A 278,912-nucleotide genomic window follows, 5' to 3' on the forward strand; every position below is an offset into this window, starting at 1 on the left:
TACCATGTATTTATATATATACTCTTCCCCTTGAACTGCAAGGAGATCAAACCAGTTAATCCTAAAGGAAATCAACCCTGAATATTCACTGGAAGGACTGTGAAGCTGAAGCTCTAATACGTTGATCATCTGATGAAAAGAGCTGACTCATTGGAAAAGACCCTGATGCTGGGAAAGATAGAAGGCAGGAGGAGAAGGGAACAGAGGATGAGATGGTTGGATGGCATCACCGACTCAATGACATGAGTTTGAGCAAGCTCTGGGAGTTGGTGATGGACAGGGAAGCTTGGCGTGCTGCAGTCCATGGGGTCGCAAAGAGTCGGACACCACTGAGCGACTGAACTGAACTGAATGAAAACCTACTACGTAGCACAGGGAACTCTATTAGGTGCTCTGTGGTGACATAAATTGGGAAGGATATCCAAAAAAGAGGGGATATATGAATAGTTATGGCTGATTCACTTTACTGTACAGCAGAGGCTGACACAGCAGTGTGAGGCAACTATATTCCAATGAAAACAAAATAAAAATTAAAAAATAATATGTGTAGAATATGTGTAATCTCTGTTAGATTTAAACTAAGGAAACAGGTTGCATTATGGTCCCAGTCACTCTTAACAGTTGACCTGGCACCATCACAGAGATATGTCCAGGGGATCACCCCTCTGGCTTCCTGTTCATTGCTTCTGATATTTCTACTGCTTCCAACCCTGCTGCCTTCTACCGGCTACCAAGTTCTCACCTTTATACACTTAAAAAACATCTACCAAGAGCCACTTCATCTGTTACAGTCCCCCTAAGAACTGCAGTTTTTCTTCTCTAAATTTCTCGAACACAGCAACTTCAGCAAAAATTGAGTTTTTAGTTTAAAATGAATTTGGAAACTGCTGCATTCTGTACCCCTGCATGGGGATCCATTAATGCATCTTACCACAGAAATGGCTCTGAGAGATCCTAAAGTAAAAAGACTGGTTTGTTGTTGTTCAGTCATTCAGTCGTGTCCAGCTCTTTGAGACCCCCAGACTGTAGCAATCCAAGCTTCCATGTCCTTTACCAGCTCCCAAAGCTTGCTCAAACTCATGTCCATTGAGTCAGTGATGCCATCCAACCATCTCATCCTCTGTTGTCCTCTTCTCTGCCTGCCTTCGATCTTTCCCAGCATCAGGGTCTTTTCCAATGCGTCGGTTCTTCACATCAGGTGGCCAGAGTATTGGAACTTCAGCTTCAGCATCAGTCCTTCCAATGAATATTCAGGGTTAATTTCCTTTAGGATTGACTGGTTTGATCTCCTTGATGTCCAAAGGACTCTCAAGAGTCTTCCCCAGCACCACAGTTTGAAGGCATCAGTTCTTCAGCACTCAGCCTTCCTTATGATCCAACTCTCAAGTCCATACATGACTACTGGAAAAACCATAGCCTTGAGTAGATGGACCTGTTGGTCCATCTAGTCAAAGCTAAAAGAGACTGATTTAGCCTTGTTCGACTCAGGGTTTCCCTGAGATATTAGGCCTTGTGCTGGGTACTAGGCTTATACAAATCTTCAGGAGTTCACAGATACGGGAGACCAATAAGCAAACAACTAACCGCAACACAGTTTTATATATACAAAAAGAGACATTTGCAAAGTGCTGACAATGCAGAGGAAGACGAGAGCAGTTCTACCTGGAAAACTGAGGAAAGACTTTGCATTAAGAAGTTATTTGAGGAGGAGTTTCCTAGGTGGAGAATATGGAAAAGGACATTCCCTAGAAATAGTGGCATATTTAGAGATATAAAGGTATGTCTTTGCATTGGTCTCTGGGATAAGTATTAAATATTATTCAAAAGTTTTTTTTGCATGCAATAAGCCACTCAAATTGGATTAAACAATAAATGGAATTCATTAACTCATGTAACTCAGAAATGTGGGCTTCAGGCATGGCTGGATCTAGGGGCTTAAAAGTATGACATCAGAATTTAATCTCCATTTCTTGACTCTGTTTTCCTTTGTGTTGACTTCATTCTCAGGCTGTCTTTCCTCAGAAAGTGGCAGAATGACTGCTAACAACTTCAAACCATATCCTTAGCAGCAGAGAGGGTTTTTTCCTCCATGCTATCAATGAAAGTCCCAGAACTGCATTTTGTTGATCTAACTTGGGTTTCTTGTACATCATTAAGCCACTCTCTTCAGAAGGGGGATCGAATACTCTGACAGCCCAGATCTGGGTCATGTGCTAACCTCTAGAGCTAAGATGTGGTCGTGTGTGCACGTGTGTGTGCTCAGTCACTCAGTAATGTCTGACTCTTTGCAACGCTATGAACTGTAACCCACCAGGCTCCTCTGTCCATGGGATTCTCCAAACAAGAATATGGAGTGGATTGCCATTTCCTCCTCCAGGGAATCTTCCTGACCCACGATGGAACTCATGTCTCCTGCATTGGCAGGTGGATTCTTTACCACTGAGCCACTGGGAAGCCCTTAAGGTGTGATCAGCAGCTCTTAAATCTCTGAGAACTGGGGAAAGGGGACTTTCTCTGTGACCAAAAAATTTCTTTGGGTTCCTTTATCTACTCTACTTGTTTTCTTCCTAATTTGTGTCTCTGGAGGTGACCTGCATACACTGCTTCAATGGGTCCCTTATACTCTGGCTTATCGTTGGATTTATCCATAAAAGACATTGGAAGAACTCCGAGAGTTGAGGAGGATGAAGTAAGAGTATTATTCCACAGGACTTGCCCTTCTGAGTCATTGCGGGTTGGCTACATACCTCTACTGAGTCTTCTGTCGTGTGCCACCCTTCACACAGCTCTCGCTCCTGGTTCTGGTAGAGTCTCCCTTCTCTTCTCCTAGAAGTGGTGGTATTAATAGCTCCCTTCTGCTGGCAGTGTTGGGCTTTCATCCCATCATTTCTTCCTGTTTCCCTTAGCCCTGCCCACATATTTGTACACACCCTTTACCAAACTCAGCTCAGATTAACCTTCTGCTGGAACTTTGACAGTTACACTCACCAAAGATAATTCAAGTTTTTATTACCCAAAGAAAGGGAAATGAGTAAAGATCAGGCAACAACGATAAGATGGCAATACTGGTTTGGTGGTGTTATTACAATAAGGCAGACCAGAAATGATGGTGGCTTGGATAAGGAAGTGGTAAAAAAAATAGTATGTTCCTGGTGATATTTAAAGGCAAAGTTAACAAAATTTCCTGATGAATTAATGCAAGTTATCAGCAATAGAGATGGAAGCAGCTAGAAGACACAGATCTGGAGCCTAGGAGTGGGCTCAGATGAAGGGCAGTGATTTTGGAAGGAGGTGTGCTGGGTAGTTGAAAATATTGACTCACGTGAGATGACCCAGGAGGAGCAGGTGGGAAAAAAACACAAAAAGGGCAAAGAGCAGAATCCAAAACAACCTCAGTCTTTACATGGTGAGCAGGGGAAGGGGTGCCATCTTGTAGACATCAACTAGGTTGTCGGTAACTTGAGAACAAGGATGGAATATTCCACATTTTCCCTCTTACCTTTGTGCCCCCAATGTGTGATAAGTGCTTGTTATGAATGAACTTCACGTGGTTTTACATTTCTAACAGTCACTCCCTGTCCTCTGCATCACTGTGAGGTTTGAGTTACAGGCAGAGAAAAACATGAGAGAAATTGATCCCTTGTGACTCAGTCCATTGAAACCTGGGCCAAGGTTGATAAGCATTTTTCTGTCCTGAAAAATTCAAACAGAACCCGTCAGATGCTGAGTATCTCTTCTCTTGCCTTGGAGGGGAATTTCCAGACAGATCATTTTATTTCAGATTTGGTTATTCTTATTTAAGTAGACTTAAAACTCATAACTTTAAAAAGTTCTTATTGGTTTGTGCTCTGGAATTAATGGAAATGGTAAAAGATCTCCATCCCACACTCTAGTGTTGCTGGTGGAATATAAAAGGAGACAACCAATTTTTGGAAAAAATTTGGTTTGGAAAAAAAACATTTTTAAGCTAAATGTACACCTACCCTGTGATACAGAGATTCCACTTTTAGATATATGTTCAACAAAAATGTTAGCAAATGTTCCCCCAAAGTGGGGGCTTTGTACAACAATTTTCTTACCATCTTTATTCATAATACCTCCAAACTTGGAATAGTCTAAATGTCCATGAAAAGAAAAATGGATAAACTATGGTGTATTCAAACAATGGAATACTATGCACCCATAAAAAGTATAAACTACTGACACATGTAACAACATAAATAAATCTCAAAACAATTGTTGGGCCAAAAGAAGGCAGACATCAAAGAGTTATAGATGTACAATATGTATGCATATGAACTTAAACAGAAGGCCAGATTATGGTGATCAGCATCAGGATGGTGGATGGGCTGAAGGCTAGAGATTGATTGGGAAGGGATACAAAAGAACACTCTGGGAACATTCATAGTTACTGGATTTCCACTATTTGCCAGGCACCATTCTAGGCACTGAGAAGATAGCAACGAACAAAACAAATGAAGTTCCTGCTTTTATTCAGATCTGCCTCAGTCTTTTACAGTGACTGCAAAGCATCTACGCATTTTAAATAGAAAAAAAAAAGGTAGCCTTTCTTTAAATATAGCCAATGACAAGTATGAGGAACTTTCTTCTCCATTTTTCAGTTGCTGGTGGAAAGGCAGCAAAATACAGTGCAAAGAGCTGTACTTCTGAAGCTGGTGGGCTTCGGGAAGTCAGCTCCACCATCACTGGTGGCATGATCTTCGAGTAGTTTTTTAAAACCCACTGAACCTCACTTTTCCAATCTGTTGAATGACAGTGATGGTATCTGCACTGCAGGCTTGTTTTTTTAAATTAATTTATTTTGGGCTGTGCTGGGCCTTCGCTGCTGCACGTGGACTTTCTCTAGCTGTGGCGCAGGGTGGGAGGGCACTCCCTGGCGGTAGTGCCCAGCTTCTCATTGCAGTGGTTCCTCTTCTCCCAGCGTGCAGGCTCTGGGACACATAAGCTCAATAGTGGCAGGGTCCCAGCTTAGTTGCCTCATGGCATGTGAGATCTTCTCAGACCAGCGATCAAACCCATGTCCCCTGCACTGGCAGGCGGACTTCCAACCAGTACACCACCACGAAAGTTCGCAGGCTTGTTTTATAAAGTGCCAGACAGATTACAATTTCTCAGTAAACATTCAGTTCAGTTTAGTTGCTCAGTTGTGTCTGACTCTTTGCAACCCCATGAACCCCAGCACGCTAGGCCTCCCTGTCCATCACCAACTCCAGGATCCACCCAAACTCATGTTCATTGAGTCGGTAATGCCATCCAACCATCTCATCTTCTGTTGTCCCCTTCTCCTCCTGCCCTCAATCTTTCCCAGCATCAGGGTCTTTTCAAATAAGTCAGCTCTTTGCATCAGGTGGCCAAAGTATTGGAGTTTCAGCTTCAGCATCAGTCCTTCCAAGGAACACCCAGGACTTGATTTCCTTTAGGATGGACTGGTGTTGCCTCCCTTCCCAGTGAGATACTGGCGAAAGGAAGCTGACTTAGGTCAGAGAAGTACCCTGTGCACTTTTTTTGTAGCCTGAAATATGAATATGATAGCTGGGGTTCCAGCAGTCATTTTGGACTGGGAAGTAACCTTGAAGATGGAAGCCACATTCTGGGGTGGTGGATCCAAAAGATGAGGATCCTGGATCCCCTGTGACCTGGAGCTGTCGTACCAGCCCTGGGTTACCTATATCCAGACTGCCTTTACCCGGGAGAGAAATATTCTTTCTCTGTTTGTCTGTTGCAGCCGAACCTAATCCCAGCTGATATACCTTGTGCATGACCTCACAGTTCCCTATACTACTTTTCATGGCATCTGTCACAAATGTATTTAAGAAAATAACTATGCCATTACTGGTTTAATGACCTAAATTCATTACTAAAGGGGCTTCCCCTGTGGTTCAGTTGGTGAAGAATCTGCCTGCAATGCAGGAGACACAGGAGATGCAGCTTCGATCCCTGGGTTGGGAAGATTCCCTGGAGGAGGAAATGGCAATCCATTCCAGTATTTTTCCCTGGAGAATCCCATGGACAGAAGAGCCTGGACATCTGTAGTCCATAGGGTCGCAAAAAGTCAGACACAACTGAGCGACTAAGCACACATTACTAGAATATCAGTTCTACGGGGGCAGGGAATAGTCTGTTCACGGATACATACTCAGCTTCTATAACAATATCTGGTTCTAGTATATGGTAAGTAAGTAGTAAGAGAAAGTATTAGTTGCTAAGTCGTGTCCAACTCTTGCGACCCCATGGACCCCTGCCAGGCTCTTCTGTCCCTGGAATACTCCAAGCAATAAAAATGGGATGGGTTGCCATTTCCCTCTCCAGGAGATCTTCCTCACTTAGGGATTGAACCCTCGTCTCTTACATCTCCTGCTTTGCAGGCGGATTCTTTACTGTCTGAGCCACCAGGGCTCTGTGTATGGTAGGTGCTAATAAATGTGGAAGAGAGAAAGGGAGGGAGGAAACAGCTGCTTCTGAGAGTATGTACTGAGAAAGCAGGAGGCCTGAAAATAGAAGTGTGCCCGCCAGTTGGTCTTGGTCTCTGTCTCAAAGGCTCATAGTACTGGGGTATAGTAGGTATTTAAATTCATGACCTGCCACACACACTAGATCTCACCTTTTCCTGAAGAGCCTTAAATTAGCCTGCTTCCCTGGTAACACCTTAATTTGTCTCCCCCTGGAAAAATCAGTCATTCTCCCAAGAAGGAGTTACAACGCAACCAGTACCGTATTCAACACTGGTTGGAGGATGAATGATGTCAGTTTTTAATATTTAGAAATTTCTCATCATCAAAGCTAGACTTGGCTTTTATGGGTAGTTTGAAAGCAAAAGGATTAATAAGAAAATGAAAATCACTTACAACTCCATGGTCTAGAGATTATTCAATAGTTTGCTATATTTCTTTGCAATCTTTTTGTAAGATGAGGTATATTAGTGGCTTCTGAAGCCTGAATGCTCTGAAAGATTTCATCCAGTTATATTCTTCAAATTAGAAAGAATCAGTCCTATTTACCTGCAGACTCAAAGGCTGCAAAATTAACTGCAGCTTGGTTCAGGGGAAGCAGAACCACTCCATGCTGGAAGGAGCCATTCTTTAAACATTTCATTCCTGGAATTTGTTAGGAGGAGATATTATTTCCTGATTAATTTGAGCTGCAGATGAGTGGAAGATAATAAGAACTAGATGACCCTAATCAGAAGAGGGGGTGGGACACAGAGCAAAGGAAGAAAATGGAACATTATTATTCATGCCAGCAGCTGCATGAATATCCCAGGAGTTCAAATTATTTTGATTTTGCTTGACTATCAGGGTTTGATCAGGAGACAGAAATCACACCAGTGATTTGAACAAAAAGAATTTAAGACAAAGTAATTGTTACCCTACATATTAAGATATTAACTAGTAACTTCTTTAGTCGCTAATTCATGTCCAACTCTTGGGACCCCATTGACTGTAGCCTGCCAGACTTCTCTGTCCATAGGATTTCCTAGGCAAGAATACTGGAGTGGGTTGCCATTTCCTTCTCCAGGGGATCTTCCCAACCCAGAAATTGAACCCACATCTCCTGCATTGCAGGCAGATTCTTTACCACTGAGTCGCTAGGGAAATGGGTTTAAAACAAAACAAAACAAAACAAAACAAAAAACCTCTAAGGGATCACAGAGGTAGCAACTATAGGAAGCAGCTTCCCATTCCTAAGATGAAGGAAACCAAGAAAAGAAGAGACTTAATTACTAACACTTTGAAGGAGATCAGCCCTGGGTGTTCTTCGGAAGGAATGATGCTAAAGCTGAAACTCCAGTACTTTGGCCACCTCATGCGAAGAGTTGACTCATTGGAAAAGACTCTGATGCTGGGAGGGATTGGGGGCAGGAGGAGAAGGGGACGACAGAGGATGAGATGGCTGGATGGCATCACTGACTCGATGGACGTGAGTCTGGGTGAACTCCGGGAGTTGGTGATGGACTGGGAGGCCTGGCGTGCTGCAATTCATGGGGTCGCAGAGAGTCAGACACGACTGAGCGACTGAACTGAGAAGATAAGAGGATATTCAGCCATAAAAAGGAATGAGGCATGGATACATGCTACGATTTCGATGAACTGAGAAAACATTATGCTGAGTGAAAGAAGCCAGTGACATTAGTCCACATATTATATGATTCCATTCACGCAAAGTCCCAAACCGAGAAATCTACAAATCAGATAGATTAGTGGTTACTAGTGGCTGGGAGGGTGGGATTAGGGGGCATAGGGAATATGGGGTGGGGGGTGGTAGCTACAGGGTACAGGTGTTTTTAAATTGTGGTAAAATACGTACAACATAAAATATACCGTTTTAACTATTTTAAAGTATGCAGTTTAGGGACATTAAGTACATTTGCACTGATGTGCAAATATCACCACCATCCATCTCTGGAACATTTTTAATCTTTCTAAACTGAAAGTCTCTACCCAGTTAACTGCCCCCTACCCCAGCTCCTGGCAACTCCCACCCTCTACTTTCTGTGTCTATGAATTGGACTACTTTAAATGCTTTAGGTAAGTGGACTCATACAGTATTTGTCTTCTTGTGTCTGGCTTATTTCACTTAGTATAATGTTTTCAAGTTTCATCCATATTGCAGCATATGTCAGAATTTCTTTCCTTATAAGGCTGAATAGTATTCTGTTTTATCTGTACACCATATTGTGTTTACCCACCTGTCAATGGACACTGAGTCGATTCCTTCTTTTGGCTATTATGAATAATGCTACTGCATGTATATTCAAATATCTGAGTTCCTGCTTTCAATTCCTTTTTTAAAAATATTCATTTATTTGTTTACTTTTGGCTGCACAGGCTTCCCTCTAGTCGTGGCGAGCAGGGGCTACTCTCTAGTTGTATGTGCAGGCTTCTCATTGTGGTGGCTTCTCTTGCGGAGCACAGGCTCTAGGCTGTGCAGGCTTCAGTAGTTGCCGCATGTGGGTTCAGTACTTGTAGCTCCCAGGCTCTAGGACACAGGCTCAGTAGTCATGGTACACAGGCTTAGATACTCTGTGATGTGTGAGATCTTCTTGGATCAGGGATTGAGCCTGTGTCTCCTGAATTGCCAGGTGGATTCTTTACCACTGAACCATCAGGGAAGCCTGTTCTTTTTTCTATATACCCAGAAGTGGCATTTCTGGATCATACTTTAAAATTTACATCTACTTTAAAATTTTTGAGAAAGCGCCAGACTGTTTTCCAGAGTGACTGCATCATTTTATCTTCCCACTAGCAGCGTGCAGGGTTCCAGTGTCTCCACGTCCTTACCAACACCTGTGGTTTTCTTTCCCAGAGCTTCTCTCTGAGGTGATGAAAATGTTCTAAAGTTAACGGTGAGCTTCACCCAGAGCAGCAGGTAGGGATTGGAAGTGGTCGATGCACAGTTTGGGGAAAAGAAACTAGAGACAGAATTAAAGTTTGAAAGATGGGACCAGGGGACTCAAGACCTCTTGGATCAAGAGCTCTGTTCCTTGGAGCCACATCACTTTTATTTAGTGTCTTGGCAAGCAGAAATATCTGCTATGCTACGATGAAGTCAGCCTCCTGTTTCCCGGATGAAGTCAGCCTCCTATGTCCCCAGTCACATCTCCCATTTTATCGATTACTTTAAACTATCTTTGTTATTTTCTTGTACAAGGGCTATCACCTAGCTGGAGGTCATAGACTCGCATATGCCTTGGGAAAACATCTTAGTGTGTGCACAAACAGTGTTCTGAACTTGTGCTGACCCGGCGTTCCAAGGTCCACACTATGTTTTTCCTTAGGGTATGACGACCCCAACAATCAACACAGTTTACTTTCATTTGGGTTATGCTACATTGCTGTATTTTGCTTTTAATCATTTCTCATGGTGATTTTCTCATGGCTTAGCCAGGGCAACAGATAGCTGCCTATTAACCCCTGCAATGGTGGTGATGGTCACACGCACGCATCCATGGGTATTCTAAGAATCGTTGAATTGTACACTTAAATGAGTGAATTGTATAGTATGTGAATATGTCAATAAAGCTGTTACAATATCTATATATAATGGGATGATACAGTAGACCTGGGCCCCAGACCTCTAAGGAGAGGGTGCTGATGTCTCTTAGAGGTTGCCATGAAGCTGGTTGTGCAGGAGTTGGAAAGAACTTCAAAACCAGGGGAAGCTGCTGCTGTGCTAGAATGAAGTGGTGTCACTGGGCTATGTTAGAACAGGAGACAGACAGGAAGGAGAAAGTCCCTTCTTCCTCCTGCAGCCGCACAGTCTCCTTCATGGGGAGAAGCAACTGGCAAAGCAGAAAGGTTGTTTCAGCCCCGGCACCCTCAAAGCCATCTCCTGGAAGGGTGGGTTTAGAGCAGAGAGAAAAGCTTGATAAGGATGTGCTGTCTTAATCAGCTTGGGCTGCAGTATCGAAACATCATAAACTGAGTAGCTTATCAACAATATAAACTGGGGAGCTTATCAACTGCTTCTCAGTTCTGGAGGTTAGCAGTCCAAGGTCATGATCAGGCTCTGCTGAGTGCCTTCTGCCTGGTTTACAGGCATCTCCTTGTATATCCTCACATGGTGGGGAGAGTACAAGTCAGCTTTCTGACCTCTTCTTCTTCTGTTAGTTTCTGGTGTAGAGCAAAGTGATTTAGTTATATATATATATATATGCATATACATATTCTTTTTCATACTCTTTTCCATCATGGGGCTTCCCTTGTAGCTCAGTTGATAAAGAATCCACCTGCAATGCAGGAGACCCTGGTTCGATTCCTGGGTCAGGAAAATCTGCTGGAGAAGGGATAGGCTACCCACTCCAGTGTGCTTGGGCTTCCCTTGTGGCTCAGCTGGTAAAGAATCTGCCTGCAATGAGGGAGACCTGGGTTCGATCCTGGGTTGGGAAGATACCCTGGAGAAGGGAAAGGCTACCCACTCCAGTATTCTGGCCTGGAGAATTCCAGGGACTATACAGTCCATGGGGTCACAAACAGTTGTACAGGACTGAGCAACTTCCACTTCATTTCCATTATAGGTTATTATAAGATATTGACTAGTTTCCTGTGCTATATAGTAGGACCTTGTTTATTTTATATACAGTTGTTTATATCTGCTATTTTCAAACTCCTAATTTATCCCTCCCTATCTCCCTGGTCCTTTTCATTATAGGAGATGTCCTTTTCATTATAGGGGACTGGAATGCAAAAGTAGGAAGTCAAGAAACACCTGGAGTAAGAGGCAAATTTGGCCTTGGAGTACAGAATGAAGCAGGGCAAAGGCTAATAGAGTTCTGCCAAGAGAACACACTAGTCATAGCAAACACCCTCTTCCAACAACACAAGAGAAGACTCTACACATGGACATCACCAGATGGTCAACACCGAAATCAGACTGATTATATTCTTTGCAGCCAAAGATGGAGAAGCTCTATACAGTCAGCAAAAACAAGACTGGGAGCTGACTGTGGCTCAGATCATGAACTTCTTATTGCCAAATTCAGACTGAAATTGAAGAAAGTGGAGAAAACCACTAGACCATTCAGGTATGACCTAAATCAAATCCCTTATGACTATACAGTGGAAGTGAGAAATAGATTTAAGGGACTAGATCTGATAGACAGACTGCCTGATGAACTATGGATGGAGGTTCCTGACACTGTACAGGAGACAGGAATCAAGACCATCCCCATGGAAAAGAAATGCAAAAAAGCAAAATGGCTGTCTGAGGAGGCCTTACAAATAGCTGTGAAAGGAAGGGAAGTGAAAATCAAAGGAGAAAAGGAAAGATATACCCCTTTGATTGCAGAGTTCCAAAGAATAGCAAGGAGAGATAAGAAAGCCTTCCTCAGCAATCAATGCAAAGAAATAGAGGAAAACAATAGAATGGGAAAGACTAGAGATCTCTTCAAGAAAACTAGAGATACCAAGGGAACATTTCATGCAAAGATGGGCTCAATAAAAGAGAGAAATGGTGTGGACCTAACAGAAGCAGAAGATATTAAGAAGAGGTGGAAAGAATACACAGAAGAACTGTACAAAAAAGATCTTCATGACCTAGATAATCACAGTGGTGTGATCACTCACATCCTGGAATGTGAAGTCAAGTGGGCATTAGGAAGCATCACTACGGACAAAGCTAGTGGAGGTGATGGAATTCCAGTAGAGCTATTTCAAATCCTAAAAGATGATGCTGTGAAAGTGCTGCACTCAATATGTCAACAAATTTGGAAAACTCAGCAGTGGCCACAGGACCAGAAAAGGTCAGTTTTCATTCCAATCCCAAAGAAAGGCAATGCCAAAGAATGCTCAAACTACCGCACAATTGCACTCATCTCACACACTAGTAAAGTGATACTTAAGATTTTCCAAGCCAGGCTTCAGCAATACGTGAACCGTGAATTTCTAGATGTTCAAGCTGGTTTTAGAAAAGGCAGAGGAACCACAGATCAAATTGCCAACATCCGCTGGATCATGGAAAAAGCAAGAGAGTTCCAGAAAAACATCTATTTCTGCTTTATTGACTATGCCAAAGCCTTTGACTGTGTGAATCACAACAGACTGTGGAAAATTCTGAAAGAGATGGGAATACCAGACCACCTGACCTGCCTCTTGAGAAACCTATATGCAGGTCAGGAAACAACAGTTAGAACTGGACATGCAACAACAGACTGGTTCCAAATAGGAAAAGGAGTTCGTCAAGGCTGTACATTGTCACCCTGCTTATTTAACTTATGTGCAGAGTACATCATGAGAAACGCTGGGCTAATGAAGCATAAGCTGGAATCAAGATTTTCAGAGAAATACCAATAACCTCAGATATGCAGATGACACCACCCTTATGGCAGAAAGTGAAGAGGAACTAAAAAGCCTCTTGATGAAAGTGAAAGAGGAGAGTGAAAAAGTTGGCTTAAATCTCAACATTCAGAAAACTAAGATCATGGCATTTCATCCCATCACTTCATGGGAAATAGATGGGGAAACAGTGGAAACAGTGGCTGACTTTATTTTTCTGGGCTCCAAAATCACTGCGGATGGTGATTGCAGCCATGAAATTAAAAGATGCTTACTCCTTGGACAGAATGTTATGACCAAGTTATGACCTAGACAGCATATTCAAAAGCAGAGACATTACTTTGCCAACAAAGGTCTACCTAGTCAAGGCTATGGTTTTTCCAGTGGTCATGTATGGATGTGAGAGTTGGACTGTGAAGAAAGCTGAGTGCCAAAGAATTGATGCTTTTGAACTGTGGTGTTGGAGAAGACTCTTGAGAGTCACTTGGACTACAAGGAGATCCAACCAGTCCATCCTAAAGGAGATCAGTCCTGGGTGTTCATTGGAAGGATTGATGCTGAAGCTGAAACTAATACTTTGGCCACCTCATGCAAAGAGTTGACTCATTGGAAAAGACCCTGATGCTGGGAGGGATTGGGGGCAGGAGGAGAAGGGGACGACAGAAGACAAGATGGCTGGATGGCATCACCAACTCGATGGACATGAGTTTGAGAGAACTCCGGGAGTTGGTGATGGACAGGGAGGCCTGGCATGCTGAGATTCATGGGGTTGCAAAGAGTTGGACACGACTGATCGACTGAACTGAACTGAACATTCCATTGTGTATATGTACCAAATTATTCAATTTCAAAGACTATCCTTTGTTGTGAGATTTTGCCCTTACTATTTTGGTGTTAATGTCCTATTTTAATGAAATAATAGTATAATAGTCATAGTCTTTTTGGTGTCCTCATCTGATGGAAGGGGGTGGGAACGCTCTGGGGTGTCTTTTATAAGGGCACTAATCCCATTCATGTGAATGGGAGCAGAGACATTGCTTTGTTGACAAAGGTCCATCTAGTCAAATCTATGGTTTTTTCAGTAGTCCCGTATGGATGTGAGAGTTGGACCATAAAGAAGGCTGAGTGCTGAAGAATTGATGCTGTTTAACTGTGATGCTAGGGAAGATCCTTAAGAGTCCCTTGGACTGCAAGGAGATCCAACCAGTCCATCCTAAAGGAAATCAAGCCTGAATATTCATTGGAAGGACTGATGCTGAAGCTGAAGCTCCAGTACTTTAGCCACTTGCTGTGAAGAACTGACTCATTAGAAAAGACCCTGATGCTGGGAAAGATTGAAGGCAGGAGGAGAAGGGGACGACAGAGGATGAGATGGCTGGATGGCATCACTGTCTCCATGGACATAAGTTTGAGCAAGTTCTGGGAGATGGTTAAGGACAGGGAAGCCTGGAGTGCTAAAGTCCATGGGGGTCACAATGAGTCAGACACACAACTGAGAGACTGAACAATGATCCCATTCATGAGGGTTCCAACCTCATGTCCTAATCACTTCCTCCAAATCCCACCTCCAAAAGCATCACACTGGGGATTAGGTTTCAACACATGAACTGGGGGAGCGGGGTGGGGGCACTAACGATTAGCCTATAGCACCTGCGTGATCTTCACAGAACTAACTGTGCTCCTGCAGGAATGTCTTTGTTGTTGCTCAGTTGCTCAGTCATGTCCAGCTCTTTGTGACCCCATGAACCGCAACACTCCAGGCTTCCCTGTCACTCACTGTCTCCAGGAGTTATAGCCTCACAATGAAAAAAAAAGATTGTTTTTTTGGTTTGCATTTATTTACATTTATTGCATTTATTGACAACCTTAATGCTAGTTGCATTATTATATTTAACAAGACTATGAAAGAACACTGGCATGTCTATACCAAACAGTCTTTCTCTTGAACGGGACTTGGGCCATGGTTTCTTTTCTTTCCTGTTTTTGTTTATTTGTTTGAAAGAAAGCTGAATTTATTTTGTAGTAAACTAATAAAAAATTAAAAATATTAAAGACAACAAGATTAACCACAAAAAGAGTTAGTGATTCTTTGCCAACCTCTATTTAGATTTTATGATTCTGCTGCGTCACTTCAGTCATGTCCGACTCTGTGTGACCCCAGAGACGGCAGCCCACCAGGCTCCCCTGTCCCTGGGATTCTCCAGGCAAGAACACTGGAGTGGGTTGCCATTTCTTTCTCCAATAGATTTTATGATTCTATGGAACCATAAATTAAGGCTTCCCTGGTGGTGATGTAGCAAAAACAGAAATTGGCAAACAGCCTTGGCACATACCAGCCAAACAGACCCTGATGATGGGAAAGATTGAGGGCAGGAGGAGAAGTGGGTGACAGAGGATGAGATGGTTGGATGGCATCATCGACTCAATGGACATGAGTTTGAGCAAACTCTGGGAGATAGTGAAGGACAGGGAAGTCTGGCGTGATACAGTCCATGGGGTCGCAAGGAGTTGGACACAACTGAGCGACTGAACAACAATAAAGCCAAACAGACCCACAAGAGTTAAACAGTCTTGGTTAGTTTTTAGCTGTTACTGCTGACAAACACTTGTAGCTAGATTTTTCTTCACAGAGCTTCATTAACTACTCCATGACTCCATATAGATTGTACTCTTCATGTGGCATTCTTCTCCCCCTATACCCTCTGGTAACATCCTGCATCTCAGAAAGACGGTCATGGGTTAATCATTTCAGGGACACCAGACCTGGTTGCTGAGTTGTCTGATGCCAGCTGTGACCGTTTTGAAACTTTGCAAAAGGAAAAAAAATCCAAACCTTCATGAGGATATAAAAACCTCTCCTTATTCCCAAGAGAGGGGGGCACAATTCTTGAGGCCCTAGCCTACTATTTGGCATTGGTGGACAGGGAGCCGAGATTTTGGCAACAGTGGTTCAGTGGTTAAGAATTTTCCTGCGAATTCAGGAGACACTGGTTCAATCGCTGCCCCAGGAAGATCCCACATGCTGCCGGTCAACTAAGCCCGTGCTCCATAACTACTGAGTCAGCGCTCTAGAACCTGTGTGCTGCAACCACTGAAGCCCGTGTACTCGAGGGCCAGTGCTCCGCAACAAGAGAAGCCACTGCAATGAGACGCCTGAGCCCCGCAACTAGACTAGCCCACTGCTCGCTGCAATGAGCGAAAGCCCGCATGCAGCAAAGAAGACCCAGCACAGCCAAAAATAAATGAATACATCTTTAGAAAAAGGAAAGTTAAAACAAATAACAAAAAATTTAATGAGAACAAGAGTAACTACAAAGAGTTGGTAATGCTTCGTTAATCTCTTATTTTTTTTGACCTCGCCACATGACTTGTAGGATCCTAGTTCCCCAACTAGGGATCAAACCCGAGCCTTCAGCAGTGAAACTGCAGTCCTAACCACTGGACCTCCAGGGAATTCCCCAATCTCTATTTTTAAATTGAACTGTTTTATGAAATCAGAAAGTCTGAGACTCATGGAGAATTCTAAAATCCTCCCACTGCCCTGTTCTGAATTTTATTGCTGTGTCCCTGACATGGGCGACATTGCCATTGTGATCCTTAGAGACTCAGTTGATGAGCTTCTGTTCTGTTAAGTCTGCATCCTTCATCGAAACTGTACATCCTTTGTTTCAGATGTGAAATCCTAACATGTGGTGGACCTTACCCCGTGGAAGCCAACCACACAGCAGGAAAGGCAGTGCAGCAGAGGGGTAGAGAGCTCAAGTTTGGAGGCAGTTCTGGGCTCAAATCCTGGTTCTACTACTTACCCGTTATATGACCTGAGTCTCAGTTTCTTCATCTGTAAAATGGGGATAATATTAAAAGTTACCTCACGGAATTGTTATAAAAAATAATTGAGATGTACATGAGGTCTTAGTATAGTTTGTGCCATATACTGCTACTGCTGCTGCTAAGTCGCTTCAGTCGTGTCTGAGTCTGTGCAACCCCATAGACGGCAACCTACCAGGCTCCTCCATCCCTGGGATTCTCCAGGCAAGAACACTGGAGTGGGTTGCCATTTCCTTCTCCAATGCATGAAAGTGAAAAGTGAAAGTGAAGTCGCTCAGTCGTGTCTGACTCTTTGCGACCCCATGGGCTGCAGCCCACCAGGCTCCTCCGTCCATGGGATTTTCCAGGCAAGAGTACTGGAGTGGGGTGCCATTGCCTTCTCCATTGTGACATATAAGTGCTTGTTAAATATATGGGTACACATTATTCTGTGTGTAGATATAAACGTTTAGGCACTATTCCACACCTGCCTTACAGATTGGAAACTTAGAATGAAGAAAGACACATGTGCTTGGAATTACCTAAGAAAAGTCGCAAGTGTTCACAATTCAATTTCAAAGGGAATAAGGCTTCCCAGGTGGCTCAGTGGTAAAGACTCCACCTGCCAAGCAGGAGACTGGAGTTCAATTCCTGGGTCAGGAAGATCCCCTGGAGAAGGGAATGACTACCCACTGCAGTATTCTTGCCTGGGAAATCCATGGACAGAAAACCTGGCGGGCTACAGTCCATGGTGTCACAAAGAGTCAGATACAATTTAGCTGCTAAACCACCACCCTGAAGTGAATAAATAAACAGGAAAACCACTGGTCAGTGTAATATAGTGTCCTGATGGAGAGTGTACTATGTCCAGAGTGCTGGACATAGTTTTAAGACTTTACGTCTATTACTTCACCTAATCCTCATAATAACCCTTAGAAAGCTACTGTTACTATCCTGGTATTACATATGGGGCACAAAGAATTTAACCAACTTGTTCAGTACCACACAGCTAATAAGCAGTGGAGCTAAGAAGCAAACCCAAGCAGAGTGGCCATAGAGTCTATACTCTTCACCACTACAAAAAAAAAAAAAAAAAAAGCGCTTAATTCATCCTTAACTGCAATCCTGGGCACCTCTAGATCTGCACTGTTCATACAGTGGCTACTAGCTATATATGGGGGATATTTCAGGGAACTGAATTTAAATCAAATGAAAAACCCAATTCCTAGGTTTCATCCCCACATCTAACATGCTTCATAGCCACATGTGGATAGTGGCTGCCGTTTGGGCAGCAGACACAGAACATCTCTGTCGCAGCAGGAAGTTTTGCTGGACAGCACTGAGGTAGGCAACTCAAATCAAATGAAAGACCCAAACCCAACAGGTGTCATGTGGATTTTGTTTTTAATTAAATACCACTTCATAATGTTATTTGTACCTAGCACACACCTTTTTGAAAGATAAGAACATGCCATACATTAGTCATTAAATTAACAAAATGTGAGCATCCCCATAGAATATAGTCTAAGGTGACTTCACTTACACAACTTCTCAGAGAAACACACAGTAGAATCAGTACGCCTACCAGCCAGTGTGGGACTGGATTTGGGATTCACAAGGCTGCAGGTTGGAGGTTCCCCAACACTACCCTGCTGGGCATCTTGTCTCCACGCTGTGCCATCCAGCTGCTTGGTTTCCACCAGGAAAGCGATGGAGAGAGGTCGATTCACCCTCGCCTACCCAGCATCCAGTTTCATCCTGCAAAACCCTCCCACCACCTGATGCTTCATGTGATGGCATCTTCAGACGTGCAGTTCCATGGGAGGGGTGGGGGCCGGTGGAGTGGGGCTAAGCTCTCTTTAAAAGCTGCAGGTGCCTGTCTGTGAACTGATGTTAATGTCTGAGTAGGGACTCCAGAATCCCAGTCTTTAGGAGAGGGGGACAGAGTGGGGCGGGCAGAGGAAGCTGGAGAACAACTGGAAAGTTGAAACCCAAGTTTGGTGACCTTGCCTTACGTCCTGGTGGCAGGGAACAGGATGCTGCTGGGACATGTCACGTTGCTTGGAGCCTTCGAGAGGGTTTGGGGATGTGAGGACCACAAGAGAAACAAAGAATCAGGGCTGCGGATGGAAAATGGATGTCCTTGTCCCCCATCCTAACAGCAAGTGCTGCTTATTGGTCACCAGCAAACAGTCCATTTACACTCGGGCACATAGACTGGGAGATGCCGGCCCAAGACCACAGTCAGAATTCTGGGTTCCATGGCTCCACATCAGCCGTTCTTCCTGGGACCACGTGACCTCCCCTGGCTTCCACTCTGGCAGCCAATACGCAGCTCTGCCCAGCCCTCCCGTACTCCGCCTCATAAGATGATGCTGTTACCCTAAACCTAGAAGCAGATGCTGCCCAGGCTCCAGCAGCAGCTCCCAGGTGGCGCTGAACCCACGATCGTCGGCTGACCCAAGATTACAGCGTGCTTATATCCATTCGTCACTCTTGCCTGACTTCAAAAGACGTCACCAAACAAAGGGCAGATGACAGTGTAAGGTGCCGGCTGATCACCTGGGTCTGACACATTTAAATGGCCTCCTTGCTTACCTTTCTTTCATCCACTCCACCCTCACATCCCTTCCTGGTCCACGACCCACATTGGAAACATCATTGGGAAAATACGAGTAGCAGTGAAACTGGATTTTAATTCCCCTTTTGTGTTTTGTTTTTGCAGGCGTGCAGCCTGACCTTGAACAGTGACTTTTATTACCCCTTCAAATTCTTCCTCTGCTCTGCATAAAGCCTCCTTTCCAATCTGCCATTCTCGCCCTCATGAACCATCAATGGCTCCTGTGTTCTCTAGGATACGCTTTAAACTCCTCAGCCAGGCCTTCAAGTTTCTCCATGATTCCACCTCTTACTGCTGATCTTTGCAGGCTAATCTCCCATCACCTACCCTGGCTCTTCCTTTGCTCCCACCCCAACCCATCTCTGTGCCTTTGCAAATGTTGGCCCCCTGCCTGGGGGTGATCACTTTACTGGCTACGTTTTGCTCAAATCTTAGCTAGATTTGCCACCCTAGCCAAAATCATCTCCAATCCTGAATACCCAGTTCTGGGCTCAGGGCCTGCCGTTAGCGGCCTCCATGACTGTCATTTTCTGTGGTCCACTGTCACACTCGGCCTGCCCTGTCATAGTCGACCACATATTTGTGTCTCTTGCTGCTGGCTTGGAGGGCAGAAATCAGGTCTTATTATTTGTAGCCCTCACCGTCCAGATGTTTAACACATAGTCAGTGTCTCACAAACATTGTTGAACTGAGTTGATACCTATCCTAAAGGGGAAAAAAAAGCCATTGTCTGTTGCCTTCCTGGGCATGTAAGACACAATACCGAACTGGTTATCCCAGGCAACAAACACCAGCTTCAAAGACAAGGTACTAAATCGGTATTAAGCACAATCCATAAAGGTTAATGATCTATCAACACTGGTCTGTTAACACTGTTATCTTGCCTGTTGGCTCAAGGCTGCCTAGAGAAGCAGGAAGTGCAGTTCTAAGAGGTAATCACTGGATGGAGAAATGCCACGGATCCTATGGGGATTATTGAGCCTGCCAAATGAACTCCCAAGAGGAAACAAGGAATGATAATTCCAGCTTTCCAACGGGGGGTGGGTTGGGTGTGGGGGTGTCAGGATTTTAGCAGACTGGCTCTCTCAATTATTAGACTTTTAAGGTGTGTGATACTTGGATTACCAACCTCAAAATCACTTATGCTGCCAGTTAAGAACGCAGACTTTTTTTTTGGCTGCGCGACTCGGCTTGTGGGATCTTAGTTCCTGGACCAGGGATCCAACCTGTGCCCCCTATATTTAAAGTGTGGAGTCTTCACCCCGGACCACCAGGAAAGTCCCAAGAATGCAGATGCTTGGGCCTGGTTCCAGTCCCACTTAATCTGAGGTTGGGGTGTGGGAATCTGCATTTTAAATAAATTCCCTAAGGGATCCTTACTCTCATTAAAGTTTACAGAACTTTAGCTGCTATTCTCAGAAGTATACAGTCAGCCTAAGGGAAGACAGCTGTGTATGCAGCCAGCCGGCAGCAGCCCCATTTCTGAGAATTCCTGCTTCTCGAGGATGTATGTGTATGGGGACCCAAAGAGTCTATTGACCCCAAGGAAGTTAGCCAATGACTCAAGCTTGGTTAGTCGATCAATACAGGAGAGGATGGAGGAGAGGTGAGCAAGGCTGTCTCTGAAATAAGCACCTCCCCCCTCCACCCCCCTAGTTTTCCCAGAGGGCACTGGTGTACAGGAAAATACAACACAAAACACCCAGATTGTCTGTCTGTCCTTTGATAAGTGATGCAGTCACCTCTTGTCAAATGAAAAGGGATTTTTCTTCCTTTAAGGGCTGAAGTCTAATCATTCCTACTCTTTCTTATTCTTCCCCTTCTCTTAATTTCTCAATTTCCTTGAGGGCAAAAAAAAAGCAGCAGAACCAGAATCAAATTAGTTTCCAGAATGAACCCAGTACAAACACATCAAGCACATCTTCCCTGGAGAGGCACAGACACTCAGAAAGCAGATGTGAGCTCCTTACAGGTGAGTGACAGAATGTGACACCCGGGGCTGGATCACCATGCCACGTGAAGGTGACACGAAGGTTATCACAAGTACAGAATCAAGAGGGAGGTGGGTAGAGATCGGTCCTCCACATGAGGTGAGGGAAGACTAGATCTAGAGGTTTCCAGCCTTTCAGTGGATTTGGAAAGTAGGGGCAGAATTTCTGCCTGGCTTTAGCTCTGAAGAATGTGGCCACCCTTGGTCACTGCCTGGGAAAAACCAGGTACCGTCCGCAAGGATGATGAAGGCTTTCCAAGTCTGGTTGGGCTAAACCAAGCAGAGGCTGAACTCTGTCCTGCCCGCCTAGAATACTGCTTTCATCCCCCCACTCCCAGCCTCATCATTTGAAATTTCCAGGACCAAGGTAATCTACTCTTTGTCTGAGGCAAAGGCTTTTCGAGATGCTCGTCTACAGAGTTCGTGGATTAAAAAAAAAAAAAAGACTTGAAAGGCAAGTTTGAGAATTAAGGATTGAACCACTGTCAGTACCGCTTGAGCAGCTGTGAATAGAGGAAAGGGGTCTCCTTCAAGGCAGGCTCACTCCTTCTTGGTGTGTTCCAGGACGCGGTAGGGAACCCCAGAGGCATTTCTGGAGCCATGTTCTTCTTGCATGACAGGCAGTGTGGCAGGAGCGTAGATCTCAGAAATGTTGTCGTTGTTTTCCAGGGCCCCATAAGAAAAAGAAGCTTTGAGGTCAGGCTGGACGGTCATCCCCTTGTCATGCATGTTTTGCATACCTGAAACAAAATCCATCCCCCCAAATCATTATGTGATAAGGGAGCCAAAGGAGGCTGGGTCTATCCCATCATGGACTAACTATGGTGCTCAGGAGCTAATCGTGTGCATTGTCAATCTTCTGAATGCTTTAGATTGAAAAAAAGAACACCCATAAATACACACTAGAAATACTACAGTTGCTAAGCAACAGGGGATGAATCTTCAGGAAATATGCACACTGTCAAGAGGAACCACTGGTTGGCTTCGAAGCAGGTGGGAATGTCTGGGTCAGAGGGGAAGCAGCACTGTGCTTTGAACGTGGTAGATGCCAACACTTTACTGCTGATTTAGATCAGGATCCGGAAAAATGTCATTATACTGTTAAGAGGATAACTTTTGTGTCACAGATACATGACACACAGATATCATGATGCTCAGGGGGAGAGTTTTCACAACTGCAGTCTAACACATTTGGGTTTCTTGACTCATGGCAGTGAAGGAGATGTATATCATGGGGAACTGTTTCAGTAAGTGGGTATCAAAAAGAAACTATTATAGGATCAGGGTTGTGAAGGGTGATGTTAGGAGGGTTTTAGGAAGCAGGGCTTTGCTTTGGATTAGATGTTGTCAGGAAGTGGGGCTAATTCTATAAATGGGGATCTTAATGATTGTTATCTAGAAGGAAAGAAGACGGGATGGAGACTAAAACTGACTGGTGAAGAACTAGGAGTCATTCATGTTAGGTGGATGGTTGGTCTTTATCGTTCAGACAATGTTCATGTTTTGTCTGTGTTTGGACGTGACAGTGGTGTGGCCCTGTTTATGTTTTGATCCCACATGGTCACAGAACATCCTCGTCTGACGCTGATGTTCTGTGAAATGGTCTATGTTCAACCAGGAGCCCCAAGGCCCAACCGTGAGAGCCAGGCCAGCTCCTTGCTGTCAGGGACTGTTTTTCTCCTTCTCATTTTCTAGAAGTCTTGCAGGTTCTGGAATTATTTAAAACCTCTCACAACTGGGACATAGACTGAATCTCTGGAACTTGAATTCCTCTTGAATGGTGGCTACTGGTTGGTTGTGAAGATGTCAATCTGGTGAGACCAAAAGCCAGGAAGGTCCTGATGCTGACCAGGGAAACCAAGCAGCTGGAAGGGAAACTGTTTAAGGGTTTTCTTCTTGTTCTACCTGGCATCAGGTCAAACAAAGGTTTGGAATTTTCAAAGTTTTTTTTTAAAGCAAAAGTAAAGTGAAATTGAACCAGGCATCTACCATATCCCAAACATTGTGCAAGGGACCTTTAACGTACTATCCCACTGAAATATGGGAGATGGGATTTGGATCCAGGTCATCTGAACTCCAAGCCCATGCTCCACCTCATAGTACAGAACCCAGGCCTACTCAGTCCTGACATGCCATGGCAGGAGGGCAGGGTCTCCTTTCTCCAACATCCAACTTCCCACAGGTCATGAGGCACAAAGAGAAAGCGAGAGCCACACCCACAAACAGATCACAGAATGTGGATATCTACAATTACCTTAGGTTACCTTCTATCTTCTACCAGAAAACACATCTGGCATATATGCATATGCAAATACTTATATAGATGTATACACATACACAGTTTATAAACACACAAACACACATGTACATACACATACTTACACACACACACACACACACACACACACAGAGTTGACACCTCACCTATCTGGAATTCAGCTATCCAGCGCCCTCATCTATCCGGAACACAGCCGAGAAACAAGGAAGTAAGCAAAAAAGGCATCTGAGCAGCCAGATTAGATGTTTCAAAGGTCCATGCACCAAAGCTCATGCATTTAACTCCTAGGAGAAACCTTAAGGCCCCAACTCAGAGCTTATTTGTTTTAATTTTATACGCAATTTGCACAACTTGGGTCAAATGAGAAGATTGACACAGAGTTGCTATTAACAGGCAGGCTGGTAACAGCAAGAACAACAGACAACAGCTTAATAGCAAGAGATGAGGAAATAATATAAAAAGTGGACACATAAATCCTGGGCCAATTAGATCAGGGGCACCTTGGTCAGCCCTGAGCACATGCCTGCCTCTCGAGTGCTTTATTAAGGAGTATTCTACCATCACTGCAATTGGATTTTGTTCATGCGACTGTCTTAATGGAGGGTGGGAGACTATGTTTTGGAGAGAGTTCCATCTCCTATATCTAAAATAAAAATTAAATTTGAGTTAAAGTGTGAAAGCTAGTGGTCACTTGCATCCCGAATTTAGACCAGCAAACCTAGACGGGGCTGGGCCAACATCCTAAACTTCTCACCTGAATCCCCTGAGGCTGGAAAGAACTGTCCAGTTTTCCACAAGCCCCACCACTCCCTTTTGTGCAGTATTCGGCTGACTCATACATTTACGTTCCTACCATGTGAACATGTGCTTCTTGGTGTGAACCCTGAGCTCCCTGGGGTGTTAGGCTTTCCAGAACAATCTACTTCCATGTGAATCTGAGGAATGAAGTTACGGTATTTGAATTTCAATCATCCTGTTTTCCTTCCCCTCTCTGATCATTCCATTCCACTGAGATGAATGGATTTTTCCTTTTGTAGGCAGGAAGTCTCATTCTGTGGGTCATAATTATACCCAGTGTGAATCAGGATGGTCTTTAAAAGATCCCCCAGTAGACATGACAACTGACAAGATGTGCTCAAAACCAATCGAGGTGACTTAGCCATTGCCTCCTCTTTTGCAAACCAAGATTAAACAAAAAAACTAAAAACAAAAAAGAGAGAGAGACAGTCACACCATAATAGCACAGCACATCTTCCCTGTAACCAAACCCAGAGGCCGGCTGTCTCTTTTTAGATAGGAAGTAGCAGTCATTCTATGCGGATGGGCTGGCCAGCTAGACACGTGGGGTTTGACGTTACCTGGCATGGCATCCATGGAAATATAGGGCTCAAAGGGAATGGCCTTCTTCCTATTCCGTGTGATTAAGAAGACGCCCAAGAACGCGATGAGGCACCTGGTGAACACACGAGGGAGGAAGAGAAGCAAGGCCAGAGTGAGGCTGGAGGGATGCACTCAAACACAGGTAATGGGAGAAAGGGACAAGCTGCAGAGGGGGATTCATTGCTGAATGGCCCTGAGAAGTGGCCAGGCCTGGGATCAGCAGAGAGCAAATGGGAGGTGAATACTAACAGGCCGTGTGGCCCACACAAGCCTCAATCAGAACAAACCAGGTTCTCTTGGGCCAAACCCTCACAATTCTTCACCTCCACTTACCCTGCATCTCAGTCCTCTGCCTTTAAAAGTGTGCTGTTGTTTTTTTTTTAAATTAAAAATTTCTTTATAGCCTAAATTCAACCAGTACAGGAACAGAGAAAGTAAAAACTGCAAAGCCCCTGTACAAACCCCAGTCCGCAACACAGGTGTATATTCTTCCAGAGTCTCCAGTCTTTTCGTTTTGTTTTGTTCTTTTCTCCAGAGTTTAGATAAACAAGCCCACTTTCTAAAAGTTGAGGTATAATTTACATGCAACAAAATGCACAATCCTGAAATGTGGAGCTCAGTGAATCTTACCTGTGCACACACTTGTGGGATCACCACCCAGGTCAACAGAGGAGTCATTTCTATCCTCCCCACCCCAGTGTGATTTATTTAACTTGTATTTTACTAATGGGCATTTAGGTTGCTTTCAATTATGTGTGTATACCATCGATTTCAAAATGAATAAACACCCTTATACATGTGTCTTTATGTCTCATTTCAATTACTTTTCTGAGATAAATGATTAGAAATGGAAAGCTGCAACAAGAGACATGCTCACTTAAACATCTCACTAACTGAGAGAGTAGCAGTGACATATATAGGCTACCACTGTGTGTAAAATAACTAGCTGGTGGGAAGCCGTTGTGCAGCACAGAGAGCTCAGCTCAGTGCTCTGTGATGGCCTAGAGGGGTGGGAGGGGGGTGGTGGTGGAAGGGAGGCTCAAGAGGGAAGGGATTTACACTGTTGTACAACAGCAACTAACACACATTGTAAAGCAATTATCCTCCAACTGAAAATTAAAAAAAAAAAAAAAAAGCATTGCTGATATTGCCAAACTGTCCTCCCACATCAAAGAACTTCTCACACTGTGGCAGAGAGCTGGTCTCCTCCTCTCACCAACGTGTGAAATTACCCATCCTGTTAGATTTTGCAAAATCATGGCATGTTGTGTGGAGTCTTGGGGCTTCCCTGGTGGCTCAGATGGTAAAGCATCTGCCTGCAATGTGGGAGACCTGGGTTCGATCGCTGGGTCGGGAAGATTCCCTGGAGAGGAAATGGCAACCCGCTCTAGTACTCTTGACTAGAAAATCCCATGGATGGAGGAGCCTGTCAGGCTACAGTCCACAGGGTCACAGAGAGTCGGACATGACTGAGCGACTTCACTTTTCTGTGTAGCTTCGATCTGTATTTCTTTTTATTAAAATTCTTTTCAATATGCATTTCTTTGATTGGAGGTAAGTCTGAGAGTCTTCTCACGGGTCAAAATGTGATGTGTTCGAAATGACAAGGAGACAAAAGCCCAAAAGAGAAGTGAGGAAAAATAAAACCCTTTAGGGGGCGAAACGCTCACCTCTGGGGACAAAGCTCCCACTGCCAGCTGTTCCTCTGGCTCGAAGGGACTGGCTTAGAGGCTGGAGCAGGGGTGTGGGGAGAGGGGCAACCTGCCTGCAATACGGGGGTGGGGGTGGGGCAGGACAGGACTCACCCCAGTGCAAACATGCAGACGTGCAGCACGTCCTGCCCGAGGAAGTCCAGGTAGAAGACGGCGCCTGAGCAGCAAAGAGTGGAAAATACAAGTGAGCTCTTTTCAAATCACCTACTGGCCAGTCTGCCTAGGATTTGGTGGCGCTCCCCTCCCTGCAGGAAACCAAAGGGACCCAACATACCAGGACTGCGCCTGCTAAGGTATTGAAGAGTGGACTAAAAGCCCTTTGGGAGAACAGATTGTCCTTTCCTCCCCTACCGCCCTTCTTACCTCCACCTTGTTTTCTCTTTCTTTTGAAATAGTATTACTAACAGATGTAAAGCAACAGCAGAATTCCCACGTACCCTTCACCCGGCATCCCCCAGTGACATGACACTGTGAGCTAAGAACCTTACTTAGCAGTTTTTATGCAACTCTTCTCACTCATCTTTCTTAAGATGGAAAACCAAGGCTTTGTGGTTAAGCCGTCGGAGCTTTCCAGCCTCACGCAGTTGGCAGATGTCACGCCCTGTGGCGTGGAAGTGCCAAGGGCCTGCTGCCCTCACCCTGCAGCCGGCGTCAGTCTGGACTCATCTCACCACTCTGCACCCCCTCATCCCCCCACCCTGCTCACCTCTTGCTGCACCCAGAGCTCCCGCTTGACTCCCAGCTCAACCACGGTGTTCATATTCCTTTCAACCTTGCCTGGACTGAAGTCACTGACCATGACTGAAACTTCCACACGATCCACATGAGGTTAGCTTTCCAGCTGCTCTGGGTCAAGCCCTACTTAATCCCTGGTCCCGCTCATGGCACAGGCTTGGCAGGCTGTATGCCCTCTTATCCTGATCTCTGTAAGCAAGGTCTGGGCACCAGTTGAACATACTGCAGGGCAAAGCAGATGGCTGTACCGCTGGGCCTTCCGCAAAGGGAGGCACACGAGCTCTTACTGGTCTTTTTACTCTGAAAATTTTAGTCACCACTGCTTCTTACAAACAACAAACTCTGATACGTCTATAGCCTCCGAAGCCACCTCAGAAAGAAAAAGAAACAAAAATATGGAGGTGAAATAGAAGAAAAGTGGAGTGTAATAATGAAAATCACTTATTGAGCACTTGTTTTATATATATATATATATATAATTGTGTAAGTGTGTGTGTGTATATATATATATAAATGATCTCTAAAAATTATATAGAAGAAATATGTGGTCACTTGGCCAGTGGAGGCTGTGGAATTAGCAGATGATGGTAAAAATTGTTAATAAAACCTGGCACAAGCAGTACAAAGTAAGGGACATTTGGACTATACATATTTCAATTCTAGGCTTCTCTGGTGGCTCAGACAGTAAAGAATCTGCCTGCAGTGCAGGAGCCCTGGTTCGATCCCTGGGTCGGGAAGATCCCCTGGGGAAGAGAATGGCTACCCAGTCCAGTATTCTTGCCTGGAGAATTCCATGGACAGAGAGGAGCCTATCAGGCTACAGTCCATGGGGTCGCAAAGAGTCGGATGTGAGTGAGCAAATAACACGTTCATATTTCAATTCTAGGAGGAAAGTATTATTCCTCCCATTTTACGAATGTGGAACTGAGGCTCAGAGAGGTGAAGTGATTTTCCCAGAGCCACACAGCTCTGCGTCTGTGCTGTAGTGAAAACCCAGGTCTCTCTTTTCCCATGAGACCATCTACAACTGTGACGGGCAGAACAGCTCAGCAGAATTGGCCTCTGACGGAGGTGGTGCTCCCTCCCCCCCGCCCCAGGAAAACCAACCTGCTGTTGAGGTGGAAGACAGAAATTTGGCGACCGCACGCTCACCTGCTGTGATGGCCACGGTGGTGGACAGAATGTAGCCCACGCTGGCGATCAGAGAGGAGTCATACATCTGTGAGGCTTGACCTAAAAACCTTCAACACAGAAGAGCTCTAGTCAGTGGGCTGTGGGGGGATGTCGGAGGGCAGAGGACAAAGCCAGTGACCGCGCGCTTGGTGTGAAGAACAAAGACAAGGCACGAAGGGGCATTCTGCGGGTTTACAAAGATGCCAGCCTCGTGTGCCTCCCGGGCTGGGGTCCACACTTAGCTCCCATTCCTCCCCTGGACACACAGCCTGCAGCTCACCCCCTTCTCCTTCCAGCACCTCTGCCCACATGGTTCTCATCACTGCAATGCCCTTCTCCTCGCCTCTGTGTGACCTGCATTCCCAACCCACCAAAAAGCCATTCCTGATCCCTTAAAAAGCCAAGAAACTCTTGGAGCACTTATCATTAACTTCCTTGTGCTGTAATTTTTTTTTTTTAACAAATTTTCTTCTTAATTCAACAGTCACTGAGATAAATATAGGAAAAAGGAGAGAGGAAATTAGAGTCACTCCCCATCTCTCCATCTACAAAAAACTCTCTGTCATTTAGGAGTATATTTTTTGTCCATTCTCTGCAGGGGACGACAGAGGATGAGATGATTCAATGGCATCACCGACTCAAAGGACGTGAGTTTGAGCAAGCTCTGGGAGTTGGTGATGGGCAGGGAGGCCTGGCATGCTGCGGTATGGGACTGCAGAGTTGGACACGACTAAGCGACTGAATTGTAACTGTACTGCATAGCACTGTGGTTATTATTGCAAAGTTGCTTACACCAAAACACACTTCCTACCCACTGTAATCGTCTGTTTACCCAGCTGTCCCCCCACCAGAGCTGTGAGCGCCTGGAGTTCAGTGACTGCCGCTCACATCTGTGTGTGCAGAAGGCCCAGCACAGGCCTAGCACACAGCAGGCGTCGGGGAATGTGTGCTGACTTGCTGACTGCATGAGTGAGAAGCCTCCCGGTCATCTCTGTAACCCTTGGAGGACACAGCACAGAGCCTTACACTGGGCAGGGGCTCAGGGATGATGACCAGAATCACCATAGGAGGACTAAGCATGGTCATGACTTGATTAAAAGTTCATTCGGGCTTTTCTGTAACATCTTAATAATTGGCATAATAATAGTAACAAAACAATAACTGGCATAATAATAGTAACAAAAATCATAAAAGAAGCTATGGTTTGGCTTCCCAGGTGGCGCAGTGGTAAAGAATCCGCCTGCAAAGCAGGGATGCAGGAGACGTGGGTTTGATCCCTGGGTCAGGACGATTTCCTGGAGTAGGACATGGCACCCCACTCCAATATTCTTGCCTAGAAGATTCCATGGACAGAGGAGCCTGGTGTGCTGCAGTCTATGAGGTCACAAAGAGCTGGTCAAGACTGAATGACTGAGCACGTGTGCACGTGGTTATTCTCATCTGCAGATGAGGACTCTCTGTCTTAGAGAAGCTTAGAGGAGGGGGCTTAGGGCAGAGGGGTGAGGGGCGAGGGAAGGGGAGGGAGTCAGATGGCTGGGTTCACTCTCAGCTCCACCACTTTCTGGATGCTTGCAGTTCCTTATGTGCAAAATGAGGATGACGTCATTGTTGTGGGGGCCAAATGAACTCAAGCTCGTGGGAAGGCAGTGAGAGCAGAGCACCTGGGCAGCGGCGGTCACCCCTATGGTCCCCCAAGGCGCTGTGGGGGGACGGTGAGCCCCAGCAGCTGGAGTCCGGGGCCTGACCTGCCGCACACACCATACTGAGTCCTGCACTGTCCACCCTCTGTCCCCACACAGATCCGTCACATACCCACCCAGGCTCTCTGCTGGTCACCGGTCTCAGACGTGAACGAGGCCCAGGCCTCCCACCCTCAGAACTCCTGCTTTTGAGGGAGAAACTGTCATCTTTTTCTTCTACTTGGACAGATTTCTTGAGGACAAGAAATAACAACTGCTTGCTCTTTTTCGGATGACAAACAAATGGCTCTTGGGGATGGCACAGCTCCTTCTGGAGAGCCCTGAAACGGGTACCTGTCTCGGTCCAGGTGGGAAGGGAGGCTGACTCGGATCGCGCAGGTCTCACATTTTTGAGGCAGAGAGAAAACTACATCCACTTGAGGCTTTTCAAGTGGCACAAAAGGCCCTCCATATGATAACTCAGCAAATGAGTGACCCTTCTCGCTCCACAGTGGATGCCAAACCCTGGTGACAGGCTGCCTGTGAACGTTCTCCCTTCCCTACAGCTTCAAACACAACCGTGATCGGACCCAGAAGCTGGAAGAGACCTTTGTGGGGAGGCCCACAAAGACTCTGCAACTCACGCGGCTTGATAGATGGCGGTCGCCACCATGCACACGAACATCACGTAGAAGATGGGGTAGTCGAGCTGCAGGTTCCCCTGTATGGACAAGACCAGCATCCCGGCCACAGCCTTCACCGTCACCGCGGTCATGGAGCCTGTGGAAGGTCAACAAGGACACATGGGCACCGCAGGGCAGAGCCCAGCCCGTGATTCACACAGTGAAAAGGCCTTCTGTGCTCTCCCGTGGAAGCAGCTAGGTGAGCAAAACCCCAACAGGTATTTCCAAATGTCCCTTCTGAACTCAACCAAAACAGGGCAGTGAGTTCACCTAGAGCGGCGGCGGTGGGTCTGGAACATGACCTCAAGGCAATCACAGGGAAAATGTGTAAAGAGCTTTTTCAGTCTTTTTTTAAATTTTATTTTTATGTGTTTATTTGGCCTCCCAGGTCTTAGTTGCCTGCATGTATGATCTAGTTCCCTGACCAGAGATCGAACCCGGGTCCCTAGCACTGGGAGCGTGGAGTCTTAGCCACTGGAATGCCAGGGAAGTCCCTTTTCGGTCTTTTAAAATGCTTAACCAGTTGTATTTTTAAAAACATTTCCCTAGACTAGATGTTTTAGAATGCACACCCCTACGCATATGTATATACTTTTCAAATATGTATGCTTATTTATTTTAAAATTAGAGTCAAGTTAACTCTGGGCTTTTATAGTATGTATATTATAAAACATATGCAGGAAACATATGTCCTTCACTTAAAAGGTGAAGATAAAAATGAATACCGGTTTGAATACTTTTTTCTTCCCATACGCCCAGTGGACTGTCTTGCTCACCTCACTGTAGAGACCACTGCTTTACCCAGCACCACAGAAATGACCTCTCACTCTAAACTATCAGATTCCCCTGCCATGCTGCTGCTACTGCTGCTAAGTCGCCTCAGTCGTGTCCGACTCTGTGCGACCCCATAGACGGCAGTCCAACAGGCTCCCCCGTCCCTGGGATTCTCCAGGCAAGAACACTGGAGTGGGTTGCCATTTCCTTCTCCAATGCATGAAAGTGGAAAGTGAAAATGAAGTCGCTCAGTCGTGTCCGACTCTTTGCGACCCCATAGACTGCAGCCCACCAGGCTCCTCCATCCATGGGATTTTCCAGGCAAGAGTACTGGAGTGGGGTGCCATCGCCTTCTCCTCCCCTGCCATAGCAGGAGTCAAAAGAAGCTCCCAAGTATGGTACAACTAAAGGTCCTTGTCCTGGCTGTAATGCTCTGCTTTCCTGTTTTCTCAGCTTTTGCACATTTTGCCTTCTCCTGCCAACAGCCCATCAGACATGGTGACTTTTGGTGGCCCCTCAGCTACTTAGCGGAGAAGGCAATGGCACCCCACTCCAGTACTCTTGCCTGGAAAATCCCATGGACGGAGGAGCCTGGTGGGCTGCAGTCCATGAGGTCGCTAAGAGTCAGACACGACTGAGCGACTTCACTTTCACTTTTCACTTTCATGCATTGGAGAAGGAAATGGCAACCCACTCCAGTGTTCTTGCCTGGAGAATCCCAGGGACGGGGGAGCCTGGTGGGCTGCCGTCTATGGGGTCGCACAGAGTCGGACATGACTAAAGCAACTTAGCAAGCACGCAGCTACTTAGGTCGCATTTTTCAAATGTCAGCAGCCAGTTTAGATAAGCGCTTCCTCCAGACTGCCCTTGTTAGTGAGGAGGGGACAGAAGGGAACTGGCCAACATGCCTCAGAACTCTCTGGTCTTCTGATTCACCAAGAGAGAAGGTTTGGGACCATGATCTTCCAACCCACTTTGCAAACAAAATCATCAAGGAATGGGCCCCTGAGTCATACTACAACAGGAATGAATCCTCTAGAACACGATGCTCAGTGAAAGAGGCCAGTAACAAATGGCCACAGGGTGTGTGATTCCACTTATATAGTATGTCCAGAAAGGCAAATCCATAGAGACAGAAGATACATTAGTGACTGGCCATGGGCTTCCCTGGTAGCTCAGACGGTAAAGAGTCTGCCTGCAGTGCAGGAGAACCAGGCTTGATCCCTGGGTCGGGAAGATCCCCTGGAAAAGGAAATGGCAACCCACTCCAGTAATCTTGCCTGGAGAATTTCATGGACAGAGAGGAGCCTGGCATGCTACAGTCCATGGGGTCGCAAAGAGTCGGATACGACTGAGCGACTTCACTTTCTACTTCCACTTCCATGGGCTGGGAGGATGGGAAAATGAGGAGTGACTGCCAGCGGGCATGGTGTTTCTTTTGGGGGACTACAAAAACATTCTAAAATTCGATTATGATGATGGTTATATCCTTTGTGAATATACTAAAAATCACTGAATTATACACTTTAAACAGGTGAACTTTATGGTATGCAAATAAGATCTCTGTAAAGCTGTTTAAGGGCCTCCCAGGTGGTCACTAGTGGTAGAGAAGCCGCCTGCCAATGCAGGATACAGAAGAGATGTGGGTTCGATCCCTGGGTTGGAAAGATCCCTTGGAGGAGGGTATTGCAACCCACTCCAGTATTCTTGCCTGGAGAATTCCATGAATAGAGGAGCCTGGTGGGCTACAGTCCATGGGCAAAGAGTCGGACATGACTGAAGCGATTCAGCATGCACAAAGCTGTTAAAAAAGAAATAGTGGAACCCTATCAAACAATGACTCAGATCTGCGTGGTCTACGGCCTGCTACTGGAGTGGACTCGCTCTCGACAGGACACTGGGGATCAGTGCTCACCTTGTTTGACCCCCTTCCCAGCCCTGAGATCTGGGTGTTCTCTGAGGCCCATGTTTAGGGGACCGTGTGGCTGACACACAGTCCCTAGGAGGCAGTGGTGGGGCGGCACCCACGTTTCCCTCTCCAGGAGGAAGGGGTGCTTCTCATGGCTCTTCTTAGCAGCTCTAACTCTATGCGGGCTGAGAGCCTCGCCCCAGTCTGATTTAGGAGCCATTTCCCCCACTGTACCCACTGTGCCTCTAAAAGGAAAAAAAGAGAGAGAGAGAGAGAGAAATCGAAATCAATTCTTGCCTTTAAATCCAGAATTAAGTCTTCACCTTTGACAGGTCTTACAAGCATCCTTAGGGACTCTGCTGTTGGAGCCTGCTTCACCCCTGACTTCTCTGAATTAATTTCCAGTCGCTCCCTCCACCCTTACTCTGCTTTCTTCTTTGTCACTTTTAATTGGCACTGCTCAAACTTAACACTATTTATATATTTGTCAACTCACTTACTGTCATTCTCCTCCCTTTAGAATAACAGCAGCCTGAGCGGAGGGGTGTCTGTCTGGCTCACTGCTCTAGCTAGTTTGCAGCACCTCTCTTGGCACTTAGGAGACTTGGTATTTGAGCAAGAATACCGAACACTGAACCCTAACCCTAACCCTAACGAAGAAACTGACGAGGCCCATAGATAGCCAGTGGGAATTTGCCATATGACTCAGGGAACTCAAACTAGGGCTCTGTGACCACCTAGAGGGGTGGGATGGAGGTTCAAGAGGGAGGGGACAGATGTATACCTATGGCTGATACATGCTGATGCATGGCAGACACCAACGCAATATTGTAAAGCAACTATCCTCCAATTAAAAAAAAATAAATTAAAAAAAAGAAACTAACAAGGTGTGTGTCCAGTTAGCAGGAACCCAACCCTGGTAGCCTCTGATGCAGAGGGACCAGCCTGAGCCAGCCTCCAGCAGCTCCTGGGTCCAGCAGCCCGCAGCTCGGTAAACAAAACCCATTATTTCCTTTTGGTGCTACTTAAAGAAAAAGAAAAGAAAGTGAAGTGGTTTAGTCATGTCCGAATCTTTTCGACACCATGGGCTGTAGCCTACCAGGCTCTGCCGTCCATGGGATTTTCCAGGCAAGAGTACTGGAGTGGGTTGCCATTTCCTTCTTCAAAGGCTCTTCCTTACCCAGGGATCGAACCCAGGTCTCCTGCATTGTAGGCAGATGTTTTACCGTCTGAGCCACCAGGGAAGTGGCAAAACTCAACCACCCGGACCCTCACTTACCGAGTAAGGCCACCAAGAGGAGAATCACCACAATGTTATTGGCGTTCCTCTCCTTGTAGAAGTACAGCAGCAGGCAGAAGAGAATGATCTCCACGAGCTGCAGAGAACAGCAAGAGGGGAGGTCAGCGGGGGGCGACGGGCAAGACCAGGAGACCCTGGTGGGCTGGGCTGGAGCTTATGCTTCGGACCGCGCCAGCTGCAGGCCCTCCATGTGGAAAGAGAATCAAAACATTTCCCAGACCCCTGCTAGACATCCTGCAGGGAAGCAGGGAACGCTGAGTCCCTCTAACCCCCACCCTGCGGGGGAGTCCACCTCGTCGGGGGGCTCTAAGGGTGCTGTGCCAGCCTCATGTCCACCTTGTCCTGGACGGTCAAGGTTCACCAGGCTGGGCTGGTGACCCCCTTCACTGCTCCATGGTAACGCCCACTGAAACTGGGGAGCTGGTCACAGAGGGAGACGCTTGTCTGCTGAGAAGAGCTCTTCGGTAAAGTATGTAGGTCTATATATACCAGTCGCTCGCTAACCAGGCCACTACTGTGTGCCGCTTGGCAGAGTCAGAAGGAGAGGACATCTGGAGTCAGGGAGGCCCAGTTCTGAGCTTGGACCTCCTTCTAAACTAGCCGGGTGACCTTGGGCAGGTCACTTAAGTTCTCTGAACCTCAGTTACCACCTCTGTGAAATGGGGATAATGACAATAATTCCTAACTCACAGGGCCGTGATCACAGCCTATGCATAACGAGCTTATGAACCTGCCTGGCTCTCTTCTAAGCATGTTATCTTTACTCACTCAACTCATTAAATCAGCCCCATAATTCTAGGAAGCACATACTACTGCAATCCCAAGCTAGCAAATGGGGTTTGAACCCGGACAGTTTGGCTCCAGGACACATGAGCTTTCCCACTAGGCTATGCTGCCTGCAGATGGGGGCCCTGTGCCTTGTGTTCAGAAGATGCTCCCCAAGTTCAGTCCCTGGGTCTGGAAGATTCCCTGGAGAAGGGAATGGCTACCCACTCCTGTATTCTTGCCTGGAGAACTCCATGGACAGAGGAGCCTGGTGGGCTACAAGCAAAGAATCCTACCAGAAAATGTAAAATTAGAGAACTCTAAAGTTTGAGAAGTTCCCCGCCCTAGCAGCAACAACTTATCCTTTCTACTCCTTAAAAAGGTCCAGACATTGGCAATATTCTTCCAGGGAGTGAAGCAAGCCCAGCTTCACTGGGCTTTAGTTTAGCAAAACTAAAACAACAGCTCAGCTCCATTTGCCTGCCTTGACCTCCCACCGAAGTTTGTTTACCATAAAAACCAACACAGAAACATTAATCAGCATTTTAAGAAGAAAACCATTTTTTTAAATTCCTCATAATTATGAGACCACAAAACACAGCGGCTTTCATTTTCCTGTGTCTTCCTGTCTTTGTCACAGTGAATACCTGTTTTATCTACTTGTCATCACCGTCCAAGCCCAATTTTGTGCTGGGCCATTTTTAGTTACATAAACAATTTTCATGTTTTATGAAGTTGTCATAATTATCTTTCATTGCTGCAGAATACGCCATCAAGCAGATGCACAGTTATTCCTCAGTATTTCCAACTGATGGGTGTGGATTCTGGCTGCGGGCAGGGGTGGGGCCAGTTTCCCCAGCATTTTCATGATGCTTGAATGCATCCCGGGGAGAGCGCTTGGCACCCTAGTTCGAGCTGACTGTGTATGCGCCGCTGCCTCCTGATGGACCACGAGTTCTGTGAGTACGTCTCATTTAGTTTTTATACCCACAGTGTCTGCCACAGAGCAGACACTCATTTATTGAATTTGATTTGGCCAAATTCCTCCAGCTGCCTCACAGTCATGACGGAGGAAGATAAACTGAATGGGTCACTGAGCATCAGTCACGGGCCAGGTGGTTCCCATGCCATCCCGACAACCACTGCGGGTCCAGGGATCCGCCGATTTACAGAGAAGGAGGCAGAACACGTGGCCAAGGGCCTTGGTAATGGCTATACAGTAAGGAATGGACTCGAGCTCAGGACTCTGTAAAGAGAAGTCTGTGTTCTGGGGTCAAGCTTTTCCTGAAAAGGTAGGTCTCTGGCTCTGCCTGGCAGACACTCTTCTAGGCCCACCAGGTCAATGCTGGGGCTGGTGGCAGTCAGGAGATGACACAGCCCCAACCTTGGGGAAACCTAAGTCCTCTGATTTGTGGGAAATCTGAGGGAAAAGGACGCCTGGGGCCTCTGCAGCAGGCCCAGGCGGCTGAGGCAAGACCAGTGAATGCCATGGTCAGCAGGCTGTGGTGACATGCGCGGCCAGGCAGGCAGGCTTCGGGTCCAGCTCTGCCCTTGGGGACTCTGGGCAACCTCACGAACCCTGAGATCCAGTTTTGTAGTCCATAATATGGAGAGAAAAACGCCTGTGTTATGGGACTGTTGAGGGAATCTGAGAGGTGATGAAACACATTTTCACATCCTGAGGTCTGGGGAAGTCATTCTGGTTTATACACAGTTTAACTCAAATTTTATGCTAACTAAAACAGCTTGTCATACACATTGTATGCCTGTTTTAATTATGAAAGAAAAGGGAACATTGACCAGAAGTAAAGAATGCTTATGTTAAAAAAAATCAAATGCCTTCTTTTCTGCTACCCTTTTGATGATAAGATTCCCTCCCCAGGTACCAAGGACAAACGGACTTGCTGTGTACATGCTGATCTGTTTTTTTAACTTGAAAGAGCACATCTTTGACTTGTTTAATGTCCTCTGACCTGACAAGATACAAAATTGTGCTGAAAACCAGGCTTCCCCAGAGCAGATCCTCAGAGTGACCTGAGAGGCGGTCTCCTGGGCTATGGTCCATAGTCTAGCTCATATAAAACTCTTGGCTTATTGATTATTTTTGATGACAGATAATGTACTAAAAAACATTTAACATGGTGCCATGCATGGAGCAGAGATATACCAGTGACTTTATCAAATACCTTGAATGTTTTCCTTGATTAGTCTACTCATAGACCCAACCAGGATGTAACTGGAGCAGAGGACTGAGCTCCGGTTGGGGGTTTAGGAAATAAAGTTCCCATTGTCTCTAGTTTTTCTATCAGCTTCTATCAGCTGTGTGATACTGGCCAAAAAGAAATAACTGCTTACAATTTTAACTTTTTTTGCTTACCTTAACTGTTTTAAACATTTAATGTAGCGATATGTAAAGACAAAGACAAAATAAAAAGCACAAGCATAATTCCATCCCCCAGAGACAACTACTGATGGAGTTTCTGTTTTTCTGTCCAGTATTTTACAGATATGGTACACCTACAAATACCTCTAAAAAATCAAGTTGTCATATTATACATGCAGTTTTAGACATTACTCAGGACACAGTAGGGAAAAAGAAAACACCTGACCGGGAACGACATACTCCTGCGAGCATGGTGTTTAGTGCTGTGAGATACGGCATGATGCCCGTGAACCCCGTCTTGCTGGGAATTCAGGTTTTTGGTTTCTAGGACTCCATCCCCACACCCAGCACCTCAGGTGGAAGGACCGGAATTTCTCATACCATGTACAGGAGAAAAGGCCAGCTCACGAGGTGCCTGATGATGTTATCGCCTGTCATCTTCTCGTGACTGTTGGGTCCGAATGTCACCAGCAAGTAGGTACCCACGATGGCCAGACCGCAGCCAACGAAGGATAAGATGTAGCGCCCTGCAGGGAGAAGGAGGTGTCGCATGGCTCACTGCGGCCACTGGCCAGGCCAGCACGTGCCTCTGGGGCAACACATGAGGACCTGCTGTTGTCTGAATTTTCGGCTTTTCTTTCTTTAAAAAAAAAAAAGAATATCTCCATGAATGTCGTTTAAAAAAATAACATTTAACATGAAACAAAATGTTAATGGGGTATAGCATGCATAACAAAAAAGTGCTTGATGAATTTTGACAAAGTGAACTCACCCATGTAACCAGCACCCAGGTGGAGAAAAGGAATGTTAGCAGGGCCCCCAAATCCTCACTTGTGTCCCCTTCCCATCAGTAGACTCCACCCCAGGGTAACACTTTGACTTCTACCGGCACTGATCGTTTGCCTGGGTTTGTAACTTTATATCGATGCAATCATACATGATGTTTTCTCGTGTCTGTGTTCTTGCAAGATTATGTTTGTGAGGTTCATCTGTATCCTGGCCTGTGATGGTTCCTTCATTCTCACTGCTGCATGGTGGTCTACGTGTGAATAGGACACAATTTATCATTTCTACTGTTAGTGGGCATTTAAGTAGTCTCCAGTCTTGGGTTATAACAAATCATGTTGCTATGAACGTTCCTGTGCATGTCATTTGGAAAACAAATGCATGTACTTCTGTTGGGCATAAAACTAGGAGCGGAATTCCTGGGTCCCAGGACATGCCGATGTTCAGTTTAGTAGTTATTGTCATGGTTTTCTAAAGTAGCTGCACCCCAACTTCCACTCCCACCGGTACAGTATGAGTAAAACTGCATATTTTTTCTTCTTCATTCTAGTTGTTTTGGTATTGTGCTCTTGTTTACTGTGTATTTTACAAGGAACATTCTAAAGCTAGATGGGTGAGATTTAAAATATATATATATATATATATATATATATATAAAACCCTCAAAAGCAAACCTTCAGAGCCTATGTTTTCCAAATGACAGGCACAGAAATTTTCATGGCAACATGATTTATTATAATCCAAGACTGGAGACTACTTAATGCCGTCAACAGTAGAAATGATAAATTGTGTCCTATTCACACGCAGACCAACATACAGCATTGAGACTGAAGGAACTACCACCACAGGCCAAGATCAGAAGAATCTCACAAACACAATCTTGCACGAACACAGACAATTAAAAAAAAACTGTCTAATCCTCTCCCAGTTGGCTATTTGAACTACTCCCAAGGAACTATCTAAGTACTATCAGCACTACTCCGCAGACTTGTCAGAGACTGTTGGTGGCCAGGAGGCATGTTCCTGGGTGAAGGTCCAGAGTCTCCTGACTCTTCCCCAGGGTCCTGTCATACTCTGGCTGAACCCTGTGGGGTTGCTGAAAAGCTTCTGAGGTTGAAGGAACCCAGCTCCAGGCAAGCTGAAAAGGGCTATGACTTCTGAGCTGCACATATGGTGACCGCAGGCCTCTGGATTTTCTTGTGATAGAAATAACTATACCTGTTCCATTCTACCCGGAGAAGGCGATGGCGTCCCACTCCAGTACTCTTGCCTGGAAAACCCCATGGACAGAGGAGCCTGGTAGGCTGCAGTCCATGGGGTCTCGAAGAGTTGGGCACGACTGAGCGACTTCACTTTCACTTTTCACTTTCATGCATTGGAGAAGGAAATGGCAACCCACTCCAGTGTTCTTGCCTGGAGAATCCCAGGGATGGGGGAGCCTGGTGGGCTGCTGTCTATGGGGTTGCACAGAGTCGGACACGACTGAAGCGACTTAGCAGCAGCAGCAGCAGTTCCATTCTACCGTATCTAGGAAATGTGATACCACATTAAATGTCCTTTATTTTCAATGCTTACTCCTTGGAAGGAAAGTTATGACCAACCTAGACAGCATATTCAAAAGCAGAGATATTACTTTGCCAACAAAGGCCTGTCTGGTCAAGGCTATGGTTTTTCCAGTGGTCATGTATGGATGTGAGATTTGGACTTTGAAGAAAGCTGAGACCGAAGAATTGATGCTTTTGAACTGTGGTGTTGGAGAAGACTCTTGAGAGTGCCTTGGACTGCAAGGAGATCCAATCAGTCCATCCTAAAGGAGATCAGTCCTGGGTGTTCATTGGAAGGACTGATGCTAAAGCTGAAACTCCAATACTTTGGCCACCTCATGCGAAGAGTTGACTCATTGGAAAAAACTCTGATGCTGAGAGGGATTGGGGGCAGGAGAAGGGGATGACAGAGGATGACATGGATGGATGGCATCACCGACTTGATGGACATGAGTTTGAGTGAACTCCGGGAGTTGGTGATGGACAGGGAGGCCTGGCGTGCTGCGATTCATGGGGTCACAAAGAGTCGGACACAACTGAGCAACTGAACTGAACTGAACTGAACTGAACTGATTTTCATTCTAGGCCTCAAAAGGTGTTAAAAAAAAAAACCCAAAAACTAGTTATTAAATTGCTCAAATGAAGCAGCCATGGTTAAACTCAACAGGGTAAGTTCTGTGCAAGCCTATTTCTTTAAGTTCTCTGCAGGCAGGGACAGGTCTTACTCATCAATATGCCTGCATTGTCCAGCAAAGGACTAGCACTGGGTGAATGTTTGCTGAATTTCATGGAACTTTAAGCAGGGTGGCCACACACAACTGTGCAGGTTGCTCACTGCACAAGCGCGGCGAGGAGGGCTAAAATCTAGCCCAAGCTCTGCTCACCAAGGCAGGTGCCCACAGAACTACAGATGGCCAGAGGGGCATCTTTTTCCAATTCACATAGGGTGTGCTGCTCATTCCAGGACCACCTAGAATGACCCTGGAAGGGACATAAACCTTTACACTGGTCTCTGAATCAGCCCAGCCCCATCCCTCTCCTTCTCAGAATTACTATAAATCATTCTGAGTCTTTGCAGCGTGGTTTATTTGCTGAAGAGTTCAGTTCTGCTCAGTTCAGTTGCTCAGTTGTGTCTGACTCTTTGCAACCCCATGGACTGCAGCACACCAGGCTTCCCTGTCCATCACCAACTGACGGAGTTTACTCAAACTCATGTCCATTGAGTCGGTGATGCCATCCAACCATCTCATCCTCTGTCATCCCCTTCTCCTCCAGCCTTCAATCTTTCCCAGCATCAAGGTCTTTTCCAGTGAGTCAGTTCTTCACGTCAGGTGGCCAAAGTATTGGAGTTTCAGCTTCAACATCAGTCCTTCCATTGAATATTCAGGACTGATTTCCTTTAGGATGGACTGATTGGATCTCCTCGTGGTCCAAGGGACTCTCAAGAGTCTTTTCCAATACCACAGTTCAAAAGCATCAATTCTTCAGCGCTCAGCTTTCTTTATAGTCCAACTCTCACATCCATACATGACTACTGGAAAAATGATAGCCTTGACTAGACTTGCTGAACAGTAGTTCTGCTTTTTCCAGAGTTAGATTTTTTTCTTTTTCCACCTCCTCTTCCAGTCTTGCTCTTACTCTTCACCAATGATTCAGAACAGTGCTTCTCAAACCTGCTGTATGTCTGCAGCATCTTGGGAGCTTCTTCTCCCTAACGTTTTGTATTTAGAAACTTTCAGACGCACAGAAAAGTTGAAAGTTGTATAGAAAGCACTCATAGTCCCACAGCAAGATTCTAAATTGACATTTTCTTATACATGCCTTATCGGCTATCGATCCATTTTCTCCATCCCTCCACTCATTCTTCAAGCCAGGTTATTTTCGGATATATTTCAAAGCAAGTTGCAGACAAATATACTTCATCCTGGGGAGCTTTGTAAGAATGCAAATGCCTAGGGCCCTCAGCCCAGATTCAAAGTCTCTGGGAATACAGCCTGGATCTACCATTATGTCACTTCCTAGCATGGCTTGTAAGGTCCTACATCATCCAGTCCTCATGCGTCCTTGCTCTCATGTCCTCCTTCCTCCTGTACTCATCACCTTACAGGTGTGCTGGCCTTACTGATACCAGATACGCCAAACTTATCCCAGCCTCAGGGCCTTTGCACCTGCTGCTTCCTCTGCATGGAACACTGTGCCCACAGACCTTGGCAATGGTAGTCTCTTCAGTATTACTTGGGTCTGGGCCCCACCTCTTCAGAGAGTCTATCCCTGATCAGTCTGGGAAAAGTATCCCCATGTTCCCAGTGCCCCACCAAAAAGCATTGTTTTCTCTGAAGCACTCACTAAGATCCAGAATTATCTTGTTGATTTAGTCATATAGTTCACTTGTTTATTATATATAAACATGTATACAGATGTATACAGATATATATATATATATAGGGCTTTTCCAGTTGACTCAGCGATAAAGAATTGTTTGCAATGCAGGAGCCTCAGGTTTGATCCCAGGGCTGGGAAGGAGAAGGGCATGGCAACCCACTCCAATATTCTTGCTTGGAGAACCCCATGGACTGAGGAGCCTGGCGGGCTACAGTCCATAGGGTCCAAGAGTCGGACACGACTGAAGCGACTCAGCATGTCTGCACGCACACACATATATGTAATATATACATTAGATTGTAACCTCCATCTGTCCTACTGCTATATCCTCAGCACCCACAGCAGAGGGTGGAACTTAGTAGGTAACTTCTTCCCCACCCCTTGGGTTTCTATGTGGAGGGGCCTCCAATGGACCCACACTTCTGCTTCTTGCCCCATTGGTCCACATTTCTCAACTGAATGGAGATAATCTATGAAAAGAATTTAAACACTCGGGTTTTGTTCTTTTTTCTCCTTTCTCTGCCACAGGATATGAATGTACGGCAGGAATTCTGGATAAGTGTTCCATTCTGTAAACCTAAATATTTCCTTGGGAGGCTGGCCTAAGGTCTAGGTGGGGGCTGGGGCACACTGGAGGAGAATGGAAACAAGTTCATGGGGCCACACGTTCTAACCTAACTGTCGTTAGTAATAAGGCGTAACTTCTGATCTCCTGTTTGGCTTCCTTGTTTAGTTCCCATTGCTTTAAAACTCAGGGAAAGAGGGAGCCTTTTACTGGGCCTACAAAAATCCCAACAATAGATGTTCAATAAATACTGATTATATGCAATGAATGAAAGCCCATTTTAAAAAGTCTCACAGATGGTTCTGGTGGATAGCCCGGTTTGGGAACCACTGATTAAAAAACCCAGCCCTCAGTAGCCTGCTGAGGGTGGGATATAGAACCACACGGAGGAGAAGGAGACAGATGATCTCTAGATTGGGAGGAGCTGGATTTATACTGAAAAAAGACACAAGAATAAAACTACGAACGTGGGCTCAAACCATCAAACTTACTCAGGAAGTCTTTGGGTTTCCATTTTTCTTTGATGAATATGATTCCTATGATGGCGCTGGCTGTAAGGAAAGAACAGCAGAAGAAAAGAACTGAAGCTCCCGTCAGTCAAATGCGCGTCCCTTCACCCACGCCCTCTGGGTTGGCTCATTTGCACTGGAGCTTGGTACTTCCTAAGCTCTCACTCATGCCCCCAAGAGCTCAGTCCCTTGTAATGTCCATCTTCAAAACAGAGGCTCCTCTCTGAGCTTCTCTGAGGATTTCCTACAAGGCCAGGAGCACCGGGGGTTGACTATTTGCTGTGTGACCAGAAACTCACACAAGTTCTTTCTGGCACATTCACTCTTTGGGTGGGCACTATTATGATTCCATGTGAAAAACAGGGAAAGGAATCCCTCAGCTGGCAAGGAAAGGCTTGGACTTTCCTAGGACTGCTGGAGCCCAGGGGTCCTGCTCCTTCATGGCAATGTCCACCTCTGATGTTTCCCCCTGGTTCTTTTCTCTTCCTGACTCTTCCAAGCTTGCAGACGTATTCAGACTTCCTCATGACTGTCCTAAAAGAGGAGGCTGGCATTGATTGTGAATAGCCCTGGATTACTGTCTTAGGTCTGCCTCTTCTGGCTGCGTTTTCTGGGTAGGTCACTTCACCTGAGAATTCATTTCCTAGTCACTGAAACCGTGCGCTGGATTCAGCCTGCACCAGCGGGCTGAACGTTAGTAGTCAGGAAACCATGAGTAGCTCGGAATCAGCCACAGTGTGAGTATTTATACCAGAAACACTACAAATCAGGTCTTCCTTTTCTTTCTTACTTTTCTTTCCTTTCCCTACCTCCTTCCACCTTCTCTCTTCTTTCATTTTCTCTCTCTCAAGTTAGTTTATCAGCACATTACTGAAAATACCTACTTCTCCCTGGAGAAGGAAATGGCAACCCAGTCCAGTATTCTTGCCTGGAAAAATTTCATGGACAGAGGAGCCTGGCAAGCTATAGTCCATGGGGTTGCAAAGAGTTGGACACAACTAAGCGACTGAGCACACAGAGTTATAGGGTCAATTAAATGAGATAACACATGCAAATTATTTATCACTCAGTTTGTGATCGATAACTGAGCTATTATTATTATTAAAGCATCTGGAACAGTGACTAATATGTAATAGGTAACCAACAAATGGTGGTTATTATTTTAATATTTATTTATTTTTAATGTTATTTTTTTCTGGGTGACTAAGAAGCTCTAAGATCTCCGTAATTTCCAAGGGCTGATCCCTGAAGTTCCATCATTATAATTTGCTCTATTTTAAAGAATTTGGTTACTTGATCCTTATTAAACTTTAAAGGCTAGTATTTAAAGCACCTGTCATTCAGTCACATATTCCTCTTTGTGAATAAAGGTTCTGAGAGCCCTTTGGACAGATCAGCAATGCATAGAGGACAAATTTATTAAAACCCTGTTGGGATGAGCAACAACACAGGTGTGCAACATGGACCAGATGTAAGACAGGAGGGAGAAGTCAAGACTATGGTAGACAACTTGCCTCAGTGAAAGGCACTCAAATGATATTTTGAAACAATATTGTGTGGGTAAGAACATGGCATGCCTGAAGATCTTGGTCATCTTGTAGGCTGCCTGTTTACCCACCCTGGTCAAGAAAGAGGGGCTTTCAATAAATAGGATGAGGGAAAGGAAATAAGTTTCCACTCCTTTGTCAACTCCTGGTAATTGGTAATGACTGCCTGAAGCCCTGAGGATTCTGAGGGCCCATCCAGGCTCATGAGGAAGGAAGGCTATGATTGATTAGTGATGTCTGCCTTGGGTACAGGAGGAGCCATAATTGCCAGGCATATACCATCCCTGCTGGCCCTCTTAAAAGGGCCTCTTAATTCCAGGAGGATTAAGACTCAAAATATGATTTTCTCCTTTAAGAGCAGGGAAGAGCTTCTCAGCACTGCAATCTTCGCCAGTAAGATGAAAGGAAATATTTCAAATCAAGTTCATTGATCTTGCTCCTATGTACAAAAAACTATTGTCCACTAATGTACTAAAATCTTTTATTTAACAAAAAAAGAATTTTTTCTAATTCTATTTTATTTTTGACCTCATGAACATCAAAACTCCTTTGTCTTCTAGATGGTTTAAACATTCTGAAACACTGGTTTAGTGATTACAAAAATTACAGAAAAAATGGCAGATGAGAAAGTTGATGTTTTTAAAATGATATCGGTTGATGTAAAAAGATCAGCGAATAAGCTGAATATGCATTTCTTACAGGGGCTTCTCTGCTGGCTCACATGGTGTGAGATATCTGAATTCTATGAAAGCTTAGTTTATTTTCACGGTGTTAGGATGAACTGGTCAAGGTTAATCTTCCTTCTGCAGTAGAAATAACAAGCAACTCTGATAAACGTTCTGAATCTTAAACAGATTCAGGAGGCAAATAGCCTGGTGTGCATCCCAGCCCTGCTCCTTACTAGCTGTGTGATTTGGGAAAAGCAGCTTCACTACTCTGTGCCTCAGTTTCCTCATCTGTAAAATGAGAATAATAACAGTGTCTCTCTCAGAAGGCTGCCAGGAGAATTAGTATCTGTAAGTGCTTAGAGTAGGGGCTGCTGTGTGCGAAGCCCTTTGTAAGTGTTAGGTTTTATTGGCAAAGCAAAAGCTGGCTTGTTGAACGGGTCTCTTTGATCCTGGCAGTGACACTGATCACAGAGGTGGGCGAGTCCCAGGGGAGGGTGGGGCGGGAGCTGGGTCTTACCTATCACAGAGACAGCGCTGAGGGGTACGATCAGAGAGAGGGGCGCAAAGGCGTAGGAGGCAAACACGCCCAGCTCGCCCAGAAGCATCAGGAACAGGCCCAGCCACCATGTCTTGGTCTTGAAATAGGCCCGAGGGTCCTTGGAGCCTGCGAGGCGGATGTGGCAGTACTTCTAGAAGTCCAAGAAAGAACACGATTCGTCCAGATCTCTGGGGAAAAGATGCTACAGCACATGAACCCTAAATCCACAACCCTCCCCCCCACTCTTAAAAATAACTTGGGGGAGATTGTCAGATTTTTCTGAGTCCTCCCTCAGAGAAGCGTAAACACTGAGACAAGAGCTCTCAAACTGGCTGCAAGGCTTTACATTCTCCAGGAAGCTTTAAAAAAATACATGTGTCTGGGCCTCATCCTCAGAGGGGAGGTGTGGGCAAGGCCTGGAAATGTGCATTTCTGATGTACATCACAGGCAATGGGCAATCTGGGGTGAGAGCCATGACCTATGGACCCCCACTTTAGCCTGGCCCTCGGGTTGACCCTCTAACTGCAAGGCTCAGAAGTCCCCGTGTTCAGGGTGCCCACCTGGATACACTCCTTTTTGGAGAAATGCCCACAGCGCTGCTGGGCAGACTGTGAGTGTTAGAGGGTCTTCCCCTCCCTTGGGTGGACACTTGGCCCAAGCAGGGACAGTGTTCCTAGTTCTGGAAATGTGAACTTGGGACACAGACCCTGAGGCAGTGACTAAGGAAAGCCCCAAAGGCATGCTGACTCAGAGGCTCAAGTCTGCCACGTGGGTTGGATCATGGTGCGGGGTTGTGTAGAAGCAGATACGGAAGCAGAGGAGCTGGTGTGCAGAGGGAGGAGAGGGAGTCAGACGAGGAGCCAGGAGACCACGCAGCCTCAGAAACACACGTGTGCACACGTGGAAGCAGAGTATTCATGTGCCCGCTCTACAGAGGCAGAGCAGCTTGCTCGCTGAAGCTGGGGGCAGCGTGAAGGGAAAGGATTAGTCAATGTGCTGTATTTGTCCGGCTTCCAGGCGTCCAGTCTTTTTTTTTTTCTTACTTTTTAAGTTGTGGCATGTGGAATCTTTAGTTGTAACATGTGGGGTCTAGTTCCCTGACCAAGGACTGAACCCGGGCCCCCTGCATTGGGAGCATGGAGCTTAGCCACTGGACCCCCAGGGAGGTCTCAGGTGTCGAGCCTTATGCTGGGCTTCCCAGAAGCAGTCCTTGAAACAAGGACTAGGAAGCAGGGCATAGATTTGGGAGGTGATTCCAGGAAGCAAAATCAGGGAGGTGGAAAGCGAGACAGGCTAGGGAAAAAGGTCATTGACGGGTACACTAGAGGTTGAGTTAGTGCTTAAGGCAACTGGGGACCAATTCCACTGAGGACCCTTTAAGAGACCCGGTGAACACTCCTCAGAACCATCCAACCCAAGGACGGGGGGCTGGGGGTATTTATCCATTGAATCCCAACCCCCATGGGTTGAAGGCTGCCCTGGGGCATTAACAACCACACCAGCACCCAACACACACAGCTGGTTGTCTAGCTGCACCTGCAGCCAGTGGGGGTCATTCCCACGGTGCTCTGAGCTCACTCCAAACCACAGCTGCCTGGGGTCTCAACTAGGCCGAGGGCATGTGGGGCAGGGCGTCCACAGCAGCTGTTCCAGGGCACTCCCCACCCCATCTAGAGACTTCTAAATAACAGAGAGCACTGTCTTCATAGTTGAGGGGTGATGGGGGATGAAGTGGGGGCATAGAACCAAGAGAGAATCCTGGAACAATCCACCAGGTATTGTCCCAACCCCAGGATGGGGGGCAACATCCCACTGGGAGGAGGCAGACGCGCCTGCCCCGGATAACCCGACTCTGGCTACATCTCTGCACCAGGCAGTGCTGGTGATGGAAACATACCTGGAGATTCAGTGCAATGCTGACCACAAGGTGCCCGAAAATTGCTAAGAGAGCGCCGATCAAGTTTTCCTGTAAGGAAAGTTCACAGAAGCAGACATGAATGAGCTGGGCCTAAGCCAAGGGGACCTAGGACACAAACTGTTCAAACAGTTTGAACCCAACTGTCTGCTGTTCCAAAACAAGATCAGAAAAACAACCTTCATTACAAAACCACGCCTCCCCAGACCCTCTACTGGAATTTTTCTGCCCGAGTTTAATCTGGCTGCCTTGCTAGTTTAGAGAACATGGCCTGGAACTGGACACTACCAGAAAGCACCAACTTCTGCCCACTGACCCCAAGGATCTGATAAGGCCTAAGTCTGCTCTCCCAGTCCCCTTACTATATTGACTTGGCATAGGCTGGCACAGAAGTCAGAATTTACAGGAAAAACACAGGCAGGGATATGTTCACCATCTAATCAATGGAGTCTTCCTCTTCCCAGAGGGGTTTCAGTGAGAATCTTTTAACTGGCAAAGTTGCTGATGACACTTTTAATTATTTAATTTATAAAAATCTAATTTATGTCACCTTAAGAATGAGGTTGCCAGTCCAGGTTTGATGCACGATACTGGATGCTTGGGGCTGGTGCACTGGGACGACCCAGAGGGATGGAATGGGGAGGGAGGAGGGAGGAGGGTTCAGGATGGGGAACACATGTATACCCGTGGCGGATTCATTTTGATATTTGGCAAAACTAATACAATTATGTAAAGTTTAAAAATAAAATAAAATTAAAAAAAAAAAAAGAATGAGGTTCAGATTTGTTAGGATGACATTTTTTTAAAGAAAACTTTATACAGTTATAACCAAATATATATTCACTATAGAATAATTAGGAAATATAAATGAAAAGAACAATAATGCAAGAAGATTAAAAAAATCATAGACGGTTACTGCAAATGTTTTGGTTTTTGTAAAAAAAATTTTCTGTCCATAAATTTAGATGTCAATAGAAATGTTAATATATTTTATAGAAATAAGATGATAACCTGGTCCTTTACCTAAGGTATTATAAACTCACTCCCCAATGCGTGTGTGTGCTAAGACACTTCAGTTGTGTCCGACTCTTTGCGACCACATGGATTGTGACCTGTCAGGCTCCTTTGTCCGTGGGATTCTCCAAGCAAGGATACTGGAGTGGGTTGCCATTTCCTCCTCCAGGGGATCTTCCCAGGAATCGAACCCCTCTCTTATGTCTCCTGTGTTAGCAGGTGGGTTCTTTACCACTAGCACCTGTAAAGCTCCTGATTCTATGAGTTTGACTGTTTAAGATACCCCATATAAGTAGAATCATGCAGTATCTGTTTTTCTGTAACTGGCTGATTGCCTCAGTCAATTTGGGCTGCTGTAACAAATGTGACAGACTGAGTGGCCACTATTTCTCACAGATCTGGAGGCTAAGAGGTCCAGGATTAAGGTGCTGGGTGATTCTATTCCTGGTGAAAGCCCTTTTCCTGGCTTGCAGATGGACACCTTCTTGCTATGTCCTCACATGGTAGAGAAAGAGAACTAACTCTGTCTTGTCTTTCTTATAATGGCACTAATCCCATTTATGGATGCCCCATTCTTGTAATTGCCTCCCAAAGTCCCCATCTCCAAACACCATCACATTGGGAATTATGACTTCCACAAATGAATTAGGGTAGAAGGCACATTTAGTCTAGCACTTACTTCAGTTTGTATAATGTCCTCAAGGTTAACCCATGTGGTGGCATACTACAGGATTTCCTTCTTTTTTTAAGGCTGGGTAATATTCCATTGTGGGCTTCCCTGGCGACTCAGTAGTAAAGAATCTGCCTGCCAATGCAGGAGATGTGGGTTTGATCCCCGGGTCAGGAAGATCCCCTGGAGGACGAAATGGCAACCTATTCCAGTATTCTTGCCTGAGAAATCCCATGGACAGAGGAGTCTGGTGGGCTACAGTCCACGCATGGAGTTGCAAAGAGTCAGATACGACTTAGCAGCTAAACAACAACATCCCACATTCCACTGCAGTATATACCACATTTTCTTTCTTCATTTATCAACGGACATTTGGGTCGTTCCCACATCTTGACTGCTGCCAACAGTGCTGCAATCAACAACAGAGCACCAATATCTCTTTGAAGTCTTGATTTCAGTTCTTCTGGATCCTGTCCAGTTTTTGACCCATAGAATTGTGAGCAGTAAAATGGTTGTTTTTAGCTACTTAGGTTGTTTGTTATACGGCAACAGCTAACTGATGAGCTTCCCTGGTGGACCAAGGCCGCCTAACAATCCAGCAGTTTTGGGCTGGGACTCAAGATGTGACTCTATTCCAGATGTTTACCAGTGGGTGGTTTTCATCTTCCCTTGATCTGAGTATGGATCACTCTACTGTTCGGTGGTTTCCCACTTTTTTGCTCAGTGAAGGTATCTTAATGTCTTCCCATCTTAATGTCTGGCTCTAAAAGCCTTTTAAGGCCATTCTATGAACCTGGAATATCTTAAATTAACTTGTCACTATCTTTTTTATTGAGACAAAATTAAAAAACCATAAAAGCCAGCATTTTGACCTTTTCAAAATGTTTTGTTTTTAGTGTGTATTCACAATGTTGATACGAGTAATGGCACTGAAAACGGTGGAATAAAAGAACTCCAGGGAACTATCCTTCTAGAAAAACCGTGAATGAACTCGTAAACACTGTCTAAATCAATTTTTATAGAACTCTGGAGTCTAGTTAAAAACTTATAACAAGCAGGGGAAAGCCTGGTAAAGAAAGAAGCATTTGCTTTATGGGCAGAGAGCACTGCGGCATTTTAAATCACCTGCCAACTATTCCTTAAACTACAGACCCATGGTCGTCATGAGGACAGAGGGAGCAATAAGGACTTTATTTGTTAGAAATTGTGGCTGTGGATTCTGACCTGTCTGGCACAAAGGCTTGCCTTTGTTTTGCCTGACTTGGAGGCGTTCCAGGCTTGGTGGGAAGCTTCCAGGATGCTACTGCCGAAAGCTCTTAAAGGCCCAAGTATTGGACGCAGCAGCCTGGGGCAAGGGATAGCACAGGGATGAACAATAGACAGAAGGGAAAGGCTGGGCAGGAAGAGGCCAGGAAGGAAGATATAGGGGGACAAGGTGAGTTGGGAAGGGCTTTTCAAAGCTCGCAAGGATCCTGCGGAATCAAGAAGACAATTCACACACCCAGGGCTGGATGTGTGCTCCATAAAACACTTGAGAAGATGCTGAGCCTTCACCTCTGGTAGCCTTCAGGCAGAGGAGAAGCGGCAAGAATTCTGACAGAGTTGTAAACAGACTGGTAAAGCTTGGAGCAGTGCCCCGGCAGAGCCAGTCTGCAAAGCCTGGGAGAGTTTTGTCTTGTTTTGCTTTTGCTCTAGGCATTCAAGGAACTCTACTGCAACACAAACCGACCACCAAGCTAACAGACACAGACTTGGGTGAGCCACACACAACAGAAAATACAGACTTTACCAAAAAAAGTTGAGAAAAATCACTAACCAAGCAAACAATAACAAGCCACAACAAACAGCAACCACACACGGGGGTGCGGGGGTGGGGTGCGTCTGCTTTCCAGAGTTGCCACGTAACCTGTTTCTGTTTGGCCGCCCTGCACAGCCTGTGGGATATGAGTTCCCTGACCAGGGATTGAACCTGGGCCCTCAGTAGCGAAAGCACCACATCCCTAACCACTGGACCTCTAGGTAAAGTTGCCACATAACCTCGAATTGTGCCATACTAATAACTAAACCCAGAACATTTCCATCACCCCCCAAAGAAACCCCAAACCCATTAGCATTTATTCCCCATTTCCCCTCCCCTCATTTTCTGGAAACCACTAGGCTGCTAGCTGTCTCCATGGATTTGCCTATTTTGGACATAAATGGGACCTTACCATATGTGGTCTTTTGTGACTGGCTTCTTTCACCTAGAATAATGCTTTTAGGGTTCATATAACAAAATCAGCACTTCATTCCTGCTTATGGCCAAGTAATATTCCACTATATGGATATACCACATTTTGTTTATCTGTTTGTCAATTACATTTGAATTATTTCTACTTTTTGTCTCTCATGATTGTTGTTATGAACGTCTGTGTACATTATATGTGTGTGTGTATATATATGTATAAGTGTGTGTGTGTGTGTTTTCAATTTTCTTGGGATTTTTCTAGTAGGAATGGGGTTGCTCAGTCACATAGTAACTCTATGTTTTACTTTTGAGGAACTGCCAAGTTGTTTCCTGTAGTGGTTACAATAATCTACATTCCCACCAAACAAGGGTTCTAATTTCCCTACATCATTGCCAACACTTGCTATTTTCCTCTTTAAAAAAAAAATTATGATAGTCATACCAAAGAGTATGAAATGGTATCTAATTGTGGTTTTGATTTGCATTTCCCTAATGACTTATGATGTTGAGTATCTTTTCAGCTATATATTGGCCATTATTTTATCTTTTTCAGAGAATTGTTTATTCAAATCTTGACCTATTTTTTAAAATTCATATGTAATAAAATGGACTATTAGTCATCTTAAAACATATAATTCAGTAGCATTTAGTACATTTTTAATGTTGTGCAACCTTTGCCTATTTTTAAATTTTTATTATTGAGTTGTAAGATTTTTTTATATCAGTTCAGTTCAATCGCTCAGTAGTGTCTGACTCTTTGCGACCCCATGGACTGCAGCATGCCAGGCTTCCCTGTCCATCACAAACTCCCAGAGCTTAGTCAAACTCATGTCCATCGAGTGGGTGGAGCCATCCAACCACCTCATCTTCTGTCGTCCCCTTCTCCTGCCTTCAATCATTCCCAGCATCAGGGTCTTTTCCAACGAGTCAGTTCTCAGCAGGTGCCCAAAGTATTGCAGTTTCAGCTTCAGCATCAGTCCTTCCAATGAATATTCAGGACTGATTTCCTTTAGGATAGACTGATTGGATCTCCTTGCAGTCCAAGGGACTCTCAAGAGCCTTTTCCAACACCACAGTTCAAAAGCGTCAATTCTTCGGCACTCAGCTTTCTTTATAAGATACTAAACCTTTGTCAGATGTATGATTTGCAAATATTTTCTCCTATTCTATGGGTCAAAGCTTTATTTTCTTGACAGTGTGCTTTGACAAACACAAGTTTTTAAGATTGATTATTTTTTTCTTCTGTTGCTATGTGGTTTTTGGCATCATAATTTTAAAAAACATCGTCCAATACAGGGTCACAAAAATTTATACCTATGTTTCTTTCCAAGACTCTTTCTTTCCAAAAACTCTTTCCAAGAATATTTAGGTCTTTGGTCCATTTTGAATTAATTTTTTTTACATGATATGAGGAAGGAGTCCAACTTCATCTTCTTACATGTGGATATCCATTTGACCCTACATCATCTGTTTGAAAAAACTACATTATTTTCCTGTTGAGTGGTCTTAGCACCTTCGTCAACTATCAATTGACCACAGAGGTACTGGTTTATTTCTGGTCTCTGTATAATAGTCCACTGATCTGCATATCTATCCTTATGCCAATACTACATTGATTGCTGTAGCTTTGTAAAATTTTTGAAATCAAGGAGTGTGAGTCTTCCAACTTTGTTCTTCTTTTCCCAAGACTGTTTTGGCTAGTTAGAGTCCCTGGTATTTCCATGGGATTGTAGGATCAGCTGGTCTCTAATTTCTCTTTCTTCCTTTTCACATATTTGTGAGTTTCCCTGTTTGCTGCTGTGAATTTCCTTCTGTTATTGATTTCTTATTTCATCCCACTGTGATCAGAGGACATGCTTTGTATCAGTGGTTCCTAACCTTTTTGGAGCTAGGGACCACTTCTGTAGAAGAGAATTTTTCCAAGGATGGGGGCAGAGGAGAGAAGCGGTTCAGATGGTAATACAAGTGATGGGAATGATGAGGAGCAGCAGATGAAGCTTTGCTTGCTTGCCCTTGCTCACCTCCTGCTGTGGGGCCTGGTTCCTAACAGGACATGGACAGGTACTGGTTCACCGACAAGAGGTTGGGGACCCCTGCTTTATGTGACTTCAATCTTTTATTTGACATTTGCTTTGTAGCTTAACATATGCTCTATCCCAGAGACTGTTCCATGTGCATTTGAGAAGAATGTGTATTTACTACTGTTGAGTGGAGTGTTCTATAGATGCCTGTTTGCTCTAATTGGTTTATGGTATTGTTCAAGTTTTCTATTTCCTTGCTGATCTTCTGTCCCGTTGTTCTATCCATTATTAAAAACGTGGTATTAAAGTGTCCAACTATTACTGTTGAACTATTTCTTCCTTCAATTCTGTCAATTTTTCCTTCATATATTTTAAGGCTCTGTTATGTGCATATATTTAACAACTGCTATATCTTCTTATGGACTGACTTTTTTATCATTATATAATGTCCTTCTTAGTCACTCATAACAATTTTTGTCTTAAAGTCTATTTTGTCCAGTGCTAATATACCCACTCAAGCTCTCTTTTGGTTACGATGAATGGAATATCTTTCCCCATCTTTTTACCATCAACCTATTTGTGTCTTTAAATCTAAAGGACATCTTATAGATAGGATATATTTGGGTCATATTTTTAAAAAGTCATTTCTGCCAATCTCTGCTTTTTAATTGGGCAGAGTTTAATCCATATATATTTAATATAATTATTGATAAGAAGGACTTCTGCCATTTCATTATTATTCCCCCGTATGTCTATTTTTAGTCCTCAGTTTCTCCATTACTGCCTTCTTTCATGTCAAATAGATATATTTTCTAGAGTACCATTTTAATTCCCTTTTACTATATATTTTTGAGTTGTCTTCCTAGTGATTATACTAGTGATTATAATTACCATCTTAATTTCAGTAGTATACAAAACTTTGCTCCTATATAGCATTTCTCCCTTCTCTACTTATGTTGCAAATTTCTTCATTATCTTTTGCATTTCTTTCATTTAAAAAGATATTGTATTGGATTCTCCATATCTCACTTATCTTTGCTGATAATTTATGTTTCCTGAATAAATGGCCTAATCTGAGCACAAATAAATGAAAATAATGGAAGAATGTGATACATGCCACAAAAGAAGGGGTAGAATTTTAAAGGAGGAACTTATTCTGGTCACAAGAAAGTATTTGGCTCAATGTCATGTGGCAGATGCAGTGGAAGGCCATAATCAAAATCCAGGGTCTTGGATTTTTACATGGCTGAGTTCTTTTCAAATGGCTGGCTGGCTCTTCTACTAGAGATAGCTTGGTCTTTGTAAACTGACAGACCAGGCTTACTCCTTGAAAGAAAAGTTATGACCAACCTAGACAGTATATTTAAAAGTAGAGGCATTACTTTGCCAACAAAGGTCCACCTAATCAAAATTATGGTTTTTCCAGTAGTCATGTATGGATGTGAGAGTTGGACTATAAAGAAAGCTGAGCGCCAAAGAATCGATGCTTTTGAACTGTAGTGTTGGAGAAGACTCTTGAGAGTCCCTTGGACTGCAAGGAGATCCAATCAGTCCATCCTAAAGGAGATCAGTCCTGAATATTCATTGGAATGACTGATGCTGAAGCTGAAACTCCAATACTTTGGCCACCTGATGTGAAGAACTGACTCATTAGAAAATACCCTGATGCTGGGAAAGATTGAAGGCAGGAGGTGAAGGGGACAATAGAGGATGAGACGGTTGGACAGCATCACCAACTCAATGGATATGAGTTTGAGGAAGCTCCGGGAGTTGGTGGTGGACAGGCAGGCCTGGCGTGCTGCAGTCCATGGGGTCACAAAGAGTTGGACACGACTGAGCAACTGAACTGAACTGAAGGAAACTGAGGCACCAAGGGTATGAGGTAGCTGGTAAGCTGATGAAGCAGAATTGGAACCTGGGTAGTCTGACATTAGAGCCCATACTCTTAACTGTTATGTCAAACTATGTAATATATAAAGCTCTGGAACAATGTCTGACACAGGATAGGGACTCAGTAATTAGTAGCTATTATCAAGGACTGGGGAATCGGTTCTTGACTCAAAGGCTCCTAGGCTAGTGCAGAGTACAGACACTTTACAGAGAAGGGAAGAATAGCATTCCAGACACTTACTCACTTAATCAGTGCCTAGTGTATGCCATGCACTGACTGTCAATGTGCCAGGCACTATCCCTGCCCTCAGGTCATACATATTAAACACCTGATTATTAGCAATCACACTTCAGTTAGAGCTACCTAGAGAAGCACAGAGGCCTGATTCAGTGTGTGAGAGACGCAGGATTAAGGGAAGTCAGGGAAGCCCCTCTGAGGAACAGTTTCACAAGGACATCTGAAAATGTAGACTGGTAGCAGTGGAGAAAGCCATTCTACATCCTGTGGGAAACCCGTATGGTGGAAAGGAGCATGGCACCTTGTGAGGGATGGAAAGGTGCTGTGGAGAGATACGATCCAGGGGGAAATGGGCTCAGAGGCACTGAGACGTAAAGGGGGATGTGTGTGTGTGAGTCTGAGGACCAATGAGGGTTTCTCTGTAGCTGGGGCTATCTTCTAGCAAAGAGAGAAGAAAACTGAGTGTAGAGGGATAAGGCTTAAGGGGTGGGCTGGCCGGATTGGGAGGGGGCTTTTCTATCTCATACGGTTTGGTTTGGGGCTTGGAGATAATAGGGAGACTCTGTGTCATTACGACTGCTTCTAAGAGAGAAATCAGGATGGCAAGGTTTAGAAGGCCGTAATCTTCAGACTGGGGGCCCTAGAGGCCTTCTTTTACAAAGGTTTTGCTGATCCTGAGCATTGTAAGGGATTCAGCCATCAGACCCTCATTTGCATCCAGGCTTTTTGCTGGCTTCCTATAGCGTCCCTTTCTCACTTTTCTCAATAGCTTCTTCCCAGTTCATCAAAGAACGGCCTATCTCTCACTCACGTAGAATCTTACGCTGGTACACTGCCCCAAGTTGTAAAACCACTAAGAAACCCAGGGGAATTCTGAAATTTTGTTTCCTGGGAGATTTCTTTAGTGATAAATGCCAATTCCTGGAATTGTTTTCTCTTCCTCTCGCATACATATTTCTGTGAAGGTATGACAGACATTAGAATAGGATACTCTGGCCCTTGTTAGAATATTTGAAATCAGAGAGTCTGATTTAACTGATGCTTGGACAATAAAGACTAGCTTTGTTAATTAGGTTACACCCACAGTTCTAAGTTTTGATAAAAAAAATATATTCAGGCAAAGTATAAAGTATTTATAATTAAAATACATGTACAAATATTTATAGTAAATATTTGAATTATATTCTATGGTTAAAATATATATTGTTGTTGTTCAGTCGCTAAGTTGTGTCCAACTCTTTGTGATCCCATGGACTGTTGCCTGCCAGGCTCCTCTGTCCATGGGTTTCTCCAGGCAAGAATATTGAAGTGGGTTGCCATTTCCTTCTCCAGGGAATCTTGCCAGACCAGGGATCGAACCTGCATCTCCTGCATTACCAGGTGAATTCTTTACCACTGAGTCACTAGAGAAGCCCATATAGTTACATTTGTGAATATATGTTTTACAATATAGTAAGGGCAAAATCACTGCAGATGGTGACTGCAGCCATGAAATTAAAAGACACTTACTCTTTGGAAGGAAAGTTATGACCAACCTAAATAGCATATTCAAAAGCAGAGATACTACTTTGCCAACAAAGGTCCGTCTAGTCAAGGCTATGGTTTTTCCTGTGGTCATGTATGGATGTGAGAGTTGGACTATGAAGAAGGCTGAGCGCCGAAGAATTGATGCTTTTGAACTGTGGTGTTGGAGAAGACTCTTTTTTTTTTTTTTCTGCACAAAGGTTTCTTTTTATTCATAACATAGGCAAAGTTATTTAAGTCAATAAATTTTTAAGGATTTTTCACACGTCCTGATTCTTTCCACTGCCAATCACCATAGCTCCTCCAAGGTTGTCATCTTCAAGGTAGCCCTTTCAAAAAGTTCTGTTCAATCCACAGCTGTGATGCCTGCCACGTTGTTTTAGTTGGGCCTCTTAGATCTTCAGTGGAGTTCACTTCAAAGTTTGCCACCTGTAATCTTCAAAGACCCAATTTCCTCAAGCAGTTTACTATAGGATCCTGTTTAGGGTCAGGAGATGGGATCTGTCTAGTTCAAAAACTTACCAAGTTCAAATCATATTAATTCCTAAGTTATCACACCCTAAAACTTGACACAGATCATTGGGATATGCCAATACCTAAAGCATTAGACATATCTTTGCAAAATCCAGACACTGTATTCCGAAGATAAAAGCCTAAAAAAAGAAGCCCATCTTTGTTTTATGTCAACATTAAAACTGAGTACTAGGATCAATATAGCTGGTAATTTAGAAGTTTATTTAGCTTTACAGCCCTGGAAGCAATCTTTATGCTCATCATTACACATCCATTTTATGGATCATGTTCCTTCTTATCTGTATCAAAACTCATACTGAACAATGAGTTGTGGGTTGCAAAAGAGGATTTACTTTCACACTTGTCTGTAAGTCTTTGTCCATAAATTAAACAAAAACAAACACAAGTGCTATGGAGAAGACTCTTGAGAGTCCCTTGGACTGCAAGGAGATCCAACTAGTCCATTCTGAAGGAGACCAGCCCTGGGATTTCTTTGGAGGGAATGATGCTAAAGCTGAAACTCCAGTACTTTGGCCACCTCATGCGAAGAGTTGACTCATTGGAAAAGACTCTGATGCTGGGAGGGATTGGGGGCAGGAGGAGAAGGGGACGGCAGAGGATGAGATGGCTGGATGGCATCATTGACTCGATGGACATGAGTCTGGGTGAACTCCGGGAGTTGGTGATGGACAGGGAGGCCTGGCGTGCTGCGATTCATGGGGTCGCAAAGAGTTGGACATGACTGAGCGACTGAACTGAACTGAACTGAAGGGCAAAGTATAGTTAAATTTATAATATTTCAATTTCCCCAATCTTTTCTGAATAGATTGGGTTAATGCAAGGTGCCCTAAGTGAAATAAGTTACTAGCATATTGATAGTGCTTTTTTGGTAAACTTCAAGGGAACTGTAAAAGCAAAAACAAACCCCTTTTTAAATTAAGTGTGCCTAGTATGTCGTTGTAAACACAAATGAATGAGGCCTTAAACATACTGTTAGCTGATAGGTCAATAAAAATAGTTTATCACTACCTGATTTTTAGCACAAAACTCAGAAGGAGTTGAAAGAATTCAGTGATTCACTACACTTCTCCCATTCTGGTTATGTACAGAAGCTCTTCTAGCCATAATAACCAAAGCTTGCAATAGAACAGATGCTAAATTCTATCTCATTCTACCAGTTAGTAATATGCATCTTAAATACTGAAAATAAAGTCCTATTTTTCTCATTCAGATATATTTTTCTAAACAATATTATTTTTGCTCAAAAATGATAAAATTTATACTGCATTAATCAATTGCTTTTATTCAATTATATAAAGAATTCTATATTGAATCAACTCCTATGAACCTTATGTCAAAGGAAAATTTTTTAAACGAAATTTGGTTACATACTCTACACTTTTTCTTGTAGAAGTATGATAGGTATTTCCATAAAAATTTTAAGTGTTAAAAGGCAGACACATGTAAACAAAGAAGAACAAAGAGTGTTTCTGCTCACCACCCAATTCTACAAGGATTAGGCTGCAATCTGTTGCAGTTGCTGATCAACATTAAGAAAACAACAGGATGCTCTGTGTTTGGACAAACAGACCCCTTTGAGAGTTAAATGCATATCTCAGGAAAAAAATTTAATGAACCCAGATTCTTGTATCTTCCCACACATGAAAAAAAAAAAGCACTAAAATCATTAACTTGAGACTTTTTTGGGACTAGCAATAATCTTTTACCCAGATGTATATTTTACTGCATGTGTTTCCTAGTAAAAAAATCACATATAAACTGGTTATCCCCCCCTACCTTTTCAGAACAGCTTTCTCAGAGCTACTGAGAAGCTGTCTACTGGGCTACAGTCCTCAGTAAGGTTTCTGAATAAAACTTAAAACTCACAACTCTTGCACTGTGAATTTTTAAGTCAACACACATTTTTGGGATAATATTCTGTGGGGGAAATGGAACTTAGGGAGGAAAAGGAAAGATGTAAAATTTCCAACTGTTAAAGAAGAGTTTTTTTAGAAGACTGATGGTAGGTTATCAAGTGGTCTTTATATTTTGGGGGCTTTAGTTAAGCGTATATAAGAGTTAAAAAAATAGAATTTAAATGCACCAGGAACTATATGCTTTGCAGATATTTAAATCTGTACTGAAAAGTTTGAAGTTTTAGATGTCTACTAAAAGAAAGTGTGAGAAAATACACTGTTTCCTTGGAGGGTCAAGTTTGAGGACTTCAAAGGAAGTCCTTCCCTCTGTGTTTGGCTCTTGGGATTGAAAGCAAGAACATCAGCTTCATAACAGGCAAAGATCTTGGGGCCAGACAGGTACCCTAATAACTCAGGTTACCTATGCTAATGAGCAAGTTGTTATAAACTGGCAGTAATTTTGCAGGAACTGTCTTGGGCAGGTAGAAGACTGGTTCCTGCTCCAACAACACCTCAAAGCTGCTTTATCTAAACTTTAGTGGGAGACAGAGGAGAGCTGAAACAGGCTCCAGGAATCGTGGGTGGTGCTGTTCAGAGGGCAGGTGTGGGCCACACACGTGCAGGTTCAGGGTAGGCAGGACGGTGGGATCTGCTTCACTGAGCCTCGGTTCCTCTCTGCTCTGCTGGGTGGGACGACAGTACTCCTCTGCCAGAGCTGGTGCAGAAACTTCTTGAGATTGTTTGGAAGAAACACTTAACACAGCAACTTAGAATTAGGGTGACCCATATGAAATGGCTGATATCCAGCCAGTTTTGACCTACAAAGGTGGAAGATTCATATGGTTCAACCTGTAACTGGTAGTCGCTATATTATTTTTACCAGGGAGACCAAGCTGTCCTCTGAAAAGACTAAGTCTACGTGGCTGTTAGAGAATGTGCTGTGAAATGTGACACAAAATGGAGTCATTTAAGTCAAGGGGTTTTAAAATGGGGCTATGAGGCCATTAAGGAGATGGACCTTACATACATCCTCATGGGATGGAACCATGACCTCCAAGGACTCTGTAAGCCCACGTGCAACTTGTCACAGTAACGACTTCCCCCATCTCTAGTGATGGCCTTAGAGCTCAATCACACTTAGCCACAACGAGCTTCTGTCTCTAACTCCAATGAAAATCCCTTGTAACACAAGCCTCCCTTCACGTTTAAAAGCCCTTGACTTTTACTGTTTGAATTGCTACTTGAATCTGTGTGCCCTGGACTGCAGTTCTCGAATTCCAAATGAACTCTTTTTCTTTGATTATTTCTCCCTAGGTTTATTTAGGTTGACAGTGTTGTTAACAACTTGCCTAGGGGCAGTAAAGAGATGAAGAGAGGACATAAGCAGCTGTGGCCAAACAGACAAGTCAATCAGAGAAGAGGCTGTGGAGGTGTGAAACCCGGAATGAAAATTGTGAAACTAACAAGGATAAACCAGTCTAAACATCAAAATCAAGGTTAAAAGGTTACTATACTAATGAAGGCCGGCTTAATTTCTGAAATATACAAACATCTCATATAACTCAATCAACAAAAAACCCCCAGACAACCCAATCAAAAAATGAGAAGAAGATCTAAACAGACATTGCTCCAAAGAAGATGTAACAATATGATGGCCAACAGGCACATGGAAAGATGCTCAATGTCACTAATTATCAGATAAATGCAAATCAACAAGGTATCACCTCACACCAATCAGAACTGCCATCATTAAAAAGTCTACAAATAACAAGTGCTGGAAAGGATGTGGAGAAAAGGGAACCCTCCTACACTGTTGGTGGGAATGTAAATGTCGTCACTATGGAAAACAGGGTGGAGGTTCCTTAAAAAACTAAAAACAGAGTCACCAGATGACCAGAGCAATCCCATGCGTGGACGTGCATCTGGATAAAACTCTAATCTGAAAAGAAGCATGCAGGCCACTGTTCTCTGCACCACTATTTCTAATAGCTGAGACATGGAAACACCCTGAATGCCCATCAACAGAAGACTGGATAAAGACATGGCATCAGAGATATGGAACACTACTCAGCCATAAAAAAGAATGAAATGATGCCGTCTGCATCAACATGGACGCAGCTGGAGATTACCACACTAAGTGAAGTCAGTTAGAAAGAAAAAGAAATATTACCATGTGATATAGCACTTATATGTGGAACTTAAAATATGACACAAATGATCTTACCCACAAAACAGGAATAGACACAGAAGACAGACCTGTGGTTGCCAACAGCAGCAGGTAGGGGTGGTGTGGCAGAGGGATGGACTGGAGTTTGGACTCGGAGTGTGGAATTAGCAGAGGCAAGCTATTTTATATGGAATGGATAAACAAGGTCCTACCGTATAGCACAGAAAACTGTATTCAATATCCTGTGATACCACAGTAGAAAAGAATATGAAAAAGGATGTGTATGTATATACGGAATATAATTATATATGTATATACATATATTTTGGAGAAGGGAAATGGCACCCCACTCCAGTGTTCTTGCCTGGAGAATCCCAGGGACAGAGGAGCCTGGTGGGCTGCTGTCTCTGGGGTGGCACAGAGTCGGACACGACTGAAGCGACTTAGCAGCAGCAGCAGCATACATATATTTATACATATAAATGGAGAAGGCAATGGCACCCCACTCCAGTACTCTTGCCTGGAAAACCCCAGGGATGGAGGAGCCTGGTGGGCTGTAGTCCATGGGGTTGTGAAGAGTCGGACAGGACTGAGCGACTTCACTTTCACTTTTCACTTTCATGCCTTGGAGAAGGAGATGGCAACCCACTCCAGTGTTCTTGCCTGGAGAATCCCACGGACCGGGGAGCCTGGTGGGATGCCATCTATGGGGTCACACAGAGTCAGACACGACTGAAGCAACTTAGCAGCAGCAGCATACATATAAATATATATATGTATAACTGAACCACTTTGCTGTACAGTAGAAATTAACACAATATTGTAATTCAACTATACTTCTATAAAATAAATTAAAAATAATAAAGGCTGCTATTTATGGAGCAGTTATACATATTATATATGTATATATGTCAGGCATGGCACTAAGGCCTTTCTACACATCACTTTTGAGCCACAAATAGCCCTATGAAGTGGGTATTACTCTGAGTCCTGTTTTAGCACACAAGCTTGAAGGAGTTTAGTGATAACCAAAGGAAGGCTCAGAGAAGTGAAATAAGCTGCCCAAAGTGAGGACCAGAGGACGCAAGACTAGAGGTCTGACTTCCAGTCTCTTGATGAGAATCACTCCTCCACGCTGTCTCCCACTGTGTTCTCTGAGGTTGAAGGACTTCAAAGGTGGCAAAAAAAAAAAAAAAAGGTCCCCACCTTGTAAGTGCTACATTCCCACTGATGACACAAGCAGCTGAGGTTACTTTTAAAAGCCATTTCTACAAGCATATGAATCTCCGCACCTAACAAGTGGCTACAGACAGACACGGTTAGTAACAGCAACATAACTTAATACCCTTTCATCCAAGTGTTTCAAAGGGCTTCGTCAACCCTAATTACGCCCCAAAGCCTTGTGAAGCTGTGACTGGCTCAACTTCAAGAGAATTAAAATCAAGCAAGGAAGTTGCCAGCAGCCCAGAGGTTACACAATTTGAACACACATCTATTAGCCGCCCTCAAGTGCCCGGTGGAGGGCGATCCAGAGTGGAGATGACAACCAGCAGGGCACCTGACATTATTTATGGAGCAGTTATGTATTATATATGTATATATGCCAGGCATGGCACTAAGGCCTTTCTACACATCACCTTTGAGCCACAAATAACCCTATGAAGTGGGTATTATTCTGAGTCCTGTTTTAGCACACAAGCTTGAAGGAGTTTAGCGATGACCAAAGGAAGGCTCAGAGAAGTTGACATTAAGTTCCTCCTCCAAACCTCAGCACTGGAAACTGTGAAATTGCATCCAGGTCTGCTGGCAGGGAGGGAAGAGGACAGGGCCGGGGCCTTCATCTCTGAACACCACTAAGAGCTTTCTCCACCCATCGGGCTCTGCTTTTGGCTGAATAACCACCCCAAGGGTTTTCCCTGAAGTTATTCAAAGTGTTAAGTGCTCATAAGTACATCTGAATGGCTAACCCAGAACAGGGATTTGACCCTGGGATCAGTGATTCTGTGTGTTATGAAAACAAAAGGTGAGGACTGAAACCCCGGTGTTCCCACCAAGGTACAGGTTCCAGCCATGGCTCCAATAGACCCAAAGATGAAGAGGAAGGACCAGCAAACCCAAAGTCTTTTTCCTCTCTGCTTCAGCTTACCAATACAGACTTTGAAGACCAGCAGACCTGGACTGGGGTTACTGCCTCTGTTACTGACGGCTGTGTGACTTCAAAAGAATCGCCTTAACTCTCTGAGCCTCAGCATCCCCTCTGAAAAATGGAGCTGACTGTACACTCTTAGGAATGTCACATTATAAGGCACATGCTTAAACACCACTCGACAGGTAATAAATATTAAGACAATTCTAGCTGCTGCTATTATTATTTTTATAATTTTCATTTTTTATCATTATTATGATTAGCAACACCTCTAAGGACCCTTCTGGCCCTGATATGCTCTGATCCAAGAATTGATCTTTCACTAGCTATAACTCTGAAAGAAAAGAAACTATTCTCAGAAGAGCAGCCAAAGGTCACAGGGGCACGATACCCTGGATATTGGTATCGGAGTGAAACCTCAGCTCAGATCTCCTGTTTTAATGTCTTCTTCACATCTGCCAACCAGAGTCTATATTTAAATTCTGTAAGTCCCCTACCTACAAGTGCATTCAAAGTCTAATTCATTTGTAAGTCCAACAAAGTGAGCCTGGGTACCCAGTTAACACAATCGGCTATATAGTACTGTATTGTAACAGGTTTATGAAACTTTCATACAGACAGTACATAAAAAAGCAACAAACATAAAAAATAAAGAAAACATCTTTAACCTTATAGTACAGTACCTTGAGGAGTACAGTAAATACCACAGCTGGCACCCAGGGGCACGCTCGCAGCTTTGAAAGTTCACAACCAAAGGTTCGTCCAGAGGGGACTTACCGTACTATGCTGACAAGACTGTCATCGCCTGCTATTTAAGCTGACTTCCCATAGTCCCTTGAACTTAAAAGGCTAACAGTTAAGTATAAACTGCATTCTGGCTTGCTCTGAGGGTCAGAAGTGTCAACGTGTTAATCTCTCATTCGTGTCCAACTCTTTGGACCCCATGGACTATAGCGCACCAGGCTCTTTTGTCCGTGGAATTCTCCAGGCCAGTATACTGGAGTGGGCTGCCATTCCCTTCTCCAGAGGATCTTCCTTATCCAGGAGTCGAACCCAGGTCTCCCTCAGTGCAGGTGGATTCTTTACTGTCTGAGCCATTCACATTCAAATGCAATGGATGCAGCAGACCGGCTAACGGTCTCTGCAACCCCTGTGACCTGGCCTCAAGCCAGCTCCCTGACGTTTACCTTCCCCAGCAAGTGGGGCATTACCTTCTCCACTGCCATTTCGACACTTACTAAACAGTATCAGGGAGAGAAGGGGCCCCATGTAGTGCCTGGCACAACATCGGCAGGAGGAAGTATGTGTGTGAAAGTCATTCAGTCGTGTCCGACTCTTTACAACTGTGTGGTCTGTAGTCCGCCAGGCTCCTCTCTGTCCATGGAATTCTCCAGGCAAGAATACTGGAGTGAGTAGCCTTTCCCTTCTCCAGGGGATCTTTCTGACCCAGGAATCAAACCAGGGTCTCCCGCATTGTAGGTGGATTCTTTACCAGCTGAGCTACCAGGGAAGCCCAAGAATACTGGAGTGGGTAGCCTATCTCTTCTCCAGCAGATCTTCCCAACCTAGGAATCAAACCGGGGTCTCCTGCATTGCAGGCAGATTCTTTACCAGCTGAGCCACCAGGGAAAGCCCAGGCAGCAGGAAGTGGTGGATAAAACCAAGGGCTCTGGCAGCACACAGATTTGATTCAAATCCCAGTTTTACAACCAAGTAACGTGTGGTCTTGGGCCAGTTAACTAATCTCTGTGTGCCAGTTTCCTCATTTGTAAAATGCAGAAATACAAGTACCTACCTTGTACCTAGTCTTAGAGAATGAACAGTCCCTGTTATAGCAAACACAACTAATGTTAGCTGCTGTTATTATGATGACCATAGTAACTGTGAATTGGTTATAAAAGTATAAAGGACCTATTATTTCCCACCAGGAAGACTGACAAAGGCTTCATGGATAAGGTGATATTTGAATTGGAGGTGGAAGGGTGGGTAGGATTTCCACAGACAGAAAACAGGGAATGGTGCAGGCAGTTTCCAGTTTCCTAATCTGTAAATTCAGGTCATTCTCATAACCACCCTATAGGATGAACTTAATAACGGATGTGCAAACGAATTACATGACTTTCCCCAAGCTATCATACCACAGGGGCTTCCCTGGTGGCTCAGACGGTAAAGAATCTGCCTTCAATGCAGGAGACCTGGGTTTGATCCCTGGGTTGGGAAGATCCCCTGGAGGAGGGTGTGGCAATCCACTCCAGTATTCTTGCCTGGAGAATCCGATGGACAGAGGAGCCTAGCAGGCTGTAGTCCATGGGGTTGCAAAGAGTCAGACATGACTGAGCAACTAAGCATGCACATATAATACCACAAACTGACAGAACTGGGGCTGGAAGCCAGGTCTCCCAGATTTCAAAGGCCATGCTCTTAACACCCTACTGGATCTCTATTTTTGTGCCAAATTCTGTCCGGAAGGGTAGTTACTTATGGAAATGTTTACCCGCCTCCCTCCTAGACTCCTTTAGGGACGAGCCATCTCAATGACATATAGCTCCTGTCCTACTCAGCACAGGCATGCATATAGCTATGCATATAGTTCAGCTGAAGTTCCTACTTGCTAAACAGAAGAAACTGAGGTCCAACTCTTGCAGTTTGAGGTAAAGCTTCCAGAGTCAGAGACCCTCAGGGATGCTAGTCATCAGCAGTTCAGCCTGCTGGTCTCTTTCACAGACCACCCTCCCTCAACAATCCATTCTCTGCTGGGGTGGATAAGGACGGGGCTGAAACTCAGGGCACATGCTTGTTTCTGAGGTCATCCTGCTGATCAAGGTGCACTTGTGTCCTCTTAATGGTTTCCCCAAAGGTAAGAGACAACACTGGAGCAGCCCACCCAGCCTCAAGCCCACAGCAAGCAAAAATCCTGTTTGCTGGAGGACTCCACCCCCGGCCACTACTGATTGGATCAATGTAGACACCTGACCCAAGCTGGGCCAATCAGATCCTCCCTCCTTTGAAAGTGGGTTGAAGAGTTCTAGTACCTTTCAAGGAGAAGGCAATGGCAACCCACTCCGGCACTCTTGCCTGGAAAATCCCATGGACGGAGGAGTCTGGTAGGCTGCAGTCTATGGGGTCGCGAAGAGTCAGACACGACAGCGACTTCACTTTCACTTTTCACTTCCATGCATTGGAGAAGGAAATGGCAACCCACTCCAGTGTCCTTGCCTGGAGAATCCCAGGGATGGCGGGGCCTGGTGGGCTGCCGTCTATGGGGGTCGCACAGAGTCGGACATGATTGAAGCGACTTAGCAGCAGCAGCAGTACCTTTCAAGCCTCACTGCCGTTCCTGCCCTTGGGATCTATGAGCTACCATGTAGCCTTATATTAATTTTTCATTTTGCTTAAACTTCTCTGAAATGGACTTTTATTTCTTGCAACCAAAAGAGCCTGAACAAAATAAAGGAAGAAAGAGCAAGCTTCCCCTTAGAAACCTCTTTCCCTACCCCCAGGTGGAATTAACTAGTCCTTCCTCTGCTCTGTGCATCTTCACCTGTTGCTGTTTGTAACCATGAGAGATTTCTGAGTCAAGCAGTGAGTCAAACCCATCCCGCATGCCTAGTGCTGGGCTAGGTGCTTTTTCGTTGGTTTATGCAGCCCTAAAGGAATGAAGGGTGGAGGGAGGTATTACTACCGTCATCCTACCCATAAGAGAAGCTCTGAGGGCTAGTTAAGCCTTATGTCCAAGGTTACTGAGGTGGGAGCAGGTAGGGATTTGAAGACTGATCTTCTTTCCTTTATCCCTGCTCCCCCCACCCTTCTAGGTCAGGTCATCACCTTTTGTTCACATGCCTGTCTGACACCTCAATTCTTAAGCTTTTTGGGAGAGTCACTAAGACTTATTTATCTTTGTTCTGGCAGGAAGATATTTCTGTAGTAAATAACTGAATTGAGGATAAAAATGAAAACTTATTAGATGCCTCATCAGGGAGCGTGTTCTATGTCTTCTTAGATTCTGTGTTTGTCTATTTGGCATCCATTCACCACAAGGCTAATTATATGAACTCTACTTTCTTATTTTCTGTATTTTCAATGCTCTGGCATTTGTGACCTTGCTACGTGGGGAGAAACTGCCTCTCTCAGAGTTACCCAATTCTTAGAGATAGCAAAGGGGCATGCACTCAGGGATGTTCACGGTAGCATCTGCAGTGACCCCAGATTAGAAACAATCTAATCAGCCAACAATAGGAGGTTCTGTCCCACAGACTTTGATACAGCAGCTCAACAGATTGGGCAATCATTCAGAAAGCACACTTCCAACCACCACTCAGTGACATAGGGAAATAGTCCATCAACAAAGTTAAGGAAAACCACCAAGATATAAAACTCTCCACCCCCAAATTTGGAATACCTGAAAAAGACAGGAAGGAAATTTACAGAAACAGGAACAAAGGTTGTCTCCAAGTAACGGAGCTGGTGATTTTTTTTTAAGTCAAACCTTCTTAGGGGGAATGAATTCCTTTTTACGTATTTCAATGAACATCTCTTTAGATTACACATTCTCTTGTACGCATGGAGGGGCTGCCTGTTTCTGTCGGTGATAAGCACGCAGACCCTGGATGTATCTGTTAGCCAATACTTCCCCGTGTGACTGTCTCATTAGAAAAATATAAAATCCCCAACCTAAAAAATAATAAAAGCTCTTGCCTTGTAGGAGAAGGAAGCCTCTCTCACGGGGTTGGCACTGCTTGTGGGCAGGAGCTGCTGGAGCTGCAGGGCTGCACCGTGAGCTCCGTCCATGGCGGGCTAGGGGCACAGGCCAGCTGGCCTGAATCCGTAGCTGGAGGTGCTGCTAAGCCATCTTTCCCGGCGGGGTTCACCTCCTTCCACCAGCCATCGCCTTCTCACGTGGAAAGAGTACTTCAAGGCTCTTTTGGCCAATTTACAGCCTTTTCCTCATCTTCACTCAGAGACGTGCCAGTTTCTAGGTTTCTTCTGAGGCAGGCAGACGGGGACGCGTTTCCTGATTCTCGTGGTGCCCTAGCAGGAGGGGAAGAACATTAAAAATGCATGTACAATGAAACATTGAGCTGGATTTGTTACCTGAGAAGAGATTACTATTAGGACAAAACACAAACTGCCATGAGAAGTGAGGCCATTTAAAAAACTACATTGTGCCTCTGGCCACTTAATAAAGATATGGCTCACCTACCTCAAAACCATTTTCCCCAGTCCTTTAAAATCCCCTTTCCTCTTCTCCTTCACTTCCTTCCTTCTATCATATGTGTGGGTGTGTGTTAGTTGCTCAGTCATGTCCGACTCTTTCCAACCCTATGGACTGTAGCCCACCAGGCGCCTCTGTCCATGGAATTCTCCAGCCAAGAATACTGGAGGGGGTTGCCATTTCCTTCTTCAGGGTATCTTCCTGACCTAGGGATCAAACCGGAGTCTCCTGCATTGCAGGCAGATTCTTCACCATCTAAGCCACAAGGGAAGCCCTCCTTCCATCATATCCTAATTTAAATGCTACCTTTCCATAGGTTCCCCTACATAAGAAGAACATTGCCTGTACCGACTTCTCTAGGACTCCAAAAAGAAAGAAAGAAGAAAAAAATTCCTCTGCCATAAAAAACAACAAACCATCTGCATTCTTACTTAGGAAAGAAGGAATGAGAAGAAAAGTTATCTCCATGGAAGATGGACAAACTGGCCTGCTCCTGAGGGTCTGCCTAGGATGATATAACATTGGACCAGGAGGCGGAAGACCTAAGGGACCAGATCATTTTGCCTCTGGGAGTCTCAGCTGTCTCACCTGTAGAACAGGGGTAATAATATGGCCTTAAGTAAAACCAGCAATGATGGAAATGCTCATTAACTTCATTGGACTGACATTTTCAGGGCATCTCAAGCTTTTCTACCAAATAGAGAAGAAAGAGAAAGTACACCCCTCCTGTTTTGGAGAGCATGGTCAAAACACCTACCACAAGTGCTAAGGGTTTCTTTGAGGTTCATGTTAAAAAAAAATAAGCATACAAATGAGTATTATACTTGCAAAGCCTGTTATATTAATATAAAAATATTTTACATTACTTTTGACCTGTTGCGCGCTTACCTGTTTTACCTTGGCCAAGTCATTTAACTTTTCAGCAAGTTTCCCCTGCTATGAAATATGGATATTCCACATCCATGTGTTGTTGTGAGAATTTGGTGAAATAATGCATACAAAATGCATGTACAGCAAATGGTCAATGAATATATTAATTTTATTCTTACCAATTTATTTAATTTACCTATGATTACACCTTTCTTTGTCTCAAGCAACAAATGTTTGAGGGTTTATTACATTCCAAACAGACAAAGTTTCTGATATGCTTCAAGGCATCAGAAAGATGCCTCCTACGGCTACCGACTCCAGTATTCTTGCCTAGAAAATCCCATGGGCAGAGGAGCCTGTTGGGCTACAGTCCATGGGGTTGCAAAGAGTCGGGCATGACTTAGTGACTAAACCGCCACCATCCTACCAGTAGCCTCCAGTTCCTTCTGTTATCTAGCCCGAGGCCCAGGAATTCTGGCTCCTGGTGTGAACAGCACAGTCCTATGATATAGGACTAACACTGCATTCAGTGTCTAGGAGACATCAGATGCAGGGCTCAAGCCAAGGGCAGCACAAAGACCATTTAACCCAGGCTCACTTTGTCAAAGAGCCTCAAAGTTAAATGACTGCTGCTGCCTCTAGATGAGGTTATATAATCAGTATATATATATATATACCTGAAATATACTTATCAGACAAGCTTGTAACTCAAATCCCATAACCAGAAGTCCCTGACTGTAAAGCCCTATGAATGTTTGTAATCTTGTGAAAAGCATAATTATTCTTCACTATACTTCTATGCCTTAGAAAGGAAGAGTGGCTCCATCAACCTCTGAGACACTCCTAGAGGCTTTCAGCCTGGAGGTGAAGGGGCACTGAAGCAAAAATTCTGGGAAGCTGTTTGCTGAATCCCCTGTTTGATTGCTGCCTCCCAAGATCTAGCCTAGAGCCTGGCATGGGGACCTCCATACATACCTACTGACTGGCTCTAGACAGGCCAGTGAAGCACCTGATACACCTTGGCTGCTTCACAGTCGAGAAGGGAACGGCTTACTCAAGGCCTCACCCACCGCAACTCCAGAGATAAAACCCATAGAGCCAGCCCCACCCACAGCACGTCAGAAAAGCCACAGGATGTGCCAAGGCGGCGATGGGAATCCAGGCCACCTAACCTTCTTTGGATCAGCTGGTTTCTCCAGGTGGGTTCTGTATTTGCTTTCCTTTGTGGTGGCTGTGGTTGCTCTCATTTAATTATCTTTTAAAAAGCAGCTTCCCTCTCTGCCTCAGGAACCCCCAGGCCTCTGAGGCACCAGGGCCCACAAAGATAGAAAACTCCCCTTTCAGCTAGGTAGCATTTTGGACAGAAAGCCTTGGAGGAATTCTGTGCAAGCTGTCTTCCCTTATAAGGCACATATTCTTGGCCTAATGACTTTCTTTTCCAGACTGCAAAACACTTTTCCAGGTCTAACATATGCCCCAGAGGCAAGAAAACCAACTCTGTGTTGCTCACCACCCCTTAAGTTTGAGGCCCACACAGCTATCCGTGAGCACAGGGGTCACTGACTCAAAAAGGGAAAGAAAAATCCACTAAGGGATGACTTTCACTCCACACCCTAGTCCTCATCTGAGAATTATTTCATCAACCCACAAAGTAGGTTTCCTAGATTAGAGAACCATCGGTCTTGGCTGCTAAGAGTAGGGTCTGTATTAGAATTTGGCTCTATCTAAAGAAATAATTCAAACACGCCCTTTCCCATCACCTGCCAGTTCAGCTTCTGGTTGCTGAGTGCCAGTTACAGGGTAAGCGCTTTTCCTTTCTTGGGCTTTGGCTCACGAAAGGGTTACACTCTTCAGTCCCCACCCAATGCGCTGGAAACGACTTCCAGTGACCAGCACGGACCAGGAATGCGTCCCCCACCCCCACCCCAGCCCTCGTCATCCACCTGCTAACTCCACTATCTGCTATCCCTTGGAAGCCCGAGCCGGTGTGTACAGGCACAATTGTGACGAAGTCACTCCATTTCACTTCCTGATTTGGTCAAACCTGGCATCGCCTTTATTAAGGCAAACCCATGGCCCTCTCCTCGATGCGAAAATAAAAAAAAAAAAAAAAAAAAAAAGAAAGAAAGAAATGCAGCATTCTGAGCCAACGAGATCCAAACTGACAAGGCTGGTGACAGCAAGAAGGAAGATGTGTATACTGGGGACGTCAAGGATCACAAACGCCTTGGCTTTTCCTGAAACCGAAGGCTGAATTCAACCCTATCCCCACCCCCGCCTTAAGTCTAAATCACTACTCACCGGCGGCGTTTCCGCTAAGGCCCACCGATCAGAGGTTTCCGAGACACGACTTGGACTCCGCGAGCAAGCCGGAGGCACAGCCCTCCTAAATTCCTTCCCCGACTCAAGAGATGCAGAGCGGCTGCCGTGTTGTGCTTTCCAAAGGCGCGATCGATTTGCCAGGCCGCCTGTCAGTCAAAAGCCGACGGGCATCAGGCGCCGGCGAGTGGCTTCGAGGAGGAGGCGGGCGGGACAGCCCTCGGGCATTGATTGGCTGGACCGCGGAGCTCGTTGGACGCGTAGGGGGCGAGCCCTGGGGAAGCGGTGCCCAGCTGAAGCACCGAGCTCACCTGGCGAGGGGCCCCTCTAGCGGCCACAGGGAGGACGTCGGGCTGGGTCTGGAAGGCTCCGGGTGACTTGCTCACTGCATCTGCCCTTATAGATGGGCAGCCTGCCCGGGTGTCCTCCCCCCGCTTTTACCCTCGGAGCCCTCTCCCGGGCTTTGCTCCTGCTGTTCCCCGACCCCACAATCTCACCAGGTATTCAAATCCTACACATCCTTCAAGGCCCGGTTCCCCCTCCCACCAAAGCCCCGAGGCCATAAAAAAATCTCTCCTTGCCTGTCCTCCTGGAACACCTGTTGGCAGCACAATACACCCTCCCGGTAACATCTGCGTCTCAGTTCAGTTCAGTCGTTCAGTTGTGTCCAACTCTTTGCGACCCCATGGACTGCAGCACGCAAGGCCTCCCTGTACATCACCAGCTCCCAGAGCCTGTTCAAACTCATGTCCGTTGAGTCGGTGATGCCATCCGACCCTCTCATCTTCTGTCGTCCCTTTCTCCTCCCGCCTTCGATCTTTCCCAGCATCACGGTCTCTTCAAATGAGTCAGTTGAGTCAGTTCTTCTCATCAGGTGGCCAAAGGATTGGAGCTTCAGCTTCAGCATCAGTCCTTCCAATGGCAATACTTAAAAGTCCTCCCATAAGCCTAGCACTTGATGAATGCTTCGGTAATGTACCACTGTAATAGTTCTAACTGCTTCAAGGATATATTGAACAATATATCCTTGTTATTGAACTGATACATTGTTCACTATATTGAACGACAGTCTAGCCGATATTTTATAAGAACTATAATGGAGTATAACCTTTAAAAATCGTGAATCACTATACTGCACACCTGTAACATATCATACAGCAACTATCCTTCAACTAAAAATTAATTTTTTGAAAAATAAAATGTATTTTTAAAAATAATTAACAGGTGCAGGGAGCTTCGCTTTTTCACATTTCATTCCAGATCCTCCCAACAACCCACTGAGTGAGACATTGGGCTCATGCCTGTTTTAGAGATGCAGACGTGATATTTGGATAGAGACCTCAACCGTGAGAAAGAGGCAGTTGTGATGCAGACCCTGACACCGAGTGAGTTCAGAGAGAACACCAGTCAGCGGAACGAGGTTGACAGAATTGTAGCAGCTGCCCAAAGGACAGCGTGGCAGGTGCGAGATTTTTCTGGGAGCGTGGGAGGGAGGAGCTGAGATCAGAGGGCCGGGCCGGGGACATGAAGATGTTTGGATTTCACCCTAAGTTTAAAGGGGAGCCCTTGGAGGGTTCTAAGTGGGGGAGTGACCAAATCACTGATTGCCCATGGACCTGGGCAACTCCATGGCTGTCCTTGTATGTTGTTGCCCATTATCAGTCTTTTTTCTTTGACTATCATAAAGAGGGCATCAATTAATGTTAGTTCTTTTAGGTTTATCCCTTGAAGCAGGGTTTCTGGGTGAGCAAAATTCTAAGGCTTTGCGCCTATCACGAGATTTAGGAGGTTATCTAGATAAGCCCGTATTAAGTTTCCACGCCCATCCTGACGTAGTTAACCCTGAACCCCCAAATTCTGGCCGCTTCCCAGCGGTTTTTGAAATGCCTCTGATCATTGGCCAGCAACTTTTCACGCTAAAGAAACGGAGGATACCATTGGCTCGAGTTCATCAGGAAGCGGGCAGAAGGTGGAAGCTAGAATGCTAGGCTTGTGGTTGCCATAGCGACAAGGAGGCCAGCCGACCAGATTCAGCCCAGGGGGACAGACGAGGTAGGAAGCCGTCCCTTTCGAGGGACGAATGCTGGGGTCGTGGGGAAGAGGACCCGGCGCACAGCATTAGACGCCGACTGAGACCCCCGCCTGCCCCGTGCGTAATTCCGATGCCAAGCTAGGTGGTACCGCGAGAGCCTGAAGAACCCACTGTTGGAAGTTCCCCTCCCTGGAGTGTGCCCTCAGAGTCCCCACCTGAAAAGTGGCGATAATAACCAGGGCGTGCCTTCCCCGTGGAGCTCCGGTGAGGGGCGTAGGCTACTGATTCACCCGCCTCAGTCCAGGCGAGTGTACAAACATTTGGGGGCATCTGGCAGCAGGTGGATGGCAAATAGCTAAGTTCTAATCCCGGGCCCACTCCATCTCCTCGGGTGTCCCTCCTCCTTGCTGGGCGCCTTGGTTTGCTCATCTGTAAAATGAAAGGGTGTGATTGGAATCTAGAGATCACTGGTGGTGGTGGTTGTTTAGTGGCTAGGTCGAGTCCCACTCGTGACCCCATGGACTGTAGCCTGCCAGGCTCCTATGTCCATTGAATCCTCCAGGCAAGAATACGGGAGTGGGTTGCCATTTCCTTCTCCAAGGGATCTTCCCGACCCAGGAATCGAACCCGGGCACTAGCCAGCTCCAAAAGTTTCTTCCAGCTCTTAGAAACACTTTTCTCAGCTAAAGAAAAATATCAAATGGATTATTTACCTGAGAGTGCTTAGAAAAATGTAAAATATTTCCAAGATGCACTATAGCATTATAACTGAATCAATAAAAATCTCATATAGTCAAAACTACTCATGTAAACCCCATAAAATTACATAAAAGGTAACAGAATACATGATATATTAGTATATATTGGTATACTTGTACCAATATATACTAATAGTATATATACTTGTAGTTTATATTGGTATACTTGTACAGTAATACACATTTGAATGTATGAAATATGTAATCAGATCAGATCAGTCGCTCAGTCGTGTCCGACTCTTTGCGACCCCATGAATCACAGCACGCCAGGCCTCCCTGTCTATCACCAACTCCCGGAGTTCACTCAGACTCATGTCCATCGAGTCAGTGATGCCATCCAGCCATCTCATCCTCTGTCGTCCCCTTCTCCTCCTGCCCCCAATCCCTCCCAGCATCAGAGTCTTTTCCAATGAGTCAACTCTTCCCATGAGGTGGCCAAAGTACTGGAGTTTCAGCTTTAGCATCAGTCCTTCCAAAGAAATCCCAGGGCTGACCTCCTTCAGAATGGACTGGTTGGATCTCCTTGCAGTCCAAGGGACTCTCAAGAGTCTTCTCCAACACCACAGTTCAAAAGCATCAATTCTTCAGCGCTCAGCCTTCTTCACAGTCCAACTCTCACATCCATACATGACCACAGGAAAAACCATAGCCTTGACTAGACGAACCTTTGTTGGCAGAGTAATGTCTCTGCTTTTGAATATGCTGGTTGGTCATAACTTTCCTTCCAAAGAGCAAGAGTCTTTTAATTTCATGGCTGCAGTCACCACCTGCAGTGATTTTGGAGCCCAGAAAAATAAAGTCTGACACTGTTTCCACTGTTTCCCGTCTATTTCCCATGAAGTGATGGGACCGGATGCCATGATCTTCGTTTTCTGAAAGTTGAGCTTTAAGCCAACTTTTTCACTCTCCACTTTCACCTTCATCAAGAGGCTTTTGAGTTCCTCTTCACTTTCTGCCATAAGGGTGGTGTCATCTTCATATCTGAGGTTATTGATTTATTGATAATTCTCCCGGCAATGTTGATTCCAGCTTGTGTTTCTTCCAGCCCAGCGTTTCTCATGATGTACTCTGCATATAAGTTAAATAAACAGGGTGACAATATACAGCCTTGATGTACTCCCTTTCCTATTTGGAACCAGTCTGTTGTTCCATGTCCAGTTCTAACTGTTGCTTCCTGACCTGCATACAAATTTCTCAAGAGGCATATTAAATATGTAATACTATAAGATAAATGGGGCTTCCCTGGTGGCTTAGACGGAAAGGTTTTTTTTTTTTTAAACTGAGATGGTAGAATTAAAACATGCCTATAGTTGTAGTCATGTGAGTTAAATCTTTAAAGAATGTAGCTCCTGATGGAAAGAGTTGTATTATGAGTACATCTGTATTCATTCTAGATGAAGAAGTGAAGTGAAAGTTGCTCAGTCATGTCCGACTCTTTATGACCCCATGGGCAATACAGTCCATGGAATTCTCCAGGCCAGAATACTGGAATGGGTAACCTTTCCCTTCTTCAGGAGATCTTCCCAACCCAGGCATCGAACCCAGGTCTCCCACATTGGAGGCAGATTCTTTGCCAGCTGAGCCACAAGGGAAGCCCATTCATTCTAGATAAAATGTGTCTATTCCTAGTATTCATCTATTCATTCAAGCCACAAATATTTATTGATCAATTGCTGTGTGCCAGGAAATAGTCTGGGGATTCAGTGATGAATGTCTTATTGATGAAGATCATAAATAAAAAATATTTTATATATTGTATATAAAATATAATGTGGGTAGTGAAAAGTGCTTTGAGAAAAATAAAGCAGAGTCAGATGGGGCTAGAGAGACATGGGTGGTGCTTCTCAAGAGAGAGTGGCCAAGGAAGTCATCCCAAAGGCAGTCTGAGGACAGGCCCAGATGAATCTGGCGACAGGGTGAGATGGTGCCCAGTATAGCGAAGGGAGGAATCCCCATGTCACAAGTGTTTCGCAGAAGCTGAAGAGGTCCCCTGTGGAGAAGACGATTAGTTTTTAGGAGATAGGTTATGACCGCTGCCTTCAAATATCTGAAGAATAGTCACGTAGAACAGTGTCTTTTAACCTTTCTGAGTGAAATGTATTTTATATTGTGACCCAGCATACATACATATTCACGTAACAAAAACTTCACAAAAGACTGTTAAGCTGTGACCTACATTTCAAAACTCACCAATGTGGACGAGGAGTAAAGCTTATTCTGAGCTGATTCAGGCAGGAACTTTCTAGCAATCAGAACTCTTTTAACAGCGAACTGCCTCAGGAATTTTCAAACTGAGTTCTGGGGAATCCCAGCATCCTGGGAAAATTACATTTTGAAAACGCTATGCAATATCCTAGTTTTTATGAGACCAATCATACACACTCAGGGGTGATCAATGTCAACATTCAGCATGCTAAAATTTAATGTGTGCTGTTTAGAGATTATTAGAGTGGTTCAGAGTAAGCAGAAGTCAGACTTCCGGGTTCAAAGTCTGATTCTACCTCTTGTGGTATGACCTTGAGTAAGTCGCATAACCCCTCCCTCTGGCCATCAGTTTTCTTATCTGTAAATGGGGATAATACCTCACTAGATTGAAGGATTGTATAAAATATTCTATAAAGACATCTAGGAGTGTTAGGGCTCAAGGAATGACAGCTATTATTTTAAACTGTTAATATATTATCAATGTGCATATATTAAAACCTAATGTTAATAAAAGCCTCCTGTAGGCCAGGCAGCATTAACTACTTCTTGTGGTTATCATATTTAATTCTCACACGCATCTTAAGAAGAAGGTACTGTTACCAATCTCAGTTTATCAAGGAGAAAATGGATTCAAAAGGTCAAGTGACTCATCCAAAATTAGAACTATTAAGTGGCAGAACCCAGGACTGTTAACCTTGAACACAGGAATGGATACTCTTGATCATTGCACTGGCCCTCACCTGAGAACTGCTTGAGCATATGCTGTTGATTAGGAAGGTGATATGTCTTCATTGCTCTTTCTTAGATTCCAGGCCCATGACATCCTGTCATGAACAGTTAACAAGCAAGTGCACCAGTGAGGCCCACCTGGGCAGTGCTCCGTCCACACCTGGGCTGCGCCTTCTCTCATCCTGGCTTCACAGGTATGCAGTAAGGAGGCTGGAAAGCATTATTCATAGTGCTGTCTTTGGGTAGTAGGAATGGATTGTTTCTTAAATCTTTTAAACTTCTTATCTTTCCAAAAACTGGACAATATGCACATATCACCATTGTCGTAGGAAGGTTTAATTTTTTCTAATCACCCACAATTCTAGCACACTAATGCCTTAAAAAAAGTTACAGCTTTATTGCAGCCAGGGAAGTAGATGGTTCTTACCAAGACAACAATAGTGTATTGAAAGGTAATAAGTGAATGCTGCTAAGTCGCTTCAGTCGTGTCCGACTCTGTGCGACCCCATAGACGGCAGCCCACCAGGCTTCCCGGTCCGTGGGATTCTCCAGGCAAGAACACTGGAGTGGGTTGCCATTTCCTTCTCCAATGCATGAAAGTGAAAAGTGAAAGTGAAGTCGCTCAGTTGTGTCCGACCCTCAGCAACTCCATGGACTGCAGCCTTCCAGGCTCCTCCATCCATGGGATTTTCCAGGCAAGAGTACTGGAGTGGGGTGCCATTGCCTTCTCTGAATAAGTGAATAGTGGCTGCTTTTATAGTCTCTAAAAGAGATTCTGATACTGAAGTAGTGATTGTGCTATGATCAATACTGACTTATTTCTGTTATTTTAAATTTCTTTGACTGTTTTGCCAATAATTATATTAAATAGTTAGTATAGATTGTCAACCAAAAAGGATTGAGAATTGCTGCTGTGAGGGCAATGGAACAAACTGAAGAATAAATACTGAAGGACCAAAGAATTGGTAGAGTATAACATCATTTATTCCATCCTTCATTCATTAGTATTTATAAATGATATAAATTACTTAGGGGGAAAAAAAAGATGAACAAAATAAAACTCAAGCCTGTTTATGAAAGATTAACTCTATGCAAATTTAATTATGCTCCTGCCGTTAACGACTAAAAACAGACAAATACATGAAGCATGGTTTTTAGACACTGAACAACAGGGACCCCAGTTCTGTAATCCCTGAGAGAAGAAAAACAAGGTGAGCCCCACAACTGCTCCAGCTAATGCTGGAGAGAGTTTCTAGGCCACAGTTCAGGGAGAGGGAAACCAACACAAAGTCCAGCTATCTAAGCTGGGAAGATAGAAGTCAGGATTCAGGGAGAACAAAGAGGCTGGAATTTACAGGTAATGGACGGACCTGCACAGAAGAAGTTCAGAAATAGGAAGAGAAATAATGGACACATGCATGCGAAGAACCTAAGACTGGGGAAAGAGCCACCGAAAGCAACGTAAGGCCCAGAAATTGTACATATGTGTATGTCTACTCTTTCATATCTCCTTCCACTTAGGTCACCACAGAGCACTGAGTAGGGCTCCCTGTGTTGTAAAGTAGGTTCTCCTTAGCTATGTGTTTTATATAGTAGCGATTATGTGTCAACTCCAATTGCCCAATTCATCCCATCACCTGAACAATTTCTGGGTCTTTCTTATACAGAACTGGGACTACTTGATGTTCCCACAAGTCAGAATAGAGAGACACTATATTAGATGAGGACTGATTGGGTAGAGTCCATAGAAACATCATGTCTTAGTAGTGGAGCTAAATTATTCTCAGAATAAAAACTGCTCTGGATTCACCATGTGTGAAAGTGAAAGTCACTCAGTCGTGTCCGACTCTTTGCAACCCCATGGACTGCAACACACCAGGCCTCCCTGTTCACCATCTCCTGGAGCTTGTTCAAACTCATGTCCATTGAGTTAATAATGCCATCCAACCATCTCGTACTCTGTCGTCCCCTTCTCCTGCCTTCGATCTTTTCCCAGCATCAGGGTCTTTTCCAGTGAGTCAGCTCTTTGCATCAGGTGGCCAAAGTAACGGAGCTTCAGCTTCAGCATCAGTCCTTCCAATGAATATTCAGGTCTGATTTCCTTTAGGATGGACTGGTTGGATCTCCTTGCAGTCCAAGGGACTCTCAAGAGTCTTCTCCAACACCATAGTTCAAAAGCATCAATTCTTTGTTGTTCAGCCTTCTTTATGGTCCAACTCTCACAACTATACATGACTCCTAGAAAAACCATAGCTTTGACTATACAGACCTTTGTTGGCAAAGTAATGTCTCTGCTTTTTAATATATTGTCTACGTTTGTCATACCTTGTCTTCCAAAGAGCAAGCATCTTTTAATTTAAAATCATGATGGTGTGATCACTGACCTAGAGCCAGACATCCTGGAATGTGAAGTCAAGTGGGCCTTAGAAAGCATCACTATGAACAAAGCTAGTGGAGGTGATGGAATTCCAGTTGAGTTATTTCAAATCCTGAAAGATGATGCTGTGAAAGTGCTGCACTCAATATGCCAGCAAATTTGGAAAACTCAGCAGTGGCCACAGGACTGGAAAAGGTCAGTTTTCATTCCAATCCCCAAGAAAGGCAATGCCAAAGAATGCTCAAACTACCACACAATTGCACTCATCTCACATGCTAGTAAAGTAATGCTCAAAATTCTCCAATCCGGGCTTCAGCAATATGTGAACCATGAACTTCCTGATGTTCAAGCTGGTTTTAGAAAAGGCAGAGGAACCAGAGATCAAATTGCCAACATCCGCTGGATCATGGAAAAAGCAAGAGAGTTCCAGAAAAACATCTACTTCTGCTTTATTGACTATGCCAAAGCCTTTGACTGTGTGGATCACAAGAAACTGTGGAAAATTCTGAGATGGTAATACCAGACCACCTGACCTGCCTCTTGAGAAACCTGTATGCAGGTCAGGAAGCAACAGTTAGAACTGGACATGGAACAACAGACTGGTTCCAAATAGGAAAAGGAGTACGTCAAGGCTGTATATTGTCACCCTGCTTATTTAACTTCTATGCAGAGTACATCATGAGAAACGGTGGACTGGAAGAAGCACAAGCTGGAATCAAGATTGCTGGGAGAAATATCAATAACCTCAGATATGCAGATGACACCATCCTTATGGCAGAAAGTGAAGAGGAACTAAAAAGCCTCTTGATGAAAGTGAAAGAGGAGAGTGAAAAAGTTGGCTTAAAGCTCAACATTCAGAAAACGAAGATCACAGCATCTGGTCACATGACTTTATGGCAAATAGATGGGGAAACAGTGGAAACAGTGTCAGACTTTATTTTTCTGGGCTCCAAAATCACTGCAGATGGTGACTGCAGCCATGAAATTAAAAGACGCTTACTCCTTGGAAGGAAAGTTATGACCAACCTAGATAGCATATTCAAAAGCAGAGACATTACTTTGCCAACAAAGGTCGGTCTAGTTAAGGCTATGGTTTTCCCCGTGGTCATGTATGGATGTGAGAGTTGGACTGTGAAGAAGGCTGAGCGCGGAAGAATTGATGCTTTTGAATTGTGGTGTTGGAGAAGACTCTTGAGAGTCCCTTGGACTGCAAGGAGATCCAACCAGTCCATTCTGAAGGAGATCAGCCCTGAGATTTCTTTGGAAGGAATGATGCTAAAGCTGAAACTCCAGTACTTTGGCCACCTCATGCGAAGAGTTGACTCACTGGAAAAGACTCTGATGCTGGGAGGGATTGGGGGCAGGAGGAGAAGGGGACGACAGAGGATGAGATGGCTGGATGGCATCACTGACTCGATGGACGTGAGTCTGAGTGAACTCCGGGAGTTGGTGATGGACAGGGAGGCCTGGCGTACTGCGATTCATGGGGTCGCAAAGAGTCGGACACGACTGAGCGACGGAACTGAATTGAACTGAACTGATGACTTACCAAGTGTGTTGGTGAGGATGTCTGCAATTGTAAGAAATGACTGATACATGCAACCCCATGGAAGAATCTCAAAAGCATTGTGCTAAGTGAAAAAAGAGACACAAAATGGTATATTCTATATAATTACCCATTATGACATCTAGAAAAGGCCACTATTGTGACAGAAAGCAGAGCAGTGGTTGCCAGATGCCAGAGTTGGGGGGGTGGGAATTGACTGCAAAGAGACATAGGGGGTTTTTTGGGGAGATGAATATATTTATATTTTAATTTTGGTGGTATTTTACACAATTGTAAACATTCACCGAAACTTAGAATTGTGCACTTTGAATTAATGAATTACCATGTATGTGAGTTATATCAATAAGATAAATGTGTAAAATTCAAGCTTCAGGAGCTCTGTAAACAATATCAACAAAGAACACTTACAGAGTTCCTGCTACAGGCAGTGCTATGTGGGGTTTAGGGTCGTAGAAATTGGTAAATCTCAGCCTCTACCCACAGACTTCAGTTTACCCAACAAATACAACAGAACCCAATGAACACAATTAACAAAATCGTGAAATGATTCCTACAAATGCTGTATTTTGCTGTTTCAGGTGCTTAGAAGAACATGTAGTCAAGTTTTTCATCTATCAAATGGAACATATCACAGAACTTTGCTAAGATGGACAACTCCACACCAAAAGACCAACACTCTGGCAAAAAATATTCCAGAAAGGCTAACAAAGTACAGAAAGGTCTAGTGAACTTTATAACAGAGGTCTTTGGGAGGGGAGGAGCAAGCTTGTGACGTATGTTTATTTCAGTATGTAAGAGCAAATTTTAGGGGAATTTTAAGTGCTGGTTTATGCCCGCAAGGCTGTTTTTGAGGATATCAAATAGATTGCTTTAGTCATCCCTCCACTGCTTTGAGGGTGATGATTGGAAAGAAACTATGAGAAGAAAGGATGGAGGGGAGAGAAGGAGGAAGAGATCTTAGTTTATTTCCTAAAACTTAACCCAAGTCCCCACCATGCTGGGTTGTTGGAAAATTTGACACAAATGACTTATTTCAAGGTTTCAATCTTTCTCAGTGGATAGAGGTGATGTGGTCCTGGGTCACCCATGCAGACAGGTGGGAGATGCTCTCTCTCAGCCCATGTACTTCTCTGGTTTTGTTAGTATACACTAATCCTGGACTACACCTGGACTTGGGGAATCATGGCTGAGGCTGCAAATTTTGACATCCTCACTCACTCTACCACTGTTTCTTTTTTGGGGGGTGGGCGCAGGTTATTACCACCTCCCTGGTGGGCTTCTACAGTCTCTGCTGCTCTCAGACCCAGAGCTGGACCTTTCTTCCTTCCTCCCATCTTTTGACTTATTGCTGTCTCTTTTTCTTGAATACTTTCAAATTGAAGCTTTGTGTATATTCAGAAAATAAATCATAATTGTTCAGCCTAATGGTCACAAAGAAACCACCACTTACGGAGTCACTTCTCAGACCCAGACATGGACACTGCACAGCATCCCAGAAGCCCTTGCCTTGCGCCTTCATGGGCACTGTCCCTCTTCTCTGCAAGTGTCAACACCATAGCTCACCTGACTTTTAATGTCAGGTTACTTTAATTACTTTATCATTTTAATATCATTAATTACTTTAGTCTGTTTTGAACTTCCTATAAATTGGAATCATACAGTATGAACTCTTTCAGGCTCTTTTCTTCCCTCATGGTACGTTTGAGAGACGTAACTTCATGTTTCATGTTATCAGTAATTAGCTCATTTTCACTGCTGTGAAGTTTTTCTTTGACTGAATGTACCATAATTTGTTTATTTGTTATACTACTGAAGGACATTTGGATTGTTTCCAGTTTTGAGCTATGACTGAAAGCTTTCATGACTATTCTTGTTCTTGTCTTTTGGGACATATGTGTATATACTCTTTGGGTCTATACCTAGGAGAACTGCTGGGTCACAGAGTGTGTTTATGATCAGCTTAGTTGATACTACCAGTTTTCCAAAGTGGATGTGCCAATTCTACTTCCTTGCAAGCGGTGTATGAGAATTCCAGTTGCTCCACATCGTCACCATCATTTTTAGCTCATGTTTTTAAACTGTATTGTCCTTTGGTTAGTAAGGTTGAGCACTTTTTCATATGTTGGCTTATCTTTAGGATATTCTCTTTGGAGAAGTGACTGTTCAAGTTTTTCCTATTGGGTTTTTCTTCTCTTAGGCATTCTTAAAAACATACTAGAGATACATCCTTTTTGGCTATATGTAAATACCTTCCCCGGAGAAGGCAATGGCACCCCACTCCAGTACTCTTGCCTGGAAAATCCCATGGACGGAGGAGCCTGGTAGGCTGCCGTCCATGGGGTCGCTAAGAGTCGGACACGACTGAGTGACTTCACTTTCACTTTTCACTTTCATGCATTGGAGAAGGAAATGGCAACCCACTCCAGTGTTCTTACCTGGAGAATCCCAGGGACGGGGGAGCCTGATGGGCTGCCGTCTATGGGGTCGCACAGAGTCAGACACGACTGAAGCCACTTAGCAGCAGCAGCAGCAGCAGCAGCAGCAAATACCTTCCCTGAGTCTGTGACTTTCCTTTACATTCTCTTCAGTTCAGTTCAGTTCAGTTGCTCAGTCATGTCCAACTCTTTGCGACCCCATGGACTGCAGCACGCCAGGACTCCCTGTCCATTGCCAACTCCCGGAGTTTACTCAAACTCATGTCCACTGAGTCCATGATGCCATCCAACCACCTCATCCTCTGTTGACCCCTTCTCCTCCCACCTTCAATCTTTCCCAGCATCAGGGTCTTTTCAGATGAGTCAGTTCTTCACTTTAGGTGGCTAAAATATTGGAGTTTCAGCTTCAGCATCAGTCCTTCCAATGAATATTCAGGACTGATTTCCTCTAGGATGGACTGGTGGTGTGCTAATAAACAGAGGCTCTTGATTTTACTATAGCCCATTTTATTAATATCAGTATTTCCCCTTTTAGTTAGTGTATGAAAGTGAAATTGTTGCTCAGTCGTGTTCAACTCGTTGCAATCCCATGGATTGTAGCCTGCCAGGCTCCTCTGTCCATGGAATTCTCCAGGCAAGAATACTGGAGTGGGTAGCCATTCCCTTCTTTAGGAAATCTTCCCAACCCAGGAACTGAACCCAGGTTTCCCTCAACGCAGGCAGATTCTTTACCATCTGAGCCACTAGGGAAGCCCCATAGGTAGTGTTTATGTCTGTCCTATTTAAGAACTCTTCGCCTATCTCAAAATAGTTTTTTTCTAATAACTATTATTTTACCTTTCATATCTAGACCTATGATTCACTTGGAGTTGTGTGTAGGATATGAAAATGTCCCAATCTATTGTTTCCAATATGTATATCTAATTACCCAGCCCCATTGATTGAAAGAGCATTCTTTTTCGGCCACTCTGCATTGCCATCATTGTCGTTAACCTTGTCTATGTATATGCAGGTCTGCTTCTGTATTCTTTAGGCTGTTCAAATACCACCCTTAATTACTGTAAGTATGTAACAAGCTTTTTTTTTTATGTCTAGTAGCATAAGTCCTTCAACCGTGTACTATATTTATCTTGGCTACTCTTGGCTGCACTGAATTTCCATACAAATTTCATTGTTGATTTCTTTATTTATGGCTACACTGGGTCTTGGTCGCTCTGCATGGCTTTCTCTAGTTGTGTGAGGGGCGGCTGTTCTCTAGTCGCGGTGTGCGGGCTTCTCATTGTGGCGGCTTCTTGTGGAGCACTGGTTTGGGCTCGGTGTTTGCAGCAAGCAGGCCTAGTCGCTCCTCGGCTTGCAGGATCTCAGCTCCCAGACTAGGACTGAACCCATGTCCGCTGCAGTGGCAGGTCCCTCCATATAAATTTTAGAATCAGCACATTAATGTCCTAAAAAAAATCCCTATTGTCTTTTTGATTTAGATTGCATTGATTCTGGAAGTCATGTTAGGGATAATTTACATCTTTACAGCATTGAGTTCTCCAGTCCACGTATATCCTTTCTTTTATCTAAGTCTTCTTAAATTTTTCCCAATAACGTTTTATAGTTATCTATGTAGAGGACTTGCATATCTTCTATATATCTGTTCTAAGCATTTGATTTTTATACCATTGTAAATAGTACTATTTTTATTTCATTTTCTATTGCTTGCTGCTGGTATCAAAATAAAATAAATTGATTTTTTTTTACACTGACCTTGCCAAATTCATTTATTATGTTTAATACATTACCTACAGATTCTTTTGAAATTTCTCCATATACAGTCTTATCATCTATGAATAAAGACAGCTTTATTTCCTTCTTTTCTCATCTTATATATTTTTATTTGTTTTTCTCAACCTCTGCACTGGTTAGAGTCCTTCAGGAAAATGTTGAACAGAAGCAGTTAGCCTGGTTTCATGCTCTATCTCAAGAGAAATCTTTCAGAATTATGTTTGCTATAGGCTTTTGTCGATACCCTTTATCAGATTAAGGAAATTTGCTTCTTTTCCTAGTTTGCTAGGGTTTTCTTTTAATCATAGAACACTGAGTTTTAGAAAAGGCTTTCTCCATCTACTAAACAGAGACTTTACCACACAAAAAAAGGATAAACATCAATTAGCATATGAAGAGATGCTCAGCATCATTAGCCAATGAGCAAATTAAGGCCGCAGTAAGATGCCTTTACACACCTCATGGAATGGCTGGAATTTGAAAGACTGGCCCTTGTCACTGAGGATATGAAGTAACAGTAATTCTTATACGCTAATAGTGGAGATGTACAAAAGTGCAACAAGTTTAGAAAAGAGTTTGGCAGTTTTTTAAAAAGTTAAAGTTATGAAAGTGTGTTGGTTGCTCAGTCGTGCCGGACTCTTTGCGACCCCATGGACTGTAGCCTGCCAGGCTTCTCTGTCCATGGGATTCTCCAGGCAAGAATACTGGAGTGGGTTGCCATTCCCTTCTCCAGGGGCTCTTCCCAACCCAGGGATCAAACCAGAGTTTCCTGCACTGCAGGCAGACTCTTTACCGTCTGAGCCACAAGGAAGCCCTTCCCCCCAAAAAAGTATAATCATCCAGACCCAAAAAAGTACATATTATGTGATTCCATTCTGCATCTGTGGAGATGATCATATAGTTTTTCTTTTCTAGTCTGTCGATATGGTGGATTACATTGATTGTCAAATGTTAATCTATCAAATGACGGATGAACCTCATTTGATCATGGCGTATCATTGTTTTTTGAATACTGTTGAGTTTAATTTGCTAACATTTTTATAAGAATTTATGCATGTATATTTATGAGTTAACGATCTATAATGATTCCCCCTCACCTCCTGCAGTAACTCTGTCTGGTTTTGGTATCGGGGTAATAAGTGGCCTCATAGAATGATTTGGGAGACTTCTTCTGTTCAGTTTTCTAGAATAGATTGTATAGAATTGATAGGTGAAGTGTTCTATGAATGTCAGTTTGGTCAAGTTAGGTAATAGTATTGTCAAGTCTCTATATCTTTATTGATCTTCTACCTACTTGTTTAAATTATTGAGGGAGGGATTTTGAAATCTCTGACAAGTATTGTGGATCTTCTATTTCTTCATGCAGTTCTATAATTTTTTATTTCCTATATTTTGAATTTCTTGTTATTGAGTATATCAGAGTTTAGAATTGTTATATTCTTTTTCAGAATTGAATGCTTTATCATTATGAAATTACTATACCCTCTTTATTGCAGGTAATATTTTTTGCTCTGAAATCTGTTTTGTCTGACATTAATATCTAGCTTTGTTTTGATAGGATAGTGTATCTTTTCCTCATACTTTTACTTTTAACCTAATCCTGGGTTTGTATTGATATTCAGAGTCTGTTTCTTGCAGACACCGTGTAGTTAGGTCTTCCTTTTTTATCCATCTCAACCATCTCTGTCTTTAAACTGGGATGTTTAGATTTTAAATTTAATGTGATTATTGGTGTGTGAGCTTAATCCTACCATCTATTAGCTTTCTATTTGTCTCATCTGCTCTTTTTTATCATTTTTTAAAAAGATTTTGGCTGCTCTGGGTCTTTGTTGTGGCATGTGGGCTTTCTCTGGTTGTCATGAGGGGGCTTCTTTGGCTGCAGAACACAGGCAGAAGTCGGAGTAGACAGGCTTAGTTGCCCCAGAGCATGTGGGAATATTAGTTTTCCAACCAGCGACCCCCACATCTCCTGCACTGGAAGGCTGATTCTTAACCACCAGACCACCAGGGAAGTCTCAGCCCCATCTGTTCTTTATTTACATTTTCTAGATGTTTCTGTATTGAATATTTTTTTGTTTGTTTGTTTCTCTTGCCTTTGTTGGCGTTTTAGGAATAACTCTGCAGTGTTTTCATAGTGTTGCTTTGGAGCAAGGATTGCAAACTTTGGCCACTTGGGCCTGATTGGACACGCTGCCTGTTTCTATAAGAAAAATTTTATTGGAACATAGTTAAGCCTGTTTGTTTATGTGCTCTGTGGCTCTTTCGCTCTAGAATGGTACAGCTGAATGGCTGCAACGGAGACTATACAGCCTGCAAAGCCTTAAATATTTACTATCTGGCCCTTATAGAAAATGTTTACTGATCTGTACTATAGATTTTATAATATACATCTTTAATTTTATCAAATTCTACCATCAAGTAATATTATTACACTTCATGTACAGCAGAAGAACCTCACAACAGTATATTTTTAGCTTTTCCTTCCTTGCCTTTGAGCTATTGTTGTCAAACTTCTACATACATTATAAATGCCATATTAGTGTTGTTATTTTTGCTTTAAACAGTCAATTAGTTTAGGAATGATTCAAATATTATATTTACATCTAAATGTATCCATTTATACTCAAGGTTCTACACTTTGCATTCACCTACATATTTACTATTTCCAGCACTCTTCATTCCTCTATGTAGTTCCAGATTTCTGGCTGGTATCATTTTTCATTTGCCTGAAGGACTCCTTTCATTTCTTATAGCTCCAGTTTGCTGGTGATTAATTCTTTCAGTTTTTGTGTGTCTTCAAAAATATTTTGCATTCATCTTTAAGAGATATTTTTACTGGGTACAGGATTCTAGAGTGACAGTTTTTCCCTTCTGGTATTTTACAAAAGTTGTTTCTGACAGTAAATATATTTGTTTTTTTGTGTATAATGTGTCTTTTTTTTCTCCTGCCTGATTTTAAGATTTTCTACTTTTAAAAAGAAATTTGATTATTATGTGCCTTGATATAGTTTAATTCTTATTTCACGTGCTTGAGGGTCACTGACTTTCCTGGGTCTGTGGGTTTATTTATATCAAACTTGGAAAATGTCAGCCACTTTTTTCTTGAAATATTTTTTTCTAGTTCCTCTCTCCCACCTTGCTTCTTTGGAGAGCCCAGGTACATGTGTATTAGTTCCTTGACATTTGCACATAGCTCACTGATACTCTGTATTTTTTTTTTTTTTTTTTTGTCCTTTTTCTCTGTGTTTGTTTTGGATAGTTTCTATTTCAACATCTTCAAGTTCACTCATCTTTTTTTCTGCAATATCTAGTCTACTGTTAATCTTATCTTGGTTTTGGCTTAGTTGCTAAGTCATGTCTGACTCTTTTGACTCCATGGATTGTAGCCCACCAGGGTCCTCTGTCCACAGGATTTCCCAGGCAAGAATACTGGAGTGGGTTGCCATTTCCTTGGATCTTCCTGACCCAGGGATTGAACCCAGCTCTCTTGCATTGGCAGGTGGATTCTTTACTGACTGAACTGCCAGGGAAGCCCCTTATCTAGTGTATTTTTAATCTCAGACTTTTTAGTTTTCACCCTCAGGAGTTTGATTTGGATCTTCTTTATATCTTCCATGTACCTTCTTAATGTGTTCAATCTTTTTTCTAGCTTCTTGAACATATCGAATACAATTATTATTGTAATAATGTTTTATTAATAATGTAATAATGTTCTTGTATTCTATCATCTATATCATTTCTGAGTTAGATTTAATCACTTGTTTATTTTTTTCCTCATTGTGAATTGCATTTTTTTCCTTCTTTGCATGCCCATCATTTTTTTTTTTTACTCAAATGCCAGATAGTTTTACCTGTTGAGTACTGTGTTTTAGTAGTCCTATAAATTGTTATGCTTTGTTCGGGATACAGTTAAATTACTTGGAAACAGTTTGACCTTTGCAAGTCTTGCTTTTAAGTTTTGTTAGCTGGAATCAGAGCAACACTTAGTCTAAGGGTAATTTTGCCCTGGGCTTCCCAGCTGGTACAGTGGTAAAGAAGCCATCTGCCAATGCAGGAGAAATGCAAGAGACAAGGGTTCGATCCCTAGGTCAGGAAGATTCCCCTGGAGAAGGAAATGGCAAGCCATTCCAGTATTCTTGCCTGGCAAATTCCATGAACAGAGGAGCCTGGCGGGCCACACAGTCCATGGGGTCACACAGAGTCTGGCGTGACTGAGCGCACAGCACACAATTCTGCCCTATCTCTGAAGCAAAACCCTTCTGCATATGTTCCTTCTGTTGCACGAATTATGAAATTTTCCACTCTGACTTGGGGGACGGGAACGGCTGCTGTTCCCGGTCTTCAGGCCTCATTGTCCCACTCTGATGGTTCTCAGCTGAGTCTTTTCCCAGCCGTGGGGAGCTTTCTCGCGTGCCTGTGCTGATGAACACTCAGGAAACTGCTCGAGGGGAGCCCCGTGCAGGCCTCCAGAGCCCTTCCTCTGTGCAGCTGTCTCTTCTCTGCACCATCCGTGGGAGTGGGAGGGAGAAAAAGGGGGAGTTTATCTATCACTGACACTTCACAATCCAGACAGATAAAAACTTAACTTTTCTATAAATGGTCCTCTTCTGCTTTTTCACCCCAAGTCTGCTCAAAGCAGAAACTTAAACTTATATTTGTCTTGCATTGTGTCCTGAAGAGTGGCCAGGAGCCCCATTCTGAGATTTATCAGCCTCTCTGTATCTTTATGGTGCGTTGCTCACCTGTGACCAGGCTGAGGAAGAGTGAAGGCTCTCTGTTGCCCTGCATGCTTCTCTTCAAGACTGCCCCAGATGGTTTTGTGGCAAGAATGCCTTTCCTGTCAGATCCTTCCTCGTCTCTGGGACAAAAAGCTTCGGCTGTGTGACGGAGTCTCACTAGATTAAGAGCTGTCGGGGGGCGGGCAGGGAGGGGGAGAGGGGAACACCAAAAGATTACCAAGAGGGTCTTTAAAAAAATCCAGTTTCACGTTTATCTCTTGTCCAAAGGCGGGTTTCGCTTTTATTCCACTTAAAATAAAATGTTAGCATATAGCTCTGTGTTTTGTGCATGTGTCAGTCATTTTTTGTTTTGATCTCATTTTTATTCTGTTTTTTATTGTTTAGGTTTTACTGCTGCGTATCCAACACAATCCTCCATCCCTTATAAATATCAGCCTTTGATAATTCCAGAATCAGAAAAAAAGGGATTTAATAGTCAAGCCAAAAGATTTTGCCACAAACAGGTAATGAAATGAACGGCCTTGTCTTCCTTTTCGTCCGGATTTTAGTGAGTCCGTCCCCGTGACCAGTAGAGGGCAGTGTCACCCAAGGAGCCGCAGCGCCCGCCACGTCGCTGCGCGCCGACGGATCATCAAGGATATGAAGTCCAGCGGGAAACAACATGAGTTTACTTCATATGCCAGAGATTTTCGTATTTTTCGTTTTCATAATCATTAAAAAAAAATACATTTCTTCTTAACATTTTTTTTGGTTTCTTTGGCCATACAGAAACCAAAAAAATTTTAACAAAAAATGTATTTTTAAAATTATTATGAACATGAAAAGTACAAAAATCTCTGGTATGAAGTAAAAAAGTAAAAAATCCTTGCCTCCCTCTCTCCCCAGCCTTATTCAAAACTTGACAGGAATTAACAAGACTTTCTTCAAATAATAAACGAGGTGTGTGGCTCAGGCGGCAAAAAAGTCTGCCTGCAGTTCAGGAGCCCCGGGTTCGATCCCAGGGCCGGGAAGATCCCCTGGAGGAGGGAATGGCTACCCACTCCAGTATTCTTGCCCAAAGAACCCCTTGGACAGACCACGGGGTCGCAAAGAGGTGGACACAACTGAGCAACACACACACACACACACTAAATGTACAATTACCTTCGTGGTGACACAGCCACTCTTTTTCTTACGCTTCAACAGTGTGTTATATAATGTTTCTGCATGTCCCCCAGTCTCACCTTCTTCCCCAAATATCTGCGTCTCTTTTCCTCTCTCATCTGGAAGATGCTGCTTGGCTCCTGGGGGAGGTGGTCCCCTGGTAACGTGAAATTTCACCCTCTGAAGGCCCAGGTCTGACGTTCTCTCCTCTCACCAGCAGGGGGCGGAAGCAACTCACAGACGCCAGAGCCTTTAAAAATCATTCCTTTATTCTCCCAACAGGACCTTCAGAATAGCATTCTTTTGGAGGAGTCGTCATGTCAGTTACCTTTCGCTGCATTCTAAAAATGTTTTTCATCCTACCCCCGCGGCCACGGTGGCGAGAGGGAACAGGGACGTCTGGGTCCTGAACTCGGATGAGTCCTTCGCAAGCCTACGTGCCCTTTGGCCTGTTTCCTCCTTCTTAAGCAAGAGCGCTCAGCTAGAGAATGTTTAAGTTCCTTCTACTTCTGCTATTTTAGGATTCCAAAGAGCAAATAATATAGCGTGTGTACATACATACACACACACATATTTTTAATTACTTGTAGGTTTTCTACAAAGGTGATAAATAAGCTATTTATTTACTCAAGAGTTTTCTCCCTTCTCAATTATGTTTTAACTGTCCCTTTGCCTCTCCCTTTTGGTCTGGTTTTCCATTTGTCCATTTACTGAGCATATACTGTCCATCTCTCCAGTATCTGCAGCCCGACCTCCAAGAGGGAGGGGACATAGGTATACCCATGGCTGATTCATGTTGACGTTTGGCAGAAAACAACACAATTCTGTAAAGCAATTATCCTTCAATTAAAAAAAAAATAGCAGCCACCATTTACCGATCCCTCCTTTGTATAAAATCTGTTTTAGACCGTATTTCTAATCCTGAGAACAGTGCTAAAAGGAAGGGTTTATACTTTTAACAGAAGAGAAAACCGGGGCTTAGGGAAGTTAAATGATCCACCCAAGGTCTCACAGTGCAGGATTTGGCACATAAGAGCCCTCACATGAATATTTGCTGAATCAATGTTGAAAGAATTAGACCTCAAACCCAGGCTCAACTCACTCCAAAACCTCACGCTCTGTCTACACATGACACCACACGTCCCTCTGTGGCCTGCAAAGTCATCAAGTCCATCTATGACAGGGAGCCAGCGCGTTTCTGAAAAGGCCTCCCCCGGACAGACCAAGCTCAAAACAGGGGAAAGTGTTACGTATGTAGGCCCCACATGATCACGGTCTGAAGACTCAAATCCAGGGACGTGAAGGGTCTGGTTTTTAAAGTCTGCATTTTCAACTACTATTGAGAAAGTACAAATTTCTACTTTCTACTTTGTAGAAATTGTTCTCCTGAAGGAATCAAGGTGCCAGCCAGCCAAAGCTATAGGCATCATCTGATATAGAGAGAAATAGCTCAGAAATTTGATTCATACTTTTTAAACGTGGTCGTGCTGGTTCGACAACGTGAAAACATTCATCTAAGCATGTGAACGCATTTCGTAAATAAGTATGGAACTTTATGAAAAGGGCATGGGATCCATAAACCAGGTCCCTGGAATTCTGATATTAGCTGCATGGCTTTAGACTATTCCCTTGACTTTTTGTGGGCTTCAGTTTCCTCATCTGAAATATACAATTCAGGTTATTATAATTTTTTAGGTTCTTTAAGCTGTAAAAACAGGAAAAAAAATACCTTAATCCACACTCACAATTCTCATTCTTCCTGAAGAAACTTGAGCATTGAGAAGCTAAGACTCCTGTTTAACATCGCCCAATAATTTAGTGAGGCAATGCAAATTAAAAGCAGATTTTAAAACTCCAGTGTCTCACCACCCTTCTTATAACATTAATTGTACACACCCTGGGCCTGATCTCATAACTTGGTTGTGCCCTCACATCAGGCCTGTGACCCATTTAGCACAACTTTAACGCAGACAATGAGTGCCCTCTGAAACGTGCACTTACCTTAATCAGACTGCCGCAGAGAGACCTCAGGGCGCCACAGCCCAGCTCGCATTCCCCGTAAGAATCTGACTGCTGGGTACAAGGAATCCTTCCTGAGCTCGGTGTCTGGACTGGCAATTTCGGCTGTTAGGAGTGAGGTCTGCTTCCCCAAACATTTTACAATTATTTACAGACTCTGCCCGCATGAAGAGACATGCCTAAGCTAGGACCGAGCCTAGCCCAGCAACCCGAAGGACACTTTCCTCCCCTGCCTCCCTAGTTCTATCTCCCTGTCACCGTGGACTGTGGTCACTATTTCCCAAGCTGGCTAACACTAAGGACACCCACTGAAAGTCTTTGCATCTCCATTTCCTCATCTCAAAAATAAGAATGTTGTATTAATCATAGGTAGGCCCTTGCCAGGGATTCCTATTCCATAATCCTAAACTTGATCGATCCCTTCCAGGCACAGATGAATGGGCACTGGTATTATACAGACACCCCTCTTCGGGTAGGGGGTGTGTGTCCTAGCAGTAGCCACGATTTAAAAATATATGTTAATTTCAGACAGAGCCTGACGGCAAATCCACCCTCCTCGTGGTAAGCAGAACAGTGTTTAATTGTGATGAAATAGTGAAAAGTTAGCACTGTTCGCTTATTACCTGGATCAGGCACCAGACCAGGGATATTTCACACGTCAGAGATTTTTCAATGAAAGGAAGTTTAGTTTGCAGAGACCACCTTGTTCAGGGGGATAAGCCCCCCTACACGTGCCCTCCGTTGCATGCTTGAAGCCGCAGTGGGCTCTGCCTGACCTTCCTGCTCTGGAAGCCTCTCCTCTGCATCAGTCACCAGCACCCCTTCTTCAGGGGTCTGCGGGGCACACGGGTGGGAATAGCAAACCCTTGGCCAGCACAGACAGCACACCAGGCTCCCCTTGAAGATGTGGCATTTCTGACCTCATTTAATCCCCATAATCACCATGAGCTAAGTCCTACCATTACCCCCACTTTTCAGATAATGAACCCCGAGACATAAAGAGGGTTAAGTAACTTGCATAGCCAGGGTCAGGTGGACTGAGGACCACCCAGGCGGCAGGTCCTAGCTCCCAGGCTGTTTCCTGGCATCTTTGGGGGAAGGGGAGGTGGGGCATGGGAGGGGGAGTGGGGAGGAATGGAGAACGCACCCCCTCCCCTGAACGCCCCCCACCACCTTCAGCTTGGTGGGGCAGTAATGGACGTGCACATCTTATCAGTGTCCTTTCCAGGCCCCAGAGCCCCTCAAAAAAGTCAGTCGAATGAGTGACCCCATCTCAAGTCCAGGCGTTTCTCATCGAGTCAGGGTAACTCACGCCATCCACCTTACACTGTTTTGCCACGTCACCTCTGTTCTGTTTCTAGAACATACATACAGGCTGCCAGTCAGTCGTGCCTGTATCCTGGCTCCTTAGCCCAGCCCTGGCCCTCAGCAGGCTTGAGTGTGTGCTTGCTGAATTGAGTTTTTGCCCACATTCCACTTGGGATTTCCAGGGACTGCTAATGAGCTGACATTAGATTCAATAAGGAGGCACGCATGCTCAGTTGCTCAGTCACGTCCGACTCTTTGCCACCCCACGGACTGTAGCCCACCAGACCCCTCTGTCCGTGGAACTCTCCAGGAAAGAATACTGATGTGGGTTGCCATTTCCTTCTCCAGGGGATTTTCCTGACCCAGGGATCAAAGCTGTGTGTCTCGGGTCTCCTGCGTTGGCAGGCAGGCTCTTCTACCACTGCACTACCTGAGAAGCCCTAACAAAGAGGAGGGCTCTGCAAGAGAGGGCCATGGGTGCTCAGAGATGGGGCCCATGTAATCTGATGCTTTGAAAATGCAGGTTTGGCTTCTCTTGTCTGTGTTTCCAACCCAGCCAGGCCAGTGATGGGCAAAGAACTTTGATGGCAGACATTAGTGTATGGAGTTGGGAGGTGGTGGGAAGGAAGGGGAAGAAAGCAGAAAAGAAGAAGGGTGTCTTATAGGGGGCACATCTCAGAACTGTAGACCATTTGAACCAGAAGGGCTTCAGTGACACCTGAATCTCTGGGCACAGCAGAGGGGCCCCATCTGTGACAGCATCCCGTGCTGACGCCCTTTGGTGGAGCAGGTAAAAAGGAGTTGCTGCTGCTTTTCTTTTTTTAATGATTTTTTTACATTAATTTTTATTGGAGTATAGTTGCTTTACAGTGTTGTGTTTCTGCTGTACAGCAAAGTGAATCAGCTGTGTGTATATGTATATCCTCCCTTTTTTGGATTTCCTTTGCATTGAGGTCACCGCAGCGCACTGAGCGGCGTTCCCTGTGCTGTGCTGTGGGTTTTCATTAGCTATCTATTCCGGACATAGTATCAGTAGTGTATATACGTCAATCCCAGTCTCCCAATTCATTCATCCCCTCTGCTTTCCCCCTTGGAATCCATACTTTTGTTCTCTATGTCTGTGTCTCTATTTCTGCTTTGTAAATAAGATGCTCTATACTAATTTTTTCAGATTCCACATATATATGTTAATCCATAATACTTGTTTTTCTGTTGCTGCCTTACTTAAGTTTGTATAACAGTCTCTAGGTCCATGCATGTGTCCGCAAATGACCCAATTTGTTCCTTTATATGACTGAGTAGTATTCCACTGTATATAGGTGCCCCACACCTTCTTTATCCCTTCCTCTGTGGGTGGCACTTGGGCGGCTTCCGTGTCCTGGCTGTTGTAAGGAGTGCTGCGGTGAACATCGGGCTGCATGTGTCTTCCCAAATTACGGCTTTCTCTGGGTGAGGAATTGCTGCTTGAAGCCGCTACCAACTCAGGCCTCCTTTCCCTGGACTCCTCGTGGAGGCCTAACCCTAGAGGCAAACCCTAGATCTTGACACCCACACTTGCCTCTTCACAGGTTCACAGATGAGGAGACTGAGGCCCAGTGAGGGGAGGTGCCCTGGGGGCAAACGCTGGCTCTCCTGTCTGCTGGCCCGTGCTCGCCTTGCCCCTGTGGCCACATGAGCCTGTAAAAAGGCTTTCTAGCCTTCGATGAAGTCAATAGGTAGACGGATGCTTTGTCCCGAGACCCTGAGACCAGAGGCATTTGTAAAAGGAGCTTGCTCCCTCTGGAGCCCCACATTTCTGTGCAGTTTTGCCAGTGGGTTACCACCAGCCAGGGCTCTGTTTCCCCCTCCAGTGTGTCGTCCTGCCGTTGTATACCTCCAGCCCTTCAGCACAAGCCTAGTTTCTGCTCATCTAGTGCGCTCCTGAGAACACGAGCTAGCCACCCCTAAGCTGACCAAAACAGGGTAGACATCCCTGAAGGCTCAAAAGGCAGCTCTGGTGGGAGCTTCGGCCAATGATCCAGCAGAGACCACACTTTCCAATCTGGAAATGGCTTGGCAAACCTGAAAGTCTTGGTTGGACAGAGCCTATGAAATCAAGACTAAAGAACCCAGGTTGTGTGCAAATGTAACTGACTCCAGCCTGTGGTCACTAGCCTTTCCCATACCCCCCATACCCTCCAGGGTGAGGAGGTCAATGCCCAGCTCCCTCTCTTCCCCTTCTCCTCGTCACCTCCTTAAATCTGTCCCAAGGTCAAATGAACTGTGTCCGGCCCTTGGCAAGTGCTAAAGCTGCCCACGGGACTTGGTGTGTGTGCATGCTCAGCCCCTCAGTCGTGTCTGACTCTTTGCAACCCCATGGACTGTAGACCACCAGGCTCCTCTGTCCCTGGAATTTTCCAGGCAAGAATATTGGAGTGCTTTGCCATTTCCTGCTCCAGGGGATCTTCCTGACCCAGGGATCGAACCCTCTTCTGTCTCCTGCATTGGCAGGCGGATTCTTTACCACTTTGTCACCTGGAAAGCCCCTCCTTCAAAAGGGTGCTTAAAGTACATTTCCACCCAATGTTGCCCATGTGTCTTGGGTGGGGGATGGGAGGACATTGGCCAGCCATTTCTCACTCCAGCCTTACTCTGAAGGTCTTTTAACCCCAGAGGGAAGGCTTTAGTTTCACTGAGGCTGTTGTGGACTAGTAATGATGAAGCTGATGGGATGTCCATTGACTCATTCAATCCTCACGCTGTGATGCAGACCCAGGGGACAACAGGTGTAGCCCTTGCCCAGATCTTCCCTTGTAAAAACACTCAAAAAGCAGTCAGTAGAGCTCATATGAATAGTTCTCTTCCCTTCTCCCTCCATATACCCATTTTATTGGCCTGTTTATTGGATTTTCACCTTCTTGGTTTTCATCTTGGCCAAGAAGCCAAGAGCTGGCTGAGTTTACACCAGTTTTGACTTGGGTTCTTGCTCTTTGGGTGATGCTGAGAGGTCAGAACTCATCCACATCCTGTGATGTTAGTCGCATGAACTGTTGTCCCAGAGGTGAAAGACTGGACTGGCATTTCCCTCCTGGGGAGCCGTCTGCCACCTCTAACATTTGTTGGAGAACACTTGAATTCTTTGCAGCTGGACCTTTCCCTCTGGGCAGCTTGGAAACCTACTCGGTGTAGAGCGCGGGTGGTGGGGTGTTGGTAAACGACCTCTCCCCACCACAAAGAAAAGTCCTGATGTATAGCATTTGCCAATGTCTGTGGTGTAAACACCCCCACCCTGGTCGGTTTCAAGCTACCACTAGCAATGTTTCTGAATATTTAAGTCACCCTCATGAGCCGCCACCAGCCAACCTGCTGCCTGGAGGCCCCTTCTAGGATATTCACTAAGTGCAGACAGACAGCACGCTCTCCCTCCAGGGTAAGAGACGACCGTTCTTGTCCTATTCGTCCTAGACGCAAGCCAGTTTGCAGTGTGGTGCAATTAAAACATGATTAAGGTCCAGTAGGGTTGTCAGATTTAGCAAGTAAAACTTCAGGATTCCTAACTAATTTAGAATTTCAGATAAATAACAAACTGTTTTGTATAAGTGTATCCCAAATATTGATTGGGCCCTAGTTATACTAAAACAGTGTTTTATTGTTTATCTGAAATAGACATTTGACCGGGCAGGGTGGGATGGAGCAGCCTTGCAGGTGTGCGCTTTGGCTGGCAACCCTAGCCCCTCAGACTCACAGAGGTGGGCAGAAAATTCTTGTGGGCTGATGCTGGTATCGGGAGTGTGGCAGAAGACTAGGGTCTGGAGAGGTACAAGACTCTTTCTTCTTCAAACCTAGAAAAATCACATTTCCTGCTTCAGCTTTCCCTCCCTGGAGGGACTCGGGAAGCTACAAGGTACCCAAAGGCATTTAGTGCAGCATCTTCAATTTACATGTGAGGAAACTGAAGTCTAGAGAGTTCAAGATCACTTAGCTAGTAGCAGCACTGATGCTAGAATTCCTGACTCCAAACTCAGTGGGACTGTTTTTCCTTCTGTCATGCACATACTATCCCACACTCATCTGAGAGTTAGTTTGTCTTAATGGTCAAGAGCAGACTCTCCTGGATTCAGATTCGGGCTCTGACCATTACTAGCTTCATGACCTTGAACCTCATCCCTTTGGGTTCTGTCTTCTCGTCTTTAACGTGGGGATTACATGTGTGAGTGAGTCTAGAACAGTGCCCGGCACGCAGTGACCATCAATAAGCACATCCGTCCTGCAAACAGCCCCCTAGAAAAAAGCCTCTTTCTTGTTCCTCTTCCTGTAGCCCCTCACATCGTACCCACAGGCCAGGGTTCTGGTTGGGCTACATGTCCCCGCAGCCTGCCTCACCCCCCAACCCCGGCAGTCAGCCCCTACTCTGTCCACTAGGAATCACCATCACCTGCAAGGTAGGAGTCAGCCTCCATGCCCCCACCTCACCAGAGCAAGATTCAAAGGCTTCACTGCATTTAAAACAGCACAGGAGAACCTGCTCTGTGTGTGTTGTTTTGGTTTTTGTTGTTCTTCTTTTTTGAACACTGCGTCCTTGTTGCAGCGTGCGGGCTTCTCTCACTGTGGTGCACAGGCTTCTGCAGCGCGGCGCTGGCTCAGTAGTTGTGGTGGGAGGACCTAGTTGCTCCAAGGCACGTGGAATCTTAGTTCTCCAACCAGGGATTGAACCCACATGCTCTGCACTGGAATGTGGATTCTTAACCACTGGACTACCAGCGAAGTCCCAGAAGAATCTGTTAACAGCCCCGATGACCACATCCTTATATTAACCCATCATCACACACGGCTGGATCCAGACTGGAAAGTCCAGGGAGGGCCCCATGGGGACTTGAGCTCTCTTTCTGCTCTGCGAAAGGCAGTAGGGATGGCTGGGGACAAGAGGAGCCTGAGTGGCAGACCTTGGAAGTAGCGAGGAGAGTCAGACTGCTCAGGTTTAAATTTATGCTTCCCCATCTATTAGCTGTGGCCCCAACATCTCTGGGCCTCACTTTTGTTATAATGGACCTGATAATATTTCTACTGCAAAAGGCTGTACACCATCACGGAACACTGAACTCAGGCACTGCCACTGACAGCAGTGGGATGCTGGGGCAAGTTCATCTCCGTGGGCCTCAGTGTCTCCATCTATAATATGGGGGCATCCCTTTCTCGTTGGAGGATTAAATGGGACAACCTTTGAAAAGCTCTTGGCACCAAGGAGGCACCCAGTAAACCCTCGAGACAGAGGAGCATCCTTGTCATTTCACGTCGCTCGCTTGGCCAACTTCTGTCAACATTTACCTCCCCCTGGTAACCAGCACGGGAAATGAGATGCAAACCCGATTAACTGCAGCCGCAGAAATGAGCTTAGAAATCAAGCTTTTGTTTGTTTCCGTGTAACACACCCACATCACTGAGCACTTGAGCCCCATGAGCCCACCTCTTTTTGTCTGAGAGTTAGAGATGGTCTTGTTTGGGATGAAGGTGGTTTTTGTTTCACTTTGCTTTATAAACAGAAACACTCCCTGGTTTCTCCTTTGAAAGGCTGGGGAGGAAGCTGAGTCAGGTGGGGTGTGGTGAACGTGAAATCGGTCACCCTTCCCTCGCCCCGGATTTGGCGGACCCGTCAACCCACGCTCACCTGCACAGCCGCCGATGCACTCGGGATCCGTTTTTCTGCTCATGCGTCTGTTGGCACGCGGAAACCATAGCATCGTCCTAGAATGCAGTACAGGAGAGTGGAAAGAACAAGGGCTGGGGTTGGTGGGGGTGGGGGTGGCCCCAGACCTGAGCTGGAGTCCCAGCCCCGGCACTTGTGAACTGCGATGGTGACGGGCAGGTCAGGAATTGGTGGAGCTGGGCTGTCATCCGGGAGGCAGCATCTCCGCCTGTCCCAGAGGGTTCCAATGAAGCGTAGGGTTAATTGATGTAAAACTCACAGAAAAGCACCGTGGACTGGAAAGTCTTGCGATGACACCATGCTCTCTTCCCTTTCAGGATGATATCCCAGGCCCGGGGTTCTACAACGTCATTCATCAGTCCCCTGTGTTCGACAGCGTGTCATTGTCCAAGAAAGGGACATGCACTTTCCCTTCTATGGTGAGAACCTTCTCTGAATAAGGGCACTAATCGCTCAGTACTTTGCTTCCTTCATGGCTTAATCATATATTGGACATCCGGGCCCTTCTCTCCAAAGACCTGTGGTTCTAATTAGGAGAGTAATAGTCTGCCCAGGTTTCATGCAGGTAAACTGGAGCCTAGATCTTTAAGTAATTTTTTCCCCCACTGCTACCCACTCCCTGAGTGGGAAGAGAAGCTAGAAGCATATTCAGAACCTGATCATCCAAAACCAATTTTGTCAGCATGGAGTGGACTCCCAAACCAAGACAAAATTCTTATGATACATCTTGCCCCAACAGGACTGTTTACACCTCTTAGTCTAACTGGGTTGTTCAAGTTATTGAGAAATCTGACAGGACCTGAAAGAAAGCAGACAGCAGGCTGGGAATTTAGGAATATTCCTCTCCTCTCCATTTCTCTTCTTTGTAAGATGTGGGTCTTTATCTTTGTGGATGGCTCCAAACCTCAAGTAGCTAAATGAAGTGCCAGTGTCTCTGACCAGACCTGGGCAAGGATAGTCTTTATTTGAACATCTATCTGTTGGCAAGATAAAATAGATACAACAAGGGGAGTCAAAGTAGGGTAAGACTCGCTGAGGTAGGAAAGTGAAAAAGAAAGCAAATCCAAACTCCAGCATCAATAAGATGCCTATGCCATCGGTCCCTTTAAAAGTTAGAATAATTTCTTGCAAAAATGTATTATGATACCTGACACTGGAATTGATTTAAAACACACACACACACACACAAAGAGGCCATTTAAGTCACACTGAATGCAGCCACTCATTGGGATTCGAGCCTGACCGAGCTGAATACTCAAGGAGCAAACTGACTTGGGAGTTAACTCCTCACCAGCTGAGATGTTTAGGCTGCGCAAGCCCCGAGCCAGCTCACAACAGCCACCATCTACCTGCAGCCCTGTGAGTAAAGAGACTACAAAGCAATGGGCCAAAGCAGTGCCATCCACAATGGCCTGGCACTAGAGACAAGACTTAAGACCTGATCCTGACTCAGCTGTGGGTTCAACCTCGATGTGACCTCAAGCACGTCACCCTCTGTGTCCCAGTTGCCTCACAGAGTGAAGACTCCCCAGAGGCCCTGGCCAAATTGACGTTGCAATGAGTGAAATAGTCTTTGAAACTGCAGAGCCTTATAAACATGTTCAATGTTATGATTGTTGCCACCTGAGTCACAAACAATACTTCCTGCAACACCTAGGTTTTCTCTCTGAGAGCTTTGCCAAATAGTGGCACTGCCCACTCCTCCCTGGTGCCAGAGCAGGTGCTGAATCAGAGCACACCATCAATTCCCTGCTAGGCTGTACGTGCAGTAACTTTCCAAATGACCAGGCTGGGCTGTCTGGAGGAGAAGGAGCCCAAGGGCAGATCTGTGTGTGACAGGATCTAATCAGGTCTTTACAAAATTCAGACCAAACCCCAAAGACGCTGAGTTGTTCAGGCTTCTTCTTCCTGCTGTGATGGATATACGGGTTTATATTTATGTTTCTAAACACATGAGTTCCTGTATCCTCGGGCAGGGGCCTTAAGTGGAGATCTATCAGGAGCTTCCCACATTTCGCCTAGTTCCTGCCAGAACTGGCCGCCAATTTCATTCCTGCACCCCTTCTTTTGCTGCCTTTCACATTTAGAGGCTCTTGTTCCCAGATCCTAGACCCTACAGGGATTAAAAGCAGTCCCCATCAGAGAGGGCTTCCCTGGTGGCTCAGTGGTAAAGAATCCACCTGCAGTGCAAGTGATGCAGGTTTGATCCCTGGATCGGGAAGATCCCCTGAAGGAGGAAATGGCAACCCACTCCAGTATTCTTGCCTGGGAAATCCCATGGGCAGAGGAGTCTGGCAGGCTACAGTCCATGCGGTCACAAAAGGTCGGACATGACTTAGTGACTAAAAACCACCACCACATCAGAGAAAGAACTGCCTTACTGATGCTGGTGTGGCCATCAGAAGCGTGACTCCCAGTGGCGCTGACCCCAAAATGCTGTGGGTCAATACATTTTAGAAACTTCTGGAGCAACTGCACCCAGCCTTTTGAGAGGACCTTTCATCCCTCTGAATTCAGATAATCTGAAGAGCTTCATGACTGTACTCCACAGCTTTGTTCCAGAATTATTCACAGGACTGGGTAGGAAGTCAAGTGAGGCAGGTATGTGTGTGTGTGTGTGTGTGTGTGTGTGTGTGTGTGGTAGGGTGTATTTCCATGGCTTTTCTGTATATGTGCGGTGGCTTCAGTGTCTCTGGAAGAGCTGTTATGTGCTGGAGAGAGGTTCACGAATGCCAGCATGTGGCCAGCTTGGAGACCGGAGGCCTGGCAATGAAAAGAAAGCCAAGGCGTAGGCTGATGAGTGAGTGTCATTTCAGCTAGACTCAGGCTAATTCTGTTGTGATGATTGATGAAACTTTGCCTCAGATGGGAATTTTTTGGAGCAGTTTTTCCTAAAGAGAATGTTAGTAGGTATTCTAAGCCAAAAAGATCCTATGATGGAAGAAGTTTGGGAATGTCTGTTTCAACACAGTTAGAGGCCACCAACGCAACCTTATCTCATAGAACTGGAAGGCCAAGGAACACACTTTGGAAAATAGTGCTTTGTTTATTTTTTTTTTCAGGGGTCCTACAACATATAGTATTTTAAAAGTTAGATAAATCTTACATTTAATAATTTCACAATTAAAATGGATTTTTAAATTTCCCTAGTAGTAAACCACCTACCAAAAAAAAAAAAATAACCAAACAAATTTATCTTCAATTGTGAAGGTGATAAATATTTTTGAAAAGATAATTTACCCCAAGAATCTGTTTTGTCCCCACCAAAACACTGTACCTGAACTTTAAACAAAACTCACATTTTATTTAAGTTGAAATAAACTATACAAAATTGATTTTCTTCACCAAAACCAGCAGCAATATTTTCTGTATTATTCCTAGATAAACCGCAAAACAAAAACACTTATTCTTGTAGGTTTGCTAGATTTTGCTTGTAAATCAAAATGAGGCAATAGATACAGTCATGGAAAAAGACAAAAAAAAAACCAGACAAATCCGTTGTCAATATCCACGGCCTCTGATCCTCTCTTGACCATGAAACTGAAGTGTTCAATATATAAGCTGCCAAAAAGCTTATGAAGATGTGGGCTCAATAAAGGAATGTAAACAGCAGCAACCAAATGGAGAACAACAGTGGCAGGCTCTTCCATTCAAACTTTGACTATAATGTATTGCTTTAACTTCAGGGAAATAGCGCTTTAGCAAAACACGCTTTGCCCAGTCTTCTGGGCGACTCAGGAGAGACACGCCGCACGCAGCAGCACTGAGGATGGTCTGACCTTGCCACCCTTCTTCTCTGGAAGTTAGAAGGAGAGCAGAGGTGTGTCTGTACCGATGAGCACAGGCGGTTTCAGATAGTGATTCTTCTTGAACTAAAACTTCCCACAGGCATTTATCAGCTACTCATTTTGTAGCTGCGGAGAAGGCAATGGCACCCCGCTCCATTACTCTTGCCTGGAAACTCCCATGGACGGAGGAGCCTGGTAGGCTGCAATCCATGGGGTCGTGAAGAGTCGGACACGACTGAGCGACTTCACTTTCACTTTTCACTTTCATGCACTGGAGAAGGAAATGGCAACCTATTCCAGTGTTCTTGCCTGGAGAATCCCAGGGACGGGGGAGCCTGGTGGGCTGCCATCTATGGGGTCTCACAGAGTTGGACACAACTGAAGCGACTTAGCAGCAGCAGCAGCAGCATCTTGTAGCTGAGAACATGTGGCTGTGACTCCTCTCAGCCCATTCTTCCTCGGAATGGGTGTCTGATCCGTATCGTCTCATGGAGGTGAGAATGTTGGTTCCACCACTTCGCTAGCTGAGGAAGTTTGGGGTCCTCATCTGTAAAGCGGGGATAATCATAATTCCCTTGATCCAGGCTTGTCATACGGATTCGATGGAACATCCCCTGCGAAGTACTCAGTTAACTATTGCCCCAAATGCACAGGTAAAGTGAGTCCAAGGCTGGGGTGACCTTACTCTGGGAACATCGATGGATCCTTGCAATTAGGAGGAGGCAGAGCTGGGTCTCGAGCCCAGGCTAGACTCCGGACAGAGCGCCCCTGCTTCTGGTGGCAGGTGGTGGCCCATGACCCAGATGGTGAGAAGCAGGGCCAGATGTACAGAGAGGAGTCAGGTGGGCTGTTCAGGCCTTCCCACGGCCTCCTCTGCTTTCTGTGCTTGTGTGGTTATTGACCCCTGTCAAGTGGAGGAAACCAAGGGCAATTTTCTCAAGCTTTTAACCATAAAATAATGAAAAAAAAAAGTTGTGTTTTTTTAAAATCAGACTTCAATACTTACCATACTATCCCAGGGTAAGGTGATGTTATCATCTAGTTTTTATGGCTTTTGTCCCTTTTCATTTGGCAAACATTGATTCTGTTTGTTTTTTTTAACTGAAAATAGTTAATCATGGCTTCCTGGAAGGAGTAGGATTGGTTTCTGTTGAAACAGCAGGAAGAAAAAAAAAAATTGTAAGGTTTTATGAAATCAGTGGGTTGGTGGGGGATGGGAGGCATAGGTAGGAGGCAAGCCCTGGGACCTTCAAGGCGCGAGAAGCAAGCTTCTTATTTAGGAAATTCAGATTATTTAACCTTAGAAACAAGAAGTGACAGTTTCACTCCAAGGAAAAACCAAGGTTGGAAGAAGAAAGCAGAAAGCTTCCCATCATATAAATCACCCACCAGCTGATGAGTCAAGTGTAAGTGGCCTGAAACGGGATTGGGTGGAAATGCTTTTATGGCAAAATTACTTTTGCCAAGTCCCAAACATAAGATGAATAATTCGAGTTAGTTTACAGAAGTTAACACATGTCTGAACTTGCATTTCCCAAGACAAATCCTCAAAGCCCGAGGTCATTTTACCTGCGTTGCCTGCCAGGGTCTCACCTTTTATGAAATATTTCTAGACCTGGTGCTCATCTTCCTGATACCTGTCCTTGGAAGCCATGAGATACATGATAATGTGGGTTCCTTTGACTTTCTCCTCGCAGTGTGCCCGACTGGACACCATCGTTTCTAAATTCCCGGCAGCTAATGCGTACACTATCCCATCTCGTCTTGCTTCAAAGAAAGACTTTAGCAATTCCTGTTCCAGCATGTTCCAGTTGCCAAGCTATGAGAAAGTGCTCAAATTTGAAACCCCTGCACCAAACCAGTACAATGTAAGAACACTGTTTATGCTTCTTAGATATGTATTGAGTGAATGGTTTACTAAAAATAAAAGAAGGGATGTGGGGAGCTTTGCAAAATAGCCTTTAACCCAATTGGTCAATTAGTTAGCATTTGTTGACTATGCAATGGCTACATGAGGCTGTGCAAGGCTCTCATAGGGAATTTTCTGAACCCAGAGAAAGCTGTGGGCAACATGGAGGTCAGTATGGAGCTGTGGAAAAACCTCTGCCCCGGAAAACTCTTACTGTAGTCGCTCCTATCACAGACATGAAATTAAAAGATGCTCCTTGGAGGGTAAGCTAATATGATAAACCTAGACAGTGTATTAAAAAGCAGAGACTTCACTTTATCGACAAAGGTCCATAGAGTCAAAGCTGTGGTTTTTCCAGTGGTTGTGTACGGATGTGAGAGTTGGACCATAAGCAAGGCTGAGTGCCAAAGAATTGATGCTCTCCAATTGTGGTGTTGGAAAAGACTCTTGAGAGTCCCTTGGACAGCAAGGAGGTCGAACCAGTCAATTCTAAAGGAAATCAACCCTGAATATTCATTGGAAGAACTGTTGCTGAAGCTGAAGCTCTAATACTTTGGCCACCTGATGCAAAGAGCCGACTCATTAGAAAAGACTGATGCTGGGAAAGATTGAAGACAAAAGGAGAAGGGGACTACAGAATATGAGACGGTTAGATAGCATCACTGACTCAGTGGACATGAATCTGAGCAAACTCCAAGAGATAGTGAAGGACAGGGAAGCCTGGCATGCTGCAGTCCATGGGGTCAGACACAACTTAGCAACTAAGCAACAACCTATCACATAACTTTCTGGGACAGTTTTCTCATCTATAACAGTGATTGTATTATTCACTTACTTTTTAGATTGTTACAGGGAAAATAAACTTCTATCTTTCCATATCAGAAAACTGGTTTCTTTAACAGTAGTGCTTCTCCAGGGCTTCCCTGATAGCTCAGTTGGTAAAGAATCCGCCTGCAATGCAGGAGACCTGGGTTAGATCCCTGGGTTGGGAAGATCCCCTGGAGAAGGGAAAGGCTGCCCACTCCAATATTCTTGGGCTTCCCTTGTGGCTCAGTTGGTAAAGAATCCGTCTGCAATGCAGGAGACCCTGGTTTGATTCCTGGGTCAGGAAGATCCCCTGGAGAAGGTATAGGCTACCCACTCCAGTATTCTGGCCGGGAGAATTCCATGGACTGTGTAGTCCATGGGGTCGCAAAGAGTCGGGCACAAATGAGTGACTTTCACTTTCAGTGCTTCTCCAGTTCCCATCACTTTGTAGTCGTTTAGGCAGAACGGTGTGGTTAATGGGTGAGAGACGGGCTTGGGTTCAAATTTTGACTCTGCCATTTTCTACGTGTATGTGGCTTTGGGTAAGTCCATTAACCTTTCAGGACTCAGTTTACTGATCTGTAAAGTGGGGTTATGGGGCTATGCCCTCCATGTGGCACTAGTGGTAAAGAACCCACTTGCCAATGCAGGAGATGTAAGAGACATGGGTTCGATCCCTGGATCAGGAAGATCCCCTGGAGGAGGGCATGGCAACCCTCTCCAGTATTCTTACCTGGAGAATCCCTTGGACAGTGGAGCCTGGTGGGCTACAGCCCATAGGGTTGAAAAGAGTCAGATACAATTGAAGTAACTTAGTTCGAACACACGCAAAGTGGGGTTTTATGTCCACTCCTGAAGCTAATGCAAACATTAAACGAGATAGTCTAGGCCTAGTGCTTACTTAGCACAGCCCCTGGTGCATGAGGATTCCACAATACATGGAAATCAGTAGAGCTGTCTTTGGGGAAGTCAAGATACCTCTCAGGTTTCAGTTGTAAAATGGAATTAATTATATTTGCCCAATAGGGTTATTATAAAAAGCAGATGAGAGCTCAATATGAAAGCACTCTGAAATATCTAAGACAGGAAGTGCACATAAGGCAGTAATATTATTACGCTAGAATTTCCAAATATTTTGGTCTAAGAATGCTTCAGTTTAAATTTCCTTTTTCTTTTATGATACTTACAGATAATAGTTATTTTTCCAACTACAAAGATCCTGCCCACCTTCTTCAGTGAATCCAATCAATTATAATGTGCTCAAAGCAATATAAGTGCCTGTTAGGCCAGCACTGTCCAAAAGAAATACAACAGGAGCCACAGAAGTAATTTGTTTTCCTAGTTGTTTGGGTTGCTCGGTCGCTGAGTTGTGTCTGACTTTTTGCAACCCTGTGGGCTGCAGCACACCAGGCTCCTCTGTCCTCCATTATTTCCCAGAGTTTGCTTAAATTCATGTCCATTGAGTCAGTGATGCTATCTAAACATCTTGTCCCCTGCCGCCCTCATTCTCCCTTTTCCTTCGATCTTTCCCAGCATCTGGGTTTTTTCCAATGAGTCAGCTCTTCACATCAAGTGACCAAAGTTTGGAGCTTCAGCTTCAGCTTCAGTCCTTCCAATGAATATTCAGGGTTGATTTCCTTTAAGATTGGTTGGTCTGATCTCCTTGCAGTCCAAGGGACACCCAAGAATCTTCTCCAGCACTACAATCAGAAAGTGTCAATTCTTTAGCACTCAGCCTTGTTTATGGTCCAATTCTCACATCCGTACATGACTACTGGAAAAACCATAACTTTGGCTATATGGACCTTTGTTGGCAGAGAGATATCTCTGCTGTTTTCCTAGCAGCTACATTTAAAAGTAAAAAGGAACAGGTGAAATTAGTTTTAATAATATATTCTATTTAACCCAGTATGTTCAAGATATTTCAATATCTAATCAATATAAAAATTACTAATTAAATGTTTTGCATTCTTTCTCTCATATTAAATCTTTAAAATTCCACATGTATTTTATACTTGCAGCCTGTCTGCATGTGGACCAGCCATGTGTCCAGCATGGCTGGACAATAGCTGTATATGGCCGGTAGCTTCTGTTTGGGTAGTATAGCTCCAGATATTCTTCTCCTAGGGTAATCAGAGCCTGAAAATAATGATGATGAGATGATGAAGCACTTTTCATGGCCTGTGTTCTGTTCTCAGAGTTGTGTATTCGTTGATTTCATACTCACAAGGACCTGGAAGTGGATTCTCTTATTTTCAATTTACAGAAGAGGAAGTTGAGGTTCAGAGAGGGGAAGGGACTTGCCCAAAGTCACCCAGCTTGAAGAGACCACTTGCACACCAGTGAGAACAGCTAGACGCTGAGGTTTAAAACTGGGGAGTGATCAGAGTCTCCATGTTCCAGCCCTGCTGGGCTTCCTTTCATAAGTAGTGTGACTTCTCTGTGCCAGTGATATAATTTAGAATCCAGTGGGGAACTCGAGGCGAGAACTAGTAGACCTGGAAGGAAAATAATTGCAAACCGTGGCCAGATTTGAGGAAGACAAACAGTTGGTGCCTGAGAAAGAGAATATGTGTGTGGTATGGAGGTAGGCATATATTTTAGACTGAGTGGTCAGAGAAGGTGAGCGCCCCCTCTTTTTGACCTACTGGGGGGAGCTGAAGGCGCTCTAGTTAGTGCTTCATGCCTTCATGTCCCCAATCCACTGTCCTTGAAGGCTCAGCTCCAGTCCTGGTATGCAGGAAGCATGCAATAAATGCTTATGGCTTAAAGGCATAACTTCCTTTGTTAATCAAGGAATGACCATTCCCCAAGTCAGAACTCTATCCTCCTGCCAACAGATCAATTTTAGTTTGCAGGTTTTTTGTTCATTATTGTTTTAATGTGGCTCTGAAAGTAAGACACACTCATCATAAGATACATCCAAGCATCACAGAAACCCACAAACCAGAGAGTAGAAGTCCCTTATCATTCTGCTCCTCAAACAGCCATCAAATACCAGGGCAACACATGTATGCCTGTGGCTGAGTCATACTGATATACGGCAAAAACCATCACAATATTGTAAAGTAATTATCCTCCAATTTAAAGAAATAAATACATTACAAAACAAAGCCAAACCAGGGGCAGTTTTGTTCATACTCTCTTCCTCTTCTCTCCCTCAGTTTTGGGATTATACTGTCCATCGTATGCATGCATTTCTGCTTAATAATATCTGAGTTTTTTTTCTCTTATGGCAATGCAATAAATCTGTTTCGTTCTATTTTAATCTGCCAGTGGAGCTGACTCTTTTCTTAGTCTAACGGTGAAATACACATGACATACAGTCAGTGTAGGTATACAAAAATGTCCCCCTTTTCTGTTGCTTTTCTGTCTGGGCGAAGAATAAAGCTGAAGCAGTGTTTTGTCTACAGGCTTTTTTCAGACCTGGAGAACAATGGTTGAGTCAAGGGGTGAGCAGCAATGCAGTAATCCTGTTAGCCACACTGTGCTTTGAGGCTGTCAAGGCCTCTCTCTGGCTTTGCTTCGAAGCCTTTCCCCGGTACCTGTTGTTACTTCCTCTCCGGCATCCGGGCTCCTCTCCGTGTCCAGTAATTAGCCTGGCCCGTCTGATCTTTCTGTTTGCCCTCTCTGCAGGCAGTCTGGCCATTTGGTACCCTGGGAAAAACTGAATTCCTCTACCTTTGTCAACACAAAATCAAAATGCCATCTGCATTTCTTCAGAAACAATTTTTTTTTTGATAAAGGAGTATCACAGAAAATCAAGCCATCTTGGCCCCAGCAAACAGTTTCACTCATTCAGTAAATAGTCATGGCAGGTACAACTTTTATTGCATCTTTTATCTAACGAATACAGGAGACTGACTGCCAACTGGCATTTAACATATTTATGAGTCATCATAAGAATGATCTCAGGGTTCTTTTTTTTTTTTTCCCAAAATTATTTTTAGAGTTCTGAACACACTGAACACTTTCAACTGTATATTGCCTGAGTTGACCAAAATCCTTATCTTCTGGTCAGTCCAGAAAAGTCAAGACAACACAGTGCTTTGTAAATCTTATCACAATCTTAAGTTACACTATTTCTTTGTAAGTCCTATATCCTGCACGTATAGAAGGACTATTTGAGCAGTGAGGAATGAGGGTGGGAAGTGTTCAAAAAGAATGAGAATCATAGAGAAAAAGCAATGAAAATAATTTGCCTAGGTAGCTTTACACACTTTTTATTTTTATTTATGTATTATTTATTTATTTTTTAAACTTTATTTTTCTATTTGTGTATTTAGTTTACCCAACTGGGCTCAAACTAAACATATTGCAGTTTTTTCCAATATACTATTTTGTGACCATCTTCCCATGTCAATAACTTTTTTGCTACACAAACGTTTCAAAGTGCAAAGTGTTGCTTTGGGTGAATTTACTGTGGCTATCTTAACCAATTCCATATCGCTAAACATATTGTAAGTTTTCCTACATGTTTACACGTAGGTTTATGATTCTTTTGTCAACTTACAAATGTCCTAGTGGGTTTTAAATGCAATTGCATTGAGTTTACAGATAAATTGGGTGGGAATCTTTATAGCTTTGGGTAATCTAGAAACTCAATCTATCTTTTAATTTATTACGTTTTCTTTTATGTCTTTCAGTAAAAATTTTAGTGATTTTCTTCATATTCTAGTTATATGTAACATTACACATTTTTAAAAAGCCCACTTTCCGGCAGGTGATTTATATTGACTAGGCGTCCCCCCATCCCCACCCCAACAGCTCTCTGCCTCAAGTCGGGCAAGAATGATCTGATCCATCTTACAGATGAGAAAAAAACTCAAATCCAGAGAAATTAAACAGCTAGAGCAGGATGCCCCTCCCCGAGTGAGGGAGGTGATCAGGGAAGCCGGGTCTGCAGGCTGGCCCAGGGCGCCGTCCTCGGTGCTGTGTTGGGTTCCCAGACCCTGGCTGCTGATGAAAGTCGTCGCCCCCTGCAGCTGGGGCAAAGGTGAAGGCACAGCCAGTATGACCCTTTCCACTCACATCCACTCATTTTCTGAGAATGGGGTTAAAAAAAAATTTTTTTTTTAACCCCAAAGTGCCCGTCGTCCTGACATGACGAGAGGTACAAAGGGAAGGCATTGAGTGTACTGCGCTTGTTTTCTCCCCCAGGCCTCCGACTCTTGCTGCAAGCAGGCGAACAACGTCTGTGCCCGAGCTGGGTTCGTGTCCAAAACCCAGAGAGGACTTTTCACTGTTTCTGAAACAGGACCTGCCCCAGGTAAGCAGCTGCTTTGCACTGGCCTTGACCTGAGGCTTCCTGTTCCAGGTCTGATCAGCAGGACACCCGTTCCTTCACAGGGACTCTCTTTCCCTGGTGGTTCAGACGGTAAAGAAACTGCCTGCAGTGGAGGAGACTTGGGTTCGATCCCTGGGTTGGGAAGACCCCCTGGAGAAGGGAATGGCTACTTGCTCCAGTATTCTGGCCTGGAGAAATTTCCTGGACAGAGGAGCCTGGTGGGCTACCATCCGTGGGGTCACAGAGAGTCGGACACGACGGAGGGACTAACACTTTCACTTCAGGCTTTGGGGGGTGTGGGGGTGCAGGTAGGTGTTATAGGAAGAGGAGGGGACTGGCTCCCTACTCAGGGGAAGAACGGCCGGCCCCCAGGGTCTGCCTCCCTTTCAGACTCAGCACACCTGCTTCGGGCAGCAGCTGGGGAGGTGTCTTCTCGAGCCTGAAGAGCGCCTGTGGGCACACCCCAGGTGCCATCGCAGACCCTGGGGGAAGGCAGGGTGACCCCTGAGCACTGGGCTGCAATATTCCTTTCCTCCCAAGCCAGCCAGCAGCTTCATCGTTTAACATCAAATCACTGGGAAATTGCTCTGTTCACAGAGCGCCTACGCTGTGCTTTTTGCACACGGTCCTCACGCATTTGTCCTCCAAGAGCCGTACTCTTAGTCCTGTGTTTCAGATGAGGCAAAGGAGGCCCAGAGAGGCGAAGCAACTGGCTCAGTGCCACACAGCTAAGAAATGGCAGGCCTCAGCCCAGAGGAGCCTCTTACCCCTGTCCTCCCAAGGTGATTTCTGATTCTGGGATTCAGGAAAGCACAGGGCTTGCCAGCAAATGTTTTCCCTGCTGGGTGGGGACAGGCATTGCCCCTGTGCTGTGCCCCATACCAGCCTCAGTGAAAAGTTTCCAGAGAGAGCTGGTGACATAACAGTCCTCACTCCAGGAACACTGGTTAGACTAGACCTTCCCAAATGGGTCCCAGAGACCCCCGAGGAAGCTCCGAGCCCCAGAGCCCAGAGGAGGAGCCAGGAAGGAGTGCCTCTGCAGTGACGCTTCTTGGAGCAGGGTGTGGATAAAATTGCAGCACATGTCAGATTTCAGCAAATCCAGATTAAAGCTGAGAAGATCAGTCTGAGGCTGAATAACAAAACCAGCCCTAATTAGGAGGTTGAGCCCCAGCTAAAGCTCCCTGCCTTGCATCACCACGGGCACAACCCTACCTTGTTTGTTCAGACAGGAGAACAAACCTCTGGGTTTGGGCCAGAGGTCCCACCAGTGAGCCTAGGAATGTGGGCAGCCCCTCCCTCTGGGAGGGTCCTCAGGGGCCCCTTGAAACACCGCAGGCAGGACAGGTGGGCACTAGCATCTATTAAGCTCCTACTGTGTGCCACAAGCTTTCAAAGCCCCAGGGATCATTGCACCTGTGTGCTCAAAGAATGTGGGTTATTATTATTACCATATTGGTCTTTCCAGGTGGCGCTAGTGGTAAAAGAACCTGCCTGCCAATGCGGGATACGTAAGAGATGCGGGTTCGATCCCTGGGTTGGGAAGATCCCCTGGAGAAGGGAATGGCAACCCACTCCAGTATTCTTGCCTGGAGAATCCCATGGGCAGAGGAGCCTGGCAGGCTACAAATCTTTTCTATAGGGTCACAAAGAGTCGGACATGACTGAAGTGACTTAGCACACGTTATTATTATAGCATCCCTACTTAACATGCAAAAATGATATACAGAGAGCAGGTGACTAGCACAGGCTTCCACACCTGGGTTTGAATCCAGGCCCCTTATCCAGCTCTGAGGCCTGGTTCCTTAAAGACTCCCCCGGTGTCCCCCAGTTTGCCAAGGGCCAGAGCCTGGGGAATTGGCTCCTCTGAGAGAAGCAATCTGCTTAGACCTCTTGGGAAAACGCTGTGGTTTCGGCTTCTCTGGGTGTGGGAAGAAACCGGATGTGGAACTGTGACTGGAATTCCCGCTGTGTTGCAGCTGCTCTGAGCGCCTGGCCCCCCAGGGGCTGAGGGCCCTGTCTGGTCTGCCTTCAGTTCTGAGTAGAATGCCCACCTTTACACATTGGCTGACGGGATTTTCTAAAGTCTGGAGGCTCCAAGCACAAGGCCAGGCACTTCCCCACCGTCCTCCTCTCTTGTGGACGTTGTTGTTCAGTCGCTAAGTCATGTCTGATTCTTTGCAACCCCATGGACTACAGCACAACAGCCTCCCCTGTCCTACACTATCTTCCGGAGTTTGCTCAAATTCATGTCCATTGAGTCAGTGATGCTATCTAACTATCTCATGTTCTGCAGCTGCCTTCTCCTTTTGCCTCCAATCTTTCCCAGCTTCAGGGTCTTTTCCAATGAGTCAGCTCTTTGCATCAGATGACCAAAGTACTGGAGCTTCAGCTGCAGCATCAGTCCTTCCAATGAATATTCAGAGTTGATTTCCTTTAGAATTGACTGGTTTTATCTCCCTGCTGTCCAAGGGACTCTCAAGAGTCTTCTCCAAAACCAGAATTGGAAAGCATCAGTTATTCATCACTCTGTCTTCTTTATGGTTCAACTCTCACATCCATACATGACTACTGGGAAAACAATAGGTTTAACTAGATGACTCTTTGTTGGCAAAGCGATGTCTCTGCTTTTTAATACGCTGTCAAGGTTTGTCATAGCTTTCCTTCCAATGAGCAAGTGTCTTTTAAGTTAATGGCTGCAGTCACCATCCACAGTGATTTTGGAGCCCAAGGAAATAAAATCTGTCACTGCTTCACTTTTTCCCCTTCTGTTTGCCATGAAGTGATGGGACCAGATGCCATGATCTTACTTTTACGAATGCTGAGTTTCAAGCCAGCATTTTCACTCTCCTCTTTCACCCTCACCGAGAGGCTCTTTACTTCCTCTTCACTTTCTGCCATAAAGTGGTGTCATCTGCATATCTGAGGTTATTGATATTTCTCCCAGCAATCTTGATTCCAGCTTCTGATTCATCCAGCCCAGCATTTCACATGAGGTGCTCTCCACAGAAGTTAAATAAACAGGGGGACAATATACAGCCTTGTCATGCTCCTTTCCCAGTTTGGAACCAGTCAGTTGTTCCATGTCCGGTTGCTTCTAACTGTTGTTTCTTGACTCACATATAGGTTTCTCAGGAGACAGGTTAAGTGGTCTGGTATTCCCATCTCTCTAAGAATTTTCCACAGTTTGTTGTGATCCACACAGTCAAAGACTTTAGTGTAGCCAATGAAAAAGTAGATGTTTTTCTGGAATTCCCTTGCTTTCTTTATGACCCAACAAATGTTGCAATTTGATCTCTGGTTTCTCTGTCTTTTCTAAACCTACATCTGGAAGTTCTCGGTTCACCAACTGCTGAAGCCTAGCTTGAAGGATTTTGAGCATGACCTTACTAGCATGTGAAAGAACACAGCTGTATAGTAGTTTGAACATTCTCTGGTAATGCCCTTCTTTGGGACCGAAATGAAAACTGACCTTTTCCAGATCTCCTCTCTATTCCTCTTCTTTTAAAAAAGTTATAAGAACATGGGGAAATACTTCTATCTTAAAGTGTCACTTGAAAAACAGGGGTGAACTTCCCTGGTGGCGCAGTGGATAAGAATCTGCCTGCCAATGCAGGGAACTAGAGACGCAGGTTCAATCCCTGGCCTGGGGAGATTCCACATGTGATGGAGCAACTAAAGCCCACGTGGTGAAACTACTGAAGCCCACAAATCTAGAGCCTGTGCTCTGCAACAAGGAAGCCGCCGAAATGAGATGCCCACGCACTGCAGCAAGGAGTAGGTTCGCTCGCTGCAACCAGAGAAAGTCTGAGAGCAGCAATGAAGAGCTAGTGCAACCAAAAATAATTAATAAATAAACTATAAAAAATAAATAAAAGCCAAAGGAATACAAAGTAAAGCAGCAATAAGATATTGTTCATGTAACAAAAAATAAAGAATAGCTTTCCAAAAAATAAGGCTGGGCGACACAATTTAATCCGAACCGTGGGCCCAGCTCCACGAGACAGCATCTAGAGCACGGGAGAAGGACCAGGAGTAACTACAGCAGAGTATTCACCTGATTTTTTCTGGGCTGTGAGAGCATAAATGCCTTTCCTGCTTGCTTCTGCTTTTTAACATTTTATAATCAAGCATTGCTTTAAACTATTTTTTTTTTTTGGTAAGGGGAATAAAAATTTAAAAATAAATATGTGTGTAAATGAAACAGGAAGATAATTTGAGAGATATATAGTTTTATTGTTCAGTTGCTACGTTGTGTCTGACTCTCTGAGACCCCATGGACTGGAGCGTGCCAGGCTCCTCTGTCCTCTACTGTCTCCCAGAATTTGCTCAAATTTATGTCCATTGTGTCTGTGATGCTATCCAACCATCTCAGATACCAGTATCATAAATGCTGCTAACTGAACATCTGTTTGTTTGTTTTTTTTTAATTTAGGGTATATAGGGACTATCTTTTCATGTTATTAAAAACCCTCCTGTGGCTGATTCATGTTGATGTATGGCAGAAACCAACACAAATCTTGTAAAGCAATTATCCTCTGATTTAAAAAAATAAAAATTCTCCTAGAACATCTTTTGTTAGTGTGCTAAGAAACTTCAGTGGTGTCTGACTCTTTTTGACCCTATGGACCATAGCTCACCAGGATCCTCTGTCCGTGGGATTATCCAGGCTGGAACACTGGAGTGGATTTCCATGCCGTCCTGCAAGGGATCTTCCCAACCCAGAGATGGAACTCATGTCTCTTGGTCTACTGCATTGGCAGGCGAATTCTTTACCACTAATGCCATCTGGGAAGCCCAAATGGTCGCGTAGTATTCCAGTATCCAGTGGTACCATAACTTAAGGGAAAAAATGCTCCCTTGTTGGAGATTTAGGTTGTTTTAAACTGATTACTCATATAAATAGAGTGGGAGCAAACATCCTTATAGCTCACACCTGTGTACAATTGAGATTATTTCCTTAGATAAATTGCCTAACGTGAAACTGCTAAGTCGAAAGGTATGTAAAATATTTAAGGTTTTTGATATTTGTGACCAAATTGCCCTTCAGCACAGAGATAATCTCTCCACCTGCTTCCATGAAGACTCTTCTTCCCTTCACTTTTGCCCTCACTATTCCCATTTAAGTAAAATCTTGCTAATAGATCCCGTATTGCTGTTTTCAGTGATCTTGCAATGGAAAAGTTGATTTCATTTAAAACAAAATTAGCCTTAGGATGTTTAGAAGGGTTTCAAATATTTTTTGCATGCACAATGCCACCATTAATGTAGTTTCCCCCACTTTTCTGGGTTCCCACCTATTTTTAATTTACGTGTATCCAGTTGTACATTGATATAGTACAGTATAGACTGTTAGGCTTTATTTTACTTGTTTTCTCTCACCTTGATTTTCAAGAACACTGCCATGGGTCTCACGGTCATTGCATTTACCCCTCGCAGGGCTGTTATTTCCACCAGAGTGGGCTTTTTCCCCATAACTGTGCCCTTGAACTTGGACCTTTAGGCTCGTCACCATTTCTCACACTGTAGCTACTGCCGTGGTGTGTATCTTTAGGCTTAGAGCTTTTCCATCATGTTGAATAATGTTCTCAATTTCCAAGTAATGGGAAACTAGGGTCAAAGTGTGCAGCATCTTGGAGGGCTTCCCTGGTGGTCCAGAGGTTAAGAATCTGGCTTGTAATGCAGGGGACACAAGTTCGATCCCTGATGGGGGAACTAAGATCCCACGTGCCGCGAGGCAAGTACGCCTGAGCCCGCAGCTACTGAACCTGCTCACCACAACTGGAGAGTCCGTGTGGCACAGCTTGAGATCCCACATGATGCCACTGAGACCTGACACAAATAAATATATATATATATATATATATATATATATATATATTTTATGACTCCCCTGGTGGCTCAGACAGTAAAGCATCTGCCTACAATGCAGGAGACCCAGGTTCAGTCCCTGGGTCAGGAGATCTCCTGGAGAAGGAAATGGCAACCCACTCCAGTACTCTTGCCTGGAAAATCCCATGGATGGAGGAGCCTGGTTGGCTACAGTCCATGGGGTCGCAAAGAGTCAGACAGGACTGAGCGACTTCACTTTCTTTCATATATTTTTATGTATCAAAATACATATATATTTAAAGTGTGCAGCATCTTGAAGGCCTTTGCCTAGTAGTGCTGCTTTGCACCCCAAAATGCCTGCACCCACTTACAGGGCTGCCAGCTCTTTGGGCTTCCTGGTGGGTCAGTGGTAAAGAATCTGCCTGCCACTGCAGGGGACGCAGGAGATACAGGTTCGATCCCTGGGAGGGGAAGATCCCCTGGAGAAGGGCATGGCAACCCACTCCAGTATTTGCCTGGAGAATCCACTGGACAGAGGACCCTGGTAGGCTATAATCCATGGGGCCGTAGAGTCAGACACAACTAAGTAACTAATCCACCAGCTCTTTAGGGGTGAGACTGCTCCCTCTTCACCTCAGCCCAGATCATTCTCTTCTTCCTTATAGCTTGTGCACAATGGACTTTTATTCTGACACAGTTTCTTGAGACAGGGTATTATAGGAATGAGTGGACATTGAAGGCAGATGGTTCTGGGTCCACTCAGAAGGTGCTCAATAAATATTTGTGAATTACGTACTTAAGAATTATTGGGCTTCCTAGGTGGCTCCATAGTAAAGAATCTGCCTGCAGTGCTGGAGACACAAGTTAAATCCCTCGGTTGGGAAGAACCCCTGGAGAAGGAAGTGGCAACCCACTCGAGTATTCTTGCCTGGAAAATTCCGTGGACAGAAGAGCCTGGCGGGCTACACTTCATGGGGTCCCAAAAGAGTCAGGTGTGACTTAGCAACTAAATAACAACAACAAACTGCATAATAGTTACTGAACAACCACCACATTCCAGGAACCTAAAAGGTTCTTTCACTACCGTAGCCTCCCGGTTGTTGGAAGAACTATTGTCCTTAGTTTATACAGGAAGACGCTAGGCTTAGCCTCTGGTTAGATGAATGTCCCTTCACAAGGTACTGAATGTCTCTGGGTCTGTTTCCTCATGTTCAGAATGGATGTGCTAACACCCACCTTGCAGGGCTGCCGTGAGGAATAAATGAGTTAAGTCTGTGCTGCATGGACACATGTTTTCTAAATGGGGAATGTTATTTTCAGTTATTCCAGGCGGACCCTATTACTTGACCATCCTGGAGCGATACTGCCTTATGGTCATTAAATGCATTCTTAGGTGTAAGACACTGCTTTTTATTTATTTGAGAAGGGTTCTTTATTCTGTCTTAAAATTTCTTTCCTCTCAGGGCATTATGATGTCAACGAATCCCTTGTGAAGCAGTCGCCAAAGATATTGATGTCTTGTTTTAAATCAAAAACCGACCGTGGATTAAAGCTGACGTCAACAGGCCCAGGACCCGGTTATTACAACCCAAATGGTCATCCTAAAGTTCAAAAAAAGACTCTGATCCCGTGAGTCCTGATCATTCTGATCTTTCTTTTGAAAGGTGTTTCTGGGGAAGGAGCCCAACATGGGGGAAAAGGGAGGGGTGTCACAGTTTGGCAGACACAGGCTGCGTAGCTCTCATGGAGCCCTTGTTGACACAGCAGGTGCTCAAGAACTACTTGCTGAGTGCATCGTATTTATTGAGCAACTATTGTGTGCCAGGAACTTAACACCTTCAAAGATCATGACAACTCTATTGTAGGAATGATTGTTTCAGCTTCAAAGAGAAGGAAGTCAGGCTTCAGAGAGGCTGAGAGGCTTGCCTAAGTCCACACAGCTAAAAGGAGGTGCCTCTGGGGCTCAGGATCAGGACTGTTTGGATCGTCCAACATTCCCCACAGTGCTGTACTCCCCTGGTGCTGATATTATCCTATTTTTTAGAAAATCTCCACTAGGGTGGCAGGATATATGGGAGCAATGATGCTCTCATAGTTTTGTACTGATAGGTTAAAAGCCTAGACTCTAGAGTTGGTTAGACCTGCTGCATTTGAACCTTGGCTCTGCAATTTCTGTGCTGTGTGCCCATCAGCCCTGCCCTAACCCCTCTGAGCCTCCATGCCCTCCACTGTAAAGTTGGGATAATTTATCTGAACGTTGCTTTCAGATTGAAAAACAAGTATTGACATAGTAGGTAAAAATGGAGACTCAAAACAAATTTTGAAAGTGCTGACAGGGATTTGTGTTACTGTTTTTACTCTCCCATACATTTAATGTTACTTTCCCCTCAGAGACTCAAAAATTCACAGGGCTTAATATTCCTCAAAACGGGTCTAGAACTTCTAGAACTAAGACCATCAAGGTCAGTCATCCTGTCATTTCTGAGTTCGAACCCCTGCATAATTCTCTCCAGGCAGCAGTGATTGTAGGGAGGGCTGACCAGCGGGGCTGGGACTAAGGGTGTAGCCACCTGGGAACCTCCAGAGAGGTCAGGCAGCTGGTGGGGCCCATGCCACAGGGGGTCAGAGAGGGTGGGCAGCCCAGGAACGCTGGCAACACTGGGTCTGATCAGACCATCAGCCCAGGACAAGGGCTCAGGGGTCAGGGAGAGGAGCAAGATGTGAGCCTGCTGTGTCCAACCCAGGACCTGGAGCCGGGACTCAGACCTCTGATGGAGCCCACCAGTCCCTGATGCCCTAAGGATATGGGGTTCTGTGTGTTGACACTCTTCACAGGCTGCAAGACTTGGGACCGGGAAAGGAAAGTCTCCAGGAACAGGCTCTTTCCAAATGTCAGGGGCTCCCTGCCTCCTGGTTGGCTTGTGCAATGCTGCCCCTCAATGGAGTGGGTGAGAGGGCAGGTTTCAGGGTTAGCAGACCTGAGTGGGAATCACAGCTCCGTCTCTAGCAGAAATTCCTCCTCCCTGAGCCTCCATGTTTCCATGTAATTAAGTGCAGATAAGAACCAGGGCTTCCCTGGTAGCTCAGCTGGTAAAGAATCTGCCTGCAATGCATGAGACCCCAGTTTGATCCTTGGGTTGGGAAGATCCCCAGTGGGTTGGGCATGGCAACCCTCTCCAATATTTCGCCTGGAGAATCCCCATGGGCAGAGGAGCCTGGCAGGCTGCAGTCCATGGGGTCGCAAAGAGTGGGATAGGCTACCCACTCCAGTATTCTTGGGTTTCCCTGGTAGCTCAATCAGTAAGGAATCTGCCTGCAATTCGGGAGACGTGGGTTAGGTCCCTGAGTTAGGAAGATCCCCTGCAGGAGGGCATGGCAACTCACTCCAATATTCTCGCTTGGAGAATCCCCATGGACAGAGGAGCTCGGCGGGCTGCAGTCCATGGGGTTGCAAAGAGTTGGACACAACTGAGTGACTAAGCACAAGAAGCTGTGTGGATTAGATAAGAAAGGGCTTGAAAATAGTTCACTCTTCTTATTACAGCAGCTATTCTGCTATATCCCAGAGAGGATTTGTGAGGGTAGAGGCGGCGGTTGTTTTGTGGCATGGCAGCTCAAGCCCCCATCCCAACTCTGGAAGCTTCTTCAGGGAACCGACGAGAGGAGAGGGGAGAGTGCTGCATGTTTAACTGTCTTCTTCAGAGCTGTGTCATTTGACCTTCGTTCGACTTTGGACGAGTGGTTTGAAACAGTCTCATTTTATGGCATTTGCCTCTGTCGGTCAGCAGGCCCTAGCCGTTTCTGGTGCTGAGCTGGAGGCTGTGGGGGAGCTCAGGTGAACAGAACACCCTCCATTCCTCAGCCAGGCTCTCCAGGAACAACTCCAGAGCAGGGCAGAGGAATGTGCCCCCAAATGCGGGGTGGTGTGGGCCCCGAGCTTGCGCGGCCACACACATCCTCAAGGCCCGTCTTTCCAGCAGGGTCAGTGCGGTATTGCTGGCATGTCCGGGGGTGGCTCTGGAGCCCACTGGCTCTCCGTGACGCCTCCTGAATGGATGATGCTTGCTTACTAAACCTAGGAGTCGCTGCACACCATCCTCCTGCCCCTGGCAGCATCACAGTGCACACGAACTTGTTAAGGGCTCTGAGAAGGTCTGCTTAGTTGTTCAAGGCTCTGACAAGTCCTGCAGTAAAGGGACACGTCAGACCCAGTGTCTCTTAAACTTGGGTTCACCCTGGTGGCTGGATGGCACCCCAGTTTCTACGGCAGGCTCTGGGGTCGGGGGCTGCCCTCGGTGCCTCCCTGGGCCTTTGTTTTTCCATGTGTGAAAAGAGGGGAAATCTTTCCATTTCTGACACTCCATGACCCCAGCTTTGCTCACTGTGTCTGTCCCTCAGGAGAGCATTTGGGGACAGTGAACATGGAGCCAGCCTGGACCCACAGAGGAAGGTCCGGGATATCCTTTTGAGTTGACACGGAAAGGGTGAAATTGAGAAATCATTTCATTTTTTAAAGCAAAGAGATAAAACTAAAGCATGTTGTTGGTTATTTCAAAATAGCATCCATCTGTTGATGGCGGATGATGGAGAAAGGGATGTAATATAAAGAAAAGATACATCTGGATATGGTAGTATTTCAGGAGCATCCAAATGCCAGTCTCTCACATTTTAGGAGCATACAAACTCCAGTCTCTCACGTTCAAATTCTGTTTCCTTTCCTGCGACCCTGAGGAGAAGGGAGAGGAAGGAGCACCTGTCCTGTCCTGGGGTTGCCAGGCCCCAGAGAAGTTCTGCGTTGTTTCCTCCCCATCAACATTCTGAGACTTTGCTCCACCTAGCCTCCTCATACGCAGATCCCTGGGGCTGCGTGGGGCAGCGGTGGAGAATCTGAGCATCGTCACCATGTCTCTGTTTCGGAAGTCTGGGCGTCACGTGCGTGCAACAGGACGTGGGGGGCCTGTCTTTATTTCTCTTGCTGCCACATGCATGGTTCCCTGTTCTTGGGTGGGGTTCCAGTTTGCAAAAATGGTATTTTGGGCTCTGCTTTCTTCAGGATGCAGAAAGGACAGGGGAGATGGTCATTCTTGCGGGAGTGGCTGAGCCCATGTCACCGACCCCTGCTGGCCTCCTGAGCTGGGAATGGGCTGAAGAGGCTGTGGCATCGTGGGCATAAATAAGCATAGGCAGGGGCTCAGGCCCCTGAGACTCCTGTCTTCCTGATCACCAGCCCCTGGGAGGCTGGGGGCAGGGTTGGGGTTCACTTAACTCCCTGGGAATTCAAATTCACCCTCTGGGAATTGGAGCAAGAACACTTTATTATTTGAAAAGGTCCTGATGCTGGGAAAGATTGAGGGCAGGAGGAGAAGGGGACGACAGAGGATGAGATGGTTGGATGGCATCACCGACTCAATGGACACGAGTTTGAGTAAACTCCAGGAGTTGGTGATGGACAGGGAGGCCTGGCATGCTGTGGTCCATGGGGTCTCAAAGAGTCTGACATGACTGAGCGACTGAACTGAACTGACACTTTGTAATGGGCTTGTGCAGGCATGCTACGTCACTTTAGTCGTGTCTGACTCTTGGCAATCCTATAGACTGGAGCCCACAAGCCTCCTTTGTCCATCCATGCAATTCACTAGTTCTGGCACACTATAAGCTTTCTATGAGTGGCTTGTATTTTTATTGAAATGTGTGAGCGAGTGAGTCCTCTACACTCACCTGATGTTTCTCGAGTGGCCCTGCAGGGCAGATGCTATGCCAGGGCTAGAGGGGTGTTGGTGTGGTCATTTCTGGGCTCCTCAGCTGCAGAACACATCACCAAGCATCTCTTTGCTATGGCCACGTTGCTGACTCAAAAGCTAAGAGGATGTCGCTGCTCCCAGGGGGTCTTTGGAGGAGGGGCATCAGCTAGGGCTTCATTTCTTCAGGTCTTCAGCATCTGTCACAGTGATGACTCAAGAGCTCAGGGTGAGTCAGGGTGAGGGCTTTTTGGAGATCAAAATAGTTCCTCCTAGGTGCTGCCTTCCAACTCATGCCAGCAAGCAGGTGAAACACCCACTGACATCTTTCTAACCCTTGATCTGTTTCCTGGAGTTTTTAAGCCACTGGTTTTGCTCAGACACGCTGTCCTGTCACAGCCAGAGCTGAAGAATCAAGCCCCGTTGGCCCTGCTCCAATTTGGGTAATTACGCTGGACCCACCTAAAGTTCCCCTGGGATTTTCAATTAGATATGGGATGCTTCTTCCCAAGCGGCTGTAATCTGTCACCCGCTACCCTGTTAAACAGATACCACATTCCACCCTAGAGGCAATCGGCTGCCCTTTAATGAAGAGACAAAAATTGCCCCTTTATTCCTCCCGACCCTGGGAATCCCTGAGGCAGAGTGAATCTGTGCCTGGGAGTGTCCCGAGGGTCTCCGATGCCCTCCCCCAGTGACCTGCTGAGTCGTTGTGGGAGACATTCATTATTCTCAGGGTGATTTGCAAAGAGCTCACACTGGAAGCTGCAAACACAACTTAATCCAGTTGTGGCCAACTCAGAGCCTTTGATAGATGTTTTCTTTCCACCAGGCAGAACCAGATTGGCTTTTATAACTTGGTGATGAGGCTCATAAAAGCCCTGGTCACAGTGCTCTGTGGCTGCCCTGGGCTCGATCCAGTCTGCCCCCAGTGATTTGCCCAGCCCCACAGTGACACAGAAGGACCAGCCCTGGATGATGATAAAACTGTCAGGTGGGGTTCAGATGCCTGGGCTCCCCTGCTTGCTTCAACCCCCCTGCTTTTCTCTGCAGTCAGGCAAATGTTCTCAGGAATAGGGACCAGGGCCTCAGAGATGGATAAGACACCAGGCCTGCGTGCTAAGTCGCTTCAGTCGTGTCCAACTCTTTGTGACCCTATGGACTGTAACCCGCCAGGCTCCTCTGTCCATGGGATTCTCCAGGCAAGAATGCTGGAGTGGGTTGGCATGCCCCGCTCCAGAGGATCTTATAAGGCACCATCCCCTCTGATAGAGAGCTAGGAAAGTCAAAAGCATAGAAAAGCTAGTGTGTTTCTTGCAGAGAAGAATGGCTGCCATGTACTGAGGGGCCAGCCACACGGTGCTCAGAGCTTTCTCACTGCCTAGTGTTCTCCAGCTCCCTCACTGGTCAGGATGGTTACACAGAGTTCACAGAGGATGCAGACTCACTCAGGCGGTGGAGCAGAGAATCCAGGTCTGACTCCAAAACCCATGCTCCTCTGTGGAGCCAGGGAAGGAAGGTGGGAAACGGGGAGGAAAGTGGCTGGGAGAGTTTCCCTGGAGGAGATGAGAAGCGAAGAGGAGGTCAGAGTTCCCAGGGAAAGGAGGTGCTCCGGGAAAAAGGACCAGCACAGCAAGGCCTGGAATTGTTGGATAGCACTGTGCTGGGTGTTTCTGAGAGGTGACCTGGGAGTTAGGTGGCATTGAGAAGCCATGGGTAGGAGTTTTCCTGTCACTCCCCATCAGGGTCTGTAAGGTGGATGGTCAGAAACCCAAGCGAACAACCCAGAATTGATGGGCGGATGGAGGCTTGAAGGCAGCCCAGGGCCCCAGCCTCTGGCTTCCTGTGCCCAGTCCTGGCTTGTCCCACTTCCAGGCTTTTGCACCTGCTCTTTCCTCTGTAGGAAATGCCCCCTTCTCAGGAGACATAAGAGACGCGGGTTCGATCCCTTGATTGGGAAGATCCCCTGGAGTAGGAAATGGCAACCCACTCCAGTATTCTTGTCTGGCAAATCCCATGGACAGAGGAGCCTGCAGGGCTACAGGCCATGGAGTCACGAAGAGCCAGACACGGCTGAGTGTGCACACACTAAGCATGACTGTCTGTCCACACTTTCTGCCCAAAGAATCCCTGCTGACTTTCCAGGGCAAATGTCACCTCTTCTAGGGGAGATTTCTGGATTCACCCAGTTGGAATCTATTCTAACATTTCATGTTTTAGAAAAATGATATGGTTTTTGCAGTAGTCATGTATGGATGTGAGAGTTGCACTATAAGGAAAGCTGAGCAGGGAAGAATTGATGCTTTTGAACTGTGGTGTTAGAGAAGACTCTTGAGAGTCCCTTGGACAGCAAGGAGATCCAACCAGTCCATCCTAAAGGAAATGTCCTGAATATTCATTGGAAGGACTGATACTGAAGTTCCAATACTCTGGCCACCTGATGTGAAGAACTGACTCATTGGAAAAGACCCTGATGCGGGGAAAGATTGAAGGCGGGAGGAGAAGGGGATGACAGAAGATGAGATGGTTGGATGGCATCACCGACTCGATGGACATGAGTTTGAGCAAGCTCCGGGAGTTGGTGTTGGACAGGGAGGCCCGGCATGCTGTGGTCCATGGGGTCTCAAAGAGTCGGACATGACTGAGAGACTGAACTGAACTGAACAGCACTCATTCATCTTCATAACAGCCCTGGGTGGCAGGTATTATTATCTACCGCTTTACAGACAAAGAAATTCAAGCTTAGGGAGGTTAAGAGACTTTTCTAAGGATGCACAGCTAGTGGACGGGGAGGCAGAGATTCAGTCTCAAGCCTGTCTGAGTGCAAAGCCTGTACTGCCTTGAGTCATCCCCAGTCGTGATTGTCACCAGCAGTGGACTGTCGACCCTGGGGGGCATTCAGGGTCTGTGTCTTAGCCCACTACAGTCTGGACTCCCCACAATGTTGGCACAGAGCCATATATGGGGCTGACACTCTCCAAAGATCCAAAAGTTGAGTTTGTGGGGTCAAGCCTCTCCTGGACATATGGATGTAGGGGTGGGTGAGGGACGGCTCTCACTCACTCTCAGCAAGAATCTGGTGAGAGACTGATCCCACCTGCCCAGCCACCTGCAGGCCATCGCTGGTCAGGAGAGTAGACACTTCAGTCTACTCAAAGAATTGGGCTCGGGTTGACCCAGACCCATGGGGTGACCTTATATGGTGATTGGCCCATTCCAGCTCTAACTTCCAGGAATCATGATGCCAGTCACACACTCATCAAACTCCTGAAGGTGCTCAGAACAACTAGACTCCAGCTTTTATTTATAAGGCGAGAGTGGTGGATCACACTATATATAATCAGTTCTTCCATGCAAACTGGAGGGAAAGAAAGGAGGCAATGTATTTTTTTTTTTTTTAGGCACATCTGTGATTTTTATTTTGCATAAATGTATATGCTATACAGGCAACTCCTAATATATAAAGATGTATATACTTCCCAAAAATGGCTAGTGGCATAGCCCAGCCTCAGGTTAGACCTGGTAGAAGTGGTTGGGCTAAGCTTTTGCCTCAAAATGAGCCCCGGGTGGTGTTGACATTAGTGAGCAAGGCTGGGATGTCACCTGGCCCTGAGGGAGGTGTGATCTGGGGGAAGCTCAAACTTTGTTAAGACTTTTATCTTCATCTTCAAACTTCATGGACTAATTTAGCTTCTTGCTATGGTTGTTTTCAGTTAATTTTTTTTTTAACTTTTAATTTTGTACTGGGGTGCTGGGAGGGATTGGGGGCAGGAGGAGAAGGGGACGACAGAGGATGAGATGGCTGGATGGCATCACTGACTCCGTGGATGTGAGTCTGAGTGAACTCCGGGAGTTGGTGATGGACAGGGAGGCCTGGCGTGCTGCGATTCATGGGGTCGCAAAGAGTCGGACACGACTGAGTGACTGAACTGAACTGAACTGAACTGATAGCCGATTCACAAACAATGTTGTGATAGCTTCAGGTGAACAGCGAAGGGACTCAGCCATATATATGCATGTATCCATTCTCCCCCAAGCTCCAGGAGGCAATGTACTTTTCCTCCTTTCCCCATGGCCACCTTTATTCTAAATACAAGCATCCAAGCCAGCTGTTCCTCCATCCCAAGATGTGAGCCTTAAGTAGGCTGCCCACAGCACCCCTTCCACCCCCCGGCAATGGGAGTGTCCACCCTGCCTCAAGGTAACTCTAGCGAGGGGTCCCCTAACCTCACTTTCGGAGGCTCTGTTGCCCATGTGGGATCCGGCGGCGGGCAGTGGTACTGCAGGGGATGGCAGTAATAACAATGACTCCTTTTACTGGGCATGTACTGCGTGCTGGCGCTCTGCTAGGGTCCTGACATAGCTTCTCTCCAGTCTTCCGACCCCTTATAAGCGGGGAACAGAGAGGTCCAGGGACTTGGCTGACTGGCGTTCCAACTCAGGCCTATGTGACTCCGAAAGTCAAAAACACCCCACTGCCAAGAGGCCCTCTGCACGTGGCTAGGCACCAAGACTTGAGTTCCAGAGCCGCACGACTCCCCACCTGCTCTGTCATATCAGGTGACTTACTTCCTCTCTCTGGGCCCCAACTTCTTTGGCAAAATAAGGAGGTTGGATGAGACATCTCTAGGTCGCCTATAGTTCTCCGAGTCTAAGAACACCTCTCTTCAGAAGATGTTGGCCAAAGGGCACCGGAATTCCAGCGTTGGGGATCCCAGTCCCTCTTCTGTTTGGATGGGTTGATGTCAAGCTGGGGTGCATCTCCTGGGGCCATTCAGGGCTCTGAGAAACCTCTCCTACCTTTTGGTGAAAGACCTAAGGAGAAGCTTCAAATGCAAGGTTCCCACTTCAAATGCAAGGTGAGCAGCCCTTCTATGGCATGGCTGGGGGAGTAGAGGGATCCTCATTGTAATCTCAGGATTCCTGGGCAACCCAATGGACCTCTTTGGGTTTTTTTTTTTTTTTTTTTTTTTCACCTGTGCTCATTACCTGAGTGCTTTTCTCTTTTTATTATTTTCTGTTTATTTATTTGGCTCTTTAGTTGTGGACTCTCTAGTTGTGGCACATGGGCTTCAGAATGCCTGGGCTTAGTTGCCCTGTGGCATGTGGGATCTTAGTTCCCCAGGGAGGGGTCGAACCACATCCCCTTCCCCAGTGGGACTTTTTGAATCAAGGCCCAAAGGGAGGTCACAGCTTAGAGGATATCTTGTCCAACCCCCTCATTTTACAGATGGGGAGACTCAGTCTCAGAGTGAATTAGAGTGAGGGTTTGGGTACAGGTTCCATCTCTCTAATTTATTCTCTCAATAACAGGCTTTACAAGACTCCCTTTCCTGAAGGAGGGGGAGACAGAACTAAAAACAATTGAAATCTCAATTGTTGGTGATTGTTATCCAGAGGTCTCTTGATTTCCAACCCAGTATTTTTCCACTCCTACCTCCTGCCTTGCCAGAAAAATATTGAATATATTTGTGAAACATCAATGCTAGGGCAACGTCTAATCTTGGGAAGGCAAACCCTTGGAATTCGGGTGCCTGTCCCATTTCCTGGCCATGTAGGCGTCACAAGTGGTTCACTAATGTTCTTCCCATTAAGCCCAAGTGAGGCCTTAGTTCTTTGTTGGAACAATTTAAAAGCGGTTTCCAGAAAACTCGCTCTCGTTGAAAAAGTATGTTCCTTGAATGTGCACTGTGCGTCCACGCTGTACTTTTTTCACGTTTCAGTTTGGCCTTAAAGAGAAGGGCTGAAGCAAGGCCTAGGGCGTGTGATTTAGAAGGAAAAGTTAATCCCTCCCTCAGCCAGCTGTTTAACCTAATGGAAGCTTTCTCAGTTCCTTACCCTGAGCTCCAGCCAGGCACGATCACGTGATCAGAGCTGGCCCATGGCTTTGATGCTGTCTGCCTTTCCCGATCAGCTCGATGACATCGGCCATCCTCAGCAACACTGTGTACCGAGCTCTTGCTCTGTGCTGGGCCCTGTCCTGACCACCATGTGTTAAGGGCGTTATCTCCTTTAACCCTGACAACAAGCCTATGGGGTAGGTCCTGTTGCGATCGCCCTTGTGCAGGTGAGGAGACTGAAGTCCAGGGCCCCCAGACCTCTGGCAGTGGAGCTGGAAGCAGAAACCGGTCTCCTACGCAGCATCCAGTCCTCTTGCAGATGGCTCAGCGCTACAGCTAAAACCTGCCACTTCCCCCATAGACTGACTTAGTGACATCTTCCCAATTTGTCTTTTCTAAAGGAGAAACCCCATCCTGAACTTCTCCGCCCAGCCTTTGCCTCTGCCCCCGAAGCCACCTCTGCCAGGCCCCGGGCAATACGAGATCGTGGACTACACGGGCCCCCGGAAGCACTTCATCTCCAGTGCATCTTTCGTGTCCAACACCAGACGGTGGACAGCGGGGCCGTCCCAGCCAGGCCTACCCGGCCCAGGTCAGAGGACTGCTTTCAATGATTGTAAAAACTAAATCTGGAATTGTTTGTCATTCCTGGGCCATCAAACGCCACTGATTTATAGGCTGTTTGCCAAACAGTTTACAGGGGTTAGAGTGGATAGAGAAGACTTTTCGGCTTACACTTTTAGAGTATGAAAGGGTTTTGTTTTTTTTAAGGTGAAAGGGCTCTTAGAGATGATCCAGGCCAAGGATTTGTAACTGAGAACTGTGAATGTTCAGGGGCTTCCCTGGTGGCTAAGTGGTAAAGAATCTGCCTGCCAATGCAGGAGATGCAGGTTCGATCCCTGGGTTGGGAAGATCCCCTGGAGAAGGAAGTGGCAACCCACTCCAGTATTCTTGCCTGGGAAATCCAATGGACAGAGCACCTGGTGGGCTACAGTCCATGGGGTCGCGAGAGTTGGACATGACTTAGTGACTAAACAATGACACAGGAATGTTCAAGAAGCACAAAGATGGGCTGTAGTGGGTCTGTGACCTTGAAATTGTCTGCAGATTTGGAGCACGCAGACATTATTTTCTGGGGGAAAGAGCCACAGCTTTTGTCTAAAAAGTTCACATTCTTAAAAATGTTTAAGTAATCTGACGAGGTCACTTCCCAGATGGGGAGGGCCCAGACAGCAAGCGTCACAGCCCGAGGAGGAGGAGCGGCAAGGCCGAGACCCAGACGCTCTTCCTCGATGCCTTGTCTGTCTTGAAATAAACCAGGGCTCCACCTGAGCAGCTCTTTCAAGCCACCTAGTTCCGCTCCCTCTTACAGGTGAGCTTGAGTGGTGGGACCCTGTTTCCCTCCCCACCAAGATCTGCCTGAGAGCTGACAGCCGGGGGACTTGCTCCAGCGGGTGGTCTGCACTGCCCCCCCTTACCTACTTGTAGTTCTCAGTGGAGCTCTTTAGCCATTTACGGCCCCCACGATGGCAGAGTTGATGGCATTGGGGACTGACAGGTGGGCTGGTGGGCAGGTGACCTGGGAGGGGGACGGCAGGACTTTGGGGACTGCCAGGCCAGCGAAAGTCAGTCTTTCAATGGGTATCTCTGAGGCTCCCAGCCTAGGGAGGAAAAGATGACTTAAGTCCAGTGCCAGCCCCCAAAAGCATCCCCATCCCTCCACACACACAGGTGAGTAAAATGTAAGGTAGACTGGACAGCGAGAATGTCATTCCCATGGCTTTGTCCCTGGAAATATAGTGATAATCAAGCCAGTAAGATGGCAGAGGTTCGACCTTGGGCTCATCTGGCCAGTCCAGGCAGAACTCAGCTTAGTCTGGCAAGTGTACTAAGGTGAGTGGTGAGCGCGAGGACCCCGGGGAAAGCAGGATCCTGGTCTGCCCCTGTTTGGCCCGGTCCTCTAGGAGCTTTCTCTGAGCACCTTCTCCATGCTGGTGCCTGGAGTGCGGTTGCAGGCTAGTTCCTGCTGCTGTGTTCCCCTAGGCCAAGGTGGGCTTCCCTGAGGCACCCCCCCAGCCTAAGCACCTGCAAACATCTGCCTTCTTGGCTTCCGGTGTATGCAGACCTTCCTAGACAGCCATGGAAACTTCCCGTCAGCGGCTCCCTCATGAACCAAATCTGCATCAATGTGAGAGTTTCCGGTCACCCCAGGCTGTGGTTCCCAAGCCCTGCGTGATCCTGGCTGCTGTTGTCATGGCTTTCAGCGTTTTGTTGTTGTTGTTGTTGTTTTAATTTCTGAACTAAATCAAAGCAAAACCCCATTAAGCTGACCCTCAGCTTCTTTAAGACTATTGCTATCCTCATTCCCCAGCTGCCCTCAAATTTTATACAACTCCTTTGCAAACTTTCTTCTGTTAAAGAAGTTAGTGAGTTGAAGAAGGTGGGAAACCAGAGTTTGAGTTCCACCCGAGCCAGTTTCAGAGCTCGACGACCTTGGGCCAGTCCCTACCTCCCTGCCTCCCCACGATGCCAGATACGGGGGGCCTGATCAGGGGGTCCCGCCCTCTCTGACGCCAAGTGTCTTGAGGACTGGCCTTTTCTTTCTCAACGCTCTCTCTTTCTCCCCACAGCCACGTACAGGCCGGAATTCCCTGGCAAGCAGTCCTTTCTCTACAATGAGGACAACAAATGGATCCCAGTGTTGTAGTTACCGCATTCGAGCTCACGGAGACCCCCGGCCACCCACCCAGGCACCCCAGGGGGCAGCATGGAGTGCCCATCTCATGTGTGTATGCCAGCTGATGGCATGGGGTGGCCTCACCCCCCTCCCCTCATCCCTGGCCTGCTTTTGCAACCAGACTGCCATGCTTGTCCTCGTCCTGAGCTGCCCCCTGGAGCATGGAGACCCACCTCCCCCCGCCCCGACGCTGCACTGAGCCCAGTGGATTCCTGAGCAGAAGCGAGAGGTGGACAGAGCCCCCACTCTGTCACTTTACCCCTCGCACCTGTCCAGGCCGGCTCTGCACACCTCCCCGCTCAGTCTCCAGCATCTCGCAAAGCTCGGCCTCCAAGAGGAGGCCGCCACCAGCCGATGCCCCATCCCAAAGCCTGATGATGAGCCAGGGCCCAGCGGCCGTGGCCCCGGCACCCTCCCATCCTTTGGCCTTTGACCTCCACATCCCTCCCGGAATTCTAGGGGCCAGGAAGGCCTAGAGGCACAGTGACAGGGACCTGGAGGGGTTGCCTGACCCTTGCCCCCCAGCTCAGGCCTCGTGTCTCACCTCATGAAGAGAATGGCAGCATCGCTGTGGTCTCCTGAGCTCATCACCTTCCCTCAGGGGAGGCCAACCCGTCCTCTTATCGGCTCTGTGCTCAAGGGCCAGGTGCAGGCAGGAGCCTCGGGGGCCAGAGTCCCGGGCACAGAGATTCTGAGGGGCGCCTGTAGGTTCTTTCACCCGGCTTTCCCCTTCCCTGGCCCGGTCTCTGTCCCCCTCACCTCTGGCTCAAGTTGAATATGACCTTGACTGAACGTTTTCGGGCCTGCCAAGTCAGTCCCCCTTGGCAAGGAAAAGGGATTCTCAAGGAACCCAGAGGAGCTAGAGTTAACCACACAGCCCTCCTTCCCTACCCACCCCCATGGCTTTGACTTGTAAGTGGAAGCCTCCTTTGCCCTCTCCTACACCTCCCTGTGCCCCCGCTTGCCCTTGACTCTCTCCTTAGACTTTGCTCCATGACTTTTAGCTCGGAACTGGCCACTGACTGTTTCTCCTTTCAGGGACGGGCTGCTGAGGAAGAGGGCAGGAGGAGGCTAGAACAGCGTGTCCAATTAAACTGAGTTCTCATTTCTCACAAAAGCTGGCCTTGCTGTAAGCCTCAGGTTCTTGGCAAGCACCCCACTGCTCTGGGTGACCAGGAGGCAGTCTGGAGTGTGGCCCCAGGAGCGTCCAGGGTCTGGACCTAAAGGCAGACACCTTGTGCTGCGTCCGCTCTGACCCTAGCTTCTCCTAGGGGTCAGGTTGGAGCAGAATTTGGAGGCTTAAGGTCAAGCACTTCCAGGGCTGGGTGGGCAAGGCAGGGAGCGAAACAGGTGAGGCGAGAGGAGGTCCGGGAGCTGAGCCCGGTGTCCCTCTAAAGGCCTGCTACGTATCACCAGATCTGCAGATTCTTCAAGAGAACCTGGGAAATTTTAAAACCTGAAAGTTCTCTATTGGAGATGTTAACAACCTTATTTCAATTAAAAATTTTTTATTCAGGCTAAAAAGGAAACTCTTCTGCAGTCATCAGCTGTCCACTTGGGCACTAGGAATTCTGGAAGACCCCAAAGGCTGACACTTGAAGCCACACCTTTCTTTGACTCTTGACAATACCGCCGGACCTGAAGGCCTTGACTTTTAGGTCCCTCTGACCCCAGCGGACCTTAGCTGGTCCCTGGGCTGGAAGCAACCAGCCCTGGGGTCCCTGAGGCTGAAGAAGACAGGCTGCTCCTCTCGGGGACACCTGGGCCATGCACCAGGTGCAGATGAGGACTGTCTCTGTAAAAACTCCTCCCAGTGGGATCAGGAAAGCAGACACCCTGGGAGGAGAATGGCAGGGCTACCATCAGGGCTGCTCTTGGCCAGGCTGCTCACTCATAGAAGACAGGGCTGGAGCTGAGACCCTGAGCTCTGAGGGTGTGTCTGGGTGGTACCCGGCCTCTCTGAAGATTTCGTAGGCTGCTCACGGCTCCGTCCAGCCCCAGGGTCCCCAGGCCCCAGCTGTATGGTAGGATCACTTCGGGAGCTGTTCGAGAGTCATACTGCCCAGGCCTGAGCCTCAAAGTTCTGATTTAACTGACTTGAGGTAGGGTTTGGGCTGTGGTATCTTTGTGAAAGTTATTGGTGTGATTACAAAGAGTCTAGTTAGGGTTAGGATACACTGATATTTTAATAAAGTATTTTCCAAATTTTAATGTGCATGCAAATCACTTGGAAATCTTATTCCAAGATTCTATAGACCTGGGTGGGGCTCGAGAGCCTACATATCTTTTTTTAAATTGATATATAATTGAAATAAAGCATTGTACTAGTTTTGGGTGTGTTTTGAACAAGCTGCCAGGTGATGCCGATGCTGCTGGTCCTTGGACCACACTTAAATTAGCAAAGGCCTAGTGCTGTGCTGAGTCGCTCAGTCGTGTCTGACTCTTTGCAGCCCCGTGGACTGTAGCCCACCAGGCTCCTCTGTCCATGGGATTCCCCAGGCAGGAATACTGGAGTGGGTTGCCATGCCCTCCTCCAGGGGGTCTTCCCCACCCAGGGATCAAACCCAGGTCTCCCGCATTGCAGACGAGTTCTTTACCGACTGAGCCCCTGGGGAAGCCCAGTTTCCATGAATATACTCAACTGTTGAACTCTTCATCTGGGCCTCCATGCGTTCATCTATCTGCCTGTCAGCTTACTTGTCCTCCCCTCCCTCCCTCCTTCCTTCTCCTCATCTCCTCACTACTCCTTCATTCCCTGTCTCCTGAGGTCCTCATCCATCCCTTTCTCCCCTTGCTCACTCATTATCTACCACGCGAAGCTTCCCACAGGCAGAGGATGACATCTCTACCAGCCACCAGCTGGCTTTATACAGTGGCCCCTCTTTGGAGAAGACTTGCCTTCATCCTCTTGCCTTTTCCACTCTGAAGGAAAGGCAAGCCCCGAACGGCCGCTGTCGGGCTCAGGAGCTGCCCATTGCTCCCTGATGTTCTTGGAGGGCAGGGCAGCATTTCCTCAAGGCTTCCAGGGTTCTCTTTGAGTTCCCAACAGCCTTCCTAAGGCACTGACTGCCTTGTCTCTCCGTGTGGAGGGGTGAGCAGTGGGCCTCAGAGGCTTTGCTGGAGGCTGTAAGTGGAGGGCGTATATGGGGAACCCCAGGACTCACTCCTGAGCTCGGCAGTAGGCTGTGCCCTGGTCCCCATGGTTCCCTGTGTGCCTGAGTCCCTTCCAGACCCTGTCAAGTTTCAGAGGTGGCGAGGTCTGTATAAGCACTGATACTACAATGTGCGCTCAAGGCCGGGGTAACCACTGCTCTAAACCTCTTTGAAGCAGTGGTTCTCAACCTTGAGTGCATGTTGTTGTAACGGCGGTGGCGGGGGTGGGGTTGGGGGGGCGGTGCTTTAAAGTTACTGAGGTCTGGCCCCAATCCCGGAAAATCTGATATAGTTGCTGTAGGGTGCGATCGGGCAGCAGGGATAAAAGCTGCCGGGGTGATGAATTCCAAGGTGCAGTCAAGGTTGAGAAGACCACCTTCCTGCTTCCGGTGGTTCCGGAAGGAAAGGAACAGGTGCTGAGCGCCTCTGGCCTGCCTGTCAGTGTGCTGACACTCCACACACTCTGCGCTTTCATCCTCACGGTGATGTCGCGGCAGCAGCGAGGCCTGGAGTGGGCTGAGCAGTCTGGGTGCTTCACGGGGTCCCTTCCAGTGCTGGGGAAGCAGTGCCGGAGTCTGAGGCCAAAGGAAAACATCTGCAATACTGACATTCCCTTCAAAGTTTTGATATTTTATCTTTTTTTTTTTTTTTTTGCCTTAATTTCAAAAAGCATTGCATTGGACAATGATGTAGCTTGATTACTGAGCTCTCTGGCTAGGGCTGAGCCTCCCTGGCCTGACCTGAGTCCTGGCCCCAGGGCAATGGGAATTAGGACTCTGGATTGGCTGTCAGAGCTGGAAGGCCTTTGGAGAGACATCCATGGTTTTCAAACTTGTTTAGTTCAGACAGAAGTTAATATGAGAAATCTATCATGCACATGAATAAAAGCAGAGCAGCTGTGAATGAAGTCTGGGGAGGACACCCAAGGACTGTCTGCTGTCCCATGCCCCACATTGTGGGGGGTTTGAGACCCACCAGTGAGCCCCAGGACTCTAAAGATGACAGCTACCTGATGACTCAGGTAGAACATGCCTGTCGTTCTACAGCCAAAGAGGATGAGGACTAGAGGCAGAGTGTGTGGGTAAGCCGGAAGGAAGGAAGGAAGGGCGGGAGGAAGGAAGGATGATTTGTCCCATTTTCCAGGGAAAATGAAGACTGATTTGTAGCACCTGTCAATTCCTGGGGTGTAAACACTCTCTCCAGCATACTGACGTTACTGACCTCAGAGCTGGGGGGAGCTCACGATTGAGTCTGTGAGCAGGTAGGAGCCAGCTCCAGGAAAAGCGAGTTGGTGGAGAGCTTGGGTCCACGACTCTCTGCCCTGGGCTCTGCCTGCTGCCCTGCTGTGAGGTCCTCAGCGAGGGCATCCTAGGCCTCTTTCACCTCCAGAGTCAGTGACCCTGAGGTGGTGACGTCCGCCTGTGGAGCCAGACAGGACAGGCCTTACAGGGCCCATGCTGGGAATCAGGACCCGTGGCCTTGCAGGGTGGCACCTCTTTCACCGGGACCCAGCACTGACCACCATCCTTCAAGTCTGAGGAAACTGCTCACAGGATAGAGGAGGAGAGAGTCCCTGTTTCCTTTCACCCTTTCCTTCTGGAAGACTCTCACAAGAGGAGCAAATGTGACATTTGAAGTAATACATATGGAGAATTTTATTACTAAATAGCATATGAGTATACAAAATGCATAACTGAATAACAGCTAAAAAAATAATCCAAGAAATGTGAAATACACATTTTTTGAAATGATAAAAATGTATCCATGAAAAATATAAAATGTTGCTTATATATACAATATATACTTATATATATATAACATAAGTGAAAACTGTAAATAAGAAATGTATACAACAGCGAGTGGGGATGAAGGTTGTTCCACACAGGGGCCACTTTGCTCCAGTCAATCAGCTCTGATTTCCAACCTGTGTTGAGGAAGTTAAGTCTATGTGGAGAGTATGTCCACTACACTGTCTTTTTAAAAGTCATTTGCACTGGAAAATCAAGTGTTTGACAGTTAACTCAGTGGCCAAAAGGGTGAGAAGTCATTGGTCTGAAGTTGACTGGAAGAGTCAAGAATGAGTCCAAGGGTCAAGTCAGCTTGGGGAGACAGGGCTGGCGTCCCCAGCCTGAACGGGCAGCCTGAGGGAGACGGGCCGGGGAGAAGGTCTGAGGAGGAGCAAACGCCGCTGGGCTGGTTAACGGACACGGCGTCGTCTGGCCAGAAGTGCAGAGGGTAGATTCAAGCACGACATGGGGCTTCAGATCAGGACACCTCCCGGGGCATCTCCGGGCCTTGGTGTCTGTGGGTCGAGGGCCTCTTCACTCAGGGAAGACGTTCAAGTAGCGGCACTGGGGCCTGAAGAGTGGTCGTGCGTGGCTCGGGGCCACCTCCCAGCTAGCTCCGCACCCCCGGAGCCCACATCAAGAGGCCTGTGGGTGTGGACACTCAGGCCTCACAGCTCCTTAAGGATGATCTGAATCTTGCCGTCGAGCTCCCCCATGTCCAGCAGGAAGGCGACGTGGTTGCTGTAATGCCGGATGATGTTGTTGTCCATGTTGACCAGGATTCTGGGAGAGGAGAGGAGAGGCGTGCTTAGAGGGTGAAAGGCCTCTTCCCTGACAGGGCCTCTGAGTGAAGGGTGACAGACATGGTGACCACCTGTGGGGGCCCCCAGCACTTCCGGCGCCTCTTGGACTTGCTCTCCGACCTCAAAACAGCCCTCACGGGGGGCATTCACTGCCCCTCTTTACTGGGGGGGGGGGACACAATTCCCCAGGGGACGAGCCCAACTCAAACTCGGACCTGCGGGCGGCCACCCCCTACCTACTGCACCAGATTGCCTCTCTTCACAAATGTCCACACGCGCTGTGTGTGAGCAAATAACACACAGATGTGGGGAAGATGCAGCGCACCTTAGTTACCAGGCCAGGCTGTGCACTTGGATGTGGAGTGTGAGCTCAAGTGCAGGCAGTGTGGAGGTGGGCCCATGAGGGGCGGGTTCAACAGGAGGCTGTGACATGTCGCCCCGGGGTGCCTGCCTGGTCCCCAAGCTGGTGCCACAAGGGGCCCCCCAGTTCCACCCCCGGAAGCTGACATCTCAGGGATGCCATCGTGGATTTGAGGGGCATGGCCCTCTCCCCCTCACATTCTTCAGACAAGGACCTGGGCCAACCTGAGAGGGACAGAGCCTCTGGGGCTGTGGCCCTCTGCAGGGGTCAAGGCCACAGTGTAGTCAAGGGCATCCCTCTGGGAGTCGCCTCCCCTGTGAAGGATCCGCCAGGCTGTGACCTGACCTGTGCAAAAGGCAGCTTCCTTTTTGTGATGGGGGTGGGTGTTTCCCCTCATTCACTTCACCAGCATCTGCTGAGGTCTTGCCAAGTGCAAGGCCTTGTTCCAAACAAAACCAGGGGCCCACACACAGAGATCCCTCTAGAAGTTTCAAATCTAGCAGGGCCTGGGAGAATGAATCCTGATAATCGTATTACTCCAGTTCACAGATGGGGAAGCTGAGCACTCATTTGCCTGGTGTCGCACAACTAAGAAATGGCAGAACTGGAATCTGGACTTTTGTCTCATTCCACTGCGTAATTTTTTTTTAAGAAAAATAACAAAACCCTACAAATACAAGTTAGGAAGGAGCATATAAAAGGAAGGTAAAATCCAGGGCTGGGGGAGAGTTCAAGATCAGGCAAGATGATCTGCGTTGGGCAGGAGTGGGGCTGAGACTCCCGTGCTCCTCCTCCTGGCGGTAGCCAGCCGTCTGCTTCCAGGGATCCCAGGAGAGGCGTGACCTTGTCCTCCCTGAATCCCCTGGATCAGGAGAGGCAATGAAGACAGGGAAGCTGAAGCCTGTGGCCTGTGTCCAGCTGTTTCTACAGTAGCATTGAGCAGCTGCTGCTCTCTGGAAGGAGGTCTGGGCTCAGGCTCCGAGGCCTGGGTGCTGACTGCCAGCATCTAATTCTAAGATCTGGCTTCCTTGGGTCCTGAGTGCAGTGCCTTCACTTCAGAGAGGGATCGTGGTCTGGAGGATGCAGGCAGCAGACAGACCAGAGGGGACCAGGGCTGGAAGTGCGAGCGCTCTGTCAGCATTGGGGCTTTTTGTTAGCTTCTGATAGTGGCATTTATGGAGCGCTTCTAGGCACCGGGCACTGGCCAAGGGCCCTGTGTGCACCCACCTCTCAGGCAGGGCCTCCCAGCAGGCCCAGAGCACACTCCCGCACACAAGGGATGGGGGTCAGCACACCAGACAGGCCCCCAGACCTCTTCCCCTCAGGGGTCAGTGACAGCCGGGCCCTAGAGACAGGGACTTGTCCCAGAATGTGGGCTTCCTGTCACTTGCCAGCTTCAGGCTGTCTTCTGTCCTGGTTCACAGAGAACCCCTGGCCAGCTGCCAGCAAAAACAAGGTATATGTTAATCTTTCAAGCACTCAGTGGTGCTTGTAAAGCTGATTGTATCTACCTTTGTCCAAAGGACTTTCTGGAAGGTTCTATGAAAATAAGCGAGGCCAGTGATGGCAATAGCCTGCTCCAAAGATGAGGGAGGCAGCTAATGAGCCTGGCTTCTGCTCTCCTGACAGACTTTTTGGGGGAGTCTTCTCATTTAGGCATCTCAGACAATCCTAGGCCTGGGGTTTTCATGGTTGGGGCGTGTATGGGGTGTGGGTGCTTCTGAAGGGCCGCTGGGTGATGCCCTGAGCTATGGGGCTGGGAAAATAAATCCGCTGGCCTGGCCACAAGCTTTATTGGCACGTTGCTTAGCAGTTAGAGGAACATGCAGGAGGCAAGATAAAATAGTGGGTGCGTGCACGGGTTTTAGACAGGCCAGGATTCCTGCCAGGTACTCACTCTATCACCCAGGGACTCCTCTGAACCCGTTTCCTCATTTGTAGAAACAGCAAATTCTAAGGGTCCATGAGACAAGGCTTGGGGTTCCTTAACCCAGTGCCTTGGAGAAGGCAATGGCACCCCACTCCAGTACTCTTGCCTGGAGAATCCCAGGGACGGAGGAGCCTGGTGGGCTGCAATCCGTGGGGTTGCGAAGAGTCGGACACGACTGAGTGACTTCACTTTCACTTTTCACTTTCATGCATTGGAGAAGGAAATGGCAACCCACTCCAGCGTTCTTGCCTGGAGAATCCCAGGGACAGAGGAGCCTGGTGGGCTGCCGTCTATGAGGTTGCACAGAGTCGGACACGACTGAAGTGACTTAGCAGCAACCCAGTGCCTGGCAAGTAGGAAGTGCTCCACAAATGGAAGTTATTATAATTATGGTTGACATGTCTGGTTGGGGCTTAAGGGAAAGACTATGCAACTCAGCCACTGGGGCTGTGGGGCATCTCTGTGTGCATACCCTCCCCCCAGCCTGAACCGGAAGAAAGGCGTTTCCCAGCCCATCCACCCAGCCTGAAGTGGGATCTGGAAGAGAGGCCAGTGGCGGCAGATGGGGTGGCAGCCAGGGGGCGTGGGCACTGGCACCAAAGGGGAAGAGGGCTGGGCCTGTCTGGGCACAGCAGAGCCTGCCCTCCGCAATGAGGTGGATTCTGCTCCGGAGAGCGTGTGAGCTCCAGTTCCCAGTTTGAAACCGAAACTCGAAAGGAAAAAAACACACACACACAAAGAACCCTAGACACACATACAACCAAAACCAAAGGATCCTTTCCCAGGGGCTGCAGGGCTGCCCACCTGCCCCCGCCCCAGCCCTTCTCTGGGAGGGAGGCTGGGTGGGAGCCAAAGGGGAGGGGATGGTGGGGGTGGGCGCGGAATGAGGGAAGGAAGGAGGTGGCCCCCGGGCCGACTGGATTGGGGCCTCAGCTTGAGTACAAAACCTGCCTCAGTTTGCAGTCCTCCAAAAGGAGAGAGCCATGGACAAGTGCCATGGGGCAAAGCCTGAGCACCTTCCAGGGACAGCCAGGAAGAGTAGCAGAAATGAGCCATAGGGTGTCCGGAGTGTGGGTGAGGATGGGGGGGGCTGGTTCCCAGGGCCCTGGTCCGGGGGCCTCTCAGCAGGGAGTGGCAGTCACTGTTCCTCACCACACAGGGGTTCCCTTGCTGGGCTGGCAAAATGACCGAGGCAGCAAGGGCTGCAGAGGCCAGGTTCACCGGCTCTGAAGCTGAGTGGAAGCCTCGGAAGGTGGTCACCATGTGGACCTCCAACTCCACCCCCTTAAACCACCCCTGCTGAGGAGGGATCTCCTGGGCAGAGAGCAAGGCTACCGTGATCCCTAGCCCTAATGCCCCGGAGCCCATGGGACATGGCAGGCATTGCCTGGCCTCCCTGAAAGGTACAGCTTCATCCAGACTTGCAGGTGGAGGAAGCCTGTGGAGCCTCCCTGGCTGGGTGCCCTCAACACGAAGTCCAGTCACAACTCCTGTCCCAGATTCATCGCCTGCATTTCCTTCTTGGGAGCAGCTCTGCTGGGCCTCCCGCCTCTGTGCCTTTATCCACCGCTCCTGCCCTCTCTACGCTGCTTGGCACCTCCAAGCCTCAATTCTCTATCTGTGAAAAGTGCGGAATGGTATCTACCTCATGGTGTGGCTGCGAGGGTGAAATGAGAGAGACAACCCAGAATCTGGCACGTGGCGGGCAGGTGGTCAAGTAAATGACAGTCACAATCGACATCACCACCATGGCCAAATGCCCGGGCTGCTGACACGTGGCTCTGCGCTGCGCTCTCTACTGCCTCCCACTCCTCTCCTTCCCAACAGTGACCAGTGTCTGGTCTCTGCAGGAGGCCTCGGCCTGACTGCCAAGGTTCTCCACCCCAACTCCACCTCACCTCCACCTCTCCACAAAGCCAAGTACAAGCACAGCTCAACCCTGAGCCGCAGGCCTCTGCCAGGCAGAGTGGACCTTCTGGGAGCTCCGAGCCAACGCTTTAGAGGGAAAGGCGCAGGGTCAGGGGAGGGGGGGTGGTGAGGAGCGAGAGCTGTGCTGGGCACTTACCCTCGCTTGCATTTCTTGTAGACTTTGTAAATATTCTCTTCAGGGAACCCATACTTCTCAGAGATCTGGAAGAGAAAGTCAGGAGATTCAATGTCTGCTGCCAAAAACTAAATTTACAGCAGTCTTTTACATGATGGCTTTTAATTTCCTGATCATAAAATATATACCCAGATTGTAGAAAAATACAATGAAGAAAACGATAATCATCCATAATCCTGTGCCCCAGAGATAAACACTACTAGTATCTGAGTGTATTCCTTTCTGCCTTTTGGTCATGTGTACAGGTATTTTTATATCCCGCATAGACAGCTTTACTTAGCATTGTATATTATAAGCTTTCCCACATCACAACAAACTGTTGACAAATAGCATGATTAGTGCTTGCAAACTATCCCAAAGGGCGTCCACCATTTCCCCTCAATCCTTGCCATGGTCAGACATCCAGATTGTTCCAGCGCTGAGGGCTCCCTATTGACGGCGGGCTGACCAGTTGTGCAAACCAATCCTGGAGGTGGAAATAGGCCTAGCTCATAGTGTCACTGAAAGAATTAAATGAACCGGTCTGCGTATAACACTTAGGACAGCTCCTCTATGTACTAAATAGATGTCAGTACTTGATAAATGGTCATTATTATTTCAGAAGTGGAGTGATGAGGATGCTCTGGTCTTGTTGTGAGGGGTGAGGAGATGACCCACTTACCCTTCCTAGCAGGAATTATTTACCCCATTTGATGGGTGAGGATGCTGAGCTTGGAGAAGATAAGGTGTGTGCCCAAGGCCTAGCCTGGAGCCCAGCTTTCCTGCCCCCATCACATCCCAGCACATTGGAGTTTAGTCCACCAGAGAGGACACTGCAGCTCAGAGGCCTCAGCACCCTGGCTGAGCTCACCCAGCCAATCGGCCCATGTGTCCCAGGCCTCTGACACTTCCTGTGGGGCAGACAAAACTGGTCTGGTCCTAGCTCCACCACCTGGGGTTGCAGACCTCTGAACAAGTCCCCTTACTTTGCTGAGCCTCAGTTTCCTCCTTTGTAAAATGGGTCATGATGGGAATGTACACACGGGTGCTTCTGAACAGGAACTGAAACGGTTAGGTCAAGGTCTCAGCCCAGCGCCATCCCTGGGGTGAGTGGGGTCAGATGGCGCTGGTTAGGACTGCTGGCTGCCGTGGAGCCACCGGGAAGCGCAGGCCACAGGCTTGAGGCTCAGGTCCTCCTCTCTGGGCCTTTCCTCTCTTTCCTAAAGAAGAGGAGCCGATTCGGCTCCTCAGCTGATCTCTGTCCTGACAGAGGTTGCTCCAGGCAAGAAAAGTTCTCAGACTACTTACTGTAATGGCAATGTGGCTAGACGCTCTCAGGAAGGTCTTGAATCAGTCTAAGCAAGAATTTAGGAACTTTCCAACTATATATTGTACAGACAATTGCTTTGTCTGGCTGCCCCACAGGCAATGAGCCCCCTCATCCTTGACGCATACAGTCAGGAGTGGGCATCCGCTTGGAAGAGTTACTGAGGACAGAGTTTGGGCACTGGATGGGGAGCTGACCCCTTAAGGTACCGTCCAACCCAAAGATCTGGAGTCTCTATATATTCTAGTGACGTTAATGGCCTCTTGTGAGCCCAACTTCCTGGGCCTCGTGCCAAGCCAGGCTGACGCAGTGTGAAGAGACTAGGGTAACACAGCAGAGTGGAGAGAGCTCGAGTTTGGAGCCTCAGCTCTGTCACTGCTAGTAACCTTGGCACGTCACCTGACCTCTGGGAGACTATTTCCTTATGGGAAATGAGGAGATCGTTACTAGCACCCACTTTTCAGGGTTGTTAAATCAATGCAGTAAGCTAGCAAATGCAGCGTGCCTGACAGGATGCCTGCCACATAGTGGGTCTTCAGTAAAAGGTAGCTGTGCTTTCCCATTCATTTTCCTTCCCCATCCTGACATCTTAGAACCACCTGGCTTTTCTGCGTGGTTCACCCTGTCAGCACAGCCGGCCTGGGGGAGGCTGTGCTTGCTCAGTGTTTAGCTGAGCCACAGAGCTGCTGTGGGTTTGCTTTAGGGCTATTTCACCCACTCTCTGGCAGTTCAGGGCGTTGGGGAAGGTCTCCTTGCCCAGACACCACCTTCAGCTGCCCCAGCCAGTGCCTCCCTGGCCAACCACAAGCTGGAGAAATGAGGCCCTCTGGGAAAGAAAAAAAAAAAAAAGAGTATCTTTGGGGCCTGGCCTTTTGGGGTTTCATTCCCATTAAAACAGAAACAGGTTTGCAAAGCCAACAAAAAGCTCTGGCCTGTCAGACAGCAGGCATCAGATTAAGGAGGATTTATGGTGTGTGCAGCTCCCCGGGTGGAGCCAAGGGTCTGGTTGGGAGATAAAATCTCAGAGGCACACCTCCCCACACCCCCACCCCACAGCCAGGCCCCACAGGCGCCCTCAGATGGTGCGGGATGGGTGGGCCAGCAGAAAGTCAACGTTCCAGAATATTCCTTCCCAGAGTCTTCCTGTGGGAAATCAGAACTGTATGGTGAAGAATGGTGGGGAGATGGGAGTGCAGAGTGGGATGCAGCCAGGGCAGGGTCTGTTAGGCCTCTTACCGCGCTCCTCAGCCCCTTCAGGTCCGGGGTCTTCAACATGAGGGCGTCAAATACCTCCTCAGTCTCCCTCCGCACGTACAGCAGAACTGAGAAGCAAAGGGGTGGCTTTTAGAGGTACAAGGGAACATCTAGGGGGCTAACCCAAGACAAATTTCTGCAAAAAGAGCAAATCCTTGCTGAGGGTCTGTTGCCAGCTGGGAAACACCCGACCTGGCTCTGTAGATCCCTGCACTTCCTCAGACTCTGCTGATTCTGGTGGGTTTGAATCCCTGGCCTGCCACCTGCCAGCTCTGTGACCTTGAAGAAGTTCTTTTAACATCACTAAGCCTCATCTTATCCAGACAGAAAATGGAGGCAGCTCCACCACTATTTCAGAGTTGTTGTGGGCGGTTTTGATATGACACCCAGCAGGGCGCAAGGCTCAGGTCAAGGTTGCTAGAAGCTTTTGATCTTAGTTGGTGGTCGGTTTCTTCTTGATGGTTAGCTCCAGTCCCTCTCTCCCAGGAAGTCACGGATTTACTGTGTCAAAGCCAGAATGCTAGGTATGGAAAGCCCACCTACTCCTCCCCCATTAGAGAAAGTGGGGAGACTGCCCAACACCACAAGCCTATCGCCTTACGGCTGCCCCAGGACGCCCACGTCCAACAAGGTCAGAGCAGGCAGAAGCCCTCCAGCTCCGTGGCTGTCTGCCCTTCTCTCAAATCCTGGCCCAGCCCCAGCCTCAGAGAGTAAAGAACCCCTCAAGCCCTCCCAGCTGGGGCGGGTACAGCCCTGGCTTCCTGGACCAGGATCAGGTGGAGGCTTTGGGGAGGCCTTGTGGGGAGCTGGGGTGGGGGTGAGCTCGGAGGACGCATGGGGGGCGGGGCAGGAGGCTACCTCTCTGCAGATCATCTTCCTTGGCCTGTTTGGAGGGCAGAGGCTCAAACTCCTCGGAGAAGGGCGAGCAGGTGCGCTTCAGAGCCAGCCTGTGGGGAAGGCAGGGAGAGGCCTGTGAGGAACCCGGGGGGATTCCAGAGGCTGATGGGCCCCAGAGGTAAAGAAGACCCTAAGAAGGTGGGCGCAAAGCAGTGGGGCAGAGGTAAAGCAGCAGATTCTGGAGCTGGCCTGCTGGGTTCACATCCCAGCCCTGCCCCTCTCTAGCTGGGTGACAGCTTCTCAGGATCCTTGTCTATAGTAGGGCACTTCCTAAAGGTGTATGGTTGAAGGAGTACACGCTGCTTTTAGAACACTGTGTGACACGCAGTAGGGCCTCAATAAATATGGACTACTGTTTCATCATCAACATTATTCTCTTTTGAAAGAATCAAGTTGGATGTGAGTCAGTGGAAGGAGGGACGCTTGTGGGTTTTGGAGTAGGTCAGATGTAGGTCTCAGCCTGCCTCTGCTATCTCATAGCTGTGTGACCTTTGGCAAGTCATTTCACTTCTCTGAGCCTCAGTTTCCTTGTGTATAAAGTGAAGCAATAACCCCTGCTTGCTTGACTCACTGGGGCTGTTGTGAGGTGATAAGTGACATAATTTGGTGTGACAGTACTTCCTTTTATACGGAAGAGACTGATACCAACAATATGTGATCTTCGTAAAGTGCTTTCCTGTTTACAGAGGTTCTAGTCCATGCCGCCTCTCATATCTGCCTCATCCTCATGAGCCCATTTTCCTCCTCTGACAGATTTCTAGCTGAAGCTGAAAGCGGTGAAGTGACTGTAGCTGACAGCGGGAAGGACACGGAGGCCCACCCTGGGCTGCAGGCCGAGCGCCTGTCCCGTCCTGGGCCTCTTGGAGTCTGCCGGGGCGGGGCGCGGGGCGGTTTCCCCTACGTCCTCCCGCACAGCTGCCCTCCTCACGCTCCAAATCTGCATCACCATCTCAGAAGCTTTTTCTTTCCCGTTTTACAAGCAGGTGTCCCGCCAAAGATTCGCCAACTTTTCAAATAAAACAAACCCATAAAAACTCGGGCAGTTTCAGTGAGAAAGGAGCGTGAGTCTAGCTTGGGGGCTGGGGGCAGCGTCTCCCAGGTACTTCCTCTAGGCCCAGCCTCTGGCTTGGGGGACAGCAAAGGGGAGGGCAGGCTGGGAGCAAACGAGGGGCGGCAGGAGGGAGGCGAGGCCCTTGGCTGCTTCTCTCCATACCTGTTGGAGCTGCCGTGTCCCGCTGAGAGCACTGCCTGCAAGGAAGAGAGAGACGTTTTCCATCACACACAGACACATGGGAAGACGAGGCGAGCCCTCAGCTGCTGGAGGCTTTCTGGGACAAACAATCTGTGGGGGGCTGTTGGGGGGAGGCAGTTCTAATGTCTTTCTAGCTCGTTCTTCTCAGATAAGTCCCTTCAAGTGAGCTGAGACCTTGAGTTGAAAGGAAGCACCAAGCCCAAGCTGGATGAGTCAGGACTCAGTGAACATATGAGGTGCTAAAGGAATGGTGGCAAAATCAGTGAGTCCCAGCTCACCCAGGAGGGCTGGGACTGCAGGCTGGCCTGCAGCTGGTAACTAGGTAGTCGGAGCTGAGGCAAAGCGAATGGAAGGGGGAGAGGCAACCTTGTCGAGCCCTCCTGTGCACCTGCCACTGCCCATCTGGTGCAGCCATCGCTGGTCCTTTGGGGTAAGACCCCCAGGCCCTGAGAGGGCCGTCTCCAGGGCAACCCCCCAGGAGGCAGGACTGGGACTTTCCGCTCCGCGGGTCCCCTCTCTCAGGCTCACAGGTACAAAGACTGGTCCCCACTTCCTCCCACAGGAGAGCTGGCAGCCTGGCAATGGGGGCTTCCATCCCTCAAGTGGGTGTCTCCCTACTTGAGGCCTCTGGTTGGGGTTGGGGGGAGAGCAGGTTAATGCAGCCTCCTGGGCTATGGGGGCCACAGAATCACTTCAGGGCAGAGAAGGGGGTGTGGTGGACATTGAGAGGCTTTAAATGTACGCCGAGGCTGACATCAGGACTGGCTGCTCCATAAGCTGTCTTATTGTTCAGAGTCAACGCACTGAACGCCTTTGTGAACCGATGGCCATTTCTGAAAACATTCCCGCCTAAACGGTGGGGAGGTCAGTGGGTGGAAACGGTCAAACTGTGTGATATGGAAGCAAAGTAACAGGTGGGCGCTGGGACCTTGATTCTGCCGCTGAATTGTTGTGTGACCTTGTCGGGAAAAATGGGGATAGCAGCCTGTACCTCAGAGGAAGCCCGTGATGTAAAAATGAGACAACGCAGCAAAGGGCTGGCCGGTCAAGGCGCTTGGTGAGCGGCTCCCTGTCTTGAGAGGTGGTGTGACCCGTGGTGACGGGCACTGTCTCTGAAGCCCGGTTGCCTGGGCTCCAGTCCTGGCTCTGCCACAGCCTGTGTAATTTTGGTCTCAATGCCTCAATTTCCACCCCGTGAATCCAGGGAGAACAACATTACCGACTTCATAAGGAGGTAATGAGGGTCAAGGAGATGACGCATGGAAAGCTCAAAGAGCAGTGCCTAGTGTAAAGTGAGCCTCACAAGCATTGCTGGGATGATCATTATCACCCAGCTCTGACACGCCGTGGTCTAACTTGGGGCTCGGACATTAGAAACCTCCCGTGTGTGCTTCAAGAGTGAACATTTCAGTGCATATGAAGTTCATTTCTTCATGAACACTCTTCAGTAGAAAAGGTCCCTGAACTTATATGACTGTACATACATTTTTTGAGTCCCCTGGGATTCAATAAAGATATTTCCATTTTGGTGATGTCAGGACCTATCAACCTCTAACTGGCCTGTCCTGCTAAGTGGCAGGTTGCTGCCTGCCGGTCTCTGCTAAGACAGCCACACCCAGAGGCCCAGACCCTCTCTCAGCCCAAGACCCTCACCCCTCCAGGACGCTGCAGGCTGGAGAAGTGCACGTTGGGGATGAACAGCACCGGCGGGGTCTCCAGGTCCGCCTCAGGCCGCAGGTAGGTGGTCTCATTGCCCCTGAAGCCGGCTAACAGGGAACCCTTGATGCCTGATGGGAAGAGGAAGGCATTGTGCCTTGAGATCCCTCTGTTCATGCGTCTGCCCTCTAGTCTCCTCTCCCCTTCACGCCAACCCAGCCCAGCCCAGGTCCACTGACCACTGTTGCTGGAGTCGGGGCACTTGACCTTCCTCCGGAACTGCTTCCGCTCATCATCCCGCATCTTCCTTTCTGCTCCCTGTGGGAGAGAGGGGGCCGGGGGTCACCACTGGTCTCGGGAGGGCTGGCTGCTTTTCCTCGCAACTATGGGACTTCCGGGGTTGCTTCCTTCCCAGGGTGAGATCAGGAAACGGGAAGGTACCAGCACTCGGCCCAACCCAGCGCAGCCCAGCCCTGTCTGAGGTCAGCAAAGCCTTGGGAGAGAGAGAAACAGAGAGGCAGAGAAAGAAGAAACTGAGGGACAGGTGTGGGGAGAGAGGAACAGAGAAAGAAACAGAGAAAAGAGAAAGGAGCTCAGAGAGAGGTAAGAAGAAAGAGAAACGTGACCTGGAGAGCTTTGTACAGAGACCTAGAAAGAGATGTGTAGCAAGAGGAAGGGTTGAGCAGAGGAAAATACAGCCACAGAGAGCAGGACGGACAAACAACAAGCACACAAAGACAGAGACGTTCAGAGAGCAAGAAGCAGAGACAGGTGCACCCAGCGTGGCTGAGGAGGACGCGCAGGTCAGGCTGGCCCGCCCGCCCAGGGCCCAGCACAGGGTCTGCCCAGCCACCTTGTCACAGAAGATCTTGATCTGGCAGACAGCACGGTGAACCAGGCGCTCGGTGCCGGGGCCACAGTCATAGGTGTCGATCTGCAGGTTCAAGGGGACTCCCTTCACCCCCTTCTGTGAGGAGAAGTCTGTGCTGAGGCAGTTGACACCAACAAACACCTGGGGACAGAGGAGGGAGCTCACTAGACAGCCGGCCCAGGTCACCAGACCTGCAGTCTCACCACCTCCCTGAGTACCATGGGGCCTTCCGGGCACCTGGCGGGCACCCTCAGCTTCACAATGCCCCTGGAAGGCAAACCTCACCACCTCTCTTTTCCAGGGAAAACCCATGCTCCGAGAGGGCCGCTGTCTGAGGGCGACACAGGGAGCACATAAGGGAACCGGAGTTTGAGCTCAGGGTGTCACCAGTGGACAATGCAGCTCCCGCTAGATCGCCAAGGGCAGCCCAAAGGACCTAGGGCCTGGGAGGGAGGTTAAGGGTCCTTCAGGAATTGAAAATCCAGAGCCTCATTTCTTTTTTTTTTTTTTTTTGCAACTCGGAGTAAGAAGGTAGCTGCTGCTGCTGCTAAGTCACTTCAGTCGTGTCCGACTCTGTGCGACCCCATAGATGGAAGCCCACCAGGCTCCCCCGTCCCTGGGATTCTCCAGGCAAGAACACTGGAGTGGGTTGCCATTTCCTTCTCCAATGCATGAAAATGAAAAGTGAAAGGGAAGTCGCTCAGAGAAGGGCCCAAATCCCCTCCCGGCCAGCTCCTGAAGATATGTTCCTGCTGGCCCTGCCCAGGGCCACGGAGGGTGGTACACGCCCCTGTGCACCTGAACGACCAGCTTAGCCACAGCTGAACCAGTCACCCCCATTTTACAGCTGAGGAGACGGAGGCTCTGAGCATGGATGTGACTTGCTAACGCTTCCACAGGGAGTTGGGCAGGCTGGCAGAGAGGAATGAGCTTGGACGTGGGGCCACTCACACTCTGCCCCTCAAGCCATGTGACTTTAGATAAGTCCTTGAACCTCATGAGGGCTCAGTTTCTTTATCTGCAAAATGGGGACAATTAAACCTACCTCCTGTGGTGGTGAGGGTGGTAGAATACCTAGGGGTCTTGGACATTTTGTAACTGTTGTTGTGAGTGGGACAGATGGCGTCTCAACCAGAAGCCTGTGTCCAGCTGATGGTAGCCTGGGGTCAGTCTTAGCTGGACGTCTCTTAGCAAGCTCGCCTACTGACTGCCTACTGCTGGCGTCTGTGTGGGACTCCAGGCCAGACCCCACTCCACGCTGGCCCCTATTCCTTGGGACGCTTCCCTTGGAAATGATCCTGACTTGAACAAGTGGGGGTGGGGTGGTGCTGGAGCAGACCCTCTTCCTTCCCTGGCTGTGGGGGGCCAGGCCCCCAGATGCATGCCAGACATACCTTCCCCTCAGCCAGCTCAGCCCTGATGCCGCCCCCACCCAGCTCACACCTGACAAAGACCCAAGCCTGGGGGCTTAAGAGGCTGTGAGAAAATCCCCACCGAAACCCACCTCTCCCTTCCCACGAAACTCTTCCCCCACTCCCTGAACCGGAGGCCCCAGCTCCTCCCCAGTCCTGGGTGTCTGTTTGAATAATAATAATCCCTTGCCTTTGTGCCTCTCCTTGCTGTTTTCAGAGCCCCTTCACCTTGGTTTTCTCCGGGCAGCCTGGACCGCCCCATGAGGGGAGGCGGGGAGGCGGGGAGGCAGGGATAAGCTCCCCGGCTTTCCCAGGCCAGAAGGGCCTTTGCCATGAGCCTGACCAAAACTTGGTCTGATGGGGTAAGCCTGGCCCCGAAAGGTGAAGGGACAGGCCCAAGGTCACCCAGCCCCTGACCCTCTGACTAGTGCCCATTCCACGATACCACCTGTCTAAACAGAAGACCGAGACACAGAGGGACCCGGCAGCACTGGTGAGTGTGAGGCTGGTCTCAAGCACCACATGGCTTCATCATTGGTATGAAAAAAATATATTGCCAGAGGCTCCATTTCTCAGGCCTCTCCGATAGGCTTGGCATAGAAAGTGCCCGCTGCCCCGTCCTTCACGATCTCCTTGGATCTTCACCACAACTCTAGGAGGCAGATTGCTCTTCCCTTCCTATGGGCTCCTCGAGTGAGGTAACAGACTTCAGCCTTCATCTACCAGACTCCACAGCACTTCTGCAACACTCTGCACTGGCCCACATGTCAGGAAACCCCGTCAGCAGCAGCAGGATCTTGCTGTGTGGCTTGCACAAGACTCAGTTTTCCCATCTGGCAAATAGGTGGATTGGACTAATAACAACAGCCACCACTTCTGTGCCAGGCTGTGCTCTACCTTTCTCTTATCTCACCTGAGCCTCATGCCAACCTATCCGTTCATGCTAAGGTTACACTCCCAATTTTCAGCTAAGGCACTTGTCCAAGGTCACGAAGGCGGGATAAGGGCCCGGCCACTCTAGCTTAGAGCCTGTGCTTCTCCTTCACTCCTGTACCCTGCCTCCTCCCTGGTGCCCTCACTGGAGGAGCTACCACAATCCTAGGGACAGTCCCTTTCCTGGGACTTGCTGGCAGCCCAGTCCCATCCCAGCCATGCCCCCAGCACTGACCTTGGCCTCCTCATGGACATTCCACATGAAGGACAGTGCATTATACGCCACCTCCTCAATGTGCTGGACAGTGTTGAAGTTTTCTTTGCAGTCGGCTGCAAAGAGACCACAGGAGACCAGAGGAGAGTCAGGAGACAAGGGATTTGGGGGCACCATGGGGAGGGGTCATTAGGGCCTGGGCCCCGTTCTTGGCAGGGACTTGGATCCTCTCCCCCAAGAACCATGCTTCAAACTAGGGAGGAAGTTACTCATTGTGCCCTGGGCTATGGATGGAAAAGCTGAGGTCCAGTCTGGGAAGGAGATCTGCCCAAATCCCAGAGGGACTCCTTAACTTTGCCAACTAGGCCAGGGCCCACATGATTTTGGGGTGGAGCTTACTTTTTTCAGTGGGACTGTGATTGAGGAGCTCTCCCAGGTGAAATGGTCACCATGGTCACAGTGATACTCATAACCATAGTACAATCAGTACTACCAGTATTGAGCTCGTAGCATTAAACAAATGATAATACTACTACTACACACTTGACTCTTGAGGGTCCCTTGGACTGCAAGGAGATCCAACCAGTCTCTCCTAAAGGAAATCAGTCCTGAATATTCATTGGAAGGACTGATGTTGAAGCTGAAACTCCAATACTTTGGCCACCTGATGTGAAGAACTGACTCATTTGGAAAGACTCTGATGCTGGGAAAGATTGAAGGCGGGAGGAGAAGGGGACGACAGAGGATGAGATGGTTGGATGGCACCACCGACTCAACAGACATGAGTTTGAGTAAACTCCGGGAGTTGGTGATGGACAGGGAGGCCTGGCATACTGCAGTCCATGGGGTCACAAAGAGTCGGACACGACTGAGCCACTGAACTGAACTGAGCTATACACTTACAATGCTATGAATATTCAGCTTACACATGAGGAGAACAAAGCTCAGAGAAGTCTGGTCACAGCTAATAAAAGGTAGAGCAAGGTCTGGAGGTCAGTTCTCTCTGGCTCCTGAGCCCAGGCTCCTAACCACCGTGCCACCTGGCCTCTCAGAGGTCACTGCATCGTCCCTATTTGTGTCACGTTCTCTAGCACACGTGGCTCCAAGGCGGCAATTGCACGGCAGGCAGATGGGGCAGCTGGTACTTTCCCAGGTGACAGTTGAAGAAACTGAGACTCAGGAAGGGGAGGTGACACAGCCAGGAAGAGAGTGACAGAGCCAGGGCCTGGAGATCTGAAGATGGGCCGCGCCTCCCACCGGGTCTCAGGGCCGGGACTGGCAGCACACACAGAAGGCCTCCCCCAGCTCCCTTCCTGCCTTCAAAGCACGAAGGTTGCAGCTTCCAAAGCAGAGCTGCCCCGGCACTGTGCTCCCAGCTTCCAACTCACTCATTGCCTGCACAGTTATCTCATGCATTTGTATCCCAATTGGTCAAGACCCCTGATGGGGACAGGCCAGCCAGCACCCCAGGGGTCTGTTTATGTGGTTCTCCTGGGGCCCCCAGAGCCTTGTTTATCCCAAAGCAACAAAGAAAAGAGGTCACTGCTTCCAGTCAACATGCAAATCCCCGCAAACCCCACAGCTTATGACCTGGAGACAGGGCCCAGGCAGGCGGCTGGAGTCAGAAATAAGCCCTGCAGAGGTCAGAAGGGGGTGGGGAAAAGGGGGACAGCAAGAAAGGCCTGACTGGCCTGTGTGTGTGTGTGTGTGTGTGTGTGTGTGTGTGCGCGCGCACGTGCGCGTGCATGTGTGTGTGTGAGAGAGGTGTGAGACAGAGAATTAGAGAGAGAGAGACACTGGGGTGGAGGGTGTGAGCGGGCTCTCACCCACGTCGATGACCCGCTGCTTGGCGGTGGGCTGCCGCGAATGCCAGTGTTTCCAGAAGCGCAGCTGCTCGGCCGGGCCCTTCTCGTTGTCGAAGACCACCATCACCACACTCTGCAAACACAGTGGTCACCGTGACCCCCTGCCTCAGGAGAGGCCTGGGCAGCCTCATCCTTTCCCAGACCCGGGGTCAGGCAGCCCTGCTCTTTGGCCTCTCCTCTCCGTGGCAATGGGCAGTCCTCTAAAGCACCCTCTCCCTGGAGACCCCGGCAGGCAGGGTTGACCTGAGCACCCCGCCCACTTCCCAAGCAGTCCCAGGGCAGCCAACCTACCTTGACCTTGTTGGAGGACAAGGCAAGGCCTTTGCCACCTGCTGGCGTCCGCAAGGTGACAGGGTAGAACTGGCCCTTGTTGAGGTAGGCCATGGGCGACTCGCCCGATTTGATGTGGATGGCTTTGGGGGAGCCCAGGGTGTACTCAAAGTCACTGCGGGGAGGCGGGAGAGGACAGTGAGGCTGGGCTCCCAGGCTGAATGGAGTATCCCAGAGGGCAGTGGGGCAGGAAGCCTGAGGCTCTGCTATGGATTTACCACCTGACCTCACTAAATCACTCTACTTTCCGGGGCCTCCATTTCCGCGTTTTCAGGGCTTCTATTTAATGGCTTTGTTGAGGTACAATCCTCCTGAATAACGACTAATGGAAACAAGAGAGCCCTGAGGGGTGACCAAGTCACAGGGAGACCAGGACACAATGGAACCTTGGTTTTCTAACATGGTGCTCAGTTCTGAGCTGCTTGTCACAACCTGGGAAAGAGATGTAGAAATCACTCTTTTCTTTTACATGCCTTCGCTTCTCTCTTTTCATTCAGTGATGATGCTTGCTTTGGGGACAGTGTACAGCTCTGTCTACATCCCCTGCCCACTGACCAGTGGTCAAGGGTCCAGAGAAGCTAACTTACCTCTTGGGATTGGGATAGTCCTCTGAACCCAGGGGTTCTGGGGATGTTTTCAGGATATCTGGGAAGAGTAGAGACTGCAGAGAAACACAATCCAGGGAAAATATATGCTCACATTCAGTTCCACTGGCACGTCAACCCAGGGCCACTACATACAACTGCGAGGGTTGCACAGTGCACAACCTGGACAACAGTGCATGGCAGCCCTGCCTCAGCTCAAGGACTCTTTCCCCCAGTGATTCCAAAGCTCCGAGCGCCTGTCTTCCCTCCTTCTGTACATGCAAGTACCCAGGGATGCGGGAGGGGTGAGGGGGTGGGCCCTCACCTCCTGTGGGTCATCTTTGAAGGTGCTGTCAGGCTGCCAGCGCTGTGTGGGAGGCACCCCGTGAATGCTCTCAAACAAGGAGCTGAGGGAGCCATTATCATATACATCGCTGGTGGGCAGCAGGTAGCTGTCCACAGAGCCGGTTTCCAGCTTGCTGGGGCCTGCGGGGAGCAGAGCAGCCTTGCCCGGCGTGGGTGCAGCTCCCTCCACGCTCATTAGATTATTCTTCTTGAGCACATCTGGGTACTCTGGGGTTCCAGACACATTCTCTGTCAGGAATTTCATGAGGTGCGTGGGACTTTCAAGGGGGGTGAGGTCCATCTCATATTCCATGCCATGGTAGTACCTGAGGAGAGTGAGGAGGGGTAAGTGGGTACACCTCTTTTCTCGGAGCCTCGAGGGGGTCCTTGGCTGGATTGCAGGGTGACCATCACACTGACATATTGACTTTCTTTAATCCAAAGATTTAATCCACGTTAGGTCTTCCCAACATGCCTGAGATGAGACACTGCAGCGGGCCCAACATGTCACAGGGAGAAGCAGGGAGGACCAGGTACAGGATCAAGGTTCAGGGGCAAATGCCTGCTTTACCCATTACAGTACTTGGTCATTTAAAAAACGGAAAGTTTATTCATTCCTTATCCGGAGTCAAATGTCCCCACATTAAAATTACTGTACTGAGTCATTCCTGGTGAGGGCAAGAGTGGGTATTTGTGAGTCGATAATAGTGTACATTAAGAAAAAAGACCTGGAAGGATATACCCCAAACTATTAAGGGAAACAAGAAAGTAGAATTGTAAGAAACTTTTACTTTTTTACTTTATATTTTTAAGCAAAAACAACAGTGTCTTTAATGCAATTCATTGTACAGAATCCAAAGAATTTTTACATACAGTCCTCACTTTGTCAAAAGAGCCAGATAAACTATTTTCACACCTGAGACCCAGACAGTCACAGAATCAGAGACACTGAGTGAACACACAGACCTTACTATAAGATGATTCTATTATCCATGGGTGCCCTCCTGTAATCGCACCAGTCTTCCATTTCCACCACCATACTTCTGATTCTCAAGGGCCAGCTTCAATATGGGTATTTAGTTTGTTACTACATCAAATTTTTTTTGAAAAGTAAACTAAATTTAAAAATAGCTTCAACAATAGATAGTTTAGTTGTTGTAACTACACAAATATTGTTTGCCGGCTGGTTAAATATTTTACTATGATAAGTTTTCTTAGGACAACCTCTGTTGCTACTGGAGTTACGATACTAACTTGAGCTTCCTCATTTTAGAATTTTCTACTTATTTATTCATAATTTCCCTAAAACTGTCATACACCTATAAACAGTTTTCTTCAAATGAACAAATACATTACATAATCTACAATTCATTCCTCCCTCCTCCCCTTCCTTCCTTTTTTGCTTTATGCATGTCTATAGACTTTGAATACTTTATAACCAGCAGGTATTATTTTACAATCAGAAAAACTAACAACATTAAAAAAAACTGGTTTTGAGGGAAATGTCATGCACAAAAACCCACTGTTCGAGGCAGTGGGGGGCCGTTTGCCAGCCGCCAGTGCCTCAGTGCTTGCCTTAGCAGTTTGGGCTTTCTGGAAAGAAGAGAGAGGCCCAGAAGGTTTCCCAGCAGAAGCCCTGCCTACTGGGGGTAAGGAAAAGTAGACAAAGGCGGGCAGTATCCTTCCAGTGCCCCTCTGGCCATGAGTATGGCCTGGGCTGCTCTCTACAAGAAAAGGAACATCCATGCCCGAGGCATCAGTGCCAGACAGAGGCCAAGACAGCCAAGGGAAAGAAACACGGGAACATAGCTGTCCCCTCCCCTTGAGGCTGCAGGGAGGGTTTTGAAGCTAGGACAGAAAAGCTTCCAGCAGGGCTTTTGCACCACTGTGGCTTTGAAGTTCGTTTTTAGTAAACTTTAGCCACGTGGCCGCAGGCACTTGTGTGCGTGTGTGCACTCAAGCAGGGTCTCACTGTGACTCTGTGGGCCCCAGTCTCTTTTGCGATCATAGGTCCCTTCCTCCATAAAAAAACAGTTTAAAAAACCTTTTACAATCCTCAGTATAAATACAAATACAACCCAGGCTGGATTGTATCGTTTTCTTCTGATTTTAAAATAGATAAAATACTTTTGTGGGCCCCTAAGGGTACCGTGGACTTCCCTGGTGGCTCAGATGGTAAAGAATCCACCTGCAATGTGGAAGACCTGGGTTCAGTCTCTGGGTTAGGAAGATCCCCTGGAGGAGGGCATGGTACACTCCAGTATTTCTTGCCTGGAGAAACCCCACGGACAATGGTGTTGTAGAGCTGGACACAACTGGGGGCCTAAGCACAAGGGTACCGTGGACCCTAGTCCTGGCATTGTGCCCCGTGCCCAGTGGATAAGGGGCCCTAGGTGAGGTGGGGGAGGGTAGAGGGGCGGGGATGGTGGTGAGGGCATGCCTCACCTCTTGCCTTGGTCATTCCGGCCCCCGGTGCTGGAGGACAGTAGCCGCTTCTCCTTGGGGCCCTGAGAAGAAAGGAAGAAAGGATTTGTGTGTGGCTCTTGGATAAGATCTGACTGTCATGAGCCTCAACCCCCTCCAGGGGCTCAGCCACACAGGGGAGCTACCTTGGTCATTGGGAGAAAACCTGCCAGTCCTTTGAGTTAGCAGGCCATTTAGTCTGAGCCCCAAGTTACAGAGTGAGAAGTACCCTGAAACGAGCACTTAGGAATCATGGAATTTGGAGTCAGGCAGGCCTAGCTTAAGTTCTAGCTTTACTACGTAAAAGTGCTGTGTGACTCGGGATAAATGATTGTGCTTTTCTGACATTCGGCTTCCTCATATGTCAAGTGGGGGATGACAATCCCTCCCTCAAGTGGGTTGTGAAGATTTATTAATAAAGATAATGCTCACTGTTTTTTAATGGAGCACTTCCTATGCACTGGGCCCTATGCTAAGTGGCTTCTCTGTGTGCTGTAATTTAATCTCTACAACCACTCTGTGCTGTCTACTAATGCTATCCCCATTACACGCGTGAGGAAAACTGAAGTCCAGAGAGGCTTTGTCATCTTAGTGATTAGGAACACAGACTGAATCAATTTCCTGGGTACCGTTCTTAGACCTGCTACATATTGGCTGTGTGACCTTGGGCAAGGCCCTCAACCTTTCTGCACCTTATTGTCATCATCTTTACGGCAGGAATAACAGTGATACCAACCCTTGGGATTTTTGTGAGTGCTTAGACTAGCCCCTGGCACATGGAGAGCACTATGTAAATGTTACCTCTCGTGATTATAATTCTAATACTGTTGTGTCTCAGAGAATTCAGGTCTTTTTTCTCTAAAGCTAACAAAGCCAGAACAAGGTCTCCGACCAAGTCTAGTGATGTCAACGCCTGGGTTTTTAATCACACTGATGGGAGAGCATGAGGAATGGTGCCTGGCACAGTGTCCAGCATTCAGTAAGAAATAGCAAGTGGTGACCTTTAGGACTATTCTGCCCAAAGTCACATGGCCAGGTGTCCAACTCCCAACTTGGTGCTCTTTCCACACTGTCAGACCGTGCTCTGCCTGTCTGCAGTGCTCCTCTGATCTAATGTGCTCTGGGAGGGCAGGGGGCAGGTGTGTCTCCCTGGGATGCTGTACTGCGGTAATAAATGTCACCTTCAGAGCCTGGCCCCACCACTGGGGCCCTGGGAATGGGCTCTTGCTCAGGGGAGGTAGTGCTCGATTTTATTTTATGGCCCAGTCTCGAGCAACATATCCCAGGCTGGAGTTTAAGCTCAGACCTAGAATTCTGGCTCCTACCAGGTCCCCAGGCTGAGACATTCAAATTTCTTTTCCATCATCAGTCTTCTGGGAGAAGGGAAGGGAGGGTAGCCATACCACTCCTAGATGAGAACCAAAAGCCAGAGAGATAATTTGGGGTTTCTTTTGTATCTGAGACCACTTCCCTCAACCTGGTCTCTGAATTTGCAGAGTTTGCCTGCCTTTGTGTAGAATAAACTACTTCTTGGGCCAGTGAATTTGAAGATTTATTTACAAGGTGGCTTTAAATCTTCAACTTCAGACTCAGTCATCACAACAATCAGCTATTCATGTCCCCAGCCTCCAATCTGGGAAAGTCTCTAGAAGCAATAACCCAGCACAGGGATAGCAAGAATGTTTGCTGTCATATGACAATTCAGACAGATGGGTAGGGGTTGCCTGGAGTTACTAGGCTGAAAAAGATTTTGTAGCCTCGTGTATCTTCAGTGAGAATACAGGTTGTAATCCATTAGCAGTGTCTGGCAAAGGCACTGGAAGGGGGTGATATCATGTGTGTTATGTACTTGTGGTTACTAATAGGTTTAAGCACACTTCTCCTATGTGAGAGGCCTAATTTCTGTTCTTAGGAACTGACAGTCTCAAAGTCAAGGCTCCAGAAACAATTAGAGAACAATAAAAGATGTCAGGAAGTGGTACAATGCGCACGGTGGCAGCAAGGGTATGAACAACAGTGAGACGCTCAGGAGAGTGGCGATATGAGGCGAGGGCTTCTGAGAGAAGCTGGGCCTTGGGAAGGGTCCTGAAGGAAGTGAATGGACTCAAGAGCAGAAGGCATGTTCTAGGAGGTGGGGCTGGAATAGGCAGGTGGGGCTGACAGGGCAACTGGGATGACCTAAGGGACAGAAAGAAGACGGTGGGTTAGAGGTCATCGCTGTGGTGTGTGTGGCCAAGGACCTGACCCATTCAGTCAATACATATTGAGTACTGTGTGGCAGGCAGTGTGGGGTGCTGGGGGCTCAGTCATGATCATGACATGGTTCCTGCCCTCCAGGAGCTCAGTGTCATAGGTGACACGGAGGAGTAAATGCACAAACAGCAAGCTTCTGAAGATGGCGTCACGGAAAATGATGGTACTTGCTGAGGGTGCCCAGAGGAGGCACAGAATGGAAAAGCCCAGAAATCCTTCCCCACCTCCAGGGGATGAATGAGGTAACTTAAAGCTGAGAGCAGGGTTTCGCCAGGGGAGAGGGGAGTGTGCCGGGCAGAGGGACCAGCATGTGCAAAGGCCCAGAGGTGTGAGAGGACGTGGGAAGGGTTAGGGGTGGTCCGAGTAGGCTGCAGAGCCATGAAGCCTGAGAGCGAAGACGCACGTTCAGTCAGCGGTGGCGGACGTACCATGTAGTAATCGTAGAGGAAGCTCAGGGCCGCAACGCTGTCGTCGTCGCCATTGACTCTCATCATGGCCTTCGTGGCTGCCGTCAGGGGGTTTTCAAGGTAGGTCTTCCAGGCCTCATCCTCGTTAGCGTAGGGGAACTTCTGGAAGTTAACTGGGTCGTTCTTTAGCAGCCGAACAGATCTGAAACTGAAAGGCAGGTAAGGAGGGTCAAATTTAGGCTGTCCCAGCAGAAGGCATGCGTATGCTTCCCAGGTGGCTCAGTGGTAAAGGATACACCTGCCAATGCAAGAGACGTGGGATTGGCCCCTGAGTGAGGAAGATCCCCTGAAGAAGAAAAAGGCAACCCAGTCCAGTATTCTTGCCTGGGGAATCCCATGGACGGAGAAGTCTAGCAGGCTACATGGGGTTGCAGAGTCAGACATGACTGAGCATGCATGCACAGCAGAAGGTCTGTGAATGGTCAGCCTCAGATCAACATTCAGGAATTCAGAGAGCTACCAGCCTTGAAAACTTGAAATGCTTATTCTGTCATCATTGGACAGATGGGGCAGTAGAAAGTACCTAAACTCGAGCCAAATGCTCTGGGTCACCACCAAATGTTGCCATGTAGAAGCTGTAGGCTTGGGGCCTCAGTTCCATCAGCTACAACAGGAAGACTGCAATCCCAACCTTGCGAGGCTTGAGAGAAGATTCAAGAAAATGCTTCCATGGTAGATACTTATTCAAGGGGAATCAGTGTAACAAGGATAGGAAATAACAATGACAAGGTACAAAGAATAAAATCTCCAGATAACTCAGCATGGGTTCTGATGACATTCTTTTCGAGACCGTGAAAGACACAGAAGGCTGGAGATCATTTCAACTTAGAGAATGTGGCAAGTGACAGAGAAAGCCAGAGTGAGGAAGCCCATACGCAGATCCAGTCTTGGTAAATGGCATTTCAGACCAACATTTATTGTACAGTGCCCAAGCAGCTGCTCAGATGCCAGGAACTGGAGTGGAATGCTGCAGGGCACACCTATGCAGGCAGAACCTGGGCAGTTCACTGAGAACGTGGACAAATACAAGCCACATGGGCTCAAAGGCAAGTGATCAAGACTCTTTGGAGGACATTCAACATGGGGAATTATATCACTTATGTAACATGTATGGGGAGGGTCCCAGGAATATAGAATATATATACATTCTATATATTTATTCACATATTCTAAATATATATTCACATATATATATTATATATATATTCACATAATATAGAATAATGGTGGTGATGATAAAAAGAATGTCTAATCTTCACTGAACATCGACCACGGTTTAGGCACTGAGATAAGCACTTTTTAAGGATTATCTCATTTAATTCTCACAACAACCCTGTGAGGCAGGTACTATTATTGTTCCTATTTTATATATGAGGAAACTGAAGCTCAGAGAAATTAAGGGAGTTGCCCAAGGTCCCAGTTAGTGGGTTAGTGAGTGGCCCAGAGGGGATTCAAGCTAGAGCAGGATGTTGCTGTAATACAGAATAGTGTTCTCAAACTTTCGCTGCATCAGAATGGCACAGAAGGCTTGTTAAAACACAGATTTCCAGGCCCCACACCTAGGTTCCCTGGTAATGCTGATGCTGGTAGTCTGGGGACCACACATTGTGAATCATTCATGTAGAACATGCTCTTAATCATGAGCAAGGGCTCAGAGGTGAGGAAGTTCTGGTTATGTTCATTTTAGAGCAAAGAATGTTGGGTAGCGGTAGGTGAGAAGCAGCAGACAGCCAGGATGTGAAAAGAGAGGCCTGGAGATGAAGTGGGCACAGATTGGTCTGCTGGTGCCCTGATGCCCCCTTTCTAGGTAAGTCTCACAGCTTCTCCCCTGTTGAGGGACACAGGAGTAACATCAGCTACTGTTCACCGTGCTATTAATGTATGTTTTCCACTCGTCAGCTCGGGTCCTTACAAGAACATTAGAAGTAAGGATCATTTGCTTCATTTTACAGATGGAGAAACCTGCGACTTGGAGGAAATGCCCCTCAAATCACCCAACTAGCCCACGGCACAACCGGGACTGTCGAGTACCCAAGCCACATACTTTCCGCGAAGCCACACTGCCGTCCCGCAGTGCAAGAAGGCAGTCCTTGTCACAACAGGGAAACGCTCTAGTTATGGAACGGCAGGCACTGCGGCAGGCTGGCGGGCGGGCGAGGGCCTTCACGAATCACCGCGGGAAGCGCCCTCATGCTGCCCTGCAGCTCAAGCCTGCATTCTCAGACACAGTGGGAACAGCAGCCGGGCCCACACACAGACAGGCCGGGGGTGGCTCTCTCCCAGGGGCTTCTTCCAGGGCAGTGTCTCCCATCCCCCTGAGCCCTGGGGTGTGGGGTATGAGGCTCTGAAAGGGAGGGAGAGGGAGCTGTCACACAGGAAAGAGAAATGACAGAAACCTTCCTGCTCCAGGGACATGGAGAGGGAGGCGCACCCCAAGTTTCTGCTGCGATAAATCACGGGCCTTAAGATGGAGAGGTGAGAAAAGGCCCCTCCCAGCTGCCTCCTGGGCCTGGGGTTACAGGAACTTACAGAGCCAGCCCAGGTGGCTGCCCCCAACCCTCCCAGTCTCAGCCTAAATGGAACTCCCAAACCAAGAGGGCACAGAAGGAACAGGGAAAGGCCCAGTGGATCCCACTCTCGGGGTCAACTGGGAACCCCCGCACTTAGCACCACTCCTTGTTTATAAAATGAGTCAAATAAAAGCACCTGCCATGTAGGACAATGAGGACTGAGTGACCCCGTCACAGGAAGAATGCTCACAACTGGAACATAACAAGTGCTTAAAATAAAAAGAACGATGCTTTCATGCCACAGAAAGGGTATGTGTTACAGAAAGCTCATTCCAGAATGTCAAAAATCTTGAGTCTATGGAATCTTAGGCTGTAGTTTGGTCTTCAGGTGTTGAAATAATTTATCATTTATAATTTCTAATAAAGGAGCAATGTGCAAAAATTTAATCATGCTCTTGGCCCAGCTTGGAGCTAGACACGGAGCGCTTGCAAAGTGGTGCAAGACATGGTCACCCTGTAAGTCGTTGGCAGATGTGGAAGTGAAGCGAAAGCCGCTCAATGGTGTCTGACTCTTTTGACCCCATGGACTGTAGCTGCCAGGCTCCTCTGTCCATGGGATTCTCCAGGTTAAACTATTGAAGCGGGGGGCCGTTCCTAGGGCCAATTTGCTGACTCTGGTGGAAGGGCCCTTATCAGCTTTAACGAGCTATCAGTTATCTTATCCTATTCAAAAATTAAATTTTAGAAGACAATGATAAACTGGCATCAGAAATGGAAAGACAGACAATGTTTGCTGTTCATCCGGGAGACTTTTCTGGCTTGTGAGGGTCTCTAATCCATCCTGTGGAGATCCCAAAGACTGATTCCTTGATACACAGCAGCTACCCTACCTCAAGCATTTACCAGCATTTACACCACTCCAACGGCTGTTTTTCTGCATTGTCTTATCTACTCTGCACAATAGGTTTTGGGGAAGTTGAGACTCAGGTGATATTACCTCCAGGTCACTCAGCTAGTAAGTGGCAGAGGCGCAACTTGAACCTGGCCTTGTTGGACTCCAAGATGCAGCTCTTAACCCCATGCTAGTCTCCTTTCAAATGTCTTTCTTATTCTGGCAGCTCCCCTCCTCTGGAATACAATCCTCCACTGCTAGACAGAAAAGGATTTCCCACCCACACAAGGCAAGGGGGCCTAAGTGAGGAAGCAAGACAACTGGAAGTTTCTGGCCAGGCACTGGGGGTGGTGGAGGGAGCTCCAGAGTTCTGGTTCCCAAGCCTGTTCATGCTACCAATCAATGTCAGGTACCAAGACAAAGTATTTGGCTTCTAGAAAGACTTGGCTATGGATAAGGTTAATTAGCATTGATTCATGTGCCAAATACTGAAATCTAAAAATGTGTGGCTCCCTGTTCTCCTAAAGATTAGAATTGAGGGCTGAGGTGGGGGAACGGATATGAAAGGGTTCCAGGAAGCTGTGAGCCCTACTAGTGGGAGACAGAGCCAGAACAAAGAGGGGAGACCAGTCACCTTCCCTGAGGGCCTCTGCAAACTCTCTGTTGGTGTCCCTGTCCAAAGCAGAGCTCCTCAACAAACAGAGGTGAAAAGGGGATGAGGGAGGAGGGTGTAGGGAGAGGACATGACTCTGGGCAGCCTTCTTGTCATCAGATCTTCACCAGGGTACAGCACAGAAGAATCCATAGTACCATGGGAGAAAGTATTATAACATCAGGGTCATAGCCTGACAGACCGAAGTAACTGTGTGTCCTTGGGTGAGGCACTTTGCCTCTCTGGGCTTATTTTCTCATCTGTTAAATGGGTCTATTGAGTGTCTTCTATGTGCCAACCAGGGACTCTTCTAGACACTGGGGAATCAGCCAAAAGCATGGCAGATAAGGCTCTGCTCCCACGGAACTTGCAATCTAATTGGGGAAGACAGACCATAAACAAGAAGGTAAATGAGTTAATTTTAGTTAGTGATAAGTGCTGTGAAGAAAATTAGAACACAGTCATGTGATGGAGTCACCAGGGCTGGCTACTTTAGAGTGGGGATAATCTCTGGGTTGTTAGGAAAATTAAGTGTATTAACATGAGAAATGTGCTAAGCCTAGAGCCTGCCAGAGAATAATCGCTTAGTAAATAACAGCCATCATCATCATCATGACCATCATTTTCTTAGAACCCCCAAATGAGAGTACAGGGGACCCACTGCCTGAGGTTCTTAAATTAACATCCTCTCCCAGCATCCTGCCTGTGAACCAGGTTCCATGTCAAAAACAAGAGAGACAGTGTAATAACCCCTTGCCTTGACTTTCACATTCATTATCTCATGGAGCCTCCCAACATACATGATGTGTTATTATCTCCACTTTATAGACCAGAAAACAGACAACAGAGACGTTAGGTGACCTGTTTCAGGGGACTGGCCCAGTGAGTTACAAAGCCAGCCTCCTGGAATCGAACTCCATGACTAGTCACTTTCCCACCAACCACTAGTTTCTAAGAAGGGATGCAAAAGAGAGGGAAAAAAACAATAAAGCTGGATGGCATCCATCCACCTAACCATCTATGCCTCATTTTAATAAATATTTGTCAATATTTATTATACTACGAGCCAGGATTTGTCCTGGGCGGGCGAGACAATAAGATCTCTCTTGTCACAGGGGTTGCAGTTTAGTGGCAGGCAAGACAAATACGACCACAAAACAAACGGACAGCTGCTATCAGGCGAAGAAAGCTATGAAGGGAAAGAAGCCAGAGGACTTCCGACCTGCTTCAATTTTGGGGAATAACTAGATGCTGGTTGAAAAGAAGGGTGGAGGGGAAGAAGAAATGTGGAGATGGGTGTGGGAGGATTTTTGACCTTCCAGATCAAAGGCAAGATCAAAGGCATAAGCTTGGGACAGCTCCCAGAGATTGTCCGCCTACTGTGTGCCAGGTGTGAGCCAGGGTTTTTGCATATACTGCCTTGTTTCAAGGAAGGCCAGTGCACTGAGCAGGAAACTCAAGTGTGAGATTTGACAATCCCTCATATTTGCATAGTGTGTTATAGTTTTCAACACGCTTCTCATACATTTGTCATCATCTCTGATCCTGCAATGCTCCTGTAAGGTAGGGAGGGAGGGTATGACTATCCCCATTTGATAACAGGAAAAAAATGAGCCACAGAGAAGGCCACTGGCTTGCCTAAGGCTACTTAGCTGGTATCTCAGGGCACCAGGCATAGGACAGAGGTCTCTGTCTTCCAGCATCAAGAACCTTGACAAGGCTGTCTCCTCAGACACCTAGAGGGGTGAAATGCCTACAGTGGTGAAGTATGGTTTCATCCCAAGTCCTTTCCGATTCTGAATACCCACAGCTTTCTGGCCAAGCCACTTAAGAATCCAAATGAGACTAAGTAAATGTAAAGCTACTAGTTGAGGGTTTTTTTTTTTTTTTTGGTGATCCAGTTAGTGTGCAAAGCGACTTTCGAAATCTAGTCTCTCTTTTTTAGTTTCTGTTGTTGTCTGCTTTGGCCACATCACCCAGCTTGTGGGATCTTAGTTCCCTGACTAGGGATGGAACCTAGCTGCTGAGCAGTGAAAGCGCAGACTCCTAACCACTGGACTGCCAGGGAAGTCCCTATAAATCTAATCTCTGGCAGCAACTGACTTGCCGAAGGACACACAGCACAGAGTAGGATTGGGATTCAAGTCTCTTAGCTTCCTGTCCAGTACTCAGCTCAATCACTACCTTATCTCAAAGGCATTTCTGTAATTCAGAGATGGAAAAGTAAGGCCTCTGACTTAATTTTACAGAAGGGGGAAGAAAACTCACCACCAAGGGGGCAGCCTCACTAAACGAGGTCCCTGAAACAGGACAGATCCAGGCACCTGGGCCCCACTTCCCTCCAGCCTGAGGAGGAAGAGTTCCAGAGGCTGCCCGAGCTGGGTGGTGACACCCAGATACACCCAATGACTTGTCAAACCCTGTTGTAAGCCACACAGCTCATCAGCAGTGATCAATCACACTCACTAATTACCCAGGGGAGGCCCTGCCACAACTGCTCACGGAGGAATCATTTTCCAGTCATCCCCCTGGAAGGTGTTCCCTGGGCATGGCAGACCGCTCCGGGGTTGTCGTGCTTGCAAGTGGCCCGTCTGGTTTCTGGATGCACAGGTTGTGAAATGTGCCTTGTCACCTGCTGGGGGCTCACTTGGGGGCCTCCGTGGGGAAATGGCAGCGCTTAGGGAATGGCTGTATACCGACCCCAGTTTGAATGAGGAGGTTGGCAAGAATTGGGAACTTCTGAGGGCAGGGACAACATGGTATTTACCTTTGTAAATAGTTATAGAGTGGCATCAGAGCTAGGCAGAGCTGGTTCTAGTTTCAGCTCTGCTATGACTTTACACTTGACCTCTCTGTGCCTCAACTTTCTTACCAGTAAAAAATGGGAGAAGATGAGAGCAATAACATCAGAGTTACTGTGATAGCTATTATTCATTGAGGGCTTATCAAGTGCCAGATGCTGGCCCAACAATTTCAAATCATTTTTTTGTTTACTCTTTACACCTTTGTGAGCTATTACTGTTGGAAAATGCAAAGGGATAATGAAGGCAAAGTAATCAGCATAGTGCCAACACATAACAACATGAATTATTCTTACTAATACTCACTTTGTGGGGTAGCCCCCAGAAAACTGCATGACAACTCAGACTCACTTTTTCCTTCTACTATTGACAGACGGAGACCAGATACTCAGAGATTCTCAGATAAACAGCTGCAAGCATTGCCAGCTTCATCATCTGGATCCAGGTGGGCAAGTTAACCAAGAGCTATCAGGCTTCAGCCAACACTTTTAGCTGCGTGTAAATTAATTATGTGCCATTTTCTAATTATACCAGAAACTCACTTCCTCCTCTTTGAAAATTCTTCCCTCGATGGGAATTTTTTTTCACGCTATATTCTCCTCTTGGTTTCCTATCCAATTTTCCTAATTCTTTCCTGTAATTCAGTTGAGATGTGAAAGAAATTGCACTCCACCTAGAGACCCAAGGCGCCACATCCCTTCATTCATTCACTCACTGTGTTGAACAGGCTCGGTGCTGGGACATAAAGGTAAATACCATGCTGCCCCTGCCCTCAACAGTTCCCCATTCTTGCAAACCTCCTAGGAAGGCCTAGATATTGGTGAGAGCCTTTCCCTTCAAGACTTTCACTAGATCAGTTGCTCTGACCTTTTTAAAGAGGCAAAAGGAATGGGGTTTGGGGGATGGGGGGTGGGTAGCCAGCCAGGATTATTTGTTCCATTAATGGAACAAAACTTCCCTTGCAGCTCAGTTGGTAAAGAATCTGCCTGCAATTCAGGAGACCCAGGTTTGATTCCTGGGTAGGGAAGATCCCCTGGAGAAGAAACTGGCAACCCACATCATTATTCTTGCCTGGAGAATCCCATGGACAGAGGAGCCTGGCAGGCTACAGTCCAGGGGGTCCCAATAATTGGACACAACTTAGCCACTAAACCACCACCACCACCAATGCAAAAACTTGAGTTTCAGACAGGGGAAGGAAGACAAAGGAAGGAAAGCAACTAAGTTATTTTATAAGTCAGGCCTTGTGCTTTTTCATTCTCATCCATACCCTGTGAGGTGGGTGATATCACCCCTTTACATATGCAGAAACACTGACAAGGTTAAAGAGCCCATCCAAAAGTTACCCACTCTGTACCTGGTAGGAAAAGTGAAAGGAAAGTGAAGTTGCTCAGTCCTGTCTGACTCTTTACAACCCCATGGACTGTAGCCTGCTAGGACCCTCTGTCCATGGGATTCTCCAGGCAAGAATACTGGAGTGGGTTGCCATTTCCAGGGATCGAACCCAGGTCTCCCGTACTGCAGGCAGACTCTTTACTGTCTGAGCCACCAGGGGATCCTACCTGGCAGAGCTGGGCTCAAACACAGGTGTGACCCCATAGCAAAGCTCTCAGCCTGCTGACTCAGCAACTACGCTGCAAGTCAGTGTGGAATTGGGAACCTCCTGCTTTCCCATCCTTTGCCAGGTCTTCTAGGCCAATGGTTCTTAAACTTGATCAGGCATCAGAATCACCTGGAGGGCTTGTTAAAACACATATTGCTGAACCCCACCCCCAGAGTTTTTGATTCAGTAGCTCTAGGGTGGGGCTGAGAATCTGCATTTCTACGGAGTTCCCAGGTGATGACGCTGATGACGCTGGTCCAAGGACCACACTTTGAAAATACGGTTTTTTTTATTTTTTAAGGTGAACCAATATGACTCTTTCCTCCCTCTCCTCATTTCAAAAGTGACACAGGGTCACTTTGTAAAACACAATATATAAAACATGGAATATACAGAAAAATTGGAAGCAGAGACTAGAATTCACCTGCATTCCTCTACTCAGAGATAAGCAGAGTTAACAGTCTGGCAGTATCTCATTAGTTTTCAACATCCATGCTGGTGAGACGCAGCATGACACATTGGTGCGGAGCATTCTTTTGGCCCCTTATAAGATCCCAGCTCTTCAGCAAGATCTTGGGGAGTCTGGGACAAGCTTAAATCCCATCACTCGCAAAACTGTATTTATACTCCCATCCTTCACTGGAGTGCTGGGAGGGTTACAGGAGATGATGTCCTTCTCAAATACCGGACCCTGTGTCCACTGTGAAGTCCCCGCTCAAATAAAGACTTGGCTGTTACTTTTGTTTTAACCGAAGGGTGCTTTGGATACGCTCTTTGCGTTTTCAGCCCTGAGACTCTTCCTTCCCGTCGTATTCCGTGTGGACCCCTGAAGACCCTCTGGGCTCCAGACACCGACAGGGGGCTCCTACTAGGAGAGGGCAGCAGACCGAGTGGCAGGCGCCGCCGCCCTTAGGGTCGTCGCAGGGGCCTCTCGGCTCAGTCTGCCCGTTTTACAGCCCGGTCTTAACGAGGGTTTTTAACTTTTCATTCACCAGCAGAGTAGCTCTGACTTTTAATAACACGACAAAAATTTGCTCCTGGCAATCATGGTTTCGACCACAAAACCACAGCAGGAGGCGTTCCTGGTTAACTCTTTCAGCGCTGCAGGCAGTCTGGAGCCCAAGCGCTCTCGGAGCTTGGGTGGAGTGGCGGCGAAGCCTGAGGTCACAGACGGGGATGGGATGGGTCGGGTCCCCCTCCTACCCTCCCTTGAGGCTCTCCAAGGAGGAAGATGGTTTCAGACAGCTGGTGGGGGCCAGACTGCGGCTCGAGGGTCCTGGCGTGCCTCCTTCACTTCCCTCTCTTTCCTTCATTCCACAGACCTACTGCGTGCTGAATACTTAATCTCTACACCCTTCATTTCCTCAACGGACTGGACGGGACAGCACTGGCCAACCAGGCGCCCAATACGCCCTCGCGCCCAACAAAGATGCTTCTCCAAATATGGCGGCCTGACTGCGACCCGTCTAGCTCTCTCACGGAACCGTTTCCCGCGAGAAAAGGGCGTCTGGCAGCGACTTCCGGCGCCCCAGCCGCCCCAGGATCCGTAGCGACCGACCGACTCCAGCCCCCGAGGCGCTGGGTAGGAACCACTGGGCTGGAGGCACCAGCGGTTTGTGGAGGACTAGAGGCTGGCAGATGCGCCCAGCCCCAACCACATGAAAAGTCCCGTGCGCTCCACCTGCCAGCTGCCTTGAGCTGGCTTTTAACTCCACTGCTTGGCCTCCATGCCCGCCAAGAGCCAGTCTTCGACGTGGCCTGGTAATTGGGCTCTCACATTTATGGCGCTCCTCCACCAGATTGGGTGGCCCACCTACGGGTGCCCACTGTTTTCCCGACCAGGTAGACGTCTGTATCCTTACTGGAGTGACGAGGAAACTGAGGGTCAGGAAAGAGAAGCAGATTCACTAGGATCCTGAAGTTGCTAAGTGGCAGAATTTAGACTCTTGTGCAAGTCGGGCTTTTCCCACTGCACCAGGGCCTGGCAAGAGGTGGTCATTCCTTCAGGATCAAGATGGATACGAGAACCAGTTCTCTTTAACTGCATTTCTGGGGCACGGCAGCAGCAAGACAGTGCCCGCAGCACAAGCAGCTCAAAACTTGCAAGCTAAGCAGTGGATTCCGCCCCCAACCCCCCTTTATCAGTAAAGGCACTTGAGCCCCCAGGCACTGAGACTCGGTCATTGTAATCTTTAGTGATGACTTCAGACTCTGCCTGCAATTACTCAGCAGGCACAGATTCCCCTCACCCCACCCCAACTGGAGAAGCCTCCACTGTCAGGAACTCTGACTTCAGACTCAAATCATTAAGGAGGAGAAATGCAGGAAAACTTTTTGTTCAAGTAGCCCAGCTTCAAGACACTTAACCCTAAGCAACACCAATGAATACATTTCTGTCTGCAGTCTCTGCTGTGCTGACCAGCAGAGCTAAATGGGGTTCAAAGTATAGAATAATAGAAAGCAAGAAATAATAGAATATTGAAAGAATACTAGAAATATTAAATTAGAATTATTAAAAATATTAGAAATAAAGAATAGAAAGCAAGAAATGCTCGTTGATTAGTTATTTCTGTATGAAGTAACAAAGGTATTTTAGATTGCTCCTTAACCAGGATTTAAACCAATTGCTTTTCTAAAGTTATTGGATACCCCAACAGCTCCATTAAGTGAGTACCAATATGACCACAATTTACAGGTGAGGAAACTGACCTTCAGGTGAAGTGGCTTGGCCAAAGTCACACAGCTGATTAGTGGCAGAGCTGGAACTTGAACCTCAGTGTTGGCTCCATTGACCTGCTCTTATTCCAGTTGTTAACACGTTATCTACCCCAGGAAACCCATTCCAGAGAAATCTGATGGCCAGTGATTCTACCATGGACATAGATAGCTAACCCAGGAGAATCCAAGAGCTGACTGGTATCATGAATCTTGTCTGCAGTCAGGCCCCACCACAGGCTATGCTGTTAGGTCTTCATGGTCTTAAAATAATCTATTAAGGAGTAGCTAGAAAAAAAAAAGATTGTTCAATCCTTGACTCTGCCCTCTTACCTCTGAGGGTGGAAGGAAAAGGACAGTCTGTGTTTTAGGAGCCTGGTTTCTGCCAGCTCCCTAAACTCAGGTTCCAGCAGCCCAGAATCCCAGCCTCATCCCACCTTCTCTGAGGTCTGGACCCCGAGCTGGGAGTCCATGGTGAAAGTCAGCATCAGCCAGCAGGGATTCTAAATCCCAGCTGTGGGCGAGAAGTCACCTGCGTCCTGTCAGGCAATAGAGATGACCTCACTGAAAACCACAGCTCAACCTCCTCAGCCTTAGAACAGCCTCTGCATGAAGTCAACCACGTTTTATTGAATGCTTCTTCAGACCTTGGCTCTGTGCTAAGCATTTTAGAGTTTATCACACTTAACTCTCAATAATCCTACAGAACATTCTTGTACCCGTTTTCTAGATGAGGAAAATGAAGCACAGATCAGTTCAATGACTTGTCCAAATCAAGATTGCACAGCGCACAAGGAGCTGAGCCTGTATTCAAACATAGGTCAAGCCGACCAAAGAGTGCATATGTTTAACCAGCACACTTAACTTTCCCACTTGTGACTGTTCAAACCCAACAAGCAAGTCCCTTTTAAAAAACCCAACTCTCTGCCTAAGACAGCTCTTAGAACCACCTCAAAAAAGTTATTTGGGGCAAGAAAATGGAAAGCTTATCTGGGATTGGCCGCTGTCTCTGACTTCCAGGGCCCCTTCAATGTATCAGAAAGTGGTGCCGAAAGCCTTCACAGTTTCAGTCCTGTGTTTCCCTACCTGGCTCGAAACTGCTCAGCAGAGAGAGAAAGGAGAAAAAAAAAAAAAAAATTTTCCCAGGGAAACACTCAGCTCTCGCTTGAGACGGGGCTTGCCTCAACACGCCAGAGTGAGATCGTCAGCCCATTCATTTACCCTTACAAATTGCTCTGTGAATCTTGGCGCCGGTCTCCCTGCCCTTTCCCCTTCTAGAAACCCCATACAGCCTCCCCACTCAGAGAGTGCCAGGCATCCACGGTTGTTTACTCACTCAAGTTCATTCGACATCTTCCGGCTCCCAGGCTGGTACGATGGATCGGCACCGGGCACCGAGGCTCTGCTGACCGCTCGTCTCTAATTCTCGCCTGACACAGACATTCCCTGCCCAGGGAACTGTTTGATTTATGTTGAGGTTTCAGTGTGGGGATTCTGCTGACAGGTAGGTTCCCGGCAGTGCTGGTGCTGATTGGCTACAGGTACAGGTGCCGGCGACAGCAGGTATACCTCAACAGGTGCAGCTGTTAACTCTTGGCCTGCCGAGCTGGGGGCGGAGCCATTGGGGGGCTGGCTGGGTGGAACTGGCCAATTCCTTCCTTGGTGAGGGGGTGGGGGTGGAGATGAGGTAGGAGGGAGGAGAAAAAAAAAAAAATGCTGGAGAGAAGATAGCCAGAGGAAAAGTACAGGGACAAACAGATATTTGGCTGCAGGAAATCTCGATTCCTGTTTCTAGTATCCTGGATACTTGGAACATTGGAACATCCTTCCCCCCCGACCCCCCCGCCCCACCACCCTGCCAGATTCCCTTGGCCTCCTCCCCTACCCAGCATGGACTACTTCACAGCCACCAGGGAATTCCCAAAGGAGAGAGCAGATCTTCCCTTGTGGGCCTCTGTGCGAGTCCCCTTTCTTTTTTCCTAGAGCTCTCCCTTTAAGGGAAAGCTTATTTCTGAATAGTCTTTTACAGTTATTCAGGTGATTTCTCTTGACGGCTCACAGCAACCCACTGTGGTAGCTATTAGCACGCTCTCTTCCTCCCCCAACACACACACTTCGCAGGTGAGGAAGTGGAAGCCGGAGGGTAAACGTGACTTGCCCAAGGACCTGAGCTATTGAGTGTCAGAGCCCAGATCTGAATCTTCAGTCATCTCACTCCGCATGTGGCTGTCCCTCTGAGCTGAAGTCACTGGCCTCAATTCAGCAGACATCTGTGGAACACCTAATGTGTGCCAGGCTCTACTCTGGGTTCTGGGGAGACAGGCCCAAAAGACAGGGTCACTGCTCTTGGAGTTTATGATCTGGAGGGTGTGTGTGTGTGTGTTGACAGCCAGGAGTGGGGGTGTAGGATGCAGGCAGCCTTTTATTTGGTGTGATACAGATCTGAATGAGATGTCAGCAAACCACATACCTCTGGCCAGCACACAAGGAATGGAAAAGTTGAAGTCGATCACCTTTGAAACCTTTAGCTAGCCGGTCATTTCCCAAACTCCAGTAAGTGCTTCATTCTGCGTAGGAAATGCAGGAGAAATCAGTTGCCTGTTAGACTAAGTAATTGTGGAATGATTGCCATGAGCTGTCTTCCATAAAGAACAAGGTTGGTAAACCCAGAAGATCCACAAACAAACAGGAGAATGCTAGAACTTTTTATAGAGCTTCCACCACGAGTAATCTGAACTGAAGTCTAAGCCGGTCTTGGTATCTTTTGTTTTCTCTCTTTCCTCCTCCCCACCCACCACCTCCACCCGCCACACACACACACCTTTTGACACATCACCCCTTTGCTCTGTTTTCCTGAGAGCCTCACCTTGGCCCACTCCTTTCTCTCTCAGGGAAAGGCGGAGTTTCAGCTACTCCTGCCAGTCTGATGGAGGTTTTCAAGGTAAGGCCAGAATCCAGAGGAGCCCTCTTGGGGTGTGGTCAGGCCTGTGGAGAGAATTGTCAGAGGTTGGTTCCTCGCTGGAAGCTATGTTGGGGATAATGGAGGGGGTCCTGACAAATAACAGTAAATAATCATAATAATTGCTAATGAAGCCACCTCCTCAGAGCAGGCCTCTCCCACCACCCTTGTTAAAGTAGGCATTCAGTCACTCTATCACATCACTTAATTCTGGCTCTCTGAATCCCTTGTGACTTTTGGAAATCTCTCTGAATTGTTTATTGTCTTTCATCCCTTCTTCTAGAATGTAAACTCTGTAAGAGGAGAGACCTTGTCTGGGTCACTGTTGAATCTCCAGCGCCTTCCATGGTGTCTGGCACACGGTCTGTGCCCAGCATACCTCACGCGTCAGGCATTGTGCTAAGCCTTTGCATATCTTGTCTCCCCCTTAAAACCGCTGTATGCCATAGGCCCTTGTGTTATCCCTGTTTTAGAGATGAGGAGACGAAGGTATGAAGTGATTAAATAAGTTCCTCAAGCTGCATGGCCTAGGAGAGGTAGCGCTAGAGTTGGGATCTGATCAGAGAGCAGAGCCTGGATGCCCAAGCCCTTGGCAGGGTCTCTTGGTGGCAGGAGGGCCATTGGTGCCAGCTGTAATTGCAGAGCTTAGTACTGCCCGAAGGATGGCACACTTGTCTGTGTCCCTGTCTGCCTGCCTCCTGGAAGGCTGTGAAGTTTCTTTCAGCTGTGTTGCAACTCCCAGGTAAAGGGCCATGGGGGTGACTCATGCTGGCTGGGCTCAGGTGGAGACTGGGAACCCAGGCAGCGTGTCTGTGCTCGCTGGGCTTTTTAAATGGGTCCTCTCTCTCTACACCTGTGGATCATGTCTCTTTAATCGCCCTCACCCATCTACAGAGATCAGCAGGTCGTGGGGCAGAGGGTTTTTAACGTCTCCACACACGGAATGTCCAGAAGGCACCTGGATGAGATGGAGGGACTGTGGTCCAGGGTAGGTCAGCAGGGTACCACGAGCCAGTTTATAAGGTCGCTAGGACCTTCCAGCAGGAGCTAAGCCTCCCAGTCTGAGGGCGTGGGCTGTTCTAGGCCTTTGCTGAAGGATTCAGAGGTGCCAGGTTTTTTAGAGAGACGCTACCCAAGCTTTGCCCCCACTCCTGCCTATTTCCTACTCCTGTGTGGCATGGGCACAGCCCAGGGCTCAGCTGGGCTGGCATCTCTTCCCCTTCTTGGATTGGCCCAGTTCTTTGTTTCTTGGCAGAGGAGATTGAAAACAGAGACTCACCAATCATATGTGACATAATGATTGTATTCACAATAATAACAGTAAGTAATGATGCCTGTAATTTATTTCATGTTTGTATATTGCAAGCATAGTGCTAAGAGTTATCTGTGCTATCTGATAGCTTTACTCTGAGACTGGCTGACATGGGTTCAGATCCCAGCCCAACTGTTTACTAGCTGTGTGATTTTGGGCAAATGACTTAAGGGTTCTGAGCTTGCTTCCTCACCTATAAATGGTTATAAAAATAGTATCCCCCTCGTAAGCTTATTATGAGAACAGGATAATGTATATGGAGTGCATTGTTGTTGTGTAGTCACTCAGTAGAGTCCGACTCTTTGCAAACCCATGGACTACAGTCCATGTAGTCCAGGCTCCACTGTGCGTGGGATTTCCCAGACAAGAATATTGGAGTGGGTTGCCATTTCCTCCTCCAGGGAATCTTCCTAACCCCGGGATCAACCCTGTGTCTCCTGCATTGGCAGGCGGGTTCTTTACCACTGAGCCCCCGGGGAAGCCTGCCTGGCACATTGTTGCTGTTGTTTAGTCAATAAGTCATGTCCAACTCTTGGTCACTCCGTGGACTGCAGCACTCTAGGCTCCTCTATCCTCCACTGTCTCCCAGTAATTTGCTCAAATTCATGTCCATGAAGGCTAGGCGAGATCGACGGCAAAAAGGAAAGGGCGTGGCAAAAGATGAGATGGTTAAATGGCTTGACTGACTTAGTGGACATGAATTTGAGTCTGACACATAGCACTCAGTAACTGTTAGGAAAGTTTTTGCTCTAAAATCACAGCAGATGGTGACTGCAGCCATGAAATTAAAAGACCCTTTCTCCTTGGAAGAAAAGTTATGACCAACCTAGATAGCGTATTAAAAAGCAGAGACATTACTTTGCCAAAAAAGGTCCATCTAGTCAAAGCTATGGTTTTTCCTGTAGTCATGTATGAATGTGAGAGTTGGCCCATAAAGAAAGCTGAGTGCTGAAGAACTGATGCTTTTGAACTTTGGTGTTGGAAAAGACACTTGGGAGTCCCTTGGACTGCAAGGAGATCTAACCAGTCCGTCCTAAAGAAAATCAGTCCTGAATATTCATTGGAAGGACTGATGCTGAAGCTGAGACGCCAGTACTTTGGCGTCTGATGGGACACCACCTGATGGGAAGAACTGACTCAATTGAAAAGACCCTGATGCTGGGAAAGATTGAAGGCGGGAGGAGAAGGGGACGACAGAGGATGAGATGGTTGGATGGCATCACCAACTCAATGGACATGAGTTTGAGTACACTCCGGGAGTTGATGGACAGGGAGGCCTGGCGTGCTGCGGTCCCTGGGGTCGCGAAGAGTCTGAGACACGACTGAGCGACTGAACTGAACTGAACTGAAAGGTTAGGACCACTGAGTTAGGTGACTGCTGAGAACCAGAGCTGCTTTGTTTGTCTCTGCAGCGTGTGCACTGCACAGTCACAGCGCTGTTTACAATAGGGGCCTTGCAGTGTTGAGTGTGAATGCCCTGCTAACAGCTCTTCCTTTTCTAACACGTTAAAACTTTATGGTTGTTCCACACTTAATGACAATTTGTTGACCTATATAAAAACATGGAAAGGACAAATACCCAAATGTCAACAGTGCTCCTCTGTGGGTGCCAAAATGACAGGATTCTATTTATTTATTTGGTTTGTTTGGCCATGTGGCGGCTTGTGTTATCTTACATCCCCAACTGGGGATCTTAGTTCCACGACCAGGGATTGAACCCAGGCCCACAGCAGTGAAAGCGCAGAGTCCTAACCACTGAACCACCAGAGAATTCCCCAGGATGACAGAATTTTAATTGTTTCCCTATTCTTCTCCTCCCTGACCAAAGTTTCTGCATTGATTGTGCTTTTGTGATTAGGAATTATAAACAAAATCCCAGTTTAAATGTCATTCAGTTCAGTCTCTCAGTCGTGTCCGACTCTCTGCAACCCCATGGACCACAGCACGCCGGAGGCCTCCCTGTCCATCACCAACTCCCAGAGTTTACCCAAATTCATGCCCATTGAGTTGGTGATGCAATCCAACCATCTTGTCCTCTGTCGTCCCCTTCTCCTCCTGCCCTCAATCTTTCCCAGCATCGGGGTCTTTTCAAATGAGTCAGCTCTTCACATAAGGTGGCCAAAGTATTGGAGTTTCAGCTTCAACATCAGTCCTTCCAACAAACACCCAGGACTGATCTCCTTTAGGACGGAATGGTTGGATCTCCTCACAGTCCAAGGGACTCTCAAGAGTCTTTTCCAACACCACAGTTCAAAAGCATCAATTCTTCTGCACTGAGCTTTCTTTATAGTCCAACTCTCACATCATACATGACTACTGGAAAAACCATAGCCTTGACTAGATGGACTTTGGTTGGCAAAGTAATGTCTCTGCTTTTTAATATGCTAAGTTGGTCATAACTTTTCTTCCAAGGAAAAAGGGTCTTTTAATTTCATGGCTGCAGTCACCATCTGCAGTGATTTTGGAGCCCCCCAAAATTAAGTCAGCCACTGTTTCCACTGTTTCCACATCTATTTGCCATAAAATGATGGGACCAGATACCATGATCTTAGTTTTCTGAATGTTGAGCTTTAAGTCAACATTTTCACTCTCTTCTTTCACTTTCATCAAGAGGCTCTTTAGTTCTTCTTCACTTTCTGCCATAATTAAATCAAAATGAATGCCCTTTGACTAAATGGTCATCGTGTCCCATTCTTCCTGGAGTAAAAGTGGAGATAAAGATAATAAAAGCTCACAGTCCTTGCTCAGAGCTTCCCTATAAGATGCATGAATGGAGAATAGGGCTCTCCATCCCAAAGGCTCTGGGCAGTGAATTCAGGAATCAGATCAGATCTTAATTAGAATTATTATCATTTATTGAGCACTTACCCTATGATGCTTTCTTTAAATGCTTTGTGTCATTCCTCCCTGCAAAATGGGATCACGTTATTCATTCCAGACAGACAACTCCTAGAGTATTGAGCAAGTTTCTAAAGGAGGAACTCCAGAGTCAGCTGCCCGAGACCTTGGACAAGCAACTTCGCCTCCTCATTACTCAGATTTTCTTCTCAGTGAAATGATCACTATGAGAATTAAAGGAGATAACATGGTGTCCTTAGTATATGCCAGGCACAGTTCTAGATGTGTTACATGTACATATCATGTAATTGTCTTGAGCCCTGTGGCAAAGTTGTCATAATTTTCCCCATCTTACAGAGGAGGAGCAGCCTCAGGAACGTGAGGTAACTCATCAAAGATCACTTAGCTATCTACTTGGTATTCAAGTAGGATCAAATCAAGCTCTACATGACCCCAAAACCATGGGAACAGTCCTTTCAACCTCCTGTGTTCCCTTTTGGAACAAAGTCATGGATGGATGGATGGAAGGATAGAAGGAAAGAAGGAGGGAAAGAAAATAGATAGGTTGGCTGATAGCACTTACAAGATAAGGAAGGATTTGTTAGCATTTGGACTGCAGAAACTATACAAGGAAAAACCTCCCTTGGTACTTTGTCCCAGATCTCAACAAGTGTTCAAGAAGTATTTGTTGAATAAATGAAAAATGAACAAATGTGTATAATTTACACAAGGTCATTGACATTCTGGGATATCAGCTGTTGTCTTCTGTCCCCACCCCCAGGGAAAGACCTCCAAAGTTTGAATCCTTGCTCTTCCTGTTATTAGCATATACCTTTGGGCCAGTGACTCAGTCTGTAAATTTCAGGGACCACATCGTCCCTCAGTGGATTGATCTGTGGAGTAAATAAGGTCTCCATGTAGAGCTAATGGCCAGGAGTAGGTGAGCACCCAGCTTAGAAAGGGATCCCCAGCCACCACCTCTTACTGGCCTGACTACACAGTTTATGGCACTCGGCACTCAGCCTTCCTTAAAAACAGTTCCTTCAGGGAATTCCCTGGTGGTTCAGTGGTTAGGATTTGGCACTTGCATTGCTGAGGCCAGAATTCAATCCCTGGTCTGGGAAATAAGATCCAGCAAGCTGCTCAGTGCAGTCAGGATAAAAAAAAAAAAAAAAAAAAAAAAAAAGCCTCTTCTATGTGTAAAGCTCTTTTCAGCTTACATAGTGTTTTCCTATGGTTTATCTTCTCTGATAAAGCCACAGAGAGGCAGGGCAGAATGTTATCACTGGCCCCACATAAACTGAGGCTTAAAGAAAACACCCCTACTGAAGCAAAGGAGTTTGGATTGGAACTTCAGATTTGGGTCAAAGCATCACCATAGATACCATTATGGATCCTGTGGGTCCCGTAATACTGCCCTGGGTGTGCACCCAAAGCCCTATTTCATCCTAATATTCTCTACGCCATCGCTGGACTTAAGTGGAGGGACAGGCCACACACCCAACGTGCAGAATATAGCCCTAACTAGAAGGCATGGAAGGACCTGGAAGTTGTACTCATGAAGAATCAGGACAAAGAGAGGCCAAAGAGCCTCCAGGCCCTTTTACACTCTGTACTTTAGATTTTTATCACAGTTCTGCCAATAACACCACCTACATTCCTTCTGAGAGGAATGGAAGGACATGAGGAATCATGGGGTCTAAAGTCATCCTGAGAGCTCCCTTAAAAGAAAAAAAGAAAAATCTGGAAACAGAGAAGCAGGTTTTTTTTTTTTGTTTGTTTTCCACTTATCAAGTTGATAAAGATGAAAGAAAATGGTGTTGGCAAGAGTGAGAGAAAGCAGGCTGTCTCCTTGCTGGAAGAAGTGTGAATCAGTCTAGACTTTGGAGTTAGATTTCAACTCATCCTTTGATCTTACATTTTCACTCATAGGAATTTAGCCTAAGCAAATAATCTGTGTGGAGAGTTATCTGCAAGGATATGCATCAGAGCATTGTTTATAATTCTGAAAAATTAGAATTAATATAAATATCCTTCAGCAGAGACTCAGTAAAGTAAATTAAGATCCTTGAATATAGTTGGATATTGAGTCACAGTTCAAAAGGATGCTACAGAAAGCCCCTTTACACCGGGGAAATTACTTCCTATGCTTACAGCACAATTGTTAGCATTTTTGAGTCTTTACTGTGTTTGAGGCACTGAGCTCAGTTGTTTAGTCTCATTTAATCCTTACAACAACCAAGTGAAGTAAGTACTATTATCTTGATTTTACAAACAAGGGAAGTGAGGCCTCAAAGTGAAATGTCTTGTGGTCGTTCAGTCTCTCAGTCCAACTCTTAGTGACCCCAGGGACTGCGGCACACCAGGCTTCCCTGTCCTTCACCATCTCCCGGTGCTGTCTCCACCCAAGGTCATTTCCAGGGGGGCCTCTGAGCTGGTCTCGAATGAACCTGGGTCAGATTCCCAACTTTTAAGTCTTTCAGCTACTCTTTACCTTTAGTAAATGAGTCCTTTCCTATTTTTAAAACCCATTTCCATGAGTGGAGAAAGAATAGGAAAGGTACACACCAGAGAGTATCAGGGGTGGTAGGATCAGGGGCGATTTATAGTTTATTCTTTTCGTATATCTGTCAACATTATTTCTCCCATTAATAGGGGGGAAAAGAGAGAGAGAGAGAGACTCTTTATAGTTATTAAGGAATAGCAAGTCAGAGAAGGCTTATCCCTGAACTGAGAAGGAAGAAGCGGCCAGACTGCTATCTGGAGATTCTTTCTCTGTTGCCAGGAACCAGCCAGAACAGGAGGCAGCCAGAGAGAGCCGTGCCAGGAAGAATGTGGCCGCCGTCCTGGAAGGAGAGGACCCACTGAGAAGAACAGAACCCAGCCGGCTCAGCCCCTGAGGCTCACTCTCTCCAGGGACCTGGCCTCGGGCCCTAGTAGCCTACCTCCTACCACTGTGGGCCATCACCAGCCCACTTCAGAAAAAGGCCATTAAACCAGATACTGCCCACTTCTAAATAAAAGAGAGCTTCAAGTAAAAGTAAGTGAGAAGCACCTTAGTCCCTACCACCACCCTGGCAAGCAAGGCTGAAAATGCATTTTCTTCTGTATTTCATCTATCTGAAGGGGTCACACTGGGGACTTGGGTATTCAGATGACAGTCTCCTTGAGGAACTACAGAGAAAGAATGTACAAGGCCTGGTTTGGACAGAGAGGATCCTGGAACCCCGGTTGCTGAATAGAAGTGTGTCTGGGGTCAGGGCTGCCGTGCTAGGTTAGAGGGACCTGGGGTAGGGTGGGGTGGTTGGGACAGGTGTGGCCTGCTCCAGGCTTAGGGAGGTTCAGATAGGCACAATTAACCCATAAAGTCCTTTCCTTTTCCTTAAGGGTTTTCCTTCTAAGGCTGCCTCTGATGTTTGTTTAGATCTCATCTCACTGGAAGAGGGTGTAGTAGGAGGGGAGGGGATTTGCTTGGGCCCCTGAGCTCCGTACCTTCTGGGGAAGGCAGAGGCCACATGGTCAGAGGTTAAGTGCTTGACCTTGCTCATTGAGGGGAGGGTTTTTCCGAATGCTCTGCTGGCCTGCCCAGAAGACTTTTTTAAGTCTCTCAGTTGGGGTTAAGATGGTCAAGCAGTGGGGAAAGGAAAGGAGAATAGTTCAGAAACTGGCCTAGAGGGACCTGCAAACCATATCTTACACCAAGATCAGGTCCCTCAGGCGGGCAGTTAACTTGGAAGGTCAGCAACCACTCACCACGCCTCACTTGTCCCAGCTCACCTTCTAGCCTGTGTTCCAGACAGGCTGCCCATATGGCCTGGCCACGTGTCCTGCGGTGGCATGGCCAGCTTTCCCTCCCAGACCAGGCTCATTTATTTGGCTCCATCACCCCCACCCCAATTGCTCTGGAATCCAGCTGTGTTCACATGTCAATTCATTTGTTCATTCAGTGAGTATGGAGACTTATTTCATCATTCAGTTCAGTCGCTCAGTCTGACTCTGTGACCCCACGGACTGCAGCAACTCCCCGAGTTTGCTCAGACTCATGTCCATCACATCAGTGATGCCATCCAACCACCTCATCCTCGGTCGTCCCCTTCTCCTCCCGCATTCAATCTTTCCCACCATTAGGGTCTTTTCCAATGAATCAGGTGGCCAAAGTACTATTATAATGATTTTTTTTAAATTTCGTCATTAAAAATTACAATTGTAGCTCTCATTTTTTGAACACGTAACTATATATCAGACTGGGCTAAGCACGTTACCTGCCCTGTTTCACTCAATCCTTACAACTGCCCAAAGATTGAGGTACAGTCATCACCTCTGCTTTATAGGTGTGAAAACAGGCTTAAAGGAGTGAGGGAATTGAGTGACCAAGCCGGGATTTGAACCCAGGCTGTTTGGCTCATAAATTCAGTCCCTGAACCACCATTTTCTGTTGCCTGAAAAAGCAGTCATTCAGTGAACTTAGCGAGGGCCAGCTCTGGCCAAGCATCTATACACAGGGCGGGGAGAGAAATGAATAATGTGTCTCCTTCTGCCCACATGGAAGCCTGGTGGGTGAACCTTCATCTAATTTGTCTATTGGGGAAAACCTTTCCACCTTTGTCTGTCTATGGCTGTAGTTTTGTGAAATTGGTTTTACTCTCAGGTAACAGTGATTCGTGTGTGTTGGAGGATTCCACGAGAGTTCAGTGTAATCTGCAGATGTACCTGCCTCGGTGCACACACACATACACGACAGAGCACAGCTAGTTGAGAACTTCGATTCTGGAGATGAGCTACCTGAGTTCAGATCTTGAGTCTGCCATTTACTACCTGTATAACCTTGGGCAAGTCCTTTGATCTCTTTGATCCTCCGTTTCTTCATCTTTAAAACTTATACTTTGTAAGGTTTTTCATGAGTAACACATGCAAAGCATTTACACCACTCTTGTACACTCAGTCCTAATGATGTAAGCTATTGTTGCTCTCATTAGGATGGGCCTCTCTGGCCTCCCCAGTGAAACAGTGCGTTCCTGTCTTGTCTCTTCCTTTGCTCCTGCCACCCAGGACACTCAGCCCAAGGCAGGTGTTGCCTGGGAGTTAGTCACCAGGCTCCCCAGCCTCAACAGGGGACGTGAGCATGGATGTTCCCCTCTGCCCAGGCGCCTCTGAAATCTGAGTCATGCCTCAGCAGCTCTCCTAAAGAGAGATTTCCTTCAGCCTCAACCCACTCCCTTTCGCAATAAACTCAGTCCTTCATACCATCCTAGGTCATGTGCAGATCCCCACAGTTTTACCCACTGATGGACCCTAGGGAAATCTCCCCGGAGATCAGAATCTTGATAGGCAGATGATAGAGACTTGACTCTCTAGCCAGTGGCTTTGACTGTACTTCCAAATTCCTAGTGGTCTCTGAATTGACTGATGGCCCAGTTTAGGGTCACAGTATTTCATTTGGCCATCCTTGAACTAAGTGACAACTCAGACACAAGCACCGTCTGGATGGGACAAGCTCGGGAGCTTATGTTGTTTCACTCTCTTCCACTCTCCAATCGCTGGGAGCTCCTTGCGGCCTGTGAGGTGGTTTGGGGGATTGAAAGTTAGGGCTGTCAACTTAGAAGGCTTGTTGCGCCTTAGATAGTTTACTATGAATGGTGACCAGCTCCAGGTCTCAAGACCCCGGTTCAAAACCTGCTCAGCCTTTCCTTAGCTGGGACCCTGAGCTTCATAACTTGTTTCTCAGGAGTCTGTTTTCTCATCTGTAAAATGGGAATAATAATATTATTTACCTCATAGGGTGGTTGGAGAAGGCAATGGCAACCCACTCCAGTACTCTTGCCTGGAAAATCCCATGGGATGGAGGAGCCTGGTAGGCTGGCAGTCCAGTGGGGTCGCGAAGAGTCGGACAGGACTGAACGACTTTTACTTTACACTTTCATGCATTGGAGAAGGAAATGGCAACCCACTCCAGTGTTCTTGCCTAGAGAATCCCAGGGACAGAGGAGCCTGGTGGGGTCTGTCTGTGGGGTCTCATAGAGCCAGACACAACTGAAGCAACTTAGCAGCAGCAGCAGCATAGGGTGGTTATGAGGATTAATGCATGTGAAGCATTTAATATAGTGCCTGGGCACATAGTCCTGTTGTTATGCAATGAGGGGAGAAGGTGCTTGGACCCAGAGTCAAGAGATTGGGGTATGAATTGTTGGCTCTGTAGACCTTAGGCAAGTTAACTCCCCATCTCTGAGTTTCTCCAACTGTGAAATGAAAGTTTGGGGTTTGAAGGTCAGTTGGTTCTTTTTACCTATGTAATATCTGTGAACTGTGACTTTGAAGTATATATATATATATATATATATACACACATTTTATATATATATATATATATAAACCCAGAAAGAAAAAAAGTACCAGATGTTTTCATCTGCCAAAATTACATTTCACAAATCCAGGACCCTGGCACCATTTTCAAAAGCCACCCCATCCAGCAGCCTCTAGGCTGAGCCTTCTCAACCCAAGGAACTGTTAGAAAGAGCCCAAGAACTTACTAGAGCCACAGCCAGGCTCAGGGAAGAAAGCAAAGCGGGCATCACAATGAACCGCATCACAATGAACCAGCCAGCCCCCAACATCATAACCCAGGATTTTACCCTTCTGTGCCTTAGGCAAGAGTCTAATCAGAAAGGATTAGTTTATGGCAAGGGATGTTTCCTCTGTAGCTTGAAAATGTTCTGATCTATTGTAAACAGGCCCCGCCAGGGAAATAGAACAGTTTCTTCTTGTCTGGTGACCTCTGACCCTGCCCCCCTTCCTGGCCCGCCTGGCTGTCTCAGCCACCCCTGCAGGAGACAAATGCTGGGAAAGGGGAGGCAGTCAGTATCCCTAAGGACTGGGGGAGTCCCTCCCCAGATAGTCTCCATGAGTGCAGAGTCCCACTGAGTTATTCTTAGGCTCTGTTTGAAGCCGCAGGGGATGAGCTGGGTGGGATTTGCTGAAAATGAAAAGCAGTTTGTTCAACTCGTTCTACCAGTTTTTACCCTCTACAGTAAAACATCACTTAACCATTTTTAAAGGAACAAATTTACCTTTACAGAGACAGTGGGTCTAAGAGGAATTTTGTTGGTGGTAACTAGCAAACAGAGGACCTTTTATGAAGCCCTGAGTACCCAGCATTGTGCCAAACACCTTACATCCATTATCTTACTTAAAAATTACTGGCTTCACTGTGGGGGGAGGGGCGGGTGGCGTGGGGGGGAGGGGGGGTGGAATGTGGTTTTAATTTTTCAGGTGAGAAAACTGAGGTCCAGAAAGTAAAGTGATTTGCTCAGAGTCAGTGGTGGAGCTGGTACTTGTATTACTGCAGGCATCCGCTGCAGCCGTGACTTCATGCAGACTTGAGTGAAGCCTTGTTGGTGAAGCTGTGCCCAGGCAGAAATCTGCCCACCTTTTATGAAACCTCAGGCTCAGTTTTCCAGAAGACCTACCTGATCGCTTTTTAGTCCTTTGATAGCTCAGGGCTCTTGGGGCTTCCTCATAGCTCAGTTGGTAAATAATCCTCCTGAATGCAAGAGACCCCAGTTCGATCCCTGGGTGGGGAAGATCCCTCAGGAAGGGATAGGCTACCCATTCCAGTGTTCTTGGGCTTCCCTAGTGACTCAGCTGGTAAAGAATCTGCCTGCAATGTGGGAGACATAGCTTCAATCCCTAGGTGGGAAGATCCCCTGAGAAGGGAAAGGCTACCCACTCCAGTATTCTGGCCTGGAGAATTCCATGGACTGTATAGTCTATGGGTGTGACAAAGAGTTGGACACAACTGAGCAGCTCTTACTTTCACTCTGTCTGTGAAGAGGCTGTTTCCAGGGATAGATGGAGGACCCTGTTTCCCGGTCACTGTCATGTCCAATGGCCAGTTACCATGGACTTTTCCCCCTGCCCAGCAAATGCCAGGTCCAAATGCAGCCAGTTTTGAGGATAAAGAGTCTGGAAGAATTCTGCAGTGTGGATTCCCTTTCCAGGGTCTAGTCCAGCCCCGATCCCGTTCCTTCTCTAGCTGGGAAGTGTCTTCCTCTTCCTGCTTTTGTGTAACTGCTCTGCCCACGGCAAGCCCACTTCCTTCCCTCCTGTCCCCGTGCCTTCCCGAGGAAGTAGCTGCCTTTTCTTCACAGCAGGTGGCTCTGCCCTGCTCTGGCTCCAGTTTCCTGTTGCCGTTTGCTCCATAACTCTCCTGGACCCAAACTGTTTCCAAATCCTCTGAAGTCATTTCAGGGAATCCCAGAAATGTATCTGGGAGACACAAGAATGCCCAAGATGCTCCAGGCAGAAAAGGTGCTGGGATCGAAACATTTGAGGAAAGCTTCATACCAGACTCTTCTAGAAATTAACCATATACAGCTATCAAGCCAAGTCACCAAAGAGTTCTGCAGTGAGAAAGCCCGTTTCGTTTGTTTTTTCAACAAACTGAGCTGACCATGAAATCATCTCCCCTCATCTCTACTATATATCTATAAAACCTGTAGAACCAGTGATCCACTGTGGAACATACTTAGATATCTACCCTCAGCCTGCCACCAGAGTATAAAGCTGACCTTCCTATTTCTCTGTGCTGATCTAACATAACATGCTAAATAATCTAAGGTGACATCTGATCTGTAGGGTCTTCAAGAAAGACATACTCAGTGGGGACAAAGAGTCTCTTAACAATTTTATGAAGATGCTACTTCCAGAAAAAATCAGGGGTTTTGCATGGAAGAGGAGGAGTAGAATTTGAAACAGCCAGCAGACAGGGTTTACCAACTTTTATTCACTTCCTGTTCCGAGGACCAAGCCAGGGATGGAACGCAATGGAAAATAGTCAAAGTCCAGAGCCCAGTATCAGATAAATACTTTTAGGGTGAAGCAATGAATCATCTAATAATTGGTCTTCTGGCCTCCAGGCTCTTCCCACTCCATTTTTATGCTACCGGCTATAGATATATATATATGGTCTCAAAACCCAGATCTCATCAGTCCACTTTATTGCCCAGGAATCCTGTTCCCTCCTTCCTTCAGGATAAAGGCTATATGCCTTGACCTGGCATTTAAAACTCTATAGAGCAGAACTCCAACCTACCTTTTCATCCTTCCTTCCTACTCCTTCCCATCGGGTACTCATTCTAGTGGCACCGACCTCCCCAGATACAGTCTTTCTTCCTTCCTGCCTTTTCCCGAGCTGTTCTTTTTGCCTCAGATTTCCTCCCCGGCCCCCGTTGTCACATATTCAGTCCTAGCAATGCTTCGAGGCTCAGTTCAGAACCTGCCACCCGTGTTAAATGAAAGCAAGACACAAAGGGAGAACGTTATGAATGATCCCATTTAGACAAAAGTCAAAAATAGGCAAAAACTAATCTGTTATGGAAAAAAAACAATCAGAGCTGTGGTTGCCTTTGGGGAATAGGGTTTGATTAGAAGGGGAGGGGTGCACAGGGGCTCTTCGGGTATGGAGAGATCCTCTACCTTAATTCTGACGGTGGTTACACGAGTGTGTACATTTGTCTGAATTCATTGTATTGTACATTTAAGATCTGTGCAGTTCCCTGTGTTGTAAATTTAATCTAGAAATGAAAATCTTACCACATAGGTCACCCTGACAAGAATTCACTCCATTGTCCATTATTCTATCAAAGCACTCCTTCTATACCAGCAGCACACCACTTACCATAGCCCGCCTTCTGTGAGAATTATACGTTTACATGTCTGCCTCCCTGATGTGAGCTCCCTCCAGGGCTCTCCCACAGCAAGTACTCATCAAATGTTTGCAAAATGGAATTGAAGCCAGATTCATAAAAATAAAAGTAGGGACTTCCCTGGTGGTCCAGGGGCTAAGACTCTGCACTCCCAAGGCAGAGGCCCTGGGTTCGATCCCTGTTTAGGGTACTAGATTCCACATGCTGTAACTAAGAGTTTGAGTGCCGCAACTAAATATCTCAAGAGCTGCCGCTAAGACCGGACACAGTCAAATAATAAATAAAACTATAAGATTTTTTTTTTTTAAATTTTGAAAAGCAACAAGAGCTATCATGTATTTCAGCTGCTGTGAGCCAAGCTGTGGCTAAGTTCCTTATACGTATATTTAGTTGTCCCATCACTTCATGGCAGATAGATGGGGAAACAATGGAAACTGTGAGAGATTTTATTTTGGGGCCTCCAAAATCACTGCAGATGGTGACTGCAGCCGTGAAATTAAAAGACGCTTGCTTCTTGGAAGAAAAGCTGTGACCAACCTAGACAACATATTAAAAAGCAGAGACATTACTTTGCCAACAAAGGTCTGTCTAGTCAAAGCTTTGGTTTTTCCAGTAGTTATGTATGGATGTGAGAGTTGGACTATAAAGAAAGCTGAGCCCCGAAGAATTGGTGCTTTTGAGCTGTGGTGTTGGAGAAGACTCTTGAGAGTCCCTTGGACTGCAAGGAGATCCAACCAGTCTATCCTCAAGGAAATCAGTCCTGAATATTCATTGGAAGGACTGACGCTGAAGCTGAAACTCCAATACTTTGGCCACCTGATGTGAAGAACTGACTCATTGGAAAAGACCCTGATGCTGGGAAAGATTGAAGGCAGGAGGAGAAGTGGACGACAGAGGATGAGATGGTTGGATGGCATCACTGACTCAACGGACATGAGTTTGGGTAAACTCCAGGAGTTGGTGATGGACAGGGAGGCCTGGCGTGCTGCGGTCCGTGGGGTCGCAAAGAGCTGGGCTTGACTGAGCAACTGAACTGAACTGATGTGTTTACGCAAGTGTGTGTGTGTGTGTGTGTGTTTATATATATATATCAGCTTAGTATCAGTTCAGTCACTCAGTCGTGTCTGACTTTTTGTGACCCCATGAACCGCAGCATGCCAGGCTTCCCTGTCCATCACAAACTCTCGGAGTCCATCCAAACCCATGTCCGTTGAGTCGGTGATGCCATCCAACCATCTCATCATACTGGAGTGGGTAGCCTTTCCCTTCTCCAGAGGTTCCAGGGATCAAACCCAGGTCTCCCACATTGCAGGTGCATTCTTTACCAGCTGAGTCACGAGGGAAGCCTGATATATATATATATATATATATATATATATATATATATATACACACACACACACTTAATCCCCATGAGATACCCGGTAGGGTAGCCATTAAGTCTGAAAACAGAAAAGTCTGCATCACAAATGTGAATGGTTTAGCTATATTACATTATATACATTAGCTATATTACATTATAGGCAAATTAAGGGTGTCTCAGACTGTAAAGATAATACCTGCAATGCAGGAGACCCAGGTTCCATCCTTGTGTTAGGAAGATCCCCTGGTAATCCACTCCAGTATTCTTACCTGGCAAATCTCATATACAGAGGAACCTGGTGGGCTACAGTCCATGGGATTGCAAAGAGTTGGACATGACTTTGCAGCTAATCAATAGTACCTATGTGCAGTGGATGAGATGGTTGGATGGCATCACTGACTTGATGGACATGAATCTGAGCAAGCTCCGAGAGTTGGTGAGGACAGGGAAGCCTGGTGTGCTGCAGTCCATGGGGTCGCAAAGAGACACTACTGAGAGACTGAATTGAACTGTCCAAGCTTTATGTGATTATGTATATGTGTGTGTGTATTACTATTACTCCTTTACGCTGAGAATACTGAGGCCTGAGGTCAGAGGAATGTGTTGTGCTGGAAATAGGATATAAGCCCAGGACTGCCTGATCTCAGAGCCGTTAAGCTGGACTAGCTTCAGAGTGGCACATTTAAATCCAGGTGAGATGTGAGACTTGAAAACAGTGGTTTCCCTGAAATTGACAGTGTATGTGTGTGTGTGTGTGTATTTCTGGGAAGTGTAAAGTCTTTGGAGGGCTCCCACAGCCCTAGGAAGTGGGTGCTTAACTAGAGGGAGACTTGGGTTTGTAACCCTAACTTCACCATTTATCAGTTGCATGACATCACCATGGGCAAGTTGTTTCATATGACCTAGCATGGGTTCTCCCACCTTTGAGACTGGTGTAACAGTGCCTACCTCATGGCTTTTAAGGGAGGATTCCTTCAATGAGATAATGCATGTAAACCTCTCAGCATGTGTAAGATCTCAGTAAATGTTGAGTTTATTAGTATTATCATTTTGCTATTATGATTACAACTCCCTGTCTCCTCCTCTTCCCATTCCCCACGTGCTACAAACACACACGGAATTCTTTCCAAATACAGGGTATAGTCATCTAAGCCATTGTGACAGATACTTCTATCACAAGCACAGCAGAGTAGCCAGTCAGCCCAGGGAATAAAACAAAACAAAACAAAAAAACCCTAGCCAACTCCCTAGTGGGAATGACTCCAGGGAATCTTTATGATTTGGGTCAAAAAAGAATCTTTGGGCTTCTCCTTGCCTAACTCTTTCTGAAGTGGATTGGCTTGAAGCCTTACAACATGAACAGGGCCACTGTGACCCAAGTGCCCACCTTAGAACTGCAGGTGAAGTCCAAACCCTGGAGTTCAGGGGCTGACGGGAAGACTGGAACCCCCCAACTGGAACCTTGACCTTTGGGATTCTGCCTGAGGGGGGCTGGCTGAGGATGAGGGTCCCTCTTTGTAGTTTTAAAGACCAGACCTTAGGGTATTGTGCCCTCAACCTGAAACAACTGTCTGGCAGGTAGAGAAGTTGCCAGGGAAAAGTCTTCTCAATAGGTCATGCTTTAGGTCTCTGATGTGTAGAATTCAACAGGTCAGGTTATTTGAAATAAAAAAAAAATGATTTTTTCTTTCTTTTTTTTTAAAAAAATTTATTTTATTTTTAAACTTTACATAATTGTATTAGTTTTGCCAAACATCAAAATGAATCCGCCACAGGTATACATGTGTTCCCCATCCTGAAGATTTTTTCTTATTTCAAAAGAAACCCATGGTCTTTGAGAAGGAAAAAAAAAAAAAATTCAATGCACATAGTGAAGAAATTTTATCCAAAGAGAACCACTGTTGTTCTTCCCTACACTTTACCTGTTTAGAGGAAGACCACTGCCCTGCAATTAAGTGCACAACCTCTCCAACTGGACTCTAACCCTAGCTGTATACATGTGGGCTAGTCTCTTGAACCCTCTGAGCCTCAATTCCTCAACTGTAAAATGAAAATGAAAAAATATATATATTTTTTAATTTTAAAGAGAGCATCTATGTTATATGATTGAAATAACACCTAAAAGTGACTCAACTAATGTTCAGTTCAGTTGCTCAGTCATGTCTGACTCTTCGCAACCCCATGAACCACAGTACACCAGACCTCCCTGTCCATCACCAACTCCTGGAGTTCACCCAAACTCATGTCCATTGAGTCAGTGATGCCATCCAACCATCTCATCTTCTGTCATCCCCTTCTCCCACCTTCAATCTTTCCCAGCATCAGGGTCTTTTCAAATGAGTCAGCTCTTCACATCAGGTGGCCAAAGTATTGGAGTTTCAACTTCAACATCAGTCCTTCCAATGAACACCCAGGACCGATCTCCTTTAGGATGGACTGGTTGGATCTCCTTGCAGTCCAAGGGACTCTCAAGAGTCTTCTCTAACACCATAGTTAAAAACCATCAATTCTTCAGTGCTCAGCTTTCTTTATAGTTCAACTCTCATATCCATACATGACTACTGGAAAAACCATAGCCTTGACTAGATGGACCTTTGTGGACTAAGTAATGTCTCTGCTTTTTAATATGCTGTCTAGGTTGGTAATAACTTTCCTTCAAAGGAGTAAGCGTTTTTTAATTTCATGGCTACAGTCACCATCTGCAGTGATTTTGGAGCCCAGAAATATAAAGTCTGACACTGTTTCCACTGTTTCCCCATCTATTTGCCATGAAGTGGATGGTTTTTCCAGTGGTCATGTATGGATGTGAGAGTTGGACTGTGAAGAAAGCTGAGCGCCGAAGAATTGATGCTTTTGAACTGTGGTATTGGAGAAGACTCTTGAGAGTCCCTTGGACTGCAAGGAGATCAGTCCTGGGTGTTCTTTAGAAGGAATGATCCTAAAGCTAAAACTCCAGTACTTTGGCCACCTCATGCGAAGAGTTGACTCATTAGAAAAGACTCTGATACTGGGAGGGATTGGGGGCAGGAGGAGAAGGGGACGACAGAGGATGAGATGGCTGGATGGCATCATCGACTTGATGGACATGACTTTGAGTGAACTCCAGGAGTTGGTGATGGACAGGGAGGCCTGGCGTGCTGCAATTCATGGGGTTGCAAAGAGCCGGACACAACTGAGCAACTGAACTGAACTGAACTGAACTGATGGGACAAGATGCCATGATCTTAGTTGTCTGAACATTGAGTTTTAAGCCAACTTTTTCATTCTCCTCTTTCACTTTCATCAAGAGGTTCTTTAGTTCTTCTTCACTTTCTGCCATAAGGGTGGTGTCATCTGCATATCTGAGGTTACTGATATTTCTCCCAGCAGTCTTGATTCCAACTTGTGCTTCTTCCAGCCTAGCATTTCTCATGATGTACTCTACATAGAAGTTAAATAAGCAAGGTGACAGTATACAGCCTTGACGTACTCCTTTTCCTATTTGGAACCAGTCTGTTGTTCCATGTCCAGTTCTAACTCACCTTCCTCACCTGCATATAGGTTTCTCAAGAGACAGGTCAGGTGGTCTGGTATTCCCATCTCTTTCAGAATTTTCCACAGTTTATTGTGATCCACACAGTCAAAGGCTTTGGCATAGTCAATAAAGCAGAAATAGATGTTTTTCTGGAACTCTCTTGCTTTTTCCATGATCCAGCGGATGTTGGTAATTTGATCTCTGGTTCCTCTGCCTTTTCTAAAACCAGCTTGAACATCTGGAAGTTTACGGTTCACATATTGCTGAAGTCTGGCTTGGAGAATTTTAAGCACTACTTCACTAGCATGTGAGATGAATGCAATTGTAGGGTAGTTTGAGCATTCTTTGGCATTGCCTTTCTTTGGGATTGGGATGAAAACTGACCTTTTCCAGTCCTGTGGCCACTGCTGAGTTTTCCAAATTTGCTGACATATTGAGTGCAGTACTTTGACAGCATCATCTTTTAGGATTTGAAATAGCTCAACTGGAATTGTATCACCTCCATTAGCTTTGTTTGTAGTGATGCTTCCTAAGGCCCACTTGACTTCACATTCCAGGATGTCTGGCTCTGAGTGATCACACCATGGTGATTATCTGGGTCATGAAGATCTTTTTTGAACAGTTCTTTTGTGTATTCTTGCCACCTCTTCTTAAAATCTTCTGCTTCTGTTAGGTCCATACCATTTCTGTCCTTTATTGAGCCCATCTTTGCATGAAATGTTCCCTTGGTATCTCTAATTTTCTTGAAGAGATCTCTAGTCTTTCCCATTCTATTTTTTTTTTTTTTTTTCTATTTCTTCGCATTGATTGCTGAGGAAGTCTTTCTTATCTCTCCTTTCCATTCTTTGGAACTCTGCATTCAAATGGGTACATATTTCCTTTTCTCCTTTGCTTTTCACTTCCCTTCTTTTCATAGCTATTTGTAAGGCCTCCTCAGACAGCCATTTTGCTTTTTTGCATTTCTTTGTCTTGGGGATGGTCTCGCTCCCTGTCTCCTGTACAATGTCACGAACCTCCATCCATAGTTCAACAAATGTTAGCTCTTCTTATAGTAAATGCAGATTCTTGGGGGAAAAAATTGCTGTCACACCATAGATCCTGTTTATAACCTGCTTTTTACCCCCAATAGCCGACAATGTGAATCTCTTTCCAACATCAAATGTTCCATTATGACCTTTGTATGGAATATATGGCCTCATTTATCAGTCCCCCACCGATGGATATTCAGGAAGTACCCAGTATTTCTATTTTTATAAACAATGCTACATGAACTACGACTAAACCTTTGTGTCCAGCCATCATTATTTCCTTGGAGCCAATTTTGAGAAGTAGAATTTCAGGGGGGTTTTAGGGTAGGCACAATTTTATGATTTTTGATACCTGTTACCAAACTGCCCTCCAGAAAGGTTATACTGAGTTCTTTTCCCCCCAAGAGGGAACCAGAGTGACTGTTTCCCTATATCATCACCAACAATGGTTTTTATCATTTTGGTCCATCTGTAAGCAATTTTCTTGAGCAAGGGGATTTGTTCTGTCTGTCTGATTCAACTGGAACTCCCAGAGGGCAGGGCAGGGAGGTATGAACAGTTCCCGCCGTGTGTAGCTCCCATGCCTAGTACATGCTCTTCACACAATAAACACTCACGAAGAGTCTCTGAAGACAAGAGTGACTTTAAGCGCCCTGAACAGCCAGTTCTTAATAACGCAAAACTGAACAACTAAAAATGGTACCTGGAGGAAATTCAGAAACTGTGCACAGAAGAAGGCAAAGGCACTTCCAGAAGCACTGCCCTGGTATTCAGGTCTTAATCAGCCGAAATCAGCCTGGGCCAAGGCCACATATCTGCCAGCAGATTTGCATGCATAACTAGAGATCCACTCCAGTTTCACATGCATAGGGGAGCTCTGAGCCAGGAGACGGGTTTCACACTGTCACCATTTTGGCGGTGGCCCAGGACACGTCACCTCATCCTTTTGGGCTTGGTGTCCCTATAGGTTTAGTAGTGTTTCCGCCAGAGGTATTTTAACAATCATGGAATATCACCTTCCTCCCCTTTCCAACATTTATTGAGGAAATGTGATGCCTCCTATCCATGCTGGAGGCAGGTTGGCATGTGGGTGAAGAAACAGACTCTGGAGTTGGGCGTTCTGGGTTCAAAACCCTTGCTCTGTAGCATCCTCACTATATGAATTTGGACAATGGGACTCCTCTGAGACCTGTCCCAAAGTTTTTGGTACCAGGGACCAGTTTCAGGGAAGACCTCCACGGAGCAGGATGGTGGTGATGTGGGATGGGTGGGCGGATGATTCAAGTGTGCTACATTTATTGTGCACTTTATCTCTGTTATTATTACATCAGCTCCGCCTCAGATCATCAGGCATTAGATCGCACAGGTTGGGGACCCCTGCCTTAGAGGGTTTGGTGGATGGATTAAATCAACTCCTCTATCCAGATCCCTTAGGACAGTGCTTGGTACATAGCGACACTGTCAGCAACGACTTGTCTGGTTTAAACCTTGCGGTATCACTGTGAGGTAATGATTACTTTTCCACCTTAAAGACGGGGAATGAGGAGCATAGAAGTCACACAGCTGGGAAGGGTAAAGCCTGCACTGAGCTCACAATATCTCACTCAGGACTTTTCGCAGAAACCTGAAATATTAAAGCTGGAAAACACCTTCCAAGTCATTTCATCCAGTCTTGATGAGCCCAGAGAGTGGAATGGACTTGCCTACAGACACGTACGCAAGGTACTTGACCGAGCAGGGCCTGGGCTCCAGCCTCCCCATGGCTGCTCGGGACCCTGCTGCCTGGTGCCCAGAGAAAGAAGCCTCTGTCTCTGCCCAGTCACTGCCCTCCCTCCTGGGCAAGGAGAGGAGCCCAGGAGCTTGTGGGGACTTGATCGACTCTCTGGCCAGGCACAGACCAGGTGCTCAGAGAAGTCGCTGTTGTCGCTGGCCGCTCCAGTTACTCCTTTTGTGCAGTCATTCCAGTCTCGGGTCTCCTCCCAGGGGGACGGTCATCCACCAGCTCCTGCCTGGACTTGTCCTCTCTGGAGCTCCCCTGGGTGCCGAGGCAGGGGGACTGCGAGATTGGCTGCTCTTGCTGCCAGGCCCACGCTGCTCCCTGTTCAGACTCAGCACTGGGCAGGGGCTGTGAGATCTTGAGGGAATGGGCCCCAGCCCCCTCCTCAACAGCTCACTCTTCCCTGCCTTGTTCTTAGGCTGTCTTTATAAAAAATGATACATTTAACCTAACATATTAAAATTATTATTTCAGTGTGTAGTCAATATACATAAAGCATTAATGCTGCTGCTGCTAAGTCGCTTAATGAGGGGAACTTATTTTTTTTGTACAAATTGTTAAACTCTGATATAGATTTTAATACTACAACACAGCTCATTTTGGATGCTACATTTTCAAGGGCTAGGGACCAAAAAGTGGAAAAATCTACATGTCCACCAACTGGTAAATTAACAAGAGGTAGTATATCCATACAGTTGTTTACTTCAGTTTAGTCACTCAGTCGTGTCTGACTCTTTGCGACCCCATGGACTGCAGCACAGCAGGCTTCCCTGTCCATCACCAACTTCCTGAGCCTACTCAAACTCATGTCCATCAAGCTGGTGATGCCATCCAACCAACTCATCCTCTGTCGTCCCCATCTCCTGCCTTCAATCTTTCCTAGCATCAGGGTCTTTTCCAATGAGTCAGCTCTTCACATCAGGTGGCCAAAGTATTGGAGTTTCAGCTTCAGCATCAGTCCTTCCAATGAATATTCAGGACGGATTTCCTTTAGAATAGACTGGTTTGATCTCCTTGCAATCCAAGGGACTCTAAAGAGTCTTCTCTAGGACTTCCCTGGTGGCCCAGTGGCTAAGACACTGCACTCCCAGTGCACTGCCCCAACGGAGGGGCCCCAGGTTCAATCCCTGGTCTGGAAACTAGATCCCACATGCTGCAATTAAAATAACCCTTGTGCAGCCAAATAAATCATAATAAAAGCTTTTATTTTAAAAAAAGAGTCTTCTCTAACACCAGAGTTCAAAATTATCAATTCTTTGGTGCTCAGCTTTTTTTATAGTCCAACTCTCACATCCATACATGACTACTGGAAAAACCATAGCTTTGACTAGATGGACCTTTGTTAGCAAAGTAATGTCTCTGCTTTTTAATATGTTGTCTAGGTTGGTCACAGCTTTTCTTCCGAGGAGCAAGCGTCTTTATATTTCATGGCTGTAGTCACCATCTGCAGTGATTTTGGAGCCCCCCCAAATAAAGTCTCTCACTGTTTCCATTGTTTCCCCACCTATTTGCCATGAACTGATTGGACTGGATGACATGATCTTCGTTTTCTGAATGTTGAATTTTAAGCCAACTTTTTCACTCTCCTCTTTCACTTTCATTGTTCAGCCTTAAAAAGGAATAAAGTACAACAGGAGGAAAGCTTGGAAAAAACAGAGGCTAAGGGAAAGAAACCAGACTCAAAAGACCATATATATATATTGAATGATTCCTTTTATGTGAAATGTCCAGAATAGACAAATCCATAGAGAAAGGAAACAGATGGTGGTTGTCAGGGGACTAGGAGTTGGGGCGTGTGGAGTGGCTGCTACTAGGGACAGGGTTTCTTTAGGGGGTGATGAATTGCTCTGGAATAAGTGTGATGGGTGTATAACCTTGTGAATACACCGATAGCCATTAAGTTGTATACTTTAAAATAGTGAATTGAGTGGTATAGGAATTCTATCTTGATTTTAAAAATAAATGATATATTAAAAATAAAATGTAGTCATACCAAAACAATGAAATTATCTTTTTTGTCCTTTTTCAATTTATTTTTCATATTGAAGTATATTTGATTTACAGTGTTGTGTTCATTTCAGGTACTAACAGATATGCAAAGTGATTCAGGTATATATATACATATATCTCTTCTTTTTCAGATTCTTTTCCCATGTAGGTTATTACAGAGTGCTGAGTAGAGTTTCCTGTGCTACACAGTAAAAAAAAGTGAAAGTGAAGTCACTCAGTCATGTCCTTGCGACCCATGGACTATACAGTCCATGGAATTCTCCAGGCAGAAATACTGGAGTGGGTAGCTCTTCTCTTTTCCAGGGGATCGTCCCAGCCCAGGAATTGAACCCAGGTCTCCCACCTTGCAGACAGATTCTTTACCATCTGTCCTTGTTAATTAGCTATTTTATATATAGTAGTGTGTATGTGTTAAACCCAAACTCCTGATTTATCCGCAACCCCCCCCCCCACACCGCCCTGTTTTCTCTTTGGTAACCATACATTTGTTTTCAAAGTCTGTGAGTCAGTCTCTGTTTTGTAAATAAGTTCATTTGTATCATTTTTTTTTTAGATTCCACATATAAGTGATACTTATATGCAGAGTACATCATGAGAAACACTGGGATGGATGAAGCACAAGCAGGAATCAAGATTGCTGGGAGAAGTATCAATAACCTCAGATATGCAGATGACACCATCCTTATGGCAGAAACTGAAGAAGAACTAAAGAGCCTCTTGATGAAAGTGAAAGAGGAAAGTGAAAAAGTTGGCTTAAAGCTCAACTTTCAGAAAACAAAGATCATGGCATCCAGTCCCGTCACTTCATGGCAAATAGATGTGGAAACAGTGGCTGGCTTTATTTTGGGGGGCTCCAAAATCACTGCAGATGGTGACTACAGCCATGAAATATAAAGACACTTATTCTTTGGAAGAAAAGTTATGACCAACCTAGACAGCATATTAAAAAGCAAAAACATTACTTTGCCAACCAAGGTCCATCTAGTCAAGGCTATGGTTTTTCCAGTAGTCATATATGGATGTGAGGGTTAGACTACAAAGAAAGCTGAGCACCAAAGAATTGATACTTTTGAACTGTGGTGTTGGAGAAGACTCTTGAGAGTCCCTTGGACTGCAAGGAGATCCAACCAGTCCACCCTAAAGGAAATCAGTCCTGAATATTCATTGGAAGGACTGATGTTGAAGCTGAAACTCCAGTACTTTGGCCACCTGGTGTCAAGAGCTGACTCATTTGAAAAGACTCTGATGCTGGGAAAGACTGAAGGCAGGAGGAGAAGGGGATGACAGAGGATGAGATAGTTGGATGGCATCACCGACTCAACAGACATGAGTTTGAGTAAACTCTGGGAGTTGGTGATGGACGGGGAGGCCTGGTGCTGCAGTCCATGGGGTCACAAAGAGTTGGACACAACTGAGCGATTAAACTGAACTGATAAGTGATATCATATGATATTTGTCTTTGTCTGAATAAAACTTTTTAATAGGAAAATGTTTTACACTGATTCAGTTTCTAGGTTTAAATGTAAATTAATTAAAATGAAATTTAAGATTCAGTTCTTCAGTCACAGTTGCCACATTTCAAGCCGCACTAGGCAAGTGGAGTACCAGGGCTACCCTCCTGGATGATGCAGCTTTGAGGTATGGCCACTCCAGGTCACCACCTGAGACTCCAACTGGCATCTTTATCCATCTCTGGCCTGGGTAAATCCTGAAGGGACCGGGGGCAGACGGGACCAGGACACAGGTGAATGAATGAAGCTGTAAGAGCATACGTGTCTTTTTTCCCCACCATATGTGAAAGCATGTCATTTTTATCATTCTTTTCCAACAACCTCTCTTACAAGTGAGGAAATCCAAAGAATGTCAGAACCAGAAGGAATCATCGAGATAACCAATTTCTCAAAAAGTCTACATCAAGTACACTGTTTGTGGTGTAGAAACCGTGGGTTTTGACTAATGTAGGCTGTTGTATGTCCTCCACCACGGTCAAGATGCAGAAGAGTGCTGGCCCTCCCTAAGTCCCCTCTTGCCGCCCTGTTACTGTTTGACGCTCCCACTTCTGCATGGCACGAGAGCTCTCCTACTTGACTTCTGCAGCAGCCCTGTGTGCCGGGCACACAGCTCTCCTTTGCTCAAGGCCACTCAGCTCTCAGAGCCTGTGCTGGGATGTGAACCCAGATCCACCAGCTCCTAAGTCCGCATTCTTTTTTTTTTTTCCCCCTGCCCTGGACAGCATGCAGGATCTTAGTTCCCCAACCAGGGATCCAACCTGTGTCCCCCTGACACAGGTTGGGAGTCTTAACCCCAGGGCCACCAGAGAAGTCCCAGAGTTCATGTTCTTATTGACAACTTTCCAAGATTCGTTTACTGAGTGCCCACTGTGGAGCTGGTATTCATTTAAACACTGTTTCCCTCAGCCCCCTTCACACAAGCCTTCCTTGGGGTGAATATAATCTCCTGGGAGGTTGCCTCCCTCTGAAGTTTGCAGCCTCTCGGCTGAAACAGCAGCAGGGCAGCAAGACTGAGGCAGCGCTGGGCCTCTCAGAAGGCCCTCCTCGCAGACCATGGTGCTTTGTGAGTGGAAGGGAGGCCCAGGAGAACTTCCGGGAAGCAGTAGGTCCAGTAGTCTCCAGAGTCCTGCTTGGAGGGCATTTCTCCTCATCCCCTGGGAGCCACCATCTGGGGTTTCAAAATCAGTTTTCAAACTTCATCAACCAAAAATGCTGTTTTACTCCTAAATGACTGGTTGTCATCTTCCCAATCTTCTAGATCTTTTTTTATAAGCTCTTCTCCTTCCTTAAAGTGGGGTGATACCAAGACTTCACCAAGGCTTAACTTCAGGTGAGGAGGAGGCAGGCCATTTTCGAGAACACTGGAGACACTTAGACCAGAAGCTTCTCTCTGAGGCCTGGCCTTCTCCTGGCTCTTGCAGAAGACACAGCCCCAGACAGATGGAAGAGAGAAGCCTGGTTCCACACTTGAGATTCTGCTTGTCTCAACCCAGGTTTGAACAGAAAATTTTTATAAACAAACCCCCTCTGAGAACAGATAGTAATTCTAATCCCCAGCCTTTCAGGAGAAAGCAGAGGTTAGGGAAACCAAACATTTTAGGGCTGTGGAAAGACAGCCTCTCCCACCGCCGCGCACTTCCGTGACAGCTCTCACTATGGGAAGAAGCCAGGTCTCGGACGGGAGGGGAATGTGCTACAGAGTCAAACACAAATAATGAGCGATAATTTCTCATTAGCTACAACCCCCTGGGCTTGGGGGGCAGGGTGGGCCTAAATTGAGGAAGGAGGGATAAAAGTAGAAATTAGCTACTGACATATAGATTTTTTGTCTGCATCCGAGAGACAGTTTAAACTAAGTCTGGGTTTGAATAACCATGGATATCCTGGGGTTTGTGGATTTCTCTTTAAAAAAAAAAAAATCTAATGTATGTTTGTTGGAGAAATTTTTTTAATTTATTTATTTTGATTGAAGGCTAATTACTTCACAATATTGTAGTGGTTTTTGCTATACATTGACATGAATCAGCCATGGGTGTACATGTGTCCCCCATCCTGAAGCCCCCTCCCACCTCCCTCCCTGTTGGAGAAATTTTTCAAAGCTACCAAAGGCAATCAATAACTAAAAAAATTTTTTAATATTTTATACCACCATTCAATGCTAATCTTTTAAACCTTCTTAACTGTACTTCTGTCCATAAGTGGAACTTTTTTTTTCCACTGAAAATATGGAATTGCACGTCAGCCACTGTGTTTTATAAACTTGCTTCCCCCTCCCCTAAAAACAATAATCGTATCAATGGTTTGGCTTTGTTGTTGCTGTTTTCAGGATGACCTGATCAGTAGTTCTTTGGCAGACCCGGTAAATTATTAATACAACCAGAAATGACGGCCCCAGCATCCTGGGAGAGGAACATGGAACGCCACTTCAGGGCGGCGTGTTAAGGAGATAAACTCTTCCTTCGCTTCTCATTAAGCGCGGCTGTTAAAACAGCTGAAGTCCAAGATGAAAGGGAAGAGGTGTCAGGGCTGAGTCAGCACCTGGATTCGCCGGGCCTGCCACCTGTTTTATTAAGCTTGCCAGTGTGTGGAACGCCATGGAATGAAAAGAAAGGCGTTTTTGTTGCCTGGGACTGTGTCCCCTCACCTCCGACCCTTCCCCCGACCCACCTCAGCCAGAGAGAAATGGAGGGAAAAGTGCCCCCAAAGTGAAAAGCTGCCCCACAGACCTACCTCAGAAACCAGGAAGCTCAAAAGAGCTGTAAACGAGATAGAACTCTGCTACCCAGGTGGAACCAGTGGTAAAGAACCCGCCTGCCAATGCAGGAGACGGTTTCAATCCCTGGGTGGGGAAGATCCCCTGGAGGAGGGCATGGCAACCCACTCCAGTATTCTTGCCTGGAGGATCCTCATGGACAGAGGAGCCTGGTGGGCTGCAGTCCATGGGGTCGCACAGAGTCAGACACACTGAAGAGACTTAGCACGCATGCACCTTTAGAGACCAAACTCGAGGCCTCTGAATTTTGAAAGAAGTGTGTGTACAGAATCCCCCTAGTTCCACGCTGGTCATATGTAGTGTTTGCCCTCCATGGAAGGAGCTGGTGGGCTCGTGGCCCTCGGGAGCAAGAACCCCTCTGGGCCTGAGCTGACGTGGTTCCCAGTCCATCCACTGGAAGGAGGTGGGCATCTCGGCCCCTCATCCCGCGCTTGGTGCTTTCCAGTGGAAAGACCGAGTTGTCTGGCACAATGCCAAACTGTGCAAGGCCATAAAGGACCTTTAAAAGTCCTGAGACAGAGCGCTCAGGAAGGTGGAAGTGCTAATTAAGGAAGTCCTGAATATGCTAAGCCCGCTCATTAATAAGAGGAACACAATAACAGGCAAAGTGGAGAAGCTCGTAAATTAGCGAAGAAGCCCCAGCATCGTGCGGGTGGGGCCCAGCAGATGGGAATCGGGGTTCATTCTGGGGCTTGATGGAGCCCTGCCTGGGCCTTGGCATTGCCCAGTGCCAGGCGTGGTGTTTCCTTCCTGGCTGCCAGGAGAGGTGAGTAAGTTGGAGCAAAACGATCTAGCATAGTCACCAGCAGCCAGGGTGATATTTGCTCTGGGCCACAGAAGGAAGTGGGTCACAGGAGATGATCAGCTTCGGTGCTCTGCGTTGGAGAGATGCTCGCAGATCAGTAAATAACTGTCCCCTCCCTCTTCTCTTCCCTATTGCGCATCTTCCCCTCCCAGGTAGTCATCATGGAAACAGGAGACAGGAAAAGGGAAACAAGGACAGGATGACACAGGACTTCTAAAACCCCTTTCCCTCTGAGAGCTCCAGGCTTTACCCTGTGGTCCCTGCCAGCCTCCTGGCAAAAGATCAACACGTTCATCTAGAGAGAAACTCAGAAACAGAGAGGTTCAGTGACTGAATGCCACTCACACAGCCAACCCAGGGATCCATTTCATTTGCTCTCCATTCAAGATCCTGTTGTTTACTGTACGGCTGGCAACTTGATGGCTTAATAAAAGCAAAATGGAAACCCCGTGACTCAGTCCACCTCTTCATGACTCAGGGTCTGGACAAAACTGAAAATGTCACGTGCGGCAGGTCTAATAGCAAGAGGTTTCCTAATGCTCTGTCTATATCTGTGAAGACAGTGATTTCCGTGTTCTTCATCGATGCAGCCTAACAGCAGTGATTGAATGGTATCTGACTCTTACTGAATCCCTATCTGTCTCAGGCACTTAGATCCATTTTCTCAGCTAGTCCTTGCAACACACGTGGGAAGAAACCCAGGCTCTGAGAGGAGATGTGACAGACCAGGATGACACAGGTCAGAGCCAGGAATCAAACCCAGGGCTCTTGGGCTTCAGAGGCCAGGTTCCTAACTGGATGATTACAACGAGATTTTGGTTCCATGTGGAATGCACGCTGGGGTAGAGGTTAGGCTCCTAGACCCTGGGGCTGGACAGACCTTGGAGCCTGTTTTGGCCACCACCTTCACTGTGGATCACTTGGCCTCCCTGAGCCTCAGTTTCTTCATCTGAAAAATGGAGGAAATGACGCCCTGTGTGAGGATCAAAATGAGATACTTCACATAAAGCGCCTAGCGCACATAGCAGTCAGCCGCTGGGCTGGGAATGCTGGCTTCTGGGGGCACCCAGGCGGGAGGAGCTGGGGAGGTGCCCAGGGAGCCCTTAGAGGAGCCACAGAAAGCACTGTTCATCATCCACAATTTCAGTGAAACCCATAATTATAATCCCTCCTGTCAGCCCCGGGGCAGTGATAGGATCTTTGCTGCTCTCCAGGGTCAAGTCTGATCGCTGCATGGATGGGCAGACACAGGGTTCCGAGGGAGACGGGTGGGAACAGGTGGGAGGGGGCACCTTTCTCTGAGGCAGAGGTGGGACACACCCAGAACCACGCCGCGGGGCACCCACCCAGGCCCCTTTCACAGGAGATCGCACAGTGAGATCGAAAGCCTTGGAGTTCCTGTCCAGCTTTGTTTATTTTTTCCCCAAGAGCTCATACATAACGTGCTGAATTTGAGCTAAATTAATGCTAAATAGCAGCTTTTGTCAATTGAATTCTTACCATATACCAGGCTCTGGGATAGGGCATATTCTAAGTATTCTCTGATTTAATCCTCATCACAGATCCATTGGGTGGTACCAATTGCTCATATATCCGTAGCGGTTACTACACGCAGACACTGTCCTGAGCACTTCACGAGCAGTCATTTATCCAGTTGTATGAGGTAGGTTCTATAATCACCCTGTTTTTACAGATGGGGAAACTGAGGCTCAAAGATGTTAAATAACCTAACCTGCTTAAGGTCCCCAGGGCTAGAAAATGAGAGAGCCAGGACTCACAGCAGGGCAGTGTGGACCTAAGCACGTGTGCACCTTCTCCACTGTAAGACTTCTGCACCCTGGGAACGACTGTTTGCTCACCCATTTGATGGGTGAGCAGACTCAGGCTCAGAGATGATCCACAGCCAATCAATGTCAGAATCGGGAGCTGGCACCAGAGCCCCAGCTCAAATCATCATCCCAGACTGGCCTACCTCCTACCTCCCAGGCGGTCTTCCCTCAGGTGGATGCAGATGATATGACTGGGAGAGAAGCGAGGGGCACACAGCCCCAACCCCAGGAATAATCCACAATCACAGCCCAGCCTGGGTGAGGTGCCATTATTCTCATTTTATGAAAGAGAAAAATGTGGTCCAGGAGGTGAGGTCCCTGCCTGGCTGGAGAGTGATGGGGCTGCCCCCATCACTACTGACCGGAAGCCCTCCTGTGTCCCCTATTCCAGGCAAGGGGTCTGCAATTGTACTGTAAGGAATTCTCTATTTGGTCTTCAAGTCATTTGAAAAGTATTTGTTGAAAGAGAAGCCCCTGCAATGAGAAACAGCTAGAGAGTAGCCCCTGGGCACCTCAACAAAGAGCCAGTGCAGCCAAAAACAAACAAATACATCTTAAACAAATAATACAGGCGGGTTTCTTTAAAAAAAAAAAAAAAAAAAGCATTTGTTGAGCAGCACCCTTGCTGTCTCCAATTTTCTTGAAGAGATCTCTAGTCTTTCCCATTCTGTTGTTTTCCTCTATTTCTTTCTGTTGTTCACTTAAGAACCCTTTCTTATCTCTCCTTGCTATTCTCTGGAATTCTGCATTCAGTTGGGTATATCTTTCCCTTTATTCTTTGCCTTTCACTTCTCTTCTTTTCTCAGCTATTTGTAAGGCCTCCTCAGACAAACCTAGACTGTATATTAAAAAGAAAAGATATTAAATTTTCCAACAAGGTCCATCTAGTCAAAGCTATGGTTTTTCTAGTAGTCATGTATGGATGTGAGAGTTGGACCTAAAGAAGGCCAAGGGCTGAAGAATTGATGCTTTTGAACTGAGATGCTGTAGAAGACTCTTGAGTGTCCCTTGGACTGCAAGGAAATCAAATCAGTCAATCCTAAATGAAATTAACCCTGAATATTCACTGGAAGTACTGATGCTGAAGCTGAAGCTCCAATACTTTGGCCACTTGATGCAAAGAGCCAACTCATTGGAAAAGACCCTGATTCTGGGAAAGATTGAGGGCAGAAGGAGAAGGAGGCGACAGAGGATGAGATGGTTGGATGGCATCGTTGATTCAATGGACATGAGTTTGGGCAAACTCCAGGAGATAGCAAAGGACAGGGAAGCCTAGAGTGCTTCCCTGGGGTCGAAAAGAGTCAGACACAACTTAGTGACTAAACAACAACAACCCTTGTTCCCAGCATTGTACTGAGTCAGGAGTTTTTAAGCTTTTGTGAAGCTCGGAGAAGGCACTGGCACCCCACTCCAGTACTCTTGCCTGGACAATCTACATGGACAGAGGAGCCTGGTGGGCTGCAGTCCATGGGGTCGCTAAGAGTCGGACATGACTGAGCGACTTCACTTTCACTTTTCACTTTCATGCGTTGGAGAAGGAAATGGCACCCCACTCCAGTGTTCTTGCCTGGAGAATCCCACAGACGGGGGAGCCTCATGGTCTGCCGTCTATGGGGTGGCACAGAGTCGGACACGACTGAAGCGACTTAGCAGCAGCAGAAGCTTGGGAACTTCAAAGGAGGTCCTCAGGCAGGGTCTGAGGAGTCCCCCTGGCCCCCTTCCCTATCTCCATCCAGAACTGCTTTTCTTGTATTTGTTTTAAACTGAAAGTGTTAGTTGCTCAGTGGTGTCTGATTCTTTTCGAACCCATGGACTGTGTAGCCCTCCAGGCTCTTCTGTCCATGGAATTCTCCAGGCAAGAATACATGGGTTGCCATTCCCTTATCCAGGGGATCTTCCCCACCCAGGGATCGAATCTGGGTCTCCCTCATTGCAGGCAGATTCTTTACTGAGCAGTAAAGAATCTTTTGGAAAAAGAAGTCTACCCTTAAATATGCTTGAAAATTACCATGTTTGGTCCTGGGACCTGAGAGATGATGTGACATGTTCCTGGCCTCAAAGAGCTGTCAGGGGACAGACACACAGACAAACCCACTGCAGTACTGCAGCAAGCTTAGTCACCACCCAGGTTGGTGTGAAGAGCAGAGACTACTGGAAACAGGAAGTAGTTCCGGGACTTCCCTGGTGGTTCAGTGGCTAAGACTCTGCACTCCCAGTGCAGGGGAGCAGGGTTTGATCCCTGGTCAGGGAGCTAGATTCCATATGCTGAAACTAAAATTCCTGTATGCCACAACTAAGACGCGGCACAGCTAAATTTAAAAAATAAACATTTTTTTAAAAAGAAGAAGTGGTTCATTCTGGGGCAAAGGAGGGGGCTGAGTAGTTAGGGAACGTTTCTTGAAGGAGGGGAATTTGAACCAAGTTTGCAAGGATTGGATTCTCTGTACAGCTGAGATGGGAAAGGCCATTTCAAATACAGTGAAACAGCAAGGCAAAGGCACAGAGGTGTGATGAAAAGCGATGTACACTGAGGGAGCCTTGAGTCCTGGACTCCCAAGATCTGAAACACCAGCATGTTATTAGCAGCTAGTGGCTGAACATTAACTTACGGAGCAGATGACTTTTAAACTTCGTTGACGTTTTTAAACAATTTTTTTTTTCAAAGATTTATTTATTTATTTTATTTTTTGGCTCTGGTGGGTCTTTGTTGCTGCACTCCAGCTTTCTCTACTTGCAGCAGTCGGGGATCACTCTTCATGGCAGTGCTCAGGCTTCTTGTTGCTGTGGCTTCTCTCGTTGCCAAGCACAGACTCTAGATGGCTCCGGCTTCAGTGGTCGAGGGGCTTCCCTGGTAGCTCAGCTGGTAAAGAATCCACCTGCAATGCAGGAGACCCCAGTTCGATACCTGAGTTGGGAAGATCCCCTGGAGAAGGGAAAGGCTACCTACTCCAGTGTTCTTGTCTGGAGAATTCCATGGACAGAGGAGTCTGGCGGGCTATAGTCCATGGGGTCGCAAAGAGTTGGACACGACTGAGCTCAGTAGCTAAGAACTCTAGAACGCAGGCTCAGTAGTTGTGGCCCAGGTGGGCTGAGTTGCTCCGAGGTATGTGGAATCCTCCCAGATCAGGAATCGAACCCATGTCTCTTGCATCATAAGGCAGATTCTTAACTGACCAGGAAAGCCCTAAACTGTCAATGACTTTTACGGTCAATATCCTCCTTGTATCCAAGAGTTCATTTACTATGTCAGTCTCTGTGCCAGGCTGGGGGACAAGAGCATGAGCCAGACAAAGCTCCCTGCTCTCCAGCATTCTAAGGTCAGGGGTGGGGGGTGGTGCAGCCCAGGCTGCTGGTAGATGAGACTATCTTAGGGCGGGAATGGTGGGGGGAGGTGGGGGGGGAGGAGGGGCAATGATGAAGAGTTAACTACCTACGCCCAGAGGCAGGCAGGCAAGATATGATGTGTTCCAGCGAGGACAACCAGGGAGGGCTGCACGGACTAGGTGGCATTGAAGCTTGGCTCAGAGACGTGGGGAAGATGGCGATAGACCAGGATGGGAGAACACATTCTGGGCTGAGGCAAGAACAGCAGTGGGAGAGGCAGAGAGACAGGAATGCACGGGTGTGGCCAGGGAGCAGCCTGGTTGGGGCCCAGCATTCGTTTCCAGGCAAGAAGTGGACAGACGTAAGATTTGAAAAATTCTGTTGACACCCAGTGATTTGGGCAGCGGGATCTGGGCACCATCCTGAACAGGACACAGCCCCACTTTTTCACCACCTGGTAGGGTGTCAGCCTCCTGGGAGTGCCTCTGAGGGATAAAAGCCATCACAGCCCAGAGGGACAGTATGCGGTAATGGATGGGGTAGTATATGGTAGTGGCCCTATGACATTGGGCTAGTTGCTTTGCTTTCCAGGGGTCTCAGTTTGCGCATCTGTAAGATGGGAACAGTAGTACTTATCTCCTAGAATTGACATGAAGATTCAGTTAGTTAATATACTCGAAAGGCATGGCACAGAGCCAGTCACATAGCAGTGTGCTAAGGCCCGTGCTTCCCCAGCTTGGCCGGCTCCCTTCACTGCTCTCCTTTTCCCTTGGTGGGGGTGGGGGAGGGGAAGGAATGCTACAGCGTTTCCATTTCATTCACAAGTTGGTTCATTTGCTAGCTTGGTCATCCATTTATCAGGCATTTAGTTTCCTCCCTTTTCCTGTGTTGACCCACCCGATATACTCTTTGAGTGCTCTGCCCAATGCTTCCTTCGTTTCTTAACCATTCTTTCCAGTATTAAACGTTCCTTAAAATTAAAAATTGCAGTTCCCATTATTCTCCCAGGTTGCCTTAAGAGTGAAATTTCTGATGAAATAGTGGTTTCATTAGTGTGAAAAAAATATTTTGTTTAGGGCCATTTAGGAAATTTAGATGCACTAGACTAAGCTGAAAACCCCGAGAACATGAGATACCGCTTCTAGAGCACAGAGCACTAACAAACACTCTACTATTGTGTCTACCCTTCACATGTTCTTTGCCTTCTACTTGGTACCTCGGGAGGTTGGGAGCAGGAAGCTGTGTACACTTGGGCCCTGTTTTTTCAGCGGATAGCCTTTCACAGGACACAGATCCACGCCAGGCCTGTGCTCAATCCGGGAGTATTGAGTAAGCGGCAGCCCAGCCCTGGTGAGCTGCCAGTCTGGCCCTGAACCTGAGCCTTTTTTGGACTGTTAACCATAAGCCAGAGAAATCCCGTGCTAGGCAGTCTCACGGGACTCCCAAGGAGAGAGCAGAGCCACACCAGATGTGATGGGAGAGAAGAGGAGGGGGCTGGCATTGCAAAGGGGGCAAGTTCCTTATGGGCTTCAATTGTCCAATAATCATGGGCTTCCCTGATAGCTCAGTTGGTAAAGAATCCGCCTGCAATACAGGAGACCCTGGTTCGATTCCTGGGTCGGGAAGATCCGCTGAAGAAGGGATAAGCTACCCACTCTAGTATTAGCTGAGTCAACGATTTATATATACACGTGTGTGTGTGTGTGTGTGTGTGTGTGTGTGTGTGTTTGGCTGCCGTGGGCCTTAGTTGCGGCACAAGGGATTTTTCATTGCAGTGCAAAGCCTTAGTTGCCCCATAGCATGTGGGATGTTAGTTCCCTAACCAGGGATGGAAGCCACATCCCCTGCATTGGAAGGTGGATTCTTAACTACTGGAGAACCAGAGAAGTCCCAGCCATTTATATTAAACAAGATATATTTAAACAGAAACACACAAAACCAGGTGGTATGTTGATCAGTGAATGAAAATATTGTGATCAGAGGCTCATAGAAACTGAACTCTGTATTTCCTATAGGATCAGTGCTTCAGAACTGGCTCATTCAATTCAATTCATTGGTTCATGGCAACTTTAGAGGACATAACTATCATGAATAATAAGAATTGTGCATAACAAAAATGGGAATTCTTCATTAAAAGTCTCTCTCTCTCCCCCCTGCCCCCTCCACAATAAACATACATAAATACATATGTGTAAATACACATATTTTCTTTAAAAAATTTTTTTTTCACATATATTCTTATTTTAAAACTTTCCAAAAATATCTCAGAAGAAAACGCTGATATGTCAAAACATTGAAAGTCCACCTTCATTTTCCCATCCCCACCCTCAGCCAATTGCTTTTTTCCCATCAATAATCTGAAGGATTCTTTTCAGATCCTCTTTATTTTTAAGCATTTGTAACATATTTTTTGGAGAAGGAAATGGCAATTCATTCCAGTATTCTTGCCTGGAAAATTCCATGGACAGAGGAGCCCCACGGACTACAGTCTATGGAATCACAAAGAGTTGGCCATGACTGAGCAACTGAGCACAGCATATTTTTATTATTTTTCTGAAAGAGCAATGATTTTTAAATCTTTTTAATCAAATTCATATGTATTTACAATCATATTAAAGGCTATAGGCACCTACTTGAGGCTGTTTTTGAATTAGCCTAAATGAGAGCCTATGGATGTGAAAGTTGGACCATGAAGAAGAGCACCAAAGAATTGATGCCTTCCAATTGTGCTGCTGGAGAAGACTCTTGAGAGTCTCTTGGACTGCAAGGAGATCAATCAAACCAGTCAATCTTAAAGGAAATCAACTCTGAATATTCATTGGAAAGACTGATGCTGAAGCTGAAGCTCTAATACTTTGGCCACCTGATGCAAAAAGCTAACTTATTGGAAAAGACTCTGATGCGGGGAAGATTGAAGATGAGAGGAGAAGGGGGCAACAGAGGATGAGACGGTTGGATGGCATCACTGACTCAATGGACATGCCTTTGAGCAAGCTCTGGGAGATGGTGAAGGACAGGAAAGCCTGGCGTGCTGCAGTCCACGGGGTCGCAAAGAGTCGGACACGACTTAGCACTGAACAACAACAACAACTATATATATATTATTTTGCAATATTCCTTCTTCACATAACAGCAAGCTGTGTGGCACTTTCTGTGTTCCTGTTCCACAGATCTGCCTCACTCTTTTTAAATATCTGCGGCTTATATATCCTCCCATTTATTTAACCATTTCCCCCTTCGATGAACATTTTGGTTGTTCATTTTTCATTATGGCAGACATTTCTGGCTCACGGCAATGGGGATTCGTTACTGAATCAAGGCCCAGTGGGATCCTTTGTAGATGGGGCTTCCACTCCTTCTCAGCAGGTTTTCGCGGGGATTGGGATGGCAGGGTCGGGGAAGGCAGACAAAGGCCTGTTCAGATGAGGGCAGGCTATGGTCCATGGGGTCGCACAGAGTCAGACACGACAAGTGGCTGAGCACACACACAACACATACAGGGCTAGAGCCAGAGGACTGGGAATCTCCACTGAGAGAAACAGGTGCCTGAGAGGGCGGGGCGGCTGTGGGCACGGAGCCTGCTCCCCGGCGGTGCGTGTGGTCCCATTCCTCAGGCTTGTGCAAACACCCAGCTTTGTCACTGGCTGAATAGGAAAGGCAGCCCCAAATTAGCAGTAATGTGAGGGCGTTTAACCCTCTTGTGAGGCCCTTAGAGAAAGCACAAAAGAACTTTTTCAGGGGCCGGGCTGTCCAGCCCAAACAGGTCTGACTTGGAGACACATGCCCGTCCCTCTTCAGGTAACCCAGCAGCTGGAATTTTGAACACAGCTCTGAGTGCTGGGGCCTGCACTCCGAAGGGCCTGGCAAGCAGGATCTCAGGGCGGGCCAAGGCTTTGACATCAGGGAGACCTCAGTTCAAATCCCAACTCTGCCCTCACAGGCCAAGAGTCCCTGGGCAAGGTCATTTCCTTTCTCAGCCTCAGTTCCCTCATCCATGAAATGGGAATGAAATTGCAACAACATCAGGAGCTTGTTAAGAAGGTTGCAGAAGGACTTCCCTGGTGGTCCAGTGGTTAAGACTCTACATTTCCAATGCAGGGGCCACAAGTTCAATCCCTGGTCAGGGAACTAAGATCCCATGTGCCTTGCAGTGCTGCCAGAAAAGTAAAAAATAAAAGTTTAAAAAAGATGACATGAGATGGTAGATGGTCACTTTCTCAGGGAAGCCTTTCCTGATTGCACTATTTAGACTCTCAGGCCCATGGTTCTTTCCTGTTTTATTTTCCTCTGTAGCACTCAGCCACTAAAGGCCAAGTGTCGAATTGATGCTTTTGAATTGTGGTGCTGGAGAAGACTCTTGAGAGTCCCTTGTACAGTAAAGAGATCAAACCAGTCAATCCTAAAGGAAGTCAACCCTGAATATTCATTGGAAGGACTGATGCTGAAACTGAAGCTCCAATACTTTGTCTACCTAATATGAAGAGCCATCTTTTCATTGGAAAAGATCCTGATGCTGGGAAAGATTGAAGGCAAAAGAAGAAGGGGGCGACAGAGAATGAGATGGTTAGTTAGCATCATCAATTCATTGGACATGAATTTGAGCAAACTCGGATATATTGGAGGACGGAGGTGCCTGGTGTGCTGCAGTTCATGGTGTAGCAAAGAGTTGGACACAGCTTAGCAACTGAACAACAACAAGCAATTGTCACCTTCTACTCACTGTGTGTGCATGCTAAGTCATTCAGTCGTGACTGACTCTTTGTGACCCTATGGACTGTAGCCTGCCAGGCTCCTCTGTCCCTGGGATTCTCCAGGCAAGAATACTGGAGTGGGTTGCCATGCCCTCCTCCAGGGAATGTTCCCAAGCCAGGGATCGAACCTACCCCTCTTACATCTCCTACATTGGCAGGTGGGTTCTTTACCACTAGTGCCGCCTGGGAAGCCCTTTTAACTCTCTGTATCTTACTTATTTAGTTCATTCATCAGCTGTCTTCTCCAACCACAAGGGCAGAGGATCTTACCTCTTTTGTTCATTACTGTCTCCCAAGAGTCTGTGCAGGGCCCGGCACACTGTAAGTCTTTGATAAAAGGCTTGCCACTGATGGCATTATTCTTATTCTCAGTACAGTTCCCCAGGGCACACAGACACTCAGATCCCCATGGCCCTGGGCCATGATTATCAGAATTCTCAACTTAGCCCATAACCCAAAGAGAAGGGAAATTTGGGCCCATAAAAAACCACAGCAGAGGGCTGGGCCTTGCTCCACAGTGCTGTCTGAGAGGAGCGTGTCTGCGTGCACGCGTGTGCTCAGTGACCCACGTGTCTGTGTGTCTTCCTTCCAGCGCAGGAGACTGATCAGACCGCGCTCTCCTTCAGGCACTTCCTTTCTCTCGAGATGGACACGAGGTGGAACTGCAGGAGGGGAGCAGCCCTCCGAGTTTCGCCAGGCGTGTAGCAGCCTGCGTGTGCGCTGAGTACAGGGTGAGGCCCAGGGTTTGCCCGCCCCAGCGGCCTCTGCCTCAGAACTGGCCTGTCTGGGCCTGCCCACCCCTAATCTCACCACAGAATCAGGGAACCGACTGAACCCCAAGTTCTAGGGGAGACCATTCCGGGGCCCAGAGCCATGAGGCACCCCAGGCTGAACTCCGAGCTTTCTGCCACAGCCTCCTTGGCTTCGGCCCAAACTTTATCCCACAAGATGCCGAGCCTAAGGCCTCAGGCTGGTATTGGACGTTTCAGATCCACAGGCCATGGTTTTGAAAGGGACGCTCATGTTTCCTGAGTGTGAGCCAAGGCTCAGACCTGTGCAGGGACTGGGCACTGAGGGATGAGCTACGCAGATCCAACCCTCCTCTGCAGGGTCCCCAGTCTGGGCCAAGGAGGCGGGCGTTACTCAAACCCCAGCTGTGCTGAGGCTGAGAGGGAAAGAAGGAGGGACTGTGTGTGCTCTTTACCCAGCGCCTGACCGGGCTGTGGGTGTTCTCTGAAGAAACAGCTTTTGCTTCCGGCTGGAAGGATTGTTACAGGTGTCAGTCAAGTGGAGGGGCCATGGCTGTGGCGGGCAGAGGGGAACTGTGTCTCAGGGAGAGGCCGCAGCATGTGCTGAGGCCCAGAAGCAAGCCTAGGACGCGGTGTCAATGCACTGAAACCCTGCAACACCCCACGAGGAAACTTCTCTCGCAGATGAGGAAACTGAGGTTCGAGGAGGTTATGTCACCTTCCCTGGTGCATCCAGAGCATGCAGGGTTTTCCTGGAAAACCCCTCCCCACAAAGACCAGCCCCATCTACCTGCGGAAAATGTTCAGAAAGTCTCAGGGTTAATGAGGTTTCCGGGGAGGAAACTCATTATGAAGGAGAGAGAGGGTGAATGGAAAGCCGGAGACTTCTGCTGTCACGGTTACCGGGAAGGTAATTCTGGGATGCCAGCCTCCTTTCCCAGCCCGGTTCCTCCTTGGATGCCATCCCATCTGATCAGCCTCTCCTGAAATGAATCACTATGCAGTGTAGTTAGTAGGCCAGATGTGTGCAGGTAAGTAAACAAACCAAACAAAAGGCCCAGTTCCCTCCTCCTGGAGGAAGCAGCTCTGCGACGTCTCCAGACAAAACAGAGTGTCTTGAGGTTTTAGTTTAATTCCTCATGACATTGATTAATAATTAAGCACAACATTGATTTTCCCTGTGTTGTGGAATAAGGTCAGCTTGGAGAGGTGATGAAAATGCCAAAGTAACTGGGCTCCAGAAGGAGTAAGCTGAAGGTGGCATTTGGCAGTTCCTGGTGAAGACCTAAGTGAGATGAGGGTCACTCATTGTGAATTGCACCACGTTTCTTTAGAAGTCCTGCGTAAATTAGGAGTTTAGGATTGACACACCGACACGATGGACATGAGTTTGAGTAGGCTCCGGGAGTTGGTGATGGACAGGGAGGCCTGGCGTGCTGCAGTCCATGGGGTCGAAAAGAGTTGGACATGACTGAGCAACTGAACTGATTGATTACTATTTATAAAATAGATAATCAACAAGGACCTATTGCATAGCACAGTGAACTCTACTGAACATTTGGAATAAACTACATGGGAAAAGAATCTGAAAACAGTGAATATATATATATAACTGAATCACTTTGCTGTACCCCTGAAACTAACACAGCATTGTAAAGCAATTATACTCTAATTTAAAATAAAAATTAAATTAAAAAAAAGTCTGATGAGTCATCCCCCTCTCCCATGGTGACAACCACAGCTTGACTCCCCAGGCTGGAGAAGGTGATGCTGTTTTTAAAGAAGCTCTAAGTGGTAGCATTCCCCATCCCACCCCTCGACAAGGACAGGGTGACTATGACTGGGGCCTCTGAGCGGTATGTGAAGCCCAGACATCCACCTCTCCCCAGGTAACCACATCCTCCTGGGTGAGCATTGGGTAATTCCACATGAGCCGCCCATCTGCCTAGGCAATTTGTGCAATTGCCCATTTGCCCAGGTGAATCCATTCTACCTGCTGAAATTCTAGGGGGCCCCAACTTTGCCCATGGTGCCAGGACTCTGAGGAAGCAGTTCAGCAGGAGAAAGTCTGGTCCAAGGGGCTCAGGTGACTCCCAGCTTCAAGCATGGGCTCTCATCCACTTTCCTGTTTCTCTCCAGGGTTGAGAAATTTGAGGGCCCTGGAGACATTTGAAAATCTCTGCAGAAATGACTATCTGAAGTCTTTAAAATGGGGCCCCGGGGGTCTTCTCTGGTTAAGTGGTTAAGAATCTGCCTCCCAACCTAAGGCACACGGACTGATCCCAGTGCAGGAAGATCCCAGATGCCGCAGGGCAATTAAGCATGCGCACCATAGCTACTGCGCCTGCGCACCCTGGAGCCTGTGCTCTGCAACAAGAGAAGCCACAGCAGTTAAACGTCTGTGTGCCGAAACTAGCGAGTGGCCCCTCCTCACCACAGCTAGAGACAGCCCGTATGCAGAAATGAAGACCCAGTGCAGCCAAAAATAAAATAATTTTTAAAAATGTTTAATGAAAAAAAAAGATAAAACAAGGCCCAATGAGACTAATTAACTTGCCCAAGATCACATAGTTACCACAAGACAGAGTCAGAACTGGAACTGGGCTTGGGTAGGATCCAGAACCCCCCCTACCCTGGGGTCAGTTATTAGTATCCTTTTACCTATGGTGGTACCTCTATAGGTAAAATGTTTGGAAGCATGTGTGTCAAAGTGGTTGCCCTTTAATGGTGAAATTATCAGGAGAAGGAGGAGAAGATTTTACTTTCTATTTTTTCACATTTTTATATATTATCTCATTTTTTTCTTCACCGTTTCTTTTTTTCTCGCCTCATACTTTTATGTTCGGGCAAAAGTGAAAAGATACGTTTTTACATGGTGCTCCTGTTTGGCAGTGTTAATCAATGACTTTAAAATTTTTCTAAGGAAATATCCTGTGTGGTCAAGGCCGTATCTAGAGTTGTTGATCTTGAACCCACGGCCTTACAGCCTTACACACGTTGGACACGCTCCAAACGTGCTACATTTCTTCCCAGAACATCAACATTCTTTGGATATTCTTTAAGAGTAGACTGTTCAAAGAAGATGCAATGACATGGGAAGACGTCAACCAAGTAGCATTAAGTGTAGGAAAGAGAATATGAAATTGCATATAGTGTATGATGCCAATCATGTTTTTTAAAAAAATTTTACATAGGAAATACTAAAAAAAGTGCACTAAATATTCGTAACAGTTGAGTGGTAGAGTGAATATGACTTTAAACTTTTTTCTACTTTTACATATTTTCTAAATTTTCTACAGTCACTACATATAACTTTTCTAGTCAGACCCAAAAATAACGAAACAACTGAATTTGCTGGTGTTAACTGTGTGCCAGGCACAGACCTAAGCATAGTATGTGTATTATCTTGTTAGTCTTCATTACAAACCTATGAAAAGATTTGAAAGAACGAGTTAGAAATGCTAAGCAATTTGCCCACCATCATCCACCTGGTATGTGGCGAGGCTGGGATCTGAATCCAGGCAGTCCAACCATTCTCAACCACTATAAATGGTATTTTAAAATAAATAAAGATGGTACTTCAAGAGCTGGCTCTTATTCATTATGCCCAGTAGCCAGGGGGACCAGAAACAGAGAATATGGACCCTACTCACTAAACTGTGAGCCTCAGCAAGGACCTATAGCCACCTTTTCATGGACATGTAAATGAAAACAACAATGAGATATTAGTACATACCCATCTGAAACATTAAAGCAAACTGACAATATCAAATGTTGACAAGACAATGGAGCAACTGAAACATTCATTGTTAGCGGTAATAGACAATGATACAACCACTGGGAAAAGAATGTCAGTTTTTTAATAAGAACAAAGTACACTCCTTAGTATTTACTCAAGAGAAATGAAAGCATATATTTCTAAATGAGCTTGTTTAAGCGTGTTCATAGCATCTTTTTCACGTTAGCTCCAAGCTGGAAACAGCCTGGGTGTCCATCAATGGGAGAATGGACAAATAGACTGCAGTACATCACTACAGTAGAATACTACCCAATGGAAAGGCATAAACTACTGATGTGTATAACAGTATGGATGAGTCTCAGAAACATTAAGCTGAGTGAAAGCAGCCTTACACAGAAGAGTATATACTGTATGATTCCATTTAGAATAGGAAAAATAATCAATTACAGAAAGCTATCAGAATGGTGGTTGCCTAGAGGTGTGGGGTGGAGGACTGGAAGGTGGTAAGCATACACACTGACTTGGATGAGGCAAGAGGGAACTTCCTAAGGTGATGGGATAATAGGGTTGGGTGTTCCACATGTATGTTTATCAGATCTCAATAAATGTGCACCTAATGTTTGTCCTTTTCACTGTATATAAATTTTGATAAAAAACACAAACATTGTGAGCAAGACTTAAACTCTTTAATGACATGCATGCTGAAGTATTTAGGGGAAGGGTACTGAATTTCATTTGAAGTGAATAGTGAAATAGGCATCAATGAACAGATAGACAGATGGCTTTATATGTAAGAAAAACAAGTACGTACTGCAAAGACCTGGCACGGCCAAATAAATAAATAAAAATATTTTTCAAAAAGTCAAGTGCAGTAAAATATCCATAGCAGAATATAGGTGGCAGACTTGTGGGAGTTACTGTACAATTCTTTCCATTTTGCTCTATGTTTGAAAATATTTAAGATAAAATGTTGACGGACACACTGGCTGTGCAGAAACATAATATTGCACGAAAGAAGCCAGACACAAAAGGATCCATGACGTGCGATTTCATTCAGCTAAAGAACAAATTAGATACGACCAGTTGATGACGGTAGACGTGGTCAGGACAGAGGCACAAGGCATCTGGATCGACGGAAATCTTCTGCTTCTTCATCTAGGTGCTGATGGGAGTACTCAGTTTGTGAAAATTCATGATCGGTATACTTTAACGTATATTACTCTTTTCTGTATGGGTATTATATTTTAATGAAATGAGTTTTTAAAATAATTTTATTTTTTTATTTTTTTTTTTAAAACGTTTGGCTGCACTGGGTCTTTGCTGCTGCTCTGCGCGTGCTTTCTTTGGTTGCAGTGGGTGGAGGCCACTCTTCAGTGCGGAGCGCGGGCTTCTCAGGGCAGTGGCTTCTGTTGTGCAGAGGACAGGTTCTAGGTGCGTGGGTTTCAGTAGCTGGGGCACACGGGCTTAGTTGCTCTGAGTCATCTGGAATCTTCCTGGACCAGGGATCAATCCCGTGTCCTCTGCATTGGCAGGTGAATTCTTATCCACTGCACCACCAGAGAAGTCCAATAAAAAAGATGCTAAAAAGACTCACACTAGTACCAACCTGCTTCAATCAGTATACAGTAATAACTCACCGTGGGCTTACTTCCTCGGGCCTTTATTCCTTACCCTCTTCCCCAGCACCCCCACCCCACCCTCTCCTCAACCAGTGCAGCCCCCACCCCTGATTCTGAAATGCAGTCTCCCAGGTTCTACACTATGTGGTAGAGAAATGTAAAATGGAAAGGAAAGACTCTGGCTTTGGGGCCAGAGACATGAGGGTACAAATTCTCATTCTGCCACGTATTAGCTGTGTGCCCTGGGACAAATAACCTTCCTGGGTCTCAGTTTTTCTCATCTGCTAGAGGCATGGTAATATACCCACCTCGGAGAGGAAATGTTGAGATTGAATGAGACAATGGGCACACGCTGCTTGGCTTAGCACCTGTCACAGAGGGAAGGCTCATCGAATGTTCAGTGGAATGAAACACCGGCTTTGGCCCTCTTTGTCTTCCTCTTGTTTCAGCACGACTGGGCAGGGCAGGAAGGAGGGCTTTGTGGTCAGCTGGGCACCTTTGGACCCTTCAGCCACAACCTCTCTGAGCCTCACTTCCTCAGCACCCAAGTGAAGAGAATCATTCCTGCCTGGCCAAAGCTTGCTGTGAGGACTAGATGAACTTGAGACTGGCTGGCTTAAGGACCTCAGCGGGGTTTGAGAACCATCCCCTCCTCGAAGTTTCCAGATTCCACTGTGGAGATAACAGCTGTCCCTTGGCCCTGTGCTGCCTCTGGTTCATCTCTCCTCGGGCTTTGGGTGCGGCCAGACATCCTGGGGTGAAAGGGCCTGAGCTCTGAGGCCCTGGGGTCCCGTCTCCAGGCCCAGGCACCTCGGGGTGGCCCAGCTGGCTCAGCCCCGTGATACCCCAGTTACTGAGCTGATGGCTGCCCTCTACCGAGGAACTTGCCACCCAGGAGTAGCTACCTGCCGCTGTCACCACACAAAGGAAGCTCTGTTCGGGCCTAAACCTGGTGTGCGCTCAGAGCACCGGCAAGACCAAGGGCTTCCTCTGGGCTGGGAGCCAGGGCCCAGCCCTGAAATTGGGCCTCAGCTTTCAGCAGTGTCTGCCAAGCACAGAAGCACCAGGACCCACTCATGCTTGAGCTTCAAGCCAGAACCTCTTCCACCCGCCCACTCGGCCAGGGCCCAGGCTAGCTTTCCCCGGGATAGCCATTCATCTATTGTAGAGTGTGTGGCAAGCACAGGGCAGGTGGTCTACAAGCTAAGGACCTCTGAGATGGAGAATCAGCCCAACTCCTACCCCAGAGGAACGGGTGCCTAGGACCAAGTGGGCACTGGGTAAACACACATCAGTAAGTGGGGTAGCTGAGGGCTTCATTGCCAGGGCAGTGTGCCAAAGCATTACACACAATGTCACATTTGGTATTATTAGTATCCCATTTCTCAGATGAGGAAACAGAGGCTTAGAAGGGTGAAGGAATTTGCCCCAGAATCCAGGCGGGGTGACCCTGGAGAGCCCCTACTCTTACCCACCTTGTTATGTGAACACCACAGAGATGACAATGAGGGTATCTACTGGTTGTTAAGTGTGGACGATGTACCAGGTACCCTGCTAAGCACTGCAGGTACATTACTGTATTAAGTCACTAGAACTGCTCATGAACTAGGTCTTATAATGGGAGAGGAAGCTGAATGATGGAAGGAAGCTTATGATGGAAGAGGAAGCTGAATAAGTGAATGGCTGCTGGACTTGGCTCCCAGCAGAGAAGAACTTGTTTTTATCAAGTGACTTGCTGATAGAGCCAGATTGCCGAACAAACACACTCATACTGATGATCTCGGTTAACCTCTACAACCCCCATAAGAGGTAGGTGTGGGCTCTCCCATTTTCTCGATGGGGAAACTGAGGTGAAGAGCAGTTAAAAAAAAAAACAAACTTGTCACACAGCTGAAAGTGTTAGAACTGGGGAATCAAACCCTAAGCAGTCTGGTCCCCAGGCTCACACTCCTACCGTCCCACCCTACTGGCCCAGCCATCTTCAGGCACACTTCAATAAAGAACAGGACCATATGGGAGAGAACTGGCTAGAATGATGACCATTAAAACAGTTGAACATCAAAACACCTGAGTGAACAGGAACAGAGGAAATCATCGTGAGTTGAAAGAGGTGCATAACTGCCCCAGAAGCCGCTCATTTGGAGGGCAGTATCGCTTGATGGTTAAGAGCCAGCCCACCTGGGTCCAAACCCATTTGCTATCTGTGCAAGCTTAGTCATGTTGCTGAAGTTTTCAGCAAAATGGGGATGATGATAGCTGTATAACAGTATTTATCTCACATAGGGCCACTGTGAGGATTAAAGCAGCCAATTTGGAAAACTCAGCAGTGGCCACAGGACTGGAAAAGGTCACTTTTCATTCCAATCCCAAAGAAAGGCAATGCCAAAGAATGTTCAGACTACCACACAATTGCACTTGTCTCACACGCTAGCAAAGTAATGCTCAAAATTCTTCAAACCAGGTTTCAACAGTACGTGAACTGAGAACTTCCAGATGTTCAAGCTGGATTTAGAAAAGGCAAAGGAACCAGAAATCAAATGGCCAATATCTGTTGGATCATAAGAAAAAGGAAGAGAATTCCAGAGAAACATCTACTTCCGCTTCATTAACTATGCTGAAGTCTTTGACTGTGAGGATCACAACAAACTGGAAAATTCTTCAAGAGATAGAAATACCAGACCATCTCACCTGCCTTCTGAGAAACCTGTATGCAGGTCAAGAAGCAACAGTTAGAACCAGGAATGGAACCACAGACTGGTTCAAAATTGGAAAAGGAGTACATCAAGGCTGTATATTGTCACCCTGCTTATTTAACTTATATGCAGAATACATCATGTGAAATGCCAGGCTGGATGAAGCACAAGCTGGAATCAAGATTGCTGGGAGAAATATCAATAACCTCAGATTTGCAAATGACATCACCCTTATGGTAGAAAGTGAAGAGGAACTAAAAAAACCTCTTGACGAAAGTGAAAGAGGAGAGTGAAAAAGTTGGCTTAAAACTCAACATTCAGAAAACTAAGATCATGGCATCTAGTCCCATCACTTCATGGCAAATAGATGGGAAAACAATGGAAACAGTGAGAGACTTTATTTTTGGGGGGCTCCAAAATCACTGCAGATGGTGACTGCTGCCATGAAATTAAAAGACAGTTACTCCTTGGAAGAAAAGCTATGACCAACCTAGACAGCATATTAAAAAGCAGAGACATTACTCTGCCAACAAAGGTCCATCTAATCAAAGCTATGGTTTTTGCAGTAGTCATGTATGGATATGAGAGTTTGACTATAAAAAGGCTGAATGCTGGAGAATTGATGCTTTTGAACTGTGGTGTTGGAGAAGACTCTTGAGAGTCCCTTAAACTGCATGGAGATCCAACAAGTCCTAAATATTCATTATAAGGTCTGATGCTGAAGCTGCAGCTCCAATCCTTTGGCTACCTGATGCAAAGAGCTAACTCGTTAGAAAAGACCCTGATGCTGGGAAAGACTGAAGGTGGGAGAAGAAGGGGATGACAGAGGATGAGATGGTTGGATGGCATCACCAACTCAGTGGACATGAGTTTGAGCAAGCTCCAGCTGACGGTAAAGGACAGGGAAGCCCGGGGTGCTTCAGTTCGTGGGGTCACAAAGAGTTGGACACGACCGAAAGACTGAACCACAAATGCATATAAAGTGCTGGGAGCGCGGCCTAGCTGATGTTGCTGTCAGCATCATAGGAGTGTCTGAGAGCGCCGTATGTTAGGCAATGTACCCAAGTTACTTTAGTTTTGCTACATGCAAAAATTTCTTTGCTGAGTTGCGATATGATACTCTCCCTCGGTTTTTATAGAGGGTGGATATGACAAACAGCCGCTGAAGAATGTGTCGGTGTTACTGGTGAGCATGCTATTCACCAAGTTGCACAATTTCCTTTATCTCAAGATTCCCATGCTTTATTTTGCCCAGAGCCAAACGCTAGGAGAGATTGTGTCTCTTGGGACCAATACACATGCTGCCTTGGGACAGCTCCATACCTCCTTGGAGATGAAAAGTTTGGAAATGAGATGAAATGTGATGTTCACATGGTAAGCCCAAATTCTAGGTACAATGAGACTTCTTTTTTTCCTGTTGGTTGCTCTATTTTTTTTTTTAACACAGTTTTTAAACGTCGTTTTGTTCAAAATAGAAATTGTTCTATAGGTTGTTTCTGATCTTAAATATGTGCATCTTGACTGTAAACAAAAAACAGTCAACTTTTTGATGTGTCCCCTTGCAGATTTACATACATATATGGGTGTGTAAAATTTTACTTGTATCTGTGTGCTTTGGAAATGAAAGTTTAGGAAAAAGAGAATCACAACCTACTGTTTTATTTATTATTATTTGGAGGCTGTGATGAGTCTTCATTGCAGCATGCAGGGTTTTTCTCTAGTTGTGATGCAAGGACTTAGTTGCCCTGTGGCATGTAGGATCATAGTTCTCCAACCAGGGATAAACTCATGTCCCTGCACTGGAAGAAGGATTCTTAACCACTGGACCACCAGGGAAGTTCCCACAACCTTCTGTCTTAAAACCCACCTTTTACTCCTAGTCTATCACAGACATTTTAATATATTAACAATAACAATATCTTAATTGATTCAGGAAGATATTTATGATATCCATAAATATTTTCCAGGCCCTTTGTCTAGACACTGAGAATATAGAAATAGACAAAATAGACAAGGTCTCTTCCTCTCTGGAGTTATCAGGCTATAACCATAAAATTAAAATAAATTAAAATTTTCATTTCAGATAGTGCTGTAAAGAAAACAATGTGAATAGAGTCACAGATGTAAAAAACAAACTTATGGTTATTCACCAGCAGGGGGATGGGGTGGGAAGAGGAGAGGATAAACTGGAAGACTAGGATTGATGTATACATACTGCTACATGAAAAATAGATAAGTAATGAAAAAGACCTACTGTACAACACAGGGAACTCTTCTCAACACTCTGTAATGACCAATATGGGGGAAAAAATCTAAAAAAGAGTGGAGATATGTAAACAAATACACTTTGTTGTGTACCTGAACCTAACAGGTATACATCAACTGTACTCCAATAAAATTTTTTTAATTAAAAAAAAATGCAGAAAGCAATGCAATATGTTGAGGCAACATCTGAAAAAGCTTCCCTGGTGGCTCAGATGGTAGAGAATCCGCCTGCAATGCAGCAGACTCAGGTTAGATCCCTGGGTTGGAAAGATCCCCTGGAGAAGGGAATAGCTACCCACTCCAGTGTTCATGCCTTGGAAATCCCATGGACAGAGGAGCCTGGTGGGCTATAGTCCATGCGGTCACAAAGAGTCAGACACAACTGAACATTTGTAAAGGTGGTCATGAAAGTCTTCTTTGAGGAGGTGAACTGAATCTTGAATGTTGAGAATGGGCTAGCCTTGGAATGGATCCAGCAGAAGAAACAGTAAGTGCAAAGGTCCTGAGGTGAGAACAGGCTTGGTCTGTTTTAAGAGCAGCAAGAAGGCTCGTGTGGCTGGAGCTGAGTGAGAGATCAAGATACAGTTGGCGAGACCGGGGGGAGACCAGATCTTGCAAATCATGGAGAGGGGTCTGGGTTTTGTTTTACATATAAAGATCTGATTTTAGCCATTTGAAAAACAAGATTATTGCGCTGCCCGGTGAGTACTAGACTACGGGGGTACCAAGCATGGAAGCGAGGAAACAAGTGCAGGATTCCACGTGGCGTGCACTAAGCTGTAACAGCAGACGTGGCGAGCACTGCGTGGATTTAGACTTAGTTATGAAGGCAGCCAGCAGAGGTGAGGAATAGAGAGCCCAGGCCACCTAGGGCTGCTGGTAACAGTAATCATTCGTATTACTGTTGCTGCTGTTGTTCAGCTGCTAAATCGTATCTGCCTCTTTGTGACCCCATGGAATGCAGCATGCCAGGCTTCTCTGTCCTCCACTATCTCCCAGAGCTTGCTCAGACTCATGTCCATTGAGTTGGTGATGCCATCCAACCATCTCATCCTCTGCCGCTCTCTTCTCCTCCCACCTTCAACCTTTCCCAGCGTCAAAATCTTTCCCAATGAGTCGGCGCTTCACAACAGGTGGTCAAAGTATTGGTGCTTCAGCTTCAGCATCAGTTCTTCCAAAGAATATCCAGGCTTGATTTTCTTTAGGATGGACTGGTTTGCTCTCCTTGCTGTCCAAGGGACGCTCGAGAGTCGTTTCCAGTACCACGGTTTGAAAGCAACAGTTCTCCAGTGCGGAGCCTTCTCTGTGGTCCAACTCTCACATTACTGAGTATTCACTAATGTTAAGAACTGTGCTAAGCTCATTTGCAAATGTTGACTCCACGGTTCCCCAAAGCAGGTATGCTGTCCACTGCATTAGACCTGCCTAGGGGCTTGCTGGAGATATAGAATTTGTATTTGTGTCATTATTCCTGAAGTTCTCATTCAATTGCAAGGCTTAGGGACACCAGCACTCATCACATCATTTAACAAGTCCACAAGGAGGACTTTGACAGAGAGGGAAACTGAGGCTCTGGGAGTATAAGTGACTCACAGAAGCTCACAGGTCCCCTGACTTCATACCTGAACACTGAAGCATGACAGTAGAAATATTGGCAATAAATACAATAACTTTCATGGTTTTAACAACTCCCCTCAGAAAATTAGAGATACCAAGGGAACACTTCATGCAAAGATGGGCTCAATAAAGGACAGAAATGGTATGGACCTAACAGAAGCAGAAGATATTAAGAAGAGGTGGCAAGAATACACAGAAGAACTGTACAAAAAAGATCTTCATGACCCAGATAACCATGATGATCACTCACCTAGAGCCAGACATCCTGGAATGTGAAGTCAAGTGGGCTTTAGGAAGCATCATTACAAACAAAGCTAGTGGAGGTGATGGAATTCCAGTTGAGCTATTGCAAATCCTAAAAGATGATGCTGTCAAAGTGCTGCACTCAATATTCCAGCCAATTTGGAAAACTCAGCAGTGGCCACAGGACTGGAAAAGGTCAGTTTTCATTGCAATCCCAAAGAAAGGCAATGCCAAAGAATGTTCAAGCTACCACACAATTGTACTCATCTCCCATGCTAGCAAAGTAATGCTCAAAATTCTCCAAGCTAGGCTTCAACCGTGAACTTCCAGATGTTCAAGCTGGTTTTAGAAAAGGCAGAGGAACCAGAGATCAAATTGCCAATATTCGCTGTGTCATCGAAAAAGCAAGAGAGTTCCAGAAAAACACCTATTTTTGCTTTATTGACTACTCCAAAGCCTTTGACTGTGTGTATCACAACAAACTGTGGAAAATTCTTCAAGAGATGGGAATACAAGACCACCTCACCTGCCTCCTGAGAAATCTGTCTGCAGGTCAAGAAGCAACAGTTAGAACTGGACATGGAACGACAGATTAGTTCCAAATTGGGAAAGGAGTACATCAAGGCTGTATATTGTCACCCTGCTTATTTAACTTCTATGCAGAGTACATCATGAGAAACGCTGGGCTGGAAGAAGCATGAGCTGGAATCAGGATTGCTGGGAGAAATAGCAGTAACTTCAGATACCCAGATGACACCACCCTTACAGCAGAAAGCAAAGAAGAACTAAAGAGCCTCTTGATGAAAGTGAAAGAGGAGCGTGAAAAAGTTGGCTTAAAACTCAACATTCAGAAAACTAAGATCATGGCATCTGGTCCCATCAATTCATGGCAAATAGATGGGAAAACAATGGAAACAGTGAGAGACTTTATTTTTGGGGGGCTCCAAAATCACTGCAGATGGTGATTGCAGCCATGAAATTAAAAGACGCTTGCTCCTTGGAAGAAAAGCTATGACCAACCTAGACAGCATATTAAAAAGCAGAGACATTACTTTACCACAAAGGTCTGTCTAGTCAAAGCTATGGTTTTTCCAGTAGTCATGTATGGATGTGAGAGTCAGACTATAAAGAAGACTGAGTGCTGAAGAATTGATGCTTTTGAACCGTGGTGTTGGAGAAGACTCTTGAGCATCCCTTGATCTGCAAGGAGATCCAACCAGTCCATCCTAAAGGAAATTAGTCCTGAATATTCATTGGAAGGACTGACGCTGAAGCTGAAACTCCAATACTTTGGCCACCTGACGCAAAGAAGCAACTCATTGGGAAAGACCCTGATGCTGGGAAAGATTGACAGCAGGAGGAGAAGGGGACAACAGAGGATGAGATGGTTGGATGGCATCACTGACTCTATGGACATGAGTTTGAGCAGGCTCCAGGAGTTCGTGACAGGGAGGCCTGGTGTGCTGCAGTCTGTAGGGTCACAAAGAGTCGGACACGGCTGAGCAGCCGAACAGAACTGAACTGAACAACTCCCCAGAACTCTATAGATTGCCTGGTGTCAAAACCAATCTTTCCTTTTTATGTTTATTGCCACCTCTTTAGGGTGTGACATGCACTCGGATATGAAACCATGGGCTTCAAATACTTTCTAAATGTAGCCAGAGTAAGGTGCCCCATCAGTAGCAGTTAATCATCTTTAAATCATAATTGATAACACAAATATTTGCAGCTCCCACCTACTGAGCACTTACTATGAGTCAGGTTCTGCAGTAAGCGCTTGAATGCATCCTCTCCTTTATCCCTCCCAAGGGAGTATGGGCTGAAGATAGATATCTTCATTGCCCTGGGTTCCCGCCCTTCCTCCTGGGGTATCTGTCATGGGGAGGCAAAGATGCTATCAGCTCAGCATGGTGATTAAGCATCTCAGGATTTTGCTACTATTTCAATAATGAGGCAGTGGCTTTTGACCCACTTCCTGGGCCAAAGTTGGTCTCAGGGCCTCTCTGGGGGTTTGGTGGCTCTGGTGGCAAAATCTGATCCATGGCCTCTCTTCATATGCTCTAGAATTGCAGTAGGGCAGTGGGTGCTGGTGGAGAGAGAGGGGGAGGAAAGAGCTAAAGAACGAGTTAGGTTCTGGCACCATGCTTGATGAGTGCCTGGGAAGTCTGCCTCTTGGCATCCAAGAGGCAGGCATGGCTGTCATGGCTAGAATCTGACTGCGGTTGTATCCACCCCACGATGACATATGAAAGAGGCTTGGTCATCACATGGAGTGTTTCCTTCCACACTTTTCTCCTGTAGTCTTTTCCACTCTAAGCCTGTCCCTGGGAAAAGGAGTAGAACGCTATTAAACAGGAATGCTTGGTGTGAAAGTACTTTATCTGGGAACTCTTCTGTTCTTCTACTCATTAACTAATCCACCTGTCCATCCATCCATCCATTTACCCATCCACTCATCCATCGATCCATCCATCCATCCAGCAAATGTCCATGTCCAAGGCACAGTATCTACAGATACTTGGTTATATCAGAGATGTGAAGAGAAGTAAGACACAGAACCTGCTCTCAAGGAAACATAATTCCAGTAGTCATGTATGAATGTGAGAGTTGGACTATAAAGAAGGCTGAGCACTGAAGAACTGATGCTTTTGAACTGTGGTATTGAAGAAGACTCTTGAGAGTCCCTTGGACTGCAAGGAGATCCAACTAGTCCATCCTAAAGGAAATCAATCCTGAAAAATCATTGGAGGGACTGATATTGAAGCTGAAACTCCAATACTTTGGCCACCTGATGCGAGGTCGACTCATTAGAAAAGACCCTGATGCTGGGAAAGATTGAGGGCAGGAGGAGAAGCAGATGACAGAGGATGAGATGGCTGGATGGCATCACTGACTCACTGGTCATGAGTTTGAGTGAACTTCAGGAGTTGGTGATGGACGGGGAGGCCTGGTGTGCTGCAGTCCATGGGCTTGCAAAGAGTCGGACATGACTGAGCGACTGAACTGAAGCTGCGTTGAACTGTGGGTGAATTATTGAATCGGTTTGGACTCTGAAGACACACACAGTCTGGACTCAGACCTTAGCTCTGCCAGTTACTTTCTGCATGGCCTTTGGCAAGTCACTCCATTTCTCTGAGCCTCTATTCCCTGACCTGTAAGATGGAGATAATTATAATACCAGTTGTTGTGGACATTAAAAGGAAATATGTGTACGCAGCAAGATGCTGACATGCAGTAAATGAGTGTCACTGGTTATTTTATTTCCTTTTTTCCTTTGAGTTCTCTGGGAGATAGAGGGATGGATAAGGTCTACTTCCGGTCATAAAAGGACTTAGAGGGTAGTAGGGGAGAATGGTCTTGTGTTTAGCCCTTACTGTCTGCCAACCACGGTGAGATGTTTCTGTTTATTTTTGCATTTAGTTTGTACAACACTGTGGGGGGGGGGGAGTTATGACCCCCATTTCACAGCTAGTAAAGGGCAAAGCTTGGTTTATCTTACTTTAGAGCCCACACTCAAATGCTAGACTACAGTGCTTATATGCAGCTATCCATGGTAGAGATCCAAGCATATTATTCTGAAAACATGGAAAATTAATTTCTTCATCAGATCAGATCAGTCGCTCAGTCGTGTCCGACTCTTTGCAACCCCATGAATTGCAGCACGCAAGGCCTCCCTGTCCATCACCAACTCCCGGAGTTCACTGAGACTCACGTCCATCGAGTCAGTGATGCCATCCAGCCATCTCATCCTCTGTTGTCCCCTTCTCCTCCTGCCCCCAATCCCTCCCAGCATCAGAGTCTTTTCCAATGAGTCAACTCTTTGCATGAGGTGGCCATCATCAAAAAGTCTATAAATAATAAATGCTGGAGAGGCTGTAGAGAAAAGGGAACCTTCCTACACTATTTTTGGGAATGTAAATTGGTGCAGCCACTATGGAAAACAGTATGTAAGCTCCTTTAAAAAAAAAAACTAAAAATAGAGTCACCATATGATCCACCAATCCCACCCCTGGGCATATACCTGGAAAAGATGAAAACTCTAATTCGAAAAGATACATACACCCCAGTGTTCATAACAGCACCATTTATAATAGCCAAGACATGGAAGCAACCTAAGCATCCATCAACAGATGAATGGATAAAAAAATGTGATACGTGTTCACACACACACATATACACAACCATAAAAAAAGAATGAAATCTTTCCATTTGCAACAACATGGATGGACCTAGAGATTATCATTCTAAGAGAAGTAAGCAAGACAGAGAAAGGCAAATACTATATTACTTACATGTGGAATCTAAAAAATAATACAAATGAACTTATTTACAAAATACAAACAGATTCATAGACAAAGAAAACAAAGTTATGGTTACCAAAGGGGAAAGAGAAGGGAAGGATGAATTAGGAGTATAGGTTTAACAGATAGCCATTATTCCACATAAAATAAACAACAAGGGTTTGCTGTATAGCTTAAGGAACTATATTCAACATCTTATAATAACTTATAATGAGAAAGAATCTAAAAAAGAGCATATATACATATATGTATATATGATGTGACTTCCCTGGTGGCTCAGATGGTAAAGTGTCTGACTACAATGCAGGAGACCCAGGTTTGATCCCTGGGTTGGGAAGATCCTCTGGAGAAGGAAATGGCAACCCACTCCAGTACACTTGCCTGGAAAATTCCATGGACGGAGGAGCATGGTAGACTACAGTCCATGGGGTCGTAAAGAGTCGGACATGACTGAGTGAATATATATATATAGTCACTGTGCTGTATGTCTTAAACTAACACAATTTGTAAATCAACTATACTTCAATTAAAAAATAAATATAAATATTTAAAAGCAGAAGTCCAGAAAAAAATGAAAATTAATTTCTTCGAGTTTCTTGGAGATAGCGGTCTTTGAGCCCCATCTTAAAGGAGATAAATGCAGGATACCATTCCATAGACACAGAGGTGGTAACTGAGGACACCCCAGACACAGGCGGCCCTACTGGGCCCCAGCTCTGGCTCTGTCTGCAGTTCACTGTCTGCTCCTGGGCTGGCACTGAGCCTCTCTGAGTCCTGATTTCCTCGTGGCATTATAAGAATCTCCATCCCCAGGTGAATCAGGTCACCTACCCCAAGAATCGCTCCGTAATCAATCATGTTTCCTTCCAAGTCTCTTCCTGTATGAATGCAAACCAGCCAAGCGCACAGGATGTGGGGAGCCAAATCAAGCAGGCACTTGAATAAGTGGGCTGAATAAGACACCCCAAAATGCCCACCTCTTATCCCCAGAAATTGTGACTACGTTACCCTACTAGGTAAAAGAGACTTTGCTGATGTGATTAAGTTAAGGACTTTGAGATGGAAAGATTATCTGGTGGGTCAGGTGTAATCACAAGGGTTCTGATAAGACAGAGGCAGGACAGTCAGCAGTGTGAGAGAACAGACCATACTTGAAAGATGGAGAAAGAGCCCTGAGCCCGTTCAAAAACTCACTCAAAATAGTTACCTCAAGATGATGCTAGCTTTTTTTTAATCACTGCCTTTGCCACTTCTCACCGACTGTGTAATGTAGTCTCAACTGCAGGAGCAGGGAAACCTGGCTAGGAGAAGAGAGTAGATGCCCCCCAAATTGCAGATTCTGGAAAAGTGCATTTGAGAATCGTAAGAACAAGTACAGGAATGGATTGTAGCTTATGCTACGAGGAAAATTTAAAGATATAGAAGTCATTCTTTACCCCAGAGTCACTGTTCTAATAATAAATAAACATTAAAGTGCTTGAAGTCGGTTTTAATTTTTTTTTTAATTTTTTTAAAGATGGGGGATTAGGCCATGAGACAGGGCATGCAGGGAGCCTCCAGAAGCTGGAAAAACAGATTCTTCCCTAGAGCCTCAGAGGGACGGGGCCCTGCTAATATCTTGATTAAGGCCCAGAGAAACCAGTTTGAGACTTTTGTCCTTCAGAAGTGCTAGAGAATACAATAATAAGGAACTAATACGGGTGTCATCTCACAATAGTCGAGTTTCCTGAATGAGGAGACGTGAATCAGCGGTGAAGAACTCAGAAGAATTCCTGTGTATGTGTGTTTACTTTGCTCCAAACAGTGTTCAAAACTCTGTTTCAAGATATCTCATTTAACCTCTGCATCAACAAGTGTAGTAGAAACCATCACCCCTTTTGACAGCTGAGAGAACAGAGACCCTGGAAGGGCAAGCACAGAGACCCAGCAAGTATAGGTAGTTTAGTCACATAAGTCAGTAGAGAAGCTGTAATTCAAACCCAAGCCGCACTCATCACTGCTTCTTCTGAAGTGGACCCGTGGGTTGGCTGTGGTTTGGGCACCGAGCAGAGGAAGTCTGAGAGTTTCAGACCTGGCAGGTGTCTGCCAAGTCCATTCAACGTGTATTTATTTGCATATCTTGCAAAAGTGCAGGGGAGACCAGGCTTCCTGGGAAGCTGAGACCCTGTGAAACACTAGAGACCCACCCGAACGATTCTAAAAAACACAACCAAGTTGTGAAAGCCTGATTGTGCTGAACAAAGTGGAAAGGAAAAATAGAGAGTGGGGCTAGCAGGGTGGGCTTCGGAGAGAAAGAGGAGCCTTAATAGGGCCTTGAAGAAGGTGCAAGAGTTGGAAGAGGGCCACCTCAAGTCTGAAGAGAAGATGGGACACATACCACCCCATGGAGGTTATGTGACAGATCAAAAGCCCAGTCCTGGGAAGACGGTCTTATGCAACTCCATCCAAAACACTCTGAAGATGCCAAATGCTAAAGGGATGAAAGAAAGGGATGGTTAGAAGATAGGAACGAACTATTTACAAAAGATGTTCCTTCTCATTAGTTATCAAAGGAATGAAAATTAAGACAAGATGCAAATGTTTGCCTACCAAATCAGCCCAGATTTGAGAAAATGATAACACCCGGTATTGCCAAAGGCGTGGTGAAATACTCTCTTTCATTGCTAGTCAGAGTGGAAATTAGTGCAGCCCTTCTGGAAAACAACCCATGTATCAAAAGCCACCGTATGTTTACATCCTTTGATCCTGCACCTTCTCTCTAGAGAGACTAACTCAGGGATTCTTAACCTGAGAAAATCTTTAGAGAAGATATGCTGACTACATCTGTGCTTATTCAATAAAGTTACAACCTAAATATTCAAAAGGAGAATGTTAACTATGAAATTGCTACCTAGCAAATATTATGGAGCTGCTAAAAATAGTGCTAGTAAAGAATGTGGATTTACTTGCATATTTTACATTGAATAAATAAGGCAGGATAAAAAGCTGCATGTATACCAGAACAGTCATGTAAGATTATTATGGCAGGAAACGCAAAGCATAAATTTACCCTCTTGACAATTTTTAAGGGTATAGTACAGTATTGCTAACTCTAAGTGTTTTGCTGTGCAGCAGAGGTCTAGAATTTTTTCATCTTAACCATTATAACCCACCTATAACCCATTAAACAACAACACCCTGTGTCTCCCACCCTCAAGGCCCTGGCAACACCTACTTGCAATTTCTTTGATTTGATTACTTGAGATACCTCAGAAAAGTGGAATCATGCAGTATTTGTCTTTTTGTAATTGGCTTATTTCATTAAGCCTAGCATCAAAGTTTTTATTAAATGATACAATAAAAAGGATTCAAATAAAATATGCCAAAATTTGTAGCTGACTTTGGGTGGTGGGTCTAAATATGGTTTTTAAAAATTCTTTTTACTTTTCCCTTTTTTCAAATTGTGTAGATGGGTATTTCTTGTCTAATACTCAAGTGACTCATTTCTTTTTTTTTTTAACTGAAGTATAATTGCTGCTAGTTTCTGCTGTACAATCAAAGTGAATCATATATACATATATATACATATAGGTACACATATATCCCCTTACTCTTGAGCCCCCTCCCAGCCACCTAGGTCATCACAGGGCAGCGAGCTGAGCTCCCCGTGCTATGCGGCAGCTCGACACCAGCTGTCTATTTCACACGTGGTAGGGTATTTATGTCAATGCTACTTCCTCAACTTGCCCCATCCGTGCTTTCTCCCTCTGTGTCCACATGTCCATTATCTATGTCTGCATCTCTATTCCTGCCCTGCAAATAGGTTCATCTGTGCCATTTTTCTAGATTCCATATATATGCATTAATATTCAATATTTATTTTTCTCTTTCTGACTTACTTCACTCTGTATGATGGCCATCCATCCATCCAAATCACTACAAATGACCCAATTTTGTCCCTTTTATGGCTGAGTAATATTCCATTGTGTATATGTACCACATCTTCCTTATCCATTCCTCTGTTGATGGACATCTAGGTTGCTTCCATGTCCTGGCTATAGCAAATAGTGCTGCTATGAACATTGGGATACATGTAACTTTTTGCATTGTGGTTTTCTCAGGGTGTATGTCCATGAGTGAGATTGCTGGGTCATATGATAGCTCTATTTTTAGTTTTTAAAGGAACCTCCACACTGTTCCCCACGGTGGCTATATCAATTTACATTCCCACAAACAGTGAAAGAGGGTTCCCTTTTCTCCACATCTCATTTCTTTCTAAGGGGAAGAGAGAAAACGAAAGTGGGCCCAACAGGCCTTGACAACAACATATTCTCAAGTTCGTCACATCCCATAGAGGTGAAAACCTAGGACAAAGGAGACCACAGGCTTAAGAAGATGCTGATACGAGGCTAAGATCATCCAAGCTTCTGCCTGACATCTTTTCCTCCCAGAAATGTCAGCTGCCTTCAGGGCAGGGCCTGAGAGCCAGGGGCATGAGTCTACCACTCCTGGGTATTGATATGACACCGGGCCAGTTGACACTCACAGCCCAAGACAACCTGTGAGTCATTCCGCCCTCTCCCAGGGAATGTTAAATAGCTGTCTGCTCTTGGCTCCCTCTAAACCCACCCAGCCAGACAGACCCTGGGGACTAAAAGAAGCCAAACTCCACCCACAGCGTGCCAGTTAAACTGAAGGACTGACACTGATTTTAAAAGAACCTGAGTGTGTGTGAACCAGGAATGAGGTGGAGGGGACAGAAATACATTCCACCCAGTACTGCTTCCTGGGTCCACCTCTATATCTGAAGATCCTTGCGGGCCCAGATCTTTTTCAGTCTTGCACCTCCGCCCTCTAGCCCTGATTATAGGGTTGTCTGCCTTTGTAGAGATTTCATAAATATTCATTCACTGAATGAGCCAAGATCATCCTATGATAAAATTTAGGCAAATAGCTTCTTTGAGGTGTGGTTCATTCTTCTTGGGAAATCACTAAGAGACTGGAAAGTTTCACCACCAGGCTGAAGATGGCAGGAAGGAGGCCTTAGGCAGTGGGGGTTTGGGGGGGTCGTGGAAAGGAGGCAAGCACATCATAGGGGATCCCTGCTTTCTTCCACCCTTCCCTGCTCCCACATTGCTGCCTCTGAGCTCCAGACTGCTTCCCAGCTTCGTGCCCTCTCCTGTCCCTGAAAAGCATGATAAAAGCTGAGGGGCAGCCTGAAACCCTTCTCCAAGCCTCTTCAGCTTGGCTGGATTATATTAAAAGCACCTATTGGTACTGTCCCTGCAGCAGGATCAGCAGAACTGAGGGTGAGTCCCAGATCCACCATGTACGAGCTGGGTGACCTTGGGTAAGTCACGTATCCAATGGGCCACAGACTCTTATCATCATTATGGAAAGCATACCTAATTTTTTAATATTCATTTTTTTTTTTAGTTCTTGCAATTGTGACAACTATCATTGAATTCCCACAGGACCCTATGATGAAGGGACTAGTCTTATCCCCATTTATAGACAAAAGATGCCCAGATTCAGAGAGGTTTAGTACATTTCCCAAAGCCTTCAGGTTAGTGAGTGGCAGAGCCGGGGTCTAATCAGGTCTGAGGACTTTACAACCTGCGTTCTGTCACCAGGCCAAGCTGCCTCCCATCCACGCCTACCTGGAGACGGGCTCATGGATGTGAAAGCGTGTTGTGAACTCCAGTGCATGGGATGACTGGCAGCTGGCTATGGTCACAGGACTAGGAGAGGGGAAGGGACTGGAAAATTTCGTGACCATCTACCACACCTGCGGCTGTCCCTATGACTGCCTTCAATCTCTGGGTGTTTGGCCCTCTGGCAACCCATCCCTCCCAAGGTGGGCAGGAAGGAATTTTCCCTGCTCTAGAACCCAGAGCCATTTCACAACAAGGGCTGTGACCCATGGGCTCTCTGCGTCACCCAATTGCTCTATCCATCAGCTGACAAGGTGACTGGAGTGCCTACCCCATGCTCAGCACTGTGCCAAGCCCTCTGCCCCCACTGGTGGGGCCAGGGGAGGTGGGTCTTGGCCCCATGAAAGCAGCCTGATTCCAGGGCCCTGGAGAAAGAGAGTCTGACTAGAGAAAAGTCTCTTTAAGGTGCCACTGGAGTTAAGGAAGTGCAGGTGACAAGCCTCATGCCACACTAGCTGCTGACTGACTCAACTGCACAACTTCTCAGTGAGGCTGGGTGGCTCAGTGATCAGCCTCGTAGGCTCCAGAATCAGACAGACCTGCCTTGGAACCTGATGCTGCTTCTTCCTTATTGGGTGACTTTACTTGAATCACTTCAACTTTCTGATTCTCAGTTCCCACATCTGTAAAATGTGGTTAACGTGACCCACTCTGGGGATTTCTGTGAGAGGTGGAGAGGCAATGCACTGGTGGGCTTCAGCCCAGTGCCTGGCACCATATTTGTGTGTGTGTGTGTTGACTCACTAGAAAAAACCCTGATGCTGGGAAAGATTGAAGGCAGAAGGAGAAGGGGACGACAGAGGATGAGATGGTTGGATGGCATCACCGACTTGATGGACATGAGTTTGAGTAAGCTCCGGGAGTTGGTGATGGACAGGGAGGCCTGGCATGCTGCAATCCAAGGGGTCACAAAGAGTTGGACACGACTGAGCAACTGAACTGACTGACTGACTGATGTGTGTGTGTGTGTGCGTGTGTGTGTGTGTGCTCAGTCACTCAGCTGTATCTGACTCTTTGCAACCCCATGGACTATAACTCACCAGGCTCCTCTGCCTGTAGAATTTTCCAGGGAAGAATACTGGAGTGGGTTGCCACTTCCTATTCCAGGGGATCTTCCCGACCTAGGGATTGAACCCATGGCTCCTGTGTCTCCAGCACTGCAGGTGGATTCTTTACCATTGAGCCACTCACCAAATGTACCTGTGTGTGGCCAGAGCTATAGCAGGAGAGACTAGTGGGAGGTCAGTAGGATGAATAACAAAAGCCTTGCTTTTGAGGATTACACATTCAGCAGCAGAGGCAGAAAAATACAGAGCTACACTATAACGTGGCAAGAGGGTGGAGTAGAAGGACGTGACTCTTCTCCGGCGAGAACTTCAAAATCACAACTCGCTGCTGAACAACCATCGACAGGAGAATGTCAGATCCCACCAAAGAAAGATACCCTCTGTCCAAGAGCAAAGGAGAAGGCCCAAAAAGACTGTTGGAGGGGCAAAATCACATTTAGAATCAAACCCTATACCCGCCAGAGACGCTCAGAGGGCTCAAACAAACCTTGTGTGCACCAAGACCCAGAGACCCCACAGAGACTGAGTCAAAACTGTGTTTAAGTGTCTCCTGTGGAGGTACGGGTGAGCAGTGGACTGCTGCTGGGGCAGGAGCTCTGGGTGCAGTACAATTGGATATGGCATAAGCCCTCTTGGAGGAGGTCACTATTAGCCCCACAATAGAGCCACCAGAACTTAAAAAGGACTGGGGAAACAGACTCTTGGATGGCACAAACAAAAGCTTGTGTGCACCAGGGCCCAAGAGACCTGTAACAGTGACCCCACAAGAGACTGACCCAGACTTGCCTGTGTGTGTCCAGGAGTGTCTGGCGGAGATGTGGATTGGGCTCAGATCAAACAACAGGGAGGGAACACAGCTCTGCCCATCAACAGAAAATTGGATTAAAGGTTTACTGAGCATGGCCCCGCCCATCAGAACAAGACCCAGTTTCCCCCTCAGTCAGTCTCTCCCATCAGGAAGCTTCCATAAGCCTCTTATCCTTCTCCATCAGAGGGCAGACAGAATGAAAACCACAATCACAGAAGACAAACCAATCTGATCACATGGACCACAGCCTTGTCTAACTTAATGAAACGATGAACCATGCCATGTAGGGCCACCCAAGACGGACAGGTCATGGTGGAGAGTTCTGACAAAATATGGTCCATTGGAGAAGGGAATGGCAAACCACTTCAGTATTCTTGCCTTGAGAACCCCATGAACAGTATGAAAGGCAAAATGATAGGATACTGAAAGAGGAACTCCCCAGGTCAGTAGGTGCCCAATATGCTACTGGAGATCAGTGGAGAAATAACTCCAGAAAGAATGAAGAAACAGAGTCAAAGCAAAAACAACACCCAGTTGTGGATGTGACTGGTGATGGAAGTAAAGTCCAATGCTGTAAAGAATGATATTGCATAGGAACCTGGAATGTTAGATCCATGAATCAAGGTAAATTGGAAGTGGTCGAACAGGAGATGGCAAGAGTGAACATTGACATTTTAGAAATCAGTGAAATAAAATGGACTGGAATGGATGAATTTAACTCAGATGACCATTATATCTACCACTGTGGGCAAGAATCCCTTAGAAGAAATGGAGTAGCCATCATAGTCAACAAAAGAGTTCAAAATGCAGTACTTGGATGCAATCTCAAAAACGACAGAATGATCTCTGTTCATTTCCAAGGCAAACCATTCAATATCACAGTCATCCAGGTCTATGCCCCAACCAGTAATGCTAAAGAAGCTGAAGTTGAACGGTTCTATGAAGACCTACAAGACTTTCCAGAACTAGCACCCAAAAAATATGTCCTTTTCATTATAGGGGACTGGAATGCAAAAGTAGGAAGTCAAGAGATACCTGGAGTAACAGGCAAATTTGACCTTGGAGTACAAAACGAAGCAGGTCAAAGGCTAACAGAGTTTTGTCAAGAGAATGCACTGGTCATAGCAAACACCCTCTTCCAACAACACAAGACTCTACACATGGACATCACTAGATGGTCAACACCAAAATCAGACTGATTATATTCTTTGCAGCCAAAGATGGAGAAGCTCTATGCAGTCGGCAAAAATAAGACCAGGAGTTGACTGTGGCTCAGATCATGAACTTTTTATTGCCAAATTCAGACTTAAATTGAAGAAAGTAGGGAAAACCACTAGACCATTCAGATATGACTTAAATCCCTTACAATTATACAGTGGAAGTGACAAATAGATTCAAGGGATTAGATCTGATAGATAGAGTGCCTGAAGAACTATGGATGGAGGTTCATGACATTGTACAGGAGGCAGTGATCAAGACCACCCCCAAGAAAAAGAAATGCAAAAAGGCAAAATGCTTGTCTGAGAAGGCCTTACAAACAGCTGAGAAAAGAAGAGACACTAAAGGCAAAGGAGAAAAGGAAAGATATACCCATTTGAAGGCAGAGTTCCAAAGAATAGCAAGGAGAGATAAGACAGCCTTCCTCAGTGATCGATGCAAAGAAATAGAGGAAAACAATAGAATGGGAAAGACTAGAGATCTCCAAGAAAATGAGAGATAACCAAGGAACATTTCATGCAAAGATGGGCACAATAAAAGACAAAAATGGTATGGACCTAACAGAAGCAGAAGATATTAAGAAGAGGTGGCAAGAATACACAGAAGAACTATACAGAAAAGATCTTCATGACCCAGATAACCATGATGGTGTGATCACTCCCCTAGAACCAGACATCCTGTAATGTGAAATCAAGAGGGCCATCACTACAAACAAAGCTAGTGGAGGTGATGGAATTCCAGTTCAGTTCAGTTCAGTTCAGTCGCTCAGTCGAGTTCGACTCTTTGCGACCCCATGAATTGCAGCACGCCAGGCCTCCCTGTCCATCACCAACTCCCCGAGTTCACTCAAACTCATGTCCATCGAGTCAGTGATGCCATCCAGCTATCTCATCCTCTGTCGTCCCCTTCTCCTCCTGCCCCCAATCCCTCCCAGCATCAGAGTCTTTTCCAATGAGTCAACTCTTCACATGAGGTGGCCAAAGTATTGGAGTTTTAGCTTTAGCATCAGTCCTTCCAATGAACACCCAGGACTGATCACCTTTAGAATGGACTGGTTGGATCTCCTTGCAGTCCAAGGGACTTTCAAGAGTCTCCTCCAACACCATAGTTCAAAAGCATCAATTCTTTGGCGCTCAGCTTTCTTCATAGTCCAACGCTCACATCCATATATGACCACTGGAAAAACCACAGCCTTGACTAGACGGAACTTTGTTGGCCAAGTAATGTCTCTGCTTTTGAATATGCTATCTAGGTTGGTCATAACTTTCCTTCCAAGGAGTAAGCGTCTTTTAATTTCATGGCTGCAATCACCATCTGCAGTGATTTTGGAATTCCAGTTAAGCTATTTCAAATCCTAAAAGATGATTCTGTGAAAGTGCTGCTCCTAATATGCCAGCCAATTTGGAAACCTCAGCAGTGGCTATAGGACTGGAAAAGGTCAGTTTTCATTTCAATCCCAAAGAAAGGCAATGCCAAAGAATGTTCAAACTAATAAGTAGTATTCTGGACAAAACCGACATCTTTGGAAAGTCTTACACTCAGGGGAAATGGGGTGAGAAGTGGTCAGAGAAAGCTCCTTGGAAGAGATGATGTCTTTGCTGAGTCTCAAGAAGGGAGTGGGTATTGGTCTGATAAAAAGGTGAAGGAGACAGCTCAGATAGAACAGCATGTGCCAGGGCCCAGAGGTGAGCGAGAGAAAGAACGCATGATTTATCCGAAAAACTGCCAGAATAGGCCAGATTACAGCCCAGGTCTGTGGTCTGAAACCTGAATTTACCTATAGTCTTGTTCTGTTTTCCTCAAAAGGATGAGAAGGAGTGAGAAAGAGTGGGCAACGACCACTGAGATCCCTCCTAAACCTGAGGCTATGGTTTCATGATGGTGTGAACCAACCTTTGTCCAAAAATCGAAGTAAGATACTTGTCCATCATTCTTAAAAAAAAAAAACCGCAAGTGGACATCCTCACAGTCCACACTCCAGTCTTTATATCATGAGTGTTGTGTGATGCCTCTGGTCACATGTGCCCATACACCAAATTCAGATCCCCCTCCACAGTGCTGGGGGTTCCAGCCCCACCCCCTCAGCGACCTCGCCCGTCAATTTTCAACAGAGAAATCTCTGGGGCCGAGACTCAAGTCCAGCAGATGTGTCTGAGTATGTCATTTTTCCTCACCTATTGAGGATCCGGAGGAGGGGGCTAGTCATCCAGCCTTCCTGTGGAGTCTCGGGGAGAGAGTGGTCTCCTGGCCTCTCGTCATGGTGGCCTTTCCTGTTTGGCCCATTCTCACTGCTGTTCAGCCTCCGCTCAGCACAGGGCATGGGCTCCTTGGCCCTTCTGCAGGCAGGTCTGGCCCCGCCTGGGGATGATCGCCGAGACTCCAGGAGGTTCAGCTACTGCTCTGGCCCGTATACTAGCTCTTCCAATATTACAGCTCTATCGTTTTTCCATTTTAGAGATGAGGACTGAAACCATTATAGTTAAAAAGCACCTTACAGGGACCTCCCGGGTCATCCAGGGGTTAAGAGTCCACCTGCCAATGCAGGAGATACAGGTCTGATCCCTGATCCGGAAAGATCCCACATGCCTTGGGGCAACTAAGTCCGAGCACCACAACTATTGAGCCTTGCTCCAGAGCCTGGGAGCTGCAACTATTAAGCCCATGTGCCACAGCTACTGAAGCCCACACACTCTAGAGCCCGTGCTCTGCAGCAAGAGAAGCCCGCACACCGCAACAAAGGCACCGTGCAGTCAGCAATAAATAAACGATGAAAATTTTAACAAATGCTGATGAAAAAGAGGAGAGTTAAGGGCAGCAGAGGTTTTGGGTGTAACTGTCCTTTCAACTTGAGGGAAGCTAAAGCCCTTCTTCACTTGATAATAATTCATGAATAACTGGGGAAATCTCACTCTGGGGCTCCCCTGCCTATGCAGGGGTTCTGGAGGATTTTCAGATCCCCTGACAGTTTAGGGAGACTTTCTACGTGCAGTTAGCGTGTCCATCGCTCTTAAATTCTCAAGAGCCTCTGCCACCTAAAAGAGGCTAAAATCCACAACTTTGTTTTATCTTCAAATTGTTGGCCTGGAGAAATGATTTCAATAAACCTGCTTACATGCTGATAACTTTTTTTTTTATTAATAATAGCATTATAACACAATCAAAAGAAAAACCTAGAAAGTCATGCTAGCCAAGATTAACGTTTTTACTTTCCTCTTTTGTTGATTTCTACTCTCTAACTGCTCTACAGTGAACGTGTATTATTTTGACAATAATAAAATGTTATTATGAATACATTTTTATTATAACTATAAATAGGTCTATAGATAGGTGCGTAGAAGAAGACTGGAAGGAATCACACCCAAAATATTAACAGTATTTCTGCATGAGCGCTAGGATTGTGGATTTTTACACTGTCTTCTTTGGGCTTCTCAGGAGTTTCTGAGTTTTCTTTGTTATTTTTGGAGGAGGGAGAAGTTGTTATGAAACAGTAAGAAATGACTTCACTCCTGTTGATCAGTTTCAAGATCTTTTTATTCTATCCCCACTACTGGCTCCCCCCTCCCAGCCTCTTACAGCCTCTCTCACCCCATCTGGCCCCACACTCATTCCCTTGTTTGAGGAAAGGGGGGACCGAGACAGGGGGCCTCGCCCAGACATGCTGGGGCTGACTTCCTTTAAGGGCCCAGCCTCAGAGTCACCTGATATTCAGTCTCAGTCGTGACCCACTCTTTGCGACCCCATGGACTGCAGCACACCAGGCTTCCCTGTCCTTCACCACCTCTCAGAGTTATGTCTGCTATCTCTCGACTCATGCCCATCGAGTTGGTGATGCCATCCAACCATCTCATTCTCTTTTGCCCCCTTCTCCTCCCACCCTCAACCTTTCCCAGCATCAAGGTCTTTTCCCATGAGTCAGTTCTTCGCATCAGGTGGCCAAAGTATTGGAGCTTCAGCTTCAGCATCAGTCCTTCCAATGAACATTCAGGGTTGATTTCCTTTAGGATGGACTGGCTTGAGCTCCTTGCTGTCCAAGGGACCCTCAGGAGTCTTCTCCAGTCATTTGGGAAAGTCTTAAACACACACTTCGCTTCCCTGATAGCTTAGTTGGTAAAGAATCTGCCTGCAATGCAGGAGACCCCGGTTCGATTCCTGGGTCAGGAAGATCCCCTGGAGAAGGGAAAGGCTACCCACTCCAGTATTCTTGAGCTTCCCTTGTGCTTCCCTTGTGGCTCAGCTGGTAAAGAATCCACCCGCAATGCGGGAGACCTGGGTTTGGAAGATCCCCTGGAAAAGGGAAAGGCTACCCACTCCAGTACTCTTGCCTCGAAAATCCCATGGACGGAGGAGCCTGGTAGGCTGCAGTCCAAATCCCATGGACGGAGGAGCCTGGGCTGCAGTCCATGCGGTCGCTAAGAGTCGGACACGACTGAGCGACTTGACTTCACTTCACTTAAACACACGTTTCAGACAGTTTCCTCCCTCTTCCACTGCTGCTGTCTCACTCAGAGGAAAGCTTTGAAAAGTGATCTAAGAGTTAGGCAAGGTGAGGCTCAGGAACAGTGGAGGGAGGAGGTCTTCCCAGATTCAGGGATGTTTCTAGAACAAGTGAAGCAGGGCAAAGATTGGGAGGTTGGGGGTCAGTCTGCCTGAGCCCCAGTTCCAGCTCCACTATTTTCCCCAGGCTGGTCCTTAACCTCTCAAAACCTGTTTCCTCATCTGCAAAGTGGTGTTAATGATGGTACCAAGAAGGAGGTTGTGCAATACAAGGACATGTTAATAAAACATCACCCAAACTATGAAAAAGTATACGCGGCTCCTTCCCACAAGAAAAGCATCAAAACCCACATGATTTCACAGCAGGCTGAGCAAGTAGCCTCTACACACCACAGCCTCATGGTTGAATGTTTTGGATGGTAAACAAAAACAAAAGACGCCTTTGCCAGGACTGATCTTGTACCACGAGCATTTGGAATTATGTAAGGTTTTAGTGAAAATGTTCCCACCTAAAACAAATTCATCCTGAATCTCAAGAGGATTGTCAAATTCCAATGAGATACTTTATGTTCAGCACCTAGGTCAATGAAAGTGAAAATGAAAGTTGCTCAGTCGTGTCTGACTCTTTGTGACCCCATGGACTATACAGGAATTCTCCAGGCCAGAACACTGGAGTGGGTAACCTTTCCCTTCTCCAGGGAATCTTCCCAACCCAGGGAGCGAAACCCAGGTCTCCCGCATTGCGGGCGGATTCTTTACCAGCTGAGCCACAAGGAAAGCCCAGGTCAATGCCTGACATGAAAAGAGGCTCCATGTACAAATTTCAGTTTCTAAAAGTGGCTTGACCTCCCACACCCTGGGCCCTGGAAGCCACCCTGAGACCCCATCCCCACCGCTGGCCCCAGCTTCCAGGAAGGGGAAGAGGCTGTAGTTACTCTCCCAGCTGGCACCACCATCTGATTCTCACTCCAGAAATAGAATGTAAACGGGGTTCGAGACTCGGTAAAAATCCTGGAACTCCTCTTGGGCTGGGAAGCAGTGTCTCAGGAATGAGTGGAAAGGGGGACAGGGTCACCTGCTGTGTGCCCCTGAGTTGCGATTCCTCCCTGGGACACTCGTCTTCCTCCTCCTCGTTTAGAGGTCCCAACCTATCTCTCACTTACACGCCACCTCCTCCAGGAAGCCATCCTTGCCCACCCCCTCGGCAGTCTGGGTTAGGACCTCCTCTGGCTCCCTCGCCATGCTCGCCCCATCACAGGACTTGGCACAACCAGTTGCCATCGCCTGTTTGCTTGCTCAGCCCTCACTCACCCCACATCGCCCAGCAAAGTACACCACAAGCTGGGAGGAGGGCAGGGGATGTGTTTCATTGTGTGGGGCCAGCTAGCCCAGGGTTCAGTAATCTGGTACATTAGTAAATGCCTGATTCTTGTGGTTCGTCGTGGTTTAGTAGCTAAGTCGTGTCCAACTCCTGAACCCCATGGACTATAGCTCGCCCAGCTCCTCTGTCCATGGGATTAACCCAGTAAGAATACTGGAGAGGGATGCCATTTCCTTCTCCAGGGGATCTTCCCAACCCAGGGATTGAACCTGAGTCTCCTGCATTGCAGGCAGATTCTTCACCAATTGAGCCACAGAGCCTGATTCTTAGCACAACAATTTATAGAGGAGAGGTTACTAGTCTGGGCTATGGGTCTAGAGAAACCTAGTCCAATCCCAGCTTCAGTCCCTGGCTTGGTACATGGATAAGTCATTTCCTCCTTGGGCTTTGTATCCTCACAGATAAAAGGGGAATAATTTGGGATTAACAACAGAAAATCAACCACACTGTTGGAAACTTAGCACTTTCACTTAAGTATATTTTTAGAATTCAGAAATTTTTTCTGAGCATCAAGTGGCTAGATTGTGAAAGCTTTGTAATAATTTGCAGCTGAAACTCATGACACATTTTCATCCACTGAAGACTCATGGGAATGTATCAACCAGTGTAGTAAGTAATTCTTGTTTTGTAAACTGGAGTCTGTCATCTTGCAGTATTACCAATGCTGTTGTAAATTGAATTTAAAGTGGCATTTAAAAAAAAAAAACCTCCTGGTAAACAATTTTTATCTGTTTGTCTATCTTACTATAGATTATGCACAAGTAACATCTAAATAAGATTGCCCCTTTAACCATTAAAAAAAATAGAAAATAAAAGGATAAGAATAGTAATGACTCCCAGAGCACAGGTTAGGGTTAAACGCAGCAGGCGCTGGAAGGGATTAGCTCAGAGCCCACTGTACACAGCAAGCACTCGGTAAATGCTCTCACACTCCTGTTTCCTCAGCCCCCCAGAATGGCAGCTGGAAGCCTCCACCACCTGGGGAGGGGGTGTGGGGACCAGGAAGGATGCAGCCCAGAGGAGGACCGAGGGGGCCACGCTTCCCGACTTGGATTCATGGCCTCTTCAGAGAAGAGGGGTGAGGCTCACCCCTCCCGGGCCGCAGAGACTGGGGCTCCCTCTCTCCTTCCAAAAATTAGCCAACTGCATCCGGTGAAACTCAGGGGGGTGAGTCAGAGACCAGGCAGGCCACCTCAAGTTCTGCTCCCGGGGCCCGGCTCAAGGCGTGGGCCCTCTGCACACACACACACCCTGCAGGGACCCCAAAGCCAGAGCACCCCATTCTGCCCCTCGGAACAGCCAACAAAGCCACCTCCCCCACCCTCTCTTCTCTGGCCTTTTATCCCCCCTTGTCTGGCCTGTTGTTTTCTCAGCAGAGGTGAAACGTGAGAGCTGTCATTAGAAATTTCCACGGATTGTCTAGCAGCTGACACGGTAATGCGGCGAGAGAAGGGGGCTGTGCTTGCTCGGGGCACAGACACACATTTGGCTTTTCATCAATCCCTTCCACCCCGCCCCCCCGCCCTCCCCCTGGGACAGCGGGCCAGATGTGTTCACACCTAAATCACAATAGTTGTTTCTGGAAACAGTCTGGGAGAGTCTGCCTAGAGCGACAGTTCTCAAAATGTTGACTGTGGACTCCTTAGGGGTCCCCGAGACCCTTGGAGGGGGTCTACAAGGTCAAAACTATTTTCATAGTAGTTCTCAGATGTTATTTGTCTTTTTCATTCTCATTCTCTGACAAAACTCATTCTCTGGGATTTTTCAGAAGCTACATGACATGTGATAACACAACAGATTGAATGCAACTGTGGAATCAAGAATCCGTCTGTCGTCTATTAAATCAGACATAGAAGAGATCTGCAAAAATCTAAAAACAAGCCACTCTTCTCACTAATTTTTTTAATTTGGAAAAATTTGCTACTTTTTATGAAAATTTTTTAATGTTAGCATATAGTGAGTTTATTATCCTTACTTTAAATTGGGTTTGGCAACCTCCTTGAAGCTGAGCAAACTCCAGGAGACAGTGAAGGACAGGGGAGCCTGGTGTGCTGCAGCCCATGGGGTCGCAGAGTCGGCCAGGACTTAGCAACTGAACAACAGCAACAATACTGACATTGGAGCCAGGTAAATTAGCAACGGATATAACCCCTAAAATTCCTCAGTCGTTTTTAAGACTGTAAACTGATCCTGAGACGATGAAGTTTGAGAATGGCTCCCCTAACCATTCCCCCACCTCACCCCCACACCCGCTCACACAAACACATGCATGCACACACACACACACACACATACACACACACACACACACACACGCCACCACCGGCTTGCTGATGAGGATAAAGGACTTGTCAGCCCCTGAGGGTTTTGATGGAACTGCTCCTACAGAGGAAGTCAGGGTGGGGTGGGGGTAGGGGGTGGTCACAGCCCTTCTTGATGGGCTGCTGCGGGAGATGTGAATCAGCCTTCCCATGCAAGGACTATTCTTTTCTTTTTATTTAATCAATTTATTACTTATTTATTTTTGGCTGCGCTGGGTTTTCATCGCTGTGGGCAGGCTTTTCTCTAGTTGTGGCAAGTGGGGGCTACTCTCTAGTTTCAGTGCTTGGCTCCTCATTGCAGTGGCTTCCCTTGTGGCTCAGCTGGTTAAGAATCTGCCTGCAGTGCTGGAGACCTGGGTTCGACCCCTGGGTTGGGAAGATCCCCTGGAGAAGGGAAAGGCTACCCACTCCAGTATTCTGGCCTGGAGAATTCCATGGATGAGTCCAGAGTTAGACAACGACTTAGCGACTTTCACTGTCTCTTGTTGTGGAGCATGGGCTCTAGGCATGTGGGCTCCGTAATTTCAGCTCATGGGCACAAGCTCGATAGTTGTGGCACACAGCCTTAGTTGCTCCAAGGCTTGTGGCATCTTCCTGAACCAGGGATTGAGCCCAGGTCCCCTGCATGGGCAGGCAGATTCTTAACCACTGGGCCACCAGGGAAGTCCCTATTTTTTCCTTTTTAAATAACATTTACTTTGCTATTTGAAAAAACAGAAATCAGTACATACTCAGGGTAGTAGACATGGAAAAACACAAAAGGGACCCCCAGTGATTCCACCACCCATGGAACACGCATATGTCACAGTTTGGTGTTTGTTCTAATATTTGGGGAACTGAGTCTTTACAGGATTGTGACCCCGACATTACAGCAGTGGGCGCCGTGAGATGGCCTTCTTCAGCCCAGCCCAGGAAGCCCCTCCTGAGATTTTCCAAAGTAATATTCAGCACTCTCGGATGGACTGGGCAGTGGGTAAGTGACCACTTGGTGAGACTTCCAGAACACCCACAGAGGCAACAGGCTCTGTGATCACACCTGCCCCCAAAGCCTCCTGGGCCCCCAATTCATGCCTGAAAGCTCACCATCTGAGTGACATTCCTTGAACTCAGGGCTTTGCTCCCTCATGGACCTTCTAGAGTTATTTTACAATCTTTCGGCTTGAAACCCTCTAGGTTTCCCAGTGTCTACAAGTTGAAGACCCAACACATTTGCATGAGTTAATAATAATAGCTGCCAATCACCATGTTCTTATTAAGAGCCAGGCATCGTGCTCAGTCAGTTTAGTCACTCAGTTGTGTCCAACTCTTTTCGATCCCATGGACTTCAGCATGCCAGGCTTCCCTGTCTATCACCAACTCCTGGAGCTTGCTCAAACTCATGTCCATCGAGTCGGTGATGCCATCCAACCATCTCATCCTCTGTCGTCCCCTTCTCCTCCTGCCTTCAATCTTTCCCAGCATCAGGGTCTTTTCCAATGAGTCAGTTCTTCGTATCAGGTGGCCAAAGAATTGGAGCTTCGGCTTCAGCATCAGTCTTTCCAATGAATAACAAAACACAGTCCACTGGAGAAGGGAATGGCAAACCACTTCAGTATTCTTGCCTTGAGGACCCCACGAACAGCATGAAAAGGGCATTGTGCTAGGTGTGTTACATAACTCATTCCGTCTCACGACCTACCCTAAGACAGGCATTACTACATCATTTTACACATGATGAAAACAAGGCTTGGAGAGCCGAACTAACTTGCCCAAGCTCCAGAGCCCGTAGGGGCAGTTTGAACCCTCTTCTGATGACACCAAAGCCTGTGTTCCTATTAATAGGTGCACAGATGTCCTGTACAGATGACTACCTGTTTTTTTAGCCTCTTCTCCCAGGAATGTCAACAGCACAGCCTTTGGACACAAATAATTCCAACCCTGACTTCATCTTAAAATAGCTGTGTGATTTAGGGGAAGTCACTCAACCTCTCTGAGCCTCAGTTACTTCATCAGCAAAATTGGAGGGATAATAATACTGATCTCATAGAATTGTTATAAGAACTCAGTAATATAAAGTGTGTTAAACCCTTAGCACTGAACCTGCCATTGGTAAATGTTCAATTAAGAAAAAAAAAAGCATCATTGACCTAATCACACCAAACCTTGTGGGTTCCTAAACACCCTGAGCTCTTTAAAGCCACTCTGCTTCATGCACACTGTTCCCTTCACCTGGAATGTCCTCTGCTCCTTCACTTTCAACTCCTATTCATCCTTCAAGACCCTATTCAGGCTCCATCTCTTCTTCAAAGTCTTTCCTACCTTCCTTTCCTTACCCACTACCTCGCTAAGCACTGCTTCCTCTGACATCTACAACTGGGATCCCAAAGCAACTGGTCTCAGAACCCCAGGCCTCATGAGCAAACTGTGCGTGTTCAGGCCCCACCTCCCACCAGCTGAATCAGCGCTCCCAGGGCGGGACCTGGAAACCGTCTTGTGATAAGCTTCCCTATTGTTAAGAGCAGGCAGCATGTACACCCTCCCTGCCTGCAGCACATTGTCCTCTCCTTATTTGTTTCTAGGACACTCGGCATGGTCTCCCACAGAAGGTGGGGAAGGCCTTGAGGGCCAGAAGGGGCCTCCGTGATCTCCAACCTGCCCCGCACATTTGGTGGGCACTTACTCTCTGGCATTCTAAGCACTTTATTTCTATTATCTCATTTAACCCTTACATTACTCTAGGTAAAAAACCCACCTGCCAATGCAGGAGACCCAAGAGACACGGATTCAATCTCTGGGTCAGGAAGATCCCCTGGAGGAGAAAATGGCAATGCACTCCAGTATTCTTGCCTGGAAAATTCCATGGACAGAGAAGCCTGGCGGGCTGCGGTCCATGGGGTCGCAAAGAGTCAGACACGACTGAGCATGCATGTAGGTACAGAACAGGAACCCCGGGAAACAGGTATTGTTATCAGGGTAGGCTCTGTGGATTGATCTGCCTGACCTCCTATCCTTATGGGGAGCCATGAAAACAGGCCCAGACGGCGTCCAACTACAAGGAATATAATTGCCTAAGGACCCCAGCAGCGGTGCTTTGTAACCCATCCCCATGGAATGATGCCATGAATGACTGACTGTAATGGAGATGCTAAGACAGACTCCTTCCTTGAAGACGTGGACTGCTTTGTAGACCAAGGTTGGTTCAAGGATTCTCAGACTGAGTTGCTGAAACTTCCTCAAATGCTTCCACCCAACCTTCTCTCCATCTCTCCTTCACTGAGTCAGCTTGCTTTGCAACCTGACAACTCTTCCAGCCTCACTCGGCCCTTTACCCACTACTTTATTTTCTCCACTCTACTCAGGCATTTCTCCTAATATTCTGTCTTGGCCTCTGCTTCTCAGAAGACCCAGATGATCTCACCTTTTGTGAAAAGGTTGGAAAGTTAAAAACTACATTTCCCAGACTCCCTTGCACCTAGGGTTCTAGCTATAAATTAGATTCTGCCAGTTAGTTGCTCTAGGGAGAGATTTGAAGAGAGGCAGGGCCCCCTTTTCCTCTGCTTTTAATTATTTCTGCTGGCCAATGAGGTTTGGGAAAATATGAGGCTTTTCTGCAATAAATTCCTGTGCCTCTTAAACAGGTGCCAGGAGGCAACCGTAATGGCGGCTTCAAGCTCTGCCTTCCTGTTCTGTGATTGGCAGTGAGGGGGTGTGTCTTGAACACAGTCTCAGATGCTACAGCCCCCCTGGTGGGTCACTTCTGGACACAGCTCCCAGAGGCCCATCCTAGAGCTTTCTCCTTCAGCCCTTCCACCAATTCTATAAGCCCCTACTTCCCTGTGTTAAATCCCTCTTGTTCAATATACCTTGAGTGGCTTCTGTTTCCTACACTATCACGAGCATAATTATTATTCTCTTTTTATAGATGAGAAAACTGAGCCTCAGGTGATTAGGAAACCTACCAAGGTGGCAGAGTGGGAACACAGCGGTCAGCTTCCCAGCCAGTGCCTGTAGCCACTGCCCAGGCTCTCTGGAAGTGCCTGCACCCTTCTCAGCATTCCTTACACCCTGGGAACACCCTCAATAATTGGGTTGGAGGAAAACATATTTCCTACCTTATAAACATATCATATATTGTATTTTTAAAAACTTATTTGGCTGTGCTGGGTCTTAGTTGGGGCATGCAAGATGTAATTCCCCAACCAGAGATTGAACCCAGAGCCCCCTTGCATGGAGCATAGAGTCTTAAACATTGGACCACCAGGAAAGTCCCTCTACTTTGTATTTTTATAGAATTAATTTTTACCCAATTCATTCCATTAAAGTCTTCCAGTGGGTTTTCCCTCTGTGGAAAATCTTTCATAATGCAAATTGAATTTTGTGATGTTCTTAGGAACTGTTCTAAAATATAGGGTGAAAACAGAAAACTCAGCAAAATACTTTCAAATATTTTGAAAATATTCAAAAATATTTGAAACTCAGCAAAACTTTTCAAACTAGAAAGCTGTTTGGCTTTTTTTTTTTTTTCTTACTCTAAAAGCAGTGGATATTCATTGTATTAACAGGCAAACACACAAATAAAAAAGACAAATTATCAAAAATTCTACTTCCTGGGTCGGGGGGTGGCAGAGAACACTATTAAATAACATTGTGCCACATGGCCTCTGTACTGAGAGGAAAACTCAGATTCCTTACCGCACCCTGTGGACCCAGCACAACCTAGGCCTCTCACGTCTCTGCCCCCCTCCCACCTCCCCCACCCACTCTGCTCAGGCTCTCAGATGTTCCTCCTATGAGGTGAGCACACGCTTACCACAGGGCCTTTGCACTTGCTGTCTCCTTTGCCTGGAATGCTCTTCCCCTCTTATCCCTTGGCTGGCACCCTTGTGTCCTCCAGGATTTTACTTGACAACCACTTTCTCATTGTCATCTCCTTCTTTTAATATGTTATTTCCCACCTCACCTACTCTTCCTTGCTTTGTTTTTTCCCCTTAACACCAACACTGTGTAACACGTGCTCTGTTTTACTCCCTTGCTTGGCATTGTCTGTCTCTCTTACTAGAGTGAGAGGGCAGGGATCTTTGTCTGTTCTACTCAGTGCCATGCCTAATAGTATCCTAGTCACACAGAGGCACTCAATAAACATTTACTGAATGAATTCATTCATCCCAAGAAAAGGTTCGTACTTACCATTCTTTTAAAGCTTTTTGTCATAAAAGTTTGAAGTAAGACATCTGACTATTTGTAAGCAGCTGCCCTGAACATGCAGCATCTGTGGTCTCCACACACAGTGGGCTGTTTCAAGTGTTCACCCGGAGCTGTGACCTGTATATGGAGCCATACAGGTGGGATTGTGTTCAGATGTTTCCCAGATTCCTCCCTCTCAAGATCTGAATCAGCCCCTAATCTTGGGGAGCATGATGTTTTACAAGGAATCTGCCTGCCAAAACCCCCAGCCTCCAAGGTAGGCCACAGAGCAGGGCAGCTCCAGGTACTGGGGTTCTAGACTCACCTTCTCCCAGATCCCTGCTGTCTTGGAGAAGGAAGCACGGTGCTCCCTTTGATGGTCTGCTTAATGTGCACCCTTAGAGTTCCCTGCTTCATTCCTACACCACAGCTGAGACCCTTTAAATAACACACTACTATCACTGCAGATGGTGACTGCAGCCATGAAATTAAAAGACGCGTACTCCTTGGAAGGAAAGTTATGACCAACCTAGATAGCATATTCAAAAGCAGAGACATTACTTTGCCAACAAAGGTCTGTCTAGTCAAAGCTATGGTTTTTCCAGTGGTCATGTATGGATATGAGAGTTGGACTGTGAAGAAGGCTGAGCGCTGAAGAATTGATGCTTTTGAACTGTGGTGTTGGAGAAGACTCTTGAGAGTCCCTTGGACTGCAAGGAGATCCAAGCAGTCCATTCTGAAGGAGATCAGCCCTGGGATTTCTTTGGCAGGAATGATGCTAAAGCTGAAACTCCAGTACTTTGGCCACCTCATGCGAAGAGTTGACTCATTGGAAAAGACCCTGATGCTGGGAAAGATTGAAGGCGAGAAGAGAAGCGGATGACAGAGGATGAGATGGTTGGATGGCATCATTGGTGCAATGGACGTGAGTCTGAGTAGCCTCTGGGAGTTGGTGATGGACAGGGAAGCCTGGTGTGCTTCAGTCCATGGGGTTGCAAAGAGTTGGACATGACTGAGAGACTGAACTGAACTAAACTGAAGGGTGGGGGTGGATCAGAGGGAAATAAACACAGACTGCATCAGGCTGCTGAATTCTCTTTGTCACATGCCAGGCTCCCTCAGCTTTGCGTTCAGCGGCCTCAACAAATACCCAGCTCCCTGTCTACCTCTGTGCGCAAGAGGCCTCCACTCCACACACACCCCCAAGAGAGCCCTCCACCTATACTCCTCCAGGCCCAGATCACAGAGGGTGAGGCCCAGAGGGATGCAGATGCTGTCAAGCTCGAAGAGGAGAGGGTCAAGGAGACCAAGGATGCAGCTCAGGGAAATTCATCCCCAAGGACAAAGGTCATCCTCCAGGACCCAGGGCAGTCACTGATGGCTTCAGAATGGCTATTTGTGACCTTTATTCCAGGAAATGAGCCTCACAACAGTCTCTACAGCATTGTTGTTACTTGTTTAGTCACAAGTCATGTCCGAATCTTTGCAACCCCATGGACTGCCCAATGCCAGGCTTCCCTGTCCTTCACTATCTCCCGCAGTTTGCTCAAACTCATGTCCATTGAGTCAGTGATAGCATCCAATCATCTCATCCTTTGTCGCCCCCTTCTCCTGCCCTAAATCTTTCCCAGCATCAGGGTCTTTTCCAATGAGTAGGCTCTTGGCATCAGGTGGCCAAAGTACTGGAGCTTCCACTTCAGCGTCCATCCTTACAATGAATATTCAGGGTTGATTTTCTTTAGGATTGACTGATTTGATCTCCTTGCTTTCCAAGGGGCTCTCAAGATTCTTCTCCAGCACTACAGTCAGAAAGCATCAATTCTTTGGCACTCAGCCTTCTTCATGGTCTAGCTCTCACATCTGTACAGAACTACTGAAAAAACCATAGCTTTGACTATACAGTCAAGTGTAACTTGGCATAATGTTTAAGGGCTCAGAGCTTAGGTTGCTCCATGGTCTTGTATGACCTTGGACAACCCTCACTCTCTCTGAACCTCAATCCCTAAATCTTTAACAGTTCTCGATGGGAGCAATTCTGCCCCAGGGGCATTTGATAATGCCTGGAGACACTTTTGGTCATCACAAGTCAGGAGTGGGGAGGTGCTTCTGAAATCTAGTGGGCTGAGGTCAGAGATGCTGCTAAACATTCTGCAATGCTCAGGACAGCTCCCCACAAGGAACTGCTGCTGCTGCTGCTGCTGCGAAGCTTCAGTCGTGTCCGACTCTGTGCGACCCCACAGATGGCAGCCCACCAGGCTCCCCCGTCCCTGGGATTCTCCAGGCAAGAACACTGGAGTGGGTTGCCATTTCCTTCTCCAATGCATGAAAGTGAAAAGTGAAAGTGAAGTCGCTCAGTCGGGCCCGACTCTTCGAGACCCCATGGACTGCAGCCTACCAGGCTCCTCCGTCCATGGGATTTTCCAGGCAAGAGTACTGGAGTGGGGTGCCATCGCCTTCTCCGAGCCTGCGTAGCTAGTTGATCATAATTTACAGGGGACCAGGAGCCAACTGCCAGTTGCAGTTTACCAGAATTTGTATCATTGTGGGGTTTTGTTGGATTTTGGTATCATTCCTATCTTAGGGATGCAAAACCCAATTTCCCTTGGGAATCATCTTCTCCTGGGTGCCTCTTCATTCTTCATTTCCAGCTTGTGCCTTCTCATCTGAGAAAAGTAGATTTCAAAACCATCATCTGATGCTTGTTGGATCTGCTTGTAAACCAAGAGTTACTAGGTTAAAAATGAGGACCAGAGGTTACTTTCAGGAGAAAAGCCACAGGTATCGGTGCATGAACTTTATGCTGTCTGATTCGTGTGTTCAGAGGTCTTTTTTTTTTTTTTTTTTTGCTTATTTCCTGATTCACAGATGAGGCTGCCTGATACGGAGTCTGAAGAGCATAGGTGTTATCATCACCTGAATAAATTCTGTCTGCTTTGGAATGTACAGTTTGGTATGATTTGTGTGTGTGTGTGTGTGTGTGTGCGCCTGGAAATGACTTCCTTAGATTAGACTTAGAAGAATTATTTTGACAAATATATATCAGGTGCCCTTGCTGTGCCAGGCACAGTGAGTACAGGGAGCCAGCCAGCTGGGATCAAGAACTAAGTATACCCCTCAGCGTGGTAAAGTGTTATCCAGCTGTTCATTCATTCATTCACTCAATCAAGAAATATTTAATAAGCACCCATGTGTGCCAAGCGTGACTCTAGGAATTTACTCACATTAAATCCCTTTATCTTTAAAATTACTATGCAGGGTAGGTCTAATAATCCCCACTTGACAGATGAAAAAACTGAGAGTCAGAACGGTGAAGTCACCTGTGCAGGATCTCACCTCCAGGAAGGGGTGGAGCGGGGCTTGAGCTCTCAACCCCTCCCCCACTCTCCCCCCATCCTGGGTTCTGACTCCCTCCGGAAAGCTTTGCGTAACTGCTCTCTAAGAACCTTGAACGGGGAGCGCTTGGCTTTGCCTGGCTCCGGGAGCCGGGAGACGTGAAACGGGTATTACCTTAAGCTCTTTACAAACTTAGATGGTTCCACCCTTGAGAGATACCTAAGCACCAGCCTCCCATGACAAGCGGGGGTGGCGGGGAAAGTCAGTAGTTCTGGGGCCCTGGTGACGCTGGCTGAGTGCCAACTCTCTTCAGTCCCAGAGTAAAGCCGGACTGAGCGCTAGCAAACAGAAAGAGTGGGTGAGGGGTCAGCCATCAATCAGGAAGGAGGGGAGGGTTGCCTCTGGGGAAACGCCTGCGTTCTTGCCTTGTTTAGTGGACTTTGCGCCCCAGAATCTCCTCTGCCCCTATGAGCTGAGTAAACTGCTAGGCAAGCTATGTAACTTTTCTGTTCCTCACTTTCCGTATTTATAAGGAAATACAGATTTTAAAAAACACAGAAAATAAAATACAGATGATAAACCCTACCTATGAGGGTTAAACGAAATCATGTGCTAACTGTATTCGACATGAATCGGCCAGACATATGAAAAGTGCAGCACAGGTGATAACCCCTCATACTCCCCTCTGTTCCCGTGGCAGACATCACTAATAGATCACAGGCCCCTTGCAGACATCACTAATAGATCACAGGCCCCTTGCAGCATCTTAGTTCCCTGACCAGGGATTGAACCCAGGGCCCCGGCAGTGAGAGCACTGAGTCCTAACCACTGGACCACCAGGAAACTCCCCAAACTTAGTGGTTTTAAACAAGCATCTTATGACGTCTCATGATTTCGTGGGTTAGGAATTCAGGCAGGGGTCGGTGGAGCAATACTTTGGCTCCACATGGAGTTACTGAGGTTGCTTGATGCACCTGGCAGCTGGGCTCATCTGAAGGGTCCATCAGTTTTACCCACATTCCTGGCGACTTGATGGACTCTGGCTGGGCCCAGGTGGGTCGCTCTCCCTTTCCACGCAGTCTTGGGACCTCTGTGTGGGACTTCACCAGCCAGGGTAGTAAGACCTGTCCATGGGGCCGCTCAAAACTCCACCTGACAGCAAGTAGAAGCTGCAGCCTCTCGAGGCCTGAACTAGGGCCTAGAAGGGCACCACTTCTGCTGAGTTCTGTTGGTCAAAGCAGTCACAGGCCCATCTAGATTCAAGAGAAGGGGACCTGGACCCCACCTCTCCATGGCAGGAAAGTCAAAGAATTTGCAGCCATCTTTAATCTGCTACAGCAGGGGAGATGAAGTTTGTCTGCCAAGCTCCAGAAATGATTAGCAAATCACAGAGCCCTTCTTACCCCTCCCTAAGTACCCACTGTCCCCATCTGTATTTATTGTGCCAAGCTTACAGGGGATATAGAAATAAGCCTGTCCAGATCCCTGCCCTCCAGCTCACAATATATCTAGAGAAATGGGCCGTATTCCATAAAGAAGTAACAAGGCCAGGACTTCCTTAGAGGCCCAGTAGCTAACACTCTGTGCTTCCAATACAGGGGGCCCCGGTTTGATCCCTGGTCAGGGAACTAGATCCCACACAATGCAAGTAAGACCCACCACAGTCTAATATATATATATATATATATATATATATATATTTTTTTTTTTTTTTTTTAATAAAAAATAAAGTAACAGGGCCAAGTGATTCAGCCAAGGAAGAGATACAGATCCTTCAGAGGCTCAGAGGAGAGGAATATGGCTTCCCCTGAGGGATGGGCTACAGGCAGGTGGCCTCTGGGCTGCATTTGAAAGATGATGAAATTTTACAACTGGATTCACATATCCATCGAGCATTTCTTGGATGCCTGCTGTATGCCAGGTGCTGTCTTTGGCCCTGAGGATGCAACAGTGGACAGGACTCCTCTCCCAAGAAGCTGACCATTCTGGTTGGGGAAGACTATTAACAGACAAGGTTGTAAATAAATAAAGAGCATAGTTTCTGATCATGATAAAGACTGTGAAGAGAATAAAGTGGGATAAAGGGACCAAGTGTAACTGGGGTGGGGGAGGTTGCTGTAGGTAGGGACTCAAGCAAGGTCCCCAGACAGCACTGGAGCAGGGATAGGATGGGTGTGAAGGTGCCAGCCAGGTAAGCACTGAGGCCCACGTGCCAGGCAGGGTGTCCACCAGTGTGAAGGTCTTGGTGGGACAGCCGTGGTCACAATGCTGTCTGAGAAACAGGAAAAGGCCAGGGAGGATGCTGTCTGCTGGGCAAGGGGTGGGGAAGGCAGGGCCAGGCAGGAGGCTGTAGAGGTCCTGGTATGGAGTTTGAGGTTAACTAGGGTTTAACTCAAGTTTGTTGTAAGAAGAGCCCTCTGGCTGCTGTGTGGATGGTGGACTAGACAGCGTAGAATCTGGAGGCTGTTAGGGAGGCTGCCTTGAGTGAGGCCCACAGTGGAGATTTGGGGTGAGAAGAGTAGAAGTTGGTAGAAGGGCTGGATTGGGACTGGTTTGGGAGGTGCTCAAAGCTTTTGCAAATGGACAGATGGAGGGGTGTAGAAATCAAAGAAGACTCCAGAGTTTGGGGCCTGACAGTACTAGGTAGAAGGCCAGGGGTGCATTTCCTGAAAAAAAGGAGACAGGGGATGAATTTAGTCTGAGCGGATGGCATGGTTGCCGTTTGAATCTCTGCTTCACCTTTTCAAGCATCTATCAAAGTAACCTTGCAACAGTAATCATTTTAAAATGTTATCTGGAGACTTCCCTGGCGGTCCAGTGGTTGAGAATCCATGCTTCCACTGCAGGGGGTATGAGTTTGATCCCTGGTTGGGGAATTAGGGTCCTGCATGTCACATGGCATGGCCTAAATAAATGAATAAAAATAAATTTAAAATATTGTCTATGAGATAAGATTTCTGGTGTCTGTTTTGCAGCTGAGCAAACCAAGACGAACCACCCCTCCCCCAGCTAGCAGGAGCAGAGCGGGCCGTAAACCCAAGGTCTAGCCAGCTCCAAACCCCTTATCATACATTATACACCAGTGGTTCTCAACCCCACCCCACCCCAGGGGACACTGGGCAACATCTGGGGACACTTGGGGCTGCCACATCTGGAGAGGTGCAAGAGTGGGTAGGAGCCAGCAATGACGCTAAACACCCTGCGTGCTGTGGGGCAGTCTCCGCAACAAAGAGTTATCTCGTCCCAAACGTCAGGAGTGCTGAGGCTCAGAAGCCATGACGCAGACCCTCCAAGAGAGGCGAAGAACAGTGCGAGTGGGAGAATGGGGGTATGGTTTAGGTGCTGGGACTCGAATGAGCAAAGACACTGGGGCCAGAAAGCCCAAACGATGGGTGAGAAGACATCCAGGCTGGCCAAGGGGTCACATGGGGCATGCACACTGAGAGCTGGGCTTGGACCAGATCCTGACAGGGTTTGCGGGGGGCCGGGGCAAGGAAACTGGGCTCCCCTCAGGGGCAACAGGAGAGCCTGGGGTCAAGCCCAGGGCAGGGGGCATGTTGGGAGAGCATGCTTTTTCTTCCCATATCCCTCTCAGGAAAATCGCTGATGAATGTCCTCATACGGAGGAATAAAAGACGGAGTATAGAACCGGTGACCCTTTCCCTGGCTATCTGCATTTTAATGATGGCAAAGCGTTAAGTCAAAGAAGTGAGGCAATAATGGTGGAATTTCAAGCATCAGCAGGATAAGTCTGGGCAGAGAAGCCTGCCAGGGAGTGATCTCAGCCTGGGCTGAGGAGGTCAGAGGCCTGGGCCAGATTTAGAAAGCCCAGATAAGAAAGCACACTGATTTTCCTTTAAATCAACATCCACAGAGCACTCAGGATGCGTGTCAGGCACTGATAATGGCTCCGCCTGCAGCACCTACACAGGCCCCCACACCTGTGAGGACAGCTCTGCCCTCGACAAGACCCAAGGCACTCAGGGATTAAGTGGTAAGTCGTGGAGCTGGACATGGAACTCAGGCAGTACCCCTCTGGGGCCTGTGTTCTTTATCTTGACCTAACCCAGAGAAATCATAATTATCACCATTCTAGGCTTTACCTATACTAACTCACACACACCTCACAACAAGCCTGTCAAATAGTACTATTATTGTCCCCATTTCACAGATTAGGAGACTAAGGCACAGAGAGGGAAGTAACTTGCCGAAGGTCATACAGCCACATGCTAGGACTGAAACCCAGGCACTCCCACTCCAGGGCCCACACTCCTTCCCGGCACTCCACTGGAAGCCAGGGCTTTGTGGGAGGGCACAGGAGGGACCCAGGCCAGCTGTGCAGCTCCAGGCCATTTCTGAGATTTCCCAGTCTCGTGATAGAAGATTAACACTCTGGGACTTGCAGACACCAGGGATGGGGTGGGCGGTGGGGAGGGACCAAGGAAGAAAATACATGACACATTCTTGGCTGGAGGCCAGATGAGAAAGTTAAAGAAAAGACCAAGAAACTCTCCTTTGAGGGCCTGGTGCGATTTTGCAAGGTGTTGCCTTTCTCCTCGGCTGTATTTGCTCTGCCAAACTGGAACGCTTTTCTGAGATACAGCAGCCCAGGAGGCCCAGGGCTGTTTGCCAAGGGAACGGGGCCAGGGCAGGTGGGGGAAACGGTGGGCAGGGCTCTGTGTCACCCAGAGACCCACCCCCACTGCTTGCTCCCGGGAGGATCTGCCAGGGATCTGAGAGAGCAAGAAAGGGCCAGACAGAAAGAGAAACGGTGGAAAGAGCACTGGGCCGGGAGTCTAGACGCCTCCCTGGTCCCATTTCTAAGCTGACGATTCCCAAGCGTGTACCTCTTCAGACCCCTGCCCTAGGCTGGGTTCATACTCTACCTGTCTGCTCACTGTCTTGGATGTCTTGAGTTTAGCATCTCAAGCATGCCCCCAGACTCTGATCATCACCCCACCCCTGTTAATTCCCCAGATTTTGCAACCCACTAAAAGGTGCTCAGGGCAAAAGTCCAGGAGTCATTCTGGATTCCCCTTTTTTTCCCTCACACCCCCCCCACCCCCACCACCACCCCCAGCTTATTAATCAGCACCTCTTGTAGGTCTGCTGTTAAAATATACTCCACATCTGACCACTTCTTGCCCCCCACCACCACTCTGGTCAAATCACCAATCATTTCTACCCTGTGTCCCATCTATCCTTGCCCTTCCACAGTTCATCTGCATATGGCGGCCAGAATGGTATTTTAAGACTATAAATCGGATTGTATGACTCTGCTGCCCAGGACTTCCCACTGGCTTCCCATCACAAGAGGCCAGATGGAAGATCAGCAATAGATGCAAAACAAAAATGATAAAGGTGTAATTTTCTGCAAAGAGTAAAGGAAAGATTGAGAGTCCAGGTATGAGAAGTATCAGCGGGAGGTGGGTTCGAGTCCTGCACCCGGGCCATTTACTTGCTGAGGGATCTTAGCCAAAGCAGGTTCCTCTTCCAAATCTGTTTCTTCCTCTGTAAAATGGCTACAACACCCCTGTTTACCTTGCAAAGGCATAGGGAGAGTCAAACAAGAACATATCATGGGACTTCCCTGGTGGTCCAGTGGTTAAGAATCTGCCTGTCAATGCAGGGGACACGGGTTCAATCCTTGGTCTGGGAAGATCCCATATGCCGTGGAGCAACTAAGCCTGTGTGCCATAACCACTGAGCCATCATGCCTGGAGCCTGTGCTCCACAAGAGACGCCACCGCGATGAGAAGTCCATGTACTGCAATGAGGAACAGCCCTCACTTGCCCCAACTAGAGAAAGCCTGCACGCAGCAATGGAGACCCAGTGCAGCCAAAAAGAAATAAGTACATAATACATCCTATAGGTTAGGGTTTTATGAACAAGTATGTGGTTTAGTCCATGGGATCACAAAGAGTTGGACTCGACTGAGCAACTCAACTGAACTGATGTGGTTAAAGAAAAAATCCAACGAATCTTTACTGAATGTCTGGAAGCCTGACACTGTGCTGGAACCTGGGTTCCATGGAGAGGAGCCTTGGTCTTCAAAGAGGAGGATAATCATATAGACAACTGTGCACTCAGCAATAGTGAGGATGTGCTGACGTGGGGGTGGGGTGTCCTCTGAGAGCCTAGTCTGGGGGTGCATCAGGGAGGACTTCCTTGAGAAAGTGCCATTGGGCTGGGAGATGAAGGCTAAGCAGGAGTTACACAGGTGAAAGGGTAGAATAAGGGCTGGAAAGGGTGTTCCGGCAGAGGGCACAGCTTGTGAAAAGGCCCTGAGGTGGGGAAAAAACAGAGAATGAGGGGCACTCACGGAGAACCAGTGTGGTTGCAGAGATTGAAGGGGAACGCGCATCAGAAGCAGCTGGTGAGGTGGGCGGAGGCCAGACCCTACAGGCCTTCCAGGGCGTGGGAAGGACTCTGTTTCTAACCCAAGGGCAGTCTGACCTCAAAGGGGCTTTTTTGGAGGAGGTGACAAGTAATGACATGATCAGATCTGTGTTTTGAAAAGGCAACTCTGGCTATTGTGAGCAGAAAAACAGGAGGGTGGCAGGTGAATGTGGGCAGAGAGTTGAGAGGCTCATGCTCACGTCGTAGCAGAAACTGATGATGCCGAGATGGGACAGGGGCCTACGTGTGCTCTGGAGGGTAGTTTCTGAGGGGCCAGTGGGCAATCCGAGCAAAATAGTAAACGTGAAGCAGCTGTGCTCTGGCACATCAGTCCTACAGAGATGTTGTCTCAAAAGTTCGAAGATACACCAGGTATACGAGATAGCCATTTTATCTCTGCTTAAGTAGAAAAAATTTCAAGCCGCTCAAATGAACACGAATACAGGGCTTGTTAAATAACTTGGACAGAGCCATGCAAGATACTTATAAAATGGTAAAAAGAATTAATTAAGTTCATTTGATGGAGAAAAATAGGCCCAATATATTACTAGGTAAGAAAAAAAAACAGATTACAGGACAGCATATATTATCAAACCATCTATTTTTTTAAGTTTATATCTTCTTGCTGTTTCTGTTTACAGAAAGGCTAGAGGATTGCACCCATTAAACTACTGGTAATCTCTGAAGTAAAAGAATAGAGGGAGACTTTCACTTGCTATTGTTCAAATTATTTTTTATAATGGATATGTATTTTACGTTAGTCACTCAGTTGTGTCCAACTCTTTGGGACCCCATGGACTGTAGCCCACCAGGTTCCTCTGTCCATGGATTTTTCCAGGCAAGAATACTGGAGTGGCTTGCCATTCCATTCTCTAGGGGGTCTTCCCCACCCAGAAACTGAACCCGGGTTTCCTGCATTGCAGGTAGATTCTTTACCATCTGAGCCGCTCGGAAAGCACTTTTATAATGGATTTGTATTTAAAAAAAAAACAAAAAAACAGATGTTTCTTTTAAAATATTAGATGCTAAAAATGAGAAGGCTTCATCCATCACCACCCCACTAATGTTTCAACCCTATTGTTATTACCTCCTTCACCACCACCACCACCATCACCACCATCACCACCATCACCACCACCACCATCACCACCACCACCATCACCATCACCATCACCATCACCACCACCATCATCACCATCACCATCACCACCACCATCACCACCATCACCACCATCACCATCACCACCATCACCATCACCATCACCACCATCACCATCACCATCACCACCACCATCACCACCATCACCACCATCACCACCACCACCATCACCACCACCACCATCACCATCACCACCACCACCATCACCATCATCACCATCACCACCATCACCACCAGCATCACCATCACCACCACCACCATCACCACCACCACACCATCACCACCACCACCATCATCACCATCACCATCACCATCACCACCATCACCACCACCACCATCACCACCATCACCATCACCACCATCACCATCACCACCATCACCATCACCATCACCACCATCACCACCACCACCACCATCACCATCACCACCATCATCACCATCACCACCATCACCACCACCACCACCACCATCACCACCACCATCACCACCATCACCACCACCATCACCATCACCACCACCACCACCATCACCATCACCACCACCACCATCACCACCACCACCACCATCACCACCACCATCACCACCATCACCACCACCATCACCACCACCACCACCACCACCATCACCATCACCACCACCACCATCACCACCACCACCACCATCACCACCACCACCACCATCACCATCACCACCACCACCATCACCATCACCACCATCACCACCACCATCACCACCATCACCACCACCACCACCACCATCACCATCACCACCACCACCACCACCACCATCACCATCATCACCATCACCACCATCATCACCATCACCACCACCACCACCACCATCACCATCATCACCATCACCACCATCATCACCATCACCACCACCATCACCACCACCACCATCACCACCACCATCACCACCACCACCACCACCACCATCACCACCACCACCATCACCACCACCACCATCACCATCACCACCATCACCACCACCATCACCACCATCACCACCACCACCATTACCACCATCACCACCACCACCATCACCATCACCACCATCACCACCACCATCACCACCATCACCACCACCACCATCACCACCACCACCATCACCATCACCACCATCACCACCACCATCACCACCATCACCACCACCACCATTACCACCACCATCACCACCACCACCATCACCACCACCACCACCACCACCACCATCATCACCACCACACCACCAACAAATCACCACTATCACCATGACTACCGTTACCACTCTCATCACCTGCCCCACCTCCCTTCCCCCAAGAAGCAGATAATTCAACAGACTGCCTGTGAGCACAGAGTTTAGAACAGCACTGTCCAATAGAAATATAAAATGGCCACATGTGTAATTCTAAATTTTCAAGCAGTCACATCAAGAAGTAACAAGAATAAGTGAAATTAACTTTAAGGATCTATTTTATTTAATTCAATGTCTAAAATACCATTTCACCATACAAACAATGCAAAAAATATTAATGTGATATTTTATATCCTTTGTGTCATACCATGCCTTAAAACCTGTTGTGCATTGAATGCTTGCAGCACATCTCAGTTCACACTAAATATATGTCCAAGGCTCAACAGCCACATGTGGCTGGAGGAGGCTCCCTCATTGGACAACAAAGCCCCAACAGCCACACCATCTGGGTTTGTATCCCAGCTTCAACACATACTGGCTGTGTGTCTGTGGGCAGGTTACTAAACAACTCTGGTTCACTTTTCCCATCTGCAAATTGGGAATAAGAGTAGAGGAGCTGCTGTGAAGATTAGATGAGTCAACAACCAGCGTTTAGTACAGTACCTGGCACATAAGCATGCTATATTGTATGAGCTGTTGTTAATCTTCCAGAAGCCTGGAGAAAGTTCAGAGGCTCTGGCTCCACAAGTGGAAACCACTGGAGAGAGTGAGGCTGGTATAGCCAGAAAGACTTTAGACTTCTAGGAGAAGAGAGTTTAGTCAGATCTTGCAGCTCTGGGAGAAGGGAAGTGGAGAGGAGAGAAAGAATGGGGTCAGGGTAGACACAGCCCAGGATCTGGTTAAGAGAGAGGGTATCAGTTGAGAGGCAGCGGCAAGATTGGACCATGCTTGACTCTAGGGACAGGGCCAAAAAGCAATCACGTCTCCAGCACCCTCATCAGACAGATGGGAAGGCTGAGGCCAGAGAGGAAAAGTGACTTATCCAGGGAGACTTGCAGGTCCAGCAGGGACTCAGCCATACATACTGGCCATGGTGCACTTCTGGGACACCCAGGTCATCCACGCCTCTGCCTCTCAAGCTAGGTCATGCCTCAAGCCAACCAAGGTGGGCAGTGCTGCTTCTCTTCTCAACCATGCAGAAAAAACCCTGTGGCTCCCCAGGGCTCCCATCCCCAGGTCTCAACATCCAGAGAATTGAACCAAATCCCTCTTGCTGGAATTAACATTGAATGCACCCTCCTCATCACCCCAGAGAGCCTTGTTCCTACACTCAAATCTTCCAGGTCTCCTCACAATCCAAAGAGTAAAGGGCGAATGCTTAGTCTACCCAGGAATCTGAGATCTCTGATGAATTGATCAGTGCCATGTAGGTTGATAAATATTTTGAATATCACTTCAGATAGTGCAGAATCTATAGCTTAGGAGATCGTCATGAATTAACCTGCCAAATGACTTAGAAAATCCTCTTTAATTCCAAAATAATATTCATCTCATGAGTTGTTCTGAGAATTTGCTAAGATCTATCACATCAAGGCTTAGTACTGAGCCTAACGGAGTAAGCACTCCGTCCATGGAAGTATATTGTGTGTTGATGTAAGTTATTGCTCAGTTGTGTCGGCTTATTCTAGTACATTCCATATCCCAATGTTTTCCAAAAGGTACTCAGTAGCACACTAGACATAAGATACTCCACTATACAAAATTTCTAAGATCAAGTAAATTTGGGAAACTGTAGACACTTGGAGATTCACAGTGTGCGTTAACTGTTAAAGGATCTGAAAAGGCCTGCAGTACAGAAATCAGATTAGCATTGCTTAATCCCTAAATCTCAGGGCTCCAAGTCTCTCTGACCACAGGACTCTCTATTCTGGTAGAAGAGTCAGGTGGGTGGATTAATATCGATGGACAGTCCAGAATTCACTTTAGAAACATCTGTTCCTGGCCAAAACCAAGATAGGACAATCAAGAAATGATAGAGGTACTTGTGTGGCTGTGTGTGTGTGTGTTATCTGCAAACTGGTTCAGAGGGTCATTTTCAAACATTTGTGCAAGAGATGGAAAGCAGACCAAGCCCTCTGAGATGTGTAAGCTCCCAGCTGTGAGTGTATGCAGTGCTGGGTCTTAGTCTCACCTCCTTCCCTCATGGAAGATGCAAAGTGATGCCAGGCAGTGTGAGGTGGGGTCAACCCAGGAAGGCTTCCTGGAGGAAGAGAATGTTGAGCCAGCTCTTTAGGAGGGGTGAGGCGCAGATGGGCAGGGAGGAGGGTGGTGGTGAAAATGGCACTCCCCTTGAACACTTGGCACTTCCACACCATGTGGAACCCTGTCAAAGCCCAGCTGTTGGCCCTCTGCCCTGGCTTCCAGCCCTCCTTCCTTCCCCCTCCTCCCCTCCCAGGTCTGGAAGGTGTCCTGAGTCAGCTCTGGGCTTCCTGCTAGGGGGGTGGGGTCAGACCCCTTCCTGCTCGGGAAGGGAGGGTTAGCTTCAGGACTCCAGGGTCCCCTCCTCCCCTTCTCTGGGGCAGGGACGATGCGAAGCAAGAATGAACAGAGGGTGCAAGGCTCCATGTCTGCTCCTCTCCATCGGGGAAGCTTGACTTCGGCACAGGGTCAGACCTGAAGCTCAACCCTCTCCTTGGGATCTCTCCCCCAAGGAAAAGGGCAGACCGAGAGGGAGAGCCCCTACCCAGGCTGGAGAAAGGACCAGAGAGGGCCTGGGCCCCACAGGAGGCCCCAGAACCCAGCCTGGGAATGAGAGGCGAGGCGGGGTGAGAGAGGCCCAGAGGCAGAGGCGCCAGCAGGGTTCCTCCGCCCTAAGCCCAGGGGAGCGGTCTCCATTCCTCCCTCCGATTCCTCCCTCCCTCCCTCCCAGCTGACAGGGCAGGGCCAGTGAGCGAGCGTGCAGGGACCTGGAACCGAAACTCAGGAGAGTACGCACCCCAGGGACCCTCACCCAGGCGGAGCCTCGGCAAACCCCGAACTCCAGGGGAGCCATCCACGCCCGGGGCCCATGTTCCCAGAAAGGGGGGCTGAAGTGGAAATCACGGAGCCCTGGGAGCAGGCAGCGGGCAGCAGGCAGCGGGAGAGGGCTTGGGGCCGGCCAGAGGCCCACACTCATTAGAGCATCTGTTAGGTTTCAGGTCCCCAGCGTGGTCCCAGGAACTCGGTGGGGACCCAAACCAGGCCTGGCTTCTTCTTCCGGACTGTGTGGCCTTGGCCAAGTCACTCGAGCTTTCTGAGCCTCAGCTGTCTCATCTGTAACAAGGGGCCCCTAATCTCTCCCTCGCCCTGGGTGGTGAGAAGTTTAAAGACCTGAACCTTGTGCTGCAAGGTATGTGACTCCCTACAAAGAGGAGCTGATCAGCAAAGGCGCTGTGTCAACTGGCCTGAATCTGCCCCCGACCTGGCCCTGGGTGGGAACCCCGGGGCTCCCTGTGTGCCCCCGGCAGGACCTGCCCTACCCCTCTCTGGTCTTTAGTTCCCTCCCCTCTGAGATAGGTCACAGTGCCTCTACCAGCTACTTCCTAGGATCAAAAGAGAAAGACTGTGAACCGTTAAAAAGGCCTCCCCCCAGGGGCAGAGAAGGGACTGCTCAGACAATGGTCCTCAAACGATGGGTCACGACCCCTTTTGAGCCCAAATGTAGCAGCTGCAGCCAGGATTTTTTTCCTTTTATTTTTTTTTTTATGAAATAGATAAACAATATTGAGAGCATGTCACATGGTACAGACATGATTTTAGCTCATGAAATTTGTATCCCAGTTAAATTTTGATATACGTGTGTTAACTGAGTCAAGAGGTAAAGTGTCTGTCTTCCCATGGGTAAGGAAGCATTGAAAAGCAACGGTGGATGGTTAAGGACACAGATGTGGGGCTGACCGGATCTGAAAATGATATTGGACATGAAATGACATTGGGGAAGTTGCTCTAGCTCTCCATGCCTCAGTTTCCTCGCCTGTCAAGGCGGGCAATGCAAATAACCCAGGTGTTCTTAGGACTGATGGGAGGATAAAAAGAAGTGCTTAGAATGACCTGGCACATGACTCAGTGAACATGAGTGATTGCCGTCAGCCTCAGAACAAGGGTGAAGTAAGGCCTCAGAGGAGGTGACCTCTGTAAGTGGGTCTGCAACCCCCTCCACATGGGGAAGGTCATTCTGGCCCTGCACCCCCATTTCTCAGATGAGAAGACTGAGGCCCTGACCCAGGGAAAAGATGAGCTGGAGCCTGGCCTCCCACCTCCCAGGCCAGGCTTCTGCCTGTCTCTTAACTGCCTTTTAGGGTCAAAAGAGCACTTGACTCTGACTTTCTGACTCCGTAAAATGGGGCCAGTAAATAATCTCACACAGCTAACTAAATGAAACTCCATATACAAAGCGCTTCCACTGCGCCTTACACAGAGTCAGTCTTAGTAAGTGTTAGTTTTTTTCACTTATGATATATTATTCCATGTTTTTTAAAAAAAGGCAGCTTCTACAGTAAGAATACATTGTGTTAAAGAAAAAAAAGAAAAGTGTGTGGTTTGTGTGAAATTCCCAGGAGTGGATCATTTCTGTACATCATTTCTATATGTTGTGTTAGTTGCTCAGTCGTATCCGACTCTTTGCAACCCCGTGAACTGTGTAGCCTGCCAGGCTCCTCTGTCTAAGGGATTCTCCAGGCACGAATATTGGAGCGGGTTACTATTTCCTTCTCCAGGGGATTTTTCCAGCCCAGAGCTCAGACCCGGGTCTCCTGCATTGTGGGCAGATTCTTTACCATCTGAGCCACCAGGGAAGCCCTTACTTTATGGTTGGGGGACTATATGCCTTCGCTTTTTGTTTGCTATATCAAAAACGTCTTAAAATGTCTTTTTTTTTTTCCTTAAAAAAAAAAACAGAAAATGTCTAGTTCCTAGTTTCTCTAACATCTAATATATATATCCTTTTATGTGAAGAAATAAAGAGATTATTTTGATTAACCTATAGAATAACTGCCACCTACTTCAGCTCATGTGGCACCCCAGCCAGCACCTACGCTGACCCCGTGCCTCTTTCCACTGGAAACCTCCAGGCATGCCATTGTGGTTGGGGCGCCGGAGCCCCGAGAAGCAGCCCATGGCTGGTGGTTTGTTTTCCTTCTCATTTGTTCATCATGACAGCCGATGACCTACTGGGGGCATCTGTGCGGCAAACACATGCCGAAGATTGCAGATTTCATATCTGGGGGCAGGCGGCAGAGGCACGCTGTGGTTCATCAGGCCTTAAGTCCTGGCATCTTCTGTGTACAAACTGGGATTACCAGTGGAGAGTGATAAAGGCTGGGGACAGACATCCTCCAGGCTTTGGATGCCAAACCGTGGAGGGGACCCATAGAAAGGGGTGGTGGGCAGGGAAGCAGGAGGGGAGGGAGAGAGAGGGGGCAGTTTCAGAGGCTACTTCCCAAGCGACTGGCCCTCTTCCAGGGCTTTCCCATGAGGTCATCTTACTCTAAGCATCAGTGTGTGTGTGTGTGTCTATATGTGTCTGATTGTCTTGGGGGTGCTGAAGGCAGTGGGGAGGACATGATATTTGGCCAAGAAAGGCATATGGAGGCTGAGGAAGGGTCCATTTTGGCCACTGAGTGTGAGAAAAGATAGATCCAAGAGGGACCCTTTAAAACAGGCACATGCTTCACTGAATCTGCTGTTTAGACAGACAGAAGTCTCCCCCAGACCACACACTGGGGGCCCATCCTTCCATTATAGCACATTTGCTCTGCACTGTCGTGGCCCACTGGAGTGGTACCCATCACCCCCACCCAGAAACGGTCCTGCCCCTTGAGGCCTGGCACAAGGTCTTCCTCAATTTCCATTTGACCCAGCGCTGGGCACGGGGCCTGGCAAGTCACAGGTGTTCAACACAGGCCAAACGAGAGTCTGAGTCGGAAGATGAATTCGGTCTGGGTGGCAAGTGACTCATTTACGCCTGAGGCTGGGGAGACCCAGGTTCTGGTTTCCTCCTGAGCTCACCCATGACCGAGACTAGGCGGTTCAGGGAACACGTGTCTGGCTTCTGTCCCTTCTAACCCACCTCCATCTCTTTCCTGCCCCGAAGAGGAGGAATTGGGAAAAGGATTCCTACAGAGCTGAAGGGAAGAGAGAGGGCCTGAGACACATACCAAGCGGACACGAAGTGCAAAGGGAAGGCCACCGGTATGCACCTGGTCACCTTGGGGAAATTGGACAGTGAGGAGGGGTTGGCTGGGGCCTGGGAAGCCAGATTCAGTAGCTCGGATGGACCACAGCAGGAGGAGGCTGGGAAGTATACCCAGGAAGATAGACCAGACCCGGTGAAGAAAGCTGAGACACTGTGGTTTGGGAAGAACCAAGAGCTGAGGGAAGAAAGGGTCTAGGCAGCTGCCAGGACAGTGCCTGGAGGACGGTCCCCCAGAGAAACTTTCTCCCCACTTCCTGAATCTCTGCAGGCAATGGAGATGTAAATGTCAACAGTGCCTCCTGCTGGAAAGCCCCAGCATTACAACATCTCTGTCCTGGAGGTCAGAAATAGCAAGTAAGAAATCTAGACTCTTTGAGCTGGAACAATATAGGTCAGTGGTTTATTACTGCTGCTGCTGCTTATATGGATAAAGAACTGACTACGTCCCTAGTGCTCTGCTAAGAGCATGTGTGACTAGTTAGTCGCTCAGTTGTGTCCGATTCTTGGTAACGATATAAACTGTAGCCTGCCAGGCTTCTCTGTCCATGGGGATTCTCTAGGCAAGAAATACTGGAGTGGATTGCCATTACCTCCTCCAGGGGATCTTCCCAATTCCCAACCCAGGGATCAAACCCAGGTCCCCCACATTGCCGATGGATTCTTTACCATCTGAGCCACCAGGGAAGCTGTGCTAAGTAGGCCTCTTATATTATCTCATTTAACCTTCACAACAAACCCATGAGATAAGAACTATTATTAATCCCATTTTTCGAATGAGTAAACTGAGGCAGAAAAGATAAATTCTTTTGCTGAGGTCTCAAATTCGTCTGTGGCAAGATTAGCTTTCTGGTCCAGGTCTTTCTGACTCAAAACCTATGGCTTTCGTGCTCACTTTGGCAGGACACGGCCCCTGCCCAAGGATAACACACAAATTCATGAAGTGTTCCATATTTTTAAAAGAGGGGATATATATATATATATATATATATATATACTTACAACTGATTCACTTTGCTATACAGTAGAAACTACTGACACTAAACTACCAAACTAACACTGAATTAATTAACTAACTAAACTAACGCAAAGAGTCGGACACGACTGAGCAACTGAACTGAACGGAACTGAGAAACTAACACATTGTAAAGCAACTGTACTCCAAAAAAAAATTTTTTTTTAATCTATGGTTTTAACTACATTCTCAGTTGTTGTTGTTTAGTCACTAAGTCATGTCTGATTCTTTGCAACCCCATGGACTGCAGCACTCCAGGCCTCCCTGTCCATTACCAGCTCCTGGAGCCTACTCAAACTCATGTCCATTGAGTCAGTGATGCCATCCAACCATCTCATCCTCTGTCGTCCCCTCTCCTCCTGCCCTCAATCTTTCCCAGCATCAGTGTCTCAAGCCCCCCATCAAGTCCAAGGATGATGGAGAGCTTTCCCCTTTGTATCACCTCCACTTGGTTGGTAAAATCCCGGGCTGAGAAGGATTCTGGGTGTCATGATGAGTCCATAATGTCTGCCAGGGATACTGGAAGGGATGTGACAGAGTGTATGTCAGATATATTTTCATCTTGATCTAGTCTAATCTACTAGATTAGACTAGTACCAGAAGAAAGGGATCAGGGCTCAATCTTCTGACCTCTGCCTTCACTCAGTGACCGAAAAGGCATCTCAAACTTACCACGTCTAAATAGGAACACTCCACATGCACCTCCAAGCCATCCCTGCACCACCTTCCCCATCTAAGTACCAGGCATCTCTGGTCTCTGTTCAGGCCAAAAGCTCTGTTAACACCTTTGATCCTGTCTTTTTCTCACACCCCATATCCAATCTTTCAACAAGTCCCATTGGTTCTACATTTAAAATATACCCAGAATCCAGCTGCTGCTCATCACCTCCACAGCTCCCAGCATCATCATCTGCCCCATTCTGGTATAGCAGCCATCTAACTAGTCTTGCTACATGCTTGCCCTCTACAGTTTACACTGCAGAGCCCCTATGCCTTGGTTGCAAAGTATCGGGTTGGCTAAAAAGTTAGTTCAGGTTTTCCATACAATGTTATGAAAAACCCAAACTTTTTGGCCAACTGAATACTTTTACATAACTTATACACAGAATACGGAGAGGGCAATGGCACCCCACTCCAGTACTCTTGCCTGGAAAATCCCATGGACGGAGGAGCCTGGTAGGCTGCAGTCCATGGGGTAGTGAAGAGTCAGACACGACTGAGCGACTTCACTTTCACTTTTCACTTTCATGCATTGGAGAAGGAAATGGCAACCCACTCCAGTATTCTTGCCTGGAGAATCCCAGGGACGGGGGAGCCTGATGGGCTGCCGTCTATGGGGTCACACAGAATCGGACACAACTGAAGTGACTTAGCAGCACACACATAATTTAAAAAAAAAGAAAGAAAAAAAGAAAAGGGGAGGGGGGCAGGGAATTGTCACTCCCACTTCACAGATGAGAAAAACTGAGGGTCAGAGCAGTGGTGTGATTGGCCCAAAGACACACAGTGGGGAAACTGCAGACCGTGGTGCCTACCAACATCCTGCACCCTGCCACGGTGCTCCCAGACATGCCCTTCCAAGGACATGGGCTTCCTGTGGGCACATCCGAGGGTAACCCTCCCCAGAGACTGCAGGAGGATGTCAAGGAAGTCAGGAGAAATGACCTTCTTTCTGCCTTGTGCTTAGTCATTTAGTCATGACCGATTCTTTGTCACCCCATGGACTGTAACCCACCAGGCTCCTCTGTTTCCCAAGAAAGAATGTTGGAGTGAGTTGCCATGCCCTCCTCCAGGGGATCTTCCCAATCCAGGGATCGAACCCAGATCTCCCACATTACAGGCAGATTCTTTACCATCTGAGGAACCAAGGAAGCTACCTCTGCCTTAGAGTGGCCCAAGAAAGCGTTTGATTCAACACAGCTCCAAGTCAGCTCCTTTGGTGTGTGGTGCCTCCTGGTGTTCACTATGGGGAAATGCAGTTGATTTTCTAAGAGCATTTGGGGAATAAGTCAGCAAAAACAAGACCGGAAGCTGACTGTGGCTCAGATCATAAACTCCTTATTGCAAAATTCAGACTGAAATTGAAGAAAGTAGGGAAAACCACCAGACCATTCAGGTATGACCTAAATCAAATCCCTTGAGGTTGATTATACAGTGGAAGTGAGAAATAGATTTAAAGGATTAGACCTAATAGAGTGCCTGATGAACTATGGACGGAGGTTCATGACATTGTACAGGAGACAGGGAGCAAGACCATCTCCAAGACAAAGAAATACAAAAAAGCAAAACGGCTGTCTGAGGAGGCCTTACAAGCAGCTGTAAAAAGAAGAGAAGCAAAAAGCAAAGGAGAAAAGGAAAGATATTGAATGCATATTAAACCCATCTGAATGCAGAGTTCCAAAGAATAGCAAGGAGAGATAAGAAAGCCTTCCTCAGCGATCAATGCAAAGAAATAGAGGAAAACAACAGATTGGGAAAGACTAGAGATCCCTTCAAGAAAATTAGAGATACCAAGGGAATATTTCATGCAAAGATGGGCTCAATAAAGGACAGAAATGGTATGGACCTAACAGAAGCAGAAGATATTAAGAAGAGGTGGCAAGAATACACAGAAGAACTGTACAAAAAAGATCTTCACGATCCAGATAATCACGATGGTGTGATCACTGACTAGAGCCAGACACCCTGGAATGTGAAGTCAAGTGGGCCTTAGGAGACGTCATTACGGACAAAGCTAGTGGAGGTGATGGAATTCCAGTGGACCTATTTCAAATCCTGAAAGATGATGCTGTGAAAGGTGCTGCACTCAATATGCTAGCAAATTTGGAAAACTCAGCAGTGGCCACAGGACTGGAAAAGGGCAGTTTTCATTCCAATCCCAAAGAAAGGCAATGCCAAAGAATGCCCAAACTACCACACAATTGCACTCATCTCACACGCTAGTAAAGTAATGCTCAAAATTCTCCAAGCCAGGCTTCAGCAATATGTGAACCGTGAACTTCCAGATGTTCAAGCTGGTTTTAGAAAAGGCAGAGGAACCAGAGATCAAATGGCCAACATCCACTGGATCATGGAAAAAGCAAGAGAGTTCCAGAAAAACATCTATTTCTGCTTTATTGACTATGCCTTTGACTGTGTGGATCACAATAAACTCTGGAAAATTCTAAAAGAAAGGGGAATACCAGACCACCTGACCTGCCTCCTAAGAAATCTGTATGCAGGTCAGGAAGCAACAGTTAGAATTGTACATGGAACAACAGACTGGTTCCAAATAGGAAAAGGAGTATATCAAGGCTGCATATTGTCACCCTGCTTATTTAACTTATTTGTAGAGTATATCAGATAAACGCTGGGCTGGATGAAGCACAAGCTGGAAACAAGATTGCCGGGAGAAATATCAATAACCTCAGATACACAGATGACACCACCCTTATGGCAGAAAGTGAAGAAGAACTAAAGAGCCTCTTGATGAAAGTGAAAGAGGAGAGTGAAACAGTTGGCTTAAAGCTCAACATTCAGAAAACAAAAATCATGGCATCTGGTCCCATCACTTCATGGCAAGTAGATGGAGAAACAGTGGAAACAGTGGCTGACTTTATTTTTGGGGGCTCCAAACTCACGGCAGGTGGAGACTGCAGCCATGAAATGAAAAGATGCTTACTTCTTGGAAGAAAAGTTATGACCAACCTAGACAGCATATTAAAAAGCAGACACATTCCTTTGCCAACAAAGGTCCGTCTAGTTAAGGCTATGGTTTTCCCAGTACTCATGTATGGATGTGAGAGTTGGACTGTGAAGAAAGCTGAGTGCCGAAGAATTGATGCTTTTGAACTGTGGTGTTGGAGAAGACTCTTGAGAGTCCCTTGGCCAGCAGGAAGATCCAACCAGTCCATCCTAAAGGAAATCAGTGCTGAATATTCATTGGAAGGACTGATGTTGAAGCTGAAACTCCAATACTTTGGCCACCTGATGCCAAGAACTCACTAGACTCACTAGAACTCACTTGACTCACTAGAAAAGACCCAGACGCTGGGAAAGATTGAAGTTGGGAGGAGAAGGGGATGACAGAGCATGAAATGGTTGGATGGCATCACCGACTCAATGGACATGAGTTTGAGCAAGCTCTGGGGGTTGATGATGGACAGGAAAGCCTGGTGTGCGGCAGTCCATGGGGTCACAAAAAGTCAGACATGACTGAGCGACTGAACTGAACTGTGAGCTTGAAGGGGCTTTCCCAGTGGCTTGTGAGCTTGAAGAGCTAGTGGAGGTGATACCTGGGGCTCCTCTGACCACCCTCTCAAAGGAACTCTCTCCTAGATGTAGTCTTCCGATCCTTAGAGACCAGAGTGGATGAGGGCCATGCTGCTTCTTTCAAAGCATACCCATCCAAACCTCCCCAGGGCAAACCAAATTGGTACCACTTTTCTGAAAGCAGTTTAAAAAAAAAATAAAGATTAAAAAAATATGGTTTTTATTTTTTAAATTTTTACTGGGATATAGTTGATTTTTAAAAATGTTTTAAATGACATGCTCATCATATAATGCTAAGGGAAAAATTAGTATCAAAATGTGTATAAAAATACTACCTATGTACACACAAATCAAAGACACATAAATGGCAACAATGAGTCTCTTTAGGGAGGGGGTTATATTTTTTAAATTTTCTTTCTAATTTTATACACTGAGCACATTCTAGTTTTTTATAGTAAAGTCTTGCTAATAACTGGTGGCATTAGTGGTGAAGAACCCACCTGCCAAGGCAGGAAACATAAGAGAGGCCAGTTTGATCCCTGGGTCTGGAGGATCCCCTGGAGGAGGAGGGCATGACAGCCCACTCCAATGTTCTTGCCTGGAGAATCCCATGGACAGAAGAGCCTGGCGAGCTGCAGTCCATGGGGTCCCAAAGAGTCAGACACAACTGAAGTGACTTACCAGACCACCTTACCTGTCTCCTGAGAAACCTGTATGCAGGTTAAGAAGCAACAGTTATAACCGGACATAGAACAATGAACTGGTTCAAAATTGGGAAAGGAGTACGTTAAGGCTGTATACTGTTGACCTGTGTATTCATTAATAACGTATATGCAGAGTACATCATGAGAGATGCCAGGCTGGATGAATCATAAGCTGGAAACAAGATTGCTGGGAGAAATATCAACAACCTCAGATATGCACATGATAAAACTCTAATGACAGAAAGCAAAAGGGAGCTAAAGAGCTTCTTGATGAGGGTGAAAGAGGAGAGTGAAAAAGCTGAGTTAAAACTCAGCATTCAAAAAACGAATATCATGGCATCTGGTCTCATCACTTCATGGCAAATAGGGGAAACGTGAAAACAGGAACAGATTTTCTTTTCTTGGGCTCCAAAATCACTGCAGGTGGTAACCGCAGCCACAACAGTAAAAGACGCTTTCTCTTGGGAAGGATTATGACAAACCCGTGAAGGGAAAGCCGCTC

At 46.7% G+C, this 278,912-nt stretch overlaps 3 protein-coding genes, 2 long non-coding RNA genes and 1 other non-coding gene across 11 annotated transcripts; 2 read left to right on the forward strand and 4 right to left on the reverse strand.

Annotated features, from left to right (window-relative positions):
* Positions 1 to 17,985: 17,985 nt before the first annotated feature.
* NIPAL3 (NIPA like domain containing 3) lies at positions 17,986 to 73,295 on the reverse strand. Of its 2 annotated transcripts, XM_055574120.1 has the most exons (12): positions 73,144 to 73,295; positions 69,456 to 69,788; positions 48,417 to 48,485; positions 46,498 to 46,669; positions 43,748 to 43,807; positions 38,361 to 38,506; positions 34,811 to 34,907; positions 30,810 to 30,945; positions 28,466 to 28,554; positions 26,672 to 26,735; positions 24,845 to 24,939; positions 17,986 to 21,948 (listed from the first exon to the last, which is right to left on the reverse strand). In XM_055574120.1, the coding sequence occupies exons 2-12, from the start codon at positions 69,546 to 69,548 to the stop codon at positions 21,749 to 21,751; spliced, it is 1,221 nt and encodes a 406-aa protein (XP_055430095.1). In that variant the 5' UTR covers positions 69,549 to 69,788; positions 73,144 to 73,295; the 3' UTR covers positions 17,986 to 21,748. The 2 variants fall into 2 exon arrangements, with proteins under 2 accessions (XP_055430095.1, XP_055430096.1); XM_055574121.1 differs by lacking the exons at positions 46,498 to 46,669; positions 69,456 to 69,788; positions 73,144 to 73,295 and having other exon boundaries at positions 48,417 to 48,472.
* LOC129648119 (small nucleolar RNA SNORA40) lies at positions 58,816 to 58,942 on the reverse strand. Its single transcript, XR_008712702.1, has one exon. It is a non-coding gene; the product is annotated as a small nucleolar RNA SNORA40 (small nucleolar RNA).
* A 5,664-nt stretch (positions 73,296 to 78,959) lies between the features above and the next one.
* Positions 78,960 to 133,834, forward strand: STPG1 (sperm tail PG-rich repeat containing 1). Its single transcript, XM_055574850.1, has 9 exons — positions 78,960 to 79,079; positions 83,408 to 83,548; positions 92,158 to 92,276; positions 102,244 to 102,345; positions 107,412 to 107,582; positions 113,591 to 113,699; positions 121,013 to 121,178; positions 131,529 to 131,719; positions 133,758 to 133,834. Exons 2-9 carry the CDS (start codon positions 83,476 to 83,478, stop codon positions 133,832 to 133,834), a joined length of 1,008 nt encoding a protein of 335 aa, XP_055430825.1. The 5' UTR covers positions 78,960 to 79,079; positions 83,408 to 83,475.
* A 4,813-nt stretch (positions 133,835 to 138,647) lies between these two features.
* Positions 138,648 to 174,781, reverse strand: GRHL3 (grainyhead like transcription factor 3). Of its 4 annotated transcripts, none has more exons than XM_055574123.1 (16): positions 174,614 to 174,781; positions 162,066 to 162,252; positions 159,367 to 159,428; positions 156,902 to 157,247; positions 156,580 to 156,653; positions 155,954 to 156,107; positions 155,624 to 155,735; positions 153,819 to 153,913; positions 151,221 to 151,379; positions 150,607 to 150,685; positions 150,365 to 150,498; positions 148,673 to 148,707; positions 147,421 to 147,509; positions 146,545 to 146,630; positions 143,964 to 144,028; positions 138,648 to 139,587 (listed from the first exon to the last, which is right to left on the reverse strand). In XM_055574123.1, the coding sequence occupies exons 1-16, from the start codon at positions 174,628 to 174,630 to the stop codon at positions 139,473 to 139,475; spliced, it is 1,809 nt and encodes a 602-aa protein (XP_055430098.1). In that variant the 5' UTR covers positions 174,631 to 174,781; the 3' UTR covers positions 138,648 to 139,472. The 4 variants fall into 4 exon arrangements, with proteins under 4 accessions (XP_055430098.1, XP_055430097.1, XP_055430100.1 ...); XM_055574122.1 differs by lacking the exon at positions 138,648 to 139,587 and adding an exon at positions 140,586 to 140,830; XM_055574125.1 differs by lacking the exons at positions 138,648 to 139,587; positions 174,614 to 174,781 and adding exons at positions 140,586 to 140,830; positions 173,611 to 174,584.
* A 9-nt stretch (positions 174,782 to 174,790) lies between these two features.
* On the reverse strand, positions 174,791 to 176,264 carry LOC129647047 (uncharacterized). 2 transcript variants are annotated; one of them, XR_008712252.1, is made up of 3 exons: positions 176,144 to 176,264; positions 175,748 to 175,844; positions 174,791 to 174,935 (listed from the first exon to the last, which is right to left on the reverse strand). It is a non-coding gene; the product is annotated as an uncharacterized LOC129647047 (long non-coding RNA). The 2 variants fall into 2 exon arrangements; XR_008712251.1 differs by having other exon boundaries at positions 176,099 to 176,195.
* A 966-nt stretch (positions 176,265 to 177,230) lies between these two features.
* On the forward strand, positions 177,231 to 201,471 carry LOC129647046 (uncharacterized). Its single transcript, XR_008712250.1, has 3 exons — positions 177,231 to 177,556; positions 183,172 to 183,426; positions 200,333 to 201,471. It is a non-coding gene; the product is annotated as an uncharacterized LOC129647046 (long non-coding RNA).
* Positions 201,472 to 278,912: the final 77,441 nt, after the last annotated feature.

Source organism: Bubalus kerabau, chromosome 3 (genome assembly GCF_029407905.1).
Source record: "Bubalus kerabau isolate K-KA32 ecotype Philippines breed swamp buffalo chromosome 3, PCC_UOA_SB_1v2, whole genome shotgun sequence".
Lineage (NCBI taxonomy): Eukaryota > Metazoa > Chordata > Mammalia > Artiodactyla > Bovidae > Bubalus > Bubalus kerabau.

Excerpts from the sequence above, each read along its gene's own strand:
- STPG1 (XM_055574850.1), top strand. The coding sequence starts at position 83,476 with ATGGACAACTCCACACCAAAAGACCAACACTCTGGCAAAAAATATTCC. Across the intron at positions 107,583-113,590 it reads CTGCACCAAACCAGTACAAT|GCCTCCGACTCTTGCTGCAA; the intron begins GTAAGAACACTG and ends TTTCTCCCCCAG. Across the intron at positions 121,179-131,528 it reads CAAAAAAAGACTCTGATCCC|GAGAAACCCCATCCTGAACT; the intron begins GTGAGTCCTGAT and ends TCTTTTCTAAAG.
- GRHL3 (XM_055574122.1), bottom strand. Across the intron at positions 151,380-153,818 it reads ATGTCCATGAGGAGGCCAAG|GTGTTTGTTGGTGTCAACTG; the intron begins GTCAGTGCTGGG and ends CTCTGTCCCCAG. Across the intron at positions 140,831-143,963 it reads TACAAGAAATGCAAGCGAGG|GGGATTCAGGGAGGACAAGG; the intron begins GTAAGTGCCCAG and ends CTCCTGATCCAG.
- NIPAL3 (XM_055574120.1), bottom strand. The coding sequence starts at position 69,548 with ATGGACGGAGCTCACGGTGCAGCCCTGCAGCTCCAGCAGCTCCTGCCC. Across the intron at positions 48,486-69,455 it reads AGGCTTCCTTCTCCTACAAG|GAAAACTTGATCGGCGCTCT; the intron begins GCAAGAGCTTTT and ends CTTTCCTTACAG. Across the intron at positions 34,908-38,360 it reads GGCCTTTTCTCCTGTACATG|CTCGTGGAGATCATTCTCTT; the intron begins GTATGAGAAATT and ends TGTTCTCTGCAG.